Source organism: Choloepus didactylus, chromosome 1 (genome assembly GCF_015220235.1).
Source record: "Choloepus didactylus isolate mChoDid1 chromosome 1, mChoDid1.pri, whole genome shotgun sequence".
Classification (NCBI taxonomy): domain Eukaryota; kingdom Metazoa; phylum Chordata; class Mammalia; order Pilosa; family Megalonychidae; genus Choloepus; species Choloepus didactylus.
This window is the reverse complement of record NC_051307.1, coordinates 157,891,893-158,180,250: the sequence shown is the minus strand read 5'-3', so window position 1 is coordinate 158,180,250 and position 288,358 is coordinate 157,891,893. Positions and strand designations below refer to the sequence as shown.

Sequence of the window (288,358 nt, the reverse complement as noted above, 5' to 3'; positions counted from 1 at the left end):
TAAACACAATATTTCTGATTTTAACGATTCTTCAGTGTACAACTCACTGGTATTAATCACATTCACAATGTTGTGCTACCGTCACCACCATCCATCACCAAGTCTCTTTTGTCACCAAAAAGAAACTCTGTACCTGTTGAGCAGTATCCCCAGTTCTGTCCCCACCCCTGGTAACCTGTAATCTACTTTCTGTCTCTATGTATTTGCTTATTCTGAAAATTTCCTGTAAGTGGAATCATACAATATTTGTCCTTTTGTATCTGGTTTATTTCTCTCAGAATAATGATTTCAAGGTTCATCCATGTTGTACCAAATCTTCATTCCTTTTTATGGCTGAATAATATTCCACTGAGCACATATACCACATTTTGTATTCATCTATTCATCTGTTGATGGACACTTGAGCTGTTTTTGCCATTTGCTGTTGTGAATAATGCTGCTATGAGCATTGGTGTACAAGTATCTATTGAGTCCCTGTTTTCAAGTCTTTTGGGTGTATACCTAGAAGTGGAATTGCCAGGTCATATGGCAATTCCATGTTTAGCTTTTGAGAAAGTGCCAAACTGTTTGCCACAGTGGCTATACCATTTTTTATTCCCACCAACCATGTATGAGTGTTACAATTTCTCCACATCATCACCAGAACTTGTTATTTTTCATTTTTTAATTATAGCCATTCTAGTGAGTGTGAAGTAGTATCTCATTGTGGTTTTGATATGCATTACCCTAAAGGCTAAAGATGTTGAGCATCTTTTCATGTGCTTATTGGCCATTTGTATATCTTCTTTGAAGAAATATCTATTCAAGTCTTTCGTGCATTTGTTCACTTGGTTCGTTACCTTTTTGTTGTTGAGTTCTATGGGTACTTTATATTCTGGATATTAAATCCTTATCAGATATATGATTTGCAACTATTTTCTTCCATTCTGTAGTTTCTCTTTTCACTTTCTTGATATTGTCCTTTGATGCACATGAGTTTTAAATTTTGGTGAGGCCCAATTTATTGTTTCTTTTGTTGCTCATGCTTTTGATGTCATACCCAAGAAATCATTGCCAAATCCAAGGTCATGAAGATTTTCCCCTATTTTTTTTTTTTTTTGATTAGTTTTATGGTTTTAGTTCTTATATTTTGGTCCTTGGACCATTTTGAGTTAAATATTTTCATGGTGTGAGGTAGGGGTTCATTTCCTTTTTTTTTTTTTTTTTTTTTTTTTCTTCTTGTGAACAGGCAGTTAGTTTTCTCAGCACCATATATTGAACAGACTGACTATTTGTAATGGTTATGTTCATGTGTCAACTTGGCTAGGTTGTGTTATCCAGTTGTTTGGTCAAGCAAGCACTGGTCTGATTTTCTCTGTGAGAATATTTTGTGGATTTAAATATTCAGTAAGTTGATTGCATCCATGGCTGATTAATTGACAATCAACTAAGGAGACTGACTTCGACAGTGAGAGAAGTATCATCCAATAACTTGAAGGTCTTAAAAGAAGAAGTGATTTCAACAATCAGAATGAAGAATTTCCAACTCTACTTCAATCAGCCAGCTTCTCCTGAGTAATTCATTGAAAACTTTCATCAAAGTTCTTAGCTTGTGGCCTGCCCTACAGAATTTGGACTTTCCCATCCCCACAGTTGCATGAACCAATTCAAATATCATATATATATATATATATATATATATATATATATATATATATCCCATATCTCATATCTCCTGTTTGTTCTGTTTCCCTGGAGAATGCTGATTAATGCAGTGTTTTTCCCCTTTTGATGTACTTGGCACCCTTGTCAAAAATCAGGTCGTATATGTGTAGGTTTATTTCTGGACTCTCACTTCTATTCCATTGGTCTGTATGTCTATCTTTATGCCACTACCACACTCTTTTGATTACTGTAGCTAGCTTTGTAGTAAATTTTGAAATCAGAAAATATGAGATCTCCAGTTTTGTTTTTCTTTTTCAAGATTGTTTTGGCTATTCAGAGTCCCTTGTGATTCTGTATGAATTTCATGATTGGCTTTTCCGTTTGTGCAAAAAAAGCTGCTGAAATTTTGATTGGGATTGTTTTGAATCTGTAGATTACTTTGGGTATTATTGACATCTTAACAATATAAGCCTTCTAATTCATGAATACAGAATGTCTTGCCATTTATTTAGGCCTTCTTTGATTTCTTTCTGCAGTGTTTTCCAGTTTTCAGGGTACATGTCTTTCACTTCCTTGGTTAAACATTCCTGGATATTTTATTATTTTAGATGCTGTTGTAAATGAAATTGTTTCCTTAATTTTCATTTTGGACTGTTCCTTACTGATATATAGAAATAAAACTTATTTTGGTCTGTTAATATTGTACCCCGCAACTTTGCCGAATTTGTTGATTAGCTCTAATAGTTTTCTTCTGGATTCTTTGGGATTTTCTATATTGTCGGAAATAAAGCGGTACCTGTAAGGGAATAAACGCTCTCTCGGTTCTGGAGGAGAAAAGAATTTATTTACGATCTTGCAAGATGGGGCGTCCAGCCAAACACGCGGAAGGCTGGCGCCCCAGAGGAAGAGAATGGCGATCTTTAAATCTCCTACTCCTAATTCGCAAGTCCCTCCCCTGTTTCCCCATTGACTGGGTACTACAGAGGTTACAGCCTATCCAAGAACACTAACTAATTCATCGTTTGAGATTTTAATTTGTACAGCCAATCCCAGAGAGCCAACTAGCTCATTATTGAGATTTTGAACTGATTAGCCAATCCCCCCCCCAAATTTTTATTTTATTTTATTTTTTGCTGTGAGTTCCCACCTCTGATACTACCTCATGTCTCTTTACATCAGGCAGATTCTCTCTTCTCTTTGTCTGGGGCTTGTTTAAACTGGTTTTGCCTCCATTTCCCTTATTCCATGCTGTCTCTATGTGAAAACGAAACTTATTCCTTTCTTACAGATTCCCTCCTCTTTCTTTTTTAAACACTTTTAGTTTTCACATTTTAGATTCTCAAATTTGCTAAGGGCTTTTTCACATTCTTCATCATATGGATCTTTCTTATTTTTGATTCTAGTGGTTTTGATGGGTTTTTGAACTAGCCTTTGAGCACACGGGATTATGTAGCACCCAGCTGTTATAAACATTTTGGCTGGAATGATAAGGAAAATTAAAATAGATGTTGCAATTCCTTTCCATTTCTCGAACCAATTTTCCAACCGTTCTATGAGTGGGTTGTTAATGCTAGAATTCTTTTCTAGTTTCTGAAATAAGGCTGTTAAGCCTTGTAGGGCTTTGGTGATAGTTCCATTAGGCGCGGTATTATAGGGGATGAATGTGCGACAATTTCCCCCAACTATAGCACAGACGCCTTCTTTTTCAGCTAGCATCATGTCTAGGGCCATTCTGTTTTCCCATGCCATTCGGCTAGTGGCATCTAACTGTTCTGCTATTTCTTTAATGACATCCCTGGTATAGTTGATAAATTTTAGCTGATGATTGACATTTTTATTGATGGTGACCCACCAGAATAAGGACGATTTAAATTCTGCAGCTACTTGATTTTTAGCTTTAAACTCATTAGGAACTTTCTGGGGAACCCCTATACTATCTACAAACATTTTTTTATTGAAGGAACTAGGTACACTTTGTACATTTTTCTTTTCTCCTTTGCCTTGGGTTGGTACTTTTTTATTACTTTCAAATGCCAGGGTAAATGAGATAGCCAATTGAACCAGAGCACAGGTTCCTCCCCACCTTTCAGGTAGTGTTGGCCAGAGGATGCCCTTCCCACAGTACCACCAGAGGTCTGCTCAGGGCATAGTTGGGCTGGAGAAGTTGCCAGTACTATCCTTGCTCACATTCCACACCTGTGTACACAGAGCCATGGTACCAAGATCCTGGAGCCCTTCTTCCCATCTGGAGAGACAGGCAGAGTGGTTTCCGGGACTAAGGTGAGACGCTGGTATGGCTTTGACACTTCCCTTCTGGACTGGAGGGAAAAGGGAGGACAACGTACTACAACTTTCACCAGGAGTAGCATTTTGAAAGAGGAGTGTTATACATTTAAACTCCCTTTCATGCTTTTTCATCCCCAAGGGGAAGGGCATAATCTGAACAGTGGGTTGTTTGGTTGTACAAGCATAACAGTCACTTCTGTTTAGACTCTGGATGGTATGTTTGCCCCATTCTACCCAGGCATTTGTATTTCCATAACCTGTCTCTATTTCTGTGGTTTGCTTTAAGTCTTTGGCCTTAAGTGTTCTAATGACCTTGGGGTCAATTTGAACTGGAGAGTTAAATTCCAGCCAAGTTTCCCTTAATGGTTTTTCCTCCAACCTGGGTAAGACCCATCCCTCATACTGTGTGGTCCACCAAGCAGTGTTCCAAGAATAACAGGGGTTAGGTGTCTCATAAGTTATACTCTCAAATGTTCGCCCCCCAACAATCTTGCTTTCTATTTGAACAGTCTGCTTACATAAATGCTTATATTCCTCACTCAGTTGTTGCTGACGTTTTAGATTTTTACAGCTCATTACTTGACAAACATCAAATTGTACAGTTTGAGACTTTAAGCCTTTGACTACACTTATAACCAGCTTAGCAGAACCTGTTACTCCTTGAATATAGAAAATTATGATCAGTATAAGCAATTTCATCATTAAGCTATACACAGAGCACAATGCAAACATAGGGTTTAATCCAGCCCTTCCTCCCTCCTAGTATGTTCTTTCAACTGTTGCCTATTTAAAGTGATCCTTAGGGGATCTGAGGTAGGAGTCACTTCCAGGATTCAGGTTGAGTTGCTGGATACTTATCGTCTGGTTCAGGCACCGGTCCCTTCACTCGTGTGTAATGAATCCAGCCTCTTTCTGCCGTTCGGACTGCCATCTCAGTTGTCAGCAAGACCTGATAGGGTCCTTCCCAGATCGGTTGAAGTTTGGATTCTTTCCACGACCGGATCAGAACCCAGCTGCCAGGCTGATGTCGATGGGCAGCAAATTCAAGAGGCGGGGTCTGAGCCAGCAGTCCACGGTGCCTGAGAGATGATAAAGTAGAAGACAAGGCCAGTATATAATTCTTAAGAAAAAGATCTTTTGTGTCTAGGGAGGGGAGCTCTCCAGTCCACCTGGGGAAAGGCAAACCAAAAAGCATTTCATAAGGGGAAATTCCCAGTTCTTTTCTAGGGGCAGTCCTGATTCTTAGTAGAGCTATAGGTAAGCACTTGATCCAAGGTAACTTTGTTTCCAAAACTAATTTAGAAAGATGTTTCTTTATGGTTTGATTCATTCTTTCCACTCTCCCAGAGGATGGTGGATGCCAGGGAGTGTGGAAGTCCCAAGCGACATCCAGGCTTCTCATGACATTTTGCAACACACGGGAGGTAAAGTGACTGCCATTATCAGAGTCTATATTTTCCACTAACCCATAATGGGGAATGCTTTGTTCAAGGATAACTTTAGAAGTTCCCAATGCTGTAGCTGAGGATAGAGGGTAGGCTTCCACCCATCCAGTCAGGTGGTCGACAATTACCAAAATATATTTTAAACGACCGATTGGTGGCATTTCAGTATAATCAACTTGAATGCTCTGGAATGGTCTCAGGCCCGGCTCTCTTCCCCCTTGTACCTGTTTTCTTAAAACCTTTTTATTAATTTTTTGGCAAATTATGCACCGCTCACAGATTTGTTTAGCAACTGTATAAAGGCCTACACATCCAAATTGTCTAAGTACTACATCACACATGGCTTGTACCCCCCCAATGACTCCCCTGGTGTACGACTGCTAATATCTCCCTCATTATTTGTTTATTTAACATTTGTCTGCCATCTGGGAGAAACCATTTCCCCTGATCATTTAAGGTTGCTCCTAACTGTTTCAACTCTTTTACTTCTTTGGCAGAGAATGTAGGGACCCCAAATTCCTTAGGGATAGAGGGTATTAGGATCATTATTTTTAAAGGGGGGTAGAGAGAGGCCTCCTTAGCCTTTTCATCAGCCAACCTATTGCCTTTTGCCTCAAAAGTAGGTCCCTTCTGGTGTCCATTTATATGCACCACTGATATTTCTCTAGGTAAGAGTAGATTGGTTAATACTTGTTTCACCAATTCCCCATGAACCAGTTCTTTTCCTTTGCTATTGATTAATCCCCTTTCTTCCCAGATCTTTCCAAAGGTGTGGACTACCCCAAAGGCATACTTAGAGTCAGTGTATATTGTACCATCCTTTCCTTCTAATAATTTGAGGGCTTGATTTAGTGCATACAATTCACAAGTTTGAGCTGACCACTTATTGGGCAATCGGCTAGCTTCTTTTACTTCACAAGTTATCCCATCCACAACTGCATAACCATTGTGCCTTTCTCCTTCTAGGACTTTGGAGGATCCATCTATGAACAGTCTTTCCCCCGAGTGCAGGGGAAGATCCCTTAGGTCAGGTCAGACTCGAGTTTGGTATTCAATTAGGTCTAAACAGTCATGCTCAGGGGTCTCTACTTGCTCAGGCCCCTTCCAGAGGAAGGAGGCCGGGTTTAGGCTATGATCTGTTGTTAAGACCAAATCATCTTTTTCCATTAGGATTGCTTCATATTTTAAGATCCGAGAATCAGTTAACCATTTCCCTGCCCTTTGAGACAGAATAGTTCTCACTTGATGAGGAGTACTAACTACTAATGCCCCTCCAAAGGTTAATTTCCTGCTTTCTTCTACTAAAAGGGCAGTTGCTGCAATGGCTTGAACACACCCAGGCCACCCCCTAGAGACTGGATCTAAAACCTTCGAAAGGAAAGCCACCGGCCTTCTTTGGCCTCCCCAGATTTGGGTTAGGACCCCCAAAGCTGTTCCCTTATCTACTGTAACAAACAGGTGAAAGGGTTTTTTGAGGGAAGGAAGTGCTAGAACAGGAGCTTGCACCAGTGCCTGCTTGAGTTCATTTAATGCCTTTATTTCCACTTCCCCCCATTCTATCTTGTCAGGCTCTTCCTCTAGTAATTTTTGATATAGCTCTTTAGTTCGAGATGCAAAAGAATCTATCCACAATCTACAGTACCCTACCAATCCCAGGAATTTTCTTAGCTCTCTTTTTGTTTGAGGAAGAGGCAACTCTACTATGGCCTGGATTCTTTCTGGATGGATTTTTCTTTTTCCTTCACTTATGAGGTGGCCTAGGTACTTAACTTCCCTTGCTACAAATTGCAGTTTACTTTTAGATACCCTTAATCCTTGTTCCCCTAAAAAGTTCAGTAGATTTTTCGTAGCTTGAGCCACCACTTGCCTTTCTTTACCTGATATTAATAGATCATCTACATATTGCAGAAGGGTGATTTTAGGTGGGACTGGAAATTTTTCCAGTACCCTCTCTAACTCTTGCCCAAAGAGATTGGGGGACTCCGTGAAACCCTGAGGTAAGACCGTCCATCTGTATTGCTGCTTTCGCCCATTGAAGGGATCTTCCCACTCAAAGGCAAACAGGTCTCTACTTTCTGGATCAAGGGGACAGGCCCAGAAGGCATCCTTTAAATCTACTACACTAAACCACTTATGATGGAAGGGAATTTTACTCAGGAGAGTATAAGGATTAGGAACTACAGGGTGTCGAACCTGGACAATTTTATTAATGGCCCTTAGATCCTGCACCATTCTCCAGCTACCATCTGGTTTCTGAATGGGGAGAATGGGAGTATTAAAAGAGGACATACAGGAGGCGGGGCAAGATGGCAGACTGGTGAGCTGTATGTTTTAGTTACTCCTCCAGGAAAGTAGGTAAAAAGCCAGGAACTGCGTGGACTGGACACCACAGAGCAATCTGTCTTTGGGCATACTTCATACAACACTCATGAAAACGTGGAACTGCTGAGATCAGCGAAATCTGTAAGTTTTTGCGGCCAGGGGACCCGCGCCCCTCCCTGCCAGGCTCAGTCCCGGGGGAGGAGGGGCTGTCAGCTCCAGGAAGGAGAAGGGAGAATTGCAGTGGCTGCTCTTATGGGAAACTCATTCTACTGATTCAAACTCCAACCATAGATAGACTGAGACCAGACACCAGAGACTCTGAGAGCAGCCAGCCCAGCAGAGAGGAGACGGGCATAGAAGGAAAACAACACGAGAAGCTCCAAAGTAAAAGCAGAGGATTTTTGGAGTTCTGGTGAACACAGAAAGGGGAAGGGCGGAGATCAGGCCTTGAGGCGCATATGCAAATCCCGAACCAAGGCTGATCTCTCTGCCCAGGGCACCTTTCCTTAATGGCCCTGGTTGCTTTGTCTATTAGCATTTCAATAACCCATTAGATCTCTGAGGAGGGCCGTTTTTTTTTTTTTTTTTTTTTTTTTTTTTTTTTTTTTTTAATCCTTTTTGCTTTTTCTAAAACAATTACTCTAAGAAGCTCAATACAGAAAGCTTCAAAGAATTGAAATTTGGGCACGTCAAGTCAAGAGCAGAAATAAGAGAGCTCTGAGACAAAAGGCAATAATCCAGTGGCTGAGAAAATTCACTAAACAACACAACTTCCCAAGAAAAGGGGGGTGTCCGCTCACAGCCACCATCCTGATGGACAGGAAACACTCCTGCCCATCGCCAGCCCCATAGCCCAGAGCTGCCCCAGACAACCCAGTGTGACGGAAGTGCTTCAAATAACAGGCACACACCACAAAACTGGGCGTGGACATTAGCCTTCCCTGCAACCTCAGCTGAATGTCCCAGAGCTGGGAAGGGGGAGGTAGTGTGAATTAACAGAGCCCCATTCAGCCATCATTTGAGCAGACTGGGAGCCTCCCAACACAGCCCAGCAGCCCAGAACTGCCCTGGGGGGACGGCACTCACCTGTGACATAGCACAGTCATCCCTCAACAGAGGACCCGGGGTGCACAGCCTGGAAGAGGGGCCCACTTGCAAGTCTCAGGAGCCATACGCCAATACCAAAGACTTGTGGGTCAGTGGCAGAGACAAACTGTGGCAGGACTGAACTGAAGGATTAGGACTATTGCAGTAGCTTTAAAACTCTAGGATCATCAGGGAGATTTGATTGTTAAGGCCACCCCCCCTCCCCGACTGCCCAGAAACACACCCCACATACAGGGCAGGCAACACCAACTACACACGCAAGCTTGGGACACCAATTGGGCCCCACAAGACTCACTCCCCCACTCACCAAAAAGGCTAAGCAGGGGAGATCTGGCTTGTGGAGAACAGGTGGCTCGTGGACGCCACCTGCTGGTTAGTTAGAGAAAGTGTACTCCACGAAGCTGTAGATCTGATAAATTAGAGATAAGGACTTCAACTGGTCTACAAACCCTAAAAGAACCCTATCAAGGACAGCAAATGCCACGAGGCCAAAAACAACAGAAAATTATAAAGCATATGAAAAAACCAGACGATATGGATAACCCAAGCCCAAGCACCCAAATCAAAAGACCAGAAGAGACACACCTAGAGCAGCTACTCAAAGAACTAAAGATGACAATGAGACCCTAGTACGGGATATGAAGGAAATCAAGAAGACCCTAGAAGAGCATAAAGAAGACATTGCAAGACTAAATAAAAAAATGGATGATCTTATGGAAATTAAAGAAACTGTTGACCAAATTAAAAAGATTCTGGACACTCATAGTACAAGACTAGAGGAAGTTGAACAACGAATCAGTGACCTGGAAGATGACAGAATGGAAAATGAAAGCATAAAAGAAAGAATGGGGAAAAAAATTGAAAAACTCGAAATGGACCTCAGGGATATGATAGATAATATGAAGCGTCCGAATATAAGACTCATTGGTGTCCCAGAAGGGGAAGAAAAGGTAAAGGTCTAGGAAGAGTATTCAAAGAAATTGTTGGGGAAAACTTCCCAAATCTTCTAAACAACATAAATACACAAATCATAAATGCTCAGCGAACTCCAAATAGAATAAATCCAAAAAAACCCACTCCGAGACATATACTGATCACACTGTCAAACATAGAAGAGAAGGAGCAAGTTCTGAAAGCAGCAAGAGAAAAGCAATTCACCACATACAAAGGAAACAGCATAAGACTAAGTAGTGACTACTCAGCAGCCACCATGGAGGCGAGAAGGCAATGGCACGATATATTTAAAATTCTGAGAGAGGGGAATTTCCAGCCAAGAATACTTTATCCAGCAAAGCTCTCCTTCAAATTTGAGGGAGAGCTTAAATTTTTCACAGACAAAGAAATGCTGAGAGAATTTGCTAACAAGAGACCTGCCCTACTGGAGATACTAAAGGGAGCCCTACAGACAGAGAAACAAAGACAGGACAGAGAGACTTGGAGAAAGGTTCAGTACTAAAGAGATTCGGTATGGGTACAATAAAGGATATTAATAGAGAGAGGGGAAAATATGGCAAACATAATCCAAAGGATAAGATGGCCGATTCAAGAAATGCCTTCACGGTTTTAACGTTGAATGTAAATGGATTAAACTCCCCAATTAAAAGATATAGATTCGCAGAATGGATCAAAAAAAATGAACCATCAATATGTTGCATACAAGAGACTCATCTTAGACACAGGGACACAAAGAAATTGAAAGTGAAAGGATGGAAAAAAATATTTCATGCAAGCTACAGCCAAAAGAAAGCAGGTGTAGCAATATTAATCTCAGATAAAATAGACTTCAAATGCAGGGATGTTTTGAGAGACAAAGAAGGCCACTACATACTAATAAAAGGGGCAATTCAGCAAGAAGAAATAACAATCGTAAATGTCTATGCACCCAATCAAGGTGCCACAAAATACATGAGAGAAACATTGGCAAAACTAAAGGAAGCAATTGATGTTTCCACAATAATTGTGGGAGACTTCAACACATCACTCTCTCCTATAGATAGATCAACCAGACAGAAGACCAATAAGGAAATTGAAAACCTAAACAATCTGATAAATGAATTAGATTTAACAGACATCTACAGGACATTACATCCCAAATCACCAGGATACACATACTTTTCTAGTGCTCACGGAACTTTCTCCAGAATAGATCATATGCTGGGACATAAAACAAGCCTCAATAAATTTAAAAGATTGAAATTATTCAAAGCACATTCTCTGACCACAATGGAATACAATTAGAAGTCAATAACCATCAGAGACTTAGAAAATTCACAAACACCTGGAGGTTAAACAACACACTCCTAAACAATCAGTGGGTTAAAGAAGAAATAGCAAGAGAAATTGCTAAATATATAGAGACGAATGAAAATGAGAACACAACATACCAAAACCTATGGGATGCAGCAAAAGCAGTGCTAAGGGGGAAATTTATAGCACTAAACGCATATATTAAAAAGGAAGAAAGAGCCAAAATCAAAGAACTAATGGATCAACTGAAGAAGCTAGAAAATGAACAGCAAACCAATCCTAAACCAAGTAGAAGAAAAGAAATAACAAGGATTAAAGCAGAAATAAATGACATAGAGAACAAAAAAACAATAGAAAGGATAAATATCACCAAAAGTTGGTTCTTTGAGAAGATCAACAAGATTGACAAGCCCCTAGCTAGACTGACAAAATCAAAAAGAGAGAAGACCCATATAAACAAAATAATGAATGAAAAAGGTGACATAACTGCAGATCCTGAAGAAATTAAAAAAATTATAAGAGGATATTATGAACAACTGTATGGCAACAAACTGGATAATGTAGAAGAAATGGACAATTTCCTGGAAACATATGAACAACCTAGACTGACCAGAGAAGAAATAGAAGACCTCAACCAACCCATCACAAGCAAAGAGATCCAATCAGTCATCAAAAATCTTCCCACAAATAAATGCCCAGGGCCAGATGGCTTCACAGGGGAATTCTACCAAACTTTCCAGAAAGAACTGACACCAATCTTACTCAAACTCTTTCAAAACATTGAAAAAAATGGAACACTACCTAACTCATTTTATGAAGCTAACATCAATCTAATACCAAAACCAGGCAAAGATGCTACAAAAAAGGAAAACTACCGGCCAATCTCCCTAATGAATATAGATGCAAAAATCCTCAACAAAATACTTGCAAATCGAATCCAAAGACACATTAAAAAAATCATACACCATGACCAAGTGGGGTTCATTCCAGGCATGCAAGGATGGTTCAACATCAGAAAAAACAATCAATGTATTACAACACATTAAAAACTCGAAAGGGAAAAATCAATTGATCATCTCAATAGATGCTGAAAAAGCATTTGACAAAATCCAACATCCGTTTTTGATAAAAACACTTCAAAAGGTAGGAATTGAAGGAAACTTCCTCAACATGATAAAGAGCATATATGAAAAACCCACAGCCAGCATAGTACTCAATGGTGAGAGACTGAAAGCCTTCCCTCTAAGATCAGGAACAAGACAAGGATGCCCGCTGTCACCACTGTTATTCAACATTGTGCTGGAAGTGCTAGCCAGGGCAATCCGGCAAGACAAAGAAATAAAAGGCATCCAAATTGGAAAAGAAGAAGTAAAACTGTCATTGTTTGCAGATGATATGATCTTATATCTAGAAAACCCTGAGAAATCAACGATACACCTACTAGAGCTAATAAACAAATTTAGCAAAGTAGCGGGATACAAGATTAATGCACATAAGTCAGTAATGTTTCTATATGCTAGAAATGAACAAACTGAAGAGACACTCAAGAAAAAGATACCATTTTCAATAGCAACTAAAAAAATCAAGTACCTAGGAATCAACTTAACCAAAGATGTAAAAGACCTATACAAAGAAAACTACATAACTCTACTAAAAGAAATAGAAGGGGACCTTAAAAGATGGAAAAATATTCCATGTTCATGGATAGGAAGGCTAAATGTCATTAAGATGTCAATTCTACCCAAACTCATCTACAGATTCAATGCAATCCCAATCAAAATTCCAACAACCTACTTTGCAGACTTGGAAAAGCTAGTTATCAAATTATTTGGAAAGGGAAGATGCCTCGAATTGCTAAAGACACTCTAAAAAAGAAAAACGAAGTGGGAGGACTTACACTCCCTGACTTTGAAGCTTATTATAAAGCCACAGTTGCCAAGACAGCATGGTACTGGCACAAAGATAGACATATAGATCAATGGAATCGAATTGAGAATTCAGAGATAGACCCTCAGATCTATGGCCGACTGATCTTTGATAAGGCCCCCAAAGTCACCGAACTGAGCCATAATGGTCTTTTCAACAAATGGGGCTGGGAGAGTTGGATATCCATATCCAAAAGAATGAAAGAGGACCCCTACCTCACCCCCTACACAAAAATTAACTCAAAATGGACCAAAGATCTCAATATAAAAGAAAGTACCATAAAACTCCTAGAAGATAATGTAGGAAAACATCTTCAAGACCTTGTATTAGGAGGCCACTTCCTAGACTTTACACCCAAAGCACAAGCAACAAAAGAGAAAATAGATAAATGGGAACTCCTCAAGCTTAGAAGTTTCTGCACCTCAAAGGAATTTCTCAAAAAGGTAAAGAGGCAGCCAACTCAATGGGAAAAAATTTTTGGAAACCATGTATCTGACAAAAGACTGATATCTTGCATATACAAAGAAATCCTACAACTCAATGACAATAGTACAGACAGCCCAATTATAAAATGGGCAAAAGATATGAAAAGACAGTTCTCTGAAGAGGAAATACAAATGACCAAGAAACACATGAAAAAATGTTCAGCTTCACTAGCTATTAGAGAGATGCAAATTAAGACCACAATGAGATACCATCTAACACCGGTTAGAATGGCTGCCATTAAACAAACAGGAAACTACAAATGCTGGAGGGGATGTGGAGAAATTGGAACTCTTATTCATTGTTGGTGGGACTGTATAATGGTTCAGCCACTCTGGAAGTCAGTCTGGCAGTTCCTTAGAAAACTAGATATAGAGCTACCATTCGATCCAGCGATTGCACTCCTCGGTATATACCCGGAAGATCGGAAAGCAGTGACACGAACAGATATCTGCACGCCAATGTTCATAGCAGCATTATTCACAATTGCCAAGAGATGGAAACAACCCAAATGTCCTTCAACAGATGAGTGGATAAATAAAATGTGGTATATACACACGATGGAATACTACGCGGCAGTAAGAAGGAACGATCTGGTGAAACATATGACAACATGGATGAACCTTGAAGACATAATGCTGAGCGAAATAAGCCAGGCACAAAAAGAGAAATATTATATGCTACCACTAATGTGAACTTTGAAAAATGTAAAACAAATGGTTTATAATGTAGAATGTAGGGGAACTAGCAGTAGAGAGCAATTAAGGAAGGGGGAACAATAATCCAGGAAGAACAGATAAGCTATTTAACGTTCTGGGGATGCCCAGAAATGACTATGGTCTGTTAATTTCTGATGGTTGTAGTAGGAACAAGTTCACTGAAATGTTGCTATATTACGTAACTTTCTTGGGGTAAAGTAGGAACATGTTGGAAGTTAAGCAGTTATCTTAGGTTAGTTGTCTTTTTCTTACTCCCTTGCTATGGTCTCTTTGAAATGCTCTTTTATTGTATGTTTGTTTTCTTTTTAACTTTTTTTTTCATACAGGTGATTTGAAAAAAGAAGGGAAAGTTAAAAAAAAAAAAAAAAAATATAAAATAAAAACAAGGTAAAAAAAAAAAAAAAAAAAAAAAGAAAAACAAGGAAAAAAAAAAGATGTAGTGCCCCCTTGAGGAGCCTGTGGAGAATGCAGGGGTATTCGCCTACCCCACCTCCATGGTTGCTAACATGACCACAGACATAGGGGACTGGTGGTTTGATGGGTTGAGCCCTCTACCATAAGTTTTACCCTTGGGAAGACGGTTGCTGCAAAGGAGAGGCTAGGCCTCCCTGTATTTGTGCCTAAGAATCTCCTCCTGAATGCCTCTTTGTTGCTCAGATGTGGCCCTCTCTCTCTGGCTAAGCCAACTTGAAAGGTGAAATCACTGCCCTCCCCCCTACGTGGGATCAGACACCCAGGGAAGTGAATCTCCCTGGCAACGTGGAATATGACTCCCAGGGAGGAATGTAGACCTGGCACCGTGGGACGGAGAACATCTTCTTGACCAAAAGGGGGATGTGAAAGGAAATGAAATAAGCTTCAGTGGCAGAGAGATTCCAAAAGGAGCCGAGAGGTCACTCTGGTGGGCACTCTTATGCACACTTTAGACAACCCTTTTTAGGTTCTAAAGAATTGGGGTAGCTGGTGGTGGATACCTGAAACTATCAAACTACAACCCAGAACCCATGAATCTCGAAGACAGTTGTATAAAAATGTAGCTTATGAGGGGTGACAATGGGATTGGGAAAGCCATAAGGACCAAACACCACTTTGTCTAGTTTATGGATGGATGTGTAGAAAAGTAGGGGAAGGAAACAAACAGACAAAGGTACCCAGTGTTCTTTTTTACTTCAATTGCTCTTTTTCACTCTAATTATTATTCTTGTTATTTTTGTGTGTGTGCTAATGAAGGTGTCAGGGATTGATTTAGGTGATGAATGTACAACTATGTAATGGTACTGTAAACAATCGAAAGTACAATTTGTTTTGTATGACTGCGTGGTATGTGAATATATCTCAATAAAATGATGATAAAAAAAAAAAAAAAAAAAAAAGAGGACATACAGGTTTCCAAGAGTCAATCCCAAAGGAGACCCTCAATGATGGGTTGGAGTCCCTGTCTTCCTTTAAGAGGAATAGGATATTGTTTCTGGCACACGACCTCCCCTTCCTTTTTTTAACTTGATTTTAATTGGGGGAATTTGCAACCCTCCCCTGTTTCCTTCTTTTACCCATACCTCCTCCTTAATGTCTCTTTCATCTTCTTCAGTGAGCAGGGCCAAAACCTCAATCCGTCCATTCCTTACCTCTAAATCCAGTCCCATAGGTATTATTAGGTCTCTTCCTAATAAATTACTCCCAGCTTCTGGGATGTGCAACAAGGGAGCTATGATTTGATTATTTTCCCAACAAATGTTAGTAGGTTCAAGAATGGGAACTTTAAATCCCTCCCCTTTTACCCCTGTGACGGTGAGGGAACTGCCAGAGAGCCTGGCCCCCTTTGGAAGATGATTTACAGAGGAGCAAGCTGCTCCAGTGTCTACCAAGAATGTAATTTCCTCTTGATATGGGCCCACCTTTAAATTTACTAAAGGCTCCCGGTGGGCTTCTGAGATGAGGAGCCTCTGACTCTCCTAGTCTTCAAAATTCATTAGCGGTATAACTCGACCCTCCTTCTGTAAGTCTGGGCACTCCCTTTTGAAATGGCCAGGCTTTTCACAATGATAACACCCTGCAGAGTTCTGCATTTTCCTTGCTCCTTTTTTTAAATCAGCCCAGCCCCCTCCCCTATCTCGCCTCTGTCTGCATCCCCCATTTCCTGTTTCTAATCTTTTCTTGACCAAGTGGTCAACAGTGGCTATCATGACTTTAGCCTGCTGCTTTTGTTTTTCGTCCTCCCTTCTTACAAATACTTTCTGTGCTTCCCTTAATAACTCCTCCAATGGCTTATTCATCCATCCATCTATTTTCTGAATCTTTTTCTGAATATCAGGCCAAGATCCCTTCACATAGCTGACCTTTAACATTCCCTGGGCTACAGGGTCTTCAGGATCCATACCTGAATATTTCCTTACTTGTTCTCTCAATCTTTGTAGATAAGCAAAGGGAGACTCATTTTTCTCTTGATTTACCTCAAAGGCCTTATCCAAATTTTGAGATTTGGGTACCGCCAATTTTATTCCCTCTACAATGAGGTCTCTGAGATCCTTCATTTGTGCCCTATCCTCTTTATCATTATTATCCCAATCAGGGTCAGTATTTGGAAATTTTTGCTCTGCTGCCATCACCCCTTGCCCTGGCGGGTGTTGCCTTTCCCATTCTTTCATAGCAGCCCCTCTTATCATTCCTCTCTCCTCTTTTGTAAAGAGGATGTTTAATATGGACATAAGTTCAGACCACGTGTATAGGCTAGAGCCTAGGAACTGATCTATTTGCTCAGCCAGCCCCATTGGGTCCTCTATTAGCGATTTCATCTCCTTCTTAAAATTTCTTACTTCTGCACTCGTTAATGGGGCATTTACATACCCGACTTCCTTTGGCCCCATAGGCACCTCCCTCAAGGGGTAAAGGGATTTAACTGGGTGATGTTCCCTTACTCTCTTTCCTTCAAGAGTTTTTGGAAATGGAAAATTCTGTACATCCTTTTTGCACTGTGTTAATTCTTTCCTCAACCATTGATGGGTCATATCTGGTGGGGCAGTTGGCGCCGATGGGCCTCCTGATTCCCCTGGAACCTGTGCGGACCTTATTAGGTCCTCAGACTCTAACAATCTCTGCCCTGGAGGAGGAGGGGAATAGTAGGGAGGAGGAAGGCTTAATAAGGGGTCCCAGGGTTTAGATTCTACCAACTCATCTTCCAAGTTTGGGTTTTTATCTTTCACAGGGTAAAGGGGAGTTTTTTTGTTCTTTAGCCAGCACGTGGCATAATCAGACTCCTCCTTAGAAAAGGGTTTCTTCTCATTAACATAAATTACAAGGTTGGCACAGAGCCAGTCCTCCTCTGACCCATACTTTGGCCAGAATACGTCTGGCGGTGAAATGCTTTCTTCAGTCCAAATGTAACAACAGTATTTAATCATTTTCTTTTTGTCCTTTCCCTTGGTCCGATCGCTATCGGTCCAATATTTTAACATCCTACCTAGTGTGCTATCTGGAGGGATGTCCCCGAGGGACTCTATAGGTGCCCCTTTTCTTCTTCCCCGGCCAGCCAACTGCCTCTATTTCCCATCCTGAGTCTTGTCTGGGCTTCTTTCTCTCAGTTCCTTTCGCTTCGTCTGTCTCTGGCCCTTTCCCTCGCGGGAGAAGGGAACCGCAGATTGAGACTCCGCACTCGCTTCGTGCAGTATGTCGCACGTCTCAGTCACACACAAGCAGCTCCAGACTCATCAGGAATTCCCGACCACCAAGGCAATATATTACTTTCCTTACCTTGGTCCGTGCACGGAGTTGCCTGGTCAAACAGAGGCAAGCCCTTTCCCCCTTTTCTCATCCACAACCGGCAGATCCAAGCGTCTGGTCTCGGGCCCTTTAGCTGCCGGAGATGGGCCCCCAATGGCGGAGTCCGAGACCGCTCAATCAGCGGGGCGCGCCTTCTCTTTGTCCACCTCGGGGGTCCCCCTCCGAAGCTTTGGATCCTGGACGAGCCCCCAAGTTGTCGGAAATAAAGCGGTACCTGTAAGGGAATAAACGCTCTCTCGGTTCTGGAGGAGAAAAGAATTTATTTACGATCTTGCAAGATGGGGCGTCCAGCCAAACACGCGGAAGGCTGGCGCCCCAGAGGAAGAGAATGGCGATCTTTAAATCTCCTACTCCTAATTCGCAAGTCCCTCCCCTGTTTCCCCATTGACTGGGTACTACAGAGGTTACAGCCTATCCAAGAACACTAACTAATTCATCTTTTGAGATTTTAATTTGTACAGCCAATCCCAGAGAGCCAACTAGCTCATTATTGAGATTTTGAACTGATTAGCCAATCCCCCCCCAAATTTTTATTTTATTTTATTTTTTGCTGTGAGTTCCCACCTCTGATACTACCTCATGTCTCTTTACATCAGGCAGATTCTCTCTTCTCTTTGTCTGGGGCTTGTTTAAACTGGTTTTGCCTCCATTTCCCTTATTCCATGCTGTCTCTATGTGAAAATGAAACTTATTCCTTTCTTACATATATATAGGATCATGTCATCTATAAGAGATAGTTTTTCTTCTTCCCTCCTGATTTGGATGTCTTTTCAGTCCTGCCACAGTTTGTCTCTGCCACTGACCCACAAGTCCTTGGTATTGGCGTATGGCTCCAGAGACTTGCAAGTGGGCCCCTCTTCCAGGCCGTGCACCCCGGGTCCTCTGTTGAGGGATGACTGTGCTATGTCACAGGTGAGTGCCGTCCCCCCAGGGCAGTTCTGGGCTGCTGGGCTGTGTAGGGAGGCTCCCAGTCTGCTCAAATGATGGCTGAATGGGGCTTTGTTAATTCACACTGCTCCACCTTCCCAACTCTGGGACAATCAGCTGAGGTTGCAGGGAAGGCTAATGTCCACGCCCAGTTTTGTGGTGTGTGCCTGTTATTTGAAGCCCTTTCGTCACACTGGGTTGTCTGGGGCAGTTCTGGGCTATGGGGCTGGCGATGGGCAGGAGTGTTTCCTGTCCACCAGGATGATGGCTGTGAGCGGACACCCCCCTTTTCTTGGGAAGTTGTGGTGTTTAGTGAATTTTGTCAGCCACTGGATTATTGCGTTTTGTCTCAGAGCTCTCCTAGTTCTGCTCTTGACTTGACCTGCCCAAATAGTAAGTCTTTGAAGCTTTCTGTATTGGCTTCTTAGAGTAATTGTTTTAGAAAAAGAAAAAAGGATTAAAAAAAAAAAAAAAAAAAAAAAAAAAAACGGGCCCTCCTCAGAGATCTAATGGGTTATTGAAATGCTAAGAGACAAAGCAACCAGGGCCATTAAGGAAAGGTCCACAGGGCAGAGAGATCAGCTTTTCTTCAGGATTTGCATATGCGCCTCAGGGCCCTTCCCCTTTCTATGTTCACCAGAACTCCAAAAATCCTCCGCTTTTATTTTGGAGTTTTTCGTGTTGTTTTTTTTCTATGCCTGTCTCCTCTCTGTTGGGCTGGCTGCTCTCAGATTCTCTGGTGTCTGGTCTCAGTCTATCTATGGTTGGATTTTGGATCAGTAGAATGAGTTTCCGATAAGGGCTGCCACTGCAGTTCTCCCTTCTCCTTCCCGGAGCTGACAGCCCCTCCTCCCACGGGACTGAGCCTGGCAGGGAGGGGCGTGGGTCCCCTGGCCGCAAAAACTTACAGATTTCGCTGATCTCAGCAGTTCCACGTTTTCATGAGTGTTGTATGAAGTATGCCCAAAGTCAGATTGCTCTGTGGTGTCCAGTCCACGCAGTTCCTGGCTTTCTACCTACTTTCCTGGAGGAGCAACTAAAACCTACAGCTCACCAGTCTGCCATCTTGCCCCGCCTCCTTGGATGTCTTTTATTTCTTTTTCTTGCTTAATCGCTTTAGCTATAACTTCCAGTACAATGTTAAATAGCAGTATTGATAGCAAGCATCCTTGTCTTTTTTCTGATCTTAGGGGAGAGCTTTCACTCGTTCACTACTGAGTATAATGTAAGCTGTGGGTTTTTCATAAATGCCTTTTATCATGTTGAGGAAGTTCCCTTCTATTCCTATTTTTTTGGAGTATTTTTATCAGGAATGTATGTTGGACTTTTTCAAATGCTTTTTCTGCATCAACTGAGATAATCAAGTGTTTTTATCCTTTATTCTATTAATTTGGTATATTATAGTAATTGATTTTCTTCCGCTGAACCACTCTTGCATTCCTGGGATAAATTCCACTTGGTTATGGTGTATAATCCTTTTTAAATGCTCTTGGGTTTGATTTTCTAGTATTTTATTGAGGATTTTTGTATCTATAGTCATAAAGGAAATTGGTCTATAATTTTATTCTGATTTTTTTCTGGCTTTGAGCAAACACTTCCTTCCTAAAATAGCTGGTTCTTTCCCTGTCTGTTTCCTATTACTGTATCCAGATTTCCACTGCTTATAAGGATTCCAGTCACATTGGATGAAGACCCACCCTAATTCATTTTGGCCTCATCTGAATTAATAGAATCTTTGAAGTTTAGAACTTGAACCTATGTTTGTGGGGGACATGACTTAATCCATCAAACAGGATACAAAGAAAATATTGAAATTAGTCAGAGAGAAAAATCACACATTACATTCAGGGGAACAAAGATAAGGATGACTGCAGATTTCTTGTTTGAAACAGTGCAAAAGAGAAGACACAGGAGAGGTGGGGCAAGATGGCAGAGTGGTGAGGTGTAGGTTTTAGTTACTCCTCCAGGGCAGTAGGTAGAAAGCCAGGAACTGCGTGGACTGGACACCGCAGAGCAATTTGACTTTGGGCATACTTCATACAACACTCATGAATGCGTGAAACAGCTGAGATCAGCAAAATCTGTAAGTTCTCCTGGCCAGGGGACCCATGCACCCCCCTGCCAAGCTGAGTCCCATGGGAGGTGGGGCCATCAGTGTAGGGAATGAGGAGGCAGAACTGCAGTTGCAGTTCTGATTGAAAACTCAGACTGCTGATCGAAACTCCAAACATAGATAGACTGAGACCAGACATGGGAGAATCCAGGAGCAGTCAGCCTGGCAGAGAGGAGATAGGGCTAGTAAAAACAGCAAAAAAAAAAAAAAAAAGAAAGAAAATGCCAAAAATAAAAACAGAGACTTTTGGAGTTCTGGTGAACATAAAATGGAGAAGGGCAGGGCTCAAACAGAATCAGTCTCATATGCAAATCCAGAGGGTGAGTTCCCTTGTCTGAAAAGCCAATTTCTCTGCTTTCTTGATTGTTCCTTAATGGCCCTAATCTCCTTGTCTCTTAGCATTTCAATAGCCCATTAGATCTGTAAGGAGAGCTCTTCTCTTTTTTTATTTTATTTTTTTTAATCTTTTTCTCTTTTTCTAAAAAAATTACTCTAAGAAGCCCATTACAGAAAGCCTGAAAGACTTGTAATTTGAGCCCAGGCAAGAGTAGAGCTAAGAAAGCTCTGAGAGACAAAGCAATAAGTCTAGTGGCTGAGAAAATTCACTAAACACCACAACTTCCCAAGAAAAGGGGGGCGTCCCCTTACAGCCATCTTCCAGATGGCTGGGAACGCTCCTGCCCAGGGCCAGCACTAGAGCCCAAAGCTGCCCCAAACAACCCAGTATGGCCAGAAGTGTTTCCGACAACACATGCAAACACCATAATATTGGGCATGGACAATAGCCTTTCACCTATCCGCAGCTAATTGTCCTGGGGCTGGGAAGGTGGAGCTGTGTGAAAAGGGAAAATTAAGACGCCCCATTTGGCCATCCTTTCAGCAGACTGGGAATGCCACTACCCAGCCCTGCAGCCCAGAACTTCCCTTGGGGGACAGCCCTCACCTGTGATGTAGCACAGTCTTCCCTCAGCAGAGGCCCTGGGAGGGCACGGCTTGGAAGACGGACCCACTTGCAAGTCCCAGGAACCATATGCCAATATCAAGGATTTGTGGGTCAGTGGCAGAGGCAAACTATGGTGAGCCTGAACTGAAGGATTAGACCATTGCAACAGCTTTAAATCTCCAGGAACACCTGGGATATTTGATTATTAAACCTGCCCTCCCTCCCTAACTGCACAGACACATGCCCCAAATTCAGGGCGGGCAGCACCAACTACACATGCAAACTTGGTATACCAATTGGACCCCTCAGGACTCAGACCCCCACTCACCACAAAGACAAAGTGGAGAAGAACTGGGTTGAGGGGAACAGGTGGCTCACGGATGCCACCTGCCGGTTAGTTAGAGAAAGTGTTCTCCACGAAGCTGTAGATCTGACAAATTAGGGATAAGTGTTTGAATCAGCCTATATATCCTAAAAGAACTCTATCAAGTTAAGCAAATGCCAAGAGGCCAAAAACAACAGAAAATTTTCATGCATATGAAAAAACCAGATGATATGGATAACCCAAACACAAACACCCAAATCAAAAGATCAGAGAAGACACAGTACTTGGAGCAATTAATCAAAGAACTAAAGACAAACAATGAGAGCATGGCACAGGATATAAAAGACATGAAGAAGACCCTAGAAGAGCATAAAGAAGAAATTGCAAGAGTAAATAAAAAAATAGACAACCTTATGGAAATAAAAGAAACTGTTGACCAAATTGAAAAGATTCTGGGTACTCATAGTACAAGACTACAGGAAGCTGAACAAAGAATCAGCGACCTCAAGGACAACAGAATGGAAAATGAAAGAACAAAAGAAAGAATGGGGGAAAAAAAACAAACAAATTAAAATGGACCTCAGGGATATGATAGATAATATAAAATGCGAAAATATAAGACTCACTGGTGTTCCAGAAGGGAAACAGAAGGGTAAAGGTCTAGGAAGGGTATTCAAAGAAATTGTTGGGGAAAACTTCCCAAATTTTCTAAACACCATAAATACACAAATCATAAATGCCCAGCGAACTCTAAATAGAATAGATCCAAATAAACCCACTCCAAGACGTATTCTGATCAAATTCTCAAATACTGAAGAGAAGGAACAAGTTCTGAAAGCAGCAAGAGAAAAGCAATTCACCACTTACAAAGGAAACAGCATAAGGTTAAGTAGTGACTACTTAGCAGCCACCAGGGAGGTGAGAAGGCAGTGGCATGACATATTTAAAATTCTGAGAGAGAAAAATTGCCAACCAAGAATTCTTTATCCAGCAAAGCTCTCCTTCAAACTTGAGGGAGAGCTTAAATTTTTCACAGACAAATGCTGAGAGAATTTGCTAACAAGAGACCTGCCCTACTTGAAATACTAAAGGGAGCCCTACCAACAGAGAAACAAAGGAGAGAGAGATATGGAGAAAGGTTCAGTACTAAACAGATTCATTATGGGTACATTAAAGGACATTAAGAGAGAGAGGGCAGAAATATACCTGACAAACATAAACCAAAGGATAGGATGGCTGATTCAAGAAATGCCTTCACAGTAATAACATTGAATGTAAATGGATTAAACTCCCCAATTAAAAGATATAGATTGGCAGAATGGATCAAAAAAAAATGAACCATCCATATGTTGCATACAAGAGACTCATCTTAGACACAGGGACATAAAGAAATTGAAGGTGAAAGGATGGGGAAAAAATATTCCATGCAAGCTACAGCCAAAAGAAAGCAGGAGTAGCAATATTAATCTCAGATAAAATAGACTTTAAATGCAAGGTTGTTATGAGAGACAAAGAAGGCCACTACAGACTAATAAAAGGGGCAATTCAACAAGAAGAAATAACAGTCATAAATGTCTATGCACCCAATCAAGGTACCACAAAATACAAGAGACAAACACTGGCAAAACTAAAGGAAGCAATTGATGTTTCCACAATAATTGTGGGAGACTTCAACACATCACTCCCTCCTATAGATAGATCAACCAGACAGAAGACCAATAAGGAAACTGAAAACCTAAACAGTGTGATAAATGAATTGGATTTAACAGACATATACAGAACATTACATCCCAAATCACCAGGATACACATTCTTCTCTAGTGCTCACAGAACTTTCTCCAGAATAGATCATGTGCTGGGACATAAAACAAGCCTCAATAAATTTAAAAGATTGAAATTTTCAAAGCACATTCTCTGACAACAATGGAATACAATTAGAAGTCAATAACCATCAGAGACTTAGAAAATTCACAAATACCTGGAGGTTAAACAACACACTCCTAAAGAATCAGTGGTTTAAAGAAGAAATAGCAAGAGAAATTGCTAAATGTATAGAGATGAATGAAAATGAGAACACAACATATCAAAACATATGGGATGCAGCAAAAGCGGTACTGGGGGAGAAATTTATAGCACTAAACACATACATTAAAAAGGAAGAAGAGCTAAAATGAAAGAACTAATGGAGCAACTGAAGGAGCTAGAAAATGAGAAGCAAACCAATCCTAAACCAAGTAGAAGAAAAGAAACAACAAGAATTAAAGCAGAAATAAATGACATAGAGAACAACAAAAAAATAGAATAAATAACACCAAAAGGTGGTTCTTTGAGAAGATCAACAAGATTGACAAGCCCCTAGCTAGACTGACAAAATCAAAATAAACAAAATAATGAATGAGAAAGGTGCTATTACTGTGGACCCTGAAGAAATTTTAAAAATTATAAGAGGATACTACGAACAACTGTATGCCAACAAACTGGATAATGTAGAGGAAATGGACAATTTCCTGGAAACATATGAACAACTTAGAATGACCAGAGAAGAAATAGAAGACCTCAACCAACCAATCACAAGCAAAGAGATCCAATCAGTCATCAAAAAACTTCCCATAAATAAATGCCCAGGGCCAGATGGCTTCACAGGGGAATTCTACCAAACTTTCCAAAAAGAACCGACACCAATCTTACTTAAATTCTTTCAAAACGTTGAAGAAAATGGAACACTACCCAAGACATTTTATGAAGCTAACATCAATCTAATAACAAAACCAGGCAAAGATGCTACAAAAAAGGAAAACTACAAGCCTATCTCCCTAATGAATATAGATGCAAAAATTCTCAACAAAATACTTGCAAATTGAATCCAAAGACACATTAAAAAAATCATACACCATGACCAAGTGGGGTTCATTCCAGGCATGCAAGGATGGTTCAACAGAAGAAAATCAATCAATGTATTACAGCACATTAAGAAATCAAAAGAGAAAAATCAAATGATCATCTCAATGGATGCTGAAAAATCATTCAACAAAATCCAACATCTCTTTTTGATAAAAACCCTTCAAAAAGTAGGAATTGAAGGAAACTTCCTCAATATGATCAAGAGCATATATGAAAAACCCACAGCCAGCATAGTACTCAATGGTGAGAGAATGAAAGCCTTCCCTCTAAGATCAGGAACAAGACAAGGATGCCCGCTGTCACCACTGTTGTTCAACATTGTGCTAGAAGTGCTAGCCAGGATGATCTGGCAAGACAAAGAAATGAAAGGCATCCAAATTGGAAAGGAAGAAGTAAAATTGTCATTATTTGCAGATGACATGATCTTATATCTGGAAAACCCCAAGGAATCAATGATACAGCTACTAGAGCTAATAAACAAATCTAGCAAAGTAGCAGGATACAAGATTAATGCACGCAAGTCAGTAATGTTTCTATATGCTAGAAATGAATAAAATGAAGAGACACTCAAGAAGAAGATACCATTTTCAATAGCAACTAAAAAAATCAAGTGCCTAGGAATAAACTTAACCAAAGATGTAAAAGACCTATACAAAGAAATCTACGTAACTCTACTAAAAGAAATAGAAGGGGACCTTAAAAGATGGAAAAATATTCCATGTTTGTGGATAGGAAGGCTAAAGATCATTAAGATGTTAATTCTACCCAAACTCGTCTACAGATTCAATGCAATCCCAATCAAAATTCCAACAATCTACTTTGCAGACTTGGAAAAGCTAGTTATCAGATTTATTTGAAAAGGGAAGATGCCTCGAATTGCTAAAAACACTCTAAAAAAGAAAAACGAAGTGGGAGGACTTACACTCCCTGACTTTGAAGCTTATTATAAAGCCACAGTAGTGAAAACAGCATGGTACTGGCACAAAGATAGACATATTGATCAATGGAATCAAATTGAGAATTTGGAGATAAATCCCAGATCTACACCAACTGATCTTTGATAAGGCCACCAAAGCCACTGAACTGGGACTTAACAGTCTTTTCAACAAATGAGGCTGGGAGAGTTGGATATCCATATCCAAAAGAATGAAATAGGACCCTTACCTTATACCCTACATCAAAATTAACTCAAAGTGGATCAAAGATCTCAATATAAAAGATAGTACCATAAAACTCCTAGAAGATAATGTAGGGAAACATCTTCAAGACCTTGTATTAGGCAGTCACTTCCTAGACCTTACACCCAAAGCACAAGCAACAAAAGAAAAAGTAGATAAACAGGAACTCCTCAAGCTTAGAAGTTTCTGTACCTCAAAGGAATTTGTCAAAAAGGTGAAGAGGCAGCCAACTCAATGGGAAAAAAATTTTGGAAACCATGTATCTGACAAAAGACTGATATCTTGCATATATAAAGAAATCCTACAACTCAATGACAATAGTACCGACAGCCCAATTATAAAATTGGCAAAAGATATGAAAAGACATTTCTCTGGAGAGGAAACACAAGTGGCCAAGAAACACATGAAAAAATGTTCAGCTTCACTAGCTATTAGAGAAATGCAAATTAAGACCATGGTAAGATACCATCTCACGCCAATTAGAATGGCTGCTGTTAAACAAACAGGTAACTACAAATGCTGGAGAGAATGTGGAGAAATTGGAACTCTTATTCATTGTTGGTGGGACTGTATAATGGTTCAGCCATTCTGGAGGTCAGTCTGGCAGTTCCTTAGAAAACTAGATGTAGAGTTATCCTTCGATCTAGCAATTGCACTTCTCGATATATACCTGGAAGATCTGAAAGCAGTGACACGAACAGATATCTGCACGCCAATGTTCATAGCAGCATTATTCACAGTTGTCAAGAGATGGAAACAACCCAAATGTCCTTCTAAAGATAAGTGGATAAATAAAATGTGGTATATACACACAATGGAATACTACACGGCAGTAAGAAGGAACGATGTCGTGAAACATATGACAACATGGATGAACCTTGAAGACATTATGCTGAGCGAAATAAGCCAGGCACAAAAAGAGAAATATTATATGCTACCACTAATGTGAACATTGAAAAATGCAAAATAAATGGTTTATAACATAGAATGTAGGGGAACTAGTGATAGAGAGCAATTAATGAAGGGGGAACGATAACCCAATAAGAACAGATAAGCTCTTGTGGGTAAATTTAACATTCTGGGAATGCCCAGCAATGACTATGGCTTTTTTTAATTTCTGATGGGTATGGTAGGAACAAGTTCACAGAAATGTTGCTATATTAGGTTATTTTCTTGGGGTAGAGTAGGAACATGTTGGAAGTAAAGTAGTTATTTTAGGTTAGTTGTCTTTTTCTTACTCCCTTGTTATGGTTTGTTTGAAATTTTTTTATTGTATTTTTTAAATTTTGTTTTTATATCGTAAATTTAAAAAAAAAAAGTTAATTAAAAAAATGAAAAAAATATGCAGAGCCCCCTTGAGGAGCTGGTGGAGAATGCAGGGGTGTTGGGCTTCCCCACCTCAATGGTTGCTGATGTGCTCACAGACATAGGGGAGTGGTGCTTTGATAGGCTGAGCTCTCTACCAAGGGACGTTGGCAAGACTGTTGCTGCCAAGGAGAGGCTAGGCCTGCCTATAATTGTGCCTAAGAGCCTCCTCCCGTATGCCTCTTTGTTCCTCAGATGTGGCCCTTTCTTTCTATCTAAGCCAACTTGGCAGGTGAAATCACTGCCCTCCCCCCTACATGGGATCTGACACCCAGGGGAGTAAATCCCTGGCAATGTGGAATATGACTCCCAGGGAGGAATCTAGACCCAGCATTGTGGGATGGAAAACATCTTGACCAAAAGGGGGATGTGAAAGGAAATGAAATAAGCTTCAGTGGCAGAGAGATTACAAAAGGAGCTGAGAGGTCACTCTGGTGGGCACTCTTACGTACAATATAGACAACCCTTTTTAGGTTCTAATGAATTGGAATACTAGCAGTAAATACCTGAAACTATCAAACTACAACCTAGAACCCATGAATCTTGAAGATGATTGCATAAAAATGTAGCTTATGAGGGGTGACAATGTGATTGGGAAAGCCATATGGACCACACTCCCCTTTGTCCAGTGTATGGAAGGATGAGTTGAAAAATGGGGGCAAAAAAAAAAAGGCACCCAGTGTTCTTTTCTTAATTTAATTGTTCTTTTTCACTTTAATTTTTATCTTTATTATTTTTGTGTGTGTAGTAATGAAAATGTTCAAAAATTAATTTGGGGGATGAACAAACAACTATATAATGGTACTGTGAACAACTGAATGTACACTCTGTATGACTGCATGGTGTGCGAATATATCTTAATAAAAATGAATTTAAAAATAAATATATATATAAATAAGTAAATAAATAAAAGAGAAGACACAGCAGTGACATTTTTTAAGTCTCTGCAACAACAAATAACTGTCAACCTAGAATTCTATGCCCAGGAAAAATATCTTTCAAAATGGAAGGTTAAAAATAAAGATTTTTTTTTTTTAGACATACAAAAGCTAAAAGAATTCATCACCAGCAGACTTGTACTCCAAGAAATGTTAAAGAAAGTGCTTCAGGTAGAAGAAACATGGTGCCAGGAACATATGAATCTGCACAAAGGAATGAAAAACAGCAGAAATGATAACTACATGGGTAAACATACAATTTTTTCCCTTATTGATAAATCCCTTTAAATTATACTGCCCTGCTTAAATAAAAATATTAAAATGTAGCGTGGAGTTTACAACATACATAAAGTAAAATATATGACTAAATAGCATGAAGGCTGGGAGGGAAGAAATGGAAGTACACAATTATAAGGTTCTTACAAAATATGTGAAGTGGTGTGATACCACCTGAAGGTAGACCATCACAACTCAATTGTATATACTATAAGCCCTAAAGTATTTACTAAATAACACAACAAAGTTTACAGCTAATAAGTCAACATAGGAAATAAAATTGAAGCACAAGAATATTCAATTAATCTAAAAAAAAGCCAGAAAAGAAAGGAAAGGTGAACAAAAAAACAGATAGGGGAAATAGGAAAAGATAACAAAATGAGAGACTTAAAATTAACCACCTCAATAATCAAAAACCAAAGTGGGGAGAAAATGGAGCATGCATATGCAAAAAATTACCATACTAAGTAATTAGATTAGTATATGTGTGTATAATATGGGTTTAAAATAAAGGAGTGTTCATAGATTATTCCGGTTCTGTCATACTCTAGGTCTTCAAGAATCAGGATTTCCAGTGTGGAAGACTGGAAATATTAATGTAATATAGAAGAGGTTAAGTAAAACACCTTGCAGTCCTAAATTTCAATTGGAAGCATCTTTCTTTAAAATAGTAGTCTTTCTTTAAAATATCTGTGTGTGTGTATGTGTGCATGTGTGTATGCGTACATTTCCTAGCTCTATCCACTGGAGAGACCAAGAAGCAATGACCAATCCAGTAGCAATGAGTCATATTTGTATCCACATTGTAGCCTTGAAATAACGTGTCTCGCCAAAAGAAATGAGGGCTTTGGGGGTAATTTCAGTCCTGGAATGGGAAATGTACAATATGAATCTGAAGTTTATTTTCATACCAGCTGAAAGGAAACTACTAGAGTCATGTCAAAATTACTTAGGAACCAACTTGAAGGGGCTTCTACTGATCAGAAATAGGATCCTCTTAGTTTCAAAAGGCATAATATAATTTCAATTGGTTGAAATTCTTCAAACACATGTAAATCCATAGTTCATAAGGATATATTTTTTAAAAAACTAATCAGCCAGCTTCAGAGGATGATAAGGAGCCAATTCATTATCTTGAAAACTGGTAATAGAAAGAATCAAACATTTATCCTGTATTTCCTACATAGACTTGCACCACCGACTGTTGGTTATATAAATAGTATTGGTTACAAAAATATTTCAACTTATAGATGTATTTATGAAAGTATTCTAATAACTAAAAATAAATGACCAAATTAGATATCACCCTTTTGCAACTCCCAGTGGATTAAGGGATCTAGGCATTAGGAATCAAGAGCAGCTAACATCAGAAAAAGAGAGAAAACCAGACATTTTTTGCCTGCTGCAGAAAGAACACCTAGAGTCTGAGTCTGAAGACTCTCCAGCTGCAATGGCCAATTTGCAGGAAATAGAGAAGCCAGAGGAATATGTGGCAATACAGTAAGAGCAAACTTCAGACTCTGGGAAACCACACATCAAAAAGCCTAGGATCTTCATCTGAAAAATTGTAAAGAAAAGAAAGAATGGAGGAGAATCCTGAAGATTAAAAGACACTTAAAAGACATAGGTTTTTTTGCTGGACAAGACTAAATTATGGTGTCTAGGATTGCACACTCGAGTGAAAATCTGTAAAGTAATGCAAGGAAATTACCATAAAAGACAGGATAATGGATACCTTTAGAGGAAGGGAAATCAAGGCATCAGCAAGACAATGCTTTCTTCCCAAATACTGTGGTGTCCTGGGGCTGGCTGCTGATGATCCTTGGTCCTTGGCTTTTCTGTCACATGGCAATGCACATGACAGGGTCTTCTCTTTTCTCTTCCAGATTCTGTTGACTTCCAACTGTGTTTACCCAACACAGCTTCTTCCTTATCCAGTTTCCTTTTCTTATAAGGATTTTGGCCATATTGGATTAAGGCCAGCCCTCATTCAGTTTGGGCACACCTAAACCAATAACGTCTTTAAAGAACCTATTTACAAATGGGTTCACATCCACAGGACCAGGGGTTGGGACTTAAACAGGCCTTTGTCCTTTGTGGGGGGGGGCATGATTCAGTCACCAACAAAAGGCTAAAATTTTTCTCCATTGAAGTCCTGCTTCTTTTTAACACGTTAATTTACAGCAATGTTCTTGTGCCAGTTTGAATGTATTGTGTCCCCCAAATGCCATTATCTTTGATGTAGTCTTGTGGGGCAGACGTTTTGGTGCTGATTAGATTTGCTTGGAATGTGCCCCACACAGCTGTGGGTGATGACTCTGATGAGATATTCCCATGGAGGCATGGCCCCACCCATTCAGGGTGGGCCTTGATCAGTGGAGCCATATAAATGAGCTGACTCAAAGAGACGAAACTCAGTGCAGCTGTGAGTGACGTTTTGAAGAGGAGCAAGCTTGCTAGAGAGGAACGTCCTGGGAGGAAGCCATTTTGAAACCAGAACTTTGGAGCAGACGCCAGCCACATGCCTTCCCAGCTAACAGAGGTTTTCCGGACACCATTGGCCATCCTCCAGTGAAGGTACCCGAGTACTGATGTGTTACCTTGGACGCTTTATGGCCTTAAGACTGTAACTGTGTAGCCAAATAAACCTCCCTTTTATAAAAGCCAATCCATCTCCGGTGTTTTGCATTTGCAGCATTAGCAAACTAGAACAGTTCTCTTCTCTGTTGTTGCTGTATTGTTATTCTCTTTCATTTTTTTCTTGGTAGTTATTGCTGGTGTACAAAAATAGTATTAGTTTTTAAAATTCTCTTTGGACTGGCAAACATGTAGGCTCTGTACAATCTTTTTTTGTTTCCTTTCTATACTGATGATCTTCATGTAGATGGTCTGCAAATAATGTTTCTTTTCTAACCTTTATATCTTTTTCTTTCCTTTTCTTATTTTATAACCTTGATCAAGTAAGTATTAAGTTAAACAACAGCTGTGAATCAAAGGTCCCTTTAACTTGCTTTTATAGTACTATGTTCCTCTCATTTGCCACACTACTGCAGATGGGATTGTACAATTGTTGGTGTGATTATTTTATTAATATCAATTTTCCTCATTGTACAATAAACTTCATGAAGGCAGGAATTATATCAGGCTTTTCTCATCATTGTATCCCTGGTATAGTGCCTAGGACGTTTTTACCTCAACAATATTTCTTGAATGAATGAGCGGCCCAGGCAGATAAAGAAGCAAGAAGGAAATCATAATAGGTAGACAGCCTTTTGTTATCATACCTTTTGTTTTCCCTAATCCAGCTACAAGTCCATTAATACTCAGTTTGGTTGCAAGCACCAAAACTCATTCTGGCTAAATTAAACAATAGGAGAATTTACTAGGAGATGTAGGATAGGCCAGAAGATGGAAGGAAGGCTGAAAACCTAAGCTAAGAAAAGAGCACCTCTGAGGGTGTGGGACAATGTGGAAACTATTCAATGAGCCCCTACCATTTTCATCTTTTTATCTCTCTGATCAAGATTCATATTCCAAGGAAGGGACATCTAACAGGTATAACTTACATGACTGCTCTTGGACAGGTGAGGGCAGGACACCCTGAATATCTGCCCCAGCACTGTAGAGGTGATTCACGAAAAATAATATCCAATGCTGCTACTGGAAAACAGAATGGATGCTTGCAAGCCAAAAATCAATGACTTCCATAACTTACAAGTTTTGGGTTTCCACCACTTTGAAGGTTCAGCTGAGGTATCACCATTTCAAAGACTAAGATAAACTAGATGTTAATGAAAATAGTTGGAGAGGGGGGAACAGAGTGGAGGGATTAGGAATGGGAGCAAGACATCTGAGTATATCATATAGTTTTGACATTTGAAATACGTAAATGCTTTACAAATTCAAAAGAAAAAAGCAAGAAAGGAAGCAAGCTTTTCTTTCTTATGCAAAAACTAATGCTCTATATATACTGTTCTGTACCTTGCTGTTTTCTCTGACTATAACCTGAACACATGCCATATCAGTCCAGAGGGCTCTCCCATATATATATATTGCTAAGTAATATTCCATTTTAGGGATATACCACATTTGTTTATCCTTTCATCAGTTGATGTACATGTGGGTTGTTCCCACTTTGGGGCTATAGTGAATAATGCTATGTGCATAAGTTTCTGTGTCCTACCTTTTTTTTTTCCTTAGAGCAGATGTAGGTTTACAGAAAAATCATGCAGAAAGCAGTTTCCAATTCCCCCCCACACACACATACACACATGGTTTTCTCTTATTAACATTTTGCATTAGTATGCTATCTTTGTTATAATTGATGAAATATTATACTATAAACTATATAGTATATGGACTACTATAGTTTATTAGGGCTCATTCATCATGTTGTACATTTCTATGTTTTTGTTTTTTTTTTTAATTTATTCTGGTAGCATATATACAACCAAAAATGTCCCATTTTATCACTTTCAGATATACAGTTCAGTGGATTGTATACATTCACAATGTTGTGCCACTATAATCACCATCCATTACCAAAACTTTTCCATCACCCCAGAGATTCTGTACCAATTAAGAATGAACTCCCCATTTCCCACTGCCACCCAGCCCCTGGTAACCTGTATTCTAATTTTCGACTATGAATTTGCATATTTCTAATTATTTCATATAATCCCACAATCATTTTTTAAGGTTGAAAATCATTCCATGGGATGTTTGGTTAACCAATCCCCTGATGGACAATTATTAGATTGTTTCCAATTTCTGCTATTACAAATAACACTACAATGAATAATCTTGTGCTTTTGCTTTCTTTATTTGTGGCGATGGATCTTTAGTACTTGTCCTAGAGGTGTTATTATAGGGATCTATATAGAGTTCTTTCCATTTTGCCAGGATGAGCCTTGGCATCTCACCTTTTGCCTGAGTTGCAAAATATGTTATTTTCATTTTGTCATTCCTCTTTTGACATTATGTTATTTTCTTTGCCATGCAAAGTTATCTATTTTTACATATAGTCAAATGTATCAGTTTTCTTTTACTGTATCTGGATTTTGAGATACAGTTAAAAAGACTTTCCTCAGTTCCCAAGTTACAAAGAAATTTACCCCATTTTCAATCTGTATTTATGTGGTTTCATTCTTCACATTTAAATCTCTGATTTATTGGATTCAATTTGTATACCAAGCATGAATCCATTTTCTCTTTCCAAATGGCTATCCAGATGTCCAATCCTACTTATTTAAAAGGTCTTCTTTCCCCAGTGATTTTGAATGCCACTTAAACCATATACTAAATTGTTATTTATGTTGGGCCTATTCTGGTCTTTCTGTTCATTCTATTCATGGTCTCTGTTCACTCATGCACCAATACTACACTGTTTTAATTAAAGTTCCATGCCTTTTTAAAATCAAAGACTGACAGAATGGGAGTCAACTGCTACATAATTCTTCTAGGATTGTCTCCTGGATTGGACTGGCTGTGAGATAATGAAATCCCCCAAACAATTTTTGGATTCCATGGCTCCTAATCCAAAGTGCAGGGAAACAATCACCTTAGGTGGCGTAGGTACTTTAATCAGAGGCAATACAGAGGTGTAGCTTTTCCACATGGATCTTCAAAAATACTATAATACTAGCAACTCCTCATGCAGCATAAGGGGCAGCATTTGTGCAATTCAATCCCTGCCAGTAATTAATACAGTAATTAATAAGCTGAACTATTCCCAAATGGCCTGCACACAGTACTACGGTTATATTACAAATAAGGGGAAAGCTAAAATATATATTAATCTCAGCAGTGAGGGGTAAGATTTTATGTTTATTAATGTTTAGTATTTATAGTACTTTATTTCCAGGAATCTTATCAACCACCTTCAATTTCAATTTATATATGACAGATATTACGAGCTGACCCGGGAAAATACTTCTAATAGAAAAAAAGCATAGATAATTGTATATTCAAAAATGACAATTCTATAAAACAAAATATGCATATACCATATTTTATACACAAAGATATTTACAGTGGTAGTAATTCCTTGAAGACAAAATACTCTTACTTTTATACCCATCTTACAGAAGAATGCCAGGCACATAGTGGGTGTTCAGTAAGTGCTTGCTGAAAATACGAAAGTGAATAATGTATGTCTTCAAAGTAAAGTACTCAATCAAATAAATATATGAAATTTTAATATGCTTGTATATGAAATATACAAAGGCCTAAAGACAAAGTTAATACTTCACTAAATTTTTTGCATGGTAACTTCATTATGACAAAGTCTTGAGTCAAAAATCCAACTAAAAATACAGTCTCAAAAATTGAGTATCTGCATGTAATACTAAGGCAAGTAAATTGACTTATGCTATATCATCATCATCTACTGCAGCATAGATGGCTTGATTCCTCCTCTTAATCTTCTTTCTTTGTTCAGGTTCATGTTCGTCACTCAGCCTCTTCAATGGCACCTCAATTGAGTCCTTCTCATTCCCTGGCTCCACAGCCTCACCAGGTTTCCCCTCTCTACCAATTGGGGAACCCAGTGTATCATCAGAAGATACAATCATGGAACCTGGCAAGATCCTGACATCAGAAAAACTTGCAGAAGAGTCAGAAGCTTGATCAGAAGGAGGTTCTACAGATGGTGTATTCATATCACTATGTGCACTTACAATACTATCTTCATCTTCCTCTTCTTCATCTAACATTATTTCATCTGGATTAATAGAGGACAGGGCAGAGGTGTCTGTGTTATATTCACTAGGGTCTTCTCCAGAGTCATTACTCTCTGCAGCATCCTGCTCTTCATATTCACCACACAAGTTTTGTTCTTCCTTGGCCTTCTGAAGCCTGACGTTAATGTCTGTGATGCCAAGCTGGGCACAAAATTCAGTAGTCTGAGGACTGATCCTATGAACCAGCTGCATTTGGTTCTGTGGCTTGCTAGGGTCATAACAAGCAGCTGTTACAGTGAAGTTACATGGAACTTTAAGGTCATAATTCAACTTTTCCAGTACTTCTTTCGATAGCTTCTTCTGTTGCCACTATAATCCCACCCTGTAAAAGTCCAAAACAATAGCTTTTTACATTTTACCAGTCTCAGACAAAAAACAATGAAATCTAATAATGCACTTCAAGTGCAATGATAAAAAGCAAACCATTTATGAACTTTTCATTTAGTAAAATTAGTTAATTTAGCAAAGGATCATTTTGAAACAAAAAAAACTTTAAAAAAAAAAAAGTTCCCTTAACTCATACCCCAAAACAAGTATAAATTATTTTAATGAATGAACCAAATCTCCACCTTATTACAGTTTTATACACACTTATTCACTTTTACACTTATTTGGTTGGTGCTCAGCAGTCCTTTTTCTTGTCTCCCTTAGAAGGAAAATTTGTAGTTTTCTAGACTATGCCAGTCAGTACACCTTGACTTGTTCAGATACTCATTCAACAATAATTCCCTTGGTTGAAAAAAGGGAGGAGGGGAGAGTTCTCCAGAGAAAATATCCAAATGGCAGATCACCACCAGTGCTTCAAGAGGTTTTAGAGGCCCTGGGGCCTAGAATGGACACTGCAGAAGCTTCTGCAGAGGCTTTGGCAGTGGCATACAAGTCTGGGGTAGCTGTCGACATTGAGGCCAGGACCAGGGTCAAGGCTGAGTTGCTCGCAGAGGCAAGGCCAAGGACAAGCCTGGTCAAGGACATGAAGATCAAGTCCCTGGAGGAGATCTGTCCCTTCTTCCTGCCTATCAAGGAGTCTGAGATCACTGACTTTTTCCTAGGGATGTCCCTCAAGGATGAGGTTTAGAAAATTAAACCTGTTCATAAAGCAGATCCATGCCAGCCAGCGGACTAGGTTCAAGCATGTCACAACTGGGGAAACACAATGGCCGCCATGTCAGTCTGGGTGTTAAGTTCTTCAAGGCAGTAGCCACCATCATCCATGGGTCATCATCATGACCAAGATCTCCATCGCCTCCCTGTGACAGGACTATAATAAGCCCCACACCATAAGGTGACAGGACACCATGGCTCTATGCTGGTGTACCTCATCCCTGCCCCCAGAGGCACTTGCATAGCCTTGGACCCTGTGCCCAAGAAGCTGTTGCTGGTTGCCAGTATTGACAACTGCTAACACCTCAGGTAGGGGCCACACAGGCACTTGGACAATTTTGCCAAGGCCACCTTTGATGCCATCCCCAAGACCTACAGCTATCTCACTCCTGATCTCTAGAAAGAGACAGTGTTCACCAAGTCTCCCTATGAGGAATTCACTGACCATCTTATAAAGATCTCGTCTCGTCACCTAGGAGTGTTTTTACACAAGAAAAATAAAGTGAATGAATTAGGCCTGAAAAAAAAGGGGGGATGAAGTGGGGTAGGTGGGCGTATTGTGCATGCAATGGAGAGAGCAAGTTCTAAATAAGGTCAGACTTACCTTGTATGCAGGCCATTATTTTCAGGCATATTCCACAGGTGCCCAGTCCACATTAATAAGATCATAGTAGCCTTGAGAATGGTGAGCCATTCAATATCATACTCTAGTAATCAGGAGCGCTGGGAATCATGTTCTATTTCTATCACCTACCGGAAGAAATGGTAATTTTAAGAAATAGATATCTATTTTTAATATCCTAAAAATTTTAATGACTTAAAAAATTAAAAAGGAATTTATTAGCCTAAAAACACTAATGCAATTTAAATATCCCTGAAGAAATGTCAGAATATATAAATAACAAAGAGCAGAAATGAATTCTGATAGAAAGATTAATAATATTTTTCAATCACTGGAAGAGTAAAACTACACTGTGATGTTAATTTCATTTTCTTTTTACCTGAAGAAAGTCTCTATGTGGCAAGCACTTGTCCAAGGCTAAAAATCTGGTTGCTTTGGCTGGCTGTCCATTATCATTGGCCTAGACAATACAAAACATGATTTAAGAAAGAATGTTAAAAATATTGACACCCCTTTCCAACATAAAGTAGTTAGAATGGTCATTGCCCTGAAGATTGAGAATGATCAAATGAGAGGGAGAAGTTGTAACAGAGTAGTTAGGATTCAACAAACAATTATGACTATTCAATCATTATATAGATGTTTCTTTGTAGTTTCTAGTGTATTAGAACAGTCAGAAGGAAATTCCTGAAATTGTGGAACTGTAACCCATACTATGAAATTTATCACTTTTCTGCATATATGTTATATTTCACAATAAAAAATGTTTTTTTTTTTCAAAAGAGAAAGAATGTTAAAACATCACAGAAAACTCATACATCAAATAAATGGAAATGATCAACAGTGCCTAGTCCATCAATGTTCAATAAGTGTGTGTTAAATGAATGCATAAGCATTTTGTTTCCTACCTGATGCTGCATCAAGGCTGCAAATTTCACATGAAGGTGAGCAGAAAACCAGTAAGTAGGTTTCAGGTGCTCTAAAAGTTCTGAGGCAGCAGGACTTCCTAATGTGTTATTTTCCACTTCTTGTCGGAAAAAAGACTTAGTCTTAAGAAGTTGTTTCTTATTTCCATAATGATATATACTTCTTGGCCAATCATGAGATAAGAATATATCGACAGGCTGCAGCAACTTAAATAAAAGGAAATGAAAGAAAACTCAGATTGACCGAAACAAAATTCCCTCTTCTCTCTACCATCATTCCATGACCTCCCACCTGTCCACAAAACCATTTACCCACCTAGATTTTTACATTTCCATGTAGATCATTCTAAAGACATCTCATTTAAGGCTACTCATTCATATAAAGAGAAACAGCTTTCTTTCTACCCATAATACATCCTTATTTTCTGTGGCAAGACAGGACAACAAAGACACACACTTTGATTAGACTGCCAGTCATCTATGGTCTTTAGCACTGGGCTTCTCTAAAATATGTAATCACCACAATTCTTTACCTTCTGGTAAAGAAACTACTGTTTTAAAGATACAGAGACACCTAATTTCATGAGCACTCTAACATAAAGAATACAGTAAATGCAAAGATTTATCAGGAAAAAAAATGAGCTTTTAAATGAGCTCACATACTATACACTAAAAACCTCCCCATTTGCAACACAAATTATATTAGAGATATTTAAAGCTGATGTCTTCACAGGGAAGACATAAAATATAATCTATACTTTACTCATCCCTGGTACCTTCAGGTAATCTGAGACAAATACTTGGAAAACTAAATTTAAAAACTTAAATAACTGTTTAAGACAATACAAAATATAAAATAGATATGACTAATCACTGAATAACTGATGTGGGCAAAAGGTACAATGAAAATTCAGAGAAAAGTAATGACTTTAAACTAGAACACTGGTTGGGATATGGTATCTAAACTGGGTTTTAAAGGATTGGTAGGGATTTAGATAGTTAGAAAGGGAAAAAAGCATTCAAGGTAAGGAAAGATATGAATAAGGGGCATAAAAGAATGTCCTGTGAACATCCTTATGCTCCTTTAGAGGCTGTATTGGTAGTGTTTTGCTGGAAAGGGCATGAGTTCTGAAGTTCAGGTGTGCTTTATGACTTCATTATCTGGGAAGTCCTGGACAGGTCACTTACCTAAGTCTCAATTTCTCACTCTTAAAGTGATGAAGTTAGAAAACCTACCTGACAGGATTTGGGCAGAGACTATATGAAATACTATGTGTAAAAAACTGCCTAGACCAGCCAGTGTCAGGCGTTTAGTGAATTCTCAAACAAAAAACTAGTTCCACCTACTCTACAATTAAGCCAGTGCTTTGATAACACCTTCAGAACTTCCCATATTCTCCATCACCTTTACTATTTGTGCCAGTTTGAAACTGTTATTTACCAGAGAAAAGCCATGCTCTTTTAATCCAATCCTGTAGGTGCAGGACTTATTGTGGGTGCACACTTATTGTCAGTGGGATCTTTTGATTAGGGTGTTTTCTGTGGAGATGTGACCCACCCACTCGTGGGTGGGACCTTTTAATTAAGTATATTTCCACGGAGATGTGACTCTGCCCATTCAAGGTGGGTCTTAATTAGTTTACTGGAGTCCTTAAGAACTCAGGGAGAGAGAGAGCTCAGAGCCAACAAGACCCAGACACTTGGAGACAAGACAGAAAGATGTTTGGAGAAAATCCTAAGAGATGAAATCCAGAGGTTTGTCCTGGAGAAGCTAAGAGAAGACACCAAGATGCTTAGCGAGAAATGCCCTGGGAGAAACAAGCAAGAACACATAGGAGCTGAGAGAGAGAAGCTAAGCAGAAGCCCAGAGATATTCTGGAGAAAGCAATGGAAACCAGAAGCTAACCCTGGGAGAGGCCCAGCAGACTCCGGCCATGTGCCTTCCCATGTGACAAAGGAACCCCAGATGCCATCGCCCTTTCTTCAGAGAAGGTGTCATCCTATTGATGCCTTAATTTGGACATTTTCATGGCCTTAGAACTGCAAATTTGTGAACTAATAAACCTCCATTTTAAAAGCCAATCCATTTCTGGTATTTTGCATTCTGGCAGCTTTAGCAAACCAAAACACTATTATTTCTTTTCTATTTAATACTGTTATTTAAACTATTTAAAATAAAATATTTATTTAATATTTTCTTTAAAATATCACTCTATTTAACCTTGCCCTGAGAAATAATATCTGAAATTCTGGATTAAATGTTTTGTTTTGTTATTAGTTACTAAAATAAACCATAACCACTAAAATACAACATGTTCACCTATAGAACCTCCTGAAAGCATCCCAAGATCTAAATTTTAGAAACAGAGAATTAAGCTCTTCTTAGAAATAGCATTCCAAAATGCTCAAAATACATTTTGGTATAGATTACTTTAAAATCCTTTCAAGTCTGCTGTAATGTAATTTTGACATACCTGTTTTAATTTAAAGACTTCAATATTTCTCACATGATATATACTCCTTATTGTAGCTGCATTATAAGGGGGGCACTCAAAATGACCTGAAATTTAAAAGGAAAAAAAGCTATAATCAATTCCCTTACTGCAAATACAAATACACATCTCCAAAATTGACATTTGTCATCAATACTGTTGGTTCTTAAAATTTTATTAAAAACAATGCTCTTAATATGCTGGTATTTCTATTAATAAATGATCACAGACCATAAATCTAAATAACTGGGGGGACCTGTGATTTTTAATATTGAGTTATATTTAATTTTGAATGCATTACATATTCACATAGTTAAAAATAAAAGACACTATAAGAAAGGTATAGAGTAAAAAAGTTTCCCTTCTAGAGAGTGGAGTGGTGGTTGCCTAGGACTGGAGTGGGAGCAGGGATTAACTGTAAATAGGCACAAGGAAACTTTTTGGAATGATGGAAACATTCTAAATCTGTTATGGTGGCAATGATCACACAACTCTACAAATTTACAAAAATCACTGTATTGTATAATTACAATGGTATGTAAATTTTACCTCAAAACAGCTGCTTTTAAAAAAGCTCCCTCCTCTTCCTGTCCCCCAACGGTCAGTAGCCCTACCTAGGGGCAACCAATGTTAATCAGGTTCTGCATTTTATTCCAGGGATATAATCTGTGAGTTTAGTAAATACGCAATTTCTTTATCTTCCCTTTATTGTACAAAGGGAGGTATACTTTATACATATCACAAGCCTTGTTTTCTCACTTAGCTTATCCTGGAGATCCTTCCGCATAAATTACACAGAAAGCTTCTCTGTTGTTGTTTTATGGCCTCATAGCATTATACTGAAAAGTATACCATGAAATATTTAATTAGTTCCTATTTTTTGCTATTACAGTGATGAAATAAATAACTTTATATATATCTTTTTGCACTTGTGGAATATATCTGTAGATAAACTCCTGGAAGTGGAACTCCTGGTTCAGTGTACATTCAAAACTTCTGCAGATATTAGCAATTGTTCTCCAAAGAGTGGCTCTAATTTGCACCATATCTGCCATGCAGGAGACAGCTTATTCTGTAGGCCCATGCCTACAGTTTAGGATCTTAGGGAGTAGGCAACAGGAAATAGACCTGTGACTCAACAGTTACACTGAGGATATAGGTTTTAGCTGCCAGTATATTTAATTCATAGAATTCGTGAAATGAATATGAATATAAGCTATTCCTTTAATTTTAAAAACAAGTCAATTCATTCAGATGCAGTGGAATGAGTAAGTATATTGTGGCATACATATACAATGGAATACTACTCCCAAATCAAAATGAATGGATTAGAGTTACATGTATCAACATGGATTTCAAAAACATATTAGAACAAAGAAGCAAGTTGCAGAAGATGTGTGTAATGATACATTTATATGACGTTTGAAAACATGCCATATAATACACATTGTTTCAATTTCTTACATATACAGTAATGATATCAGAATAATCAAGGGGAAAAAAAGAAAAAAGTAATAATCAAGAGAATGATAAACACCAAATTCAGAATAGTAACTGCCTGCATTCTGGCAAGGAGATGGAAGGAAGAAAGGAGAATGGGATTAAGGACAAGTAAACAATGAACTTCAATTGTATCTGTACTGTTTTATTTCTTAAAAATCAAAATTAAATATGGCAAAATACCTGATAAAACTGGATGCTGGATACATGGATATGTTACAGTGTTTTCTATATTTGTATATGTATAAAATATTTTACAAAAAAACAGCTAAGAATAGTAAGTTCCAAGAAGAAACCCAATGTAAATAGTGTGTGTGTGTGTGTATATATATATATATATATATATGTTACTATATATTATGCTTAAGTTACTCCGAGGCATGCAAATTAGAAAGTTGAAAAACATTACCTTTTCGATAGTCATGAGATTTAAAGATACCCGAGATTCCACCAATCCTTAAACCTCGGTATTTTACGACACCAGCCAAACCTGAAAAATTATAGTTATATAAAAATTGTTATAAGCAAAAGCAATCTCTTTTCTAAATGAATTTACCCATTTAGAAGATTGAACTTCATGAAGTCCTAAAATCACCTGAAAATTTCATATCATGATATGCCAACCACTTATGAGGTACATGAGGGAAGGAGGAGGGGAGGCCTAAAAGCATATCAACCAAAAGACTAAACAGAATAGAAAGGGACAAATGCAAGATGATGTTAAGTGGGAAACAGACACAATTTGGTACCTAACTAAAGATGTGGGAGGAAACAGGGAAAAATGTCGTATGATATACTTAGATGTTATAGATCTAAAATTCATCAGGCAGAAGGTATAAAGAACCTGCATAATCTATATTTCACTTCTGATTCATCAGCTTCTGACAATTTCACCTTTTGACAATAATGCAACTGTCAAAAGATGATCAATCAGTAACAGGAGAAACTGACTTTCCGAGGTTATGATTTTATCATTGAAAACCTTTAACTGTTTAGGAAAAAAAAATATTTAAATAAAGAGAAACAAGGACTGTATAGTTTAAAAGGACTAAAATTTAAACTGACTCTAATCAGTTCTCTAAATCTAAATGCCAGTTTACAGGAAATGCAGAAGATAAAAGGAACATTTTAAACAACACAAGGAATACAATCAGCTAAATCCAGAATGCAAGCAATTCTACAGAACAAATTTCCTATTTCCTTCAACAAATAAACAGCAAGGGGAAAAGGGGGTGGGAGGCAACCAAATGAAATGTGTGGACCTTATTTGGATCCTATTTAAACAAATCAATTATAAAACAAACATCTTTCAGATATTCAGAGAAATCTGAATATGAAGGAGGCAACAGGTACTAAGGAATTAATGTTACTTTAGTCGGGAATAATAATGGCATTGTAATTGTGGTATTTTTAAAAAGCTTAGAAATATGTATTGACATGTAAATATGATGGTGAAATAAAATGGTGAAATAATAAAATGACAGATGGGATTTGTTTTAAAATACTCGGGCCACCTCCCACTCCCCTCTCCAAACACAAAAGCCTAAGGGATAGGGTGGGACATTGAAAACAAGGATGGCAGAATAGTTATTGAAACTAGGCAATGGATACAGAGAGACATTATACTATTCTCTACTTTTGCGTATGTTTAACAATTCCCATTATAAAAAGTTAATTTTTTTTAATTAAATAAAAAATAAGAAAAAATAAAGGGACTTCAAATAGTGTGTGAGGTCTCTGAAGTTATATTAACTATTGCTAAAAAAATCATCACTAACAAAGCAAGGATATAGTTTCGAGATTATTTAAATTAACTAGTTTAATTAAATTTTCATGTTTATGTAATTAAATTACATTCTCCAAAACACCACACATCTGAAGATGCTGCCCAACTGACAAATCTTGACAGGCTCTTCCATCTCATCAAACCAGAAACTTTCCCAAGAACACATACCTAAATAATAAATGTTTGGGGCCACCCAGCCACCATAGGGTAGCTCTTGCAAATGATTTGAAGCTTCATGGTTTCCCCCAATGAAGATCGTGAGCACTGGGGCCTTTTTCTCTCCAGAATAATACCTGGAACAAAAGGGTAAAGTTGTCAGTTACTCAATTAGGCATAGCAGGCAAGCAAAATAAAGTCAAATAAAAAGCCCTTTTTAGACGAATTGCCCAGTGTCCATTCTTGTCCTTAAGAATGAAGAGCTGCTACTTGAGTTTCAAGCCAGTGTAAATTCAATGAAGTCAAGAATTTTGTCGAGTACACTGTGATAACCTCAGCTTCTAGAACGAGAACTAGCACATAGCAGGCGTTCAATAAAAAACTCCTAGATTATTAAAAACTAGTCCCAGAGCCCTATCAAGTACAAAGTAGATATTTAAACCAGTCAGCTTCTTCCTTCCGCCAGTGCTAATTCACTCCCGTCAGTCAGCGATCCTTTATGAAACAGATGAGGCAGGTGAATGGAAAAAAGAAAAGTGAAGTTTACTGAGCGCCAGACCCTGAGGAGACTGCGTGAACAAATACAGGAACTCAGGAGAGGCAGCTCGTAAGTGGCTGAAGGGAATTCAAACCCAACCCAAGTTCTTTCCCCACTGCTGGCTAGTCAGAGTTGTATCCGATGCCCGGGCAGCGCCCCTCACCTGTAGAACGTCTGCATGTGGCGATACTTGGGAGGCACAGCCATGCAGCGTAGGTCGGCCTCGTTACGCACCGCCTGGAAGTCGCCGCAGCACAGCAGCAGATCCACCGGCCCCGGGCCGCGGCGCTCCGCCAGCGCCAGAGTCTCATAGATCTTGTCCAGCTCGCCGTGGCAGCAGCCGGCCACAGCCACCCGCATCCTGCACGAAACCGGGAGCACCACACGCAACCCCCTAGACCACAGTCAGCCCAGGACTGACAGCGAGGAGAGTCAGAGGGTGGCTTAGCTCCCGCCAACATTAACAGAGCCGCCACTTCGTTCAGACTCCAGCAATTAAGTCACTTCCGGCTCAAGATATCGCGAGAGCGCGTTTGGGACGGGCTTGGCTAATCTAGGAATCCCTGAAAACCTTCAAATTGACTTTTTATCTTTGCGGGTTACCCCGGTTCCTGCGCCTTGACAGTGTGACACATGGTAAAATTCAAAACCAGAATATGTAAATAAAATCCGCAGAAATAGAAGCTTAGTTTGATAAGATTAAAACAAGCTAAAAAGTGAGCAGACTTGATTGGGCTGTGTAACACTGAATCTTATGGTGGACGATGACTGTGATTGACAGTACAAATATTAAAAAGTTATTTCATTAACTAGAACAAATGTGCATCACTATTACACGAGTTGATAGTAGAATGGTATGTGGGAGAAAATGCACCTATTGCAGGCTATGGACTATAGTTAACAGTAATTTTTAAGTATTCTTTTATCAACAGTAATAAATGTACCACATCAATGCTAGGGGTCAATACTGGGGGCGGGGGAAGGGGGATATGGGGTGTTTGGGTCTTTTAATTTTTATTTTTCGATAATGAAAATGTTCTAAAATTGATTGTGGTGATGAATAAACATTATGTGATGATACTGTGAGCCAATGCTTGTATACTTTGAACGGATTGCATGGTGTGTGAATGTATCTCAATAAAATTGCATTTAAAAAAAAGTGAACAGGCACTATTGACTAATTCCCAGGAATTAGAAATTTAAAAAATTTTAAGATCCCCAAAAATGAAAATATTTTTTAAACAAAACAAAAACACACTGAGGATTTTAAAACCATGCTCTACCCTCACCCCCACCTGCCATCAAGTGTTTTAAAAAATTATCCCTTATTTTATAAAGGGGACCGGGAACTCTTCATTTTTCTACAAAGTAGTGGTTTGCCTAACTAGACTGTAAGCTCAATGAAAAAAGATGAATCCTGAAAACTTCCAGGAGGAAAAAGGACAAACTGATCCTTGAAGAATGAGTGGCTAAGACAGAAAAAAGCACATTCACCTCTGACAAATTAATTAAAGAGAATCTAATCACGATGGTAAATCCAATCTCTGAATTTTTAAATACATAGATGTTCTAGTTTTCTAATGCTGCAGAATGCAAAACACCAGAGATGGATTGGCTTTTATAAAAAGGGAGTTCATTTGACTACACAGTTACAGTCTTAAGGCCATAAAGTGTCCAAGGTAACACATCAGTAATTGGGTACCTTCACTGGAGGATGGCCAATGGCATCCAGAAAACTTCTGTTAGCTGGGAAGGCACATGGCTGGTGTCTGCTCCAAAGTTCTGGTTTCAAAATGGCTTTCTCCCAGAATGTTCCTCTCTAGCAAGCTTGCTCCTCTTCAAAACGTCACTCACAGCTGCACTGAGTTTCTTCTTTTTGAGTCAGCTCATTTATATGGCTCCACTGATCAAGGCCCACCCTGATGGGTGGGGCCATGCCTCCATGGAAATATCCCATCAGTTATCATCTACAGTTGGGTGGGGCGCATCTCCATGCAAACAACCTAATCCAAACGTTCCAACTTAATCCCCACTATTATGTCTGCCCCACAAGATTGCATCAAAGAATATGGCTTTTTCTGGGGGACATAATACATTCAAACTGGCACAATAGATAAAATAAATAATATTCTAGAACAAAAACACCAAAAAGCAAAGTAGGGCATGTGAGCAGGCAAATGAAAATAGATGAAGCTGGAAGAGTTGTGAAACATATAAATCTCCTGAAAGACATTGAACTCTTGAGTGATTTTTGGGAAATTTCAGTCAAATTTGTTCTAAGTTTCACAGGTCCACAGCTAGAGGGGAATTATGCGTTAGGACAGACCAGGCCTGAAACTGATTCTGATGGGATCTTGTACTTACCTATTGTTACTGAAATGATTTAAGTTTTTGTGATATTGTGATATGATGAATGTCTTTTGTATATGGAAAGATCATGTCATTTTGGGGTCCAGGGGGTGGAATGTGCCAGCTTGAATGTATTATGTCCCCCAAAATGCCATTATCTTTGATGCAATCTTCTGTGGGCAGATGTATTAGCATCGATTAGATTGTAATTCTTTGAGTGTTTCCATGGAGATGCGACCCACCCAACTGTGAGTGATGACTCTAACTGGATAGTTTCCATGGAGGTGTGGCCCCACCTGATTAGTTTACTAGAGCACTATATAAGCTCAAACAGAAGGAGCGAGCTTGCTACAGCCAAGAGGGACACTGAAGAATGCACAGGAGCTGAGAGAGGAGCTGCAACTTAGACCTTTTGGAGAAGGCCATTGAAAGCAGACTTTTCCTCTGGAGACACTAAGAGAGGACAAAATGCCCCAAGAGCAACACTTTGAAGAATGTAAAGGAGCTGAGAGAGAAGCTAGAACGCAGTCCAGGATCAGAAGATGCCAGCCACATGCCTTCCCAGCTAACAGAGGTTTTCAGAAGCCATCGGCCATCCTTCAGTGAAGGTACCCTTTGTTGACGCGTTACCTTGGACACTTTATGGCCTTAAAACTGTAACTGTGTAACCAAATAAGCCCCCTTTATAAAAGCCAATCCATTTCTGGTATTTTGCATAACAAGCAGCATTAGTAAACTGGAACAGATTTCCAGTACGTCTGCCCAGACAAGATTGCATCAAAGATAATGGCGTTTGGGGGGACATAATACATTCAAACTGGCAAAGAAGATGTAATTTCCATTATATCTCACTTGAAAGAAAAGTAGAAAAAGATGGCACTTAATATTCTCAATTACTTAATATTTTATTTTCCTTCTGTATTAAATTTTGAAAATTATAAGAACAATAGATGCTTGTTACAACATTGCTCAATTTAACTTTTTCCATTTCACTTTTAATTCATTGGAATTGTTTTCTTCTGTGTCCTTTTTTCCCTCCATGTAAACAAAATTTCAATTGAGTTATAATTTCCTTGAAGTAACATGAACAAATCAAATCTTAAGTGCACAGTCTGACAAAGTTTTATATCAAGATATAAAATATTCCCAGCATTCTAAAGGCTCCTCCCAAACCCCTTCCCCAAATAAAATCACTATTCTGATCTCTGTCACCATAGATTAGCTTTGCCTATTTCTAAACTCCAAATAACGTTAGCATATATTAGGTACTCTTTTGTATCTGGCTTCTATCATTCATCTTAATGTCTATGAAATTCATCCATGTGTTGCAAGTAGCCTTAGTATGCTGTATTTTGTTGCTGTGTAGTATTCCCCTATGTGGATATGCCACAATTTATTTATCTATTTTCTGTTTGAAGTACATTTAGGTTGATTCTAATGTGGGGCTATTATGGATAAAGATGCAACGCACATTCTTGTAAAATATTTTGATGGGCACAAGCAATCATTTCCTCCGGAATATGCTCAGGAATGGAATATCTGGCTATTAGAGTAGGTACATGTTTAGCCTTAATAGACAGACAGTTTCCAAAGTAGTTGTGCCAGTTTATACTTTCCTGAGCAATATAGGCAAATTCCAGTTGTTCCATATCCTTACCAGCATGTGGTATTGCCTGTCAGTTAAACTTTAGCCATTTTAAAATATCATTCCTAATGAGGAAAGATTGAAGGCTTTCCCTCCAAGATCAGGAACAAGACAAAGATGCCCACTTTCACCATTGCTACTCAATATTGAACTAAAAGTTACAGCCATAGAAATTAGGCAAGAAAAAGATATAAAAGCCATCCAGATTAGAAAAGAAGAAGCAAAACTATCTCTGTGTGGAAAGAACATGATCTTATAATATAGAAAATCTAAAGAAATTCAGAAGAAAACTACTAAAGCTAATACATTCAGCAATGTGGCAGGGTACAAGATCAACTTGCAAAAATCAGTTGTGTTTCTATAAACTAGCAATGAAAAATTCAAAGAGGAAATTACAGAAAAAATTCCATTTAAAATAACATCAAAAAGTAAAAAAGTACCTAGGAATAAATTTAACTAAGGTTTTGAAAGACATGTATGGAAAACCCAAAACACTACTGAAAGAAATTAAAGACCTAAATAAATGGCAAGACATTCTACATTTATAGACTAAAAGACTTAATATTGCTAAGATGTCAATAATACCTATAGTTATCTACAGATTCAACATAATCCCTATCAAAATTCCAGCAGCCGTTTTTAAATACAATTTTATTGAGATATATTTGCATACCAAAAGATCATCTAAAGTGTACAGTTGTCACAGTATCATCATATAAGTGCTGCATTCATCAGCACAATCAATTTTTGAACATTTTCATTAATCCAAAAATTAAATGTAAAAATAATAAAAATAAAAGTAAAAAAACAACACCCAAAACATCCCATACCCTTCCTCCCCCACTATTATTCATTTATTTTTTTGTCCTCATTTCTCTACTCATCTGTCCATACACTGGATAAAGGGAGTGTGAGTCATAGGTTTTCACAATCACATGGTCACACCATATAAGTTATATAGTTATACACTCGTCTTGAAGAATCAAGGAAACTGGGTTGCAGTTCAACAGTTTCAGGTATTTCCTGCTAGCTATTCTAATAAAATAAAAATTAAAAAGGAATATCTATATAATGCATAAGTGTAACCACCAGAATGACCTCTCAGTTCCATTTGAAATCGCTCAGCCAGTGAAACTTTATTTATTTTTTTATTTCTCTTCCCCCTTTTGGGCCAGAAGTCTTTCTCAATCCTATGACGCCAGGTCCCAGTTCATCCCCAGGGGTCACTTCCCACGTTGCCAGGGAGACCTACAACCCTGGGAATGATGTCCCTTGTAGGGGGGAGGGCAGTGAGTTCCCTTGCCAAATGGGCTTAGAAAGAGAGGTCACATCTAAGCAACAAGAGTTTCTCTGGGGGTGACTCTCAGGCACAGTTATAAGTAGGCTTAGACTCTCCTTTGCAGTAACAAGTGACATAAGGGTAAGCCCCAAGACTGAGCACTTGGCCTACTAAACTGGTAGCACCCAATGCTTGCGAGAATATCAGTAATTCCCCAAGGGGGGAAGTACAAAATTTTCACATTTTCCCCCAGTCCCTCAAGGGTCTTTATTAATACTTTGTATTCTCTGCCCAAATTACTCTGGGATGTATCAGGGCTTCACACTAACCTATACAAACCAACCCAATTTCACTCCCTATTCAAGTTTCCATGTAATTATGGTATTTGAGTAAACTAACCAAACAAGTTAAATTATATAATGTGCTACAGACAATACAGATTTTGCCCAAATAAACATCACTTCCTTTGGTCCCACACAAAGCTGAAGTTTTAAAACACAGTCAAAATCACTCTCTACCCTTTAGTCTGATCTACCCAGTCTCAACCAAGTCTGTTTTATTTGTATGTCCAACTGAAGTCTGATCTCCTTTTCAGCTTCTTTAACAGTTGTTTTGTGAGACAATGCCGACACTCACAGCTGCCGAACTCTGGCTCCAAGTCCTGTGCCAGACAGACACCCGAAGTTCCAGGAACTGACTAGGTCACACACAAACAGCTCAGCATCTCAGAATTTAGAAATAACCATTACAACTCATGAATAGACGTGACTGCTGTAAGAGTTTACAATCTAGGAATCTTTACAAATAAGCCTTCCCCTGATAACCCATGGTCCAAAATTCAATTCTCAAACATTGCTATATTAGGTTATTTTCTTGGGTAGAGTAGGAACATGTTGGAAGTAAAGTAGTTATGTTAGGTTAGTTGTCTTTTTCTTACTCCCTTGTTATGGTTTGTTTGAAATTTTTTTTTTATTGTATGGTTTTTAAAAAATTTTTTTGATATAGTTAATAATTTTTTTAAAAAAAGAGTTAATTAAAAAAACCAAAAAACAATGAAAAAAATATGCAGAGCCCCCCTGAGGAGCTGGTGGAGAATGCAGGGGTGTTGGGCTTCCCCGCCTCGATGGTTGCTGATGTGCTCACAGACATAGGGGACTGGTGCTTTGATGGGTTGAGCCCTCTACCATGGGACTTGCCCTTGGCAAGACTGTTGCTGCAAAGGAGAGGCTAGGCCTGCCTATAATTGTGCCTAAGAGCCTCCTCCCGTATGCCTCTTTGTTGCTCATATGTGGCCCTCTCTTTCTATCTAAGCCAACTTGGCAGGTGAAATCACTGTCCTCCCCACTACGGGGTATCTGACACCCAGGGGAGTGAATCTCCCTGGCAATGTGGAATGTGACTCTGGGGAAGGAATCTCGATGTGGCATCATGGGACGGAGAACATCTTCTTGACCAAAAGAGAGATGTGAAATGAAATGAAATAAGCTTCAGTGGCAGAGAGATTCCAAAAAGAGCCAAGAGGTCACTCTGGTGGGCACTCTCATGCACAATACAGACAATACTTTTTAGGTTCTAATGAATTGGAATAGCTAGCAGTAAATACCTGAAACTACCAAACTACCCAGAACCCGTGAATCATGAAGACGATCGTATAAAAATGTAGCTTTAAGGGGTGACAATGGGATTGGAAAGCCATATGGACCACACTCCCCTTTGTCCAGTGTATGGATGGATGAGTAGAAAAATGGGGGCCAAAAAAAAAAAAAAATAAACAGGCACCCAGTGTTCATTTTTACTTTAATTGTTCTTTTACACTTTAGTTTTTATTCTTATTATTTTTGTGTGTGTGGTAATGAAAATGTACAAAAATTAATTTTGATGATGAACGCACAACTATATAATGGTACTGTGAACAACTGAATGTATGCTTTGTATGACTGCATGGTATGTGAATTTATCTCAATAAAATTTAATTTTAAAAAAATTCAATTCTCAGAGATTGAACATTATTGTTAGTCCATATTAGTGAGGTTTTATGATGTTTGTCATTTCATTTATGGCTTATTTCACTCAACATACTGTCTGTCCTCAAGGTGAATTCACCTAATTGCATACCTCACAACTTCAATCCTTCTTGCCACTGCTCAATATTCCCTTGTATGTATACACCACAGTTTACCATTCCATTTATCAGTTAATGTACCCTTAGGCCACCTCTATCCATTTCAAATCATGAATACTGCCACAAAAAACACCAGTGTGCAAATGTCCACTCATGTCCCCACTCTCAGTTCCTCTAAGTATACACCCAATATACAATACGACAACCCCATGCTTAGCTTCCTGTGGAACCAACACAATGCACTCCAGATGGGCTGCCCTGTTCTACTTCCCTACCAATAGTGAATAGGTACATCCCTCTCTCCACATTTTCTCCAGCACTTGTATCCCTCTGTTTATTTTTTAAAGTTTTATTCACACAACATACAATCCATCCTAATTAAACAATCAATGATTCCCAGTATAATCACACAGTTATGCATTTTCTACCACAATCTATATGAGGATATTTCCATTTCTATTACTAAGAAAGAGGAAGAGGAGAAAAAAATGAGGAATAAAAAAATAAAAGAAGAAAAAATTAAAGTAAAATAAAATACATTTAAAAGGTCATACAATAACAACAATACTGAGAATCCCATACCACTCACTTATATCCTCCTCTTATAGATATTTAGCTTTCATACATTGCCTTTGTTACAATTAATGGACACATATGACAATGTTACTGTTAACTAAAGACTCTATTTGCATTGATCCTGTTTTTTAACCCTGAACCATCCAATTTTCAACACCTTGCAATGTTAACATTCATTTGTTCTACCTCATGTAAAAACATTCTTATATTAGTACTTTTAATCACTGTCATTGACCACTCTGGGTTTCACTAAGTTATACAGTCCCTGCTTTATCTTCTACCTTTATCTCTCTCCTGTCTTTTCCTATATGCCTTTAGTGCTCCCTTTAGGGTTTTTGTAGAACAGGTATCTTATTCACAAACACTCTGTGTTTGTTTGTGTAAAAATATTCTAAACTCTCCCTCAATTTTGAAGGAGAGTTTTGCTGGAATATAGACTTCTTGGTTGGCAGTTTTTCTCTTTCAGTATCTTAAATATGCCATACCACTGCCTTCTTGCTGCCATGGTTTCTACTGAGAAGTCTGCATATAGTCTTATCAAGCTTCCCTTGAACATGATGGATCACTTTTCTCTTGCTGCTTTCAGAATTATCTAAAGAGACATTTGGTAATCTGATTAAGTGTTTGTTCTGGTTTGCTAATGCTGCAGGAATGTAAAACACCAGAAATTGATTGGCTTTTATAAAAGGGGGTTTATTTGGCTACACAGTTACAGTCTTAAGGCCATAAAGTGTCCAAGGTAATGCATCAACAATTGGGTCCCTTCACTGGAGGATGGCCAGTGGTGTCTGGAAAACCTCTGTTAGCTGGGAAGGCACGTGGTTGGTGTCTGCTCCAGAGTTCTGGTTTCAAAATGGCTTTCTCCCAGGACATTCCTCTCTAGACTGCAGCAACATCTGGGCCTCTGTGGCTCTTTTTAAAGTACTCCAGTGATCCAATAATGATCCACGCTGAATGGGTGGAGCCACAACTCCATGGAAACATTCAATCAAGAGGTCACACCCTAATCAAAGGTGCCACTCACAGTTGGGTGTGTCACATCTCCATGGAAACACTCAGTCACAAGGTTCCAACCTAATCAACACTAATACATCTGCCCCCACAAGATTGCATCAAAGAGTGTGGCATTTTGGGGGACGTAATACATGCAAACTGGCACAGTGATAGAGAACTCTTGATTCCAGACCTTAATCTCCATGGCTCTGTCTTTGAAGAAATTTTTCCTTCAATTTGTTCCTCTGTCCCCTCCAGCCCAGGCTGGCCATAGCTCCAGCTACACAGTTCTCTCAAAAAATCTCATTGGCTTGGCATGAAGCACACAGGAATCAAAACCATCAGACAATAAGACTTTCCACAGATCATTTCTGGATAACTCTATCTCCTATCTTGGCTTGTACTGAAATGGCAGTCAGGTTCCATGTTTGGTTAAATCCTCATGTGGGGCTTAGCTTCTGGGGTCTCACTTTTTGGAAGCCTGGAATTTTCCAAATGATCAGTTTCTGATTTCTTTGTACCCAAGAGTTCATTTCTCAGCTTATCTTTGTCCTGTTCCATTTTACTATAAGCTGCAAGGAGAAGCCAGGCCACACTTTCAATATTTAGTGTCAAAATCTCTTCAGCTAGGTATCCCAGCTCATCGTTTTCAAATTCTGCCTCCCATCGAACACCAGGACTCAATTTTGCCAAATTCTCTGCCACTTTAAAACAAGGATCACCTTTCTTCTAGTTGGCAATGACACATTCATCAGTTCTGCTCAAGACCTCATCAGAAGTATCTTTAGAGTCCATATTTCCTCAAATAGTCTCTTCAAAGCAGTCTAGGCCTTTTCTCTCAAGCGCCTCACAATTCTTCCACAATCTTCCCCTTATTCATTTAAAAAGCCATTCCAACATGTTTAGTATTTGCAAATTCAGCAGCACCCCACTTCTCTGGTACCAAAATCTGTTCCGGTTTGTTAATGCTGCCATTTTTCAAAACACCAGAGATGGATTGGCTTTTATAAAGGGGGGTTATTTGGTTACACAATTACAGTCTTAAGGCCATAAAGTGTTCAAGGTAAGGCATCAGCAATAGGGTACCTTGACTGAAGGATGGCTATTGGCATCTGGAAAACTTCTGTTAGCTCAGAAAGCATGTGGCTGGCATCTGCTTGCTCCCCAGTTGCATTTCAAAATGGCATTCTCCAAAGTATTGCTCTTGGTGCATTTTGTCCTCTCTTAGCTCCAGCTCTTCTTCAAAATGTCACTCTCAGTTGCTCTGAGGTCCCTCTGTTTGTGAACTCCTTTATACAACTCCAGTGAATTAATCAAGACCCACGCTGAATGAGCAGGTCCATATTTCCATGGAAACATTCAATCAAGTGCTCACACCCTAATCAAAGGTGCCACTCACTGTTGGGTGGGTCATATCTCCATGGAAACACTCAATTAGAAGGTTCCAACCTAATCAACACTAATACATCTGCCCCCACAAGATTGTATCAAAGAACATGGCATTTTGGGGGACATAATACATCCAAACCAGCATGAGTGTCTTGGTGTAGGCCTATTCAGATCTATTCTGTTTGGAGTATGCTGCACTTCTCGGATCTTTAATTTTTTGTCTTTCATAAGAGATGGTGTTCTAGTTTGCTAATGCTGTGGAATGCAAAACACCAGAGATGGATTGGCTTTTATAAAAAGGGGGTTTATTGGGCTACACAGTTACAGTCTTAAGGCCGTAAAGTGTCCAAGTAACACATCAGTAATCGGGTACCTTCACTGGAGGATGGCCAATGGTGTCTGGAAAACCTCTGTTAGCTGGGAAGGCACGTGGCTGGCGTCTGCTCCAAAGTTCTGGTTTCAAAATGGCTTCCTTGCAGGACATTCCTCTCTAGCAAGCTTGCTCCTCTTCAAAATGTCACTCACAGCTGCACTCTGAGTTCCTTCTGTTATGTCAGCTCATTTATATGGCTCTACTGATCAACTTAAACCCACCCCGGATGGGTGGAGCAGCACCTCCATGGAAATTATCCAATCAGAGTCACCACCCACAGCTGGGTGGGGCACATTCCATAAAAGCACTCAAAGAATTACAATCTGATCAACCCTGATAACGTCTCCCCACACAAGATTACATCAAAGATAATGGCGTTTGGGGGACACAATACATTCAAACTGGCACATTCCACCCCCTGGACCCCAAAATGACATTATCTTTCCATATACAAAATACATTTCATCCCACAACAATATCACAGAAACTTATATCATTTCAGTAACAAAAGTTAAGTACAAGATCCCATCAAAATCAATTACAGATGTGGTAGGTCCTAAGGCATAATTCTCCTTTAGCTTTGGATCTGTGAACTTAGAACAAGTTATATGCTCCCAATATACAAAGGAGGGACATTCATAGGATAAACATTTCCATTGCCATAAGGAGAAAGAGTAAGGAAAACAGGGTTAACAGGACCAAAACAGTTCCTAAAACCTGCAGGACAAACTCCATTAGATTTCAAAGTCTGAGAGTCATTAACAGAACGAGGTTGCATCCTTGGGGCTTGAGAGAGCGGGAGTCTAACCCTTCCTGAGGGCCTTAGTGGCAGCCTTTTCCTCTCCAAACACTTGGGTGAGTGCTCCAACATATCCACATATTGGGGAGACCACCTTCTCGGCCCCACCCTTCTCAAATATCGGAGCAGCTCCCGGATTCCCTTCCATCTCTGGGGCACATGCTCAACCCCTTCAGAACAGTGTGGTGGCAGCCAGGCTCTCCCCAATTCCCTGGGAATGTGCTCCACCCTCTTTGGGGCTTGGGGTGGCAGGACATTTCCTGAGCATCAAGGTGGAAGGTCCACCTTGAACCTCCAGGGCAAACTCACCCTTTCCATGCGTGTGGGCCGCTCCGCTCTCCCAGCCCGAGACCTCTTGACTCCAGACCTCAAACTCCATGGCTCTGTCTTTGAAGAAATTTTTCCTTTAATTTTTTCCTTATCTGTCTCCTCCAGTCTAGACCGGCAACGGCTCTGTCTATAAAGATCTCGCAAAAATTCTGTTGGCTTCACATGAAGCATGCAGGGGTCAAAGCCATCAGACAATAGGACTTTCCACAAATCCTTTCTGGATAATTCCATCTCCAATCTTGGCTTGTACTGAAATGGTGGCTGGCTTCCATGTTTGGTTACATCCTCACGTTGGGCTGTAGCTTCTGGGATTCCACCCCCTGGAACCTCGTAATTTTCCAAGCCATCAGCTTCTGGTTTCTTTGAACCCAAGAGTTCAGTTCTAAGTTTATCTTTCTCCGCTCACATTTTACTATAAGCTGCAAGAAGAAGCCAGGGTACCTCCTCCACATGTAGTCTGGAGATCTCCTCAGCTAAGTATTCCAGGTTGTCGCTTTCAAATTCTTCCTTCCATCTGACACCAGGACTCAATTTTGCCAAATTCTCTGCCACTGTAAAACAAGGATCGCCTTTCTTCCAGTTTGCAACGACACATTCATCATTTCTGTTCAAGGCCTCGTCAGAAGTATCTTTAGAGTCCATATTTCCATAAACAGTCTCTTTAAAGCAGTTTTGGCCTTTTCTATCAAGCTCCTCACAATTCTTCCAGAATCTTCCCCTTATCCATTTGAAAAGCTGTTCCAACATGTTTGGTATTTGCAGACTCAGCAGCAAAAGCACCCCACTTCTCTGAATTCTCTGGTACCAAAATCCGTTCTAGTTTGCTAATGCTGCGGAATGCAAAACACCAGAGATGGATTGGCTTTTATAAAAAGGGGGTTTATTGGGCTACACAGTTACAGTCTTAAGGCCGTAAAGTGTCCAAGTAACACATCAGTAATCGGGTACCTTCACTGGAGGATGGCCAATGGCATCCGGAAAACCTCTGTTAGCTGGGAGGCACGTGGCTGGCGTCTGCTCCAAAGTTCTGGTTTCAAAATGGCTTCCTCGCAGGACATTCCTCTCTAGCAAGCTTGCTCCTCTTCAAAATGTCACTCACAGCTGCACTCTGAGTTCCTTCTGTTATGTCAGCTCATTTACATGGCTCCACTGATCAACTTAAACCCACCCTGGATGGGTGGAACAACACCTCCATGGAAATTATCCAATCAGAGTAATCACCCACAGCTGGGTGGGGCGCATTCCATGGAAGCACTCAAAGAATTACAATCTGATCAACCCTGATAACGTCTGCCCACACAAGATTACATCAAAGATAATGGCGTTTGGGGGACATAATACATTCAAACTGGCACAGATGGGAAATTTTCGGTGATTTTTTCCTCCATTATTGTTTCTGCCCTTTTTCCCTTCTCTTCTCCTTCTGGGACACCCATGACAAGTATATTCATGTGCTTCATGTTGTCATTCAATTCCCTGAGATGCTGCTCATATTTTTCCATTCTTTCCCTATCTGTTCTTTTGTGTTCTTTCCCTATCTTTCAGACATTCTGTCCTCTAGTTCATGAGTCCTTTCTTCTGCCTCTTCAAATCTGATTTTATATGTCTCCATTGTATTTTTCATCTTTTCTATTGTGCCTTTCATTCCCATAAGCTCTGCCATTTGTTTTTTCAAGCTTATTAATTCTTCTTTATGGTCATTCAGTGTCTTCTTTGTATCCTTCATCTCTTTTGCCACATTTTCCTTCAGCTCACTGATTTGATTTAGCATATTTGTTTGAAGATCTTTAATTAGTTTTTTCAACTCCTATATTTCATTTGAAGTGTAAGTTTGTTCCTTTGACTGGGCCATAGCTTTGTTTTTCTTAATGTGACTTGTAATTTTTTGTTTTCTAGACATCCGGTTTCCTTGATTACCCTAACCAGATTTTCCCAGACCAGATGGGCCCAGGTCTGAGGAGGAGGGTGTAATCAGTATCAAGTTTATCTGAGGATGAGCCCTAGCAGATTGTCAGACTTTCCTATGTGATTTTCCTCTGCTGCCCAGCAGGTGGCACTTGTCAGCCCACAGCTCTCCACTGGTATAAAGGTGTGCAGTGCCTCTGATTCTCAGCAGATCTTGTCCCTGCTTGGGAAGAGGATGGTCAGAAGCCAAGCTTAATCTGTTTCTGTCTCCTACTCACCACCCCCCCCAAGGTCCTGGGGTCTGAATTCTCTAAGGGAGGGCAGCTAGTTGTGCTCAGCCCCACCCAACCCGCCTTTTCTTAGGGAAGATATGCCCTTTGGGGAATTATCTCCTTCACTTGATTTCTTCTTTTGTCTCTGATTATCTTAACTCCACCCTTTAGTGGGTCAGTGCTGACAAATGAAAATGCCTGAAGCTTTCTCTAATGAGCTACTTACAATGAGAGGGGAAAAAAATGAAAAAAGAAAGAAATCCCCTTTTCAGAGACAGTCCCCAGCACTTCAGTTTCTCTAGTAAAGAGCCGGAGTTGGTACCTGGTTCTATGGGCCCCTTTTGTGGGGCCCAGCCATTTTCCAGTATTCTGAGCTCAGCTGTCTCCAAAAGCCTCTATTTTTATTTATTTATTTTTCCATCAGCCCTGCCTCCCCTTTGCAGGGAGAGCCCTCAGAGTTCCTTGCCTTCTTGCTCCAGATTTATCTGTGCTTATAGCTTGTATTCAGTAGTCCAAATTTCTTAACTAAAAGCACAATTGGAACTTGGTTGAGTTATCTTCCCTTGGCTCCAGCAGAGACTGCTTCTTTTTCCCACAGGGAAGTGTTCTAACTCATCTTGTTGTGCCCATGGTGGAGGGGCACCACCTCTGCAGTTTTAGGGGCTTTACATACAGGTCTACCCTGTGGTCTCAGTCCTTTCACCCATTCCAGATTGGTGTAGGATGTGTGTACAGTCATGGATGTCCTCCAAACAGTTGTTCCAGACTATTTACTTGTTGTTCCTGGATAGCTACTCATTGCTTTAGAGGACTGTACCAGTTTGAATGTATTATGTCCCCTGTTCTAGTTTGCTAATGCTGTCAGAATGCAAAACACCACAGAGATGGATTGGCTTTTATAAAAGGGGGTTTATTTGGTTACACAGTTATAGTCTTAAGGCCATAAAGTGTCCAAGGTAACACACCAGCAATTGGGTACCTGCACTGGAAGATGGCCAGTGGCATCCAGAAAACCTCTGTTAGCTGGGAAGTCACATGGCTGGCGTCTGCTCCAAAGTTCTGGTTTCAAAATGGCTTTCTCCCAGGACATTCCTCTCTAGGCTGCAGTTCCTCAAAAATGTCACTCCTAGTTACACTTAGGATATTTGTCCTCTCTCAGCTTCTCCGGAGCAAGAGTCTGCTCTCAACAGCTGTCTTCAAAATGTCTCTCATCTGCAGCTCCTGTGCTTTCTTCAAAGTGTCCCTCTTGGCTGTAGCTCCTCTTCAAAAGGTCACTCACAGCTGCACTGAGTTCCCTCTGCCCATGGGCCCATTTATATAGCTCCACTGATCAAGGCCCACCCTGAATGGGTGGGGCCACACCTCCATGGAAATATCCAATCAGAGTTATCACCTACAGCTGGGTGGGGAACATTCCACAGAAACACTCAAAGAATTCCAATCTAATCAGCACTAAAATGTCTGCCCCACAAGACTGCATCAAAGATAATTTTGTTTGGGGGACATAATATATTCAAACTGGCACATCCCCCAAACACCATTATCTTTGATGTAATCTTGTGTGCACAGACCTATCATTGTTAATTAGATTGCAATTCTTTGAGTGTTTCTTGGAGATGTGCCCCATCCAACTGTAGGTGATGACTCTGATTGGATAATTTCCATGGAGGTGTTGGCCCACCCATTCAGGGTGGGTCTGAATTAAATTACTGGAGCACTATATAAGATCAGACAGAAGGAGCAAGCTGCTACAGCCAAGAAGGACACTTTGAAGAACGCACAGGAGCTGCAGATGAGAGAGAGTTTGAAGATGGCCATTGAAAGCAGACTCTTGCTCTGGAGAAGCTGAGAGAGGACAAACATCCCAAGTGCAACCAAGAGTGACATTTTTGAGGAACTGCAGCCTAGATAGGAACGTCCTGGGAGAAAGCCATTTTGAAACCAGAACTTTGGAGCAGACGCCAGCCATGTACTTTCCCAGCTAACAGAGGTTTTTCAGACATCATTGGCCATCCTCCAGTGAAGGTACCCGATTGCTGATGTGTTACCTTGGACACTTTATGGCCTTAAGACTGTAACTGTGTAACCAAATAAACACCCTTTTTTATCCATCTCTGGTGTTTTGCATTCTGGCAGCATTAGCAAACTAGAACAAGGGCTAACTAAATTCCACACCTCCCTATGCTGCCATCTTGCCCTACCTCCTCCACCCACACTTCTTGCTTGCGGATAAAATGAAAATATCAGATTGCTTTCTGGACCTTTTTTACTTCAGTGTCCCTCAGTCATTTCAAATTGAACATGTCCCAAACTGAACTCATTCCCTCCTGCTTCCCAGACAACTTCCTAGGCTGGTGAACTCTACTTCCATGTGGATCCCAGCAGCACTTTTTGCAGAAGTGGAAAAGCTGATTCTCAAATTCATGTTTGCAAGGGACCTGATAGCCAAATAAACTTGAAAAAGAAGAACAAATTGGAGGACTCATGCTTTCTGATTTCAAAATTTACTACAAAACAATAGTAATCAAAACAGTGTGATATTGGCATTAGGATAGACAAATAGACCAATGAAACAGAATTGAAATTCCAGAAATAGACCCACACATCTGTAGCCAATTGATTTTTGACAGAGGTGCTAAATCCATTCAATGAGGAAAAAATAGTCTCTTTAACAAATACTGGATATCCACATATAAAAGAATGAAGTTGCACAGCTACCTCACACCATGAATTCTTAGATATGACACCAAAAGAAACTTTCGCGCATCAAAGGATATTATCACAAAAGTGAAAAGACAATTGACAGAATGGGAGAAAAATAGTTGCAAACTGTATATTGTAAAAGGGCTTAGTATCTAGAATATATAAACAGCTTTATAATGCAGCAACAAAAAGACAAACAACCCAATTTAAAAATGGACAAAAGACTTGAACAGGCATTTTCCCAAAGAGGATAAACAAATGACCAATAAGTACATGAAAAGATGCTCAAAGTCACTAGCCATATAGAGGAATGCAAATCGAAACTACAGAGATGATATTTCACACCCACTAGAATAACTATTATTAAAAACACAAAAAATAACAAGCATTGAAGAGGATGTAGTGTGCGGCCAATATGGAAAACAGTTTGGTGATTCCTCAAAAACTTAAAAATAGAATTACCATGTGATCCAGCAATTCCACTCCTAAGTATATACCTAAAATATCAAACAGATCCTATACACCAATATTCATAGCAGCATTATTCACAGTAGCAAAAAGGTGGAAGCAACCCGTGCCCATCAAAGATGATTGGAAAAACAAAATGTATATACATACTACTTTAAGAAGGAAGTGAAGTTGTGAGATATGCTGCAACATGGAAGAGCCTTGAAAACATTATGCCGAGTGAAATAAGCAAGGTACACAAGGATGAATATTATATGATATCACTTATGTGAGATATCTAGAAATTGCAAATTTGCAGAGATAGAAAGTACATTAGGAACTCTGAAGAGAACTCGGCCTTGGGCAAGTCGGCCAGCGGGCCAGCTGCAGCCAAGTGCAGGCAGGGCTGGTCCTGCTTGGGTACCAGCACCAAGGGAGCCAGGAAGAGGCTGAAGCAGATTAAGGAGGGCTTTCAGCTGGTCCAGCAGCTGCACCAGGACCAGGTGAAGCTGGTGGGGGCACTGAGCAGCACTTACAGCACAGTGTAACTGTCAGATTCTCAGAAGAAAAGGGCTGATCCAAGAAGGAAATGTATTTGTAATGTGATAAATGTTGAAAATTGCTCCATGACAGAAGTAATTAAAAAACAGGAGGGATTATTGAGGCAAATTGCAATGTGGTTCCATTTTTGGTATGCCAGATTCTAAATAATGTCCAGATTGATAATGCTTTTAGTGTAAATTTAATGAAGCCAGCCTCATTACACTAAAAGATAAAATTCCAAATATGGGCAATCTTGGCTCTTTCAAGATTTAAGATTTAATGATAATGACTGTTTCAGAGTTAAGATTTTGTCCTTGGCTCAGAGAATTCCACTTCTTCAAAAAAGACTAATCATTATCAGGCACCAAGAGTAACTCAGTTTTTAATTCAGAGTTTTGAAATACCATTTTCTTCCTAAAGAAATCAGGGCTACTTGTTGAAATTGCTGATTCTGGGGCAGAAAAGTACAAAATGAGCCTGGATCATCTTGTTATACCAGAAAGTAAGGAAGTACTCCAAGAAAATGGGGTCATGGAGCCAGTCTGAAAGCACTTTCACTTGCCAAACCTGGGAAAATTTTAGCATCAAAATACATGATAATAGTAACAGACTATATTGCCCATTGAACAAATTAGGAATCTACAATTCCATACTGATATAAATAAATAAACAATAGGGAAAAGGAAAAGCTCCTACTTATACATTTTATGAGCTTCATAATCTTCATCATAATTGTTTCAGGCAAGAATCTTCAATGAACGATAAAACTGGTGGATAAAACTTTACAGAGTAATAGGATACATAGAATCCTACTGAAGATACACAATCTTGGTGTATCTATTATTTAAGACCATTTACAAAGTCTCAAAATATCTTCCCCAAAGATACTTATTAATGACAAAGAGAAAAATAGAAACTTCCACTGGAGAAATGTGGCAGACACCATCTTAATAGAGTGATTAACATTAACCTCACTAGGAACAGAAATATTGACGGTGTGTGAGTCCTGATATGATACAACATTACTTCTGTGGTATCCCTGCCAAAAATGCATAACCTGAACATAATCTTGAAAAAACAGCAAACTGAAATGGAAGAACATTTTACAAAATAACTGGCCTGCCTTTTTTTAAAAAAATAACAGATATGAAATACAAGGAAGACAGACTAAGAAATATTAAAATTTAAAGGAAACTAAAGATTCATGGCAAGTGAATGAGTTGCAGTGGTATAAAGGACATTATTGGGGAATGACAAAATCTGAGTAAGGTCTGTAAATTAATATTTTATCACTGAGAATTTCTTGATTTTTATCATTTTACTGTCATTATGTAAGACAATGTCCTTGTTTTCAGGAAACACATTAAATATATACGGGTAAAGGGGCATATTATTTCTGCAACTTACTCTCAAGTTATATGTAATCTTTAGTTTTATGCCAATCCCTGTATTGCAGAGGCTAGAAGCTAAGAAACTACATTTCTTGGATTCTCTTGCCAACTGAGTTCTGGATTAGGTTTTGTAAATTAGAGATATTTGCATGAGATTAGAAGGTAGAAGAAAGGTAAAAGCTGTTTCTTTTCCTTTCTTGCTTTGGCAGTGGCTATAGCAGTAGGCAAGCATGATCTCTGCAGTAGCAGCCCAGCACCTAAGCTCTGCTGTGGGGATGAACTTCTTGCTGTTCCTGATCTAGTTAAAATACCTCCTTCCTGTTTTGCAACTTCAGCCCTTCCAACAATTTTGTAATCTTTTTGCTTGAAATACCTAGAGTGGGTTCTGTTTTCCTGTGTGATGTACCAGAGAAGATGTCATTCAAATAAAAGGCAACAAGCAGATGTTTTCAAACATGATAGAACTCCAAGGAGACTATACCCATGAGCCCTTCTTGAAAAACGACTTGACAGTGAAATCAGTGAAATATGAGTTGAATCAAAATAAAGAACCCAAGAAGGAAGAACTGTGGTATAAAAACAGATTTTGAAAAATGGAGCAACGTAAGGGGATAGGAAATGCTTGGGTGGGGTGGGGTACTTATTTAGTTTGGAGTAGTCTGTGGTAGAATGCTTGCTGATAGAATGACATATTAAGCAGAAACGGTGCCATGAAGTTAGACAGTAAGCTACAGAGATATCTAGTCAATGAGTTTGCAAGTCAGTTTATAAATAAAGTGTTAGAAATATCAGGGTGGGGGGGATAAATCTATCCTTGCTATGTATAGCTTATAAATGAGCTAAATGATGATGGCATCTACCACCACCTGATGGCAGCATACTCTAACTACAGAAAAACTAAGTCGCGAACCTGTCTGGGGTGTTAGAACTGTAAACTGAAGTTGTAAAGAGAGAGATGATCGATCATTTTAGAGGGATGAATCATAAACTTGTCAGACATTTTGTTGGACTTCCTTATTTCAGCTAGTGGAAAAAAAGCTATACCTCTTAGTTAAAGAGACTCCATTCCTGAATTGTAAATGGTAAATAGATGGGATTTACTTCACCTAACTTACCTCCACTTATCCATTTTGAAACATATCGGCCTTATGTGCTTACCATTGCTTGGAGAAGGGGGTGTCTTTCTATTAACTTGGCAACTCAGAAGACCATATAGCCTTCTGAAGACCTGCTGATTTTACAGTCTCTTCTCCCTGTAAATACTGTAATTGGAGCTGTTATCCTAGCACTGATTTAGGAGGATCTGCAAGTGTTTCTACATCTAAATCCAGAGAAGTGGTGTCTTAATTCAATTAGACAAATGTTTACAGATGAGCCAGGCTCTATGGGGAGTGGTAGGCTTTACCTGGCCCATTCCTGTCTATACTTCAGGTCAGAACTTAAGTGTCACTTGTACCAGAAGGACTTCCTATGACTTGAGTCCTGGTGAGGCTTCCTGCCTATGAATTCCTTTAGCCCAATGCCCTCTCTTTTATTACCCTATATTCCAATGACTTGTTCTTTTTTCTTTCTTCACCTCTTGCCTGAAACAACAGGAAACACATTTGTTGTGTTCATAACTGTCTTCACCACTGCCGGGCACAGTGTCTGGCACATAGTAGGTGCTCAGGATATATATATTTTGTTGAATGAATGACTTTCCAGGATCCCTATCTAGGTCCTCTTTTTTTTTTTTTTTAATTCTCCACTTGATTTCCTTTTTAATGATCAAAGGAAAAATATGCTTATCTACAGTAATTCAATTTTTGCACTTAAAACTTTACTGTGTATTTCCAAAGAACAAAGGCATTTTCTTCATAACAACAGTATAATTATCAAAATCAGATCAGAACAGTATAATTATCAAAATCAGATCATGACACTATTATTACCTCATCTATACACTTTAGTCAAGTTTTGCCAATTATCCCATTGATGTTCTTTGTAGCAACAGAAAGAAAAATAAAATTTTTTCCCTTGTCTAGGATCACAAGTTGAATTTGGTTGTCATGTCCCTTTAATCTCCTTTAATCTGGAATAATTTCTCAGTTTTTCTTTGTCTTCCATGACCTTGACATTTTGAATAGTATACGTGTGTTATTTTATGTAATGTCCTTCAACTAGGTTTTGTTTGAAAATCTGCATATTTTCACCCTCCAGCACCCTGATGGATTACTGATGTATTGTTTCCCATTTTGAAGCCTTTATAAACTTCCCTTAATTGGCTGGTTGCTTAGGTGAGTGCTCAGTAGTCCCAGCTCGGAGAGCCCTATGGGTCTAAGACCGCAAGTCTCTAGAGAGGACTTTAAAACCAGGGAAGGCTGTGCCCAAACTGATTCAGTCACTTGCACCCTTTACAACCTTAAGCATATAATTGAATCTTTCAGAGTCTCACTTTTATTCCTGTCTGTTTGAAAACAGGAACCACGTCTTTATTCTACTTTGAATCCCCAGTACAGTGAGTGCACCAAGTAAACCTGCAGATAGTGTCTGTTGAACTGTCGTGTTTCTTTCTCCTATACTAGTCCATTTTCTCCTTTTGATTTACTTAAAGAATCTCCTCTGTTTTCAAATCTTTTAAAATATTCTTCTAAATTCCTTTTGGGGCCTAACTTTCTACACTTCTAATTTTCTTTTTACTTAGGTATGTTTCTACCTAAAACAAAACAAATATATATATATATGTATGGCTTTGTTTCTGTGAAATTCTCTTTAACTTCTCCAGATAACTTTATGAGTTGTTTTCACCTTCAATCACCTGGTATTTTTGAAGCTCAGCACACATTTATTCTGGACAGTGCTGCTTATATATTTATAGATTTCTTTTTAGTTTTCCCTCTGGCTACTCACTTCCTGTCATGCATTTCTATTTTTTTTCATTAAACTCACATTTTGCTGTCATTACTTTTCTTCAGAAATTGATACTGCTTTGAGATAAGAGCCACAGGAAAACAGGGAGACGTTTAATTTCTGTTTGCAGAGGAGTCAGTGTGATATTTTGTTCTCCCACCACAGTGCCAAATTAACTGTTTCATTGTTGCTGTTACATGGAATGGAGGTAGAATCCAAATTTCTTATCTCCAATTTCTATTCATTACTTAGGTTTGAAGAATATGCCTAAGGTCGTTTAGCCCTAAAGTTGACGTAAAAGCCAGATTCCTGAACCCCAAGCTTATGGAGTTTTCTAATCAATGCTTCCTTCCTGTAAAATGGTCATTTAAATCTTCTGGAGATAAAACTGAAAGCCTGGGCAGCAGAGGTGTTGGATGCCCTGAGTTGCATTACTTGGGTCCCTTTCTGTTTCAGTCACAGCTGGAGTGACAGTTCTGTGAAAGGCTAAGACTTATGCAGCCTGCATCCCACCCCAAGCCTACAGACTGCTTTTCTACATTAAGTAAAGGAAACCCTCTCTGTTCTGTGAACAAATAAAATCCAGAAGGGCAAGGAGTTAACAGCCTTGGGGAAACCCTCAACCAATGCAGTATGGGAATAATAATTCAGGGAGGCATTTTGTATGTTTCTTAGAGACTCTGGAGGAATAAGCAGGGACTGAAATAGAGGACCCTTATATTAACTTTTATCTTCTTTCTTTTCTCACTCTCCTTGAACCATCAGTACTGCTCCCTGGAAGCACTTCCCAAATAAACCACCTATACCCAAATCATTGTCCCAGGCTGGGCCTCCAGGGGTGCCCAAACTAAGCCAAACATTTATTAAGTGACTATGCTACACCCTGAGACCTAGAAGAAAAAATTCCTAGCGCCTGTTCTGAAGTGTAAAATGGAGCGATAAACAACTAAACAATTAAAAAAAAAAAGGCAATTAAAAATATTGTTGGAAATGCATCAAGAAAAGAGTGATGCATGAAGACATGGGGTGGGGGGGTCATCTAACCTGTACTCTGAGCAGAGGCTTCCTGGAGGATGTATTGCTTGAGTTGATGGATGGAGCGTGGGTCAAATTAGCATACAAATGTCAGCTGAAAATTCAATTGATACCTCCGTATGCTATATGCAAGGGATATGCTTTGCTTTGTAGTGGTATGCAATGATTTTAGGTGGTACAAGGATGGACATTTACACTTTCTTGTGGTTATGTATCCATGTTCATGTGTACTAGAATAAAATAATAAGGGACACAACAAACTTGATTTTACAGAGTATTATGGTTCAGGATTAGGCTAAAATTTTTAAATGAAATTGGCTTTAAAGAGAAATACTGAGTAAATATTAATACCCAGGTGCAGATTGGCAAAGATTGTGAAGGTGATATACAGATTACTGAAGTTTGAGAAACAGTGTTATAGAAGAAGGAAAATCTGAGATGAAATTCCTCCCTTTCAGGAACTCACGGTTTATTGAGGAACACAGACCCATAAGTAAGGGTGATAAATGCTACAATAAATTTAGAACCCAAGTACAAGGGAAAGGTAGGAAAGCAGTGAAGAACAGACTGAAAAAGCAGCTAGAGGCTACAAGGCCAGTTGCACCGCTGTTGCTCTAGATCACGGAAGAAGTAAAAACAACGCGAAATAGGAGTGGCCATAGAAATGGAAGGAAGACAACTAATGTAATAGGCTCATTGCAACCATTCCAAAAAAACCTTACTGGTTGTGAGTAGGTCGAAGGTGAAACCTGTTCAGCGGAGTCAAGGGCAGTTTTGTTCACACCGATAAAATGGAGTCGGAGAGGTGCATTAATCACCAGAAAACATAAATAGGAGCATATTTTTATTTGGCTTCATTTACCAGAGCTTTTCAGTGTGAGTTATTCAGATATTTGCCTCCATTTGTCCCGCTTGACTGGAGAAATGCTAACACATATATAGAAGTTTATATGTTTCAGGAAAGTTCTAAGCGATTCACATTTATTGACTCCTCTCTCCTAGTAACCCTTATCTTAACAGATGAGGAAACAAGGGTAAAGTGGTTAACTCGCCCGAAGTAACGCTGCTGCTAAGTGAAACTGCAGGGATTAAACCCAGGCATAATTAACACTACACCAGACTAAGTGGACGGGGCAGATCACACTTCGTCATAAGGTGGTGAAACACTGACTCTTATTGGTGGCAGAAGACCTGATTCTGAGATCTGGTTCTGTTGGATAACCTCAGGCAAATAGCCGCTTAAGAAAGGTTTTGCTGAGCCACTGTTTCTCCACCTGTAAATGGTGCAAAGAGAGAGTGATATAATTAATGTACAAGTGCACTTCAAACTATGTACGTGACTCCATGTACTAGTATTCCGGAATATGAATGCCCGAGCTTATTATACATTGCAACGCCTCAGTCTGGGAGTTTATAGCTCCAGAGTCAGACTCCGCTCCTGAAGCTCCGCCTACCGCGAGCTGCAGGTGGGGCCAGACGATCTTCTTTGCGCATGCGGAACCCGGTGCCCGCGCCCACCTCTAACCCAGGCTGAGAGTAGCTGCTGTTTCTGAGAGGACGATTCGTAAGGAAGTCCCTTGCGCGATTCTTCTTTGCGTTCCCTTCTGCGGGCTCTTCTGGTACGCCACCGGCGTCCAGAGCATGGCCAGTTCTCGTCTACCTGCCTGACTTTCTACAGAGGTGACTGCCATTGGCTCAAGGGTGCGCTGTCGAAAGTGCTAGCCCCCGCGCCGGCGCCGGCAGCAGCCGGGTGGGAAGGCTCAAGATGGCGTGCCTGTTGGAGACCCCAATCCGCATGAGCGTCCTTTCGGTGAGTGACCCGCCGTGGCCTCCCGCCAGTGCAGAAGCTGGGCCCGTCCCGCATCATTCCCCAAGCGCGGCGCACCTCCCGGGCACCACCCCCTTGGGTGGCCTCTGGCTTAGCCTTGGGCCGGGGAGTGAGGGAGGGCGAGCGAATGGGAGAGACGGGACCCTGGCCAAGCCAGAGACATCTCTGACTTCCGGGGCTTCCGCTTGTGCAGATTCCCAGGGCGGCGTTCCGCGGGCGGGGTGGTTGGGCGAACCGAGTGACTAACCTGGCGGCGCAGCTAGGGCTTTGCCAAGCGCCTCTCTGAGCCTTCTTAGCGATGCCGCTTCACTCTGGCCGAGCGCTACCCTGTGAAGCGAAGCGCTAGCCACTGGCCTGGGAACCAGCGCCCACTCAGCCCCCTGAGGCTTTGGCAAGAAGTGGTGCAGGCTCCTTGCCCCCGCCCAGCCTCAGAGCTGCCAGCCCGTGTCTGTGTAGCTTCCGTCGCGTCCCAGCAGCCGGCCACGGGCTGGAGCCGGAGCTGCTTGCTTTTTGGCAAAGAGGATTTCACATCAGCTGCAACATCTTTTAGAGTATGTGGTTGTTTAAGCCCCTTATTGCCGGTTTGCTCAGGAGGTTGCGGTTCTTAGTTTAAGAGCGATACATGCTCCTTATTCCAGGCTTTCATTTTTTTCTTTAAGGGGAGTCGGATATTGAGAAAAGAAAGATCCTATTTTCCTATTTTGGAAGAAGAGAACTCTTGCCAGGAAGTCATACCTAGTTTTAAAAAAAATTTTTTTTTCTGAAACAGACTTGCACTGTGTTGCACTTGAGAGATCCAGGACCAGGGGTGAAAGTTACGGAGAGGTGATTTAGAAGGATTTTGCAACAAATTCGAGCTGTCCAACTCTGAGAATGGTCATTTCACCAGTTATCCATTTGCCGTTGTTGGAAACAAGCAGGGAAAGACTGGTTGACCATATTTTAGACTTGTGATGGAAGCCACTCTGATATTGAGAGGGTAGTTGGAAAGTTGGAATATAAATAGATGACTTTTGTCTGATTCCCAGAGTCTTTGACTCCAGCTAGTTTCTTTTCCCTTCCCTGACTTCTCCTGCAAACACATTTGTCTGAAAGCACTTAGGACATTTGTTTATGATTTAAAATTATACCACATACCACAACCTCAAAAAGGCAAAATAATACAGTAATAATTTAATTTGGTGTCCTGTCAACAGTTTTGTCCCCTGATCCATTTTAGCAGTACTTTTTTTTAAAACTGCAGCTGGGGAAATACTGTTCACTTAAATATTGAACTAGATTAGTACATTACTCCACCTCTGACTGTATACCTAGGAATGTCTTATGGGAGAGCAGACCGATGACTTCTCCCTTATTTTGTTCTAAAAAAGGGGCTATGTGTCTGGACTGTTCTCAGGTCCCCTTTAAGAATTTTGTTTAGGTTTCAATTATCCTTCAATTTACTGAAGCTTCTTTACTTTTTGTACATTGTTAACTAGTATAGTGCATATGATTGAAGAATTTCTTTTGTTTCACTTCTCCAATAAATAATATTTTCTTTTTGTTTTTATTCAAAAACTTCTTGAAGAGTATTCTCTACTTCTAGTTGGGATTTGCTGTAGCCCTAGTCTCATTGGGGGCTTATTTTTAAAGATTATCATAGTCTCAAAGTCTGGTCTATTGGCTCTTCAGTCCTAGAACCTTGGGAAACCAGAGCTTTGGATAAATGACTTACAACTGTTTAAACTCATGTGGCTGATTTGTATCAGGACTGATTTTACTTACTCAAAGTGAAGAGGGTACCTTTCAAAGTGCTACCCAGGGCACCACTTTTTAGAATACAAAGTGCAGATGGAGCTGGAAATAGTAATCATAAATTATGCTGAATAGTTCTTTCCTTTAATAAGCTAGTTATTGTGTGCCAGTAATATACAAAGCCCTGTATTGTGTACTAATTTAGAGGAATGCAAGGTTGGGATCAAACATGCCCTCAAGGAGCTCACAGTCTGGAAGACTGTGTAACTTAGTAAGAAGGAAATCACATTGTTTTGAAGGATTTTTAGCTAAGGCCCTTTATAACTTCTCCCTGAGAGATCTCATTCTTTATCCTGGCCTAAACTGTGACTGACACACGCATCAACATTACCAGCCTTGACTTGTCGTACTTCTAGTCTCACATCTTCAATTGTGTGGATGTCACCCAGCATTTTCAACAAAACACATTCCTTCTTCTTAGAGAATGACTTAGTCATGACTTCCCAGTTTCTGTTAATGGTACTGTCTTTCACTGATCACTCACTGTTAAGCCTTCTAAAGGAATCATCTTTGACTCTTCCCTCTCTTGTGCCCCTGTATCTCATCAGTCATTAAAGTCTGTTGGTTCTTCATTCTTGGTGTTTCTCATAATCTTTTTGTAGCCGTGACCACCGTCTCATTTAAGACCTTATCATCTTGTGCCAGCACGTCCACAGTGTCTTTGCAGTTATTTTACCCTCTCAGTTCAATTCTATCATCCATGTTAATTTTCCTAAAGAATACTTTGTACATACCATCTCCCTGTTGTCAGTTCTTGAGTAGGTTCCTTTTGCCAAAAGGCTGAAGTTCCTATTCAGCTTTGGATTTGGGATTTGCATAAACCTCCTATCTCATATAAACTGGCTGTCTCAGGTTGAAGTGATCTTGACTTCTTCCAAACCCCAGTAATTCTTACTGTCTGCCCACAGATTTGTATATATAGATCATAACTTTGTAGGGATATATTCATTTTGAGCTTCTGTCATTTGCTAGGTTTGGCAGCAGGCTCTGGGAATACATTGGTGAGCTATATAGCCCTGTCTCTGCCCTTTTGGAGTTTATAGCCTAATGGGAAAATAGGTTTCAAATAATCACATAGTTTTTTGTGAATGGTGGTTAGTGTATGAATAAAAAAAAATAGAGTGCTGTGAGAACATGTAATAAAGGAACTTGATCTAATAAGGAGGAAAATGGGGAGAGTAAGGAAGGGTTTCCCTGAAGAAGTGACACTGAGCCGAGAGTTGAAGGATGAGTAGGAGCTAACTAGAAGTGATAGAAGAGTGTTTCAGGCAAAGGGAACTGCTATTGCAGAGGCTCCGAGGCTTTTAATAATAATTGTTTTATCTTACCTTCTAAGAGAGTAAAATAGTTTAAAGGTAAGTGCTTGACCTTTTCTTTTTAATCCCACTACTACTTTAGCACTATGTCTTGCATATGCTAGGTACTCAATAAATGTTTGATTGAACTATCTGTTTGGGGGAGTTCGACAAACTCTCCGGCTCTCTCTACACCATGAACACCCCTACTCCTCGTTGGTTTGCACTTAGCATGGCAACATTACCATTTTAAACAAATTTCTAAATTCTTCCATGTTTCCAAAATTTATGGATTATTTTACATTGATTGCATTTTTAAAAACTTTATTTAGAAATAATCATAGAGTCACAGGAAGCTGTAAAGACAGTGCACTGTGTACTCTTCACTCAATTTTTCCCATTGGTCACATCTTACATTACTTTAGTATAGTATCAAAACCAAGATATTGATATTGGTATAAAGTGTGTGTATAGTTCTGTATCACTTTATCAAAATATGTATATTCATGTAGTCACCACCACAGTTGAGATACAGAACTATTCATCACCACGAAGATCTCGTTAATGCCCTTTATTGTCATATCCACCCCCAACCACTGTTCCTAACCCCTGGAAATCACTAATCTTTTCTCCATCTCTGTGATTTTGTCATTTTCAATAATGTTTCATAAATGGAATCATGTATATATGACCTTTTGAAACTGGCTTTTGTCACTCAGAGTAATGCGTTTGAGATCCATCCAGGTTTTTGCATGTTTCAATGATTTGTTCCTTTTTATTGCTAAGTAGGATTTCATGGTATGAATGTGCCACAGTTTGTTAAACCATTTACCTATTGTAGGACATTTAGGTTGTTTGCCTTTTTTGACTATTATAAATGACTACAGTAGTCATGTACAACCTTTTATGTGGACATGAGTATCCATATTTCTGAGATAAATACCCAGGAGTGCAATTGCTGGGTCATATGATAATGTATGTTTGGTTTTTGAAGAAACTGCCAAATTATTTTCCAGATTGGCTGTACCCATCAGCAGTGTATGAGAGATTCATTTTCTCCACATACTTGCCAGCATTTGGTATTGTCATAATTTTTTATTTTAGCTATTCTGATAGGTGTGTTGTGATATCTCATTATGGTCTTTGCTTTTGCCTAATGGCTATTAATGTTGAAAAATTTTTATTGCTTATATGTCATCCGTATATCCTATTTGGTGCACTGTCTCTTTATGTCCTTTTGCCCTTTTCTAATTGGATTGTTTGCTTTTTTACAGTTGAGTTTTGGGAGCTCTTTATATATTCTAGATGAGTTCTTTATCAGATAGGTACTTGGCAGATATTTTCTTCCAGCCTGTAGCTTGTCTTTTCTTTCTTAACCATAGGCAAAAAATTAATCTTGACCTAAACCTCAGACTCTGTACAAAAATTAACTCAAAATGGAGCATAGATTTAATTGTAAAACGAAGTGAAACTTTAAAATAACACAGGAGAAAATCTGCAGAGTATAGGACTTGGTGAAGAGTTCTTAGACGTAACACTAAAAAGAACAACCTGTAAAAGAAACTATTGATAAATTGAACTTCATAAAAAACAAAACAAAAAGCCACTTGTGTGAGAGACCCTTAATAGAGGATGAGTGCATTTTACTTTAGTCATTTTCTAATGGTATCAGAGAGACAGCATAGTAAAATGCCTTTAAATCATATCATAGACTGATACAGACAGCTGAAGCACTTGTTATTTTAATTGCCTTCTCTATAATCTTTTCACAAGATTATTATTATTATTATTATTATTTGGACAAGCAGTTATTAGAATTCTATAGGATATTCCCAGTGTGAATACTCCTTGATTTTTTGTTTTTTTTCCTCCTGTTCTTGATGATGATAAACCTCTTGTTGGCCTTGCCTATAGCTGCATTTTGATTCATTCTCTTTCTTGGATAACTGACAATAACCAGAAAAAAAATTTTTTGTCCTCTTGTTCTTATTCAATTTTAAAATACCTAGTGTCAGGGGCCAGGGATTCCAGTGATTCTGACGATATCTTTTTTATTTCTGGTTTGGCAATTGTTCTGCACTGCCACCTACCATCTTGATTTCTGGGTAAAGATGTGGTATTATTTGATAAAAGAAAATTCCTGCTACTTTTTGGAAATTGGAAAACAGCTGCCTTCACTGAGCAGTTGTGCTTTGATCCCTGGGACTGTTTAGATAGGAATTAAAGGTACTCCAAGTAAGAGTTGTTTTATATAAACAGTCCACACTTGTCACTTTAATAAAGGAAAACCATTTTGACCTCGTTCCATAAAATCAGAAAAATAAAGAATGAAGAATAAAGCTCTTTATTCTTACATATTCATATAATGGAGTTATTGGGGGAATGAGGAGATAGCATTATGCTTTGTATTAAAAATGAAAAATTGTGGTCCAATGGGAAGTTTCCAGCCTTTAGAATCTGTTAATAATTGGAGATCCTTATCAAGTGGAAAATGTCTTTTGCCTCAAGGACATTTTAAAGAATTTATTGAGCTGTCAAAAAGCTGTAAGTGGTGGCTATTAGAACCAACATAGGACAAACAAAGTAAGGCATTTGTGGGTCTGGGCACAGCCAAAGTGGGATAGATAGAGATTAGAAGTGGCCCATGAAATTGGCATGTTTGTCACAGGCCACAGTGTAGACGACCAGCCAGACAGATCCCGAGTAGTACCATGAGTCAGATAGTTCCCAAGTAGTGCCATGATAGGAAAACTAATGCACCAACTGCTGAAAGAGGCAGACTGTGGTCTGAGTCTGAGTCAAGCACCATGGATAGCTCCAAGGCAAGGGTGTTACTGTCTCTAAGAAAATAAGCCCTCTGAAACAAACAAGGCCCTTTGTATCAGGAGGCAGCTCTGGCCTGTCAAGACAAAACCACTTCTGGATTTACCATGAAAGAAGAAGAATGGTACCCAGCATCTCTAAATCATTACTTGATTGCAACTTTGAATAATAATTTAAACTTTTCTTAAGGTCCAGGGCAGTATCGTACCCATGTCTGAATAGCCTGAGTCTCATTATGTCAGGATTGAGAAGTAGGCATTTAAATGCATCTGGTAGATTTCCTGGCCATCTTATCATCTTGGGGGGCAGAGGGGGTGAGCTAAATGAGCCTGAACCAACCTGGGGGATATCTCAGTCTTTGTAAAAATTCTCACATCCTTTGTCGCTCCTTTCATGCTCCTCAGAGATAGTTCTTGCTCTTTTGGACTTTTAGATAATGCTATTTTGCACCATAGATCCTTAGTTCATTTACTCTATCTGGAGAGATCTCTTCTTGACCCTCAGTGTTCAGGCATTCTCATCTCAACTGAAGAAATAAGGAAATGAAGGCTCAGTAAATGAATAGAATATAGTAGTGAGATGAAACCTTGAACATCTAAATCCAGATAACTCTTTGTGATTTGTATCATCACTGGAATGCCTAGTTAGAAGCATAAATGCTAAATTGCTTCCAATTCTTGTGACTACCAAAGCATGTTTATAGTAATTGTTAAAATTATACAAGAACTGTAAGAATATATTAGCACATTAAGAACTCAAAACACTACAGAAAAAGTTAAAGCTACTTTCACATCCCTTTCAATACCACTGTGTTCTGGTGTTTCTATTATGAAAAAAAAAAAAAAAAAAAAACTTCCCCCTTTGTGAGAGTGCAAAATAATGAAACCTGTGTCTCGAAGAATCCTGCATATAGTCTTTAGTTCATGCTTGCCATTTTTTATTGTGGGAAATTCAAGAACCAGAGAGGCTGGTGTCTCCAAACACCCACTTAAGTTTTTTTTTTTTCATACACACAGCCTTAGATCTTAGAAATTTATTTTCAAACTTTATGAGCGTTGATTAATTTACTATTTGTTTTTAGTAAGTTCTCTTAACATGTAAAGTGTGATTATCAGTCTTAATGTAGTTATTTATTGAGAGGCTGGGGTTGCCTCTTATCCAAGTAGATAAAATTAAAAATTATATTCCATATGTATATGTTAGCATTTTCATGATTATGCTTGTGAAATTAAAGCAGATTGTATTTTAGGAATTTCATTTGCTTTCAGTATGTTATATTCTACACTGATGGAACCCAGCAGAACTATGAAATGACAGTTTAGAAACTTTTCCAAAGTTGAGTATCAGAGGCTATGAAAAGCAGGGGTTTGATTTAGTCTGGGATTGATGAGTACTGTGAACCTCTAGAAATACCAAAGAATGAATCACATGAGAAGAAATTTAAGGATAAAAATAGTTGCAATTAAAAAAATGTTCTTGTTCATGGGAATTGTATATGTGAATTATAGTGTTTGTTTAAGGATGTGTGCAGCTTGCTCTCATATGTTCAGAAGACAGAGCAGTAGATGATGGATGATAGATAGGGAGAGAGGGAGGGAAAGAAAGAATTGGCAGTGTGACAGCATGTTAAAGTTGGTGGATCAGCGTATCAGGAGAGGGAGGTCAGGGTATGCTGTGTATGGGGTTTGCATTGTTTTTGCAACTGTTCCTGTAACTTTGAATTTATTTCAAAATAAAATTAAAAAAAAAAATAGTTGCAAAAATTCTATGTGAGAGGTCTGAAAGAATTGAATGTTTTAAATCAGATTGACTCCTAATGGTGCCAGAAGTTTACCAGGATACAAAAAGAAAAAAAAATAGAAACCAAAATCTTGGGTTTAAAATAGTACTTAGGTGGGGGTTTTTGTTTGTTTTGTTTTGTTTTTGTTTTTTGTTTTTCCTAATTTTCTCTCCTTTTAGAGGCAAGTGGAAATTTTGGAATACATAGGAAGGGCTTGATAGCTGTCTGCAAGTAAAAGGTCAGTCTTTGCTGAAGGTATTCCTTTTCTTGTGTTGTTCCAGAGGTCGGCAGCTTTTGTTGTCCTCCCTAAGGAAATGTTCCCAATTTCCAAAGTATTATGAACGAGTTGCCTCATAATTTTTTTAATGGTGAAATGAACCCTCTGGCAGAGAAATACTGTGTATCACCAGAACTCTTTAAGCAACAGTAAGATGGCATTTAAGATTTTGTGACTTTCCCTGTCTCACGGGTAGAACAGAGGGAGAGAAATGATTTGAAATTAAGGCACCATTTAGTAAAATGCTGCTTTTAGAGTATTGGTTTCTAATATTCTGGATTGAGGCAGCCCTAATCTCTCTACAGACAAGTACAACAAGCCCCAGGTGTCCCTGGGCTTTAAAATGAATAATTGTGTATTTGAGACCGATCTAAGCAGTGCACTTATTTGACTTTTCAGAAAATGTCAAAATGATGAAGTATTTTTTGGACCTGAGGGTTTTGGAGGCATCAGAAAACCAAATTTTGGTTTCAAACTGTCTGGGGGATGGGGAGGAGGTTCTGGAGCTCCCAGTTGAATGGAGCATTAAGAGTTGTTTCAGTCAGTGGTTCCTAGCCCTATCAGACTCAACACCCCCTTTTTATGACAAATATTTGATAGTTCCTCCTTGGCTATCTTGAAATGAAATGCATAGATAATTTAACTATCCTCATGTGTAACTTTTTTTAAGTTGGCTTAGTGCCCAGCTGTATTAAGGGAGGAGGAGCCGTAGTTTAAAATACCATTTAAATGTGTAAATGCTTAGATACTACTATACTGGAAAGAAATAATAAAGCAGTATTATGTTTGGAAATGTGCATAGTTTGGCTGTGAATGTGACAGGTATGCTGTAATGGTTACTTAAATACAATAACTGATATTTTTTTATGTGACTTTCTGAAATGGTGAAGTTCCCAACAAGACCAAAAACACACTTTTGCATGTGTTGTTCTCTCCACCTCGAGTCCTTGTGTTTTTTTTTTTTTTTTCTTTCCGTTTTTCAGCTGGCAGATTAACACTAGTCTGTCAGATTAATCATCCTCGCTACTTTGACATTACACTCCATCCCACCTCTGACTTGATTCTATCTTCATGTGGGCTGTCTTTTTACATGTGTCTACCTTTATGATTGCATCTATTACTCTGTATTGTAACTTACTTGCTAACCTTTCTCTTTTGTATGATATGGACCCCTTGAGAGTAAGGAACTCTTATCTTATCTCTCTTTACCCATCACCTAGCATAATACCTGGTAAATTGAAGGTACTTAAATGTTAAATTTCAGTTTGGAATAGGTTTTAAGCTGAATCTTTATAAAGTTCAGACATCCTATTTTTTGTTTCTTCTGTTTCTTCCCAAACAAGAATTTCCACTCACATGATGAATGATGAACATTTATGAACAATTTTATCTCTTTTTTTCCCCTACAAACACTCCCCTTTCCTCCTTATCCCTTCTTCCTCCCAACTCCCCCCCCATAACCTCTAATTTGCTTTCTATCTGCAAATTTGCTATAAAAAGTCATCTCTTATAAGTAATATCATAAAATATTTGCCCTTGATGTGTTTTGACTTTTTCACTGAGCATAATGTTTTTGAGGTTGTTCTGTGTTGAGCATGTCTCATGACTTCATTTTTTCTCTTACGGCCAAGTATCCCGTTGTGTGTATAAACCACATTTTGTTTATGCATTCATTTGTTGATGAGCACTTCTGTTGTTTCCAGCTTTGGGCTATTGTGAATAATGCTGCTATAAACATTGGAGTACAAGGATCTGTTTGTAGCCCTGTTTTCACTCTCTTTGGGTATATATCTAGGAGTGGGATTGCCAGGTCAAATGGAATTCTATATTTAATTTTTTGAGGAACTGCCATATTGCTTTCCCATGGCTGCTGCATTTTACATTCCTCCTAACAATGCACTAGAGTTCTAAGTTTTCTGCATCTTCTCCAACACTTGTTATTTTTTGTATTTTAATAGCCATCCTTGTGGGTGTGAAATGGTATCTCATTGTGGTTTTAATTTGCATTTCCCTAATAGCTAATGATGTTGAACATCTTTTCATGTGTTTATTGGCCATTTGTATATCTTCATTAGAGCAATGTCTGTTGAAGTCTTTTGTTCATTTTTTAATTGGGCTGTTTGTCTTGTAAAAGTTCTTTAAATATTCTAAACGTTAAACTCTTGACCAATATATGGTTTGAAACAATTTTCTCCTATCCTGTAGGTTGTCTTTTTACTTTCTTGATGATTTCCTTCTATGCACAAAAGTTTTTAATTTTGATGAAATCAAATTTATCTATTTTTCTTTTGTTGCTCATGCTTTTAGTATCATATCCAAGAATTCATTGCCTAATTCCAGGTCATGAAGATTTGCCCCTATGTTATCTTCTGAGTTTTATAGTTTTAGCTCTTATATTTAGGCCATTGGTCCATTTTGAGTTGATTTTTGTATGTGATGGGAGGTAAGGGTCTTTCTTCATTCATCTTCATATAGGTATCCAGTTTTCCCAGCACCATTTGTTGGAGAGACTGTTCTTTCTCCACTGCATGTACCTAGTACCTTTGTCAAAAATCGTTTGGCCATAGATGTATGAGTCTATTTCTGGACTTTCAGTTCTGTTTCATGAGCCATTTTATCTTGAAGTTCCTAGTAGTTTATAGAATAATTGACGTTAAATTTAGATTAGTAGTTACTGGTTTAGACACTCATTTTTAGTGGGGTCAGAATTCCTTATTGGGAATTATAACATTTTAATTTGTAAAAAGCATGTGAATTCAGTGAAAAAATAGATGGTTTGTAAACTGTAATGTACTAAACAAGTGTCAGATATTATGAAAATATCTGTCTCCTTCTTCTTTCTGGGATGGTTGCATGAGAGAGAGAACACTAAAAATTGACTGCTCTTTGATGTGTACATTGATATTCTTAACTGTGATTTTATATTCTCTCTGGGTCTGTGGTAACACCTACAGTTATAATGAAAGTCACTGGTAAAACTATACAAATTGTTACTTTATATTTTTTTCTTAAGTTTTTTTTTTTTTAATCTCCAGTAATGAAAGTTTAGATATTCAAGTTCAGCATAAATTTGAATGCAAATTTATTTCTTGATGAGTATTTAGCTTGCTTGGAGAGTAAGATGCTATCAGGTGAGAAGAGGTATCTATCTGAATAACTAGACTTTAATCATGAATACAAATAACTGAGGGGCATTGGTAGACTTGTCCAAGCAATTATCTTTTTTGCACAAAAATAGAATTCTCCTGATGTAAGTATTTGTATGGCACTTTTACATTTTACAAGGAATTTTCCTGTATGTGATCTTATTTGTTCTGCACTCTGAGCTGTATAGTACCATCACCATTTTATAATTGAGAAAACAGTCTCAAGAATTTATTTTTGCCCCAAGTCACATAGCTAGTAAGTAAGTAATAGAACTAGGACATTCAAGTCTTCAAATGTCATATCATTTACTCTTTATACTACACAATGCCTGAGTATGTTAGAAGTAAAGAATATTGTATTTTAATGAGATATCCATAAAGCAAGGCTTTAATTAAATAAACATAATACAGTTAGATATTTACTTATTAACCTTTTTTCCTGTTGATCTATTTAGCAGTTCTTTTTTTATGCAATTTTTTTGAGATATATTCACTTAACATACAATCATCCAAAGTGTACAGTCAGTTGTTCATTATATAGTTGTGCATTCATCACCACATTCTTTAAACATTTTCATTACTCCAAAAAAATAAAATTAAAATTAAAATAAGAAAGAACATCCAAAACATCCCATTCCCCTCCTCCCCCTCTTTGTTCATTTACTTTTTTTAATACAGTTTTATTGAGATATATTCACACACCCTAAAGACATCCACAGTGTACAGTCATTCACAGCACCATCATACAGTTGTGCATTCATCACCAGAATCAATTTTTGAACCTTTTCCTTTCTCCAAAATAAAAATAAAAGCAAAAAAAAGCAGCCAAAACTTTCCATCCCCTCCATCCCACCCTATTCTTCATCTAATTTTTGTCCGCATTTTTCCACTTATTTTTCCATACACTGGATAAAGGGAGTGCAAGCCACAAGGTTTTCACAAGCACATATTCACACTGTACAAGCTACATAGTTAGGCAATCATCGTCAAGAATCAAAGTCACTGAGTTGAAGTTCAACAGCTTCAGGTATTTGCCTCTAGCCATTCCAACATACTAAAAACTTAAAGTGATATCTATATGGCGTGTAAGAATTCCCTGCAAAGTGACCTCTCGACTCCATTTGAAATCTCTCAGCCACTAAAACCTTATTTTGTTTCATCTCTCTTCCCTTTTTGGTCAAGATTTTCTCAATCCCTCAGTGCTGGGTCCAGGCTCATCCCCAGGAGTCATTTCCTGCATTGCCAGGGAGATTCACATCCCTGGGAGTCATGTCCTACGTTGCGGTGGGGGAGGGCAGTGAGTTCACCTGCCAAGTGGATTTGGGGGGGGGGGGCATGTTTGAGCAACGAAAAGGTACTCTGGGGGAGGCTCTTAGGCACAATTATAATTAGGCTTAGCCTCTCCTTTGCAGCAATAAGCCTCACAAAGGAAAGCTCCCAGATAGAGTGCTCAGCCCACCAAATTGGCTGTCCTCAATGTTTGTGAGAAAATGAACAATAACCCAGGTGGGGAAGTCCAACATTTCCACATTTTTCCCTTTAAACTGTCATCTTCTTTATTTTAGACTCATCATTTCACCTCAAAACTTGACTTGAACACTAATTTCTCCTAACTTTTGAGTTAAATGCCATTCATGGCAAGTCTGGGACTTTGCATTCAAAACCCTTTCTGGATAATTTCTTTTCAAATGGTGGTGGTTGTAACTCAGCTTAGTCATGGGTAGTCTGTTTATTCAGAGGAGTAATTAGAGACTGTTTTAGTTTGCCTTTCTAGCATGTCTGACCAGTTTTCTAGCTATCTATAAGTTTTTCCTCTTTTTTTTTTTTTTTGTAGTACAAAAGAAGAGTAAATGGTAGGGTGATCATCAGCTCAGTTTGTCTCTGACACTCTTGGTTTATATGTATTATTCTTTGGCATGAATATTAATAGTGCCCTCTTTCACTCTTAAAATTATTCTGGTTTGGATGATAAATTAAATGGTATATTAGTTATCTATTGCTGCATTACGTATTACCCCAAAACTTAGCAGCTTAAAGCAACATTTATTATCTCACAGTTTCTGTATGCCAGGCCAGGCATGGCTTAGCTGGTGCCTCTGGCTCCAAGTCTCTCATGAGGTTGCAGTCAGGGTGTCAGCCAGAGTTGCAGTTCATCTGAAGGCTCAGTTGGAAGAAAATCGATTTCCAAATACACTCATGGGGGTTGTTGGCAGAATTCAGTTCCTTGTTGGCTTTTGAACTGAGTGCCTCAGTTCCTTGTTGGCTGTTGACCTGTCCATACGGCATCTCATAGCATGGCAGCTGACTTCTGTCAGAGCGAGCTAGAGAGAATGAGAGCATGCACATTAGCGAGTGCTCAGTCTTTTGTAACCTAATTTCTGAAGTGACATCCATCACCTCTGCTGCATTCTATTTTCTGGAATCAAGTCAGTAGGTCCAGCTCTCATCCAAGGGAAGGGAATTGCACAAAGGCATAAATACCGGGAAGTGGGGACCATCTTACAGGCTGGTTGCCCTAATAAAAGGGAAATTGCTTCCGCCTAATACTTCTCCACAATGGAATGCAAGTCATCATTTGTTTCTGGTTTTGTTTTTCTGGAAGAAGAAATTTCTTCAAGCTTCTATCCTCTTTTATATGATCAGTACCTTTTTGGTACACACAGTAGAATCAACTCTAGAATCAAATTTTTAGAATTAACTCTTAGTCACAAATTTGGTGTCTACAGCTTTCTGCTTAAGGGATTCCATGTACATTTTCACATAATATAGCTTATATTGGAGGAGGGTGCTATTTACACATAAAACTAACAGGTTTTTAATGAGTACATGGTCATTGGCTTTACTACAGTTTTAAATGTGTAAAATGAGTTCAGAGCCAGGTTTTGAGGGCTTGCTGGCTCTTTTGGTTAAAGCCCTGTGCCAAGAAGCTGAAGTCATAGGTCTAACCCTGGCCAGCTTTGCTCTCCTTCATGGGCCCAGACTGTATGTATCCTGAGCTCACCTGGCTGCTTGGCAAATTCACTGTGTTGATTGGGAGGATGGCAGAATCACCATGTGTACAAATCCCATCCAGCTATTTGAAGGTACAGAAAGTCATTTTAAAGGCATTGGTTTTTTTTGAAGGGACAGTGAAGCCATGTCTTGAAAGGACAGACCATCAGAGACCCTCCTAACTTTCTCTTCTCCATGGACAGGGGAGAAGTTACCCTAGTGCTTCTCTTTTTTCTGGAGTAAAGAAGTTGCCCCAAAGGTTATGGATTCCCAGATCAAACCGGCCTTTCCCCAGCATCCATACTATTGTTAGCAAGAAGGAAGAGGGGCCCCCAAATTCTCTCCACATGGTAATGCTCACAGCTTCACCCCCACTCTTTGCTTTGAGTCCATCAGGATTAAGCTCTTTATCTCTATTTACATTAACTACCACTAGAAGGCCAGCCAGTATTCTAGGATCACTCCTCATTTCTATACAGCTCTGTCTGTCTACTTCTCTATCCAGATTCCCTCCTTCTTCATGCTCCTTTCACTGGACTTCCCTTATCCTCAGCCTCTTCTCTGAACATTTCCTTCAGCTTTTTGTTTAAACTTGAAACCGGGCTTTTCCTGCAATGACACATTCCTCTGCTTTTTCCTGCAGCCTTCTCAGCTCCCCCCTCACCTGCCAGTCCCTCATACTACTGGGCTTCAAGGTGGGAGTAGAGGCTTATCTTTGCTTTTTTCAGACCTCTCTTTCCCTCTTGCCTAAACTTTGCATCTCATCAGACTCACCCTACAGACCCCCTGGATCATTTCCCCTCATTTCTTTAAGATTTTTAGTCCTAGGTCATGGACACTCTTCCTGGCACTACTTCTGTAATAATTTGTAGAAATTACGTTATTCACATAGATAATTTTTCTAAAACTCTTGTCTTCCTCTGTAGTCATATCCTCCTTCCTACCTTGAGGTATTTGCTCCCATGGTCATTTCCTAGACCTTGTCCTTACCAATAACAGAAACCCCTCCATAATCTCAATTTTGAGCATCCTGGTCCAAGCTGCCATCATCTCTGAAATAGCAGCATTTCTGATTATTGATGGCCATCTACCTAGTCTCCCTGCTTTTGTCCTCTAGTTCTTCCCCTACTCTTTCCTCCACACATGCACACAATGTCTGTTCCTAAAATGGCAAGTGGAGTGATCCTTTTAAATATAAGTCAGATTTTGTCTCTATTTTTTCAGAATACTTTAATGGCTTCCGAATTCATACCACAAAAATCATAGTCCTTATGATGACCAGCAAAGTTCTATACCAGAGCTGTCCAGTGGAAAAATAATGAAAGTCACAGATACAATTTTAACTTTTCTAATAACTACATCATCAAATGTAAAAATAAACAGATTAAATTAACATTAATATATTTTATTTAAACTGTTATATCAAAATAATATTTCAATATGTATCAGCATGAGGAATTAATATTTTCGTATCAAGCCTTCCAAATCTGGAATGTATTTTTATATAATTTGAACACAAAATTTTCATTAGAAATCTTTGATTTGTATTTAAATTTCATAAAATTTATGGTTGATCAGAGTATAGGAGGCCATTATATATGAAATGTGGCTAGTATGATAAGGAACTGAATTTTTTAAGTATGGACATACTTAAAAGTTTTCAAATAACTGACTCCCTTATCAATTTTTAAATTTAAATTCTAATCAACTAAAATTAAATAAAATAAAAAATTCAGTTCCTTATCATACTAGCCACATTTCAAATGCTCAGAAGCCATATGAGTCTAGTGGCTATCATTGAACTTCCAGCTCTGTACCATCTGGCCATGTTCTCTGACCTGATCTCCTACTGCTTTTTCTTTTGCTCATTCTGCTTCGGATATAATGGCCTCCTGTACTCTGATCAACTATGAATTTTATGAAATTTAAACACAAATCAAGAATTTCTAATGAAATTAGAAACTGTTAGTTCCCATTTCAGAATTTGCTTTTCTCTTTTCTTGAAAAGGTTTGCTGCCAGATGGCTGTATGATTTGCTCCTTCACTTTCTTCAGGTCTTTGCTCAAATGTCATATTCTAAGAGGAGCACCAACCTATTTAGAATTGTATCCTGTCCCCCAGACACACACACTCCCTGGCACCATGCCATGATTTGTTTCCATAGCACTTAATACCGGAGAATATCATACTTGTGTGTTTACTTCTGTCTCTTCATTCACTATAGTGTCAGCTCTGTGATGGCAAGGATTTTTTCTCTTTCTTTCATTCCTAAATACCCAGCATCTGGCACAGTGCCTAGTGTTTGTTGACAAATGAATGAATGAGAGAAGGAACTTGTAGTTGCAAAATCCTGAAGAAATGCTGCTGTTCTACTTTTTTTTACCGGAGATATTTTTGCCAGCCGAGGTCTAAATTTTCATTTTTTTGTTTACTTTATTTTGCAAACTGCATATCCTTTAATCACTCTGTATTCCTTTAAGCTCTGTGAGATATTTTGAACTAAGCAAGAATGTCTTGTCATATTGTCATAATATTGAAGGCTAGAAAATATCTGTACCAATTGCCTTCTCTTCCTCCCTAGTTCTCTTATTTCCAGGCTACTATCTGAAAGAAGGGAGAAGAGGACTGTGAGAGGAGGGATGGCCTGCTCTACAAAGGAAAGCAATGAACTATGAGAATTATCCCATACAGCCATCAAATGAACATTAGGGGATGTCAGAGCAAGAGTAAAATAAGGTTTAATAAGTGACTGCTTCCCCTCAATTTACTACCTAAGCTCAGAGGATCATTTTTTGTGTATATGCCGACCCCTTTAGGTTGTAAGTTCCTTAAAGACAAGGCTCTGCCTTAGTGTCCTTTTGTACCTTCCTTGGTACCTAGCATGGAACTTTGATCAAAAGGCTGTCTGAACTATGTCATTGTGGGCCACCTGTTAGCCTTTTGTATTTTACATTTTTTGGTTGCCTTTCTTCCCTCCCTTTTTTTTTTCAGTGTCAGCAACTGGTATACTGGTATACTTGCTGGTGGTGTCTATTCTTAAACATATGTTGACTTTGCATGGCCTATAGCTATGATTGTGACTGATTCTTTCCTTCCTTGTCTCTCCTGATTAACTCATTCATTTTCTAAAACTAACTCCTCTAAGAAGCCTTCCCTGATTCTTGCAGTTTATTAACCACCTCCTTTGTGCTGCTTTATGTTGTACATTCTTCTCTTTTTGAATTCTAATGGGAAACACAACCATGCAAACACAGCTACAATAGAATATAATTTCTTGAGGGCAGAACTTGTGCCTTACTAATTTTTTTTTTTTTTAATCTTTAATGCCTTCCTCAGTGCCTTGCATATAGTAGGTTCTTAGTTAGTGCTTGTTGAATTCAGTGAAGCAGGCTCAGAGCAGCAAAGAGTTGCTATTAATGGGTGAAATTTATGTTGTCTAAAATATAACTCTTAAGTCCAAGTACATTTTTTTTTTTAACCACTTTAAGAAGTAAGAGATATAGAACTATGGGGAGGAATTGTGGAAGGGAACAGTAAAATTAAAGACCAATCCCTGGATGGGAGAGAAGGTAAGGGTCTGAGGAGATCAGAAGAACTTACTGTATTAGAAAGCCAGGAAAACACATGTACTCGAATGGAATGACAAAAATCACCTATTTGTATTACAGGAATACTATTTTCAGTTTTCTTCTGGCTTTTGTTTTCTTAATATAATTGTATAGTTGTGTGCATCCCTACTTAACATTTGACTGTCTGCCATCTGGGTAAGGATCTTGGGAAACCTCATTTGTAAACCAAGGGATAATCATTAAGTCCTTTAATTCTGTGATTGTGTTATTTTTAGGATAAATGCAGGCTTTTAAGCTCAATAAAAACAGATCCTGTCAGCAAGTCTTTTCATGGCACCCTCGTGGGCACAAGAATTTTTATCAGTCTTGTTTGTTTGCTTCTGTGGTTTGCTCTTTATATGAAGAACATATTAAAAGTGGGTATTTGACCTATGAGGATATTTTGGTGAATGAAAGTATGCTTTGATTTTGGATTACTATATATTACCAGGAAACCAGAGTTTGTACAATTCTCCAGAGTTAGTTTTGGTGACTCAGAAGTTTAAGCTGACACTGTGTCTTGGCAATTACCTACCATCTCTTTTACTGATTTGGGTTTTGGAAAATTGGAAAAGTTATTTCTTCCTCCTTGTAGTAATTTATTGCTAATAGGTGACAGTACATAAGCATATTCCGGCAGGCATCAGAAAGAAAGAACAAGGAGCAAAAATCCTTTTTCTCTGGTTCTTAGACAATATTCTTCATTTTAAATAATGTTAAGTAATGAAAACTAATATTGCAAAAAAGGTATTACAGAAAATAGCATACAGAACAAACACCACATTATAAATGAAAGGGGATAAGTGTTCCCCCTTGCTCTTTCTGCTCTAACTCTTCACTTCTACCCAGTGTTATCCAGTTCAGACTAGCTAACTCTGCTGGACCCGATAACTCATCCACATCCCTAATTGTTTTTCCTTCATAGAAAGCCCAACAACTCCTTTATTGTAGTTTTTATTCTTCTTTCTACTTCCCAGCAGAAGAGCTTCTCTGCTTCAGTCTGAGGGTCTTTCTCTTACACCTAGGCTACTCCTTGTAGATGGACTGTTCCATGAATTGCACTTCTTTTCCATGGGTGAAGGCTAGATTTTCTCTCCTTTGGTGGATACCATATAGAAGCAACATTTTTATGTTTTATTCATACATATATGACATCCAGCAGTTAATTAAGAAACTTAGCTTGCTTCTTGACATACATGCCCAATCCAGCTGTTGGCAAAGCTGGTAGAGCACACCACAAAGATCCTACTGTCCAGCTATGTCTTTAGTGAGAACCAAGTGTTTTCCTCTTCCCCGTCTTACTATTTGTTGACAAAACCTTTTCTTAGAATGATCACATAAAGTGTATACGTGTTCTTTATCTTTTTCCCTATGGTTCTAACTTTTACATTAGTAAAGTTACCATGTGTATCTTAATTATACTGATTTCCCAAACTCTTCTGCCAGTCTCAGGGCACTGTAGATCTTATAGTATTCTACGGACTTTCTTGTTTTTGAAATTGGATGCTTTTAGAAAATACTGATCTTTCGCATCTTCAAAAGAACATTGCAGTTTCCAACTATTTTTATAACTGAGAGGGAGAAATCGCCTAAGTATTAACATATCATAAGAAAGTTTGTGATAATAAGTATTTTATAGAAATTTTAATACATCTACCTTTAATTAGATTATATAGCTGTTTGATGTTGTGGGTGATGCTCTGAATTTGTGATTTGCATGGCTTCAGATGTCATAATTTTTCCCCCCACTTTCTAGGAAGTAACAGCTAGCAGTCGCCACTATGTTGACAGGCTATTTGACCCAGATCCCCAGAAAGTTCTACAAGGTGTCATGTAAGTAGTATGTATTTAAGAGTCTATCAAAAATTCTTGTTTGTTTTCGTTTTTAAATCTGCCAAATATTATTCTGAAAATGCAGGCTTTTAACTTTTTTCTTCCATTTGGCTTCTTTTTGGAAAGACTCCTTGACATTCATGATAATTTTAATATTTGTTGAGATAGTTTTTTAACTGACATGAGTAGCCTCATTTTGTTTTGTTTTCTTACATTAAAATTTTTTTTTACATTAAAAAAATTGTTTCCTTTGGAGAACATTTTTGCTACTTAAATATCCTATAAAAGCAAGAAAGTAAAATTGATAATCTTTCATCATTGGAAAGGGGGAGAGAATAGGTCAGTAGCTTTTTTTTTTTTTTTTTTTCCTGCCCCCTAACTCAATTGTCTCTAAGGTTTGCATCTCCTAGTGATGTTTTAAATATCAGAATTTACATAGCAGGTGTTAGAAAATTTAAATAAATTTTTGATAGCTTAAATGTCCTTTTCTCCAAAATTCCCTCATGTTTAATGAAAGAAAATGTTTTTAAGCAACATGCCCAAGATGATTGTGCTTTAAAGTAATTAGGTAAAGCTGGTGGGATAAGATTTTCTAGTTATTGAAAGATGAATTCCCTCTTCTTTTGAGTTTCAGATTATCATGCTCTTAACATTTTAATTCTAAAGACTGCCTAGCTGTTGTTGCAGCCCCATCTAGCCTAAGGGTCCTGCAGGTTTGGGGAATGCTAAGGACCTGAACTGAACTGAGGAACTGAGTTTACTAGGGGAAGAACTCAGGATGAGATGCATTTGGGATAGCAAAGATGAGTCACTCTCTTCTTCCCTTGCCCTAACAATGTTACCAGCCAAATAGTATGTTAAGTTTAATTCTTACTCAATCATGGCAAGGCCTTGGGTGCTTTGTTTACAGAAGTTCTTGTTGTCTGTGATTCTGTCAAAGCCAAAAAAAAAAGGCATTGTAGAAAGGTTATCTTAAAGAAGGGAGTTTGTAAAGGGGAGGCAAGATAAAAGTGTGTGAGGCTGCATGGCTATCCTGGATGCTTAACACCTTATCTTCACATCTTCTCAGTTTATAGAAACAAGAAATACTATTTCTTGTTTTCTTCATATGTTAACTTTGCCTTTGTCCCCTTTACCTAGGGGACATTATAGTGATTTAATCAGCTCCTTTTTAGACTAGTTTGATTATTACCAGGAAAAGAGGTAATAAATCCACCTGCTAAGTAAATCAGTTTGGGTTGTACATACACACACTAATTATTCAAAGGGTTGGGCTTAATTTAACACTCCTCCTTAGACAGGCATACACTTCCCACACACAGCAAGATAGCTCTGTTATATAGATCATCTCAAATATGACTTGTTTCTTCAATAAATAGTTTAGTTGAAAATGTCAGACTCATTAAGTGTGTTCAGTAAGTGATAATAGTAGATGATAATGTTGTTATTATTATTGCCACAATGGTTACTTAGGAAAAAGCTAATCAGTCAAGGATTCTTCATGATGGAGTTATATTTTTGAGTTGTATCTGATGTCAGTAGCTAATTCAAGTGTTACTCGTCATTTTGAGAAATAATTTACCAGGGAACACTGTAGCTTCTCAAAAGTTGACAAAATATCAAATAAAGAATAAAAGAACATTGGGAAGAGTGTATCATTTTTTAAAGCAATTTTATTGTGATGTATTCACATACCATGCAGTCATCCAAAGTGTACAGTCAGTTGTTCACAGTATCATCATATAGTTTTGCATTCTTCACCACAATCAAGTTTTGAACATTTTCATTACTCCAAAAAAATAAAAATACAAATAAGAATAAAAATAAAAGTAAAAAAACAACACCCAAATCATCTCATACCTACCCCTCCTTCCCCCCATTACTAATTTACTTTTTGTCCCCATACAGTGAATAAAGGGAGTGTGAGCCACAAGGTTTTCACAATCACATGGCCACACTGTGTAAGCTAATAGTTGTACGATCGTCTTCAAGAATCAAAGGTATTGGGTTGCAGTTCAGCAGTTTCAGGCATTTCCTTTTAGCTATTCTAATATACTAAAAACTGAAAAGGGATGTCTACATAATGCATAAGAATAACCTCCAGAATGACCTCTTGACTTCATTTAAATCTCTCAGCCACTAAAACTTTATTTTGTTTGATTTCTCGTCCCTCTTTTAGTCCAGAAGGCTTTCTCAATCCTACAATACTGGATCCAGGTTCATCCCTGGGAGTCATTTCCCATGGAGGGAAGAGAGCATTGAGTTTTACCTACAGAGTTGGCTTAGATACAGAGGCCACATCTGAGCAACAAAAGGATTCTCAGGGGATGACTCTTTGGCACAATTATAAATAAGCTTAGCATCTCCTTTGCAGTAACAAGAAGAGTGTATTATTACAAAGCAGTTAAGGTGTAGGTTGATAGCCTTAGTGCCTCTTAAAAAATTAAACATCCGAGAAACTTAGCTATCAGCCAGATAGATAAGAAAGGTTGTTTTTGTGAAGGGATGGTAAAATGGGAAAAACATGGACTTCAGAGTTGGACAAAAATAGATTTAGTTCCTAGTTCTGACATTTCCTAGTGGGGTCTTCCTAGCTGTGTGCTTGGCCCAACTTACTTAATTCCCCTGAGGCTCAACATCGTGCTCTGTAAGGGGAGAATAATACTGCCCATATTTCCAGGTTCTCATGAGAATTAAATCTGAAATATAAAATTCAGTGCCTTGTATACTGTGGATACCCACCAGTTGGCACCTAAGTTATTATTGGCCCTAATTTTTTTAGTTCAGTTTTATTGAGATATATTCACATACCGTATAATTATCCATGGTGTACAATCAACTGTTCACCATCTTATAGTTGTGCATTCATCACCACAATCTAATTTGAACATTTTCCTTAACACCAGGAAGAATCAGAATAAGAATAAAAGATAAAAGTAAAAAAGAACACCCAAATTACCCCCCATCCCACCCATTTTTTCATTTGGATTTGTCCCCATTTTTCTATTCATCCATCATACACTGGATAAAGGGAGTGCGATCCACAGGGTTTTCACAATCACGCTGTCATCCCTTGTAAGCTACATTGTTATTCAATTGTCTTCATGAGTCAAGGCTACTGGGTTGGAGTTTGGTAGTTTCAGGTGTTTCCTTCTAGCTATTCCAATATATTAAAACCTAAAAAGTGTTATCTATGTAGTGCGTAAGAATGTCCACCAGAGTGACCTCTTGACTCCATTTGAAATCTCTCAGCCACTGAAGCTTTATTTTGTTTCATTTTACATCCCCCTTTTGGTCAAGAAGATGTTCTCAATCCCATGATGCTGGATCCAGATTCATCCCTGGGAGTCATATCCTGCGTTGCCAGGGAGATTTACACCCCTGGGAGTCAGATCCCACATAGGGAGGAGGGCGGCGAGATCACCCGCCAAGGTGGCTTAGTTAGAGAGAGAGGGCCACATCTGAGCAACAAAGAGGCACTCGGGGAGACTCTTAAACACAATTATAAGCAGATTTAGCCTCTCCTTGCAGCAATAAGCTTCATAGGGGCCAGCCCCAAGACGGAGGGCTCAGCACATGAAGCCGTCAGTCCCCAATGTGGTGAGAACATCAGCAGCAATCCAGGTGAGGAAGTCCAACACTTCTGCATCCTCCCCCAGCTCTACAGGGGGACCCCGAATATATTTTTATTCTCCACCCAAATTACTTTAGGATGTGTTGCTATTTCATTCTAATCTATACAGACCTCCCATAGCTCACTTCCTATTCAAAGTTCCATGTAATTATAGTGTTTGAACAAACTGACTGTAGAAGTTATATTGTTTAGAAAATATAGATCCTACACCACATAAACATCTCTTCACTTGGTCCCACATGGAAGTTGAAGTTTGAACACAGTCAGTTTACCCTTTGTATTGGCCCTAATTTAAAGCAACTTCAAGAAAAGATTCTTTTCAGAGAGAGGAAAATGAATAGAAGATATCAAACGGATAAAACAATTTAAACTCAAGGAGAAGAGCTAGAGGGGCTAGAATTCTTCACTCAGACAAGAAGGAAAATGCAGGTGATAACTTATTTTCCAGTAAATGTGATTGCTACTTATAATACCAAAATTAAGATCTTTTTATAGTTTGAAAGGGACAGATCACCCAAAATCTTTTCACTTGATTTCAGAGCAGAGCTGGCCTTATGGATGTATGCATAGTGTGATTTGGTAGTTTCTTTTCTCACAGACAGAAATATTTATTCTTTCTGACCTAATTCTTTTCTGAAGTTTGTCACTGAAAGTTTGGAGATTTATTTAATTAATAAGACTCTCTCTCTCTTTTTTTTTTTTGTTTTGAAATAAATTCAAAGTTATAGGAACAGTTGCAAAAACAATACTAACCCCACACACAGAATTCCATCGTACCTGACCCCCCCCTCGATAGCCCAATCCACCAACTTTAACATGCTGTCACATCGCTATTTCCTTCCCTCCCTCCCTATCTATCATCCATCATCTATTGCTCTGTCTTCCAAACATATGAGAGCTAGCTGCTCACACCCTTGAACAAACACTGTAATTCACATATACACTTCCCATGAATAAGAACATTCTTTTATGCAGTCCCATTAAGCGCAGCTAAGAAGTACAAGATATTCAACAATGATACAAAGCTTACATTCTGTATTTCCTTTTCCTTATGAATAAGTCTCTCTTTTAAAATGCAGATACATTTAGGATTTTTAGTAATAGTTGTCAAAATGCTTCAGATTTAGTAGATCTGAGGAAGGTCTGGGGATCTGCGTTTTTTCATAAGCACATCAGATAATTCTGTACATGTGTCACAAACTACACTTCTAACCTGGTTTATTCCTTCCTGAAAGAATTGGTTTGGGTGCATGAGTCACTTACTGAGCTGCAGGACAAAAAGGTGCGAGGGAGGATTTGGGGCAGTTTGATGACATTCTGTATTTTTGGTGCAGTGGGGAAAGAATACCAATAAATAGAAGATGAGGAAAGGGAGGGGCAAAAGAAAGGGACTGTTTTGCAGTTTTGATTTGAGTATCTCTGGGGTAGTTTATACTTTGTCTACTGATAGCTGTTTTACTTTGTCTCTAATTTTAGAAATAAATGGGAGCTGCTCTTATCCGTTAGGATAGGCCACTATCTTTGTGGTTTTCCTTGCCAGCCAACTTCTATAGGGTTTGGAACCCTGAGGCATGTCTTGCCCTTTTGTTCTTGAGGGGCAAAGGAGAGTAGTTCTTTGGAAATACTAGGTTTGGTATTCATTTAGCCAAATGGTCATCAGTTTCTAGCAATCTTTTTTTTTTTTTTTTTTTCACATTGCAAACATTGGTAGCAATGATTTTTTTTTTTAATCTTCATTTTATTGGAGATATATTCACATACCACGCAGTCATACAAAACAAATCGTACTTTCGATTGTTTACAGTACCGTTACATAGTTGTACATTCATCACCTAAATCAATCCCTGACACCTTCATTAGCACACACACAAAAATAACAAGAATAATAATTAGAGTGAAAAAGAGCAATTGAAGTAAAAAAGAACACTGGGTACCTTTGTCTGTTTGTTTCCTTCCCCTATTTTTCTACTCATCCATCCATAACCTAGACATAGTGGAGTGTGGTCCTTATGGCTTTCCCAATCCCATTGTCACCCCTCATAAGCTATATTTTTATACAACTGTCTTCGAGATTCATGGGTTCTGGGTTGTAGTTTGATAGTTTCAGGTATCCACCACCAGCTACCCCAGTTCTTTGGAACCTAAAAAGGGTTGTCTAAAGTGTGCGTAAGAGTGCCCACCAGAGTGACCTCTCGGCTCCTTTTGGAATCTCTCTGCCACTGAAGCTTATTTCATTTCCTTTCACATCCCCCTTTTGGTCAAGAAGATGTTCTCCGTCCCACGATGCCGGGTCTACATTCCTCCCCGGGAGTCATATTCCACGTTGCCAGGGAGATTCACTCCCCTGGGTGTTCTGATCCCACGTAGAGGGGAGGGCAGTGATTTCACCTTTCAAGTTGGCTTAGCCAGAGAGAGTGGGCCACATCTGAGCAACAAAGAGGCATTCGGGAGGAGGCTCTTAGGCACAACCATAGGGAGGCCTAGCCTCTCCTTTGTAGCAATCTTAATTATACACGATGAAGAGAAAGAAAAGTGAACTGTATTTTTAATATATTGTTTACTTATAAATAATTTTGTCTAATATTAGAACAATACAATATTGATTGAGGAAAAAGGGAATCAAAATGATGTTTGGGAAAAGATAGTTGACCAATTCTTTCCTTTTTATACACATTACATAGTCACCATTGAGTCACATAGAGACTATTACTATACTAAAAATAGGTGGATGGAAGAGAAGTGGCCACAGAGTATAAATAAACAAAGGTAATCTACTAATCTTTGGAAAGGAAAAGACAGAAGCTGAAGTTATCAGCTTTGAATCCCAAATATCCAAATTGGAGAAACAAAAGAATTGACAACTAGTTTAGCTATAAGCTAACCAGAGTTTTATCATCTTTCTGGCTATATTACATTTGATTTTTCTCAATAAAGATTGTGAATATAAAACACACTGTATTAGCAGGAAAGACAAAGTTGAAGAAATTAAAAGTAAGTTTTCATCATGGTCTGTTACTAATCTGCGCATCCCCTACCTGTAAAATTTAGGGGAACTTCTTTGTCACCTTAAAGGACCATTTTACCTAGGCAGTGAGAATTCCTTTGTTGAAAAATCTTATTAAGCATCAGAGCTCTTTATTTTCAGTTTTTGAAGGGTGGGGAGTTATCCAGAAGTAACTTTTTTTGTTAGTAGAACGATATTGAGCATAACTTGAATGGTTCTGTTGTGTCAGTGGTTTGGACAGAGAATCAGAGTCCTAAACTTCCTTTAAGAGAGCAATTTCAAATCCATTAGTGGATATAAAATCATTAGATATGAATAAGGTATGAGCAGAGAGAGGAGGGAAGTCACTAGGAGGTCATAAACTTGACCTTTGCAACCACAATAGAGGGTAGATATATCAAATTAGCTATCCTGCATTTGCATATTCTGAGCTTTCTCTTGTGTGGAGGTTTATGTGTGACTTTAAAAAAATCATTGCAGAATTTTTCTGGTGAAACTACTATGGTGTTGGTTCAACCATGTTAAATCTCATTGAAAAAGAACAACTGTTTTTATAGATTGTGAGCCAAAGCTACTTAAACACTGGTTTTTGAGTGTGTCAGAATTAGAGCACCTGATCTGGGTTTTACATTAGTGTTTCTGAGTGAAAAGATCAGCAGATATCCCTGTATGGCTCGGTTTTGTTGAAAGACGGATGATGTAAGTGAACACGACTGGCTTTGCAGTTTCAAAGCTGAGTAGAATCAGAAAGCTGGTCTAGACATCTTCTGGTGAACTCAGGTAATTGTGGGTGTTGTAGAACTGTTGTATGGTTCTCACCAAGTATCCATGTCTAAAAAGTGTCTTCTGAAGTAGTTTAATGTACTGACAATAGGAGTTTATTTTGTTAATGTGTACTTGGTTTTCTGGTTCCAGAATATTATGTGCTTCTTATTTTAGCAGAATATAGATAGGTTCCATTTTCTTGCATGAGCTAAAAATATTATCTCCCATAAAAAGGAAGTCTTTGGTTTTTGAGAACTTTTAAATTAAAGTGTCAAATTTTAGGATACTTCCAAAAAAATATCCTAAAACAGAAATATAATTTTTTTCTTGATATTCTCCCCTAATACTTTTAATCAGTTACTTTACAAAGTGTTATGGATAAACGTATATACTAAGATGACCTTAAAATGAAGTGAAGTGACTTTGGTTCTTGAAAATCATGTATTCTGAGACAGAATTCAGTCAGAGAATATGGTTTAAAAAGTGAAAGATTCTCCAGGAATTATTAAATCAAACTGACACAGTCTTTAGAGAGACAGATAAACTGCTTGTGGGGGGTGGAGGTAGGGTGGGGCAGTGAGCGCCATGTATGTAAGGTGGGTATTAACTTTGAACATCAAGAATAGCTGCTTATGTGCATATATGTGTAAATGCATATGTGTATAAATCTCTTCATATTGTAAATATCTCTGAACTGTATACTGCCATATTGTTACATAATGTTCTCACATTTTAAAATATTCTTTGTAATGATTAAATATATAGAAAATATTTATTAATGTGCTGTAAAAGTATTGCACACATCTTCATTTTTGGAAAATGTAAAGTGATTAGTAATCATATGTTGGGGAAATACAACTATGCTAATTTCTGAGCCAGTATTTAATTTTCAAGATTGTGTATTCATTTATCGTCATTAAGGAGCCAAAGATGCTATTGAATGAAGGTTAAGTATAATTTACAATAAATTTGTCATGATTTTATATATATATCAGAATTGTATCTAAAACTACATATATTTCAGAAATGTACACTATAGGGTAATTTGTTTATAAGAATGAAGTAAATTGCTGCCACACGTAGTTCTTTCAGTTTTTACATTGTCATGATGCACAGTAAATTCCTAAGTAGACTTGAGCTGAAGTGTGTTATAAATTTCTTATGTGCCTCCTGAATCAAAGCCTTATGTTAAAATTAGCTTTGTTTGAATAATAGATCATCATTATCTAATTCTTTTAAAATTGACTTTTCACATATGGCAATGGTAACTTTAATTGAACTATGAATCTCTAACCATGCTGGATAATAGAAAGTTTATTTTACTTGGATATTTGGATGTTGCATTCTCCAAAAAGGACAGCATAATAATTATAATTACAGGAATGGAGCAGTGAATATGTTATACTTTTCAAAGTCCAAATAATTTTGTAACCGTGTTTATAAACCAGGGTAAACCAATTTGTTTACCATGTTGCCTTATTCTAGCTACCCAGAAATATGCATTTTCTTCCTAATTTACCAATGAATATCTTATGAGCAGTAATTTTACGTAAGTAGGTCAAATTTTATACTCAGATTGTAGTTTCCACTATCAAGTATACTTTTTGACTACTTCACACCATTTAGACTGAAAATGAATGTACGGTATTCCATATAAGAGCTTCTTCAGGTAATACTGACTCCAAATGAAAATGATACAATTTATCTTTGGCTTGGAACTCCAACCTTCAATACTTTAAAGATTTTAAAGATAATTTTCTGCTTTTAGGTGATTTAGAGTTTCAGTTAAAATTTATGCTGTTTTGACTGTTTAGGAATCAATAAGCTCATATTGATTGAGTGAAACTTTGTTTCTCCTGCAGCTCTAGATCCCAGTTCTTTTTTTTTTTTTTTACACTTTTTTCTACTATTTTACTAGCAAAGTGTAATGCATGAGTGTTGATTACCACAGTAAAACAGTGTTTACTTTGTCTCTTAGTTTTGCTCACCATCTCATATTACCAGATACCTGGATGGATTGCTCAGTTCCTTTAACAAACTTTTGTTGAGTACCTGCCAAGTGCCAAGTGTGAGGGTATATAAGGGTGAATGATTTAGTAGTAAGTGCTCTGAAGGATCCAATAGTCTAATGGAAGAGTCAGATAACTTAGAAAGACAGTCCTCTATAATTAATGAATGGTATGAAAGTTATAAGCACGAGTTTTGAGAGCACAATTAGGGCCGTTAGTCATTTAGCTGCCCCTCTTGACTGGAGTATTATCTACATTCCAATCTATTCCACAGTCAGCCTTAGTTCTGCTTCCTTCGTGTCCTTTCTATGCTCAAAAACATGTTCCTTAATCCATCCCTCTTCAGTTTGTCTTTTCTTCCTATCATCACATTTCTAATTTTGTATTACATGCCTCCTAAAGTGAACCTTCTTTTTAATCCAGACTCCTCTTACTGGCCCCAAAAACAGCCATATTCATTTTCAATACTATCATCTATGAATGTTTTTTTTTCTTTTGCCATCCCCATCCAACTTATCCAAATTCTGACCACTTTTTAAGGTTCAAATTAGTTCCTGCTATTGCTTCAAAACCTGTTAAGCTTCTTTAGTATCTACTTTTCTCAACACTATAAGCTCTCATTTTTTTATTTTAGAGCATTGTCTTAGGTTGTTTATATATTTTTTTGCCTCCCCAAGTGAATTGTGAACTCTTCAAATCAGGCATTCCATTGTGTAATATGTTAGTTTCATTCATAGAGCCTAGCACATTACTGAGTTCAGAAACTAAGTGTTGAATTGGTAGACATGATATTACATCCCTTTGACTTGCTGGGAAAAGATGTCTTTGACTAAAAATTAGAAAAGCTTTTACTTTCTATAAAAAGGTAAAATTGAAACACAGGAGGAAAAAGGAAATATATTTACCAAATTATTTTGTCTTTTCAGTCAATTTGTTGTAAATGTCTCATATGCTGGAGGCAATAGAACCCTTGGCATAAAAGATGTGGTTTGAGACTAGCTGTGTCATTCAAAGTCAGTCAGGCTCTGAAAGAAGTCCCTAACCTGAGTCTTGGCTTCCTCATCTGTGAAATGAGGTTAATACTACTCAAGGTTGTGATAAAGATTAAATAAAATAGTGAATAAGAAATGCTTTATAAACTTTAAGATAATATATAAATTATAGACTGTAAGGTAATATATAATTCTTGCAAACTTTTGTTGTTGCTCTCATTTAGATGACAGTTATAAGTTTGCATATTACAAAAATATGGATTTCCAAGTGGTTGAGTTTTTTTGGAATCAGTTTTCTTAATGATCCATTGATAGTAACTTCTCTGAATTTTCCAGATCAGACTGGCTTTCCTGCCTTCTCATGGGGAGACTTCTATTCTAACAAAGTGATGAGTGTGCTATGATGGATGGCACCTAAGGGGTGCCACAGAATTCTGTGACCTGGGAGTGTCACAGAATTCTTGGAGGAAGTGACATTGACATCTAAACTCAGAACTGAAGGATAGATAAAGTTAGCCAGGGAAAGGTATGAGGAAGGAGGTAAGGAGCGGACAAAGAGAGAAGAACTACTCTAGGAACTGAAAGAAACTTCATCTGCTAGGGGAATGTTGAGTCCTTGCTAACTCTGAAATTGATTCCCTTTATCCAGCCATTAATGTGCTTAGGTCTGGTAAAAATGGATATATGTGATAATTATCTCTTGATTTAACTGTTTCATAGAAATGATCTGCCAGCATCCCTTTACAGTAACTGAATAGAATTTATTTATTGGGTGTTAACATCTTTTTTCCTTATCTAGTGTAGGGATATTTTACTTTTTAGTGCCAGAACAATAATTTTTTTTCTTTAGACTCTGGTCCATTTTGTTAGTTGTGTTCTCTTTAATTAGTATTTACTATATAGCCATTGATTGCCTTTCATGTCCTTTTTGTAAACTAGTAAGAGAACTGGAAAATTGGTTTTGGAAGTTTTTTTGTTTGTTTTGTCTATTTACTTTGGCATGGTTTTAGGTATCTGGAATGGGTTCAGAAAGTAATGTTGAGGACATCTCATTTCAACCTAGTTTAGAAGGGAGAGAAATCTGGGACAATATAGGGGATGGGAGCTCCAGGATAGAGAGAGCACTCAGAATCACACCTGGCACAGAATAATAGGCTCTCAGTAGATAGCTGCTGGACAAATGAATGGGCTACATTAGTATAGGCAGAACGGCATCGTTGCATATTAAGAGTAGGGAAGTGATGAAAGTAAATGACAAGCTGCTAGGTTAGGGACTATAAACTGTAGATTAGGAAATAAGCCTTTTAAGAAGAAAACAGTAGGCATCCATAAGAGGCAGGAGCCTAGATGCGCAATCTCTCACCAACTAACTGAGGCTTTGATATCATACAATGTCATACGATTTTATAATCATGTATCAGAATTTGGAAAAAACTGCAGTAAGCGTCATTTAAGTTGATACCAATAAAGAAAAGAAGATTGCTATTTATCCTTTATAAACATATGGAAGATCTGAGGGGTCATTCAGAAGGAAAGATCAATCAAGCTCCTGGGTGGAGGTGGGGGTAAGGGGAACCTCCACCAGGCACTGAGATAATGAAAGAAATGACCACCCGGCAGTTACAGTATTTGCTAATCAAAAACTTGTGGAGAGAATCTGCTTTCAGTAGATCACTATATCATGGTAGAGTTTTTCCTGCAATTATTGAAGAAAGTGATTGAAGTGAAGATTTAATTATTACCAGGGTTTTTAATTAATTAATTAATTTTTATTTTTGATTTTAATTTTTTGTTTTTTAATTTTTATTTATTTATTTTAATTTTTTAATGCAGCAGCAGCCGGGTTTTTAATGCCAATGAATCTGGTTGGTATTGGAAATATATGCCAACTATAGTACTTATTTGCTGGTTTTTTAAAAGAACTTTTCTTTTTGTTTTTCCCCAACTTCCTGATTTCTACAAGATCATGTTCTGGCTGACTGTAGAACTTTTTCAGGATTGTAACTTTCAGGGTTGGCAAAAAACTCCCTATGTGTTACAGAGCTCTGCCCCCTAAAGAGGAGATATTGGATGTATATCTTGGGGATCTTATTTTGGGATATGGCAGGAATGGGTGAGCTAAGAACTTGGAGGCTATGGTCTTAACACCATCAGTCCTAACATCCCCTTATAAATATTTGTAAAATCCCTTGTACTATCCTGAAGTTAAGTTCATAATAATATATCCTATTTATAAACATAATGTAATACTTTCCCTGCCTGTAAGATAAAGTAAAAATAAACAGAACATAATTTATAATATTTCAAGTGAATGCTTGGGCATAACTATACTAGAAAACTTAAGTAGTGTGACTGTAAGAGCTGCAAATGCAGACTGACATAGGTGTGTGGTGTTGATGTCACATATCATGAATACCACTGTGTTGTGATGTGACTTTCCAAAATGAATAACTTTTGATAAAAATCATATTGTCTCTTTGATTTTCAAGACACAATACTAAAAATTTCAGTTTTCTATAAAACTGTACAAAAAATGCTTTCTGCTCATTTGTAAAACCATAGTCAGAAATTTCCTGACTCCCAATAAACTTCTGAAATGCCCCTGTAAGTAGTAGTGCCCCCTTCCCTTTGAGACCCACTACTATATAGAACTTCATGGTGTTCTGGTGTTATTAAGACAGCACTACTGGCCAATGAGGGTGTTTTTAAAACATTTTAATAGTAGTTCTGGGTTTTGATTTTTTTTTTCCCCTTTTTTGAGCTCTTTATTTTTCTCCACTTGTTCTTTGGGATCAGCCACACATTTGGGAGCTGATGAATCATTGATAGGGATAATCTTAGTGTGGGATAGGGTTTTACTCCTGGTAAGGTAAATATTTCTGTGTGTATCCAGAATAAAAATACTGGTGAATATGTGAGAAATATAAAGAAGATTTTTTTTTCTTTACAATCTCCTGTAAAGATTTACTGCATTACGTTGTTTCAACTCATTTAAAAATAAACTATATGATAGCAGTACAAAGATCAGATGGGAAACCGGAAGTATACTCTTTCAAGTCTCTTACAATACATGTGAAATGGAATATCACTTGAAGATTGACTATCAGTTAGAAGACGCATACTGAAAACTCTGAAGCAACCACTAAAAACAAACAAAAAACCCAAAGAGGTACAGGTAATTAGATAATAAAGAAGATAAAATGAAATCATAAAAAATACTCTAAGGAAGTCAGAAAAAAAGTGAATGAGCAAAGCTATGGTCCTTGAAGCAAGATCAAATATATACTATGGGTTGGTTGCTTATACTCCCCACTCCCAGAGCTGGTATTGAGCAGGTATCCTGTATTTTTTTATATTCAGAAGACTGGTGGCCTTTTTAGAAAAAAACTCAAATCTCTGTATTGGAAGCCTGTTGCCAGTATTCAGGATATCTCTCACCTTCCCGCACTCTACCACCCATCCCCCTGTTATATAGCCCCTATGTCTACTTAGCACCTATCCCTGTTCCTTCTCTTTGGCATTCCAGGTGAAAAAGGTCAATGTTTTGACTTTATCACTAACTTCTGTACTTGCCATCCAAGATGTTGTATAATAAAGATAAAGTAGAATTGATCTTTGATTTTTCTGTGATGTCTCAACATACTTTACCCTTTTCTCTTCCCCTAAATTCAGAGACATGAAAAATGCTGTAATTGGCAACAACAAGCAAAAAGCCAACCTCATTGTTTTAGGAGCTGTTCCAAGGTATGTTTGCTGTTACCCCCTTTTCTGCCATTCATACTGTGTTTCTAATGTCTTTCTTACTCTCAACCATAAGACTAGTTTTTTGTTTGTCTTCTGTTTTTAAAAAACCTCTTAATTTATAAAGTAATGCTTCGAAGCCTATGATGTATCTCAAAAAAAAAAAAAAAAATTAAAGTACCAGAGAATAGACTATGAAGTGCATGTATTCATACATTTAAAAAATACAAGAATTTCATTTACCCTGAAATAAAAGGATGTGTTGGGTAGACAAGCAGTGAACACTAGCCTGATACATTCTTCTCCACATCCTCAGAGCCCTGGCAGATTTTTTTCCTTCTTATCCATCAAATTATGTTCCTCCGATCTTTTGAAACCTTGCTCCACATTCTCCTTTTTATCAATTAAGATATTTTCAGTTGCAAGTAACAGAAAACCTATTCAAATGGAATTAAATAGTAATTGATTTTTGTAAGTGACGAGCCCAGAAATAGAGCGGGCTTAGGGTACGGATTGACCAAAAGATTCATGGTTTCACTGGGGCTTCAGTTCCATTTTGTTGCATTTCTTTAGGCTCTGCTCTCCTCTGTGTTTGGGCTTTTATCAAATTTTAACAGTTCCCAGATTCACATGTATATACCACACTGTCCAGGGCAAGAGAGCATGCCTTGGTCCTAGCATTCCCAGCAACAGCAGTCCTGATATTTATTCTCTTTAGTCTGGCACAGGGCACATGTCCATCCTGAACTGGTCACTGTGGCAGTGGACATAGAATACCCTGATGGCATAGCAAGGCCGTGCTCTCTACTTCAGGAGCCTGGGATGGAGTCCATTATTTCTGACCCCCTGGATCCCAAAAGATAATTTAGGGGCTCATGGAAAGTAGGAAATGAATACAAGAGGGGAGCAACATTAGATGTCCTTCGGAAACTTTTCCTTGTATCTGAAATTATTCATTCTGTACTTGAACTTGCTGTATGCCAGGCACTCTGCTGGCAGTTTTTGTGTGATTGGATAGTAATAATTTCTTAGGATTCCTCAACACTTTTTTTGGGTTAAAACAAAGCAAAACAAAACAAGACACCTGCTTGGCTTTTAATCATTAGGCCCTGCTTTTTTTTTTCCTTTTAATTTCTAATTTTTAGAATTTGCTGTTTTTTAACATAGAGAGTTGGTTTCTTTGATGATCTCATAAACTTCCTTTTGGCAGGCAGTGACAGTTATGTAATTCTTTTCCTTTGCTACTCAGAACTAAGTTTTGTGTGCAATTGCTATAGTTTTTCATAGAGAATTTTTCAAATTTTTGGTTTTTTTTTCTTTTCTCTATTTTCTATATTTTGATATAGGTTTTAATGTTTTTAACATAACCAGCCTCAAATATATACCTTAATAACCATAAAGCCCTCAGCAGCCTTTCCTGGGGATTTGGTGTTTAGTATATATAAATAGTGCTTTGAGGGGCATAAGGGTTCTACCCTTGAGGAGATGGTTTTAAGTGGCAGAGAGTTAGGGTTTGTGGCATACTTGCTTGGTGAGCTGGGCTGGAATGGAAATGGGAAGATCTCCTCATTGGAGAACACCCATGGGAGAACTGGGGAAAAAGGAGAGCTTCCCTTTCTTCAGGAACTGTAAAAGGGCTCTGAATATTCCCTCTAGGCTAGAGCTCTGCAATCTCTGAACTACTGCTCTGGCAGTACTTGGTGTTGGGAGTCTTCATATTCTGAAGAGACCCACGAGGAAGTTGCAGATAACATAGACTGCTGCTATTTCTACAGAGACCACTTGTGGACAACTGTCAGATTTACAGCTTTGATGAACTCTGAGATTATATGATAGTTCTTTTGTTTAAAATGAAAACAGTCTCTTCTAAGATTTTTTCCCCTTATGTTCCTTTATTGAATTAGCAGCTAATATAAGCAGATGACCATTTCCTAGAGGGATTTGAATAAGCTGAGTCAGCCATACTTTAGTATTTGAGATATATTGGTAGGCTTTTTATGTCATATTATTTTTAGCTAATTTACTTTTGTCTATGTTTTTCAGTCTCTTTATTAAATTCCTTCTTTTTAGATTGTTGTACTTGCTTCAGCAAGAAACCTCAAGCACAGAGCTGAAAACTGAATGTGCAGTGGTATTGGGAAGTCTTGCTATGGGTACTGAAAACAATGTCAAGTCTCTACTGGACTGCCATATTATCCCTGCCTTACTGCAAGGTATGTTGGGAAGCCATTTTGCACAAGTAAAGATTAGAATCAGCTTGCGGTGTTTTAAAGCATGGTTGAAAGGATGAGTTATAAGTCTATTTTCTATTAATAGGACTACTGTCCCCAGACCTGAAGTTCATTGAGGCTTGCCTCCGATGCCTGCGCACCATCTTCACCAGTCCTGTCACTCCAGAGGAGCTATTGTATACAGTGAGTTTTAGATGTTTTTGAATCATCAATTACATTTCAATAACAGCATACTGAAGGATCTCAAAAGTTACAATAACTGTTATTTTATAGAAAGATCTCATGAAGTATTTGAATTCTTGTTTATTTACAAATATCAAATATTCTAGGCTATGTAAAGAAGTGAAAGATAAAGTCTGAAATCTTGAGGGATTTACAAACTGCTGAAAAAAAAAAGACACATTTTTATCTATGCATATGTAAAAATTTAGCTAGTATATTTAATGCTAAATAAGTGATGGGGAGTTAACTCACTTTAGGTTAAAGTTCAGCAGAGTAGGCTTTATAGAGAAGCTAGAATTTGACCTGGTTCTTGAATAATGGTAAGATTTAGAGAAGTGGAGAAGGAGGCCATTCCAGGAAGTATCTGTGTGAGAAATAACATGTAGAAGTAGGCAGAATACTTAGTCTAATTTTCCAGAGGTCCAGTAGTCATGTTTATAAAGAGATTTAAACCAATTCACCTGCCTTCTTTTCTGTATCGTAGGAGCTTTTCTTACCCCCAGGCTCCCAAGCCTTTAATATGGTAAGAATTTCATCCCAGCCGCCTGCTATAACTCCTTCTTCCTCATCTCTAAATGGATTTCATACTCACTAATGTATCACAGTGCACAATTAGGAAAACTCTGGTCTAGGCCTACTTAACTTTTTTGTACAAGAGAAAAATTAAGATCCAGGGAAGTTAGGTGAATTCTACAGTGGAAGTGTCTAAATGACAAAATATCTTGATTTATGCCTCAGAGACCATGGAGAATCCGTGAAAGGTTTTGGGTGAGAGATAACTATCAGAGAGCAGTGTTTCAGTATAATTAACTATCCTCTGTGAGTTGGATTGTGTAGAGACCAACTTTATAGCAACTCTTGCACTAAACTAGAGACGGGTAAGTCCAGTCAGAAGAGGGAAAGATTTCTAGTTTTAAATCCTGTTTATCAGACGAGTGACTTTGGGCAAATTATGTAACTGTTCTTTGCCTTGTTTAATCAGTGGTAAACTGCAGGCATCTAGCAAAATTGGCAGAAAGAGGGCAGGTATGAAGAAATGGGATGGGGACTGTTGTAACTGAGGAAAAATAAGGGATGGGAGAGCATGAAGGAAAGGAAGGAGGTGGAAGTAGCTTTAGGAACTTAATAGAGGTTTTTTTTTTTTTTATCTACCTCTTGATTTGACTGTTCTGTCATAGCCTCTTTCTGCTTCCCTGTCTTCTGCCAATGGAAACATAATTTCCTCTCCCTGCTCCCACCCGCTGCAAAATAGACATGTGCTTGACAGTCTCACTTTTCTCTTTTTTTTTTCCTGTGAAATAAGTCCCTGAATTTCTTTGAGATTCTCTAAGTTTTTTATTTTGTTTTTAAACTGCTTGTGATAACAGAGAGTCGTACTAACAAGCAAGGGAATCAACAGCCTTTTCTTTTCCTACTTAGCTTTTATATACCTGGGATATTCTCTTCTTTCTATTATGTTTTGTGAGGTTCCTCAAAGTGCAGTGTATAGATCAGCAAGATCAGCCTCAGGTGGGAGCTAGTTAGAATACAGAATCTTAGGTCTTACCTCAACCCCCAAAATCAGAATCTGTATATTAAGATCCCCTGGGATATTTGCGTGCATGTTCATATTTGAGGAGCACAACTCTAGAACTTGTGAGAGCATGGTCATCATCTTGACTATGCGGCTTAAGTATCCTATTCCACTTGTGGTTCAGGCCAAATTCCCCTATCAACTTTTACTTCCTTTTGTTTTCTGAATAAAAAATTCCTGGAGAACCCTGCAGCAGGACCCTGTGCCACATGTATATTGCTAAGTGTCATCAGTAGGCAGAATGGACTATGAGAAGTTGCTAATCATCTAAATTGTCTCGTTCGGATTGAAAATAACTACAGTCATCAGGAGCGATTGTTAGTGCTTAGTGATACGTACCATAACATCTCAGATCAAAATTGTCAGGTTTTATTTTTATATAATAATTCTTCCCTAGAAGCTATTTATTCTTATAAATCTTATTATTTATCTCACATTTCAGTTTCAGAACAGATTACTGTAAAGAGTCTTATTGAAATGATTTTGTTTTATTATAGGAGAGAAATTGAGAATTTCCTATTCTCGTTTTTGTTGTCAAGGTTGAATACTGAAGCCCTTTCCTTGTCCTTTGCCTGGACAGTTTTGATACCCATGTTGCTTTTGTAGTCCTTATAAAGACTTGATTTACTGTCATTAAGATTCAAGATATACTGAATATGTACCTGCTCATTAATATTTTGTCAAGTGCACTAGCAGTACCTGAGTTCCTTGTTGCTGTGCTCTCTTTTTCTTCAACTCCAGGATGCCACAGTGATACCGCACCTTATGGCACTGCTTAGCAGGTCCCGCTATACCCAAGAGTACATCTGTCAGATCTTCTCACACTGCTGTAAAGTAAGAACCAGAATAAATGTTCTCTATTATGTAAAATCTTATATGCCTTCAGGAGATGTACCATCATTGTGTATCCTCACAGAGATAGTCTGTGCACATATAAGCAAACCTGTGGGGTGGCATACTTCACATACTTTTCTGCACCTTACATTTCTCACTTAACATATCTTGAAGGCTATTCCATATTAATACATAAGCTCCTTCATTTTTTTTAAACAGCTGCCTGATATTCTGCTCTGTAAATGTATAATTTATTTAACCAGTATTCTGTTGATATTTATTTTGTTTCTAGTTTTATGCTCTTACAAAACAAAGCTGCTATACATACTTTGTACAAAGGACATTTTATAAGTGGAATTGCTGGATCAAAGATGACATGCATTTTATCACATAATGTCTTTTATAGAGATTGTACTATTTTATACTTACCAGCAGGGTGTGATAATAATTGTTTTCCCACCTCCTCAGTTTCCACATTGTTGGAAATTGTTTTAAGTGATCTCATACATGGAGAAATGAGAGGTATTCTTTTCTCATTGTTGAGAAAAGTTTCTCTGTCAGTAAAAGGACCAAAACTTAAATTGAAGAGTTCTGTGAAGTGCTACTTACTTTGCTTCATAGAGTATATTGAGAGTAGTCTTTTGATAATCATGGGTGATTATTTATTTGTGATCTCTTTTATGTGTTAGGGAGGCTTCTGAGTACCAGAAATATCTAGAGATCTGTAAGAAAATGTAAGAGAGATGGTGAGAGTCACCGTTTTGAGAGGAGTACTGAAATGAAATTTTTTTGTTAAATGTAAAGAAGAATAATTGGAGTTTAGGAATATAAAGCTTTCATTATCTACCAAGGTGATTCAGTAAAGCCATTTGATGTCTAACATTTAAGTCCAACTCCATTCACCAGTGTTATAAATACTGCTATCTCAATGGATTGGTTATATTCAATATATAATTGAATGTTTGTGATTACTGAGGAACATCATATACACAATACAAGGTCCACTGCTTATATTACAATTTAATAAAATACCTTTGCCATTAAAATTATATTGACTAATTTTTTTTCCATTTAGTTGAAGGATATTACAATGCCTTATGATCCTGCTTATAAATATTGATTACTTGTATAAATTGCGTCCACAGTATAGAAGTAGACTAAATCCATACAGACTCCATTATATGTCATAGAAATTGTGTCTCTGTGTGTTTAATAAAATATCTGAAATTGGTTTGTATACTAAATAAAACACAATTCCATTTAGTCTTTATATATTTTAGATTACAAGTCAGTAGTATTGTTATATATCAGTGTTACTTCTAGAGAAAACAAATAATAAATTCCTTGATCAAAATCCTTTTTTTTTCGGGGGTGTGTCCTGTGGGAAATAGATAAAAATGAAGATGGTTCTCACCCTTCATTCGGTTCGTATTTGAGTACCTGTTATGTGCCATCATTGTTTTAGGCATTAGGTATTAGATAAAACAGACAAATCTCTAGTCTTGTAGAGCTTATGTTCTAGTAGGGAAAGACAGCTAAATAATTTATATAGTATGTATGGTAAATGCTAGGTAGAGAAAACAAAGCAGCAGAGAAGGGGCCTACAGAGTTCAGGGAGTGGTGATGTTGATGGTGGTGATGTTCCACCAAGACGAGGATACCTGAGCAAGGACTAAAAGAAGATGAGGGAGTGAGCCATGCAGCTCTATGGGAGAAAGAGCATTCCAGCAGAAGCAATAGCAAGTGCAAAGGCCCTGAGACTGCCTGGGTTATTCAGTAAATACCATGTATGCTGGAAGAAAGTGAGCAGGGGAGTGAGAAAGAGATGATATCGGAGAGATGTCAAAGATGACCCAAACATTTTTGGCTTATGCAACTGGCAAGACAAAATTGCCCTTATTAGAGAAGGTTTCTAAGATGAAATGAGACATCCAAATAAAGATTGTAAATAGGCGATTAGACATATGAGTCTGGAGTTCAGGGAATATATCTGGGCTAAAGATAAATATTTGGGAGTGTCCAGTTTATAAATAGTACTTCACAAGACACTAAATTTATGGATTATCCACTTTGCCTTTTTAACTCTGGGTCAGTTTCCCTGCTTCCCTGTTTATGCTTTGATGTTGTTCTGCCCTAGTCTTCTGGTTTTGGTTGAGAAATTAATTCTGAGAAGAGCACAGTTAAGAAGCAGAAACTTCTGTAGGCAGGCCACTCATAAAAAGTCAGTTGCCTTTAGACATTTTCTTGTTTGGATGGACTACACCTTTTTTATTTGGAGTAATAACCAAGAGAACACTGTAAAGTGGTTCAGTAAAGCCATTCTCCAAAAAAGCATGAAGCTAACTTGGCATGAATTTCATTCTCGGGTGTTTATTATTTAGGGTTACTCTGTCCAAATCACTCCTTTGGACCAGCGTCGTAATTTGCAGGGCCCAGTACAAAATGAAACCGTAGGGCCCCTTATTTAAAAATTAAGAATTTTAAGATGGCAACGGCAGAGCATTAAACCAAGAGTGGAGCCCTTTTAAGTATGGAATCCTGTGTGACTCCGCAGGTTGCCAGCCCTGCACTTCCCAAAATGAAACAAAAGATGAAAAGTAATGTCACTTATCTTTGGGGTGGATTATATTTTCACTGAGTGTTTTCTCAGTGGAGAAATAGTTAAGTCCTTTAAAAAAGTTCTTCACTCAAAATTGCTTTAGAGTTAAGGAAGTAAGCCACTTAAAACCACCAATTGGATTCATAGAAATTCAGTTGTGTAAATTGTGAAAATGCAATTTTTAAAACTAGACTGAGCAACAGTCACAGATATGACAGTGTGTTGTATTCTTCAATAGAGTGGCCATCTTCATCTTACATGTTCCTTAGTTGCTGAATGGTATAGCAGAAAGTACACGGAGATAGCATATTGAAGTTTTGATATGGCTCTACTGCTAGGCAACTAGTTGAGTGAGTCTGGGCTTGCCTTCTTACCTTTCTAAACCTTTTGCCTTATGAGAAAAATAACAAACTTGAACTGGCTAATCTCTATAATGTGTTTTAATTTTAAATATTCATGACTCTGTGTTTTGAGTCATTTGGAGTCATGCATTTCACCAAATAATCAATCTTTAGAACATGCTGTGCTAGTAGTAATATTGATCATTAGCTGTAGTAGTTATTTCTTTGGAAATATAGCCAATTGCTGTATCTTTTTTTTTTTTTCCTTAACTAAAACAGATCACACTATATGTAATATTTTATACTTTTTTCCATTCAGTGTAGCTCAAACATACTTTTGCAATAAATATATTTTTACAGTCTTATTTTTAATTACTATGTTGTATTCCACGGTTTACTCAAACCCCCATTGTGCATTTTAGGTATTTTCTAATTTCTATTATAAACTTTCTTTTGTTGAACGTTATTGAAATTGCATCTTAGCACAGATCTTTAGGTTATTTATGAAGATCAGTTACCAGAGTGCAATTGTTTGATATATTTATTGTTACATACCCTTCCAGAAGGATGTAACCCTGCTTCTGCAGTACCTGAAAATATTGACATTCTCAGGGCCTGAGTTTTATGTGTGCCTCCTGTTCTCGCATGTCATCCATGCACCTGCAGGTATAATTATAAATACCACATATTGGCTGCTTGTCATGTGCTGAGCACTGCTCCAAATGCTTTCCTTGCATTGTCTCATTTGACATAGCAGAGGCCATAGCTTATTCATTGTAAACATAGTAATGGAGACTCTGATGAGGAGCAAAAGAGAAGAGTCTCCTAAGAATCTGACTTTTTGTTTGTTTTTTTTACCTTCTAACAAATAGGTAACTGAGAGTAAATTGTGAAGATAAGCCTAAATCAGACTTAGCTTACTTGTCAGCATACTAAGGTTTTTTGCCTTATAAATTTTGACATTCCAGTTTAAATTTTGGCAGAACTTAAAAGAATGGCTAAGTAAGCAAGGTTGCCTCATTATTCTTCCATCCCTGTCCTCAGCCAATCCATTCCCCTGCCTGGAGGTGACCTGATATTAATAGATTTTTTTAATTTTCTTTAAGAGATGTTATACATATACAAGCACATACAATAGGTATATCCTTTTCCTCCATTTTAACACAAAGGGTGGAATACTATATACATTGTTCTAAACCTTTTCTTTTTCTTTACAGTATATCTCAGAGATCATTTGTATCAGTACATAGTTTTCTCATTTCCTTTTTTACCTTATTCCGTTGTATGAATGTTCCATACTTTATTCAGCTGGTTTCCTATTGATGAACATTTAGATTGTTTTCAGTCTTTTGCTAGTCAACAATCACTTAAATGGATATCCATGTGCATGTGTCTTTTTTTCCTAAGGTCTCCCTCTTTTTTATGAATATCCTTACTGATGAAGTTGTATTTACAAATGGTGATAAAAAGGCCAAACAAATAATTTTTCCCTGCTGCTTATAAGACCTCTAACTTTTTATCCCTCAAATTTTTTGCCCCAAAGATTGCAACAACTTTTTTTATTACGAAAAAGCTCTTACTCCCCTCCAGGGTCCTACATAGGATTTTGTAAAAACAATTGCAAGGAAGTAATTAGTAGCTGAACTAACTGGAGAGGAGGAGCTATCATTTGACTCCTACCAGATCTCTCTTTAGTCCTTCTCCAGCTCAACCCACAGAACTGGGGGGTTGCCCTTAGGGTGGGAAGCCCTTAGCCCTCATGGTCTTAAACTCCAAATTGATAGTTCTCAGAAATCTGTGTATCTGCTTAAGAAGTGGCAACAATTTAGAAGTTAGAATTCCAATTAATATTACTACTAGCCTTTTATTTTTTTTTTGCTCTTTAATAACTCAGGGAGAGAATTCCAGAGTTATAATTATGATTAGCTCATAACACAAATGCTTTAATACCTTTCAGCTCTATCCCCTTCCCTAAGTATATATACATTTATTTAATATTGACATCAGTATATGCAAATTAGTAATTTAAAGTGCTGTCCCATTTAAGTTTTGCAAAATGGACCCCTGTGAATGAGTCTTAAAATTCTCTAATGAATCTTACTCATTTTGGTTCTATATGTAAAAAAGAACAACATAAAAATAAAAGGTTTTTTATAATGAATGATAATACAGAGATCACCAGATCACTGTTTTCAAAGAAACGTGTCAGTGTGTCAGTAGAAAAGCTAATATTGTATTTTAGATTATTGCTGTTGTCATTGGGTTTATGCATGTTATAATGATTCATTGAGGTGTAATGTCTCAGAGCACTTAAATCTGGTCATTTAATTACAGTGGCAAATGCTAATTATCAGATTAAGACTTGAGTCAAAGTGATTTTCTCTCACGATGTTCTTCAGTATTGTCAGTGGCATGAGTGTGGCTGTAAATCTGTAAATTCTGAGTGTTAGTTCTCTCATTTTAAAAGAACTAGTGATTTAATGATTTTCTTTTATTTGCGATTTCAACTAAAACAGCATTGAAAAGTTTCAGATGAGCAATCCTAAAATTGTTGAGACGTTTTTGATGAGTAATGCTAAAAGCTATTTGGGTGACTTTGAGGGAATGGATTATTCAAACCTCTCATAATTTAACATAATAATTTGACACATAATTATATCTCTAGGGTCCAATTTTCAGTGCCCTTTGGGGATTGCTGTGGTTTTGACTAGTAGATGCTGTCCTCTCTTGAACACTCCAGAATAGATCCTGAAAGATTTTTAATGAGGCACGGAGTTCTGGAGTCTCTCCTATACCTGTTTGCCAGGGCTGGCTATGAGACAATGTTTCAATGTTGGGAAATGCTTGACCCTGTTGATTTGAGCTCATTCTTAAATGAATTGCAACAAAATTGTCATTTTCTCAAAGCCTTTCCCTGCCCACCTCAAAAAATTAAGGGTTTGTTTGACATCTTTAATCCTGTGAGTTGACCTGTGCACTGTCAAAGCAACAGGAGAAGAGAAACCTCAAAGACTGTTGTCAAAAATTTTAGATTCCAAATGTCTTAAATAGAATTGAAACTGCTGTGATAATCAGTGAGGCTTTGGGAGGTGGTTTAGGTGATTTAAATGTTTAAATTATAATCTAGATACTTTTTCAGGAATAAAGCTATTTAATTTTCATTTTTGGGAAACTCCTCTAAAATAGCATAGATCTTTGATCTTCCTAGTTTGGTATGTAAGTTTTCAGTTCTCTTTCCCTCCTTTCCTGTAGTTCCCTAAACTCCTCACTTTGTATTTGTGTTGAAAATGATAGGAAGGTGGGTGATGCTGTCCTGAAGCCCTTATAGAATCATCAGAAGATAGCTGGTTATTGTTTTCTATCAGAAGTTAGAAAATATGTAGAAATTTATGAGAGAAATTGCTAAATTATTGTGTGTATTTATTTATTTTTTAATCTCCTCACTTTATTTTTTTTTTATTTTGAAATAAAAAAATATGGAACGCTTCACGAATTTGCATGTCATCCTTGTGCAGGGGCCATGCTAATCTTCTCTGTATCGTTCCAATTTTAGTATATGTGCTGCTGAAGCGAACACTGTATTTATTTTTAAAGGACCTTTTTAATAGTATATAAAACACTTAGGAGATTGTTACCTGTAAAATAGATTATGGCTGTTATGGTATTCAGAAACGTGAAAGATGGATGTTGTGGTCCAGGAAAGAATGAGCATCTGCAAGATAGTTGGGCTAACTTGGGGATTGGAGAGATCCGTTTGAGAGCTCTTTTTTCTCGCCAGTCACTGGTTTCTTCTGGTGATCCCAGACAGCTAGCCTACCTTTCAGTGCTATGTTTCTCTTCTGAAGAATGATAAGCAATAAATAACACCCTTGTCCTGGCTTGAATTGACTTTTCATTGACTGAATGGATGAGGTGGGGCATAAATTAAGAATTGTGGCAAATTAAAAACCTCACATTAGCCTTTACCTTGTCCAACTTGAAGGTCTTCAGTAAATTGATTAGTAGAAAGTGGAGTTAATGAAAAACAAAATACTTTGATTTTCCTTTCACTTCCCTCAAGTGATCATTTTGAAAAGACAAATAGTTATGATATAGAGCATTGTGTTTCCTACTATAACATTGCTCATACTTTCCTGATGTGTTAAGTAGATTAGGCTCTGATCCATTTCCTCTTGCAATTAGTTTTAGAGTTACCCCTGACTCTTTCCTTATTTGGGGGAGGGAAAGAGGCAGCAGCACTTCTAGAGCTGGGCTGAGGTAAGATATGGCAGCCTCTTGCAGGACTGAAAGCAGTGTCTATCTTACTTTTGGGGGATGGATTTATACAAGAAAAGAGTAATTGAGAATTCTACATTGTGGTGACTTTAAATAAATGTGGTTTTATTGGAATAGATCATTATGTTTCTTAATGTAATGTATTCTCTTTTCTTACAGGGACCAGATCATCAAACAATTTTATTTAACCATGGTGCAGTTCAGAATATTGCTCACCTACTAACCTCAGTGTCCTACAAAGTAAGAAGTTAAATTATGATCAGATTTTTATACTTTGTATTTGGTTTCTGGAGTCGTGGTTTCTAGAAAAAGGCACACACATATTATTGCTTCTTTAGTAGGCATCATGATCAAGAGTAACATTGTATCAGTAAAGTGTTAATGGGATATTGTTTTTACCTAAAGAATGCTCTTTTAAAAAAAGCTGCCCCTGCATTTCCACTTTTTTCAGAATATGGTTGTGACATGAATTGCTGTTGATTTTCATTCGTAATCATTAATGGTATTTCACATCTTTCTAGTTAGATGCCAGTGCCACTTGAGTTGGTGCCTTAACATGTATAGAGACAGTGTCAGTCTCTAGAAAGATTTTGGATTTCATACTTGAGACATTTGTTTAGTCACAGTGATTCAGACTTTTAGCATATACCACATATATATCAGCATTTGAAAGTGATCTATTTTGTGTTTTGAGTTAAAAAGTCGAGTGCATTCTTGATTAAATTTTCCTTACTGTCTTTTATATATGGTTAAGTATCATCATAATATATTATCAGGCAACGAGTTAATACTTTGGCCATTTATGGTTGTCCAGTTTGCATGTGGTAGCTAATTTGTAAATTGGGACATTGTCCTTATTTTGTCACATTAGAGCTGGGTGTGCTATGAGTTTCCTGCAAACTCCTATCTACTTTTATCTCCTATCTACTTGTAGTGATTCTAGATGCTCTTTTGCTCCTTGGCTTTACTATAGGTATGACCTGCTAATGTGTATGTTTTCCCTACCTCAGACACCCAAAGTTTAGTCTTGACGATGAGCTCATGAGAATAGGCATGGGGGATAGAGCCAACTTGAAACTAGCTAGAAATAGGAGAAGGAAATACATACTCAGAGCTGCTCCCTCTACTCTGTTCCACACACAGGCTGAAACCAGTCAGCACTTGCACATCAAGAAGCAGTTATTGGGGTGGCTTTTTATTGCCCCATCTTCTTCTCCATCCTATAGCTTCATTAATTCCCCGTGCTCTTCCTGCATGTCTTTCTCTTCCTTGCTGGACTTCCTTATCTATCATAACAAATTTAAAAATTTACAGGTTGTGTAAGGAAAAAGTATCTGGTAACATTGTGGTTTGTGAAGGCTCCATTGTGAGGGGTCATTAACATGCTCCAGGTTCCACCTGTGGGCACATGCTTACGTGGCAAGCATTGCCCAGGTGAGGCTCAGGCCTTCTTCACACTCCAGCTACCTTTCCTGTGAATGCCTGCCAACCTCAGGTTCCACGTAAGAACATCATATATACACTCAGACTTGGAAGTGAGGACTAAATCATCTGGTAAAAACTAAAAAGAAAGAATGAAAAATAACAGCTTTCATGGTAGCTCTTGCAAACTGTAAGATATATTGTATGTGGTCCAAGACATTGGGCCCTCGGTTTCAATCCAGACCAGTAACCTAGTTTTGAGGAGTAGAAGCACAATTCTTAGGTGCTTTAAAAGTTCAATTAGTCCTTTTCAAATGCTTATCCTATCATGATATTTCTCCTCCTTCCCCTACCCCATATACAACTACAAGAATACTTTTTTTTTATCCTTCCCTTCAGTTCTCTGGTTTGTAGTTTGGGAAGAAGAAATGTCCACTTGAAAGGCACTTTGTAATTAATTGTTATTAAGTTCCCTTTGTTATATCAGCATTGTATTTTGTGCAGTGTTCTTTTAACTTCGAATAGGAATTTATCCAGTTTCATTTTAATTGCCACTTCTCCCTCACTCTTTCTTTTCTATTACTTCAAAATTAATTTAAACTTTTTATAATTAATTTTAACTCCTATATTCTTCAAGTTATAAAGTTGTTATTTTTTTGCCCTGAGGCCTTCTTTTAGTATTTTAAACAGATTTAGTTTAGTTAATATATTCAGAAAAGGAGTTTAGATTCTGAGAGGTTAAAGTTCTTATTTGCAAAATTAAAATAAATGCTTTTTTTTGTTTTGCTTGTTTGTTCATTTATTTTTACAGGTTCGAATGCAAGCACTGAAATGCTTCTCAGTTTTAGCTTTTGAAAACCCCCAGGTATCGATGACCCTGGTAAATGGTAGGCTGGAACTTTCAGTGACACCTACGTGATTTAATTTATGAAATTTGTAGATTTTAAGAAGTTCCTTAATCCTTGTTGTTTGTTTTATTTCTAGTTTTGGTTGATGGAGAATTATTACCACAGATTTTTGTGAAGATGTTGCAGAGGGATAAGCCAATTGAGATGCAGCTCACGTCAGCAAAATGGTAAAAGTTAAGATAATGTGGGAAGAAAAACAATGCTTTATCAATAACTCAGAGGATTTTGGAGCAACCTGATCAGCTGGCTTCCAATCCCCATCTTGTTTTGGGATTTTGAAATCTGAAAGTCATGGAGTTGTCTCTTTTTTTTTAAATGAATGTGACCTTTTTACTCAGCTTATTACTAGTGTTATACAGAACAGTAATTCTTATAACATCTGAGACTATCTATAGAACATTACTTCAGTACATTCTTAGCTTATTCTCCTTGTATGTCAGTTGACAGAATTATATCAGATTTAACCAGTGCATACTGTGCTAAGCATTAAGCCAGAAAAATATAAAGGTGTGGAAACATGGAGTGAGAATTAATTGAAGTTAATAACCAAGGCATGATTTTAGAGAATGTGGCTTCTTCTTCTTTATAGAAACAACAAAAAATCCTCATAGATATGTGACAGTTATAAGGTAGTTATGTAAAGTTATTTGCTTAATTCTGACTCATACAAGCATGACACCTGATAATTCTGTATTTCTTATCTTCAACAGATGTATTAAACACCTATTCTGTGGGGTTCTATGCTAAGTATCAATTTAGGATCAATCTTTAAGAATCTGTGACTCTAATATTTCGGAGAGAATGAGAAATTTTCAATAAATTACTCATGCATCTGGAATTTTTTTTCTTGTTTGTTTATTTGTATGTTTTTGTTTTTTTTTTGTCTTAACTTCAAAACTGAGCATTTGCCTTTTTGTTAATAAAGTAATGTTCTCAGTAAATAGTTTCCAAAAACAATATGCTAACAAACAAGCCTCAAGATATTGATAACAGCTACAAAGAATTCAGTCCTCTATAAGTAAAAGAAATATGCTGATTTGTTTATAGCTATTTGTAGAAGCCAAAATACTGTGTTTTAGTTTTGTTTCTTTTTCCCCCGGATTACTGAAGGAATCTAATTCAAAAAGGAAATTCATTAATTTAAATTTCTGAAGTGCTTAATGTTCAGGGCCTGCCTAGGGAATACAAATTAATTTTGTTTTTATTCAAAGCAAGATATAATTGTGAAGGTAAATTATTTTTCAGTAGAACCGACTCTTTGACTCATCTCTAAAGCCACTGCTGGTAACTTCTGAATGGTTAGCTAATTTCTGATGGATAGTTATAAGTGTTAGAAGTTAAATGCCTCTTCTGTGATGGCTTCTACTACTGCTATTGTAGTTAGAATATTGCAGCCTGACTTCATTTAAACTTAGTCTGTTAACCTTATATTTTATTTTTCAGTGTTCTTTTATTCCCTTTTAATTACAGTAAATTTCAAACATAAAATTAAAGTGAAAAATCTAAAGAACCCCCATGTACCGAGTACTTAGCCTCAAAATTTATCAACCTATTTAGCCATTTATTTTTTAAAACAATTTCGTAGATTAAAAAATAAATGTCTGCTTTTTTTCTACACATATGTATATCAGTTAGTTTTCTTTGTTAAATTGACTGAACCTCAGATAAGGGGGTATCAGAACCTTCTCAAAGCCTCAAGATAAATGATAGTTCTTGTCAATTTTTTGTGTGTATGTGTATATAATATGTTAAAGACAAATAGTTTTTCTTTTAAAGTTTTAAAATCTGAGCAAAAACTTTTATTTTCTGCCATCTTATTTCAGTTTAACTTACATGTGTAGAGCTGGAGCAATTCGGACAGATGACAATTGTATTGTATTAAAGGTAAGCTGATTCTTTCTGGAAACAGGTTGTAAGAATTATCCAGTCATATAAGTATTGTGTATAAATATTGTTATTCTTATTTCTTTTTTACACATTCATCATTATGGCATGTGTGGGTGGCATAAAACAATATTAAAAACATCATACTTTCTTTTCAGTGGGATGGCATGTGGTTTAAAAACATTGGTTTTAGAAGTGTTTTAAAAGTCAAGGTGAAATAATCCTTTCCTTGCCACAACTTTTTCACTTTTATGGTAATTAGGAAGATACTGAATTTGTGAAAGTACGTAAGTCGGGTGAAATAGAAAATACTGTATTTAATCCTTGATTTTCATTCAGTTTGCAACAAATTTTGTAGGCAAGAGGTTTGCCAGTTCTGCAGGTAAAGACTATATCACAATCGTAGCAGATTGTCAAAAAGACATAATGAAAGGTAATAAGTAAATGACACATGAAAACAATCATCATCATTGTGGTATGTCAAATGAAACTAGAATTCAGAAAAAACCTGGAGAAGAGAGGCTCTAAAGTCATAAGATCTGGATTCTGGTTTTAGCTGAACTGAGTTTCTTGATAACCTTGGGCATATCCCTTAATCTTTGTGGTGCTTCAGTCTCATGGAGGCAATAATTCCTGCCCATAGAGTTATTGTGGGGATAGCAATATATTAAATATATTAAAGTGACTTATTAGTTACAAAGAACAAAATAAATTGATCATGTGTCATTTTTGTGTCATCAGTCATTATTGTTGTTCAAAAGGTAAACGCATGGATAAAAGAGCATTAAGAAGACTGTTTGCTTTAGTCTTTGGTGAAGGGCATCATTTAATTTAATAAGATTTTAGGACCCCTGTCCCCCACTAAGTAAACAACCCTGCATGGAGTGCTTAAGGCTTCCATACAGGTGACCTTGTTTTATTTACTTAACTTCTCTAACTTTCCTTTTCTTCCTCTTTGGTAAACTAGGTTATTACTATTTTCTTCATGGAGTTGTAAGCATGAAATTCAGTAATTGATGCAGAATACAGCATCAATAAATGTTAGTGACTATTCAAAGGAAAATAAGAATAAGCCTTCTCCGCAGGATCCTAGGGTTGATTTGTGGAGCCTAAACTAATATGTAGGAAATCATATGTAGTGAACAATAAAGTGCTAAACTGTGGCAAAGATAAAAAAGGAACTTAGAAAAGAGCAGAGGACAGTAGACTGCAGTAGTTGAGGAAGGCTTCCAATAATTATAACACATAAAATATATACACAGGATATATTTATTAAGAGCTTAATGTAGATAAATTACCAAGACCAGTAGCCAAAATTTTTGAAGAACCCAAGAGGTAATATTGGACTGGTGGATGCCACAGTCAGTCCACTGGAGCTCTTGGGAAAATCTAGGAACTGTGATTGATGCATAACATCACTTGCATTACAGGAGAACTGATCGAATCTGAGTAATGGTGAGATCACTGAATTTTTAAAGCTCTATTGTGTTTTTGCAGCTGTAGTATTAATCCCCAAACCAAAAATACACAGGCATGATAGCCATGTTACTTACTGAGGAAAAGATAGCATAGTTTTTCTAAGCAAAATCATTCTTGATTGGACTACCAGAACTCTTCTAGGTAAATAAATGCATAGATGGGCAGAACTATCAGACATCATTTGCTGGAGATTCTTAAATGTCTCTTACAAGGTTGTATCAAAAAGCTTCAATCTAGTCAATCACAAAAGCCTGATTAGAGTTTGTATTAATGTAGTTTGTATGATTAAGTTTAGTATGCCAATACACAAGTAATTAATATGCACTGGATTTTGTTTTTGCATTCCAAAAGCCTTTTATCATTCTCTGAAAGTCATTAAGGGAACCATGTAATCATAAATGTGACACCTAATAAAAACAATTGATTGATTCAGTCACTGTATGCTCTCCATCAAGCTTTTACCTTGACCCAAAAAACAAATAATTAATCTCACTGCCTTTCAGACATTACCTTGTTTGGTTCGAATGTGCAGTAAGGAGAGATTATTGGAGGAGAGAGTTGAAGGAGCAGAAACACTTGCCTATTTGATTGAACCAGATGTTGAGCTACAGAGAATCGCTAGCATAACTGATCACCTCATCGCCATGCTTGCTGATTATTTCAAATATCCCAGTTCAGTGAGTGCCATCACTGATATTAAAAGGGTATGTTCTTTTTTTCTTTTTCAGCTGCTCAAGGGAGGTATATTTTTAAGGTTGTTTTTTTTAAACAGCTCCTAACTTTGAAACAGCTAATAATTACAGTTCATAGTCCTTGTAAACAAAGGACTCTACTTTCTTTCATAAAGCAGTATAATCTATTTTATCAGTATTTTTAATCCAGTTTATTTAATGTTTATTGTCAGGATTTTTTTTCCTAAACAGATAAACAGGAAAGAAGATTGCATCTCTAATTCCCAATGAAACCCCAAAATAGTGGGTCTCTAAGCTGGGCATTGATAAATTATATCAGCATCATGTAATCCTTTTCAGGGTCACAGAATCAACTCTGTTGGTACATTTGCATTCTTTAGGCCAAGGGTAATCTTTTGTTGCTTGTTACTGAGAGACCTTTTACTCTCCTTCCACCAGACACAGTTTTTCTTGTTTTGTTACCCTTTCTTCTAACTTCTGCCATCTTCTTTACTTTCTTCCCTTTTCTTTACTTTCACATTGGGTTCTGCTAGTGACAGCTGCAGTACCACTTAACACTCATAAACAAAATTTTGCTAACTTTTCCTCAAAATATAAGTACCTTAGAACAGGTAAATATTCTTTTTTACTTTTTACTTCTCAACCTGTTCATCAAATCTATTTCTCTAAGCATAATAGAACCACATTCTATAAGAGAAAGTTTATTTAAGGACATCATGGTAGAGAGAGCATTGCTTCTTAATTAGTAGCCAGTACTGTTGCTTGAATGTGACTGTATATTTTATGCCAGTGGCCCCAATGGCAATTTTGTTTTAATAATTTTCTCAACCTCCCCCATGCTCCTGAGTTCCAAAGCTCTCAGCTGCTTCATCTAGCAGGCAATTGTTCATTTGGCATTGAACGTTGAAAATGAACCTGTTAAGGTTCTCTTTTCTTTCTCTTAAGAAGGGCCTAAAATAACCTTCATTGATATTTGCGTTAATAATGTGCACTGCCCTCTTTGTATTAAAGTTATGTGTTTGTTCTACCTTTAGTACTATTCAAGTAGAAGTGATGGGTTATGTTGAACCATCTGCACTCCTTTGCCTGGTCTCTTTCTGGCCACTTACTAACAGTAACACATGATCTCACTGGTACAATGAGCAAGCCCTAACTGTGGCTTCTTGAACACCCTAAGTTGACTACCCCAGCAAGGCAAATAGAACACTTTGGTGACATGAGAATGAGGAAACAGTTTTAAGAACTTCTAGCCAGTGCATGTGCGAATCACTTAACTGGTGTGCAGAACATTATCCCTTCTGATAGGCTTTTTTTTTTTCCTTTTCATTTCCATCACAGTAAAACTGTCTTAATAATATATTTTTAAATGACCTCCCAATACCAACCTTGAGTATTAGTTTGTTTTATCATCTTTAATTTTGAGGATGGATTATCTAGTGCTTTCTGACCATGAAAGTTCCTGGACCCATAGAGAGAAATTCTCACATGTTGGTATAGTGTACAATTTTACAGGGTATATTATATTAGTCCAAGTCAGTATTCTAGTATATAAGTTGTGACTAGAAAGTGGTTAAGACTTTAGGAATAGTTATTTTAGAATTTACATATCAAAGCGACTATTGTATATTGGAAAGTTCCTCACTTAATCCATCAGTGCCAGCTTTGATGAAAACATTTTTGAAACTGCTCTTAAGAATTGCCTTCAGAACTACCTCAAATCAGTTTCAGTTTTTTACTCTTTTTTTCTTTATCTTAAATGTTATTATCCAGCTGGATTTCCCCATCTTCACATACCCCAATAATAACAATTAAATTGAAACTCTCTTAGTTGATAAATATATGCCACTGTCTAAGATTTCTAACAGATAGGCAAGTTAGCTCTTTAGGAAGTTTCAAAAGAGAGTCTTAGAATGCTGTGAACAGCATCTGTATCACTGGATAAGAGTGAACCTTTCTAAGGTAACTACCCCTTTGGAGAAAGTGGTACTCATTTAGATGAATTAAGTTATGACTCTTATTTACAAAATTATTTACATTATCAATATTCCTTGTATGTTTACTGGTTCATAGTCCATCATTGAAAGTGTCCCGAGAACATGCTTCTATTTTGTCTTTATTTATCTTTATAAAGTCAGTTAGGCATGTTGAAAGACAGCATTAATTGTTTCATACTAGTGAGTAATTTTAATAATTTTCTCAAGCACAAAACAAAGCAACCTTAGTCTCTGATAACTGAAATATCTAGTAATGATTACCATGGCATATTGTTTGTTAAAGTTTTTCACAAAAGGTTCCCTGTTTCTAAAAGCTTTAAATGCTGAAATTAGGCCATCTAAAGAGATATTTGCAACAACACTCAATTTATCAACTGTGCTCTGGGACTAGAAAGGCTTTGGAGAGTCTTCTTTTTGAGAGAACATTCCAAAGAGTTGCTGTAAGCAAGTATTAATGCCACTAAGGCTACCATCTAGGAACAATGAATTTTTAGGGATCAGAGGTCGATAAAGTTTTGTCAGATATAAGTGTCAAATGGTATAGTGTTAATTTTTAGACAGAAGCAGACCATATGCATTTCAGGTTATGTTGACACAGACATGGCCAAGACTCGGTATAAGACTCTATGTAAATAGAACCCAAAAATAACTGGGAAATTCAGTTATGGCACTAAATATGTTAGCAGTTGTTAACATTTTTTTCTTCAATTCTTGATTCGTTTTTTTTGAAAGTTTAATTTGTGGACTGAATTGGAACATATCATTTTTCCCTCTCATAGCTTGATCATGACTTAAAGCATGCTCATGAACTCCGCCAGGCTGCATTCAAGCTCTATGCCTCTCTTGGAGCAAATGATGAAGACATCCGGAAGAAGGTGAGTCTGGGAGAGGGGCGTCCCCCAGTCCTGACAGCCAGCAGGCAGGGAGTGACGTCAACCTGAAAGTCGTGGTGAAGAGCACTAACAGTGACTGTTTGAATATAATAAAGCAGAGTGACTAAAGGCATAATTGAAGAATGAATGGGACCTGGATTTGGGGAGTTGTTTGTTTGTTTTTAGAAACATAGAGTGGCATGGCCGTGCTGGAATAACAAATAATTGGTGTGTTTTCTGTGTCATTAATATGGATTATTATGTTGCACATTTTTGCATGTGTTTTGATAAAAATCAATTTTAGCACTGTGAAGCTTCAGACACCTTGAAAGACGTTAACATTAGAATTGTAAATGTTATTTATGGAAATACCTTCCAATGCCATTGAGAAATTCAAATTTCTATTGTATATTGTTCTTTGATATGTGGCTTAGTTATGTTTTGATTTTTTTTTTTTTTTTTTGCTACTGTGCAAGTTTGATGTGAATAAAATCTTTGTGGAATGATAATTTTATGTTTAGTGAGTGGTCATGTGAATTTTCCAGCTCCTAAAAAATGTTCACTGGTATAGCACCTTTATGTTACTACAACCTAAGTTCAGCACTGAACTCATGTTCTTTATGAGAGTAACTCTTAGACAAGGAGTGAAGTATAGTAGTAAGCTCTGACCTAGCTTCCTCCACAAACCAAAAGGCCAGAGTTTACTACTCAAAAAAATATATTAAATTCTACCTGAAGCTTTTGGGATCATCAGTGTGCAAAACCACCTGTTCTGTCTTGATGAGCCGTAGCAGAAATAGCAAGTTAGGGATTGTTTCCTGAACATGATAATTTATTATATCTCCCTATCTATATTGGTATTTTAAGGAGCACTGTGAGACATCTGAAAGTGGTGAGAGTTTACCATGATTAAAAAGAAGTACTTCTGACCTGTAGAAAGAGAAGTATGAAACAACCTTAGATTTATTGAAATAACAAATTGAAAAGGAACCATCCTTGAAAATTGGGTAATAGCAGTAAGATTAGATGTATGATTAGCTTTGATTTAAAGTCAGTGTAAAAAGCACAACTAACAAATGTCTCCATGTACTTCAATTTAGTTCCATTAACAAGATGTTCTTGACTTGGTGTTTTTAGTAAATGTCTATGAAAATCATTTCTGACATCTCTGAGCTTTCATTTGTAAACTGTTTCTTCAAGGCAGACATACTAGTGATAGGAAATTTCCTGTATCTAAACATGATTTATGAGTGTTGATGCTGACATGTTCCATTCAGTTTAGGTACTTGGTGTATTGCAAAGGAAGAGACTTTTATGGCAAGTCATATAGATAATAAAAAATTTTTAAACATTGACATGGACTGTATAACTTAAATACATGATGATATTGGGGTGGTTATTAAGGCCCTTTGGAATACAGGGAAAGTATTTTACCCTTCTTGTATCTCCTTAAGGCCATGCCCTGGACTAAAAGGGAGATAGATAGATGGACCATACCGATGGTGGTGGGAGGCAGGGGGTAGATAGGATGTCCATTTGTACTTCTTTGTAATATTTTGTTAATAAACTTTTTTTGGAATTAATGACTTAATTTGTGATATCATGTTCTAGTCATACTTGCAACATAACAGTCTGATCAGTAGTTTATTAAAACTCTTGTATTCATAATGTGTATAATTTTCTGGTAAGGCTAACTCCTGATCATTTCTGTAGAAAGATGACAAATAAAGAATAACTTATAATTATTATAGTTTTTTGTGTGGTGAAGAAAAGATACTGTGACATTCTTTTGTAATGGGGATTATATAGAATTTTTAGGAAGATACTTAATTTCTGGGAAATTACACGTTTGAATAATTTACAATTCATAGTAACTACTGAAGAGAGAAATTGTAAAATGGGAAATATACAGTAATTTTATGATAAAAATCTGCTTGGAGACCATTCTTAGGAGTGAACAATCCTTATTTTCAGTGTATAAAAAATGATAACTCTTTTTCTTTGAATGCATTTATTTCTATTCCATTTTTTGTTGAAATAATTATTTGGGTAGATTTTAATTTACTTTCTCCATGAAATATTTATTTATCTTTTACACTTGCGCCTTATGAACTTTGATTGTATTCCTTTTTTGTGTGTAGATTCTTGAAGTACAATGTTTATTATTTTATTTTTTTGATGCAATATTTATACTTGCCAAAATGGAATTTCGGTTAACTGAGTCAATGGGTAGAGAATCTCTGAAAGAAATTTCAAAGACTATAGAACTACTACTTCCCCCGCTCTCCCTCTCCCTCCCAAAAAAAGAAGAACCAAAGAAGGTTTTTGGTTTGTCTGTTTCAGGAGAGAAATAAAATGTTCAGTTGGTCTGCCTTTTAAGTTGAAAATGGGAACATAATTCAGTAAATACAGTAAATAATATATATTCCAGTGCTTTGTTATAGCCAGTTAAGGAAAGGAGGCAGAATGAGGAAGTGAAAACAAGTGCAAAGAACTAGAGACACTGAGAGATATACACAGGAAAAAAGAAGGGCCCAGGCCTTTTCTCTTTATAGAATTATGTCTCCATTGTAATGCTCCCAAAGGCTTCTAAAGGCTTGCTGTGTTTTTATTTCGTGATACCTGCTCTTTGGACCAGACAAAAAAAATTAAGCTGAAGACTGGATATGACCGGTAGATCAGAGATTTACCCATCCCTCCTTTGGAGCAGTGTTGGTATATTCCCATTAAAAGAAACCAACTCTGTAACAGTTTCTGAAACATAATAGGCACTCAATAAATATTTATTGAAAAATATAGAAATATAGATGAGAAATTATATAGAGAATAACTGATTTTTAAAAATGTCTGGATCTTTCTGTATCCTCTGCAGAGTAAAGTTGATATTCTAATTCCTAGCTTTGCATCCTTTATTCTCTGACGTATTTTTAAATTTCTTAATTTCCTGTGGTACCTGTCAGCTAGAATAAGGGAGGGTGTGGCTGGTGGAAAGAGCTCTGTGAATTGAGAATGAAAAACCATTACCATTGGGTGTGACATGAAGAGGGAGAAGTCCAGGAAAAGATGGACACTGAGCTTGGTAATGGTTGTGGCCTGGCTATGTTAAATCTAGAAGAGTTTAGCTGCAATCATTGACCCTGACTTTGAATGGATTTTGGTGAGGGAGACTAAAGGCAGGGGGAGGAACTGAGGGTTCAGTGAAAGAAGAGTCCAGAGCACATTAGCAATAACTGCATTGACAGCAGTGCTAAGCAAAAGTTAGTTGCAATCTCTGATGAGAGGGAAGTCTAGTTTCTAATTATAGCCTTTACCATATATTAATGCTGATTAGGAAGCTTAAGTTTAGTTATAGGACAGTGAAAAAGAAAGAAGTTAAGATGCTAAGAAAATAGGTCAACAAACTATTTCCGATACTGGAATCCTCAGTCAAAATTTCAGTTATTGGTTAAGTCATGTAGAGGCAGCAGTGGCAAACAATCCTGTAATTGTGAAGCATATTCTTTTATAATAAAGACTTATTACAGAGACCGTCATTTGGTACTACCTATTGATCATCTTTTAGGGTGGAAATTGAAAAAGGATTCTCTCTCTTCAAGGAACTAGAGGAATATGTCAGAAATACAAAGTATAAATTGAGAAATTAGAAGTAGTAAAGTATAATTAAAATTCAAAGAAGTTAATAAACTAACCAGGATGCTGTTTCTCATATTTGATAAAAATAAAACACATTGCAAATGATAAATGAAGTACTTATTGTAGTCTTTGTTCCTCTGGGGTGGCTGACTAACAGAGCCTTTCAGAAAACTTTCCTTTTGTATTTTGAATACTTTTATTTTATGTGGGGATCCCTTTTAGGAGGAACTAGAATGTAAGCTCCAAGAGGGCAGGAATTTTTAAGTGTTTTGTTTATTACCATATTTCCAGCATGTACAGCAGTGCATGATGCATAGTTGGCACTTAATAAATATTTGCATGAGTGAATGAATGAATGAATAAACAAACAAATGGATGAATGAGTCATATTACAAAAGACCTTATTAAGTACCCACTATTGTATTATGAATGGGCCTCTGCATTATGAACTTCCCTAACCTCACTAGCAATTCTGTGGGTAGGTGAAGAGAGGGGATTGATTTTAAATGGGGGAAATGTACATTGTGCTCTTGTAAGCAAGGGGTTTCACTGTATTTACTCATAATAGAGAAAATGCAGAAAATTTCCACTTCTCAAGAGGCAGGCCAGTCCCCAGGGCGTGTCTTCTCACTTGGATATAGATCGAAGAGAACATGTTTTATGGTATGGTACTTGTTTGTTTCATTTTAAAATAATTTTGACCATTATTTTTAATTAGGAAATTACAGTTTTCTTTCCTTTCCAAATGTGTGATTTAAAAAAAATTTATAACATTCTAAAGTGTGAATCTGGGATTTTTTTTCCTAGAGTTAAAACTGTTATTTGGTTTATAGAAATTAGCCTGACTCAGGAATTAACCTATTCGGTAAAGTGATATACACTTGCATAAAATATTATCTTCCCAGTTAATGAATTTCTGATTTGAAGGTCAGTAATTTAATTCAGTTCTTCATAAATTAACTGCATTACCTACATTGTGTAAGCATTGTCCTCTGGGTGGGGGTATGGAGGGGCAGAAAGGGGAGACAAAAAGCAATAAGACATAGCTTTAAAACTCAGTTTTTATAATATAAAAACTCAGTAAGTCAGAGAAAAGTAAGGAATGGCCAGTAAGAATTTGCTGGGGACCCAAAGAATTCTTTGAAATCAGTTAAAACGGGCATGTTGACGTCTATGGAGCTGTCCTTGAATTCAATTTGGAAATTTATAATTTAATATTTTTTCATTTTTAATGCTTTTCTAAATGCTTTTCATTCTATATTTCCAAGAATTAAAAACATGAAATCTTAAGTTTTTGTTCCTTGTGTGTGGGGGGGGGGATCATCTAATCACAATGATTTACATTATATATGAGAAGAAGGTAGCCAGGGGTTTTTTTTCCTTTTAAACCGAAGTTCGTTTTTTGTTGAAGTTTTTTTTGTTTTTTATTTGCTTTTATTGTTTTTGAGAAGTATAGGCAGAGGAAAGAAAAAGAAAGAAAAGGAGAACAAAGAAGAGCATGAATTTTTATACTCTTTCTCCTAGCAAAGGAAGTGATAACTGTGAGGATGAGATACAATGTATTTAAAATATTTAGCATGGTGCCTGCCACGTAGTAGTTACTCAATAAATTGAAGTGTTTCTTAGAGTATAGTAAAGGACTTCATTTGGAGGATTAAGTATATGTTTATAAATGTATTTGGGAAAAAGGCAAACAGCATAGGGGTATAAGTAATTAAGAAAGATTTGCAAAGAAGGAAGTGATTTCTTGCTGTAAATTTCCAAAAATGTTATTTCTGTCCAGTACAAAAATATTTATATTACAGAAACACGGTTTCTGTCTTATTTTTACAATTAAACAATTATATTTTAAAGTATATTTAAAATACTGATTTTAGAAACTTTTCTGTTGTTACAACATGTCCTCCCAAGCACCAAATATAATTTTGTTTTTTGGAGGAGTTAAATAGAATATACAATTCAAATGGATAATTGGTAAAGTTGTAGGTAATAGATATCTTGAGAAAAATAAGGAGGCCAAATTCTGCCTAACTGGTTATCTAAGTATTCCTATCCATAGATGCCTGTCATTCTCCAAAGGGTCATCTTTCATTTGAAATCATATCCCAAATATATATGTTCAGATTTTGAAAAAAGTAATTTTCTTCTTTTTTAAAGCTATAAATTTTAAAATATATTGTAAATTTAGGTCAGTTTTTCTTAATATCTTTCTGCTCACTCCAAAACTTGCCAAGCATTTCACTTTCAAGGTTTTTATCTTTTGTTACAGCTTGACTTTATTGCTAGTTGGTTTTCTGGATAACAGTATAAGTGTACCATGAACTTATGTTTTTTCATGTTTTTCAAAGTTCAGTAATTCTGAACGGCCATTTAAAAGGCGCAGCTTTAAACTTTTGTGTTTGTCTCTGTCATAAAATCAGGCAGATACAAGGAATATTTCTAATCCTTGGTCTGCATGTTGAAACGTGGAGGTTTTTCATGACACCACAGAAGTAGCACCCCTCAGGACTTGGCTCTGCTACTGAATAGCAATAAATTCATAATTCCTTGACTTAATCTGTGGTTAAATTGTTAGTTATCTTCTTAAAGCTAACCTGTCAAAGAATTTTAAATGAACCCTGCAGCAGTCGTTCGTGACGGTAAGTATTTTTAAAGCATTAACCATGACAGGACCAGGTTTTGCCACTTGCCCACAGTGTTGAGACCCTTGGCCTTCAGCATACTGAAAGAAGCAAACCTGGAAGTGATAATGCTATATACGTAATAGAGGTATTTATAAAATAATGAATTTTTATTTCACAGTTGAATTAAATGGTATCATAATATTGAGTGTTATATTATTATTTGTGCTGCTGTAATTGGATAAACCATTGAATTCACTTCTGGTTCTTTTTTTAAAATGTGAAGTACAGGTTGGTTATTTTGTTAGTTTGTTTATAACCTAGCTAACTATAACCAAGCCTGATGTTTTATAACCAAGAAAATGGCTAACATGATCCTTATTATATCCGTAAAGCTAAAATATGTGACATAGTTGGATTTTGAAGAATGCTTTATCTGGAAATGAATGAAATATTTGGAATGATTGAGTATTTGTGAAATAGTGAACCTTGAGAAAACTGAGTTTGTGAGGACAAATCATACTCTTTCCTATGATTAAAATGCTGTCACAGGGGTCAGCAAACTGTAGCCTGTGGGCCTGTCTTACTGATGTAATAATTTTAGCCCATGAGCTAAGAATGGTTTTAACATTTTTAAATGATTGAGGGAAAAAAAAATCAAAAGAAGAAGATTTCCTGACACATGAAAAGTATATGAATTTCAAATTTGTGTCCATAAGGCTTTATTGGATCACAGCCATGTTCATTCCTATATGTCTTGTCTGTGGCTGTTTTGCACTATAAAGGCAGAGTCAAGTAGTTGCTACAGAATCACTTTGTCCACAAAGCTAAAATATTTACTATCTGACCCTTTACAGAAAAAGTTTGCCCACCCTGTGCTAATAGTACATAGTTAACTAGAAATTGCTATAAACCAGCTTGGAGAAAAACTACACTTTCCACTTGCCTCTATATGCTGGACTGTGGAAAGAAATAGGGCCTTACCAAAGGCACAAAAGGAAGAGGTCAGTTGTCTGGCTTTCTGAAAGAGCGGTATTATCAGGTGTTGATGATATGACATTGTCAGTGGATACTTCCCTACATGCCAGTTGCCTTGTCTGAATGATTTGGCTTGTGACAAATCCCAGAAAAATTGGGAAAATAGTTGTGGCTTTTTGTTATGGTAGGAAATGTTATTGGATTCTTTGTATTGTTTGCAGAGTTACTTGGATAAGATTTTTCACCATGCCAAAGAGAATGATAAAGATCCAGTTCTTTTATTAAATAAATATCTATTAAGCTTTTGCTAAATACAAAGCATTATGTTAGGTGGTATGCAAACACATATAATTCAGATACTTAAAAGATAATATGTTTGGGAAACCAAATTTAATATAACTACTGTCATTTATTGAGCACTTTATGTACTAGGCACTGTGCCGAGCATTAGCACATTATCTCTCTTAAACCTCATCCAACCCTGTAAAATAAGTGTTGCAGATCAGATGGTGTAGTAATCTGACAAAGGTCACCCAGCTAGTAAGTGGTGTAGACCCTAGATCTTCTACCAGTCTCTCTGACTCCAATGTGCTGTTAACCATTTCATTGCTTTACTCATGTAAAAAATAGCGTTACCAGTCCAATTATGATATAAGGTGACAAGAAATTTCACATAAAAATGTTTGATTAGTTTGAAGTAGGTGAAAAAGAAAATATGAATTGAGAGACCTTAATATATAACTTAATGTTTTATATTAACTGATTGCGAGGCATCAGATTCAGAAAGTGTGCTTTTTCTCTTACATGGCTTTTCGTACTAAGTGAATAATGAAATGCTCTAATTGTGTTTATATATCCATTGATTCTTCTGGCTTTTATGATGTACCCACCTTTGTGCCCAGGAATGAAGCAGAAGATTGTTGCATACTTTGTGGATGCTTAAAATTTAAAGTAGGTAGGGAAGTGAGACATTAAATACCATGTAATAATTCCAGGGTTGCATGTGTGTACAAAAGGTCTTGTTTACATTGAAAGCCAGTTTTGCCATGATTGATATACCCAGATATGATTTACATATGACTGTATTTGAAATAGCCTATTATGAATGAGTCTGGAAAAGTCATTTCTTGTAAAGAAACTTATTTGAAAGCTTTCTCCCCTTACAAAATATTAAAGTCAGTTGTTTCAGAAGTTTAGACCTACAGAATGTGGGATCTCTGTGTTCCTTCTGCATATAATCCATCAATTGAAAATGTTTTTATAACAGCACTGTCTACCTGTGATTACACTGTAAGTTACTGTTCTAGAGAGGAAGTATCCAGAGTTAAGGATGTGACGGAGGTACAATTTCAGCATTTAATTTTGTGGACGGCTTCTTTATGGAGTAGATTTAAACTTGAGGCAATATTTTAAAATCCTTGGATCTTCTCTTTAAATAGTTACTCCCTTGTCAAACTATAATGTTGGTCACTAGACTCTAAGTTCCATAAAAGTAGTACGTGGCACATAGTAGATTCCCACTTTATTTATTGAGTGAATTTTATATGTCAGGACCTTAAAATTCAGCCAGCTATCCTGTAGGGTAATGAAGACTGTTGAGCACATGGCTTTGTATATAGAGGACTAACAGCTGAGTGGGACCTTTGTATTGCACAATTGGTGCATCATTTACATCCCTGATGGAAAAGAGTAGATGGAGAAGTTTCTAGTTCTCTTGTTTGAATATTAATTTATAATGGTTTTATTTATGTGGTAAATAAACTAGTATAATTCACTGGCTGTTTAGGTTCTATTCTGCCATTAAGCTAATTACTGAACTTTGAAAATTATACTCTTACACATAGAGAAATGTTTTTTAATAGAAGTATTGATCTCTTTTAGACATTATATGTATTTCTGATACAGTGTGTATATACGTTTGGATTTAGAGGAAGAAGTCAAGCCAAGAGAGAGCTTCTACTTTGTGTTTTCCAAAGAGTAAAAAAGTTAAAAAATTTCTTCAAGTGTTTCTTCTAAATATATAACAATAAGTGAAAGTTTCCCAGATATTAAGGAAATTAGAAGGTGGTGAGGTAGAAATGACAAAGTACTACTTAAGGTGTTAACAGTCTCTGGGGGATTAGAAGCAAGAATGAAATATGGAAGTTTAACAATGGGCCCACCATAAGAACCCCTCCGGGTTGTCCTCCCCCCCATAAGTTCTGCTTACAGCATAGTCAGGCCCACCAGAGAAGCTAGATGTTGATTTAGTTTAGTGCCTTCGAGAGATGACGTCCAAAAAGAGACCCTGCCTATCAAGCAACTCTTCAGATGTTTTTTCTTTCGGTTCTGTGGCTGAGAGGAGGAGACACTTATTTCTTCCTACCTTCTGTACCCCAAGCATTGTTCTCTTTACGCAAGGTCATGGAATTAGAGAAATTTGGTATGAATGTGGGAGCAATGAAAGAAATACTTTGTAAAATGCTTACTGAGACTCTAGAATATAGTACATTGATCAGTAATCTATTCTAAGAGAAGTTGTATATCTTTTAGAATAAAAGAGCCTTTGGTAGAAATTGCCCTTTATTTTGAAAATATTTACCAGAAGAAAATGTCTTACATCAGGAACAAGGGCAAAGATATTATAAAGAAAAGGCTATGGTTTGGAAAGCCTGCAGTTTTCAACAGAATATATAGGGCTTGTGACTTGAAGATAGGTGAAATGTTAGTTCCATTTAGTTATTATCTGCTGAAGTGAGATTCTGATTCTAGAATGGAGATCAGATCCTAAGGGAATTGAATTGAAAAGTCAGTGGAACCCACTTTTGTGGTTTTAGCCCCATTTTCTATTTGTTTTCGTTTTTTGTTTTGTTTTGTTTTGTTTTTGGCTTATGTCTTCCTCATTGGCTTACATCCCCTTTGACTTTTGGTATTTGTAACAACCACAACCAAAGCTGAATCCATTGATTTGTCATTTTCTCTCTTTGAGGCCTTGTGAATTGTATTTTTTTTTTCCTGTCAGTTTAGTTTATTAATGATGACATTTCTTGCCTAGTGTGCTAATCTTTTTTGGCTTAGGATGTAGGTATATAGTCTGGGTTCCCATAGCAGTAATGACTTTAAACATATTCTTTCCAAGTTTTCAAAGTCAGATCTCAATTGTTATTAAGGCTAAGCAAAAATTTTGTCCTTACAATACAGTGAGAAGAAAAGGATCCTACACTGAAAGTACAAAAATCCAAGGGAAGCCCAGCTCTACCCCAGTTTGCCTAGAGAACCTGGGCCAGTTAACTTCAAGAGTCCTCATTGAAGACTGAGGAAGTTAAATGAGACAATTTCTAAGACCCCTTCTGATTTTAATATTACTCAACTCAAAAATTAATGGCCATAAAAATGTTTCATTCTTTCATATAGTTATGTCTGCTGCCCTTAATTCCACACAAAAACAATGCAGAGAGAAGATTGATTTCCCAACTAAACCTGTTTGGGGAGCAAGTACTGTTGCTGCCCTTGCTTGATTCATGGAAGACCATGCACTGCTTTTTGTTATTTTTTTTTTCTGTTGATTTTGCTGTTTTTTTTAATAAAGGGGACATAGTATAAGGATGCACTCAGAAATTATAAATATTACATACTCAAGCATTTCCACAATGTGCATGGCATCATGTCCTCTAGTTAGGTATTCTATGGCAAAATTATTATGAACACTAACTAAAACCTAGGAGAAGTTTGGTTTTTTCCATCTTTGGGATTGGATCTGTTCCCAGGTTCCTGCTGGTTCTATTCAGTTTGTGATTGTACATGTTTATCTCACTCTAGTGTCTACCTTATTACTTCATAACCCCACTCTTCTCCCCAGCCCCTTAAGACCAGTCTCTTGATTGCATTGACATTGGACCTTGTGTTCAGAGTACTCATCTCTTAAAATAAAGACAAGTAAGATTAAAGTTTGGACCTCAAGTAAGTGTCGTCTAGTAGGAAATGTTTGTGTTTGTACCCTGGGGCTCATCTGTATCAACTGTTACTGAGACTAAAGTGTTGCCCTCTACACACAACAGGTTCTGTCTCTGTTGTAGGTTCTTTTTTTTCTTTTTCTTGCCAGACCTACTCTTCTGGACCTCCTTGTGGTGTACTGTGCTTGGTTGCTTTAATTAGCTTTTCTGGATCTAATGCCTTTTCTGCTTAGATCCAGTAGATCTGCATCCACCCCTGCAAAAACTGTTATGTCAGAGACAAAAAGCTTAGAAACAGCATGTAGTCATGCACTGGTAGGGAGGTGCACTACACCTAGTCCATTATCCTCAAACTTGGTCAGTATAGGAAGCAGCATTTTTTTTTTTTTTTTTTTTTTTAGGTGGTTTAACTCTGGCTAAATTTGCAGAAAAGGCCACTAGAACAGAGAGAGAAAGATGGTTTCTACTCCAGGGGTTCCATCTATTACTGATACGCCTCCTGGCTGAGCGTAATGTCTGTGTAAACAGATGGTACTTGCCTTTTCTGACAGATCCAGCCAGCTAGGCCTCAGACCATATTTGCCGGGCTGGGGCTAAGGAATCTCCAACAAGAACCATGAGGGAGAACCTCTTCCAGTTCCACTGGACATTGCTCTTACATACTGGAAGGTCTTTAAAGATGCCCTTAGGATTTGGCACTCTCCATCATTGTCAAGGTTTTGCAGCATGGTACTGGAGTCCTGGAAAGGCACCATGGTGAACATGTTTTATTGCTCTTGGCTTTCTGACCCCATGTCTGGAAAGCTATCTGGGGCCTTGTTTGAGATTTTACTAATCAAAGCCTGTGGCAGCAGTGACTGCCATCTCCTTCCCTATTGACCTGAGAAATCTCTCTGGATTTGATTCCATACCTTTCTGTCTTGTAATCACCTTTTTATCCCCATTTTTGGTCGGTGTTCTCACTGTACCACCCCCTTTATCTCTGCAGATTATCTCAATCTCCTTAAAGCTGTAAAACCTCAGATCACGTCGCTGATTCACATGGCCTCTCAGGTTGCCCTTTTGGATTGGAATCTTCAGTTCACATTCTAATTTTACGTTGTTTTCACTCTCTCATCCCCAGATTAATATCCTGATGGAAAGGTAGGCAGACAGTCAAGTAGTGTGCTTTCTGGAACTCTAGTGGGGTTACTGAAGTCTCTTCATAACAAGTTTATTTATAAATATAGGCTTTCTGCTGCAGCAGTTCTGACAGACCATTAGGCCAAAGAAGGATCAATCTATGCGGGAAGGGAAAATATCTCCAAATAACCTTAGTTTTTTATATCCTGACTCCATCCCCAAAGTATCAAGCACCACACACCCCAAAGGAAACTTAGAAGAAAGCATGAAGCTATGTTCTAGTGTTATAGTGATGGGCACTAACATAGTTCTACTACTACTTCCTGGCTTGAGCCCTTAATATTCTCTGGGAAGGTAATTGATGGCCAATTTCCAACAGATAGTAAAATGCCCATTCTTGAGAATGGATGTTTTCCCTTCATATATATTTATTTCATTCTGTCTGTCTTGAGCCCCTGGCCCCTGTCATTCCTCAGGTGTTCTTGCTGTGTGCTGCCTTAGAATCAAGTGCTAGAGCCCTCGTTATATATGTCATTGCACTTGCTTATTCAGCAATGTAAGTTTGGTGGGAGCAAGAGCTCTTTCTTACTCATCATTGTATCTTTAAGTTTTAAAAGCATGCCTGGCCCTCAGTTGGCACTCAAGTATTTGCTGAATTTCCCTGATTTGGATACCCTAACTAGACTCACACTATTTCCAGTCTCTTCTGACCTACCTGGTTTCCCATGTTGCTTCTGAATAACATGATAGTTTTGCCCAGACACACTAACATGATTTTTGTTCACCTGCTGATTGCAAAGAATTGGAGGTAAAAATTGTCATTGATACATCCCCTCATTTTACCGAGGACCCAGGGAGAGAAAGTGAGTTGCTCAAAATTATGCAGCAACTCCATAACATTCCATTCCACTGCTTTACCCACTAGGTTGACTAATCACCACCCTATACCCTCTCCCTGGGTTGTCTAATTGCTAGCCTTATTAGGTTTGGGAAGAAGCCATAATCTGGACTTCAGCCCATATTAAACTTGTGGAGTTTTCTGAACCATCTCTAGTATAAAATTAGGATTTTTCATGGTACTAAGCAATTTCAGGGATTTTGTGACCTATGACTATACCAAGACATACTTTATCAGATTCCTTTATGATTATTGTATCTATCATGTCCTTTGGTAGCTTTACATATTTGGTTGATTGTGGCAAGTAGACATTGTCCAGAAGCCTCGATCAAGTCTTGTCCATGTCCAGGTTTCCCAAGAATTATTGGTATTTCTCCATTCTTTTCAAAGAATAATCATATGTCTCCCTACCACCACCACCTTATTCTCTGATAATGTAACTGCCCAATACAGACAACTGTTACTTCCAGGTTATCAGTGCTCCATCCTAATATAAAAATAATTTCCAAGGAAATTATCAGGAGCTTTCAGGCATCAGCATCTAGCCTTCTAATGCCTGAGACTTTTGCCCCAGGTTTTAGTTTCTTTCCTATTCTGAATGTCCTAATTTGGCCTTGTCTGTTTCAAGAAGTGACTCTGAAGTCTTTTTCAAGGGCTGGTCTTTGGCAATTGCTATAGCATAAAAAAATTAGAGAACTTGGAAGAGATACTACTATGACACCCCCCCACCCCCACCCAAGGAAATAATAATGAAGTCCTAACAAGTTAACAATATGAGCATGGTGGTAGAATGCATAGAAGGTATAACGCAAAGGCACTTTACTAGATGTTGAGGGAGGTAGAGTCAGTCAGAATTAATACCAGTTTAGTGCCTGGGTGGCTGGGAGATTGGTAACCTCATTAGCAGAGACAGACAAGACAGATACAGAGGAAGAGCAGGTTTTGGGGTGGGGTGGGATGGGGGAAGATAAACCCAGTGTGAAACGTAATGAGTTAGAAGTTCCACCAAACGTTCAGGTTGTGTTTACCAGAGATTTGAAATTTTGGAGCTAGGGGTCAGGAAAGAGCTCTGGGACAGAATTATAGGTTAGAGAATTATCCACATCAAGCTGATTTTGAAGTCACAACACTGTCAGTCATAGAGGGAGAGATGGACACGTGTCCATTTAAGGAAAGGAAGGGGAGAGAAGACTGTGTCTTGAAGAGAATAAGGCTTGGGCACTTAAGTCTTATTTTTTTTATTTGAAATTTTTATTAAAGTGGTTCGTAAATAAAAATTTTGATACAAATAACTATTAGTGTGTGTTATGGATTGAATCATGCCCCTTACAAAGACGTGTTCCACGCCCTTACCCCTAGTCCTGTGGGTGTGGAACTCATTTGTAAATTGTCTTCTAAATAGAAGTGAGAGTCTGGAGGTGGAGCAGGCTGAGGGGAACGTCCTGTGGGGTTCGGCAGAATGAAGATGCAACAAAGAAATATGGAGAGGTAGATTTTGGACCAAGGTGGAAGGGCTTGAGCTCAAAGTATGTAATTTCATCGAAACAGGAGTGAAGAAAAAGAGGAAAAGTGAAAGTATGGAGACATTTTAATGAGAAGAGGGAAGTTGAGCCAACTTGTACCCCAGGAATGAAGCAATGTCCCTGCAAAGATGAGGTGGGCACAAGGAGATGATGGTGTAAAGGAAGTAGGAAGAATTTGAAGTAGGCAGCAGGGGGAATATGGGAATCTCCTGGAGCTGATGGAGTAGTAGTGGGGGTCCCACTGAGGTGGGATAACAGTCAGCCAGATTGGGTGATTTTTATACTGTGACATCAGTACTTTGGGATCTGGAGCAGGAACTGTGGTGAGTGGTGGGAGGGTAATGAGGAAAGGGAATCTATTGATTAAGTGGAGTGTCTGAGCAAGGCATCTAGGTAGGAAAAGGGTATATGAGGGTCAAAAAGAAGGTGTAGATAGAAGAGGAAGGAGTTGGGGGGGGGGGCCCAGTGATCACAAGGACAGGAGTGGGTACACAAAAGGGTGAGATAGTGTTTGCTTTGAGCTGGGGAGTAGATCAGTGTCTTCTTTGGCTACTTTGTAAACTGCAAAACACCACACAAAAATTACCATTCCTGACATACAGCGAAAGTGTGGTTTGCCATTCTTAATGGTTGATAGTCTTCTCCCCAGTCACTGTTAATTTCAACTATTACTAAAGAATTTTTCCTGTGTGCCTTGAACATCTGAGATTTCCCACCGCTTCCTATTCTGAGGTCAGGTTTCTGAATCCTCCAACTTTAGTTTAGGTCAGTGATCCTCCATGTTGTGTGCACAGCGGACATATGTGGGGAGCTTTGAAAAAGACAGGTGCCTGGGACCCACCCCAGAGAATCTGTTTTAATCCGTCTGTGGTATGGCCTGGACATGAGTTTTTAAAGCTCCCCCAGGTAATTCTTCTGTGCATCCAGGATTAATATTCATTGATCCAGGTGTTCTCCCAGGTGAAGTAATGTGTCCTGTTAATGAGTTGGCCACGAAGTAAACTACCACAAAAGCACAGGACAGCTTCTCTAAGCAGGGCTGTGTTATAAGGGTTACTAAGCATATGGACTCTCAAATCAGATGCCTGGGTTCTAGTCTCAGCTCTTTGATCCCAGACAAGCTCTGTATTGTCTAGAAACTTTAATTTCCAATGATTATGGGAATAATCATAATCCTTAAAGAGGTGAGGGTTAAATGAGATATGTAACATGCTTAGCACAATGCCTGGCACGTAGAAGTGCTCAACAATTATACCTTTTTTTTGCTAACATTGGTGTTTTGGTTGCATTATCATTTTATACTAATACAAAAAGGCTGCTTTTCCTTAGAACCACACAAGTTAAACTTGATCTTTTCCATACACTATTTATTTGTATCTATAGATTCCTTAATGCAGGAAAATTGCAGGATACTTTGTTTTTAGGTTTTAAAAAAGCTGCTTTATTATAGTGATTACATGTAGCAAGGCTTGGTGCTACAGTGAAAGAAGGCAAGGGTTACTTTTTAAATGTTTAGTTTCCATTTGCTTGGTAAGAAAGTAGCCATAGCATGGCTCTGTCAGAAACCCACAAATTTCATTTCATGAGAACTGAGTGTGTACTGTGGTTTTTCTAGTCTCTGACAGGGAGACTAACTTACTTTTTCTCAAGTCTGTTTATGCAAAATATGTGCAATATATATGCCATTTAATTATTGTTTTAAATGTCTTTAAAAAACACACCCACAACAAAACATAACCTGCCCCTTACACCTATCATTCAGTTTGACAAATCCTTAGTGGGGTAGATCTACCTTTCTGATAGGTACATGTCTGGTCTCCTTTTATTAAATGAAGCTTTAGTTACTCTTTTCTGAACAATGACCTCAAGATCATTGTTCCAGAGGTAAAGAGCTTGTCAAAACAACATTAAACTTTTAATGGATATTAACATACTTGCTTTTACAAGCAGTAAAGTCTGTCATCTTCATGTTGTTATTTATGCAGCATTAACCTTTTTCTCCAGATCATTGAGACTGAAAATATGATGGACCGAATTGTGACTGGCTTGTCTGAGTCTAGTGTCAAGGTGCGCTTAGCTGCCGTCAGGTATGAGCTTTAAATGGTCTGAATAAAAAATCTTTGCGTGTGTTTAACCCATATCCTTTCCAGACCTTCACCGAGTAAGCTCAGAATCCAAATGTTACTTGAAAGTGTGCTCACATGAATTCATACAGTGTGTAACATGATTTGACAGAGAACCTAAACCTAGCCTCAAAAGCCCATGAAGGGTTTTGAAGTAGTGAAATAAATGATGTCTAGATATAGCTGATGTGTATATTAGTCATTATGATGTGCCAAGCAGTTAGTATTTGAAAAGATAAAGTTTCAGCTTCTTGTGAAGCTAATTTTGATTATTCTTTGTAGATGTTTGCACAGTTTATCCAGATCTGTGCAGCAGCTTCGAACCAGTTTCCAGGATCATGCAGTTTGGAAACCTTTAATGAAGGTAAGATAGGGCCAGCAGGTGACACCCATAGCCAGAGAGCCTTTAGTGAGCTGAGATAGTTGAGAGTGCTCCCTGGCTCTAGGAATATGTTTGATTTTTGTATAAATCATTTTGAATATTTTTCCTCCTAATGTCTGATGTTCTAGACATCTGCAAATCTGCAAATTGGCAGAATGCGTTTCTGAGGTCAGCATCACATGTGTGAGGGGGAAGTACATGTCTGGTCTCTTTTTATTAAATGAAGCTTTAGTTACTCTTTATGTGGCTAGTATCACACTTCAGACTTATGTCCAGAGTCTGTTGTCTTCATGTTGTTATTTATGCAGCATTAACCTTTGTAACCTTTAGTTATAAAAAGGAATAAATCAGCCATTTACAGGTATAACCTGTTTGTTTGTTTTTACTTGTTTGGAGATTACTGGACAGTTTTTGAGACAACTATCTTTAACTTTGGTTACTTCTTGCTTCTCTACTCCAAAATAATTTTTTGGAGTCTGAGATCTTCTCTTCTTCTTTGGTCTTCTCTTGAGCTGCCCCCCCCCCCCCAATGAATCTGAACTGAAATTTAGAGCATATATCAGGTTGCTGGTAATAATCTTATCACCTAATGTATCACACAGCACCACAAGTTAGCTTGATTTTTTTTTTAAGGTGGTCTCACACCTTTCATTTAGCCAGCATGATATTTTGTTTACTTAGGTTTTATGTGTTTTTTGTAGTTTTGTTTTTGAGTACCTGCTAAGTGTTAAGCAAAACCTCCAGGCTCAGTGAGGCTACAAAGAAATTGTACTACAGTACAGCTCTTGCCCTCAACTTAAAGCTTCAGGTTAGAGTAGGAGTGTTCATTTTGGCAGAAGTAGTTTAGTCAAGGGGAAGTTTCAGGCAGGAAGAATATGAAGTGGGCTTTGAAGGAAAGCAAGAAGGTGTTCCAGAGAGGGTAACAGTGGAAACATTTGTATGGTATCTGTAGGAAATGGTGAGCGTAAGTAGAAGGGTGGGACACTGTTGGCCAGGTAAGGACCAGGTGGGAAAGTTGGACCAATGCCATAGGCTTTGGGGGAACTGACAAACTGGGATTGATTCATCTCATGTGAAGGTTCGTCTCATAGCAGATACATGATTGGGGTGTTTAAATCCTGGATTAAGGTGGTAGCAGTGGGTTAGGAAAGAGATTTCCACCCCTGGAGAGATACTTCAGTGGAAGGAATGACAAGATTAGGTATATGATTGGCTATTAGTTGCTGTCAGAAGGGCATCAAGACTTCTGGCCTAAAAGAACATCAAGACATGGCCATGTGAGACTTAACAGAACAGTACAAGTGCCTTTAATTTCTTTCTCTTCACAGTGGAATTGACCAAGCAGTCTTTGGCCTCCAACTTGACCCATCTCCATGTATTGACAGACCACCTGAAGTTTCACTCTATTTCACCCTTTAGGCATATGTCAGCTCTTTTGAATCTTCCTCATTCCTCACTATCCTTTTGTTTCCTGAACTCCATTAAGAACCCCAAATTCAGAAAAGTGATTTATCCACCTCCCCATTCTCCAGGTACAATATCAGTACCTTTCCATACTGGTAAAACACTTGCTCAGGGAGTGTGCCAGTTCCCACCATCAAAGGCCATTTCAAGTCCACAATCTCTTATTCAAAACCCTTGAGTCCAGATTTGGCATTCCTGAATTTTTCAAGATTCTCTTTAGTTAAGTGATATTTTCTTTTCCTGTTGCTGTTCTTCCTTGTGCTTAGCACATACCATAGCAGCTTGATCTTGATTTATCGATTCTATACATTCAAAAATTTTTTAAGTGCTTCCTGTTTCCTGAAATAATTCCAGTTTCATCAGGAGTCATTTTCTCTGCTCAGGTCAGCACTCCTCTATCTACAAATCAGGAATGAAGCAACACATGGTTTCTAACTAGTTCTATCTTGGGGAAAGTTCTGGTGAGCAATTTAGAAGGGTGCACTTTGGTACATGCGGGTATGCTTACTATCAAACAACTATTTTGTTGTGTGTTTCAAGTGTAGGATTAAAAGCTTGGAAGTAACCCTCACTTAGGATACTTCTTGGTTCCTCATAGCTCAGAGGCCATTTGCATACCTATTGATTTTTTGCTTTTCCATATTTTTAACTGTTGGTTAGCAAACAACAGGAAACTAGGCATTTGATTTTAAATTCAGAATGTTATTTGTGATTATTCTTTGTTCCGATTTTGGTGAAAGTTGAATTGTTTGGAGTCAGATGTTGATTTCTGAATTTCACATGTTGTATGTTACACTGGTGAGTGAATGCTTTTTTAAAGTCCATAGAATCTCATCTGTTTTTAGTTTATTTAATTGTTATCTAATTTGAGAATAAAACTTGATAAAAACAAATTAATCTTTATAAAACAATAAATAGATTATGCCCTCAAAGAGCTTCAGTCTGTTAATAGAAGGGGTGCGAGTCATGGCTGAATAATGAATTTGTATAGTGTGGACAGCAATAAGGGTCAAGAGAGATCACAATGATCCAGAGAAGGGTAGAATGACTTCTGACAGGAAGGCACCACACAATTGATAGACTTAAAACAAAAAATCTTGGAAGCGCTGCTTCCACTTTGTATATAATTCTTGCTTGTTCTTAATTTGGGAATTTCAGAGTTGATTTGTCTGAGGAAAACATAATATATTTAACTGTGGAATTTTTTGTGTGTAATTATCTATTTCCAATTTGCATAACTAGAGCTCCTAGGACTCCTTTTGGGATCATAAGCCTGAGCTTCATCTGATCCCAAATGCAGATCATTTAATTGAGTGGTTATTGCAGATAAGTAGTGGTGTTTATGAAGCCTTTTCTTAGAATCTGGAAAAAGCACGTTCTGATAATAGCTAATAACTAACACATCATGCTGTGCTGCTTTCTGAGTTTATTGCAAGTCCATTCTCAGTTAGTTTACTGTGTGCTATGATGTGCCTGATACTGTGCCTGGTAACAACAATTATGACAATAATTATAATACTGTGTGCCAGCTGCTGTTCTAAATTTTCATGTATAAACTTATTTAATTCTCACAAGAAGCCGATGAAGTAGGTACTATTATTATCCCCATTTTACAGCCTCAGAATTCATATAACTATTTAGTGGGTAAGCTGAAATTTGAATCCAAGCAATCTGTTTTGCTAACCTTCATGTTATGCTGCTTCCCTTATTATTTATCATATCACTTTTAATCCCTAAATAGTCCAATCAGGGAGGTGTTATCTGTTGTCTCAGTTTATAGAATAAAAAAAAAAAAAAAAAAAAAACAGACTCAGAGAATTTTTAAAATGTGCCCAAGTTTACACATTTTCTAAGTGGGAGAGCCAGGGTTGCAGCCAGAGCTATATGATTCAAACCTTAAGTACCAGCCCCCCACATTCCCCTGCCTGTTCAGACAAGCCCTTCTAGAGACATATCAAAAAGTCTTAGGCTCTTAGGGTGATTCTTTGGTTTTATAAGTTGTCTGATTTGATGGAGGAGAAAGATCTAACTTGCCCCAAAGCAGTCCTGTGGTCTTCAAACTTTTCATGTAGAGCACCCACTCCCTGAATTGAGTCTGTTCCCTTCTCCCTGTGGTGAACTCCCCATGTTGTAAGTGGGACTGCAGCTTCTCTAGCAAAATAGATGTGAGGGGCCTGATCAATCATAATTAAAGCACTAGGTAAAGCTTGGCACTGTATAATGTAAACCTTTCCTAATCATCTTTCCAATATGAGAAATCAGGTAGAAAGATAAATTGTTTTTGTTCTCATTTATTCTTAACGGTCTTACCTCCGTGGGTACAAACCATTGATAATATCCCTTTTTAAATTCCATAGGTTTTACAGAATGCACCAGATGAAATCCTGGTAGTTGCATCTTCTATGCTTTGTAATTTGCTTCTTGAATTTTCTCCAAGTAAAGAGGTTAGTATTGATTTTTCTCTTCCTAGACCTTGCTTGGTCCAACTGGAGCTTTCTCAACTAATTTTTGTAGCAGTTATCATTGAAATTTGTGGTTTGGGTTTAAAAACAACTTCTAAATTCTTTAAACTTTTTTTGAGCAAAATAAATAATTCATATTTTAAATATAGTTATCATTTCCTGTTATTCCTTTTATTCTTGTTAGCATATTCAGCATATTTAAAATATACTCATTTATATTCAGTCTGAACTTCCCAAAACTGCAAATGTAAGAACTAATCACAAAAGTAACTGACTATTTTCAAACTATATTTACTAAAGAGTAAATTAAGACTCAATTTTGTAAACCGGAATTATAAGTCATTTGAAGGAATATCACTGCTGACAATGGAAAATAATCTTTGTGAAGTTAATGGTAGTTGTTTGGGAAGAGATTGGATGTGGAGATATGTTTTTTCTTCTTTTTTTTTTGTATTTTATAAATTATGTATTATTTTTAGAATAAGGTAAACTAAAATAAACTTTATTTAAAGGAGGGGGAAAAACCTTCAAGAGTTTTATTTTGTTATAATATCTCCAGTCCGCGCAACTGTGAACTGTGATTTAGACACTATCCTTAATTGTACACTTAGTAGTCCTATTTTTGTTGAATTTATTTTCTTCATTATAAGACCTGCAGGCTTCTGGCTGGTAATTAGGAAAGCAGTAATAACAAGATGGAGGTTCAAAGACCAGTTATTCAACAAGCGGAAGTCTTGAAACAAATAGGAAGAGACTGGTAGTTACCCTGAAGGAAGGGAAAGGCAAGAAAGAATACCATAGCCTCCGTCTGTTCTCCTCTGCCCTGGCAGTGGGATGTTGGTGTGAGAGCGATCTGGTTGCAGTCAGGACAACAACATTAATCATCCTGAACAGCTCTTATGGATAACTCACATGTTGCTTCAGAGCTATCTTCAGAATGTTTAGGGTTTGGTTAGAAAATAGAGTGAAAGCTCAAGCATAGGAATTCACATGAGAGGCAACTGAACAGTAATATGAGTGGCTTTTATGTTAAAAATAAACTGGATCCTGAACAGGAAGAGGAGGAAATGCTTTAAGAACATTGTTGGGCCAGTTGACAAAATTGGAATATGGATGGTTGAATGGATAAAAGTATATTGTTTTAATATTAACTTTTCTGAATTTGTTAACCATATTATGGTTATATAAAAGAATATCTTCTTAGAAAATACACATTGAAGTATTTACAGTAAAGGGGCTTGGTTCAGAAAAGATAAATGATCTGGGTATGGGTATTTACAGTAAGAAACATTATCGTTAAGCAAATATGGCAAAATGTTAAAAATTGGTGAATCTGTGGAAAGGACTTATGGGAGTTCTTTGTGTTGTTCTTGCAACTTTTCTGTATGTTTAAAATTACCTCACACTAAAAAGTGTTTTTAAAAAAAGTCACAATTTGTACAAGTAGAGAAATCTGTAATCCTCTTCAAAAATGTCACCTTGAAAGGCACTGTCCTTTTACTAGGTATATACATCTGAATTGCTTAAGACATTTCTAGAATCTAATTGAGGGATGGCCTTTAAGGATTCCTCAGTGATGATAAATCGTGGTCCTCTGTGGTTTGCCTTTTTGGAAATGCCAAAACCCATTTTAGCCAGGTATAATACATAAAATAATTGGTCAGGCTAAAGCATGCTATTTCAGGTAAGAAATGTGGCTTGACTGGAGAAGTACAAGATTTTTAGCTTGTATGGTTGGTAAAGTAGTCCTTAAAGAAGTTCTAAAAGATGAATTCTGCAGCATGTTTGGAATAAGATAACAAGGTGACAACTTTGGAGGATGGTTTGGATATCTAGGTTCCATTATATATCTTTCCTAAACCAACCACATTGCTTCATAATCACAGCTTGGAAACAATACATGGGATACATTCATACACAAAGCAGGGAGTAACGGAGTCTTAGAGGATAGTGAGGATAAGAGTGGGGAGCTAGCGAATGGAATCATGAGGGTATGTGTGAAATACCTCCTAGACATGTTATGCCCTGAGTGCTCCAGGACTAGAAAGAAAAAATAAATGACAGATATTATTAGTTTTGTTTTTTTGATTTGTGGGAGAATAATTGTCTGCCTTTTTCAAAGTCATTTTTATGGCCACCTTACTCCCTGCTTTGTGAAAGGAACTTGAAAAGGATTAAGAGTGGGGGAGAAATCATAGGAGGTATAACAGGGTCTGTACACATTTAGTTCACAAACCTGACTTTAAAGCTGTGTTTTTTTTTCCCCTTTCAATCACAGCCAATTTTAGAATCAGGAGCTGTAGAACTACTGTGTGGATTAACCCAGAGTGAAAATCCTGCTTTACGAGTGAATGGAATTTGGGCTTTAATGGTACATTTCACTTTTCTGTATATGTTATTATTTACAAAGAGAATAAAGCTATTATCAAAGTTAGAACTAAAGAATGTGTTATTTGAGATGTCTGGAATTTTCTTCTTTAAAAATCTTGCTATTTTGACCCAGTTTTCTATTGACCTTAGACCTCGAAGACTCAGTGCTCAGCTTTTGGGTTCTACTGTAAGCATATTGTTTGGCCCCTGTGTGCCTCAGTTCTCCTATATAGTCTTAATAAAAGATATACATGTCCTGAAAGTTGACTTATTTAATTTTGGGAAAACAAATTTTCCTCATCATGAACATATTGTCATTTTTATAGGATTGTCTACAAAGCACTTTTGTGTCTCGAATTTTATAACAACATTATGAAATAAGCTAGAGAAAATTCTTATTAAATTTTACAGATGAATAAACTAAGGCACAGAGCCATTAAATAGCTTGCCCAAGGTAACAGAATTAGTTCATAAATGCTTAATAATTTATTAATAGTTTCTAGTAAATAATTTATAATATCTAGATTTTAAAGCTATATAACTATGAGTTAGGAGAACCATTTTTCTTTAAGATTTATTAAAATAAATTTACTGAAGTTGACCCTACATTTTTTTTTTTTAATGTGATTATGGTGGCCACAATTTAATGAATATTTACTATGTGCCAGATACTAAGCTAGGTGTTTTGTATTTGTTATTTCTAATTCTTATTTTAGGTTATGTTGGTATGTATCCACCTTACAAATATGAAAATGGACACAGGGAGGTTAAAATAATTTTTCAAGGTTTCCCAGTTAATACATGATAGAAACAGATTCTGGACCTGTCGCAAAGCCCATGCTACTTTCGGATGGAAATAATCATCTTCTAAGAAAGTGCCAAATCTAATAGTTTCACAGTTATTTTCCTGCTTAACTTTGTGCCAGCTTTTAGAATTTTTCTTTCTGGAAATTCTTTCCCAGGACTCGACATTTTTACCTCACTTTCTACCTGGTCTCCTTTCAACCTCCTGAGACACTCCCCCAAGTTTCAGTTCTCAGTTTCCAATTCCCTTTACGCTACCATTTGCAGGAACTTCATCTACTTTCATGGTTTCCGCATCCCCTAGTAGAAGAGGTTATTTTAAAATACACATACCCAGATATAACTGTCTACTGTTCCCTAGGTCTATCACTTAAATGGTCTATGGGACTTCACTTGAGGACACCCTGACATGAACAACTTTAAAGTTAAAAATGAAACTTAACTCCTGAAATCCGTAGTAACTATCTTATTCTCATCAGCATCCATAATCACCAGCTGTTATGTTCTCTGTCCACAAAATTAAAACCTTTGAGTTATCTTTGGCCTGGGTCTCTTGGCACCGCCCAGTACTCTTTTTGATCTGCTATGCTGCTTTAATCATTAGGTAATTTGATCTCTCTTATGTCTTAGTTCTTTAAGTAAAATATAAGTTCCTGGAGGGCAAGAACCACATATTATAATAAGTCTCTATTTCATAAAATATTGTTTTAACCAAAATTTGATATATGAGTTGTCATTTGGAATATGAAAATGCTTTTTCTTCAGAAATGTTATAGTTTGAGATTAAGTTAGGCTTAATCTGTAAATTGTCCAGAAAAGAAAAAAGAAGAACAAAATAGCTATTGGCCATCTGAGGTTGCTGGTAGCTTGGATACCCTTCTACTTTCCTTCTACTTTATGGAGAGGTTCTATCTTGCCACATCAACACCTAGCATAGTATTTTGATCATAACATGTGTTTTAATGTGGTAATATAAACAAAATCCACTGCTTATTTTTATCCTAGTAAGAGTACTTTTAAGTCATTCTCAAAATGCATGGCACGGTATAGTTGTTAATAGTCATTTTGTTATTAAAACACACAGAAGGTAACTTGATAACCACAAAAATATTTTTGAAAGTTATAAATGGATTTTGTTTTTATTTGAGAAATCCTAACGCATGAATGCCCATGTCAGAATATATTGTCACATTCCTCAAATGGGAGTATATCAAGGAAGAGTTATCTTCCTCTTTACAGACAGAATTATAGGTGATTTATTAACAAGAATCTTTAAAACATTGTGACTTAAGAATTTTCTGTAGATTCTGTTTCTACTTTGAAAATTATCAGAATTACTAAAATATAATGTAATTAAGCAAATGTATATGTGATTCTTGCAACTTCTTTAATCCTTTTAGAACATGGCATTTCAGGCTGAACAAAAAATAAAAGCAGATATTTTACGAAGCTTGAGTACTGAACAGCTATTCCGATTATTATCAGATTCAGATTTGAATGTGCTGATGAAGACATTGGGACTTCTTAGAAATCTCCTCTCTACTCGTCCTGTAAGTAAATCACCCAGGTTAACAGATTAGCTAGCTGTGCATATGCATAGCAAAACATTGCCATGGTTCTCTGCTCCTATCCATGTATGCCCGCAAGTATGAGTACATTCATATGCTGCCCTTCCCAGAGAAGTGAGATGTTAATGTCTAGATCAGCCACCTTTATATGGGATCTGGGGGCTGTTTCACCATATGGCCACCTGACCATCTACTCCTGCACTGTATTCTTTCTCCTTCCTTGGTGCTGGACATGCTCCTGCCTTGGTTTGTTACTTTACTATTACTTGATTTGCTAACCAGGATGGCTTTTCTTGTCAGTAATTTCTGGGGCCTCTGCTTCTTGCCCTTTAGAGGAGCCTTACTGGTGGGGTCCCTCTTAACCTTGTTCTCTAATGCTCGCTGGGCAACAGTGCCAGTGACTTCAGGTACCTGGTGGTCCCTTCTTTGTTGCCTTAGTTTTTTGGTTTTGTTTTGTTTTGGTTTGTTTTCAGTCTTCTTTATGCATTTGTGCCCCAGAATAGTATTAGAAAATCTACACCGTATTTGCCATGTCTCTGACTTTTTTCTCCCCATTCATTGTTTGTATTCCCTTTTTCTTTAATATCTTTGGACCCTGAGGATCCCTAGTGGTTGCAGTTTTATATTCGGTAAAGCCAACACTGTGTTCTCTTTATCTTCAGTTCATCAGAAGTATATAATTGAAGGCAAAAGTCAGCTTCAAAACATAGTAAACATTGTCCTTTAGCATCTAGTTCTACTTGCTATGTATGGTGTTCTGCACAAAGCAATTCTGTATAGTATTGTTTAACTTTTAGAAGGCCTCTCTTCTTTCCCATGGTCTTTTTCATTGTGCCCTAGATGGTAATTATGGGTTTCCTATTGTTTTACAGCATATAGATAAAATAATGAGTACTCACGGAAAGCAAATTATGCAAGCCGTCACCCTTATTCTGGAAGGGGAGCATAACATAGAGGTCAAAGAACAGGTATGTGTTCCTTTTTGATGGGGAATATCTCTGAATGTGAGTACAAAGAAAGGTCCTAGTTAGGAGTCTCTTGAAAGATTGAAATCTGCAAAGAAGGGAAGGAAACTAGTTCCTCCATACCCCTTAAACTCTGCTGAAGAATTATTCTTCCTTCCATTCCTCTAGGAATAGAGGAAAACTTGACCAGAGTCTATAGTTACATCCTCTGTGTCACACACAGTGCATACTGCTCTTGTCTCTATAGGGGCAGCCAGCTTTGATCATCCTGGAGTGAATCCTTTTTACAGCATTCGCTTTTTCTAGCCCTCTCTACCACCATGCTTTGAACTCCAATTTGCACTGCTCCCTGATAAGATAATCCCTTATCCTGAACACATTTTTTGTTTCTTTACTCTTACACATCTGTACTTATTCCCCACACCACACCCCTACTTTCCATTGGGTTTTAATAGGGCAAGTTTGGGGTACATGTAAAAGTAGAGGCTATGTATTTATCAGGGAATAGTTTGGGAAGTACTTTTCTATGTCTTTTGGGGTCTATCACAGGATTTTTAAGTGTTAACATTTATTTTTGCCATAAAAAGGAAGGTCACCTGCAAACTTAAAATTTTAACACAGGGTCTACAGTGCTGGTAATATTCAATTGCCTAACCTAAACATTGGCAACATAGGTGTGTTAACTTTGAAATTCATTGAGCTATAATTTAAGGTTTGTGTGCTTTTCTGTATATATGGAAGAAACTGCCCAAGGCCATCAGTGGAGAGTTGGGCGTAGAGAATCTTAACTGCAGGGCCCATGCTTCTTACCCTCTGTGTTCCTTAATTAGAATAATTCAGTGGGCTTCAGAGGAGAAATCAAGGAAGTAAGAGTGGTGGGGTGTAAGAGATGTGATTACATTTGGAAGCAATAAAGATGGTAGATTTGACAAAGTAGATATTTCGAGTGAATTCTCTTAAAAAATATGTAATAAACAGCTGTTTTGATGAACAAAAGTTGAACACAGATAATCTCATGGACTTCACTGAAATTAGGTTGAATGAGATCCATGACTGGAACGGAACAAACAGGGAAGAAGGTAAAGTTTTCAAAACACGTATTCTGCTAGAGAGGATAGGAATTAATTTTGTCTGTAAAGGAAAATTCACCTAGATAGAATTTGACTGACCTGAAAGAGGAAGCAAAGCAGAGAGGTTTGGATTTGGATGAGGGCAAAAGAAAAGACCAACAACAGTAATGTGTTTTGGCAGGATATAAATGATACTCTCTCATATAGATTTCAGAGATCGTCCAGAGGTAGGCAGCTATGGGGACCCTTAAACGGGTTGTTAGCTGGAAATTTAGTTCTTCTCAAAAGTAAATTCTTTTATTTTTGATTGAGATATAATTGGCATACAATAATCTGTATATATTTAAACCATACAATTTGCTAAGTGCTGACATACTATATACCATGAAACCATCACCACAGTCAACACTGATTGGGAGCAAGACAAGGATGTCCATTTCTCCTATTCAATATCATATTAGAATTCCTATCAAATATAATAAGGCAAGAAAAAGAAATGAGGCGTATGGATTGGAAAGGAAGAAATAAAACTGTTCCCAGTTGGCATGAATGTCTCTGTAGAAAACGCTGTGGAATCATCAAAACTCCTACAACTAATAAATGAGTTCAGATGGTCACAGGATAGAAAAATCAATTGTATACCAGCACTGCACAATTGGAAGTTGAAATTTTAAATACAGTATCATTTACAGTAGCTCAGAAAGAATGAAATACTTAAGTATAAGTCTCACAAAATATGTGTGGTATCTATAAGCTGAAAACTATAAAACACTAATAATGAAATAAATCCAAGACCTAAATAAATAGAGAATGACATCATGTTAAGATGTCACTTCTCCACAAATTGGTTTTTAGAGTCAACACAATCCCAGTCAAAATCCCGGAATGATTTTTTTTTGTAAATACCAAATATAGATGTAAATTTCTAAAATGTTTATCTTTAGATATAGATTCTAAAGTATACATGGGAAGGCAAAGGAACTAGAGTAGACAAAACAATTTTGAAAAAAAAAAAAAAAGAACGAAGTTGGAAGACTCCCGCTACTTTATTTTAAAACTTATAAAACTGCAATAATCAAGACTGTGCTATTAGCAAAAGGATAGACATATATAGATCAATGGAGCAAAATAGAGGGTGCAGAAATAGATCCACGTTATTGATTATTGACAGAGATGCAAAGGCAGTTCAGTGGAGGAAGGGTGGTCTTTTCAACAAGTGGTGCTGTAACAGTTGGTAAAAGAATTAGCTTTGAACTACCTCACACCTTAGAAAAATATTAACTAAATGGATCACAGACCTAATGTTAAAAGTAAAACTATAAAACTTTTAGGAAAAAATGCAGGAGAAAATCTTTAGATCTTAAGTTAGGCAAAGAGTTCTTAGATATGACATTAAAAATATGTTCCAAAAAAGAAAAAAAATGCTAAATTGAACTTCTTAAAACTTAAGAGCTTCTACCCTGAAAGACACCATTAAGAGCATGAAATAACAAGCCATTCACTGGAAGAAAATATTTGCAAATCCGATGTCTGACAGAAGGTTTGTGTTAAAAATATATAAAGAACTCTCAAAACTCAACAATAAGAAAACAAATAAAAAACTGAGCAAAAGATATAAACAGACATTTCATTAAAGAAAATATTTGGATGGTAAATAAGCATATAAAAATTGCACAACATCATTAATCAATAGGGAAATATAATTAAAATCACAATAAAATACCACTCCACATCTCTTAACATGTCTAAAATTAAAAAAAAAAATTCTGATACTATAAGTGCTGGCAAGAATGCAGTACAACTATTGGGAATGTAAAATGATTCAGCAACTTTGGAATGCAGTTTGACATTTTCTTATAAAGTTACACATACAGTCACCATACAGCTCAGCAGTGTTACCCCTAAATATTTACTCACATAAAATGGAAACCTGTGTTCATGCAAAAACCTGTATGTGAATGTTTATAACAGCTTTATTTGTAATCAGTAAACACTGGAAACAAACCAAATGTCTCTCAAATGGGGACTGAATAAACAAACTATAGTACATCCAGATAATGGAATACCAATCAGCAATAAAAAGGGTCAAAACTATTGGTGCAGCCCATTAATGTGTGTGAATCTCTAATTCAGTATGCTACATGAAAGAAGCTAGACTCGAAAGGCAGCATACTCTATGATTCTGTTTATATGACACTCGGGAAAAGACAAAATGATAAAGACACAATAGATCAGAGGTATCTAGGGCTTGAGGGTGGGGGAAGGATTTGACTATAAAGGGATAGCACCAGAAAATTTTGGGTGGTGTATGCCGCTTTGAGACTGTTGTGTACCCAAGGAAAGGCTGTTCTTTTTGACCCACTCTGGTGGGTGCAGACCTATTATGGCTGGGATCTTTTGATTAGGTTGTTTCCATGGAGATGTGACCCACCAAATTGTGGATGAGACCTTTTGATTAGATTATTTCCATGGAGGTGCTACCTCGCCCATTCAGGGTGGGTCTTGATGAGTTTCCTGGAGTCCTTAAGAGAGCTTAGGGTCTGACGCAGACCCAAACGCTTGGAGATGCAGACAGAAAGACATTTGGAGATTATAAGCTAAGAGATGAAGCCCAGAGTTTGCCCCAGAGAAGCTAAGAGAGGATCCCCAGAAGCTTAGAGAGAAACGCCCTGGGAGAACAAGCAAGGATATACAGGAGCTGAGAAAGGGAAGTGAAGAGAGACAGAAGCCCAGAAACATTTTGGAGAAAGCCATTTTGAAACCAGAACCCGGGAGCAAAGGACCAGCAGATGCCAGACATGTGCCTTCCCAGCTGACAGATGTTTTGGATTTCATTGGCCTTTCTTGAGAGAAGCCAATCCATTTCTGGTATTTTGCATAACAGCAACTTTAGCAAACAGGAACAGGGTGTGTGTGTGTGTGTGTGTGTGTGCTGGAACTCCTCTGCTGATTGTGATGGTGGTTGTAGAACTCTGTATATTTGTCAAATAGAACTGTACAAAAGAGTGAATTTTGTTTTTTATTTTACTCTTTATTTTATGTAATTATGTTGCCAATTTCTAAAAACAAAAAAAGTCTACTGGGATTTGGGGGGATTGCATTGACTTTATAGATCAATTTGGGAAGAAGTGATATCTTAACAATATTGAGTCTTCCAACCCATAATACAATATATTTTTCCAATTAAGTCTTCTTTAAGGAATGTTTTGTAGTTTTCAGTGTACAATACTTGCCCTTCTTTTGTCAAATTTACCCGAGTATTCCATATGTTTTGATGCTATTATAGATGGTATTTTAAAAATTTTAATTTCCAGTTAATTGCTAGTATACAGAAATACAATTAATTTTTGTATATTGACCTTGTGCCCTGCAATCTTGCTAAATTCACTTTTAAGGTTCTTTTGTGGATTACTTAGAATTTTTTTTACTGATGATCATGTTGTTTGTGAATGCAGTTTTACTTCTTACTTTCCAATCTGTATGCCATTGTATTATTTTTCTTATCTTACTGCGCTGTCTAGAACTTGCTGTACAATAAATAGAAGTGGTAAGGGTGGAATATTTGCTTTGTTCCTGATATTGGGGGGAAAGCATTTGGTCTTTCACCATTAAGTATGCTGTAAGCTATGGATGCCCTTTGTTAGTTTAAACAAATTCTCTTCTATTCCTTGTTTGTTGAGAGTTTTTCTCATGAATGGATGTTGGATTTTTTTTTCAATCATTTGCTTTTTCTGCATTTATTGAAATGACCTTTTTTGTGTTTCTGCTAATATGGTGAATTACACTGATTTTCAGATGTTAGTCTAATATTTATGTACTTGAAATAAACCCCACTTGGTCATCATGTATTATCCTTTACTTATGTTGTTGGTTTCAGTTTATTAAAATTTGGTAAAGAGTGTTCACATCTGTGTTCATGAGGGATATTTTGCCTGGCTTTGGTATTGGGGTAATTCTGGCCTTAGGAAGTAAAGTGGAGGTGATCCCTCTTAAGTTTTCTGCAAGAATTTGTGAAGAGTTGATTTTGTTTATGCTGGAATATACCAGTGAAGTAATCTGGTCCTGGAGTTTCTTTTGTGGAAAGGTGTGTTAACTACAAATTCAATCTTTTTCATAGAAATAGGACTATTGACATTTATTTCTTCTTGAGTGAGCTTTGGTATTATGTCTTTAAAAAAAATTTGTTCATTTCATCTAAATTTCAAGTTTATTGACATAAAATTGTTCATAATATTCTCTTGTCTTTTTTTAAGATTTTAAAAAATAACATTTTCAAACTTTTAATTGTGCAGTATAGAAAACTGAAATCTTACTGTTTTAAAGTCTGTAGTATTCTTCTTGATATCCTTTCTCTTGTTCTTTATATTAATAATTTCTCTTTTTTTCCCCTTGATGTGTCTAGCTAGAAGTTTATCAGTTTTTCTGATTTTCTTAAAAGAAGCAGGTTTTGGCTTCATTTATTTTTCTGTATTATTTTTCTATTCTCTGTTTCAGGGGTTGGCAAACTTCTTGTATCTAGGGTGAGATACAAGTTTTGTGGGCTATACATTTCCATTCTAACTATTCATATCTGCTGTTTCAACCTGAAAACAGTTATAGGTAATATGTAAACAAATGGGCATGGCTATCCTCCAGTAAAACTTTATTTACAAAAACAGCAGGAGGTTGGATTTGACCCATAACCATAGTATCCCAATTTCTGCTCTATTTCATTGATTTCTACTCTTATTTTTGCTTTGTCTTCACTTTGGGTATGCTTTTTTTTTTTCCCCCGCAGTTTCTCAAGGTGTTAGCTGAGGTCATTGATCTGAGACTTGTCTTCTTTTCTAATAAAAACTGTTCAGTGCTATAAATATCTCTATGCAGTGCTTTAGCTGTATGCCTCAGATCTTTTGTTGTTTTGTTTTTTTTGGGGGGGGGGAGTAATAAAATTCAGTTTTATTGAGATATATTCACATACCATACAGTCATCCATGATGTGTAATCAACTGTTCATTGTACCATCATATAGTTACTTATTCATCACCTCATTCTGTTTTTTAACATTTTCCTTACACTGGAAAGAATAAGAATAAGAAAAAAAAAAAAAGTGAAAAAGAGCACCCAAATCATCCCCCCATCCCACCCTATTTTTCATTTAGTTTTTGTCCCCATTTTTCTACTCATCCATCCATACATTGGATAAAGGGAGTGTGATCCACAAGGCTTTCACAATCACACTGTCACCCATTGTAAGCTACATTGTTATACAATCGTCTTCAAGAGTCAAGGCTGCTGGGTTGAAGTTTGATAGTTTCAGGTAGTTACTTCCAGCTATTCCATTATATTAAATCCTAAAAAGGGTTGTTTATGTAGTGCATAAGAATGTCCACCAGAGTGACCGTTCAACTCCATTTGAACTCTCTCAGCCAGTGAAACTTTATTTCATTTCATTTTGCATTCCCCTTTTGGTCAAGAAGATGTTCTCAATCCCATGGTGCCAGGTCCAGATTCATCCCCAGGAGTCATATCCTGCGTTGCCAGGGAGTTATACACCCCTGGGAGTCAGGTCCCATGTAGCGGGGGAGGGCAGTGAGTTCACCTGCCAAGTTGGGTTAGCTAGAGAAGGAAGGCCACATCTGAGCAACAGAGAGGTACTCATGGGGAGACTCTTAGGCACAATTATAAGCAGGTTTAGCCTCTCTTTTGCAGTAAAAAGCTTCATAAGGGTAAACCCCAAGATAGAGGGCTCAGGATACTAAACTGTCAGTCGTCAATGTTTGTGAGAACATCAGCAACAATCCAGGTGAGAAAGTCCAACACTTCCCCCAGCTCCTTAGAGGGGGCCCTGGGGCCTTGTATGCCTCAGATTTTGAGATGTATTTTCATATGAGAATTTTCCAGAGAGCTTTCTGTAATTGATTTCTAATTTAATCTCATTGTGGTCAGAGAATATACTTTGTATGATTTGAATCCTTTGAAAGTTATTAGTACTTGTTATATGACCCAGAAAATGGTCTGCCATGGTAAATGTTCCATGTCCACTTTAAAAGAATGTGTATTCTTCGCTGTTGAAGGGAGAGTTCCATTAATACCAATTAGGTCAACTTGGCTGATGTGTTCAAGTCTTCTATATCCTTACTGATTTTCTGTCTACTAGTCTTTTTACTTTACTGAGAAATGGGTGCTGAATTTTCCAACTATAATTGTCCATTTCTCTTTTCTGTTCTGCAAGGTTTTCCTCATATATTTTGCAGCTGTTAAGTATATAAATGTATTATGTGCTCCAGGAAAGATTAGGTTCTTTAATGCAGTCTTATAGGGGCAGGCTTATGGGTGAGGTCTTTTGATTAGATTATTTCCATGGAGTTGTGACCATGCCCATTCAGAGTGAGTCTTAGTTAGATCACTGGAGTTCTTCAGAGAGCTGAGAGCCCACACAGACCTAGATGCTTAAGAGACGCTGGCAGATGCCGACAGAAGGTTGGTGATGCTAAGCTAAAAGATGAAGCCCAGAGTTTGCCTCGGAGAAGCTAAGATGTCAGGACCCCCAGGTACTTAGAAAGAAACACCCTGGAGAACAACAAGCAAGGATATACAGAGGCTGAGAGAGAGAAGCTAAGAGAGACAAAAGCCCAGAGACATTTTGGAGAAAGCCGTTTTGAAACCAGAACCCGAGAGCAAAGGATCAGCAGATCCCAGCACTTCTGTAATTCTGTAAGTGCCTTCCCAGCTGACAGAGGTGTTCCAGATGCCATCAGCCCTTCTTCAGTGAAGGTATCCTCCTATTGATGCCTTAGTTTGGACACTTTTATGATCTTAGAACTGTAAATTTGTAACCTAATAAATTTCCTTTATAAAAGCCAATCCATTTCTGGTATTTTGCATAATGCAGCTTTAGCAAACCAGAACAATGTCCAAATCAAGGCAATCTTTCCTCCGCAAAGTATGGCATTCTGGGACTGGCTGCCAGTGATACTTGGTCCTTAGCTCCTCTGTGACATGGCAGTGTATATGGTAGCTTTTCCTGACCTCTCTGTTCTCTTCCAGGTTCCACTGAATTTCATTCCACTTATAAAGGATTCCAATAATAGGATAAGGCCCATCTTGATTGAGGTGGGCCACACCTTAACTGAAGTAACCTCATCAAAAAGTCCTACTTACAATGGTTTCACACCTATTAAATTTAAGAACATGTTTTCCTAAGGTACATACAGCTTCAAACCACCACACCCATTAATAATCTTCACTTTGAAATCTATTTTGTCAGTTACTAACACAGCCACTGAAACATTCTTTAGATCGTTGTTAGCATGGTATATCTTTTTCCATCCTTTTGCTTTTAATTTATTTGTGTCTTTATATGTAAAGTAAGTTTCTTATAGGCACCATATAATTGGGTATGGCTTTCTAAATGCAATCTGATAATCTTTTCCTTTTAAGAGGTGTTGAAACCATTTATATTTAATGTGATTGTTAGTTGGACTTAAATGTTCCATCTTACTATTTTTTTCCATATATTCTGACCATTCTATGTTCTTTTTTCCCCTTTCCTGTCTTCTCTTGAATTGTGTAAGAGGTTTTTTTTTTTAAAGGAATGAGTTTCATGTATATATATCTACATATGTACCATTTCTAATGCTTTGTATTCATTTTGTAGAGTCACATTTCTATCTGGTATCATTTTCTTTCTGTCTGTAGGACTTCCTTTAATATTTCTTGCAGTGCAGATCTGCTAGTCATGAATTCTTTCATCTTTGAGATGTCTGAAAAAGTCTTTATTTCACCTTTGTTTTTAAAAGATATTTTCGCTTGGTATAGAACTCTAGGTTGATATATATTTTTTGCTCAGTACTTTAAAGATGTTGCACCATTTTCTTCTGGCTTGAGTTCTTTCCAACAAGGTGTCTGCTGTCATTCGTATCTTTGTTCTTCACTATGTAATGTCTTGTGTTCCCTCTGGCTTTTTTTTTATTAAAGATTTTTTTCTTCATCACTGGTTTTAATCAATTTAATTATGATGTGTCTTGGCATCGTTTTCTTTGTATTTCTTGTCCTTGGGTTTGTTGACTTTTCTGATCTGTGAATTTATAATATTCATCAAATTTGGATGTATTTCAGCTTTGATTCATCTCCTCAGTACTTCTCATATCTAATTCTTTGACATGGCTTGGGTCTACCTTGGTTTTAATAGAGCACAGAAAACAGATCATACAACTTTACACTGGAAGAGGCCTTAACGAAACCAAGCAATGTAGGATTTGCCTAAGGTCCAAAGCATTTGTGAAGAAAGCCAGAATTAGAGCACGTTATGCCTCAATCTGAGTCCAGGGCTCCCTCTTCTTAACGAAATACACTTCTTCTAATTTCATTCTAATTTCAAAGTTTTAGAGATCTTTGTCAGAGCACAAGTAATTAAAAAAGAGAAATTAATCCATATCTTTAAATCTCAGTTTATAACCACTATAATTCCAGGAGTTAGCAGTTCTCTTTGAATGTTTGTGCCACACCATTTTCCTTGTCTTTCTCCCCTTGATTTGTCTACTTATTTACATGTAGATACCTTGAACGATAGGAGAGCTGGTTCTTTTATCATCATTACTTGAATCTTAAAGTCCACGTAATCTTCCTGTCTTCTCAGTTGGTCACAGTACATGCCGCTACTTCATGGCAGGTATGAGGAGAAATACCTTGATCTGAGATTTTCGAAATAAACTCAATAAAGAACACCTGTGAACAATTGCTCTCTTAAATGGGGAGTAAGAGCAAGGAAAAGGAGGGAATGGGTGTACAAAATTGAGCCAAATATTTGATACAAAGAGGTATGTTACTTTTCTTCCTTGTCAGACCCACCAATAGTGCCAAGATGCCCCCATCTGCGAGTAATGCCTTTCTTCACATTCTGGAGAACTAATGATCTATATTACCTAGTTACTCCTTCTGGTTAAGGCCTCTGCCCCTTCTGTTTCTGAAGGCAGTGAAGGTGAATTATTGACCTGTCTTGCTGACCTAGTCTGTTCTGAGGAATGTTTGCTAAAAATCCCCCATGCTCTGTGTTAGTAAATGAGAGTAGTTCTTCCCTAGGTGCTTCTGAAGGTGTTTGCCACTTCCTTCCTTTTCCCAAGAATACCTAGGTTATGAAGCCTTTTAAATTCTCATCCACAGTTGGGGTCACTTTCATTATTCCCTGTCAGTCTGCTCTAGCCAACACGCAGGATCCAAGTCTTCCTGGTGAGTAATGGGGGAGAAATTTAGAAAAAGAGAGAAAGTACCTGTGATTCTTCCATGTGCTGCTTTCTTCTTCCTCCCAATCAGACAGTACTTCTATTCCCATTGCTCGGCTTCACCCTCTGCTTTTTATTTTTATTTTTTACATTTTTTTATTGTGAAATATAAGATATATAGAGAAAAGTGATAGCTTTCAAAGTACAATTAACAAGTAGTGAAGGGAGAGAGAAGATGGCAGCATAGAGAGGAGTGGAAGTTAGTTAGTCCCCCCAGAGCAAGTATAAACAACCAGGAACAACTAGTAAAAGATCTGGAATAACTACTGGGAGACAACCATGACTGTCCACACATCGTGCAACAGTCTTGGTTGGGAGAAATACCCAAGTTCACAGCATAAAATCTGTAAGTAAAAACTACAGACCCAAGCCAAGAGCCCCTCCCTTGTTGTAGCCTGAACTGCAAAGCCTCACTGTGATAGAGAGTAGCCTCTCTGAACAAGCAAATATACCTCAGCCCACTTCCAACTGGGGTTTTAATGTTAACTGCTCAATACAAACTACAAATCCCCAACAAGCAGACAGAGGCTTTTGGTGACGACTGACCTTGGAGAGAAAGGGGATGTATCTGTCTTGGGACAGGGAGCCCAAAGGATCAGGTGCTATCTCTGGCCGATGGGTCAATCTGGGGGCCATAGACTAACCCTGAAAGGGGGATTTCTGTCCCTTTCTCTCTCTCTCTCAATCTGGGTGGCTCAGTGGAGAAAGCCTCAACCATTTTCAGCTTGCCGTGCTCTACAGTAGAGAAAGCCTCAGCCATTTTAAACTCACAGCACTCTGACTCAGAAAAGGGTAGAGATAGCAAAGTCAGAGAAACAAAGAATCTATTTATATGCAAATGACCTCTCTAGGAGGCATACTTTCCCTAAGAGGAAGAAGGCAGTGCCAAGCTCTACTACCTGTGTTCCTTTCAGAACCAGACCCCAGAGCCTGGGGGAAAACAGCCATGGGCCACACCTCCTTACACCATTCTGGAGTGACAGGCTGGCTGGCGCCACCTGCTGGGCAGAAAAGCACAGGGTGTCTCAATCCTCTTAAGACACATCATCAGGGAAACTAGATATTGAATGTTTCTTCCTTCTGAGACCTGAGCCTGTTCTGGTCTGGGAAAACCTGATTGGAGTAACCAAGGAAACCAGATGCCTAGACATCAGAAAACTACAAACTGTGCTAAGAAAAACGAAGTTATGGCCCAAGGAAACAAACTTACACTTCAACTGAGATACAGGAATTTAAACAACTAATGCTAAATCAATTCAAAAAGTTTAGGGAAGATACGGCAAAAGAGATAAAGGCTATAAAGAAAACACTGGGCATACATGAGGCAGAAATTGAAAGTTGGAAAAAACAACTGGCAGAATCTGTGGAAATGAAAGGCACAACACAAGAGACGAAAGACACAATGGAAACATACAACAGCAGATCTCAAGAGGCAGAAGAAAACACACAGGTACTGGAGAACAAGACACCTGAAAGCCTACACACAAAAGAACAGATAGAGAAAAGAATGGAAAAATATGAGCATCGTCTCCGGGAACTTAAGGACAAAATGAAATGTAAGAATGTATGTGTCACGGGTGTCCCAGAAGGAGAAGAGAAGGGAAAGGGGGCAGAAGCAATAATAGAGGAAATAATCAATGAGAATTTCCCATCTCTTACGAAAGACATAAAATTACAGATCCAAGAAGCACAGCATACCTCAAACAGAATAGATCTGAATAGGCCAACTCAAAGACACTTAATAATCAGATTATCAAATGTCAAAGACAGAGAGAATCCTGAAAGCAGCAAGAGAAAAACGATCCATCACATACAAAGGAAGCTTAATACAACTACATGCAGATTTCTCGGCAGAAACCATGGAGGCAAAAAGGAAGTGGTGTGATATATTTAAGATACTGAAAGAGAAAAACTGCCAACCAAGAATCCTATATCTGGCAAAACTGTTCTTCAGATATGAGGGAGAGTTTAAAATATTCTCTGACAGACAGTGACAGAGTTTGTGAACAAGATAAGTGCTCTACAGGAAATACTAAAGGGAGCACTAAGACAGATAGGAAAAGACAAGAGTGAGAGGTTTGGAACACAATTTTGGGTGATGGTAGCACAGCAATGTAAGTACACTGAACAAAGATAACCGTGAATATGGTTGAAAGAGGAAGGTTAGGAGCATGTGAGACACTAGATGAAAAGAGGAAAGATAAAGATTGGGACTGTATAACTCAGTGAAAACTAGATTGTTCAACAACTGTGATAAAATTTACAAATACGTTTTTTCATGAGGGAAAACAAATGAATGTCAGCCTTGCAAGCTGTTAAAAATAGGGAGGTATTGGAGGAATAATACAATCAATGTAAACTAGAGAATATAATTAACAGAAACACTGTATTATGCTTCCTTTAATGTAACAAGGGCAATATACCAAGGTAAATGCATATAAGAGAGGGGCATAAGGAGGGGTATGGGACTCTTGGCATTAGTAAGGTTGTCTGACTCTTTACTCTACTTCAGTTGAAGGTTATCTTTCTGTTTGCTGCTTCCTAGCTATCAAGTTTTTTTTTTCTCTCTCTCTTTTTTCTTTTTCTTTTGCCTCTCTACCTTCTCTGACTCTTCCTCCTGCTTTGTGGAAGAAATGGAGATAGGACATCCTTATACAGATAGTGGTGAGGGTGGTGAACACATAAATGACTATACAGGGAACCATCGATTGTCTACTTAGGATGGAATATATGGGGTGTGAACAAAACCATCTTAAAAAAAAAATGGGTTGATGAAGAAACCTTGAGGGCAATATACTGAGAAATAAGGCAGACACATAAGGACAAATATTGCTGGGTCTCACTGATAGGAACTAATTATAATATGTAAACTCATAGACATGAAACATAAGATACCAGCACATTAAAAGGGGCTAAAGAATGGGGAGCAATTGCTTATTATGAGCAGAATGTTCAACTAGGTTGAGCTTAAATGTTTGGAAATGAGCAGAGGTGACGGTAGCACTTTGTGAGAATAACTAACAGTGCTGAACGTGGTGGTAAGGGGAAGTTCAGAGTCATGTATGTCATCAGAAGGAAAGTTGGAGGTTAAAAGATGGAAATGTATAGAACAATGAACCTTGTGGTGCCAATGTCTGTGATTAACCGTACAAACATTAGAAATCTCTTTCATGGACCAGAACAAATGTATGACACTATAACTAGAAGATAATAATAGAGGGGCATATAGGAAAAATATGTATACCTATTACAATCTACATACTGCAATTAGTAGTATTTCAGTGTTCTTTCATAAACAGTAACAAATGTACTATACCAATAGTATGAGTCAACAATGGAGGGGGGGTGGTTAGGGGTATGGGAAGACTGGAGTCTCCTTTTTTTTTTTTTTTTTTTTCCTTTATTTCTTTTCTGGAGTAATGAAAATGTTCTAAAAATTGGAAAAAAAAATTTTAATGTGATGATGGATGCACAGCTGTATGATGATACCAGGGGCAATTGATTGTGCACTTTGGATTTTGGATAATTATATGGTATGTGACCAATCACAGTTTTTAAAAATGAGATAAGAAATAAAATTTTAAAAAAAAAGTAGAGAGCAAATTTCAAAGAATGTTATGGGTTACAGTTCCACCATGTGAATTATTTCCTTCTAGCTATTCTAGTACCCTAGAAACTAAAAATAAAAAATAAAAAAAATTAGATATAAATTCAGTATTCTTAATCCTTTAGGTGCTATCTTGTCTGTTGCTACCTCTCTATCTTGTTTGTTCACTTTCTCAATCTTCAGGGTTATATGGGCAGTGACCACCCTAACTTGTTCATGTTGAAAAGGGGTGTCAGCATTGTGGGGAAGGGGGATACATCTGGTTGATGTTCTTGAAGCGGCTTTGCCTCTGGGTTTTGGGACTTATCTGGCATAGGAACACTCTGGGGTATTTAAATTTTTGAAAAATAGACTTAGTGAGTGAAACTTTCGTAGTCTCAGATAGGGATCTAGGTATTCTTTAGTATTTTGGGGACTACTGTTGATTAGGGCTTGGCATACTGTGGCCATTTGGAATACTAGCTGGAGCCTGCATAAGAGTAACCTCGAGGATAGCTTCTTGACTGTATTTGTAATCTCTTAGTCACTGAAACTTTATTTTGTTACCTTTCTTTCCCCCCTTTTGGTCAAGAAGTCATTCTTAATCCCTTGATGCCTGGGCCAGGCTCATTCCTGGGAGTCGTTTCCCATGTAGCCAGGGAAACCCACTCCTCTGGGAGTCATGTCCCACGTAGGGGGGAGGGTAATGAATTTATTTGCAGAGTTGGGCTTAAAGAGAGAAAGGCCACATCTGAGCAACTAAAGAGGTTCTCTGGAGGTGACTCTTAGCCGTAATTATAGATAGGCTTAGCATCCCGTTTACAGCCATAGTTTCACAAGAGCAATTTTCAAGATCAAGAGCCTGACTTTTTAAGTAGGGGATTCCTCATTTCACAGAGCATATATTCTGTCCAAGATAAACAATCAGTGTCTCACATTATCTATACTTAGTTGTGCAATCATCATCACTCTGAATTTTAAACACTTCTCAAACCCAAAACATCCCAAAGCTCTTATCACCCCCTAATTATTTATCCCTAGTATTAGTGTGGAATTGACAAGGTATTCCTATTAAATATAGTCTATAATGTTCAATAGGTAGTTTTTCCATATTCTACTCTGTTGTTAACTCTTTATACCAGTGTCTTACCTTAGAAGTAAATCATGCAGGCACTTATTTAATTTGTAGTGCTAATCTATGAGATACATCTCTTTAAATAACCTCTTTCAATCATGTTCACCTTCAATGCAGCATTGATACTTGTAATCCCATTAACAAATTATCATCACCCCTGTCTATTCCCATACCTTTAAGTTCAGCCTCATTAACATGTCTGAATATATTGGGTAATCATTCCCCCTTCTCTAGCTTCCATCTATCTCTAGGTCCCCTCCATTTTACATTTTAAGACCCTGATAATTACATTCTTCAGGGAGTTAATATTAGTGATAACATACAATATCTCTCCTTTTGTGTCTGACTTAATGTCAGTCAGCATTATGTCTTCAAGATTCATCCATGTTGTCATATGTTTCTGGACCTCATTCATTCTTACAGCAACATAGTATTCCATCATATGTATATATCACATTTTATTTGTCGACTTGTCTGTTGAAGGTCACTTGGATTGTTTCCATCTCTTGGTAATTGTGAACAATGCTGCTGTGAATATCAGTATGCAAGTCTGTTTGTGTCGCTGCTTTCAGATCTTCTGTGTATATACCGAGAAGTAGAATTGCTGGATTGTAGGGTAACTCAGTATCTAGTTTTCTGAGGAACTGTGAAACTGTCTTCCACAGCAGCTGTACCATTATACCTTCACACCAGCAGTAAATAAGAGTTCCAGTTTTTCCACATCCTCTCTAGCATTTGTAGTTTCCTGTTGAACGGGAGCCATTCTTATTGATGTGAGATGTTATCTCATTGTGGTTTTGATTTGCATTTCCCTAATGACTAGGGAAGATGAATATTTTTTCATGTGTTGTTTAGCCATTTGTATTTCCTCTTCAAAAAAAAATGTCTTTTCATATCTTTTACCCATTTTATAATTGGGCTGTTTGTACTATTGTCGTTGAGTTGTTGGATTTCTTTAAATATGCTGGATATCAGTCTCTTATCAGAGAAATGGTTTTCAAATATTTTCTCCCATTGAGTTAGCTGCCTCTTCACCTTTTTGACAAAGTCCTTTGAGGCATGGAAGCTTTTGATTTTGAGGAGTTCCTATTTATCTATTCATTCTTCCTTGTACTTTGGGTATAAGGTCTAAGAAGCTACCTCCTAATACTAGGTCTTAAAGATGTTTCCCTGTGTTATCTTCTAGGAGTTTTATGGTCCTGTCTCTTATATTGAGGTCTTTGATCTACTTTCGTTCATTTTTGTATAGGCTGTGAGGTAGAACAGAGGTCCTCTTTCATTCTTTTGGATATGGATATCCAGTTCTTCCAGCCCCATTTGTTGAAGAGACTATTCTGTTCTGATTTAGTGGATTTGGGGGCCTTGTCAAGAATCAGTCAGCCATAGATCTGGGGAGTTTATTTCTGAAATCTTGATTTGATTCCATTGATCAATGTGTCTATCTTTGTGCCAGTACCATGCTGCTTTGACTACTGTGGCTTTATAGTAGTCTTCAAAGTCAGGAAGTATAAGTCCTCCCACTTCGTTCTTCTTTTTTAGGATGCTTTTGGGAATTCAAGGCCCCTTTCCCTTCCAAACAGATTTGATAACTAGCTTTTCCAAGTCTGCAAAGTAGGTTGTTGGAATCTTGACTGGAATTGCATTGACTCTGTAGATCAGTTTGGGTAGAATTGAATAACAACGTTTAGCCTTCCTTTCAATGAACACGGAATAGCTTTCCACGTATTAGGGTCCTCTTTGATTTCTTTTAGTAGAGTTTTGTAATTTTCTGTGTAGAAGTCTTTTGCAACTTTGGTTAAGTTTATTCCTAGATACTTGATTTTTTTAGTTGCTATTCTGAATGGAATTTTTTTCTTGATTGCTCCTTCAGTTAGGTCATTACTAGTGTATAGGAACATTACTGATTTTGCGCAATAGTGTTGTATTCCGCTACTTTGCTGAAATTTTGTTTATTAGCTCAAGTAGCCTTGTCAGCGGTTTCTCAAGATGTTCCAAATATAGGATCATATCATCTGCAAATAATGACAGTTTTACTTCTTCCTTTCCCATTTGGATGCCTTTTATTTCTTTGTCTTGCTGGATTGCTCTGGCTAGAACTTCTAGCACCGTGTTGAATAATAGTGATGACAGTGGGCATCCTTGTCTCATTCCCGATCTTAGGGGGAAGGCTCTCAGTCTCTTACCGTTGAGTACTATGCTGGCTGTGGGTTTTTCATGTATGCCCTTTATCATATTGAGGAAGTTTCCTCCAATTCCTAACTTTTGAAGTGATTTAATCAAAAAAGGATGCTGAATTTTGTCGAATGCTTTTTCAGCATCTGTTGAGATGATTATTTGACTTTTTTCCCTGTCGATATGTTAATGTGTGGTATTAAATTGATTTTCTTATGCTGAAGCACCCTTGAATGCCTGGAATGAACCCCATTTGGTTGTGGTGTATGATTCTTTTAACGTGTTTTTGGATTCGATTTGCAAATATATTGTTGAAAATTTTTACATCTATATTCAGTAGGGAGATTAGCCTCTAGTTTTCCTTTCTTGTAGTAACTTTATCAGGTTTTGGTATTGGAGTAATGTTAGCTTCATAAACTGAGTTAAGTAGTGTTCTGGTTTATTAGAGCTGCCGTTATGCAAAATAACAGAAATGGATGGACTTTTATAAAGGGGATTTTTTAGGTTACAAATTTACAGTTCTAAGGCCATGAAAATGTCCAAATTAAGGCATCAAGAAGAAGATACTTCACTGAAGAATGGCCAGTGGCATCCGGGACACCTCTGTCAGCTGGGAAGGCAAGTGGCTGGCATCTGCTCTTCCTTTGCTCCCAGGTTGTGTTTCAAAATGGCATTCTCCAAAATGTCTCTGGGTCTCTCTTAGCTTCTCTGGGGCAAACTGAGCTTCATCTCTTAGTTTAGCATCTCCAGCCATCGCTGAGTGTTATCAAGCATCTGGTTCTGTGTCAGCTCTTAGCTTCTTTCCAATATGTCCCTCTTAGTTGCTCTGAGCATCTTCTGTCTGCGAGCTTTCTTATAGGACTCCAGTAAACAACGAAGACCCACCCTGAATGGGTGGAGCCAAATCTCCATGGAAACATTCAATCAAAATGTTCCACCCTAATCAAAGACTAATAAATCTGCCCCCACAAGATTGCATTAAAGAACATGGCTTTTGGGAGGACCTAATATATCCACACTGCATACATAGTGTTCCTTTTTCTTCATTTTTTTGAAAGAGTTTGAGCAGGAATGGTGTCGTTCTTTTTGGAAAGTCTGGTAAAATTCCCGTGTGAAGCCATTTGGCCCTGGGCTTTTATTTGTAGGAAGCTTTTTGATGACTGATTTGATCTCTTAACATGTGATTGGTTTGTTGAGGTCTTCTGTTTTTTCTTGGCTCAGTCTAGGCTGTTCATGTGTTTCCAGGAAATTATCCATTTCCTCTTAATTGACTAGTTTGTTGGCATACAGTTGTTCATGGTATCCCCTTTTGATTTTTTTTTTTAATTTGTTTTGAATCCATAGTAATGTCCCCCCTCTCATTTCTGATTTTGTTTGTTGGGTCTTTTCTTTTTTGGACTTTTGTCAGTCTAGCTAAGGGTTTGTCAATCTTGTTGATGTTTTCAAAGAACCAGCTTTTGGTTTTATTTATTCTCTCTATTGTTATTTTGTTTGTTTGTTTGTTTTTGTTCCCCGTACCATTTATTGCTGCTTTAATCCTTGTTATTTCTTTTCTTCTACTTGCTTAAGGTTAGTTTGCTGACCATTCTCTAGATTCTTCAGTTGTTTAGTTAGATTTTTTATTTTAGCTCTTACTCCTTTTTTAATGTATGCATTTAGAGCTATAAATTTCTCCCTCAGCACCTCCTTTGCTGCATCCCATTGGTTTTGATATGTTTTCTTGTTTTCATTTGTCTCTAGATGTTTAACTATTTCTCTTGCAATTTCTTCTTTGACCCACTGATTGTTTAGGAGTGTGTTGTTTAACCACCATATATTTGTGAATGTTCTGGTTCTTTGGTGATTATTGATTTCTAGCTATATTCCATTATGGTCAGAGAATGTGCTTTGAATAATTTCAATCTTTTAAAATTTATTGACGCTTGTTTTGTGCCCCAACATATGATTTATCCTGGAGAGCATTCCATGAGTGCTAGAGAGGAATGCATATCCTGGTAATTTGGGATATGATGTTTTATATATGTCTGTTAAGTCTAATTCATTTATCACATTGTTTATGTTCTCAATTTCCTTATTGGTCCTCTGTCTGGTTCTATCTATAGAAAAGAGTGCTGTATTGAAGTCTCCCGCGATTATTGTAGAAATGTTAGTTGCTCCCTTCAGGTTTGCCAATGTTTGTCTAATGTACTTTGGAGCTCCTTGTTTGGTTGCATAAACATTTGTGGTTATTATTTCTTCTTGGTGAGTTGTCCCTTTTATTCATATATAGTGTCCTTTGTCTCTTTTGACATCCTTGCATTTAAAGTCTATTTTTTCTGATGTTAGTATTGCTAACCCTGCTTTCTTTTGGCAGCAGCTTGTGTGGAATATTTTTTTCCTTCCTTTCACTTTCAGTCTCTTTGTGTCACTGGATCTAAGATGAGTGTCTTATAAACAGCATATTGATGGATCATACTTTTTAATCCATTCTGCCAATCTGTATCTTTTAGTTAGAGAGTTTAATCCTTTCACATTCAAAGTTATTACTGTGAAGGCAGTTCTTGAACCAACCATCTTATCCTTTGGTTTTCATTTGTCAGATATATTTTTTCTCCCTCTCTTTTTTACCCTTTAAGTTACCCTTACTAATGCTTTTTAATTCTGTGCCCTGCTCCAGACTGTTCTCTCTGTTCTTTTTTTCTCAGCTGGTAGAACTCCCTTTAGTATTTTTTGAAGGTCTGGTCTCTTCTTAACAAATTCTCTGAGCATTCATTTGTCTGTGAAAATTTAAAACCCTCCCTCAATTTTGAAGGAGAGCTTTGCTGGATAAAGAATATTGACTGGCAATTTTTGTCTTTCAGAATCTTAAATATTTATCTCAGATGACTGCATTCTCGCCTCCATGATGCCCACTGAGTAGTCAACACTTAGTCTTATGTGGTTTCTCTTGTATATAGTGAAACATTTCTCTCTTGGCTGCTTTCAGGATTTTCTCCTTCTCTTCAGCATGTAACAAACTGATTAGTATGTGTCTCAGAGTGGGTCTGTTTTGGATTTATTCTCTTTGGAGTTCACTGGGCTTTGATTTGCATATTTATGTCATTTAGTAGGGTTGGGAAGTTTTTCCCAACTGTGTCTTCAAATACTCTTCCTAGCCCTTTATTCTTCTTCTTCTGGGACACCAATGATTCTTATATTTGTATATTATATTAAATGATTCTTATCCTTTGTTTCCCTGGGATCCATTTCAAATTTCTTTTATTTTTTCCACCATTTGTTCTTTTATGTGTTCATATTCAGTTGTCCTCTAGTTCACTTATTCTTTCCTTTGCTTCTTCAAATCTGCTGTTGTGTGTCTCTACTATATTTTTAATTTAACAATATCTTTTATTTCCTAACATCTGCTATTTTTTAGTTTACTCTTTCAAATTCTTCATGGTCTTCCAGAGTCTTCTTGATGTCCTTTATGTCTTTAGCCAACTCGTTGATGTTGTTTTGGAGGTTTATGTGTACTTTGATTAATTGCTCCAAGTTCTGTGTCTCCCCTGCTTTTTAATTTGATCATTTGGCTTGTCCATATCTTCTTGGGTTTTAATGTACTTTGTGATTTTCTGGTGACTTCTGGGCATTTGCTTATCTTGCTAAGGTTATTTTTGGAAATGCCAGATTATTTGAACATTTATGTATTTTTTTGGAAGAGCCACAGCTTGCTGGAGTGCACTTTCCTTTGTCTTCCCAGCAGATGGTGCTGTTTTTGTTTGTTTGTTGTTGTTTTGTTTTTGTTTTTGTTTTTAGCCATCTTTGCCCTGAAGCTGGCTTTCCACCTACTTCACCTTTGTGCTGGGACAAACCAGGTGTGATCCAGTCAGCACACCAGTTCTCCATGTACACTGGGGACTGCCAGTCCTGGGAGTGCAGGTTGACCCCTGTGCAGTTTGGTAGGGAGTCTGCTTAAGGGCACCATGGGTGTATGATTCCTAGGCCTTTGAGTGGCTCACTCTTGGGTTGTGGGGTGTGTGTCTCACCCTCCAGCTCAAACCCACCATGTGCCCATTAGCATTCCGGGTGTGGAAGGGGCTCCTTGTGCTTCTGTGTGATGCCCTCACCTAACCCTGCCTCTCACCTGTGCACACCGCGGGCTTCCGTGGAGTGAGCTTAAGTGTGGTCAACACAGATCCACTGTTTCACAGGTTCCCTCATGGGAATTCCCAGCTGTGGGGCTGAAGGGGATTATCTCTCCAGTTAATTGCTGAGATGGGTGTGTGGGAGTGGAGAGCTGCTCCCTCACCTGCTCAGCAGCTATCTCACCACTGCCAGCACCTGGTGGTTGTCCCAACTGAATAAACTCACCCCATCGTTTGAGACACAGTTTCTCTGCTTTTTCATCCAAGTTCCTACCACATGTTGTAGAGATCCCTCTCTGGCCACTCAAACCCTGAAATTGCTGTCCTGGGCTTTTTCTGCCTTTTCTCTAGTTTCTTTCACAGAAGAGAAGTTTGCTCTCCCTCACCTATTCCGCCATCTTCCTGGAAGTCTCTCACCCTCTGCTTTTTTATTTTGTCTTAATAAAGCCTAATAGATAGGCTAGTTGTTGAGAATGGAATCACCACTACTGATGTTTATTATCTTGCTATCTTGCTTTTAGAACATAGTGTTATTTTAAAAGCTAGAAAACAATTTCCCCAATTAGCTATAGCTTGCAACATGAATTCTTGCAAAGAAAAAGGTTAGAGTTGGGGAAAATTCTTTGAATCTAGTATCCATCTCCACCTCTCATCCCTTTCTTTGAGTGATGACAGGTTCAAAGTCATGGAGTGTGCCTTATTCCTCTCTAACCCTGATGCCCTGAAGAGCGCCTATACTTGTAGGTGCTCAGTAAATGTTTGTTGAATGGCTAAGGCTGGCACTGGCTCAGTTTTCCTGCTACAGTCCTTTCACCTTTACCTTAATCCTGCCTCCTACTGGTCCAGCTATAAGAATGTAACAGTTTACAAGAACAGCCTATTCCTGAGAAGAAACTCCAGTCACCAAGTAGTGATTGCCCTCTAAGATGGACTGTCCTGCCAGCTGACACATTCAACTCTCTCTAAACTCCACATTAGGCTCCTTTGTACATTTTGGTTCCCTTTCTGTTCCTTTAAGACTAGAGAGGTCCTAATTGCTCATGCCTGATGTAGCTAGTAGACAAGGGACAGGCCTTCCTCTAGAGGGTTATGAGCTTGGAAGCCAGAAACAGTTGAAGGCCTTGGGGGAGAGAGGGGAGTTACAGCACCTATGAAGTTGACTCCAAAGGGAACACATCTTTGGAAAAGTTTTGTGGGTTAGTAATCAGAGCTTCTCTTTGAAATGAAATTTTTAAGGAAAAAATAAATTATGGTTTCCCTTTTGTTTATGTGATACTATGACTTAAAAGGTATGACTGCCTTTGCCCAGTTTATTTTTATGCCCAGAAAGAAACCACCAAAATGTTTGAGTTCTCTTTTGCCTAAGGTAGACTTTCCTTGGGTGTGGTTACTGGTGATGGCAATGACATCGGAAGGGAGAAATTAGGATGTTGAGAGTGGAAATTGTAGGAATCTTTGCACCTTCAGGTGAGAAATTGCCCAAGCTCCTGAGAGAACTTGAGCACATTGAGTCTGGGGACTTCAGAGCCCTCCTGACCACTGGCCCTTTGTTCTTTTCCAGACACTGTGCATCCTGACCAACATAGCAGATGGGACAACAGCAAAAGAGCTTATTATGACCAATGATGACATATTGCAGAAAATCAAGTATTATATGGTAGGCCCTTGTTCCCTTTCATTGCTCTACACTGACTGCAGAATTAAAAGACAGAGACTGTAGCACTGTTAATGCAAAACAAATTGTGCAGAGATTTGAGAGAAAAAAAAAAAGGAATAGACTATTCTATGACAGATATTCTTACATCCTGAAGGGGAAAAAAGCAAAAACACCTAATCCTTGAAGTTTAAGCCATTTGGCAATATTATCACCCACTATACCACCCCCTACCCACGTCATCTGCTGATTGCTTCCCTCTTATTCAGTGAAAATTTGGGCTCTTGGCATTTTTTCAGTGTCACCCAATCCCCATATTCCTCCTCAAGGCTTAAATTCCATGTGGGTGAACCCTCTAGCCCTCTGGCACATCAGTTCCTTGACATGTTCACTTCCAAACACAATCTGCCATCTACTTCCAAACATTCCAGCCACCTACTGCCAAGGCCATTACTTGGACCTTGTCATTCCCAGAAACTACCTGATTGCTAAAATCATGATTTCAAACCTTCCTTCTTTTTTTCATCCTGTTGATGTCTCCTAGCAAAACCCTAACCACAAGTGAACCCAAACCTCCTCCAGCCCCCAACACAATCTCTCTTCTCTTAGCCTACCACTTCAGAACTAAGGCCAAGAGAAAGGCATGGAATCAGGCTGACTGGTTTCATGCCATGTTTACATTTATATTACTCAAATGGGCACTCAGCACTAGTATTCTGTGATTCTCTAATAAGCTGGTGCCCCTATTCTTCACAAGTATAGGTTCTTATATTCTCCTAGTGAGACCTTCACACCTCACTTCTTCCCTCCCCTATTGCTCTTAGTGTTGGCCTCACCTTGTGCTTTATTAAGAGAAATGAAGCTAAAATCCTTCAGTGGCTTCTTGTTTCACCTTGAATAAAGCCTGTACCCCTTATGATGACCTGTAAAGTCCTGTTTGACCTGATCCATCTATATCCCCAATTTATCTCATTCCTCTCTTCCCTTTGTCCACTGTACTGGCCTCTTCCATTTCTTTGCAAAGACCACACTCTTTCCTGCCTCAGTACCTTCACATATGCTGGCTACTCTGCTTAGAACACTTTTTTCCCAATTCTTGCATGGTGTGCTTTCTCACCCTTCAGTCTCATTTGAACTAACACTTCCTCACTGGGTTCATCACTATCCACCTTCTGTATAGGTTATTCTTTGTTACCGCATTGTGTTCCCTTCAGAGCATTTAGCTCAATTGTAGTGATATATATTTGTTTTTGTGCCTTTTGAATGTCTCCTCTAGCAGTGTGTAAGGTTCATGAGGGCAAAGACTGTGTCAGTTTTTTGCACAATTGTATATCCAACTCCTGTACAGTGCCTGGTCCTTGTACATGTTTGGTAAATATTTGTTGAGTGAAAACCTTAACTGCTTAAATCAGGTATTCCCTCATTGTCCCAATAGCAGAGCCACATGATATATCTAATCTTCTAAAAGTTTCTCCTAACTTCCCATACCCATCAAGATACAACTAATTTCTCTGTTGCAGTTCAAAGCCAAAATTCTTAAAAGAATCTTCTGCACATCCTGTCTCCTTCCTCACTGCTAAATTCACTGTTTAACTGTCATCTGCCTTCCATCCCCATCAGTCAACTTGAAGCATTCAGGTTAAGGTCACCAATGAACTCTATCCAAAGGGTAGTTTTATCTCCTCATCTTCCTCCTCTCATAGCCATCTTCAACACAATTGACTACATCTTTATCCTTGAAACATTCTTTTCTCTTGGTGTCCATGATACCATACCTCCCTGGTTAACCCAGACCCTCTTCTGTTTTCTCCTACATGCTCTCCTGAGATTGGTATTCACAACCATGGTTGCACATTGGAATCTCCTGTTGTCTTGTCCCCCTCCCTTCCAAGATTCTGATTTAATTTTTCTGGGGTGTGTCCTGGACATAAGGCTTTTTAAAAGTTACCCAGGTAGCTCTTATAGAGCGCCAGGGTGGAGAACCACTGGTTTAGAGAAGTATCATCCATACCCATGGCTTTTAATGTCATCTCTATGCTGTGATGACTTCCAAACATACAACTCCAGCCTCAGCCTTCTGAACTCCATAATCACATATCCTCTTGTCCATTTGACATGTCCATGTGGCTGTCTAACAGCATCTCAAAGTTAATGTTCAAAAATGAATTCTTAAATATCTCCCCAAAGTTTCTCCTCTTCTGGTCTTTCCCACCTTGTTATAATGATGCTATCATCTACCCTGTTGCTCATATTTGGAAGTCAATCTTGATTTCTCCAGTTCTTTCACTTCATTCATCCAGTTTATGAGCAAGTCCTGTCAGCCCTGTACTTCTCTTCATTTCCACTACCCTCATCTTGGTTCATACCACAGCCTCTGTTACCTGATCTACTGTAATAGCTGCCTAGACGACCATTGCACTTTCACTACAACCCCTTCAGCCCAAGTGGTCTTTTAAAAATGTAAGTCAGATCTTGTCTTCACCTACTTAAATCATTCAGGGGCCTCCTGTCTACTCAGAGTGAAATCCAAAGTCCTTGCTGTGACCTACAAGGGCCTACAATTTGGCCATGCCTACTTCTCTGAACTAATGTTACTCCACTTTTCCTTCTGAATATGATGGGTCACACAACTCTTTCTTGCTTGGGGCGTTTTAGGAACTTTTCCTTCTTCTCTTTACACAATTGGCACCTTCTTATATTCTTTAAGTCTCTGCTAAAGTGTTATCTCCTTCAGAGAAATCTTTTCTGGGCACTCCACCTAAATTAAGTTCCCACCCCTCTACCTTTCAGTTTTCTCTCTCACAGCAGTTTCTTTCCTCAAAAAAATATTTATTGAATAAATGAATGATGAATGCATATAGTAGATACTTATTTGTTTTACTCTATATGGATTCACTCATTCAACAAATACTCATTGACTGCTGAGGCTGGGAGAAGATAAGTTTTGTTTTGTTTGTCTTTATGGATCCCAAAGTGAACATCTCTTAAAGTCTGGCAGGTAGAAGAAGAATCACTAACCATAGATCCTAATGAAGAAAGCTGAGTCTATTTCTTTGTCTCTGTTAACTTTGTTAGCTGTACCTGAGAAAATGTCTGTTTTAGCCTCAAGAAACTTTTGAGCACATTCACACCCACTGCCATTCCCTCATATGTGCATAAACTATCATTTAAATATACTGGGAAGTTCTCTTTTCAATTAACCAACAGAAAAATAATCTGTAAAGAGCATCTGACTATTGAGTCCATTTTCATTTAAGAGAAAACTCTTGTAAATAATCCAACTTAAATGGGAATGGTTGAACTCTCAGTACATAAGAAAAATAAACAAGAGTTGTTTCAGAAGAGTAGGAGGTTCCTTAACCATAGTAGAGACAATTGATAAATCAAGTTGAAACTCAGTCAGTGAAGATAGTTGTGTTATTCCTATGGAAATAAGAGTAGTTTAACTATTCTAGAATTTTAATGTATTGTATAATCATTCTTGTTTTCACAACATGTATGGGTGGAGTAAACCATTTCTAAACTGTTTGGTATGAAAGTCCAGTTGTTAGAGAACTCCCTGACCATGTATCTTCACTTTCCTCCCCAAAGGAAACATTGGGCCATTTGAATAAAATACTCATAGCTGAAAATATAAATACCAAATGCATGTTTACCCAACTTCCATGGCAATTATTGGCCACTGGTGACCTGAAAGTTTCTTAATGTAAATAAAGCATGGCCTAAGTCACAAGTATAGAATTTTCATATCCCAGTGTTACCATGTGCATGAGTTGAATCATAAATTGCCATCTGCACTGTTGGCCCAACAGGTGTTTTGTTTGGCCAACACAGAGAGTCTTAAATTATGAATTTGAATGTTTTTTGCAAGGCATATACTCCTCAGTTTGTCAGAGATCCCTGCTATGCCCTCTTATCTTTAGCCCAACCATTTTTACTCACTATTGTTAGCTGCTTGGCCCCTAAAGACATTGGAGTTTGAGGCCCCTGGTTCAAACTTAGGCTGTTAGGTTGCCTATATGTTACTAAAACATGAGCTAATATAAGATTACCTCCATTTTGATTTTTTTTCCTCTTCTGCATCAAATAGGGTCATTCACATGTCAAACTGCAGCTCGCTGCTGTATTTTGTATATCAAACCTCATATGGAATGAAGAGGAAGGTAAGAAATCAGTGAGATTTGTTCTGAAGAAAATTCTGGAAAGAGGGTCTCACGTTGGGAAGGCAGCAGTACCCCTGGGATCCTGGGCAGAGGCACTGCTCAACTGGGCTGCTTGGCCCCAGGTGCCCAACAGTCTCCCTCATATGAGGATCAGTGGGGCAAGCCTGAGAAAACTGAGCCCCCACCTTGGAGTCAACACTGTACTAGATGACTGAGGATAGAAGCAGGAGTGGAAGAGACCCCTAACTAAATGACAGTCCCTGCCCTTGAGAAAGCTGAGGAGGAGGATGTTAATCATGCATTGAAGAAGATGAGAGGTGAGAGTAGGTGAGAGGATGGCTCTTTCACGATGAGAAAGCAGATATGCTTGTTGGAGAGAGAGGGCACATTGGTGAGTAATGGGAAATATGCAGTATAACTGATGAAGCAGAAGCTGCCCATCTGTAAGGAGGCCTCTGTAGATCAGAGGTTCTCACCTTGTCTGCACACTAGAATTGCCTGGGAATTTTTACACCAAACCAATCAGATCAAAATCTCTGGGGGTGGGCTTCAGGCCTAAGTAGTTTTTAAAGCTTCCCAGGTGATTCCAACATACAGACAGGAAGTGAACAGATACAAGAGAGCAGTGAGTCTCAGTGCTGAATTGCCTGCATAAGAATTACCTGATGAGCCTTTTAAAGGTGTAGATTTTTGGCCCCCACACCCTGGTTTATAGGATCTGGAAAGGGAGCCATTGCATGGGTCACTGTGGACTCTTCTGGAGAGGAAAGACTTCAGAAGGATTGCTTTACTCAGCAAGTGTATTCCAGAAGGAAGTGGAAGGAAAAGAGACCAGGTTCAACCCAGAGATCTAGATACCAAGTACCATCTGACTACCAGGGGCACTGCTGCCTTCCTGGTGCAAGAGCCCTTTCCTAGAATCCCTCAAAGAGTCCTAGTCTGGTTGGAAGATAGAACAGAGCAGCATGACTAACCGAGAGTCAGCAGGAAGTTCTGGGAGGTCAGGGGAGGTGGAAAATAATAGAAAGGGGAAAGTCAAACCTGTTTAGAGTAGAAAGAGGCTGGTTTGGTCAGGGTCATGGGTATGTCCAGAAAGAAGTGATGAAGCTGGATCCCGATGGCAGTTACACATACCCCCCCCCCCCCCCCCCCCCCAGAACAAGGCTTACTGAGCAAAGTAGGCCGGAAGCAGAGAGGGCTCAGACCTTTACCACTGAATCATTCGGTCAGTAGAAAGCCATGGCTAAGAGCCTGCCTCTGACCTCTGAGGTTAGAGAGAATCAAATGGTTTCCATGAGACCAAGTTGGACTAGCTACGGGTTTATCCCAATTTATACAAGGATTTTACGCAAAAGATTGAGTGGAAGAATTGGTATTACTGTACCAAAGCACATCTGGCTTCATCTGGATCCTAAACTTTAGGGCCTCACCTTTGCCAAAGCCTGCTTAAACAAGTTTTCTCAATCCTACAGCTTTACACTCATTCCAGTACATAAACACTTGAGTACCCACAATCCCATAGCCAATCCTCTTCCCATGTGCAGTGATTCAGGGTTAACAGAGCCTTCCTTCTATAGTTCTAACCAAGTGTTGACTAACTGCTTAGCACTAATTAGAAATAGAGATAAAAACCCTTAGGCAACTCTGAATAAGAAACTGAGTTCTTAATGAGCAAGCCTCCATGTCCTTCAGGGAAATGTTCCAGCTCTGTCTGCTATAAACACCCAAGGTTTCCCACAACCTTAAGCAGCATTTATTCAGTGATTTGGCTTGTGGGCCTGTGATTAGCACTGTGTGCTAAACAAGAGGAAGGCCACATTGAGAACCTCAAGCTTTTGGTTTGTTGCTCTATTTTTTGATAATAGTGGGCAGCACAGTTAGCAATGGGCTGGATGGTAAAGAAGTGACCAGCACACTGTCCCACAGAAGAGCCTGACCCTCCTAGGATCATATTATAATCACTGAGCCCGTTAGAACTGTAGGTCATAAAGTATAGACAGACCTAAAAAGAGCAGATGTGCCAGCCTAAAGAATCTGACCTTCACCCTGTGTGTCTGTGGAGAAATTAAGCCATCAGTAGAACCAACGATGGACAGCTAGAAGGAAAGTCAAGCGGAGAGAGACCAGTTAGAAGGCCACCAGAGAGAGTCCGGGTGTGAGGGTATCAGCTTCACTGGAGGAGAGTGGGGACAAGGGGGACAGAAAGGGTGTGGAATGAAGTACACTGGTAAGGTTCTAGACTGTTGATTATACATTGAGGAGAGCAATTGCTGCTTTGTGTTCCCAGTAACCTGCTAGCTTTAATCTTTTAGGTTCACAAGAACGCCAAGATAAATTACGAGACATGGGTATCGTAGACATTCTACACAAACTGAGTCAGTCACCAGATGCAAATCTTTGTGAGAAGTGAGTATCAGTGTAAAAAACCCTTGCTTTGGGGTATATTGGATTCTTTTATGAAAGAGTTTGAATTGCCTGGTGAGTCACATGGCCAAACTTTTTAAATCTTTTGCACTTTAACATTGCCTTTTTAATATTATGTGAACCAACTGTGTGACATTTGAGTGAGCTATAAGCTAATAATTAGCAAATTGTTGAAGATTCTTATCCTTACTCTGAATTAACATGGGCTGTCCATCTGAGTGGATAACTGGATAACATCCAGAGGTAACTGCCTTAGATTGCCAAATCATTAGAGTAGAAAGCATGTGTCCTTGGGGAAAACAGAAAGGCCAATAATGAGAACATTCATTAGCTCAAAAGCTTAACTGAGTATCTGCCATGTCCCAGCCTGGCCTGGCTGCTGGGGACACAGCAGCAACCACCAAGGAGCCCCTGCCCTCAAAGAGCTCACCTGTCCTGCGAGAGGCAGGAGTTATCATCAGAGACCCCTCTAGCGTCAAAATACCTAAAAATGATCTTCCTAGTGTACTCCCTTATAATACAACTCACTTCTGTGCATAGCTATTAACAACAGCAGGGAACATCAACTCTTCCATTCTCTAGACTCTTGAGCATGGCACAGAAGCCATGAGTGGTTCTGCCTTTCTCATCTCCCCATCTTCATGTGTTTGTACATTCTGTTCCATCGGGTTTGCCATCCCCGTTCCCTCTCCTTCATGTCCCCATTCATTAATTCAATCATTCATTCAACAGATTTTTTAAAAATACCTACTCTGTCCTGGGCCCTGTTTTAGGCATTGGAGATACAATGACAAGTAAAACTGATGAGGTTCCTTACCCATGTGGAACCTGGGTTCTGATAACAGAAGATAAACTTTTAAGCGAATGAATATGTAATATGATACCAGGTAATGAGAAGTACTAAGAAGAAAAATAAAGCAGGTTGAGGACTAGAGAATAAAGAAGGGTTCTTTTCAGATAGGTTAGTGAAGGCCTCTCTGAGGATGTGACATTTGATCAGAAACTTGAATGAAATGATGGAGTCAGCCAGGCAGATACTTAGAGGAAGAGTGTTCCAGGCAGAGGAGACAGTTTGTTTAAGGGTCCTGCAGTGCAGATGAACTTGGCATGTTCAAGAAACATAGGAAGACCAGTGATGCTGGAAAAAAAAATCAGTGAGTGGGAGAGTAATTGGGGAAGTGCCAAAAGGCCAGATCATGAAGAGCGATAGACCATATTAAGGATTTCGGATTTTATTCTGAATGTAATGGAAAGTCATTGGAGGGTTTTGAGCAGAAAAGATGTTATCCAGTTTGAATTTTTCCCCTTTTTATTTATTGTTTTAAAACTCTATTTTGAAATAATTTCAATGATTCAAAATTTTTAAAAACCCACTCTGGTAGCTATGAGCCAGAATGGAAGCATAGAGACCAGTTAAAAGTCTCTCTTGCAGTATTGTAGGTTAGAGATGATGGTGGCTTGAATGAGGTGAGTCATAGAAGTATTGAGTAGAGGTTGGATTTGCTTTTAATCTGAAAGTAGAGCTATCAAGATTTGCTCATAGATTAGATGCAGGATGTTATACAAAGAGAGGAAAGGAAAATGCCTAGGGTTTTAGCCCACATGTCTGGGTAGAGGGTGTTGCCATTTACTGAGATGGTGAAGAATGTAGGGGGAATCACTTATTTGGCCATACCAAGTTTAAGATGCCTGTTAGACATCCAAGGGCCTCAGGAGAGAATGGGGCTAGGAATATGAATTTGGATGGTATTTAAAGCCATAGGGCTGTATTAAGTCACCTAGGGAAAATATAAAGAAAGAGGGAAGAGAGGAGGGCTAAAGACCAAGCTCTGAGATCTACCAATATTTAGAGGAAGATGAGGAAGATTCAGCAAAATTACAAAGGAACAACCAATGAGGTAGGCAAAAAACCAGGAGCATAACATGGCCTGAAAGCAAGGAAAGAGAACGTCTGGACAATGGACTTTCATCCTTCAAATCTTAGGGCAAGTTGTTACCTTCTCCAAAAAGCCTTGCTTGGCCCACTTTCCGCCTTACCCAACAGGCTTTGCCAGGGACCCCTTCTGTGCTGCCACAGCACCTTACACTTTTGTCTACCATAGAACATATCACACTGAGTTACGGCTGTCGGTGTATTTGTCTGTCTTATCCACTGAAAGGAAAAGGCACTTAAAAACTGAGTGAATTAAGTGAATGGCTGTTCCAGTCTCTGTGGAGTGACAGAATAGGTTGGACCACTGCCTCCCTGAAACTTACCATCCAGTGGGTTAAAGAAGACAAATGCCTAAATAACTGCAGCCCAAGGCTGCTAATGAGATGAATGTCACACAAGAGTCAAGTCAAGGCCAGCCTCATGAGCCGTACTTTGAGGACTGGAGCTTCTGCCTCTGCCTCCATAGCAATAGTAACAGCTCCTGGCTTAAATGATGGGCACTGTTGACCCATCTCTGAAAGCCAAGTCAAGCACTAGTTTTCCTCCCATATTTGTTTAGAAATGAAAACAGTCCTGTTTAAAATCGTCTCCATCAGGACTGCTCTCCTCAGCTTCTTGATGGATTTGAGGGGTGAGGTGGATAGTCATTAAGGGGTAGCCTGTGGCATCATTCATAAACTTTTCTGAAGGAAAATGGCCTCTTGTAGAATTCAGCTTGCCCGTAGGTTGGGGACAGTCTGTCTAGAGCTTTCTTCTCTGATGGATTGGACTGTTGGCAACTATCATCTATATAGACTCTTATATAATTGCAAGAATATCCCTTAATATATCACTTTAAATCATATCCCTTAATATATCACTTTAAATCATATCCATTACTACACTGCACTCAAGTCTAGCTTTTGTAATGTCCAATCCATCTGACATTACTTTTATCAGCTAATAGTAACTAAAAATTTTAGCTTTTTCTTTCTGTAGCTTAGAAGGGGAGACCATTGCTTAAACCTGATTCTCCGACTCCCACAATTGTAGCCTCTTTGGAAACTTTACCAAGCTCATGACGGGAGTAGTAAAGGAGACCTCCTCAAGCCCAGCTCAAAGGAGTTCCACTTACACAAGGACCAGGATATGTTAAGTCACTGTCCACATTACAACTTTCCCTCTACACCTGGCCGCCTCCTTCTGCAATCACCATAATAACCCATATCCCATTATGGTGGTCTTGTTAAGCATGGTGGGAAGAACAAGAGAAATTGTGACCTCCTTTCCAAAGTTTGAGGCCTCATCACATGCACCATCTAAGCAGCACCTGAATCTGCCTGAGTCAGTTTTCCTCTTAGCTTCCCAGAACCCTTTCCAGTGTTCTGCATAACTAGATAAAACCTACATGGCAATAGAAGAAAGTCCCAGATCCATCACAAGTATATGTCAGTGACAAAGGAAAACTATAAAGTGTCAGAGCATACAACAGAATGTGGAATATCATTGAGCCACAGCATGTTTAAGAGCAAGAAGAGCCCCCTTTAAGAGAACCCTGGGAAGAAGGGTGTAGCCAAAGCAGGTTTGAAATGTCTGCTAACTGCAGATCTCTGCCCCTTTCGTTGCCAAGCAGGGCTCATCTGAGTTCCCATTGGGGATCTACCTTTTTAGACTTCTCCACCTACCGTCATTGAGCCACAGGGGCTTTTTTTGTTTGTTTTTGCTTTGGTTAAAATTCTGAGATGATGACTAATGGGACCTTTGTGGTTTCAGGGCAAAGACGGCACTGCAGCAGTACCTGGCATGATGGGAGGAGCCCCTGGGCACCTGCGAGTACCCCGCATCCTTATTTAAGGAAGTACAGGAACTAGCCTCATTTGATTCCTTCTATTTGCACAAGTCACCTTGGACTGCAGGGAGCTGTTTTGCAAAAGCAATTTAGTAGGCTTAGATCTCAAATTCATCTTGAGAACATTTTTTTTGAGATAGTAATTTCCTCAGAGGACAGTTGTGGTTTTCGTTTTTTTGTTTTTCTGAGCTACCTGGACTCTTTATTAGAACAATCAATCATCATTTTTCTTTGGATCTACAATTTTTTGCCTATGCTGCAGCCACTTTGTGAGTGAGAATGAATGTGTCTGTGTGCACACACCAGCAAGGGTGTCCGTGTGTGTACATGCACGTGGGTCAGAATGAATGTAAGTGTGTGAGGGATACCTCAGAATTTTCTTTTCTTATTTTGTGTGAAAATCTCTTTTCTACAGATTTTCCAGGGTTTAAGCATTGCTTGCTGTATAAAAAAAAACTTTACTGAATTATATACAGTTTGAATGAAATGTTATTTTAAAAACTAAACAGTTGTTAAGTGTTCCATAAAGGTTATGTTGAATTTTGGTCAGATAAATATTTGTAAGTAAAAAATATATGCATTTCTGAACCTCAACTTACATAGATTTTCTTTATAAAAAAAACAAACAAAAAAAGAAAAAGAAAAAGTTGGCTATAGCTGGCCTGAATAACAGGCACTATACATGGTGCTGTGCAAAATAGTAAGTTAGGATTTTACTGCCATCAAATATTAGCAGATACAGAGCCTTTTTTAAACTTCATTCAATAAGTTCTCAGGCTTCCAAGTCAGATGGACAGGGTGGAGTGGAGTGAAACAACAGAGTCACCATAGGTGTTTTGAAACATCAAAGGGAAATATAACTACTGATAGTGGCTGTGGTGGGCCACCCTTGACAGGAACTGGGGACCTAGAGCACTCCCACTGCCCCAAATCCTGTTACTGGTGTGACAGTATCCGGCAGGATTAACAGCCAGTCTTGGAACCTTATGCTCATACTAAAGTAGGTCATCCATCACTTCCTGGAAATAAAGTCAGATCACCTTGTGCTTCCTGAAAAAGCATTTATCACTGTGAAACTAAAGAATGTTCTCTAGACCTATCTTTAGAAAGAAGCAAGGAACAGGATAGTTCAGAAAGCTGTCTTTCTCTTAGCTATGCCCAGCAAATTCCATGCCAGTTACTCAGGACTGCTACTCAGTATACGTTTGTAAAAAGAGATAAAAATTTTAGTAAGAAATGCAGCTAAGATCTTTTCCTCAATGAAGCTGGAAGCACTCAAATTGAGAGAAGGAAAGGGAATCTCTCCAGAATGACCAAAGGTGACTTCTTTTTACAGCGAGTACTGCTTAGCCCTTCTGCAACCCTTAGCGTGGCACCTGCTTCAACTTCTGGGTCAGCCTCAAGGCAGAGCTCAGCAGAGGTTGTTCTTGACCATGAAAGGTAGAACTAGCTTTCCTTTTCCCTTTGCTAGAGGAAGATCAAAGGCACCTTGGCCAGGAAGCAAGGTCTGTGGCCCAGAAGTTGTGGGAGTATGTGCCTCTGACAGGCCCCAGCCCACCAGCCACTCCTGATGGGGCTTCTCACACCTCAGTTGCCCAGTCAACCTGCACCTGCCTTGAAAGAGTTTAAATATGTATATTTGCAAAGGAATGTTTTTAAAATGTATTTAATGCAATTTTTCTTGTTCTCAACATGACCACCCCAAGATTCAAACACGGAGATTTCCAAGTTGTTATTTTGTCAGAACATCACCGATTTAAAAATCTGTCAAAACAGGGATATAGGTTTTGTGTAGATACCAGAGTGCTAATGTGGAAAGCCAGTTAAAAGAAAACCTAGTTTGTTGGAGATAAAGCCTTAATCCCACTTGTAGTTTCTTATACTGAGAAAATACCCTTGTTGGCATTTGTGATATAAGACACTGTAGAACTAGTATTAAAAGTACCAGGTAAATATAAAGAAACCAATAATGAATTGCTGAGACAATCTTGAGCCCATATAGCCTCAGAAAGCTGAAGGCCCATGAAATAACACTTTCACACTTAAACTCTGTGGATAAATCTTGCCTGTGGGGATAAACAGATGGTCAAAAAAAAGTGCTTTATTATAATTAACTTTTATGATTTAAATGAAGGAAAATGTATTTATTAAAACAAAGCTGTTTGCTGCTTTATGCGGGTGCAGTGTTCATTCAACGAGGAAGTGGGAAGAATGGGACATGGTCTTGTGTCTACACCCACATTCTTAACTAAGCTTTTTCTCTCTTTAACACTGCATTCTGTTTCTCCTTTTGTGCCCTGATTGTAACGCAAATTTATGAACTAGAAAAGAATGTCCAATTTAATAAGTTGCATTTTTTTTTTCTTAAGCACTTTATTCAGAACAATACATGTTCTTCTGGTAGTGTTTGGATAATATGATTTTAACACATGCTAATAAAAGCCAAGAAAAATTATGGCAACTTCTAAAAAGGAGTCTGTTTTCCAAAAGTCTAGAACATTGAGAAACATGAGAAGATAGTGAGTGTTGGCCTTTGGAGCCTGTGATTCTGGGAGAATGAGGGGCTGGGAAGTGGCTTTGCATTTCAGAGTGGGGGCTGGTGCCCAGGATGACTGACGCTCCAGGGGCATCTGCAGCCATCTGGGGTCCCCCTCTACCTGGCCACCTCCTAACAGTCAGCAAAACCTTTATGGTGGCCATTCCCAGGCACTGAGTAGATTCTCCTGATGTTGTGCTCACCCCTCCATGCTCTCCTCTTCCCCATCAGGTAGGCCCACACCTCCAATCCTGCCACCCTCCAGACTTGGGCCTAGAGTCTGGCATATGATCCGCTGCACTGTGCACAAGCTGCTACTTTCCCTCTGCAAGGATGTGCAGGTGCTCTTCACTGTTTACTGTGCATTGCCTCCTTTACCCGAACTCCCTGCCTTGCTGGAAATAGAGAACGCCAAGGACACGTGTCCCAGAGTGTGGGGAAGGGAACTGAGGTGGATGGCAGGGGAGGGAATGCAAGTGGAGGGAAGCTCTGAGGGGAACTGAGATGAAGCCAAGTAAATAGCAGGAAGGCCACAAAGGCTCCCTTTTCCATGACTGTCACAGGGGAAACTTGGACATGAGGCCTGAGAAAGAAGGCAAGGAAAAGGGGATTCCCATCCCAGGTCCTGATGGATAGTCCATGGAGAGAGGTCCCAACACCTTGTCACCTGGGGTAGGAGCTGGTGCTGCCCCAGTCTTAACCCCTTTGCACTGACCTTCCCTGATTGCTGGGCAAAGAAGCCCATGTCAGTTTCTATCATGGGGGAGGTTTTGGTACAGGACTTGGCTTCAGGGAAGGCTGAGGGATCTTCCCCCTTCCCCTCAACCTCTCCCCTGCCAAGCGCCATGAAGTAGGCTACAGATCCACTTTCCTCTCCTTCCATCTTTGCAGCCCCCAGCTCCCAGCTTTGGCTCTGGCTGGCAGTCATCCCTCTCCCTGAGTGAGAGCCAGAGCCAGTCCTGAGGAAGAAGCCACCACCCTTGACTTCGTGGGACTGGGCCTGCTCTCTGCCTTGTCAAGCACTCATGCCCAGGAGCTCAGAGACCCTCACAACAAAATGGTGCCCATCCTAGGCCTCTGGTTTGCTTGTGTTTGGGGATGCCAGGCCCAGGGTCTCTCTGCCAAGGAGTTTCATCCTCTTAGGGTTTGCCTGCCATTTTAGCACTCTCAGGAGCCCCATATTCCTTATGGCTTGAACCTCCTGTACTCTTGAGAAAAGAGATGCCCTGCAAGGCTGAACCCACAGCGTCTCCGAGTCACCAGTAATGTGGAAGGAGGGGTGTGTCACCAGCCCTCCCACTCTGGCCCTAACAACTACTACTACTCCCACCTTCCCCTCCCCAGCCCTGTCATTTCTAGCTACATCCTGGGCAGGCTTGAGGATTCATCATAAACCCACAAATATATCTCCTCCAACAGGCTTAGTTCCCCCACCTACTCTTCCCTCTCCCGTTTTCTGAAGCCCTGGTCACACCTCTCATCCTACTGTAATGAAAGGTCCTTGGCTTTCTGGCTTCAGGGAAATCAGATAGCTGGCAACCAGGGGCACCCCTCCCCCAGCAAGCACATGGTCATGCATTTTTCCATCCAGAAGGAACACAAGGTCATGAGAATCAGTAGCCTTAAAAAGTAGGAACCATGGCTGACACCTACAGTGTGACTGTTCTTGGTTTCCAGCTTCATGCAGCCTGACTCATCCTTCCATATTCCATTTCAGCACAGGACCTGGCACAGAGTGCCTTATGCTATAGGCTGACAGAAAGTTTAACATAACCATGAAAAGCAGTCTTCTGGGAGCTACTACCCATTTAAAGAACAAGTCGTAAGCGCAAACTCCTCTGGAGGAAACCTGCAAATGAGGAGGATATTACTGGCAGATTTGCAGCTGTCATGGTGCAGATGAACATAGCCTTTTCCTCAGTCTCTCCCTCAGCTGGAGAGAGGAGAGTATGCCTGGACTTGGTGAATTCACAAATAAACCTAAGAGCAAACTGGTAAGAGCAAGTGGTTGTGCATGCTAATATTCATAGGGGATAATCATAAGGGATAATAATAATTAATTTTTACTGAAAACTACCTGTGTGGCCTATGGAGGGACAGCTAAACCAGGCAACTTAGTGAAAGCTGAAGACAACCTGGCCCCACCAGGAGACTTCATGTTTTAAAATTCGGTTTAACCAGAATCAGAAACCAAAGAAATGGGGGGGAGGGGGTAGTCAAGAAAAGTAGATGAACCCTGGTTCCAAATTGCTTTATGAACATGACCTAAGTCATGGAGAACCACAGATGGGCGAATTGACAGCATTAAATGACTGTCCCTGTGACTTGGTTAAGAAGCATGAGGCACCTAAGGCCAATTTATACCTGCCTCCATGTTGATGGGCCTGGGAATGTCATATCCAGTCTTATTTCACTGTTTTCAAGTTCACAGTTACCAAGTTAAGTTCTAAAATATTTTAATCTATAAAGTAGATTTATTATGGGAGAAATACTGTCCTCTGTACCTCAGCATCCCCTGAGATGACACCATATCACAGCAGAGTGCAATAACTCATGCTTCATTTATTTTGTAAAATCCCAAAGACAGCAAAAAATGATGGTATATGTTCAATGTCCTGTTTAATAAGGCAGGGAAGTGTACTATATTTTTGATGCTCATGAAAGATTATTAAACCAAAAAAGTTTGGTGTACTCAAAAGAGTAAGTTCCAATTCTAGAGGTTCTTATGTGCAGCAGATGTGAGTGCACTGACACTGCTCTTGTGGCCTCAGCCCTGGTCACATGCTCAGGAAGAGCAGCACAGCCACCTCAGTCCACAGCCTCAGGAACTCGAAGCTACTCAGTGGGGCCTGCTGCTCCTTCGTCCTTGCCGCCTGTGGGACAACAGACATTCTGTAGGGCTTCTGAATCATAGCCCTGCCCAAGTCCTGCAAGAAACAAAGAGGAAAAGAGGACCTAACTACATCACTTACAGTGAAGTTAGGGTGGGGGTGAAAGAGGCATGAAAGGGGGGTCCTAATATGTGTGTTAGGGACTAGGACTTAGGAAAGAATTAGAAGAATAAGTAACATTTGTTGACTGCTTCCTGTGTGTCAGGCTACAGGCTAAGAGCTTTATATCCTCTGTCTCCTTTCATCTTCACAATAACCCCTCAGGCTGTTATTATTTTGGCGTTATAATGGAGCTGTTGTTATCTCCATTTCATAGATGAGATCCTGAAAAGGTAGTTTTTCCAAGGCTATTCAGCTGGCGAATAATGGAGGCAGGATTCAAACCTGAGTGTCCAGAGTCTATGGTGCCTTTTTCTTAGCAGGAAAAGTGCAGGGTAAGTTGAATATATCATGCTGCTCCCCAAAACTGAGAAGGCATGGTACTGATATCAGAACATCAGCATCCCAGCCAGCCTGCTGCTTCAAAATAGTGCCCAAGATGTGGGCTCAGACCTTTTGGAATTGTCCCCTTTGTGCATTACCCTCTTATAATGAGTCCAGCCAAAACTGTCTGTCTTGTGATCTTCCAGCACTTCTCCCATTAGCTCCAATGAGTATTTCCCAGCTGGTTCACCCTCCTCCTTCCCCAGACTTAGCCCTGAGTCACAAGCTGTTGCTTCTGATGCCCCCACCCCACCAAAGAATGGAAGATGCCACTACCCTGGACACATAAGGAAATGCATCATGGACTCTCTAAGAACAGGTCCCCAAGAAAGCTGGCCCTAGCAGTGCCTCTCTCACAGAGTGAGAGCTCCTCCCAGCCAAGGGATGACTTTGAAAAGCCACCCGCATTTGGATGTGTAAATGTGGGTCTCTTTGAACTACTTGAGAGCCACACTTCCCACGATTTCCTGATTCCCTAAATTCCATTGCACTACCAGCATGTTCTCAGCTCCACAGGGTAGCAGCAAAGATTAAATGAGGGGCCAGTGCGGATCAGCTCTTGTCCCACCTTACATTGCCCTCTGACCCCCATTCTCTCCTGGCTAAATTTCAGGTCTTGAGGAGACCATGAGCATATCAGACATTTTAAGCAAATAGATTAGTGAAAACCTAAACATTTAAGACATACGTAGGTTATCAGCATTTTAAATCTGCCTGCAGCCTTCTCCCAAGAGTCAGACCTCCACATCCTTTGGTTTTTCCAAGATATTCATCCCCCTCCCACCCCCCACCCTGGCCCTTTTTACCTCACCTCAGGCTCACACTAGGACCTATAACTGCGGCAGGAGCAGTGTGGGCAGGGCCTAGTTCTTCCACGTGCATGTTGTGGAATGGACAAGCCACAGGCTCTGGACTTTGGATTTCTTGCCCAAATTTGGAAGCCATGATGACCTGGCACACGTCTCCCCAAGGCTGGCTGTGAATGTTCTACATGAAGGGGGAGGTTCTGAACTGAGGGATATGAGGGTAACAGCAGACTCCAGGCAGAGGGCCCTCTGCCCTCTGCTTCTCAGTGACCCTGCTAAGGGCTTAGCATGGTGCACTTCCTCACACCAAAGTGAGGAACAACATCTGATCTCGACTGGCTTTGAAGTAGACTTCCATAAAGTCAATTAGATTTTTCCAGTAGTTTCCACAGGAAAATGGGAAGTATCTTTGCAAAAAAAATAAGATTCATGCTTAAGAATGCAGCAAAACTTAATGAGGTATTAAAAAGCAACACTGTTACTCTATAAAAACACAAAGTTCAAGACTGATACTAACTTTATATAATGGCCCCTATTTTCGAAATGAGAAATTATGAGATTGAAGATAGCAAATAGTTAATATCAGTCGCTGCACACACTTCACGTAGTCATAAATTCCTTGGCACCTCAGGTTTAATAATGATTAAATCTGCCTTGATGACTTACCCTCAGGGGCTTTTGTACTTTCTTCTGAAAACTTAAAACTGGGGAAGAACAAGGCCAGTTCTCTTCTGGCATCTTCCCTGTCCTGGCTTCCATGGACGGCATTAAAGGGCATTTCTGTGCCATACTGAGCTCGGAGACTGGGAACAATGGCAAAATGTAAAACAATTTCATTTGAGAAGAAATATTTTGTTCTCTGGCAACATAATCAACAGTTACCCATCAGCACTCTGCATTCCTGATAAATTGCTTTCCCTCAGTTGGAAATACCTAGAAAAATAGCAGTGTTGATGATAGCAGCTGACGTGTTCTGGGTGCGTGCTGGGTGCTCTACACCCTGGATCTCATTTCATTTGCACCATAGCCCTGTGAGGGAGACTCTGGCATTATCCTCATTTTATAGATGCATGAGGGACAGTATAACTGCAAAAGCTGGCATTTTTCTTGATATCATTACCACCAGGGGCTAGCACCACCCCAAGTGTTTAATATAGGTTTGCATAGTTAATCCTTGCAACAATCCAATGAGATAATCTTGATATTGCTAGGACTTCCTGTGTGTCAAATACTGTTCTAAGTGCTTCATATATATTAATTCATTTAATCTTCACAGCAACACTAAGGAAATTGCACAGAGAGATTAAAGTGTGACCTGAGGTCACACAGTAAGAGGAAGAAGAGAGATTCTGGAGTCTGTCCTCTTAGCCACAGCACTGTACTTTCATGATAGGTGCTCATGTCCCCACTTTACAGATGAGAGAACTAGGTCTCAGAGAGGGGCTTGCCTAAGCACATGGTCACCTAAGATCTGAATACTGGGTTGTCTTTCACTAGCCCAAGCTGCCTCAAATACAAATGATCCCAGCCCCAACAACTACAAAGTACAACTGTATTTACTTGGCCTCTTGCTAATTTCAGGTTCTCTCCTATTAGCTGGGTCCCTCTCAGCTTCAGAGTGAGGCCAAGGTGCAGTGGATTTGGCATTGGGGACACCCAGCTAAATAGGGCCAAGCCAGCCTCAGGCAGTGTATAGGACAGGGTGCTCAGATTCGAGAGGCTTCGGGACTCCCTGGGTGGGGTGGAGAGGTGGAGGGTATTGAGTCTGCAATGCAGATTACCAGGTCCCACTTGGTACCAGGTCTCTGACTACACAGGCCTGAGTGGGGTCTTGAAATCTGTATTTTCCTGGGTGAATGTTGCAGATGGTCCTGGAACCACCCTATTGGATCCTCTTGCTGAAAAGGGAGAAAAATAGTGGCTGAGAACCAAATCCAGCTTAGCATTTGAGAGGGGACAAAAGAGAGAGGAGGAAGCTCACAGGAGGCACTCAGCAAAGGGCTGGTGAAGGGATCACAGGGGGAGGATGTCAGGGTCTTTCCAAATACAAAACAAAGAGGGGAGTTTCCCAGTCATCAGAGAGCCTTGTGTGATACCCACAATCTTGGGGCTGAACATCAAGTGGGGCACTCAGCTTCCTTGGATGCAAGGTTGAGGGATGAAAGAACCACAGCTAGTGACATCACCTGTCAGGCTGCTCTCTTCTGGCCACAATGGGGTCACAGGGTCCCATGAAAGTTTGCCAAGCAGTGATCACATCCTCGGAGTCCTCAGTCTTGGTGAGGATCAAGAGGTGACTCGGTCCACTGCACATGTGAGTTACCAGCTTCTCAGATGCCTCCTAGGCACAGAGAGGGAAAATAGTTACCCAGGGCAGGGGCTGCTGGGGCCTGCAGAGGGTCAGCTAGGCCCACCCCACCTACGAGATGGGAGGGAGTCAGTGAGCAGCCAGCAGGCCCATGGACCGTCAACCACAGCACTTCCCTTCCTGGATACCTCTCCCTGCCATAGAGGATCCCAGAGGGGAATTGATGACCAAGATATAAGTTGAAGAGAACAAAGATCTAAGTTAAAGACAGAAAGATGAGACTTTTTGTTGACTCATATTTGGTTAAACATGAGATAATTATTATGTTAGGCAGGGGCATTTAAAAGACCATAGACATGGAAATCATGTTGTATGGATGCTGGATAACCAAGTAGTAGAATGTAGTTGAGAACGTGTGTGTGTGTGTGTGTGTGTGTGTGTGTGTGTGTGTGTGTGTGTGAGTGTGAGTGAGAGAGAGAGATGCCTTGCAACGCTTTCTCCTTTTCAAAGTAACAGTACCGTTTTTCCTTTGGTGAACAGCCCTTCCCCATTCCACCTGGTCCCAGCTTGACTGATAACTATGATGCTTCCCCTCTCTCCCATAAATACTCATAACCTGGGTGGGACTAAGACCCGAGCTAGGTCAATCAGACTCTTCCTCTCCAGTAGGTGAGTCATAAGCAGAAGCAAATGGAAAGTGGGTGGATCTGAGTTATCCAATGGCAGCATCTAAAGTGACTATCCATGAGATTTTGCCTCTGAGTTCCCTCTTCCCAAGACCTTGTTAAACTCTTCCTTCAATTCTCTTTCTTCAATTCTGTGAGTTATGGAATACCCTTCCAGTAAATTTATTATTTCATTCCTTAAGTTAGAATCGAAATCTTTTCCTTACAACCAAAGAACTTTACCTTATACAGCCTATAATCATTATTCTGAGAGTAGATTCACTTGTCCATTTCTTATTCTTCTTAATAGTCTATTTGCCCCCAGACTAATATCAATATCAAAGTATCGTGTTAGAAAGAGAAAGAAATGAGAGCATGTTTCACATATGGAAACAGATGAGCTGACCTCTCCAGCTCTGTGTTGGTAGAAAAGTCGCATTTCTGCCTCGGTCATGGTTCTCTCTTCATTTGTTAAAATGTCAAACCCAGCTTCCTGGATCTGTAGAATGAAAATGAAAAAAAAAATACACACACAAACACACACACACACACACACACACACACAAACACATATTCTAAAAGGGCAAATTCAATCAAGCCCAAATTCAAATTCCTCAGAAGCCTTCTTTTCTCACTAGTACACTGCTGCATGAGCCTAGCCCCTCCCTCTGCCCATGTTTCCATCAGAGAAAACATGAAGACAGTCATGGAGTCTCTCTTACCTTCATAATAATCTCATCAGTTTTTCCATGTACCACTGCATCCGGTTTAATGATTGCCAAGGTGCAGGTCTTTTCTGATGAAACTGAAATATGCCAAAGGTTGGTGCTGTCAGACACTGGGCTCACAGAACTGATCTCTGAGGATCTCAGGAGGCCATCACAAAGTTCTGTGACACTGAGTGCCAGCTACAGGCTTGGGCTCCCTGGGTTCCTTCAGCTGGCCTTTCAGCTCTGCCCTGCAAACCTTGATTCTAATGTATGCATGCATCTGGCTCCAGACCTCAATCTCAACCTGGCTGCAAGGGACAGAGACTAGCTCATTGAACCTTAGGGGAAAGAGAGACAGGGAAGGGATGGTTAAAAGCCTACTCAGGAACAGAAACCCAGAAACAAGGGAATGGATAGGCCTGGGTGGGGGTTGGATGGGGGAGCTGGAGCTGAGAGCACAAGCTGGTCTACTCTCATCACTTCCTGTCATGCTCTCATGATGTCTTGGTCTCTAACTGCTGTCTGCTGTGTTCTCTCATTCAACTGGCTCCTTTGCCTCTGCTTTTTAACTTTCCTGGCATGTGGCCAATAATGGCTGAGTCTACATGATCTCTCATGACTTTTCAACTCCAGCCCATACTGCCAAACTGTATCTGAGTCCTATCTCAGTTCAGTTTTCATAAGAGAAGATCAGATTGGCCCAGCTCATTAAGACACCAGGCATAGCTCACTGATCAGTCCACTGATTGGCTGTCCTTGGGTCAGCGTCCACCGTGTCCAATCAGCTGGCCATAATGGAGGTGTCATGTGACCATAGTCACATGCTGTGGCTGAGGGCCACAAAAGCTGTAGGGAGGCCTGTGTCCAGGCCATGAGTTCATTTCTATTTTACTGCAGTTTGTACAAATTTGGTCTTGATGAGCTCACCTAGGCTCTGGGTCTGCATTCCTCATAGCCTATCTTTCTGCTGAAACTGCATTGCAAATTCAGTGTTTGAGTGGCAAACTTAATTGTGTTGCAATGCAATTAAGGAGGGCTCCCTCTTCTGAAAATCTCAAAAGCATGTGTACTGCAAAGGTATAAATAATTTTAAACAACAAATCTATTAATTTTTCTGTGATTAATATTTCTAATGTGCTATGAACACTTAGACTTTAAGAAATTAACAAAAATTCCGTTATAAATTGACTGATTAATGAGATCACCTAGAGGTGTAGAATGGAAAAAGAAAATGACAAAGCAGGGGCCTGAGAACTCCAGCTTGAAAGGAGAACAAAAGAAAAGAAGCCAATGAAGAAGAAATGAGGAGAGACCAGAGACACAAGAGGAAAACAAGAAAGGTAATGAATGACATCTCAGAAACCAAAAGAGCATGAGAAGGAAGACATTGCTCATATGACCCAACTCTATGGAAAGATCCCATAGGATATGGACTGAAACTGCCCATTGGATTTGGCACCAAGGTCACTGGGGTCACTGGTGAGCAGTATTTCAGAATGGAGGGGCCACAGAAGCCAGACTGCAGCAGGTCAGGGCATGAGTGGAACATTTATGCATGTGGACAAGGCTCAGGAAGCTTGGCTGTGAAGGCAAGGAAGGAGCTAGAAGAAGACTAAAGGCCAGGGTGGGATTTTGTTTTGTTTTCTAGATGGGAAGAAGAACTAGACTTGAGGGGAAATAGCTGGAGAAGGGAGAAAACAGAAGATATTCCAGAAAGGAGACAACAAATGTTTCATGCAGAAGTCAAATCGCTGATTTTCTTTTACACTTAAGTTTCTTGCTCTCCTAAATTGTACCTCTTCCCTTGCTTAGGATCCAACTCAAAACAGTCCTTTTTAGCTGCACACACAAAAAAACAGCCTGTTTCTTGCAATAATACAAAGTAATATTCCTTCTTTTACCAACTCAGTTCCTGAACTTAATCCTGGCTTCCTTTGATGTCCTAGGAACCATCAAGAACCACCTTTCCAGCAAGTCTTTCTAATTTCTGGCTTTTCTTTACACTGATATTGGAATCCTGAAGTGTGGATTTCCCCTTATCAGGTCAAATTGTTCTCATGTTAAAGGTTCAGGTTGCTGTGCTGTCCAAGAGCGTGAGTGTGAAGGGGGTAGAGATGTGGGGAGGGGGAGGGGGGAGAAACTGGACTTGAATTCTTTGGCTCAAATAAGCACTAACAAAATACCATCATCATTATTTTAAATTATTGGTGTTACTACCCTCCATTTTATTAGATGGAGCTTTTCCAGAGCCTGGGAATTGCCTTTAAAAATCATACTTGTTATATTTGAACATGATCAGAAAGCTGTGAAATGTATGCAGGATGTGGTTAAAGGAAAGAAGGGAGATTTGGCACAGTCTATGTGAAGTTAGGTGATTGGAGACAAGATTTTACATCTAATCCTCCCAGAGTTCAGACTGCTCAGAGCTGGTTATGTGTATATTTTAAAACACACGGCAATCTGAGACTGCTTTGCTGTTTTGCCTTGCTCATCGGTTCTGCACTCACCCACATCCTCATCTTCACCATCCTCCTTTATGTGGGAGAAACATTTATCTTCATCAGAAAGGGCTTCATCTTGAATCTAGTACATTGGTCATGAACAGAAAGTAGTTAGCTAGTTAAAATTAACTGAAAGAGCTTCAGAAACCTACAGAAACCAAAAAAGCAAAAGTCCAAAACACAAAGAGAAAACAGGTCAAGATTATTAGTCTTGGAAAGATCCTCTTTAGTTGGGTGATGGTGGGGGATAGGGAATTAGAAGACAGGTAAGTTCATGTTTCTCTTAGGTTATAGATTCTGCCTGTTTTCACAAGTGTCACGTAGAAACTAAGAAGAAATAGAGAATTGGCAAGAAGACAGGAAGAATTGAAATGCAAATTAAGATTAAGTAACTGGCTACAAAGTGCACAGAAGTGGTAAACAAATAGGTAATTTTTCCCCAGAAGAGGCACATGAAAATATAAGCATTTGCAATTTTCTTTCTTGTAACAAAATTGCCAGTTTTCTTGGCAAAAATTAAGATTTGATTCTAACTCATTCAATAAAAATAGAGCTTTGCTATTTGCAACTGAATATGAAAACTTGAACCAATGTTAAGGCTCTTTTGGCAGATACACAAAGGGCCAGGAAATACCTCCCTTTAACTAAGGTGACTTGCTTTTCAAAGGCAGCCAATTACTTGCGAAAAACTTGCAGTCTATGTTATGATGAAAATAATTTATCAAAGTCACAAGTTAGTGGATCCTATTTCTCATGCTAATCACAGAGCTTAATTTCTAAATTAAAGAAATCCTCTGGGATCATGAGTCAAACCTTCAAGAATGTGAGGTGAGGGTGGATCACTAAGAGATTTCACCCTGAGGCTGAGGAGAAACTTGTCCTGAATTCTATACACCACTTGAATCTACAACGTTATTTTCACTTCTGAATCTATTGTCAGGGTTCCAGAAACCCCTATTAATAATTGAAGTGGAGGATGAAAGCCAAATGGATAGAAGTTAAAGGGGTCTGATGAAGGGAAAGACTTTTTAAAAGAAGGCTTCAAAATGTATACATATCAAAGTGGCATTGCATTCTACCCTCAGCCCAAAGCAAAGAATGAACCCCAGTGTGGGAATTTTATGATCCTTTCCACTGACAACTCTGGGAAAAGTAGTGGGGTGTGGGAGGGTGGGGGGGAGGGGTGGACAGAGGAGAACATTGTGAGTTTGCTGCTTTTACAAATGACCTCCAGTTACCACTTTTCGGTCTCTGCCTTCAGTTAACACCTTCTTTTCGGCCTCCAGCTGATCTAGGATGGTTTTTTGCAGCAGAGGTGCATTTGCTCCTCTACCACAGCCACCAGTTCTCCTCCACTAGAACATGTTACAAAAATATTGGTCAAACTTTGTGAATTCTTTTTGCATATATTAATCTTTTCAAACTACAGCAAGAGTGTCCAAGAGTTTTGTTTAGGAGTGTGCCCAGGTCAGGTTCCATTGTTCCCAGGCAAATATAAAGGGGTGTATCTGTGGTCCATAGCCTCCACCATCCACTTCCAGTGGAGGGCTCTTGTCTCTGCTCCCACCTCCTAGAGCCATCCATCCCGTGGCAAGATGTCCTCAGGCCTGCCACTTCTTCTCAAATGATTTCTCTATCTTGCTTTACACCTTCTTCCCCATACCCTCCTTTCAAAACTTCCTTCAGAGCAACTGGGAGTTAGTTAAGGGAGGAACAATACACAGTGAGTTGCACTGTGAGTACTAAGTGTGGCTTATATGTGGCCTATTCACGCAACTAGTTTTTACTGAGGACTTACTATGTGCCAGGCACCAAGACAGTGGCAGAGGATATAAACATGAAAAGGCGTAGCTGCTGCCTTCAATGAATGGGAGTCAAATGGGAAGAGAGTGGTCATATCAAGAAAACAATTACAATAAGATAATTGCTTTAATAAGGGAATGTGCAGGATGCTAGGAACTCAAAGCAAGAATCAGTTTCCATCTCCATCTGGGTTGGTGAGGGAAGACTTGAGGTGTACCTAGGTTTCCTGCTTTAACTTTTCCAGAAGTCTATATATGTATTATTCACAAAAGAATGAATCTAGAGAAGAAGTTCGGGTAGAGTGAGATCCTCCTTCTGTCCATCCCTCAGTGGGGTTGTAATGGTATCTGTGGGCTTGACACATGTTCCCAAAAGCCGATTATGACTTACGCTCATAATTGATTTGTAATCGTTACTTATATACTCATCACAGGAACCAGGGAATCAAACCATTGTAGTAATTAGCCCATTTCTGCAACTGAGCTCTGATGTCAATTTGGCTGGGGGTATGTTCATCTCTTTGCGCTCCTACCTGCCCCTCCACCTTCCTATCCTGTCCCTTCCCTATTACCCACTCCTGTTTCATCATGCAATTTGTCTCCCTACTAAAGCTCAAATAATGTGCTTTACATAAACTTCCAACTCATAATACTTGCAGTGCTGAGGGCAGAAAGCCAAAGTTTTACAAAGAAAATAACCCTGGCCAGGTTATCAGGAGACCTGGGTGGGCAGACTCCAGTTTCCCTGCTTGTACAACGAGGGGGCTATACCAGGTAAGGAGTAGCATAACAATTGCTTTTAGGGTCTGGCAGGTGACCCAAACCTAGGAAGCATAGGTATGAGGCAGTGGATCCTAAAGGACATGGAGCCAGAGTGTGCATGTCACACCCAAAGACAATCAAATTATTTTTCAAAACACTGAATCACTTAGCTTTCCCCAGTAGTCCCTCTCATTTCTGACTTTTCATTTCTGACAAACCTCCACACTTTATGATTAAATTAAGGTGAATAAAGAGCTTTCTACCTCATAAAGGAGTACTCATGTTTGCTCTAAGGAGCAGAGGATAGAAATCTTGAAACTCTTTTCTCTGAAAGTGAAACCTCAGTCAAGAGTGTTTGTGGAGCCAAGAAGGATCATTTGCCTTTGAGTAACTTGTATTCCTTCTGGTAGAAGCCACTGTCAGTAAAACTACCTGAGCCAAGAGTGACGCTCAGGGAGCTGTGCTGGGAGCAGTGTCCTTGTGCCCTCCTGCCATCATCCCGGTCAGGGGCCTACATTACTATACCTTAGGGAGGAGAATCTGTATATAGCCGAAATAATAAATAGGGTCAGGAGGAAACATCAGAAAACAGCATCGCTTGTTTGGATCAGCAAGTCCTCTTGATGACTCCCAGTGAGACACATCTATCTGAGCTCTAATGATTTGCGACCATCATATATTCCTGCTTCTGAAAATGTACTTACTGCATAAAACAGAAAGGTCGGCTCGCACTTCCCTCGGTATTTTTCAAGGACATCAAGACAATCAGCCTCTGCCTTAAAAAACAAGCAGTCAGCAGGTAGCCTGGGGTTCAGTGGATCCAGGGCACCATCAGTGGGAGAGCTGGCCCAGGTAAAGACACACTCCCTGTGACTGCCCTCCCCAGATGAAGGTGTAACTGAGAAGTTAGGATTTAGGGGATAATAATGTTTACTGAATCATTATATAGATATTCCTTTTTACTTTCTGGTATATTACAGCAGACAGAGGAAAATACCTGAAATCTCCGAACTGTAATCCTTCTGCCTTAATCTCTGATAATGATTGTAAAGCTTTCATCTAAAGACCTTGTGATTGTAAAAACCTGGTGATTGACCCTCACTTTGTACTTCCTTTATCCATTTTTTTTTTTACTAGAAAAACTTGTAATCACAAGGGCAGCCCCCTGTGCTGGTTTGAATCTATTATGTAAACCAGAAAAGCCTAAATTATTTAATCTAATCTTGTGGGGGCAGACCTGTCGTGGGTGGGACCTTTTGATTAGGTTGTTTCCATGGAGATGTGACCCTTCCCATTAAAGGTGGGTCTTAATTCCCTTGCTGGAGTCCTCTATAAGAGGATAAAAGACAGAGGCATTTTGAAGAGAGCTTAGAGATGCTTAAAAGAAAATGCCCTAGGAGAAGCAAGAAGGACCCACAGAAAAGCTAAGAGAGAAGCCCAGAGACATTTTGGAGAAGCCACTGAACCAGAAGCTAAACCCCAAGGAAGAAGGAACAGCAGAGCCAGCTGGGTGCCTTCCCATGTGACAGAGGGATCTCTGATGCCATCAGCCTTTTCCTCAGAGAAGTTATCATCCTGTTGATGCCTTAATTGGGGACATTTTCATGGCCTTAGAAAGAACTGTAAATTTGTGAACTAATTAACCCCCATGTAAAAAGCAATCCATTTCTGGTATATTGCATTCTGGTAGCTTTAACAACCCGGAACAACCCCCTAATTCTAATGGAGGAACTTCAATCAATTCAGAACTAACCATTGACCTGGTTCTAGCACAGTTCTACTCCTTTACATTTGGAAATTATTCTGCCTATAGTTATTATTGAGATGTATTGACTCTATCTCCCCTTGTTTGAATCCATAAAAACCTTGAGCTCCTTAGACTCAGGAAAACAGATTTTTTAGGCCGATAGTCCATCTGACCCCCTGTTTTGAGCCTAGCAATAAACTAGTCCTCTCTTTGAAACCCCAGTGTCATGGATTGGCTATTATGCACTTTGGGCAGAGAACCCACTGGTTTTGTCCTGTATCAAAGACCCAACTTGCACCCCTGTTGGTCCTCTTAATGTCTTTTCATTAGAATTCTAACAACTGTCCTGTCACCATATGGCTAAAAGTTGTTCACAGGGTACTACTTTGGAGAATAAAATGATGAGGAAACAGCAGTTTCCTTGGCTCCCACCCAGCTACTCCTTCCATACAAGGGGGCTACATGGTCCAACATCCTACAGCTGTCGGGTTTGGCAACAATAGAGGTGAAAGTTTCTCATATTTTGCCTACATGGGCTGATAGACCCACAGTACATAGACATAACAGATTCCCCATCTAAGCGTTTCCTCAACGCACTCTATAAAAGCATCAAAACTGACTCCCAAGGGAGGAACTACAAAGTCCTTGAAGTCAAACTTCTTCAGAGATTAGTGTTAGTCATATTCTCTCCTGCCTCTAAATGATTTATGAACCTCAAACCCATGCAGCATACCAATAGTATCTCTTGTACACATCTCTGGAATTTATTCCCACTTCCACTTATTAATCCAAGTAAATATTTACTAAAAGTTACCCTTTAAGGAGCAGAGGATAGAAATCTTGAGACCCTGTGTTCTGAAAATGAAACTTCAGTCAAGTGTTTGTGGAGCCAAGAAAGAGCAAATGTGTTTGAGTGGACTTGTATTCCTTCCCCATGTCCAGTCAGAGTCAGGGAGACAACTGAGCCAAGAGTGATCCTCAGGGAGGTGCGGTTGGGGGAGTGACAGTGGGACTCTAGAGTAGTTATAAAGGTTCATGACAGATACGAACCAAAAAATCCATAATCTGAAAAGGGCACTTAATACTTTTTGCTGAGAAAGGATCTTACTAATGCAAAATGCAGAAGGTCCAGGCCAACCTCGATCCTCATCTTCTGGAAGAGGTTCACCACAGGCTTGCAGGGACCACACCAGCCTTGGTAGACGTCAACAACTGTATGGAACCAACAAGTAGGAATGTTCAGCGGGCACCACCATACAAGGAAAAATTTATACCTGCACATTCTACACCCCTCAGATGGATTATCTGTTTACAGAGGTATTTAATGGCTAAAGGGATTATTAATCCCTCATATTAGAGCTATCCCTCATTCTTATGAACTCAGTATCCTTAAGTATGGCAGAAAATCATCTTCTTTAGGATATTTTCAGGATCACTGTAGGTGACCTGTCAGCATACAACAGCCTTTCATAACAAACAGCTTTCACATTTTCCCTTGATGAATTAAAAGCCTCTTGCTTTGAGTAAAGTAGTTTTACCTACTTTATAAAATCAACATTTTTTTTCCTAGAAAGTGAACCTGATAGATAGCTAGATGGAAACTTGGATAACTTTTCCTTCCTTGGTCCCAATCTATTGAGTGTGTTAGGGATGGATATGGGAGAACCCTCTCTTTTGATTGTATCTAAACCATGAGACCTGTAAGCAAGCTAAGAAAGCTGAGCCAACACGTGCTACTGATCCCTCCAGGATCAGCCCTGTGCCAGTTTGGATATATTATGTCTCCCAAAAGCCTTGTTCTTGAATGCAATCTCTGTGAGGGCAGACAACTAATCTTTGATTGAGCATTTCCGTGGAGATGTGACTTAATCACCTGCGGGCGAAACCTTTGATTAAATTATTTCCATGGAGATATGGGACTTGCCCATTCAGGGTGGGTCTTAATTAAATCACTGGAGTTATTAAGACCATAAAACCGTCCAAGCTGAGGCATCAACAATAGGATACCTTCACAGAAGAATGACTAATGGCGTCTGGAGCACCTGTTGTCTGGGAAGGCACATGGCTGGCATCTTCTTCCTTTGCTCCCAGGTTGTTTCAAAATGACTTTCTCACAGGACATTTCTCTCTAGGTGTCTGGGGATATTCTCTTGGTTTCTTCCAGGCAAACTCTGGGTTAGCATTTCCAAAGTGTCAGCAAAAGTCTGCTTTCAATGGCCGTCTTCAAAATGTCTCTTTTGGCTGCAGCTGCTCTGAGTTCCTTCTGTTTGTCATCTCTTTTATATGGCTCCAGTGATTTAATTAAGACCCACCCTGAATGGGTGGGGTAACACCTCCGTGGAAATTATCCAATCAAAGGTCTTGCCCACAGCTGATTGAGTCACATTTCCATGGAAACACTCAATCAATAGGTTCCAACCTAATCAACACTAATATGTCTGCCCCCACAAGATTGCATCAAAGAACATGGCATTTTGGGGGACATAATACATCAAACCAGCACACAGGATAACTGGTATATGGCACATTCTCAAGAAATTATGGGGAGGGTGGTTTTACTACTGTTGTTAAAGAGAGAGAAGAAATGATTCATTTTGCTCTGGAGCTGTGTTCTATTTGCACAGGCAAGACACATGGGCAAAATAGTTAAGAGCTGGCACCATCACTAAAGCGTTGTAATTCCTCAAATAGAGTGTGGCAACCCCCGCACCCCTCAACACACACACAACTAGATCACTGCAACTAGCAGTTATTTAGCGCACACTAGGCCCCAGGCCTGGGCAAGTCATCTACAGATGGCAGATGAAAAAAACAATGCCCCTTTATTTAGTCTAGGGGGATAAAGCCATGATTGTACTCACCCAGACAGAGGCCACACCAAGCTGGGTGGGTACTGGGGGTTTGAAACAGCATCCCACCCAAAATGTCCTAGAGACTCCCAGGGAGAAGTGACCACATAGAGTTTCAGGAAATATTTCAATGTAGGGAGGCTACTGTTGAGCTGGGCCTGGGAATGAGAAAGATTTCTAAGGTTGTGATGGGTCATAATAGTCGAGGTATTGGGAACAATATGGACAAAAGTGAAGAGGTGGAAAAACTTGTGCCATGTTCAGGAGAGGGGTGTGGTAGGCAGCCTCTAAGATGGCCTCCAGTGATTCCTGTCTCCTGGTAGTCTTGCCTTTGTGTAATCCCATCCCTTTGAGTGTGAACCAGACTTCTAATGAACAGAATGTAGCAAAAGTGATGGGATATTGCTTGAAATTAGGTTACAAAAAGGCTGACTTCCCCAACCTTTCTCTTCCCATCTCTCCCTCCACCCCCCCCCCCACCTCCTTTTCCCTCAGAGCCCAGCTTCTATTGAGAGTTGCCTTATGGACACTGATGGCAAGAAATTGATGTCTCTGGCCAGTAGCCAGCAAGAACTTGAAGCCTGTCAACAGCCCCATAAATGAGCTAGGAAACAAATCCCCCCCTAGAGTTAAGCCCTCAGATTCCCCATTTGAAAGCTAATTGCATTCTGGTGAGAGACCCTATGCCAGAGGCCCCTAGCTAAGCTGCACCTGGATTATTGACCCACAGAAACTGTGAGACAGTGTTTGTTGTTTGAAACAAATAAGTTTTGGGGGCCGTTGCTATACAACAATAGGTAACTAATACAAAGAGGAAGGGTAAGGAGGGACATGGACAGTGGCTGCACTGTTTCCTAATGACTGTGCATCCCTGGTTCCAGGCCTTTGTGATGCCTGGCTCTCCTTCCAGCTCTTGAGTTCCAAGAGATCCTGTTTTCCTTCCAAATACATTCCCCTTGTGTGCCTAAGGTAATTAGAGGAGGTTTCTGCTACTAAAGACAAACATTCCCTGAATACGACAATCCACTCTAAAACAAGGGAACCCTATTGTCCCATCAGTACAGTACTGACTAGTTTACTGAACTGAACATACTGACAGATGTTCAGGGGTGTGTGTGTGTGTCTGTGTGTGTACACACAGGCACAGTCAAAGAAATATTACCTGATTATTTATGAGGCTCAAGGTAATAGGAAAACGGTGCTCACTGCAGTCCTCTTCACAGTTCAATACTATCATTTAAAATTTTTGAAAAGAATAGATCTGAAAAATTATTTTAAATTACCAGTTAGCCCTTTGAAACTGAGCATTTCCTCCCAAAGCTCCTGGGTGCTGATGTTCACCTAAACCAAAAGAGATCAAATACTGTATTACTGAGGACACTGATGGGGAAACAGTTTGATGTATTTGCTTCATCTCTCCTTTCTCTCTCTCTCTCTCTTAAACCAATATAGCTCAAGCTGTCCCCTCTCCCCAATCTTCTTTTCTCCTTCCCTCCCTTCTTTCCTCCGTCCCAGTGAATGACAACTCTCTTGAGAATTATGTGTCCTATTCTCCTATTCTCAAGCATCATTATTAAAAATAATTTTAAATGTTATTTGTCCAGAAACAATATATATAATTGTTTTGTGTCCTTAAAATGTACATAAACAGTATATTGTAGTTATCCTTTTGCAATATGTGTTTTCATTCAACATTAAATTTTCACATTTATATTTATGTACATAAAGATATTCACTTGTATTTTCTTTTCTGCCTTTTTATAAGTTTTATTGAGACATAATTTATGTACAGTGAAATACACAGAACTATAGTGTTGCAGTTTTGATAAACATAACCAATGTAACCACACCTCTATCATGAGATAAAATTTCCATCACCCTAGAAAGTTCCCCTTTGCCTCCTCCCAGTCAGTCCCCACCCTTACCCTTTAACCCAGGTAAAAACTGATCAGCTTTCTATCACAATAGACTGGTACTGCCAGTTCTAAAACTTCATATAAATAAAATAATACAGTATTATTATTTTGTGCTGGCTTCTTTTACTCAGCAGAGTATTTTTGGGATCCATCCATGTAGGTGTGTGTCTCAGTTTAGTACATTTTTATTGCTGAGTATATTCCATTTATTGTATGACTATGCTACAATTTGCTTGACCATTCTTCTTATGAAAGATATTTGGGTTATTTCTAGTTTGGGGCTATTAGACATAAAGGCTTATGAATATTCTTGGTAAGTCTTTTGGTGTTCATGTTTTTACTGCTCTTCAGCAAGTAAATACGTAGGTGTGGAATTGCTAGGGCATATGGTAAGAGCTTTTCCCAAAGCAGTTGTACTATTTTAAACTTCCATTACCAAAAAAATACAAGAATTCTGGTTGCTCATCACCAACATTTGATGATTTCATTCTTTATATTTTTAGCCACATTTATGGTTATATAGTGGTATCTCATTGTGGCTTTAATTTCATTTCCCTGATGACTAATGGTGTTGAATACTTTTAAATGTGCTTAGCCATTCGTATATCTTCTTTGAGAAGTGTCCGCTGGTCTTTTGTCCATTTTCTTTACTTGGTTGTTAGTCTTTTCATTAGGTTATGAAGTTCTTTATATATTCTCTGAACAAGGTCTTCGTAGGATATATGTATTGCAACTATTTACTCTAAGTCTGTGTTTTGCTATTCATTTCCTTAACCAAGTCTTTTGGTGAGCAGAAGTTTTTATTTTCAACATAGTCAAATTTATCAAAATTTACTTTTATGTGTCCCTTCTAAGAAATCTTTCCATACCTCAAGGTCACAAAGATATTTTCCTGTTTACTTCTAGAAACTTTATAATGTAACCTTTTATGTTTAAGTCTATGATCCCTCTCAAATTAATTTTTGTGTATATTGTAAGGTAAGGTTGAGGTTAATTTTTTTACATGTAAAATACAGTTGTTTCTGCAAAATTTATTGAAAAGATTTATTTTCCCATTGAATTGCTTTGGCACCTCTGTTCAAAACTGACTACATAAGTATGGGTTGTTTTGGATTCTGTACTGTTGGATTGAGCTATTTGTCTATCATTATGCCATTAAGACATTGTTTTGATTACTGTAGCTGTATAAGTCTTGCAATCAGGCAGTGTGAGAGCTCCACATCTGTTATTTTTCAAGATGGTTTTGGCTATTCAAGATTCTTCACATTTCCATGTACATTTTAGAATCAGTTTGTCAATTTCTTAAAAAAACCTCCTGCAGTTTTATTGAGATAAATTCACATACCATACAATCCATCTAAAGTGTACAATCAATGTCTTCTAGTGTATTCACAGAATTGTGCATTCATCACCATAATCAAGTCTAGAATATTTCTTCCACTCCAAAAAGAAAAACCCATACCTCTCAGCTGTCACCTGTCAATACCTCTATCCTTCTGTAGCCCTTTATAACCATTTCTGTCAGGGCAAACCATTTTTTTCCCATCTCTATAAATTTATTTATGTTTACATTTTATGTAAATATAGTCAAATAGTATGTAATACCTTGTGACTGGTTTCTTTAACTTAGCATAATGTCCTTTTTTTTCTGCAATTGACAGAAGAGTATTTCTATATTACTATTCAGTACAATCCATAGTTCGCTTTAGGTATATTTTTACCCTATACCATCCTAAAATTAACACCATGTAATAGTATCATACATCTGTCCTAATTCATGGAAGAATATTCTTAAATTTGTACTATTGGCCACACTTATCCACAAGATTCATTATGTTATGCGGTACCATGTTTCATCCTCTGGCTTTCATTCTAGTGACGTACATGACCCTAAACTTTCCCTTTCAACCACAATTGCACCACATATCATCACAATTAATTACACTCACTATAATGTGCTACCATAACCTCTATCCATTACCACACATTTACAATCAACCTTATTATAACATCTGCACAAATTAAGCATCAGCTCCCCATTCTCAGTCCTCATTCTATCTTCTGGCAATCTGTATTCTAGATATTAACACCATGAGTTTCCTAGTTATATTTAGTACATGTTAGTGCAGTCATACAATATTTGTCCTTTTGTGTCTGTCTTATTTCACTTAACATAATAATGTTCTCAAGATTCATCCATGTGTCCCATGCATCAAGACTTCATATCTTCTTACAACTGAAGAATATTCCATCATATGTATATAGCACATTTTATTTACCCATCCATGAGTTGATGGATGGATTGTTTCCATCTTTCGGCAATTGTGAATAATGTCACCATGAACATCGGTGTACAAATGTCTGTACACATCCCTGTCTTCAGTTCTTCTGAGTAGATATGTAATTACAGAATTGCCGGATTATATGGCAGTTCTATATTTAGCTTCCTGAGGAATGGCCAAACTGTCTTCCAGAGCAATGGTACCATTCTACATTCCCACCAACAGTGAATAAGTGTTCCTATTTCTCCACATCCTCTCCAACACTTGCAGTTTTCTGTTTTTTTAACAGTCACCATTGTAATAGGTATGTAATGATATCTCATTATAGTTTTGATCTGCATTTCCTTAATAGCTAGTGATGCTGAATATCTTTTCATGTGCTTTTTGGCCATTTGCTTATCCTCTTCGGAAGAATGTCTATTCAAGTCTTTTGTCCATTTTTAAATTGGGTTGTTTGTCCTTTTATTGCTGAGTTGTAGGATCTCTTTATATATCCTGGATTTTAAACTCTTATGCGATATGTGGTTTCCAAATATTTTCTACCATTGAGTAGGCTGCCTTTTCACCCTCTTGACAAAGACCTTTGAAGCACAAAAATATTCAGTTTTGAGGAGGTCCCATTTATCTATTTTTTTTTTCTGTTGCTCATGCTTTCAGTGTAAAGTCTAAGAAACCACCTCCTACTGCAAGATCTTGAAGATGTTTCCCTACATTTTCTTCTAGAGTTTTACAGTTCTGGCTTTTATATTTAAGTATTTAATCCATTTTGAGTTAATTTTTGTATAAGGTGTGAGATAGGAGTCCTATTTCGTTCTTTTGTATATGAATATCCAGTTCTCCCAGCACCATTTGTTGAAAAGACTGCTCTGTCCAGTTGAGTGAACATGTCAGCCTTGTCAAAAATCAATTGACCATTGATCTGAGGGTCTATTCCTGACCTCTCAATTCAATTCCATTGATCTAATATGTCTATCTTTATGCCAGTACCATGCTGTTTTGACCACTGTGGCTTTATAAGAAGCTTTGAAGTCAGGAAGCATGAGTCCTCCCACTTCATTCTTCTTTTTCAAGATGTTTTTGGCTATTCAAGGTCTGTTTCCCTTCCAAATAAATTTGATAACTATTTTTCCAATTCTGCAAAGTAGGTTGTTGGAATTTTGATAGATACTGCATTGAATCTGTAAACCAATTTGAGTAGAATTGACATCATTAAGATTTAGCCTTCCTATCCATGAACATGGAATGTCCTTCAATTTATTTAGATCCTCTTTGATTGCTTTTTGCAATGTTTTGTAGTTTTCTGTGTATAGGTGCTTTTCATCTTTGGTTATGTTTATTTTTAGATACTTGATCCTTTTAGTTGCTATTGTAAATGGAATTTTTTCCTTAGATAGCTCATTACTAGTGTATAGAAACACTAATGATTTTTGCATGTTGATCTTACAACCTGCCACTTTTCTGAATTTGTTTATTAGCTCAAGTAACTTTGTTGTAGTTTTTTCAGGGTTTTCTAACTATAGGATCATGTCATTTGCAAATAATGACAGTTTTACTTCCTTTCCAATTTGGATGCTGTTTATTTATAAAATGGGCTCAAGGTTCATTTATGTTGTCACGTTTCAGGACCTCATTCTTTCTTACTGCTGCATAGTGTTCCGTCATATGTATATACCACATTTTGTTGATCCACTCTTCTGTTGAAGGACACTTGGATTGTGTCCATCCTTTGGCAATTGTGAATAATGTCACTAACATTGTGTGCAAATATCTGTTCGTGTCACTGCTTTCAGATCTTCTGGGTATATGCCAAGTAGTGGAATTGCTGGATTGTAGGGTAACTCACTATTTAGTTTTCTGAGAAACTGGCAAACTATCTTCCACAGCAGCTGTACCATTACACATTCACTCCAGCAGTGGATAAGAGTTCCATTTTCTCTACATCCTCTCTAGCATTTATTGTTTCCTGTTTGTTTAATGGCAGCCATTCTTATTGGTGTGAGATGATATATCATTGTGGTTTTGATATGCATTTCCCTAATAGCTAGTGAAGATGAACATTTTTTTCATGTGTTTTTTAGCCATTTGTATTTTCCTCTTCAGAAAAAAATGTCTTTTCATATCTTTTACCCATTTTATAATTGGGCTGTTTGTATTATTGTTGTTGAGTTGTAAGATTTCTTTATATATGTGGCATATCAGTCTCTTAGCAAATATATGGTTTCCAAATATTTTCTCCCTTTGAGTTGGCTACCTCTTTGCTTTTTTGACAAAGCCCTTTGTGGCACAGAAGCTTTTGATTTTGAGGGGTTCCCATTTATCTATTTGTTCTTTTGTTGCTTATGCTTTGGGTATAAGGTCTAAGAAGCTACCTCTTATTACTGGGTCCTGAAGATGTTTCCCTATATTATCTTCTAGGAGTTTGATAGTACTGGCTCTTATATTTAGGTCTTTGATCCACTTTGAGTTAATTTTTGTATAGGGTGTAAGATAGGTCCTCTTTCATTCTTTTGGATATGGATATCCAGTTCTTCCAGCCCCATTTGTTGAAGAGACTATTCTGTCCTGGTTCAGTGGATTTGGGGGACTTATCAAAAATCAGTTGACATAGATCTGGGGGTCCATTTAAAAACTCTCAATTTGATTCCATTGATCAATATGTCTATCTCTGTGGTAGTACCATGCTGTTTTGACTACTGTGGATTTACAGTAGGCTTTAAACTCTGGAAGTGTAAGTCCTCCTGCTTTGTTCTTTTTTAGAATGTTTTCGGCAATTTGAGGCCCCTTTCCCTTCCAAATAAATTTGATAACTAGCTTTTCCAAGTCTGCAAAGTAGGTTGTTGGAATTTTGATTGGAATTGCATTCAATCTGTAGATCCATTTGGGTAGAATTCACATCTTAATAATGTTTTAGCCTTCCTATCCATGAACATGATCTTTCCACCTATTTAGGTCCTCTTTGATTTCCTTTAGTAGAGTTTTGTAATTGTCTGTGTAGAGGTATTTTGCATTCTTTGTTAAATCTATCCCTAGATACTTGATTCTTTTAGTTGCTATTGTCAATGGAATTTTTTTCTTGATTGTTTCTTCAGTTTGGTCATTACTAGTGTATAGAAACATTACTGACTTTTGCACATTAATCTTGTATCCCGCCACTTTGCTGAATTTGTTTATTAGCCCAAGTAACTTTGTCATTGATTTCTCAGGATTTTCCAAATATAGGATAATATCATCTGCAAATAATGACAGTTTTACTTCCTCCTTTCCAATTTAGATGCCCTTTATTTCTTTTCCTTTCCTTATTGCTCTGGCTAGAACTTCTTGCACAATGTTGAATAACAGTGGTGACAGTGGACATCCTTGTCTCATTCCTGATATTAGTGGCATAATATCCTGTTATGATCTTTTTGCTTTCTTCAGGGTCCATGGTAATAACCCCCTCTCATTTCTGATTTTATCATTTGCATCTTTCTTCTTTGTTACTTTGTCAATTTAGCTAAGTGTTGCTGATTTTATTGATCCCAAAGAACCAACTTTTGTTTTATTGATTCTATTTTTGTTGTTGTTTTGTTTTGTTCTCCATTTATTTCTACTCTAATCTTTTTTATTTCTTTCCATCTGCTTGCTTTGGGATAAGTTTGCTGTTCTTTCTCTAGTTTCTCCAGTTGTTCCACTAGGTCTTTGGTTTTAGCTCTTTCTTCCTTTTTAATGTTGGTGTTTAGGGCTATAAATTTTCCTCTCAGTACCTCCTTCTCTGCATCCCATAAGTTTTGATTTGTTGTGTTCTCATTTTCATTTGTCTCAAGATAGTATTTACTGATTTCTTTTGCATCTTCTTTGACCACCTGGTTTAAGAGCATGTTGTTTAACCTCCATATATTTGTGAAATTTCTGGTTCTCTGGTTATTGTTGATTTCCAGCTTCAATCTAATGTGATCAGAGAAAATGCTTTGTATAGTTTCAATCTTTTTAAATGTATTAAGACCTACTTTGTGCTCTAGCATATGGTCTATCATAGAGAATGTTCCATGAACACTTGAGAAATATGTATACCCTGCTGTTTTGGGGGTGCAATGATCTATATATGTCTGTTAGGTCTATTTCATTTATCATATTATTTGTGTTCTCTATTTCCTAATTGATCCTCTGTCTATATATTCTATCCATTGAAGAGAGTTGTGTGTTTAAGTCTCCCACTACTATTTTAGAGACATTTTCAGTTTTGCTAGTGTTTGTCTCATGTATTTTGGGGCACACTGGTAAGGTGCATAAATATTTGTGTTTCTCATAATATCTTTGCATTTAAAGTCTATTTTGTCCAATAGTGTAGTTACCCCAGCTTTTTTTTCTGGGGGGGGGGAGGGTGTTGTGGTTTTTTTTAACGCAAGTTTATTGAGATATATTCACATACCATAAAGTCATCCAAAATGTACAATCAGTTGTTCACAGTATCATCATATTGTTGTGTATTCAACATAACAATCAATTTTTTGAATATTTTCATTACTCCAAGAAATGAAAAAGAGAATAAAAAGAAAAAGAAAAGGAAAAAAGAACACCCAAAACATCTCATACTCCTACCCGCCCCCCCATTATTCATTTACTTTTTTGTCCCCCTTTTTTCTACCCATCTGTCCATATACTGGAGAAAGGAAGTGTGGACTGCAGGGTTTTCACAATCACACAGACATCCCATATAAGCTATATAGTTACATGATTGTTTCACAAATCAAGGATACTGCATTACAGTTCAACAGGTATTTCCTTCTAGCTATTCTAATACACTAAAAACTAAAAAGGGATATGTATATAATGCATAAGAATAACCTCCAGAATGACCTCTCAACTCCACCTGAAATATCTCGCTGAAAATTTCTTTCATTTTTCTTCCCCTTTTGGTCAAGAAGACTTTTTCAATCCCACAATGCCAGGTCCAGGCTCATTCACAGGAGTCATCTCCCATGTTGCCAGGGAGATTTACACCCCTGGGAGTCATGTCCCACGTAGGGGGGATGGCAGTGAGTTTACATGAAGTGTTGGCTTAGAGGGAGAGGCCACATTTGAGCAACAAAAGAGGTTCTCTGGGGGTGACTCTAAGTCACAATTTTAAGTAGGCTTAGCCTTTCCTTTGCAGCAACAAGCTTCATAAGGGCAAGCCCCAAGATCAAGGGACTGGCCTGTTACAATGGTAGTCCCCAATGCTTGAGAGAATATCAGGAATTCCCAAGGTGGGGAAGTCTAATATTCCCAATTTTTCCCCAGTTCCTCAAGGGGCCTTTGAAAATACTTTTTATTCTCTGTCCAAATTACTCTGGGTTGTATCAGGGTTTCATGCTAACATGAACAAATCAGATGCTACCCACTATTCAAGGGTCCATGTAATTACAGTGTTTGAGTAAACTGACCATACAGGTTAAATTATACAGCATGTTACAGAAAATGTAGATTTTTCCACCAAATAAACATCTCTTCATTTGGTCTCACACAGAAGTTGAAGTTTTAAAACACAGCCAATTTCTCTTTAGTCTGGTTTATCTTAGTCCTAATCAAGTCCGTTTTGTTCATATCTCTAATTAAAATCTGATCTCTTTTTCAGCTTCCATAACATTTGCTGTATGTGGTAATGCTGACATTCACAGCTACTGAACTCTGGCTCTGAGACTCAAGTGTCACACAGATACACAAAGTTCCAGGGACTGACCAGGTTATATGCAAACAGCTCAGCATCTCAGGATTTAGAAATAACTGTTACAACTCATGAACGATGTGACTGCTGTAAGATCTTACATCTAGGAACCTTTACCATAAGCCTTTCCCTGATAACCTGTGCGCTCAGATTGAATTCTCAGTTTGCACATTATAGTTATTCCATATTAGTGAGGCATATAATGTTTGTCTTTTCAATTCTGGCTTATTTCATTCAACATGCTTTCTTCAAGGTCCATTCACCTAGTTGCATACTTCACAACTTCATTTCTTCTTGTCACCACTCAATATTCCATTGTATGTATACACCACAGTTCATCATTCTATTTATCTGTCAATGTACCCTTGGGCCACCTCCATCCATTGCTAATCATGAATATTGCCACCATAGACACAAGTGTACAATGTCCATTCATGACCCTGCTCTCAGTTTTTCCAAGTATATACCCAATAACAGGGCTGCGGGACCATATGGCAACCCCATAGTTCACTTCCTGTGGAACCACCACACTGACCTCCAGATGGGCTGCCCCATTCTACTTCCCTACCAACAGGGAATAGGTACATCCCTCTCTCCACGTTTTCTCCAGCACTTGTATCCCTTTGTTTATTTTTTAAGCAATTTTATTCATGCACAATACAACCCATTTTAAGTAAACAATCAATGATTCCTGGTATAATCACGTAATTATGCTTTTCCCGCCACAATTTATATGAAGACATTTCCATTTATTCTGCAAAGAAAGAAGAAAAGGAGAAAAAAATGGAGAATAAAAATATAAAACACAGAAAAAAATAAAATAAAATGAAAAGGTCAGACAACACCACCACCACCAAGAATCCCATATCACTCCCTTATATCCCTCTCTGATAGACATTTAGCTTTGGTATATTGCCTTTGTTACAATTAATGGAAGCATCTTATGATGTTACCCTTAACTATAGACTCTAGTTTGCATCGACTGTATTTTTCCCCTGTACCATCCAATTTTCAACACCTTGCAATGTTGACATTCATTTGTTCTCCCTCTTTTAAAAACATTCTTATATTTGTACACTTAATCACCATCACTGACCATTCTAGGTTTGGCTAAGTTATACAATCCCAGTCTTATCTTCTATCTTTCCTTCTGGTGTCATACATGCCCCTAGCCTTCCACTTTCAAACCATACTCACACTCATCTTTGTTCAGAGAACTTACAATATTGTGCTACCATCACATTTCTATCCATTTCTGGATCTATACAATCAATCCTCTTGAACCTTATATATTCCTTCAGCAAGAAATACCCAATTTCTAACTTCTTTCTATCTCCTGACAACCCATATTCTCAACTTTACCTCTCAAATTTTGCTCATCAATGTTAGCTTATATTAGTGAGTTCATAGAGTAGCCATCCTTTTGTTTCTGGCTAATTTCACTCAATGTAATGTCTACTGTCTACCATTTTCTCTTTTGGATCTTATATGTCATATATTATTTTTTTCTCTCTCTCTCTCTTTTTACTCTGATAGTCTTCATTTCTACTCTCTTCTCCAAACCTCTCTCTCCTATCTTTTCCTATCTGCCTCTAGTGCTCCCTTTAGTATTTCTTGTAGACAAGGTCTCTTGTTCACATACTCTCTCAGTGTTGGTTTGTCTGAAAATATTTTAAACTCTTCCTCATTTTTGAAGGACAGTTTTGCCAGAGATAGAATTCTTGGTTGGCAGTTTTTCTCTTTCAGTATCTTAAATATATCATGCCACTGTCTTCTTGCCTCCATGGTTTCTACTGAGAAATCTGCACATAGTCTTATCGAGCTTCTTTTGTATGTGATGGATTGCTTTTCTCTTACTGCTTTCAGAATTCTCTCTTTGACTTTGACATTTGATGATCTGATTATTATGTATCTTGGAGTAAGTCTATTCAGATCTATTCTGTTTGGAGTATGCTGCGCTTCTTGGATCTCCAATTTTATGTCTTTCATAAGAGATGGGAAATTTTCACTGGTTATTTCCTCTATTATTGTTTCTGCCCCTTTTCCCTTCTCTTCTCCTTCTGGGACACCCATGACATGTATATTCATGCACTTAGTGTTGTCATTCAATTCCCTGAGACCCTGCTCCTATTTTTCCATTATTTTCCTTATCTGTTCTTTTCTGTGTAGGATGTCAGATGTCCTGTCCTATAGTTCCTGAATCCTTTCTTCTGCCTCTTCAAGTCTGCTGTTGTATGTCTCCATTGTGTTTTTCATCTCTTCTATTGTGCCTTTCATTCCCATAAATTCTGCCAATTGTTTTTTCAAACTTTTGAGTTCTTTCTTATATTCGCCCAATGTCTTCTTTGTATCCTTCATCTCTTTTGCCATATCTTCCCTTAACACTTTGATTTGATTTTTGAATTGATTTAACATATTTGTTTGAAGAACTTTAATTAGTTGTTTCAACTCCTATTTCTCATTTGAAGTGTAAGTTTGTTCCTTTGACTGGGCTGTATCTTCATTTTTTTCTAGTGTGATTCATAATTTTTTGTTGTCTAGGCATCTGGTTTCCTTGATTACCCCAATTCAGATCAGACAGGCCCAAGTCTCAGAAAGAGGGTGTTATCAGTATTAGGTTTCCCTGAGGATGAGACCCAGTGGGTTGTCAAACTTTCCTGTGAGGCCTGTAGACACTGTGCTTTTCCTATCCTACTCAGTAGGTGATACTTCTCAGTCTGCAGCTCCCCACTGGTGTAAAGAGGTGCATTGCCTTGTTGCTTTTAATTCTCAGTAGACCCCATCCTTGCCAGGGGGTGAGAATGTCAGAAGCCAAGCTTAAGCTGTTTCTGTCTGCCTCCACCCCCCACCCAGGCCCTAGGATCTGAGTTTTCTGAGGGAGGGCAGCTACTTGAACTGGGCCCCATCTCCCCATTTTCTTAGAGAAGATAAGCTCTTTAGGAATTTATATCCTACACTGATTTCTTCCTTTGACTCTCTTACTATCTTTACTCCACCCTTGCTTGGGTCAGCACTGACAATTGAAAATGCCTGAGACTTACTCTAATTAATTAGTTAGATTGAGAGAAAAAAAGGAAAAAAGAAATAAATCCCCTTTTCAGAGCCAGTCTGTAGCCCCCCAGTTATCAGTCAAGAACCGGAGTTGGTGCCCAGTTCTATGTGCCCCTTTTCTTGGGACACAGCCTTTTTCCAGTATTCTGAGCTCAGCCAATTCCAAAAGCCTCTGTTTTTATTTATTTAATGTATTTTTTTCCATCAGCCCTACCTCTCCTCTGCTGGGAGGAACCTCTGGGTTTCTTTCCTGTTTCTTCCGGATTTATCTGTGCTCTTAGCTTGTATTCTGTAGTCCAAATTTGTTAATTAAAACCTCAATTGGAGCTTGGTTGAGTCACCTTATCTTCCTCCTAGTAAACTGCTTCTTTTCCCACAGGGAACTCTTCCAACTCAGTCTGCTGTGCCAGTGGGGGAGGGGTGCCAGCTTCATAGTTTGTGGAGCTTTACTTAGAGTTCTTATGCTCTGATCTCAGGTATTCCACCCATTCTAGACTGGCATATGTATGATGTTTGGTCACAGATGTCCCCCAACAGTTGTTCCAGACTATTTACTAGTTGTTCCTTGCTATATGATATGGAGAGAACTAACTGAATTCCATACCTCCCTATGCCACCATCTTGCCCCACCTCCTATCCCAGCTTTTATTGGATTACTGTTTGTGTGGAATATCTTTTTCCAGCCTTTCACTTTTAACCTCTTTGTTTCCTTGAGTCTAAGGTGAGTCACTTGTAGACAGCATACAGATGGCTCATTTTTTTTAATCCATACTGCCAGTCTATGTCTTTTGATTGGGGAATTTAATCCACTAAAATTCAATGTTATTGCTGTAATGGCAGCATTTACTTCAACCATTTTATCTTTTGGCTTTTATATGTTGTGTCTTTTTTTTTGTCTCTCTGTATACCCTTTTCTGATACTCTTCATTGCTGATACTCTTCATTTCTACACTCTCTTCCAAGCCTCTCTCTTGTCTTTTCCCTTCAGCCTGCAGAACTCCCTTTAGTGTTTCTTGTAGGGCAAGTCTCTTGTTAATGAACTCTCTCAGCTTCTGCTTATCTGTGAACATCTTTAACTCCCCCTCATTTTTTTATTATTCATTTTATTGAGATATATTCACATACCACGCAGTCATACAAAACAAATCGTACATTTGATTGTTCACAGTACCATTAGGTAGTTGTACATTCATTACCAAAATCAATCCCCAATACCCTCATTACCACACACACAAAAATAACCAGAATAATAATTAAAGCGAAAAGGAGCAACTAAAGTAAAAAAGAACACTGGCCGCCCTTGTCTGTTTGTTTGTTTGTTTCCTTCCCCCACCTTTCCACTCATCCATCCACAAACTAGACTAATGGGAATGTGATCCCTATGGCGCCCCCCCCAATCCCACTGTCCCCCCTCATAAGCCACATTTTTATACAATTGTCTTCAAGATTCATGGGTTCTGGGTTACAGGTAACCCAGTTTCAGGTATCCACCACCAGCTACCCCAATTCATTAGAACCTAAAAAGGGTTGTCTATATTGTGCATAAGCGTGCCCACCAGAGTGACCTCTCGGCTCCTTTTGGAATCTCTCTGCCACTGAAGCTTATTTCATTTCCTTTCACATCCCTCTTTTGGTCAAGAAGATGTTCTCCATCCCACGATGCCGGGTGTACATTCCTCCCCGGGAGTCATATTCCACGTTGCCAGGGAGATTCACTCCCCTGGGTGTCTGATCCCACGTAGGGGGGAGGGCAGTGATTTCACCTTTCAAGTTGGCTTAGCTAGAGAGAGAGGGCCACATCTGAGCAACAAAGAGGCATTCAGGAGGAGGCTCTTAGGCACAATTATAGGGAGGCCTAGCCTCTCCTTTGCAGCAACAGTCTTCCCAAGGGCAAATTCCATGGTAGAGGGCTCAATCCATCAAACCACCAATCCCCTATGTCTGTGGGCATGTTAGCAACCATCGAGGTAGGGCAGGCCAATAACCCTTCATTCTCCACCAGCTCCTCAAGGGGGCTCTGCATATTTTTTTCCTTGTTTTGTTTATTTTTTTAACTTTTTTTTTTTTCTGAATCAAAGATGTCGCTGATCTCAGCAGTTCCACGTTTTCATGAGTGTTGTATGAAGTATGCCCAAAGTCAGATTGCTCTGCGATGTCCAGTCCACGCAGTTCCTGGCTTTCTACCTACTTCCCTGGAGGAGTAACTAAAACATACACCTCACCAATCCACCATCTTGCCCCACCTCCCCCCCTCATTTTTGAAGAACAATTTGCCGGATAGAGAATTCTTGGCTGGCAGTTTTTCTCTTTCAGTGTCTTGTATGTAATGAATTGCTTTTCTCTTTCTGCTTTCAGAATTCTCTTTATCTTTGACATTTTACAGTCTTATTAGTAAGTGTCTTGGAGTAGGTCTATTAGGCTTTATTCAGTTTGGAGTATGTTGGGCTTCCTGGACATGAATATGTCTTACATGTGAGTTGGGAAATTTTCTGCCATTATTTCCTCAAATATTCCTTCTTCCCCCTTTCCTTTCTGTTCTCCTTCTGGGACATCTATGCTGTAAATGTTTGAGTGTTTCATATTGTCAATCAATTCCCTGATACCTTGCTCAATTTTTCCCATTTTTTCTCTATCTGTTCTTTTTTTGTTCAAATTTGTATGCTCAGTCTTCTTGCTTGCTGATCCTTTCTTCTACCTCTTCAAATCTGCTATTGTGTGCCTCTAGTGTATTTTTCCCATAAGCTCCACTATTTTTCTTTGCATGCTTTCAAATTCTTCTTTATGCTCAGTCAGGGTCTTCTTAATATCCTTGCCTTTGGCCATCTCTTTGACTTGATTTAGGGGATTGGTTTGAACATCTTTGATTAGTTTTTTCCAAATTCTGATCTCCTCTGACTTTTTAATTTGATCCCTTGACTGGGCCATATCTTCCCCTTTCTTAGTGTGGCTTGTAATTGTTTGCTGCTGTGTGGGCATTGGATTATCTTGATGAGTTTACTCTGAAAGTTGGATTATCTCTCTTGTTTATGATTTTCTGGTTGATTGACTTTGTGTTAATGCTCTTCTTTGCCTCTTGGTTCATCAGTATTACCCAACCAGGGCAGGGCTAGGGACCCACGACAGGGGTGCACACCAGTTCACAGGGATCCTGGGGAGAGGGTCAAATAAAGAAGCCAAAAAGACTTTAATGTGCTCCCTAAGGGTGCACTTTCCTGGCCTGTCCATCATATGGCCCTCTTTGCCCTAAAGCCTTTTAGATGTCTTCCCAGAGGATATAATGTGCTTTCCTCACCTGCCAGCAGATGGTGCTCTTCAGCAACCTATTCCCCTCAGCCCTCAAAAGGCAGGCTCTTCTTAGCTTTCAGCCAATTTCAGCACTCAGCTGGACAGGTTGATACTGCAGGTCCCAGCAGTCCAAATTTGCTGGTCAAAAGCTGGAACAGTGATAGACCATGTCCCACCCCATTCTTGGGAAAGTGGACCTTCACAGCCCACTAGTCTGTGGTCGCCCATCTCCCAGGGTCGAAACGCCTGGAAGCTTTCTGCCTCTAGGTTGGAGAATGGGCACCAGGAGCAGGGGCTGAGGGAGCTTACTCACGATCTCTCACTGCAACTTCTCCATCTCTTTGTCCTGCACCTTCCTGGGTGTTTTAGAGTATTCCCCCAATCTCAGGAGTCCCAGATCCATTGTTGCAGTTTCTTCTTGCCCTCTAGTTATTCTTCTGGGAAAAAGGTGAGCTCAGCCTCTCCCTAATCACCCATCTTGGATCCTCCCCCTCCTGCATGGGTTTTGATTGGGACTGCTTTGACTATACAAATCAATTTGGGAAAAAAATTGAAATCTTAACATCATTGAATCTTCCTGTTCTTAAACATAATGTTTCTCTCCATTTGCTTAGATATTCTTTAAATTTCTCAGTGATGTTTTGTAGTGTGTAGTGTTTTACACATCTTTTGTTAAATGTAGCACATCAACATCAGATATGATTAAAAGTTGAATTTACTGCCATGCCTTCACATTTTTTTTCTTCTACACAGTGTTCTGGATTACAATAGAAATGAAATGCAAGGAAAATATGCATATTCTCTATTAGTAGTATAAATTTTTGTATATGGTTTTTATCCTGAAACAATTTCAAACTTATATAAAACTTACAAGTACAGTAGAAAGAACATTTTTTCTTGAATTATTTGAAAGTAAATTTGTCAAACTGATACCCCATCAGAATACATTCTCCTACATAACAATAAAACTCTCAAAATCAGGAAATCAACACTGATACATTACTACTGTATAACTTTCAGACCCCAATCACATTTCATTAATTGTTCCATAGCAAATTGCAGTTCACTAATTGTCCAGAAGAGCAAAAGGATCTAATCAGAATGATGTGCTAAATTTATTTGCCAAGTCTTTTTAGTCTCCTTCAGTTATGCAGAATATCCCTTAGTGTGGATGTGTTTGATGTTTCATCCTGAGAAGATTCAGGTTATGCATCTTTTGCCCAAGTGTCAGAATCATCACTGGTTCCTCTCACTGCATCCTATTAGGTCCCACACAGTTTCCATTATCTGTCCCATACTTATCATGTTCACTATGATCACTTGAATATGGTGGTGTCTGTCAGGTATCTCAACTGTAATACTATTCTCTTTTCCTTTATAGTTAATAAGTATCTTGTGGGGAAGTACTGTGAAACTATATGAATTAAAAGACCATGACAATTACCACTCATTCTTAAGATATGCATGCTAAGGTCTCTATTCCTTTAAAAAAGATAGGCTGCCTATCTGCAATTAAGGGTGGGAAACATGTAACATCTGCAAATCCTCTATTAAAAGTCCTCTTTTTAAAGAAATCATACTCGTTTGCCTTTATGTTTCTAGTTTAAAAAAATAAAAACAGAAAAATCTTTTTGGTGCCACAAATGAGGTAAGAAGATTGAAATGATGTCATCCTGGAGCTATAACCATAGTCCTGAGGAAAGCGATATAAAGGTTTTATTTAATTTTTCAACGTAATTTTATTGAGATATATTCACACACCATACAATCCAACCAAAATGTACAATCATCACATATTTGTGTATTCATCACCATGATCCTTTTTACAACATTTGCATTACTCCAGAAAAAAATAAAAAGAAAAAAGAAGACCCCAAACGTCCCATACCCTTTACCCCACCCTCTTATTGATCGCTAGTATTGCACTCCACTCAATTTTAAGACTTACAACTGTTAGGCTAAGACACTGTAGTATTTTTTTTTTTTTTAATCTTCATTTTACTGAGATGTATTCACATACCACACAGTCATACAAAACAAATCATACATTCGATTGTTCACAGTACCATTACATAGTTGTACATTCATCACCTAAACAATCCCTGACACCTTCATTAGCACACACACAAAAATAACAAGAGTAATAATTAAAATGAAAAAGAACAATTAAAGTAAAAAAGAACACTGGGTACCTTTGTCTGTTTGTTTGTTTCCTTCCCCTATTTTTCTACTCATTCATCCATAAACTAGACAAAGTGGAGTGTGGTCCTTATGGCTTTCCCAATCCCATTGTCACCCCTCATAGGCTACATTTTTATACAACTGTCTTCGAGATTCATGGGTTCTGGGTTGTAGTTTGATAGTTTCAGGTATCCACCACCAGCTACCCCAATTCTTCAGAACCTAAAAAGGGCTGTCTAAATTGTGCGTAAGAGTGCCCACCAGAGTGACCTCTCGGCTCCTTTTGGAATCTCTCTGCCACTGAAGTTTATTTCATTTCCTTTCACATCCCCCGTTTGGTCAAGAAGATGTTCTCTGTCCCACGATGCCAGGTCTACATTCCTCCCCGGGAGTCATATTCCACGTTGCCAGGGAGATTCACTCCCCTGGGTGTCTGATCCCACGTAGGGGGGAGGGCAGTGATTTCACCTTTCAAGTTGGCTTAGCTAGAGAGAGAGGGCCACATCTAAGCAACAAAGAGGCATTCGGGAGGAGGCTCTTAGGCACAAATATAGGGAGGCCTAGCCTCTCCTTTACAGCAGACATCTTCCCAAGGGTAAAACCTATGGTAGAGGGCTCAACCCATCAAACCACCAGTCCCCTATGTCTGTGGTCATGTTAGCAACCATCGAGGTGGGGTAGGTCAATACCCCTGCATTCTCCACAGGCTCCTCAAGGGGGCACTACATATTTTTTTCCCTTTTTCTTTTTTTTTTTTACTTTTTTTTTCTTTTTTAAATCAACTGTATGAAAAAAAAAATACAATAAAAGAACATTTCAAAGAAACCATAACAAGGGAGTAAGAAAAAGACAACTAACCTAAGATAACTGCTTTACTTCCAACCTGTTCCTACTTTACCCCAAGAAAGTTACCTAATATAACAACATTTCTGTGAACTTATTCCTACTATATCCATCAGAAATTAACAGACCATAGTCATTCCTGGGCATCCCCAGAACGTTAAATAGCTTATCTGTTCTTGGATTATTGTTCCCCCTTCCTTAATTGCTCTCTAACGCTAGTTCCCCTACATTCTACATTATAAACCATTTGTTTTACATTTTTCAAAGTTCACATTAGTGGAAGCATATAATATTTCTCTTTTAGTGCCTGGCTTATTTCGCTCAGCATTATGTCTTCAAGGTTCATCCATGTTGTCATATCTTTCACGAGATCGTTCCTTCTTACTGCCGTGTAGTATTCCATCGTGTGTATATACCACATTTTATTTATCCACTCATCTGTTGAAGGACATTTGGGTTGTTTACATCTCTTGGCAATTGTGAATAATGCTGCTATGAACACTGGCGTGCAGATATCTGTTCATGTCACTGCTTTCCAATCTTCCGGGTATATACCGAGAAGGGCAATCGCTGGATCGAATGGTAACTCTATGTCTAGTTTTCTAAGGAACTGCCAGACTGACTTCCAGAGTGGCTGAACCATTATACAGTCCCACCAACAATGAATAAGAGTTCCAATTTCTCCGCATCCTCTCCAGCATTTGTAGTTTCCTGTTTGTTTAATGGCAGCCACTCTAATCGGTGTTAGATGGTATCTCATTGTGGTCTTAATTTGCATCTCTCTAATAGCTAGTGAAGCTGAACATTTTTTCATGTTTCTTGGCCATTTGTATTTCCTCTTCAGAGAACTGTCTTTTCTTATCTTTTCCCCATTTTATAATTGGGCTGTCTGTGTAGTACTTTTTAAATACAATTTTATTGAGATGTAGTCACATACCATGCAGTCATACAAAGCATACAATCAGTTGTTCACAGTACCATCATACAGTTTTGTGTCCATCAAGAAAATCAATTTTTGAACCTTTTCATTACTATACACACAAAAGTAATAAGAATAAAAATTAAAGTGAAAAAGAACAATTAAAGTAAAAAAGAACACTGGGTGTCTTTTTTTCCCCCCTCATTTTTCTACTCATCCATCCATACACTGGACAAAGAGGAGTGTGATCCACATGGCTTTTGCAATCACATTGTCACCCCTCATAAGCTAAACAGTTATACAATCATCTTCAAGATTCAAGGGCTCTGGGTTGTAGCTTGATAGTTTCAGGTATTTACTGCTAGCTATTCCAATTCATCAGAACCTAGAAAGGGTTATCTCTGTTGTGCATAAGACTGCCCACCAGAGTGACCTCTCGGCTCCTTTTGGAATCTCTCAGCCACTGAATCTTATTTCCTTTCATTTCACATCCCCCTTTTGGTCAAGATGTTCTCCATCCCATGATGCTGGCTCTGGATTCCTCCCCAGGAGTCACATTCCACGATGCAAGGGAGATTTACACCCCGGGGTGTCAGATTCCATGTAGGGAGGAGGGCAGTGATTTCATCTGTCAAGTTGGTTTAGCTAGGGAGAGAGGGCCACATCTGAGCAATAAAGAGGCATTCAGGAGGAGACACTTAGGCACAATTATAAGCAGGCCTAGCCTCTTCTTTGCAGTAGCAGTCTTCCTAAGGGCAAGTCCCGTGACAGAGGGCTCAGCCCATTAAACCTCCAGTCCCCAATGTCTGTGAGCACATCAGCAACCATCGAGGTGGGGAAGCCCAACACCCCTGCATTCTCCCCCAGCTCCTCAGGGGCACTCTGCATATTTTTTTTCATTTTTTTAAATATATTAACTATATCAAAAAATTTATTTAAAAACATACAATAAAAAAAACATTTCAAACACACCAAAACAAGGGAATAAGAAAAAGACAACTAACCTAAAATAACTACTTTACTTCCAACATGTTCCTACTCTACCCCAAGAAAATATCCTAATATAGGAACATTTCTGTGAACTTGTTCCTACTACAACCACCAGAAATTAACAGACCATAGTTATTCCTGGGCATTCCCAGAACGTTAAATTTACCCATGATAGCTTATGTGTTCTTATTGCGTTATTGTTCCCCCTTCACTAATTGCTCTCTATCACTAGGACCCTACATTCTACATTATAAACCATTTATTTTATAATTTTTAATGTTCACATTAGTGGTAGCATATAATATTTCTCTTTTTATCCCTTGCTTATTTTGCTCAGCACTATGTCTTCAATGTTCATCCATGTTGTCAAATGTTTCACGACATCGTTCCTTCTTACTGCCGCGTAGTATTCCATTGTGTGTATACACCACATTTTATTTATCCACTCATCTGTAGAAGGACATTTGGATTATTTCCATCTCTTGGCAATTGTGAATAATGCTGCTATGAACATTGGCATGCACATATCTGTTCATGTCACTGCTTTCCGATCTTCCGGGTATATATCGAGAAGTGCAATTGCTGGATTGAAGGGTAACTCTACATCTAGTTTTTTAAGGAGCTGCCAGACTGTCTTTCAGAGTGGCTGAACCATTATACAGTCCCACCAACAATGAATAAGAGTTCCAACTTCTCCACATCCTCTCCAGCATTTGTAGTTTCCTGTTTGTTTAATGGCAGCCATTCTAATTGGTGTGAGATGGTATCTCGTTGTGGTCTTAATTTGCATCTCTCTAATATCGAGTGAAGCAAACATTTTTTCATGTGTTTCTTGGCCATTTGTATTCCCTCTTCAGAGAACTGTCTTTTCATATCTTTTACCCATTTTATAATTGGGCTATCTATACTACTGTCATTGAGTAGCAGGATTTCTTTATACATGCAAGATATCACTCTTTTGTCAGATACATGGTTTCCAAAATTTTTTTCCCATTGAATTGGCTGCCTCTTCACCCTTTTGACAAATTCCTTTGAGGTACAGAAACTTCTAAGCTTGAGGAGTTCCCATTTATTTTTTTCTTTTGTTGCTTGTGCTTTGGGTGTAAGGTCTAGGAAGTGACCGCCTAATACAAGGTCTTGAAGATGTTTCCCTACATTATCTTCAAGGAGTTTTATGGTACTGTCTTTTATATTGAGATCTTTGATCCACTTTGAGTTAATTTTTGGGTAGGGTGTGGGGTAGGGGTCCTCTTTCATTCTTTTGGATATGGATATCCAACTCTCCCAGCCACATTTGTTGAAAAGACCATTATGACTCAGTTCAGTGACTTTGGGGGCCTTATCAAAGATCAGTTGGTCATACATTTGGGGGTCTATCTCTGAATTCTCAACTCCATTTCATTGATCAATATGTCTACCTTTGTGCCAGTACCATGCTGTTTTGACTACTGTGGCTTTATTATAAGCTTCAAAGTCAGGGAATGTAAGTCCTCCCACTTTGTTTTTCTTTTTTAGAGTGTTTTTTGGCAATTCGAGGCATGTTCTCTTTCCAAGTAAATTTGATAACTGGCTATTCCAAGTCTGCAAAATAGGTTGTTGGAATTTTGATTGGAATTGCGTTGAATCTGTAGATGAGTTTGGGTAGAATTGACATGTTAATGATATTTAGCCTTCCTATCCATGAACATGGAATATTTTTACATCTTTTAAGGTCCCTTGCTATTTCTTTTAGTAGAGTTATGTAGTTTTCTTTGTATAGGTCTTTTACATCTTTGGTTAAGTTTATTCCTAGGTACTTGATTTTTTTAGTTGCTATTGAAAATAGTATCTTTTTCTTGAGTGTCTGTTCACCTTGTTCATTTCTAGCATATAGAAACATTAATGACTTATGTGAATTAATCTTGTATCCTGCTACTTTGCTAAATTTATTAGGTCTAGTAGCTGTATCGTCAATTTCTCAGGGTTTTCCAGATATAAGATCATATCATCTGCAAACAATGACAGTTTTACTTCTTCTTTTCCAATTTGGATGCCTTTTATTTCTTTGTCTTGCCAGATTGCCCGGGCTAGCACTTCCAGACAATGTTGAATAACAGTGGTGACAGCGGGCATCCTTGTCTTGTTACTGATCTTAGAGGAAGGCTTTCAGTCTCTCAACATTGAGTACTATGCGGGCTCTGGGTTTTTCATATATGCTCTTGTTCATATTGAGGAAGATTACTTCAATTCCTACCTTTTGAAGTGTTTTTATCAAAAAGGGATATTGGATTTTGTCGAATGCTTCTTCAGCATCTATTGAGATGATCATTTGATTTTTCTCTTTTGATTTGTTTCTGTGTTGTAATACATTCATCAATATTCTTATGTTGAGCCATTCTTGCATGCCTGCAATGAACCCCACTTGGTCATGGTGTATGATTTTTTTAATGTGTCTTTGGATTTGATTTGCAAGTATTTTATTGAGGATTTCTGCATCTATATTCATTAGGGAGATGGGCCTGTAGTTTTCCTTTTTTGTAGCATCTTTGCCTGGTTTTGGTATTAGATTGATGTTAGCTTTATAAAATGTGTTAGGTAGTGTTCCATTTTCTTCAATGTTTTGAAAGAGTTTAAGTAAGATTGGTGTCAGTTCTTTTTGGAAAGATTGGTAGAATTCCCCTGCGAAGCCATCTGGCCCTGGGCATTTATTTGTGGGAAGCTTTTTGATGACTGATTGGATCTCTTTGCTTGTGTTTGGTTGGTTGAGGTCTTCTATTTCTTCTCTGGTCAGTCTAGGTTGTTCATATGTTTCCAGGAAATTGTCCATTTCCTCTACATTATGTAGTTTGTTGGCATACAGTTGTTCATAGTATCCTCTTATAAATTTTTTAATTTCCTCAGGATCTGCAGTAAAGTCACCTTTCTTACTCATTATTTTGTTTATATGGGTCTTCTCTCTTTTTTATTTTGTCAGTCTAGCTAGGGGCTTGTCAATCTTGTTGATCTTCTCAAAGAACCAACTTTTGGTGTTATTTATTCTATTTTTTTGTTCTCTATGTCATTTATTTCTGCTTTAATCCTTGTTATTTCTTCTCTCCTACTTGGTTTAGGATTAGTTTGCTGTTCATTTTCTAGATTCTTCAGTTGCTCCGTTAGTTCTTTGATTTTAGCTCTTTCTTCCTTTGTGATGTATGTGTTTAGTGCTATAAATTTCCCCCTCAGTATTGCTTTTGCTGTGTCCCATAGGTTTTGATATGTTGTGTTCTCATTTTGATTCATCTCTATATATTTAGAGGCTTCTCTTATTTCTTCTTTAACCCACTGATTGTTCAGGAGTATGTTGTTTAATAGGTATTTGTGAATTTTCCAAGTCTCTGATGGTTATTGACTTCTAATTGTATTCCATTGTGGTCAGAGAATGTGCTTTGAATAATTTCAAATTTTTTTTTAATTTATTGAGGCTTGTTTTATGTCCCAGCATATGGTATATTCTGGAGAACATTCTGTGAGCACTAGAGAAGAATGTGTATCTTGGTGATTTGGGATGTAATGTTCTATATATGTCTGTTAAATCAAATTCATTTACCAGTTTAGCTTTCCAATTTCCTTATTGGTTTTCTGTCTAGTTGATCTATCCATAGGAGAGAGTGATGTGTTGAAGTCTCCCACAATTATTGTGGACACATTAATTGTTTCCTTTAGTTTTGCCAATGTTTGTCTCATGTATTTTTTGGTACCTTGATTGGGTGCATAAATATTTATGATTATTTCTTCTTTTTGAATTTCCCCTTTTATTAGTATATAGTGGCCTTCTTTGTCTCTCATAACACCCTTGCATTTAAAGTCTATTTTTATCTGAGTTTAATATTGCTCTCCTGATTTCTTTTGGCTGTAGCCTGTCTGAAATATTTTTTTCCATCCTTCCACTTTCAATTTCTTTGTGTCCCTGTGTCTAAGATGAATCTCTTGTATGCAACATATTGATGGTTTATTTTTTTTTATCCATTCTGCCAATCTATATCCTTTAATTGGGGAGTTTAATCCATTTACATTCAACGTTATTACTGTGAAGGCATTTCTTGAATCAACCATCCTATCCTTTGGTTTATGTTTGTCAGATATATTTTTTCCCTCTTTCTCTTAATGTCCTTTGACATACCCATACAGAATCCCTTTAGTACTGAATCTTTCTCCATATCTCTCTCTCATTTGTTTCTCCATCAGTAGGGCTCCCTTTAGTATCTCAAGTAGGGCAAGTCTCTTGTTAGCAAATTCTCTCTGCATTTGTTTGTCTGAAAAATTTAAGCTCTTCCTCAAATTTGAAGGAGAGCTTTGCTGGATAAAGAATTCTTGGTTGGAAATTTTTCTCTTTCAGAATTTTAAATATGTCATACCACTGCCTTCTCACCTCCATGATGGCCACTGAGTAGTCACTGATTAGTCTCATGCTGTTTCCTGTCTAAGTGGTGAATTGCTTTTCTCTTGCTGCTTTCAGAACTTGCTCCTTCTCTTCAGTATTTGACAATCTAATCAGAATATGTCTCGGAGTGGGTTTATTTGGATTTATTCTATTTGGAGTTCACTGGGCATTTATGATTTGTGTATTTATGTTGTTTAGAAAGTTTGGGAAGTTTTCCCCAAGAATTTCTTTGAATACTCTTCCTAGACCTTTACCCTTCTCTTCCTCTTCTGGAACACCACTGAGTCTTACATTTATATGTTTTATATTATCTATCATATCCCTGAGGTCCATTTCAATTTTTATTTTCCCCCCATTCTTTCTTTTGTTCTTTCATTTTCTGTTCTGTCATCCTCGAGGTCTCTGATTTGCTGCTCAGCTTCCCCTAGTCTTGTACTATGAGCATCCAGAATCTTTTTAATTTGGTCAACAGTTTCTTTTATTTCCATAAGATTGTCTATTTTTTTTATTTACTCTTGCAATTTCTTCTTTATGCCCTTCGAGGGTCTTCTTCACGTCCTTTATATCCTGTGCCATGGTCTTGTTGTTTGTCTTTAGTTCTTTAATTGCTCCAAGTACTGTGTCTCCTCTGATCTTTTGATTTGGGTGTTTGGGTTTGGGTTATCTATATCATCTGGTTTCTTTAAATGCTTTTAAAATTTTCCGTTGTTTTTGGCCTCTTGGCATTAGCTTAACTTGATAGTGTTCTTTTAGGATATGTAGGCTTATTCAAACACTCATCTCTAATTTGTCAGATCTACAGCTTGGTGGCATGCAGTTTCTCTAACTGACGAGCATGTGGCGTCCAAGAGCCACATACTCCCCTCAAGCCAGTTCTCCCCAACTTTGTCTTTGTTCTGAGCGGGGGTCTGAGTCTTGTGGGGGTCCAACTGGTGCCCCAAGTTTGCGTGTGTAGTTCATGCTGCCCGCCTGAATGTGGGGCATGTATCTGTGTGGTTAGGGAGGGAGGGCACATTTAATAATCAAATCTCCCAGGTATTCCTGGAGATTTAAAGCTGTTGCCAGAGTCTAAACCCCCAGTTCAGTCTCACCACAGTTTGTCTGCCGCTGACCTACAAGTACTTGGTATTGGTGTATGGTCCCTGGGACTTGCGAGTGGGTCCCTCTTTCAAGCTGTGACCTCCTAGGGCCTCTGCTGAGGGAAGGCTGCTACATCACAAGTGAGCACTGTCCTCCAAGGGAAGTTCTGGGCCACCAGGCCGGGTAGGGGGCATTCCCAGCCTGCTGAAAGGATGGCTGTATGAGGTGTGTTAATTTCCCCCTTTTTGCCCAGCTCTGCTTTCCCAACTCTGGGACAATTAGCTGCAGGCCTGTGAAAGGCTATTGTCCACGCCACATATTGTGACGTGTGCACATGTTGCTGGAAACACTTCCCATCGCACTGGGTTGTATGGCCCAGCTCTGGGTGGCAGTGCCGGTGCCAGGCAGGAGCATTCCCAGCCCGCTGGGAAGATGGCTATAAGTGGCATGGTTATTTTCTCCTTTTGGCTAACCTCTGCCTTCCTCACTCTGAGACAATTAGCAGCTGGTGCGCAAAAGGCTGTTGTCCACACCAGACATTGAGATATAAACACAGGTTGTGGGGACGCAGTTCCCGCTATGCTTCACTGTGTGGTTCTTGCTGCCACATCTGCAGCTGCTTTTGGTCTTTTAAAACTAGCCCAATGCCAAACGCCAACCCATGGTTTTCCCAGACTGCAGTGTGGCTGCCGGTTATTCAGGAGGCTTACTCACGTATTTCAGAACACAGAATCCTGGTTTCACCAAGTGCACGGTCCCTGTGGATTTAGCAGACCTTGTCCAGCTGGTGCATCACTGGAACTGATGTTCTCGGTCATTTCTGTCTTTTTTCTAGTATTTTTCATGGAGATTTTTTTTTGCCCTGTCTCTCCTAACCACCATCTTCCAGAAGCCTATATATATATATATATATATATATATATATATGGGTTCAGAACAGCCCCCACCCCTACCCAACCTCTCTTAGTCACTTTCAGTGGTTCAGTTGTAAGTCACCAGCAATGCTCTGTGGCACATCTCTATCATCAAGTGAGCCACACCAGCTCTGAGGCCAGGACCCTTTGTGCAGCTGAAGAATCTCACTCCTAGCAGTAGGACAGGAGCTTAGCAGTATGGAAATATCTGGATTTCACTAAGCCCTCCATTTGGTAAAGAATGAATGGGAAATGTGTAGCACCTTTTGACCAGTCTCTGTCTCTTGATGTCCTGAAATTTATGTCTCAGTCACAGAAGGAACCACATATAATCTTCTTTTTTCTTCCCCAGTCCCTACCACATGTATTCTTGACCTGAAAGGTGACAGAGTTCCTGAGTTGGCAGACCCTAGGCACTGCTCTCAAGGAGTTTTACCTTGAAAGAAAGGCTGCGCTTACACAGATGCCTCGGTGCACACCCACTCTTCCTTCTCTCTCAGCAAATGGGAGCACCTACTTGAATACTGCCCCATATGAAGAAATAATAATACTGCTCACAAATGTTCCTATCTGTAACAGAGAGACAGGGCATAAACACATGAAAAGATAAACAAATATATGGGGTAATAATCTCAGAGATACCATAGGTAGCATTTGGACCAGCCTGGAAGAGTCTGAAGGAATCTCATCATAACAACTCTACAGGTTATATATTTAGCCCTCCTAGTTATTTAAAGGATATGGAAGCTCAGAGGGGTTGAAGATATAGTCCACACAGCTAATAAGTGATAGGACCAGGTGCTTGAAATTTATTTACAGACAGAATAACACATTTGAAAAGTTTTATAACTAGAGTCCTACAATATCAAGGTTCAAAGGCCCTTATGAAAAATTTACCCAACATCCTTGTTCTACAGATGGGAAAGCTCTATCCCAGAGGAGTACTGTGATTCATCTAAAACAACTACATCCTGTCTTCTCACTTCCAGTCCAAAGCTCTTTCTATCCCACTCCCACATGTTCTATCAGACTGATGCTGCTTTCCCTTTCCTTTCTTTTTCAAATCACTTGGTTTCTTAAATTCAGATGAAACTGCAGGCCCCACAATAAAAGAGAAGTCAGATGTCTAAAGACCCCGATATTCTGGTACTGGTAGCCTGAGGATGTATCCTAATGAGCCAGGAGTTGATTCTGGGCCTTTAAAAAAAAATGTATTGTGGTAACTATGGGACATTTTAAAGCTTGTTTTAAAATATACCCATATTCTGGATTACCTGGACGATCTCCTTATAACAAAGCACACCCTCCCAATTCTAGAACCCATGCTTGCATATGTTTTTTTCTTCTTTTTTAAACTTTTTATTGTAACTATATATTGTAGTAACACGTATAGAACTCAAAATTTCCCATTTTAACCACTTTCAAGTGTACAATTCAGTGGTACTGATTACATTCAAAATAATGTGCTACCATCACCAACATCCATTACCCAAACTTTTTCATTACCTCAAACAAACTCTGTACCCGTTAATGAGCTATTCATTTTTTTTTTAATTCAGTTTTATTGAGATATATTCACATACCATATAATCATCCATGGTGTTCACAGTACCATCATATAGTTGTGCATTCATCAATCAATTTTTGAACATTTTCCTTACACCAGAAAAAATTAAAATAAGAATAAAAAATAAAAGTAAAAAAGAGCAACCAAATCACCCCCCCCCCCCATCCCACCCTAATTTTCATTTAGCTTTTGTCCCCATTTTTCTACACATCCATCTATACACTGGATAAAGGGAGTGTGAGCCACAAGGTTTTCACAATCACACTGTTACCCCATGTAAGCTACATAGTTATACAATCGTTTTCAAGAGTCAAGGCTACTGGGTTGCAGTTTGATAGTTTCAGGTAGTTACTTCTAGCTATTCCAATACACTAAAACCTAAAAAGGGATATTTTTATAACGCATAAGAATGCCCTCAAGAGTCATCTCTCAACTCCATTTGAAATCTCTCAGCTACTGGAACTTTATTTCATTTCATTTCGCTTCCCCCTTTTAGTCAAGAAGATTTTCTCAATCCCACAATGCCAGGTCCAGGCTCATCCCCAGGAGTGATATCCTGCATTGCCAGGAAGATTTACCCCCCTGGCAGTCAGGTCCCACGAAGGGGGGAGGGCAGTGAATTCACTTGCCCAGTTGGCTTTGCTAGAGAGAGAGGGCCATATCTGAGCAACAAAGAGACACTCTGGGGGAAACTCTTAGGCACAAACACAAGTAGGGTTAGCCTCTCCTTTGCAGCAACAGGCTCATAAGGGCAAGCACCAAGATCGACGGCTTAGCACACCAAATTGTCAGTCCTCAATTGCATATGGTTTTACTATCATTTTAGCATCACCCACTATCTATTTTCCAGGACCAAAAAGTTAAGTGCAAAGGCTGGCTTGCAGAATCCCTTATCTGGGTGCAAATGAAGGCACAATGAACACCCAGCACACAGTACATCTCAAAACAAATTTGTTGGATAAGTGAATGTGTGAAGAGAGCAGTGGTCGGAGAACCGGGTCTCCTCAGAGCATACAGTTACAGAAGCATGCACAAACTCAAAAGAACCTGTATCATATTCTCACAGCAAGCGAATATACTTCAACAAAAATTGTAACAATCGCATAGAATTATGTTGATTCAAATTTACTTGGTAGTCTTTAGTTTTCCTTTATTTTATTTTAATGCATGTTTGGGTTTGATGGTAGTATAAAGGTTGTTAAGTATGAAGAACTTCAACCCAATTTTATGTTCGCATATACCAAAATGCATAAAAAATTCGTCATCACTAGGGTCTAAGTTTTTTTTTTTTTTTTTTTCCTTTAAGAAGAAAGGGTATAATCCTCAAGTTTGGGAACACTCTCATATACCCTGGCATCCAGAATATCACTTTAGAGTACACTCCCCGCTCCACAACACTTCCCTCGCCTCCCCACCACCAACCAAGTGCTGGAAGCCGGCGCCCTCTGAGGCTTACCTGCAAGGCAATTTCCTTCTTCTTGCTGCCCATAGTTCTGCAAAGACAGAAGCCCTGTTACTTTGGGCTCGACGCCGGCCCGGGGCCGCAGCCTCAGGTTAAACCGCCGCGCGGATCAGTTAAGTCAAGAGCCTCCTACAGACAGAGCCCCCCGCCCGCTTTTAAGGTGCTTATAAGTGGCAACAAATAAACGCACTGATACAAAGTGAATACCCCACGGGTAAGCGGAACCGCAGCCCGCTTGTAGCTAGCGGGGCAGTTTTCTGTGGATTTGCGAAGCTCCTTCCCTGCCCAGAGCCCACCCAGGAACAAAGAGCACCGAGGTTTCGAGAGGAATAAAAGCCACAGTCTCGTCATCCCTACTGTTCCTAAGCATTACTGGGAAACTGAGCAACCGCAAATATCTCCTGTCTGGAACACTGTCCTCAGCGAGCCGGAAGAGTTTCCAACAGAGTTTGAAATAGCCCAGCACGATCGTCACGGCAACCGAGGACTGCGGCAGCCCACCCCGTCGGCCTGCGTAACGTAAGCCACGCCCTTCAGGGTCACACTCCAATCCCAAGGAGACTCCGAACCCTGCAGAAAGGCAGCCGGAAGTCCCGCCCCTTGAGGGCAGGTTTGGACTCCGGGAATGCTCTCATTGGCGGGGGAGTTTGTCAGTGTCAGGAGGCTTCCGACCACCAAATGACTCTCCGACGCGTCTGTGCACCGCACGTCTGCATCTGTCTGTTCCTGCATTCCTCCTGTCCTGCCATGTCTAATTTGCATCTCTTCTACGGTTACGCACCCGCATAAGGTGCACCAGGCGGGACTGGCTCCAGGTTTTGAGGGGTCTAACGGGGTTCTCTTTAAGACAAAATTAGGTTAAAAATTCAAAATTAGGCTAAAAATTAGTATTTCTTTAGATGAGAAAATAAGTCAACAGCCAATTACAGATTTTTAAAAGTTGGGTAACACTATTACAAAGTTCAAAAAAAAAAAAAAAAAAATCCAAAAGTCCGAAGTCAGTAAAACAGCATCACAAAGTTCAAAAAAGTCTCTTCGGGTTTTGGATGGCATCAAAGTTGTGTTTTCCCAACCACATACTTTAAGATCCTTGAAGTGCCCGATGACTACAGAGGGCATTTTTTAGTAAGTTAAAGTTTACCTATACCAAAGTTTTGTTATTCTTGCTCTCGTTGTTTCCTAGTGTTTATTGAAATGCGGTTGAGACAAGAAGTTGGGGAAGACCTTATCCTTGCCTTTTAGAAATTAGTCTTTCACCTTTGTGTCACCTGGGAGATTATATTTCAAGTCATACCCTTGATTTGGCATGGTGTTCTAGGCAGAGAGCATTTCATAATCATAAACATGACAATAAAAGCTTTTCCACCATCTTCTTTGAGAAGTCTGCAAAAATTTGGAGAAACAGATTGTGGGTGAATTGACATTTCTAGTATGATAATCCACAGATTAAAAGATACAACATTGAGTATTAGGCGTGCACCTAAAGAAAAGGAGGGGGTTCTGGTAGGGTTAAAATATAGGACACATAGTGGTTACCTGGGGTTGGAGTGGGGAGCAGGGACTGATTGCAGACTGGCAAAAAGGATCTTTTTGGAGTGATGGAAATGTTCTAAAACTGGATTGTGGTGATGGTTGCACAACTCCTAATTTACTAAATATGATCGGGGTGAATTTTGTGATATGTAAATTATACCTCAACAAAGCAGTTAGAAAAATAGCACACAAAATCCACTCAAAGTCATCTTGAATATAACAGTCTCCTAACTAATTTCCATGCTTTAACCTCATTCCCTTATAGTCTATTCTCAAAAAAAGCAATTGGAGTTATCCTTTTAAAATATTTAAAACACATCCCTCCTTTCCTCAAAACCCTCTACCTGCTCTCTATTGCCCTCAGAATAAAAGTTAAAATCTCTGCAGTGTATTTTGATCTCCTCTATTCCTCTCCATTGTCCCTCTGACCTCATGTATTCTTTCTCAGCTCACTTCTTACCAAACCTTCTGGCTTCCTTGCTGTACATCAAATATTCCAAACATACTCCCACTTTGCTCTGCATGTTCGCTAGATATATTAATGGCTACTCCTTCACACCCTTAAGTATTTGTCCAGATTTCACCTCCTTAACCACCCTCTTTAAAATCATAACCCATCCTCATTCTGATCTCTTTCTTTTCCCCCACTTCTTTTGTTTTTCATAGCACTTGTGACTTTATAACATACTATATAATTTACTTATTTATTATGTTTATTGTTTGTCTTCTCCCACCCTTCCCACCAAGCCCCGTCACTGCTACTATCCCAAGCATCTATATTGCTGGTCCATTATGGGTGATACTTTTTAATGATATCAGCTGTGGCTTAAATGGAATATTAACTTATCCCCTGAAAGAAAACTTGGTAGTAAAACAACAGCAACAACAACAACAACAAAACTAGGTTTGATTTGGCAATAAAAGGGCTCAGAACAACTAAATAAAGGGTGACATTAAATTGTTATATAAGGTTGCTTTATTCTCATGAAGAATAAAGATAAAGCAAAGAAGTAACTGGTTTCTACATTCAGTCTTTTTCCCCAACAGTGAGAGTAACACTGCCCCCTCGTGGCAGAGGCGCTTCATGAAATGATTAATGCAGTGAATTGAGATTTGGATTAAAACATAACCAACCCAAGAGAAATTAATGCATATGTTCATATCAGCCCCAAATTGAAAACTACCAAATGTCCGTCAGTAGAAGGATGGGTAAATAAATTGTAGGAACATTACACATCAAGGAAAAAGAATAATCTGTTGGTACTGCAACATGGATGAATCTGATAAATACTATGTTAAGCAAATGAAGCCAGGCCCAAAACAACACACATGGTATATACTGTATCATTCCAATTATATGAACTTCAAAAACAGGTAAAACTAAATTTATATATGATATTAGAAATAGTGGTGAGGATGGGATACTGATTGGGAAAGGACATGAGGGAAACTTCTGGGATGATAGATGTCAAGACCTGTGAAAGGTCTGAGATTTTACTCTACTTAGCTAACAGATTAGCCTTCCCAGTTCCATGGATGCCGGCAGAAGACAAGAGACCTCTGTGTCAGAGCTGAAGGACCGTTTATTACTCCCAGTAATGGCGGTAGCCAGAGTATCAGCACTTGCATTGATTCCACCTGCTCATGCAGTAAGTTGGATTACAGGAGAGAGACTCTTAGCTGCGGTCGCAGTTGATTCGTCTGGGGGAGGGTGGCGGCCGGTTGCTAAATCCTAGGCTCCCAGGATTGCTCCGAGGGTACCGGCGGCGGGGGCTCTTTCCCGGAGGCGAGGGCGAGGCGGGGGACTTGGCCAGGTCCCCGGCGGGAGGCGTGCAAGTATGGAGGGCGGCGAGAAAGGAACAGGCGGGACACGTTTCTTTTTGGGTGATGAAAACCAAGAGAGAGAGAGCTTTATTAGGGGAGAGTACAAGTTTATATCGGGCGGTTTAGAGGGCGGGGTAGCTGTAAGGGTTAAAGGCTTGGATTGGTTCTGAGAGGACGCAGAAGCTGTTTGTCACGGGCAGGAGTTGCTCTGGCAACGGTGCATGCGCACTGGCGGTGGGGGAGTTGCTCTGGCAATGGGGAGTGTCCGGGCAAGATAAGGGGGTGGGGAAAAGGCGGTTCCCTCCGGCAAGCCTCCCCTAACACTGGTATTTTGGGTGAGGAAATGGGGCCTGCCTCCGGCCTCACTTTCCCAGGCCCAGGGGGCTGTGGAGGGCGCACTCACCCGTACCCACTACCCTCCCCAGGGGTGGATCCGGTCCCCCAGCCCAGGCCCGCCAAGTTAAAGCACGTAATCAGTGTCCCGCATTTCCCCCTTCTTTTCTAATTAAAGGAAGAAGCTTACCGGAGAGGTCCGCTAAGGGATGAGGGAAGGGGGGAGGTCGGGGAGGGGAAAAGGGGTTGACGGTGGCTCAGCGAGGCTGGAGCTCGGCGTTGGTGTGGCGCCCGGGCGCTCGATAGAGGCCTTGCTGCTTGCGGGATGGACGAGGGTGGGGGGTTTAAAGTTGGAGGTTCAGAGAAGCTGGAGCTCGAGGTTGGTGCGATGTTCAGGCGATCGAGAAGGGCCTCGCGGTCGGCGGGTTGACCGGTGGCGGTGAGGTCGCGGAGGGTTGGTTGTCATCTCGGAGTAGGGAGCGTCAGAGGTGGCGAGTCGCTGGTACTGGACTTGCACGAACGAGGGAAAAATAGCATCCGTTTGTTTCCTTACAAGCTGGACAATTCTGCGGATAATGTAGGGTCCTAAGGTGAGAGCTAGAATAATCATTAGTAGGGGGCCGAGGAGAGGGAGGAGGTATGGGAGGAGGGGGGTAAAGATGTGGGACCAATAGCTGGTGGCTTCACGGTCTTTTTTGCGTTGTTCCAGTCCCTCTCGGACCTTTTTTAGGCTGTCCTCGGCGAGACCTGTGGAATTGGCATATACACAGCACTCTTCTCCTAGGGCGGCGCAGAGGCCTCCTTCTTTGAGGAGGAGAAGGTCGAGACCTCGGCGGTTTTGGAGCACGACCTCAGAGAGGGAATTGACAGAATTTTTAAGATGGGAAATAGCGTTTTGTAGGTGACGAATGTCCTCGTCAACAGCCGCCCGGAGGTGAGTTAGGGCGGAGCCTTGACTGGCTAATGCAGCGATTCCGGTGCCAGCGCCTGCAAGACCTAGGAGGGAGGCAATCGTGAGGACGGTGATGGGTTCTCGCTTTTGCAGAGGAGCAGGGGCTGCAGTTCTTTCCAGGCGGAGGAAGAAGTCTTCCTCGCTGTGGTATAGGACCCTAGGGATAAGGACAATTAGGAGGCAAGTTTCATTAGTTGTATTGAGGGTTTGCACGTTAAGGCAGGGGGTAAGTCCTGTAGAGGAGCAGAGCCATTGAGAGGAGTTATGAGGAATGAGAAATTTGGCAGAGCTGCTGGGAGATGAGTAGCTGGCACAGGCAGTGAGGCTGGGAGAGTTACTGGAGCGAGGGCGGATGCACTTTCCTGTAAAGGAGACTGAATGAAAGGTTAGGGGGACGGCAGAGGTATTCCAAATACATTTCGAGGGGCTGTCCTCTGTGTTTTCTGAAAAGGAGAGGTTGGAGGCGACTGGCTCATACAGGGAGGAGGAGGTGGAGAGGCAAAGCCAACAGGAGGAGGTAAGATTGGGGTTGGAGGAATTCACTGAGGTGAAGGCCGCTTGGATAAGGCCGAGGAGGGGAGAAGAGTAACGAGAGGGGGGCAGAAAAGGTTTGGGTGGTGGTGTAGGCGATGCGTTGTTTGCAGCTGAGGTGCGGCTGGAGAGCTGTGGAAAAAGGGGGTTAATGACTTGGTTGGGACCTATGCCAGAGGGTGTTTTTAATGCAGTATTTTGGCATGGTTGGCTTACAGCCTTCTTTTTTATGAGAATAAGTGATCCTCGGTCGGCTCCTTTCTCATAGATTCTGAAGCCCCAAGTTTGACCGAGTAACCAGGAGGGATCAGTGGGGAGCTGCACTGTAAGATTAAGATGTGTGCAGGATCCCTCACTTTCTTGGCCGAGCCAGTTAACTGTAGGGAGTTTGCACCCTGTAGGGGCCCACTTTAAGGTAAGGTAATGATTAGGAACAGGAGGCTTCCAATTAGTGGCTAATGTTTCACACCCCCAGTATGTACAGTAGTGCTCATAGGGGGAATTGCAGTATGATTGATGGTATCAGTCATTTTTTAAAATCTACAGATCATCTAATTATTTTGTTAATTTTGGTAATTATGAAAATATTTTTCTGAGATTTGAGAGTAGGCACATTAATAGAAGATTAATGAGAGAGATAAGTAGACAGTCTTTCTAATGTTTGTTTTTTTTTTTTTTTTTTTTTGCTTTGCTTTGGAATTTAGAACAGGTTACTTGGATATATGCATGTTATCATTATTTGAATAGTTTTTATGCTACTGCAGAGATCTATTGCTGGCCAATGTTGGCCAATGTGTGAGTGAAGAAGGAAAATTATAAAACCTGTCCATTAAAATTCTGTTTATACATGTCAGAAATAAGCATTTCTTTGTGTAATTAAAGATTGCCAGCTTTTGGTTAAGGCAATACCTATTAGTAAGTGAATATATGTTGATTTCACACATCTTTACAATTAATTCATAGTAGGGACTCCAGCTCAAATAACCTTTCCTGTGTTTATATTTATAATAAAGACAGCAGGGAGCCTTTTTATGCTAAAGAATGATTTTTTTTTTTTTTTCACAGTAGAGTTAGAAACAAAACCCTGACTTGTAAATTTGCTATTTATTCTTTCCTGATGTGGACATAACTATTATTGGATCTTAACAGATATACTGAGGTTTGAGTTTTATTTTCCGTTAAGTCCGAATATTGATAGAATGATATTAGCTGTGAGAAACAAAAGATAGCTTTACATTTGAATTCCATTCACTTATTTATAATGACTTCTTTTTTGTAAACAGCTGTTTCCTTTGATTATGTCAACATGTTTCTGATGTAGCAGTTTTTGTTTTTAATCCAAATCAGTTAGGAAAAGCTAGTTAGTCAAGTACCAAGGGTACTTTTTCCATAACTATAAATGGGTTACTAATTTAATTTGAAGGGATAAAATTAGTGTAAGAAAAAATTAATATACCATTGATAAACTGTATTTCTTCTTAGCCATTAAACTAAGACATTGAACTGTATCATTTTCATATTCACTTCCCCACCAATGAAACATATCTTATTTCACAATATTTTAGCTGGTTTTTAATCCAAAACTAATTCATAAGATAGTATGTATAGTAATAGTAGCTTGAATGAATAAGCAAAAGTTTAATTTTTATATATGTTACACTATATATTTTAAATAGTTAAAAAAAGAAAGACAAAAGAAGGGGATTTGATTATTGAGTAAAGAAAATGAGGTAAACCGTGGCCGCGAGGCCGAAGGAGACGGCGAGAATAGAAGGCAGGAGCCTCTAGTAGCAAGAGCAGTTTGGGGGGGGGGCGGTCGCAAAGAGGCACACCGCGCGAAACAAAGAAACAAAGACACAAAGGACCACAGCAAAGTAATGGAGGGGAAGAGGGAAAGCTACTGGAGGAAGAGTGTTAGGAGGAATGGGGGGACATAGGAAGAGAAGACGAAAGGTAGTCGGGGGTAAGAGTTAGGTTAATGCGGGAAAGGAAGAGCGGCCCGGGCGCGGAGCGGCGTGGGAGAGGCGGCCCCAGACGTGGAGCGGCGAGGGAGGGGCGGCTCCGCGGGGCGGCGAGGGAGAGGCGGCCCTTACTTTGCAGGCGAGGAGAAGGGGAGCTGGAGAGGCGTCCGGGCGAGCGGGTGGTTTTACTGGACCGCTGCGTGGAGAGGACCTTTAATTCCAGGGGCCCCACGTTGGGCGCCAGTTGCGGTCGCAGTTGATTCGTCTGGGGGAGGGTGGCAGCCGGTTGCTAAATCCTAGGCTCCCAGGATTGCTCCGAGGGTACCGGCGGCGGGGGCTCTTTCCCGGAGGCGAGGGCGAGGCGGGGGACTTGGCCAGGTCCCCGGCGGGAGGCGTGCAAGTATGGAGGGCGGCGAGAAAAGAAAAGGCGGGACACGTTTCTTTTTGGGTGATGAAAACCAAGAGAGAGAGAGCTTTATTAGGGGAGAGTACAAGTTTATATCGGGCGGTTTAGAGGGCGGGGTAGCTGTAAGGGTTAAAGGCTTGGATTGGTTCTGAGAGGACGCGGAAGCTGTTTGTCACGGGCAGGAGTTGCTCTGGCAACGGTGCATGCGCACTGGCGGTGGGGGAGTTGCTCTGGCAATGGGGAGTGTCCGGGCAAGATAAGGGGGTGGGGAAAAGGCGGTTCCCTCCGGCAAGCCTCTCCTAACATTTGGTATATTTTGGGTGAGGAAATGGGGCCTGCCTCCGGCCTCACTTTCCCAGGCCCGGGGGGCTGTGGAGGGCGCACTCACCCGTACCCACTACCCTCCCCAGGGGTGGATCCGGTCCCCCAGCCCAGGCCCGCCAAGTTAAAGCGCGTAATCAGTGTCCCGCACTTAGCTAAAGGAACCTGAATGTTTTATAATAGACTATAAGCTTGCCTGCCCTTTGCTCCAAAGGGAGACACTATCTTTAACTTCCGCAAGCTGTTTGTTATACAAACATCCTTAAAAAGATGGTCCAGAACAAAAGTAGTCAGTGTGTATGCTCATAAGTCATGCAGATATATATATATGAGAGACTCATGGAAAATTGTCTCCCAGTAAAAGAAAAGTTCTATAGCTGGAGTCTGGTAGATATACAGGTGTATATGTATGTAAGATGTAGGTTTAAGATTTCTGCAGTGTACTGTACATAAATGAAACCTCTATATAAATTATACTTCTGTCCCATTGATTCATTTGTCTAACTTTGAGAAAATATCATACTCTCTTAATTACTGTAGCTTTATAAATCTTGATATCTGGTAGTGGAAGTCCTCTTGCTTTGTTATTCTTCAAGATTATCTTGGCTATGCTAGGTCCTGCATTTCCAAACATATTTTAGAATCAGCTTATCAATTTCCATTTTAAAAAATTTCTAGTATTTTGATTGGGGTGTTATTGAATCTATAAATCAATTTGGGGAAGTATGTGACATATTAATAATTGTGACTTTTCTGATCAATGAACACAGAATATCTTTCCACTTAACTACATCTTCTTTTGATTTCCCTTAGAAATGTTTGCAACTTTCAGTATAATGGTCTTGTTTATCTTTTGTTAGATTTATTCCTAGGTACTTGATGCCTTTGGTGCTATTGTAATTGGAAATTTAAAATTTTGTTATATTCTAATTATTGTTGTTATATAGGTACGACTGATTTTTATTCAACTTTGAATCCAGTGACCTTGCTAAATTCACTTTAAATAGCTATAAATTTGGATTCTCTACACTCACAATTATGTCATCCACAACTAATGACAGTTTTACTTTTCCATTCCCAATCTCTTACCTTTAAATTCTTTTCTTGAGTAGAAACTTTAGTACATTAAGAATAATGTTAGGAGACTTTCAGAGAGAACCCCGGGCAGGACCAACTAGATACCCACCAGCACCGAGGCAATGTCCAGCAACAGCTTCGCTTACAATGAGCAGTCTGGAGGAGGGGAGGCGACGGAGCTGGGTCAGGAGGCGACCTCAGCCATTTCCCCCTCGGGCACCTTTGGCCTCTTTAGCAGCGACCTGAAGAAAAATGAGGATCTAAAGCAAATGTTGGAGTGCAACAAAGATTCTGCTAAATTGGATGCTATGAAGTGGATTGTTGGGAAGATTGCAAAAGGGAAAAATGCATCTGAACTGTTTCCTGCAGTTGTGAAGAATGTGGCCAGTAAAAATATTGAGATCAAGAAGTTAGTATATGTTTATCTGGTCCGGTATGCTGAAGAACAGCAGGATCTGGCACTCTTGCCCATAAGCACTTTTCAGCGAGCTTTGAAGGACCCAAACCAACTAATCCATGCAAGTGCTTTGAGAGTTCTGTCTAGCATCCGAGTGCCAATTCTTGCACCTGTCATGATGCTTGCTATTAAGGAGGCTTCTGCCGATTTATCACCATATGTTAGGAAGAATGCAGCCCATGCAATACAAAAATTGTACAGCCTTGATCCAGACCAGAAGGAAATGTTAATTGAAGTAATTGAAAAACTTCTGAAAGATAAAAGCACACTCGTAGCTGGCAGTGTTGTGAAGGCTTTTTGAAGAAGTATGCCTGGATAGAATAGATCTGATTCACAAGAATTACCGCAAGCTTTGTAATTTACTAGTTGATGTAGAAGAGTGGGGACAGGTTGTCATAATCCACATGCTAACTCGATATGCTTGTACAGTTTATCAGTCCTTGGAAAGAGGATGATTGTCTAGAAGACAATGAAAAGAATTTCTATGACTCCGAGGAAGAACAGAAGGAAAAGACTGACAAAAGAAAGAAGCCATATGCTATGGATCCATACCATAGACTCTTAATTTGGAATACAAAGCCTTTGCTTCAGAGCAGGAATGCAGCGGTGGTTATGGCAGTTGCTCAGCTCTATTGGCATATATCACTCAAATCTGAAACTGGCATTATTTCTAAATCACTTGTGCGCTTACTTCATAGCAATAGGGAAGTACAATATATTGTCCTACAGAATATAGCAACTATGTCAATTCAACAAAAGGTATGTTTGAACCGTATCTGAAGAGTTTCTATGTTCGGTCAACTGATCCAACTATGATCAAGACATTGAAGCTTGAAATTCTGACAAACTTGGCAAATGAAGCCAACATATCAACTCTTCTTCGAGAATTTCAGACCTATGTGAAAAGCCAGGATAAACAGTTTGCAGCAGCCACTATTCAGACTATAGGCAGATGTGCAACCAACATCTCAGAAGTTACTGACACATGCCTCAATGGCCTGGTGTGTCTCCTGTTCAACAGGGATGAAATAATTGCTGCTGAAAGCGTGGTTGTTATTAAGAAATTACTGCAAATGCAACCTGTACAGCATGGTGAAATTATTAAGCATATGGCCAAACTCTTGGACGGTATCACTGTTCCTGTGGCTAGAGCAAGTATTCTTTGGCTAATTGGAGAAAACTGTGAAAGAGTTCCTAAAATTGCCCCTGATGTTTGGAGGAAGATGGCTAAAAGCTTCACTAGTGAAGATGATCTGGTAAAACTGCAGATTTTAAATCTAGGAGCAAAATTGTATTTAACCAACTCCAAACAGACAAAATTGCTTACCCAGTACATATTAAATCTCAGCAAGTATGATCAAAACTACGACATCAGAGACCGTACAAGATTTATTAGGCAGCTTATTGTTCCGAATGAGAAGAGTGGAGCTTTAAGTAAATATGCCAAAAAGATATTCCTAGCACAAAAACCTGCACCACTGCTTGAGTCACCTTTTAAAGATAGGGATCATTTCCAGCTTGGCACCTTATCTCATAGGCTCAACATTAAAGCTACTGGGTACCTGGAATTATCTAATTGGCCAGAGGTGGTGCCCGACCCATCAGTTCGAAATGTAGAAGTAATAAGAGTTGGCAAAAGAATGGACCCCAGTAGGGAAAGCAAAGAAAGAGAATCCTGCTAAGAAATTTTATTCTGAATCTGAGGAGGAAGAAGACTCTTTTGACAGCAGCAGTGACAGTGAGAGTGAATCTGGAAGCGAAAGTGAAGAACAAGGGGAGAAAGGAGACAGTAGTGATGACAGCAGCGAAGACTCTTCCAGCGAGCATGAGAGTGACAGTGGAAGTGAATCAGAAATAGAAAACAACAGAACAGCCAAGAAGAACTCTAAAACTAAAGGGAAAAATGATTCTGAAGATGAAGAAAAGGAAAATGAAAAGTCTACAACCTCGGATTCTTCCAATGCTGAATCTAGTTCAGTAGAAGAAAGTTCTTCAGATTCTGAATCAGAATTGGAATCTGAAAGTGAATCTGAATCCAGAAAAGTCACTAAGGAGAAAGAAAAAAAACCAAGGCAAAATAGAAGACCTCTTACCAAAGATGTTTCACTTCTAGATCTAGATGATTTTAACCCAGTATCCACTCCAGTTGTGCTTCCTACACCAGCTCTTCCCCCAAGTTTGATAGCTGATCTTGAAGGCTTGAACTTGTCAACTTCTTCATCAGTTATCAGTGTCAGTACTCCTGTCTTTGTACCAATGAAAACTCATGTGCTGCTTCATCGAATGAGTGGAAAAGGACTAGCTGCCCATTATTTCTTTCCAAGACATCCTTGCATTTTTGGTGACAAGATGGTCTCTGTACAAATAACACTGAACAGTAGTACTGATCGAAAGATAGAAAATATCCACATGGGGGAAAAAAACTGCCAGCAGGCATGCAAATGCATGTTTTTAATCCAATAGAATTTCTTGAGCCTGAGGGATCCATTACTGTTTGAATGGGTATTGACTTTTGTGACTCTACTCAGACTGCCAATTTCCAGCTGTGTACCAAGGATGATAGCTTCAATATTAATATTCAACCACCTGTTGGAGAACTGGTTTTACCTGTAGCCGTGTCAGAGAAAAATTTTAAGAAAGAGCAAGGAATGCTAACAGGAATGAATGAAACTTCTACCATAATCATTGCTGCACCACAGAATTTCACTCCCCCTGTGATTCTTCAGAAGGTTGCTAATGTTGCCAACGTAGGTGTAGTCCCTTCTGGACAAGATAATATATACAGGTTTGCAGCGAAAACTGTGCACAGTGGGTCTCTGATGCTAGTCACAGTGGAACTGAAGGAAGGCTGTACAGCAGAGCTTATCATAAACACTGAGAAAACTGTGATTGGTTCTGTTCTGCTGCAGGAGCTGAAGCCTGTCCTGTCCCAGGGGTAACCTGCTTACATCTGGACTTCAGAATCTGGCACACAACAAAAGTGTCTGGCATCCACTACTGCTGCCTTTCATTTATAGTAATAGCCCTTCCATCTGGCAGTGGGGGAAGAATACACACTTGTCTCCTGCTTTAGAATGCTAGTGTGTATCTATCATGTATGCAGTTCTTTCCCCCCTTTCACTTTGCTAACCAAGGAACATATATTTTACTGTCAGTTACCTCAACTCTTGAATCCATGTGGCGTTTTCTGTGTCCTGCTACTTGTTTTGGCCTTCTCGTCTTCTTTTTCAACATTGATTGACCTGGATTGGATATTTAAAGTGCATTGGAAATCATCTTCCTTTTAGTAGTAATGAAAAATAGCAAAGAAAGTCTGAATGGCCTCTTACCTTTGTTTGTGAAAATGGGATAGTATACTTTTTAGGATTAAGCACAAAAACAAGGACTCTGCAAAATTTTGTTCTTTGAATCTCCTGGTACTGTAATTTGGTTATTGACAACTGTCATCATGAAATTATCTCTGAATCATAAGATAAATAAACTAGCATATGAATCAAAAAAAAAAAAGAATAATGTTAGCTGTAGATTTTCAGTGGATACACTATCAGGTTAAGGAAGGACCCTTCTCTTTCTAATTTGTTGAGACAGTTTTCATGAATAGGTGGCAAATTTTATCAAATGTTTTTCCTTAATATACATAGTATACTTTTCTCCTTTATTTTGTTAATGTGGTGAGTTACAACAATTGATGTTTGGATGTTAAACCAACCTTTCATTTCCAAGATAAAATCTCCATCTAGTCAGGTTATATGATCCTTTTTCTGTATTGTTGGATCTGATTTGCTAGTATGCTGTTTTGGATTTTGTTTTTAAATTAATCTGAGATATTGGTTTATAATTTTCCTTTCTGGAATGTCCTTGTCAGGTTTTGGTATCAAGGTCAGGCTGCCCTCATACAACAAATTAGCAAGTGTTTCTTTTTTCTCTATTCTCTGGAAGCGTTTGAGTTTAGTATTATTTCTTCCTTAAATGTCTCAAAGAATACACCGGTAAAGCCAGACTGGGGCTGGAATTTTCTCTGTGGAAGGGATTTATGTTGTGGATTCAGTTGTTTTAATAACTTTCTGATTATCTTATCTATTTCTCGTGTCCATTTTGGGAAGGTATATTTTTTAAGGAATTTGTCCATTTCCTCCATATTGTCAAATATATTGGCATAATGTTGTTCACAGCATCCTGTTATTATCTTTTTAATTTCTGTAGGATTTATAATAATATCCTTTTTTTCATTCCTGATAGTGGTAATAATGTGTTTTCTCCATTTTTACCCCTTGATCAGTCCTCCTAAGGTTTATCAATTTTATTAATCTTTTCAAAAAACCATCTTTTAGCTTTGTAGATTTTCTCTATTCCACATTTAAGTTTTATTTCATTAATTCCTACTCTTTTATTTTTCTTTTCTTCTACTTTCTTAAAGCTTAATTTGCTCTTCTTTTTCTAGCCTCTTGAGATGGAAGTTTAGATCATTGGTTTTTCAACCTTTCTTCTTTTCCAATATATATATTTAGAATGAATGTGCCTCTGAGCACTTGCTTAGATGTATCCCACAAATTGATATATCATATTTTCATTATCATTCAGTTCCAAATATTTTATAATCCCTATTTTGATTTCTTCTTTGACACATGAGTTATGTAAAAGTATGTTGTTTAATTTCCAAACATCTGAGGACTTTTAAAATTATCTTTCTGTTTTTGATTTCTAGTTTTATTCTGTTGTAGTCAGTGAACTTACTGTGTTAAGTTCAAGCCTTTGAATTTGTTGAGACTTGCTTTATGGCCATGGTTTATTTTAATAAATGTGTCATGTGTACTTGAAAAAATTTACATTCTGCAGTCATTGAGTATATGTTCTATATTAGTTAGATCAGGTTGGTTAATTTTGTCATTCACATCTCCTGTATCCTTATTCTGTGCATGTGCATGTGGGTGTGTGTTGTTCACTTGTTCTGTCAGTTACTGAGAGAGGTATATTGTAATCTCCAACTATGATTGTAGATTTTTCTATTTCTCATTTTAGTTCTGTCAGCTTTTAGTACTCTTTATGATCTGTAGTCTTCCCTTTATGATTCCCCCACTTATCTTGTGGTTCATTTGTTGAGGAACCCAGTTGTTAGCTTTGTAAGTTTCTCACAGTCTGGATTTTGTTATTTGAATTCTCATTCTTTAGTTAACTGTTTTATTCTGTCTTCTATACTTCCTATAAATTGCAGTTAGATGCAGAGGCTTGATTAGAGTTTCAGTTCGATCTTTTTTAAAAAAAAATTTTTTTCAACACATGTAAATTTGTTATATTCTTTCGTTGGGGGCAGAATAATGTCCTCTATTTTTGTTGTTAGCAGCTGTTAGTGCACTTAGATTCCTTGATTCATTAGAGGCTGCAAAATTGTGATATTATATTTATATCATTTTTTCTTCATTTCTTAGCTGGAATAGTTCTACAGAGACAATTCCCTTCATCTGCTATTTGGTTTCTCAGTGATGCAGTTCAAATAGGAAAGACAGGATACAAGCTTTATTCTTTGCCTGTATCTACCAGTTTTCAGAATAATGAATTAGTGTCCTAGAATCTTTCAGTGGTTGCCAATATGATTGTTAAGGTGTCATTATGAACTCAAGTATTTAAACACAGTTAATGTATTTCACTGCTCTTATCTTTCTTATTGACATGTGACTGCCATCTTTAGCCAGTGGGAGTCAGTTGTTTCCTGACCAGTTCATTTTGACATGGCCTAGCAGTCTTTTGATAGCTTCCAAGCTCTCTACACTTTCTTTTCCACACTTCCCATTTTTCTCTTCACACCTGACATTTCCCATTTCCCTCTACTCATTTTACACTTTACAAATGCCATCACTTACTGTCCAGCAGTAATTCCACGTACCTACCCCCTCCTCCTCTGTGTTATTGTCCTAATTTGACTTCTGCATGCATTATAAACTCCACCTGACAGTGTTATAATTTTTTTTCTTTAAATATCCAATTGTGCTTTTGGAAAATTATGTGAAGAAAAAACATACAACTTTTTACATGTTGCTGCTTATTTACTATTCATGGCGCTTTACATTTCTCTCTGTAGATCTGAGTTTCCATCTGGTTTTATTTCTCTTCGACCTGAAGAGTGTACATTAGCATGTCTCATCCTCTTGGTTTGTTGATGATAACTTCTCTCTGATTTTGTTCATCTTGAAAGGTCTTTATTTTGCCTTCATTTTGAAGGCTTTTCCCACTAAATATACAATTTTAGGTTTAGTATTTTTTTTTCTTTCAGCCCTTTGTTAAAGATGTTCCTTCCAATGTCTGATCTCAATTGCTTCTGCTTCTGCTGAGACTTCAACTGTAATCCAGTCTTTGTTTCCATGTATATAATAGGCTCTGTTTTCTCTGACTGCCTTCAAGATTTTTCCCTTCATCTTTGTCTTTCAGAAGTTTGACTGTGATGTGTCTTGGTGTGACTTTCCTTAACTTTATCCTGCCTGTCATTTGCTGAGATACTTGGATGACTACGCCAGTGTTTTCCATCAAATTTGGGGAAGTTCAACCATTTTTTAAAAAGATATTTTTCTTTCTCATTCATATTTCCTCTCCTTTTTGGATTCCAATACACATGTTAGATCATTTGATATTGTCTCACAGGTTCTTTAGACTCTTCATTTTTCTTTAATCTTTTTCTCTTTTTTTTCTTCAGATTGGATAAGTTTTATTTATTTGTTCATTCATTCGCTCTTCTGCCATCTGAATCTGCTTTTAAGACTACCCAGGTTTTTTTTTAATTACAGAAGTTGATGTTTACATAAATATGCATAAATACACAGTTTCCATATACTACCCTATTATTAACACCTTGCATTGCTATAGTTACATTTGTCACAATTGATGAAAGAACATTTTAATAATTGTACTATTAGCTGTGGTCCATGGTTTACATTAGGGTTCACTGTTTGTGTTGTATAGTCCTATGGTTTTTAAAAAATTGTTATTCTAATAGCATGTATCAACCTGAAATTTCCACCTTTTAACCACTTTCAAATATATAATTAGGTGCTGTTGATTATGTTCACATGTTGTGCTACTATCAGCACCATCCATTACCAAAACATTTCCATCAACTCAAATAGAAACTGTACAATTTAAGCATTAACTTTTGTGCCAGTTTGAATGTATTGTGTCCCCCAAATGCCATTATCTTTGATGTAGTCTTGTGGGGCAGACGTTTTGGTGCTGATTAGATTTGCTTGGAATGTGCCCCACCCAGCTGTGGGTGATGACTCTAATGAGATATTCCCATGGAGGCATGGCCCCACCCATCATGAGCCTTGATCAGTGGAGCCATATAAATGAGCTGACTCAGAGAAGGAACTCAGTGCAGCTGTGAGTGACGTTTTGAAGAAGAGCAAGCTTGCTAGAGAGGAACGTCCTGGGAGAAAGCCATTTTGAAACCAGAACTTTGGAGCAGACGCCAGCCACGTGCCTTCCCAGCTAACAGAGGTTTTCTGGATGCCATTGGCCATCCTCCAATGAAAGTACCAGATTGCTGATGTTTTACTTTGGACATTTTATGGCCTTTGGACTATAATTTTGTAACCAAATAAACCCCCTTTTATAAAAGCCAATCCATCTCTGGTGTTTTGCATTCCGCAGCATTAGCAAACTAGAACAACTTTCCATTCCCTACCCCCACCCTGGCCCCTGGTAATCTATATTCTGGTTTCTGACTCAGTGAATTATTTCATATCAGTGGGATCATACAATATTTGTTCTTTTGTGTCTGGCTTACATCTCTAAACATGATGTCATCAAGGTTCATCCAAGTTGTATCATATATCAGAATTTCAATCCTTTTTATGGTGGAAAAATATTCCATTTTAAGTACATACCATGTTTGTTTATTCATTCATTGGTTGAAGGACACTTGGGTTGCTTCCAACTTTTGGCAACTATGAATAATGCTGCTGTGAACATCGGTATGCAAATATCTGTTCAAGTCCCTGCTTTTGATTCTTTTTGATATATACCTAAAAGTAGGATTGCCAGGTCATATAGTAATTCTATACTTAACATTCTGAGGAACTACCAAATTGTCTTCTACAGTGGCCATACCATTTTACATTCCTACCAACAAAGAACAAATGTTACTTTTTCTCCACGCCCTCTCCAACACTTATTTCCATTTTTTTTAACAGTAGCCATTCTGGGAGGTGTAAAATGATGTCTCATTGTGGTTCGGTTTGCATTTCCATAGTGGCTATTGATGTTGAACATCTTTTCATGTGCTTTTTGGCCATTTCTGTATCTTTGGAGAAATTGTATTCCAGTCTTTTGCCCATTTTTTAATTGGGTTGATTGTCTTTTTATTGTTGAGTTTAAGGATTTCTTTCTATATTTTGGTTATTAAATCCTTATTGGATATGTGCTTTCTACATGTTTTCTCCCACTCTGTAGGCTTTTTTTTTTTTTTTTTTAAGAAATTTTATTTTGAAATAAATTCAAACTTACAGGAACAGTTGCAAAAACTGCACAAACTCCATACGTAGAACCCCAGCATACCCCAACCCCACTCCCCTGATACCCCAATCCACCACCTGTAATATCCTGTCACACCACCATTTCTTTCATTCCTTCCCGCTCTCCCTCCCTCCCTATCTATCATCCATCATCTGTTGCTCTGTCCTCTGAACATCTGAGAGCAAGCTGCACACATCTTTGAACAAACACTGTAATTCACATATACCTTTCCCATGGACAAGAACATTCTTTTATGCAATCCCATTAAGCGCAGCTAAGAAGTTCAAGAAATTCAACATTGATACAAAGCTTACATTCTATATTTCCTTTTTTTTTTTCCTTATGTCCCATCTGTGTCCCTTTCAGCCTCCTCTCCTCCATCCTCAGATCCCATCCAGGATCATCCTTGGCATTTAATTGTCATCTATTTAAACTGTCTTTTTTTTTTTTTTCAATTGTGGAAACATATATACAGCCTAAATCTTCCCATTCCACCCCCTCCCTTGCATTCCATTAGTGGGATTAATCACATTTAGAATGTTGCAATGCTATCACATTCCCACCATCCATTTCTAGAAGTTTCCCTTCACCCCAAACAGAAACCCTACACTCAATTCTTAACTCCCTATTGCCCCTTCCCCCACTTTTCAGAACCCCTACTCTACTTTTCATCTCTGTGGTCATATTCTCTGATACTTTCTTTGTGTTTACCGTGGGGCTTAAATTTAACATCTTAAATCTATAACAATCTTGTTTTTCTTTGATACCAACTTAACTTCAATATGACACATAAACTATGTTCCTTTACTCCCTCAGTCCCCTACCTTTATGCAGTTCTTGTCAAAAATTACATTTTTTACATTGAGTCCAAAACCACTGATTAATCATTACAGTTTATGTATTTTAGATCCTGTAGGAAGTAAATAGTGGAGTTACAAATCAAAAAATACAGTAGTATTGGTATTTATTTTTACCCTGTAATCTTTACATCTTTATTTCTTCATGTAGCTTCAGTCAATTGTTTAGTGTCCCTTCCTTTCAGCCTGCGCAACTCCCTTTAGCTTTTCTTACAGGACTGATCTACGGGTGGTGAAGTCCCTCAGCTTTTGATTATCTGGGAATGTTTTCATCTCCCTCTCATTTTTATCCTCCAGGTGTTTGTGATTTCTCCAAGTCTCTGATGGTTATTGACTTCTATTTGTATTCCATTGTGGTAAGAGAATGTGCTTTGAATAAATTCATTTTTTTTTAATTTATTGAGGCTTGTTTTTATGTCCCAGCATATGGTCCATTCTGGAGAAAGATCCGTGATCACTAGAAAAGAATATGTGTCCCAGTGATCTGGGATGTAATGTTCTGTATATGTCTGTTAAAATTCTCTATACCTCTCTATCCTTTCTTTGTTTCTCTGTCGGTAGGGCTCTCTTTAGTATCTGAAGTAGGGCAGGTCTTTTATTAGCAAAATCTCTCAGCATTTGTTTGTCTGTGAAAAATTTAAGCTCTTCCTCAAATTTGAAGGAGAGTTTTGCTGGATAAAGTATTCTTGGTTGGAAATTGTTCTCTCTCAGAATTTTAAATATGTCATGCCACTGCCTTCTCATCTCCATGGTGGCCGCTGAGTAGTCACTACTTAGTCTTATGTTGTTTCCTTTGTATGTGGTGAATTGCTTTTCTCTTGCTGCTTTCAGAACTTGCTCCTTCTCTTCAGTATTTGACAGTCTGATCAGAATATGTCTTGGAGTGGGTTTATTTGGATTTATTCTATTTGGAGTTTTCTGGGCATTTATGCTTTGTGTATTTATATTGTATAGAAGGTTGGGGAAGTTTTCCCCAACAATTTCTTTGAATACTCTTTCTAGACCTTTACCCTTCTCTTCCCCTTCTGGGACACCAATGATTCTTAAATTTGGACGTTTTATTTTATCTATCATATCCCTGAGATCCATTTTGATTTTTTTTTATTTTTTTCTCCTTTCTTTCTTTTGTTCTTTCATTTTCTGTTCTGTGATCCTCGAGGAGGCTGAGTTGTTGTTCAGCTTCCTCTAATCTTGTATTATGAGTATCCAGAGTCTTTTTAATTTGGCCTACAGTTTCTTTTATTTCCATAAGATCTCCTATTTTTTTATTTACTCTGGCAGTTTCTTCTTTGTGCTCTTCTAGGGTCTTCTTTATGTCCTTTATATCCTGTGCCATGCTCTTCTTCATGTCCTTTATATCCTGTGCCATGCTCTTGTTGCCTGTCTGTAGTTCTTAGATTACTTGTACCAAATACTGTGTGTCTTCTGATCTTTTGATTTGGGTGTTTGGGTTGGGGTTCTCCATATCATCTGGTTTTATCATATGCTTTAAGATTTTCCGTTGTTTTTGGCCTCCTGGCATTTGCTTCACTTGATCCCTTATTTATCAGAACTGCAGCTTGGTGGTGTACACTTTCTCTAACTAACCAGCAGATGGCGTCCGTGAGTCACCTATTCCTCTCAAGTCAGTTCTCCCCAACTCTGTCTTTGTGGTTTGTGGGGGTCTGATTTTTGTGGGGTCCAATTGGTGCACCAAGTTTGGGTGTGCTGCCTGTGCCGTCCGCCCTGAATGTGGGGCGTGTGGCTGAGTGGTTAGGGAGACAGGGCAGCTTTAATAATCAAACCTCCCAGGTGTTCCCGGAGATTTAAGGCTATTGTAGGAGCCTAAGCCTTCATTTCAGTCTTTCCACAGATTGTCTCTGCCCTGACCCGCAAGTCCTTGGTATTCGCGTAGGGTCCCTGCGATTTCCAAGTGGGTCCCCCTTCCCAGCTGTACTCTTCCAGGACCTCTGCTGAGGAAACTCCGTGCCACGTCACTAGTGCATGCCAGCCTCCAGGGAAGCCCTGGGTCGCCGGGCCGTGCAGGGGCATTCCCAGCCCGCTTCAGAGATGGTTGAATGGGATCTGTTAACTTCCCCCTTTTCGTACAACTCTGCTCTCCCAGCTCCAGGACAATCAGCTGTGGGTGCACTAAAGGCCACTGTACATGGCCAATATTGTGGCATGTGTGCAGTGCTGCGAGAAAGACTCCTCGTCGCACTGGGTTTCTTGGCACGGCTTTGGGCTGTGGTTCCGGCCCTGGGCAAGAGCGTCCCTTGCCCGCTGGGAGGATGGCTGCAAGGAATGCGGTTTTTTTTCTCCTTTTGGCTCCCCTCTGCTCCCCTGGTCTCGAGATAATCAGTAGCGGGTGTGGGAAGGGGTATCCTCCATGCCAGACACCAAGGCGTTAGCCCAGCCTGCTCCTGCCGTGCTTCAATGTGTGGCTCTCCCTGTCGTATCTGCAGCCGCTCCTGGGCTTTTTTTTTTTTTAAAAGAACTGTCTGTCGCCAAACGCCAGCCCACCATTTCCCCACACTGCAGCGCGGCCGCCGGACTTTCAGCTGGCTTACTCACTCATTTCAGAATGCAGGCTCCTGGTTTCACCAAATGCGTGTTCCCTATGGATTTAACAGACCTTGTCTGGCTGGTGCTATGCTGGAAGTGGTGTTCTGGGTCACTTTTTGGTTTTTATCTAGTATTTTTCACAGAGGTGTTTTTTTTTGCCGTGTCTCACCTAGTAGCCATCTTAGGTTCCTCCTTGTAGGCTATCTTTTTACTTTCATCATAAAGTCCTGTAATGCACAAAAGTTTTAATTTTGATGAAGTCTCATTTATCTAGTTTTTTCTTCTGCTTGTGCTTTGAGTGTGAAGTCTAACATTGCCTAATACAACAAGGTCATGAAGATGCTTCCTTATGTTTTCCTCTAGTTTTATAGTTCTTGTTACTATATTTAGTTCTTTTATCCATTTTTAGTTGATTTTGGTATATCATGTGAGGTAGGGGTCACCTTCATTCTTTTGCATATGGACACCCAGTTTTCCCAGCACCATTTGTTGAAGAGATTATTCTTTCTCAATTGAGTGGACTTGACACTCTTGTCAAAAATCAGTTGGCTCTGAATGTGAAGGTTGATTTCTGAAATCTCTATCTGATTACATTGGTCTGTATTTCTGTTCTTGTGGTGTACCATGTTATTTTGGTAAGTGTGGCTTTGTAATAAGTTTTTAGATCAGGAAGTGTGAATCCTCCAACTTTGTTCTTCTTTTTCAAGGTGGCTTTGACTATTCAGAGCCACTTACTGTTTCACATAAATTTGATGATTGGCTTTTCCATTTCTGCAAAGAAGGCTGTTGGCATTTGGGTCTGGGATTGCATTGGATCTGTAAATTGCTTTGGGTAAAATTGACATCTGTTCTAGTTTGCTAATGCTGCAGAATGCAAAACACCAGAGATGGATTGGCTTTTATAAAAAGGGGGTTTATTTGGCTACACAGTCTTAAGGCCATAAAGTGTCCAAAGTAACACTCAGTAATCAGGTACCTTCACTGGAGGATAGCCAGTGGCATCCGGAAAACCTCTGTTAGCTGGAAAGGCATGTGGCTGGTGTCTGCTCCGAAGTGCTGGTTTCAAAATGGCTTTCTCCCAGGATGTTCCTCTCTCGCAAGCTTTCTCGTCTTCAAAACGTCACTCACAGCTGCACTGAGTTCCTTCTCTTTGAGTCAGTTCATTTATATGGCTCCACTGATCAAGGCCCACCCTGAATGGATGGGGCCACGCCTCCATGGAAATATCCCATCAGTTATCATCTACAGTTGGGTGGGGCGCATCTCTATGCAAACAACCTAATCCAAACGTTCCAACTTAATCCCCACTATTATGTCTGCCCCACAAGATTGCATCAAAGAATATGACTTTTTCTGGGGGGCATAATACATTCAAACCGGCACAACATCTTAACAATATTTAGTCCTTCAGCCCTATGCAGAGAATTTTATTTTCAGATATTGTACTTTTCAGTTTTAGAATTTCCATTTGGTTCTTTTCTATGGTTTCCATTTCTCCACTGAGATCCCCTATCTGTTTGCATATCAAGTCTATATTTTCTATGTATAATAGCTGCTTTAAAGTCTTTGTCTGCTAAATCTAACACTTGGGCAATCTCAGGGTCAGTTTCTGTTAACTACTATTTTCCTTGAATATAAGTCACAAAGGCATGTCCTGAAATTCTTTATTATATACTAGACATTATGGATGATGTATAGTAGGGACTCTAAATTATGTTATCTTCTTCTGAAAAGTGTCGATATTTGTTCTAGAAGGCAGTTCAGTTACTGGCTATTTACCTTGAGCTAGTGTAGGATTGGTTTTATACTTTCTTGGGGCATATCTTTGGAAACAACAAGGTGTTCTCAAGTCCCTCTTACTTGGAGGGCTTCAATCTCCAAATACTGCTTTCCCTGGAAATTATTCCCTCAATCCATCTGACTTGAGAGAGGACTGAAGGATGCAGCTCTTCAAAGCCCAAAGGTGGTCAAGAATTGGAGCTTATAAGTGTGGGACCAACACAAGACTTTTGTGGGCCTGAATGAGGAGGAACTTTTGCTGTACCTGTGACATTTTTTGTACATATTAAATTTGTACAAATTTAAACATGTATTTGATCTGTTTATAAACTCTCAATTTTGTTCTATTGATTTGTGAGTTTACTCATGTGCCAGTACCAAATTTTTCCATATAAGCTTTAAGACCTTGGTTAGTTACTAAGAAATATGGAATTTTATAGTAATTCTTTAATTGTATAGATTATTTTTAGGATAATTCATATCTTTATAGCATTTATTTTGCCTTTCCAAGAATAATCATCTTCCTATTTATTCCAGTCTTGTATCTCTTAGTAGAGTTTTTAAGTTTTCTTCACATAGATCCAACACATTTCTTACATTTATTTTAAACTATTTTATCTTTTCATTACATCTTCTTGCCAGTTATTCACAATGTAAAAAAAAACAGATATTAAAAACATAGTGCAGACTTTCAGTTTCAGCTCTGACATGTAAAGAGCTTGGAAATCATCATTCCCATCCTTACAACAAGAAAAAAGCCCAACAAACTGAAAATCAACAAATTTTCTTGAACCTGTCAGAGAATGGAAGTCAAAGGGTGAACTATCATCTCCAAATCTGAAGAAACCAGTGAATACAGAGACTCTCAGCCAAGATCAACTTATTTGGAGCAGAAGATGCTGGAGTTGTAATCTGGTAGGAACACTAAAATGGTAAATCTGACAAATTGCTGGAAACTGTGTGGACTAGCCTGAGAATGAGAAACTCCTGGGGCCCAGTCCAAGGGGAACCTCATACATTCATATGTTTTAACTCCAGGAACCCTAGCAGGTAAGGAGCTAAGAAAATCTCCTTGGGTTTCTGGCTGGGAAAGGAAAAAAATAATCATTTTGAATTATAACTATTGTCCATTACAAAGACCTACTCCCCAAGGGAAAAGACTTTACCAGAGCCTTTCTACCCCATGGGAAGTGCAATTACACAACTCCAGACCTGAGAATTCCAATGTAATTCTTATCCTTGTTCCCTTGTTCCTCTCTAGGTAAGGTGTTTTGTTTTGTTTTTTTTTCCCCTCTGTCTCCAGAGAAATCAGGATAAGAATTACATTGGGCTTCTCATCAGAAACCACATAAGCAAGAAGAGAGTGGAGTGAAATATTTAAAGTGCTGGAAAAAAAAAAAATACCACCACCAACCTAGAATTTTATATACTGTAAAATTATCCTTTAAAAGTGGAGAAATAAAAACATTCTCAGACTAACGTAACCTGAGAGAATTCATCAAAAGTAGACTTGCCCTGCAAGAAATGTTAAAATAAGTTTTTCAGGGAGAAGAAAAATGATATAGGACAGAAACTGGGATCTACATAAGGGGAGGAAGAGTATCAGAGAAAGAATAAATGAAAGTAAAGTTAAATCTTTTATTTTTTGTACTATTAATTGATCTAATAGATAAGTGTTGGTTCAAAGTAATAAGCTTGTGCCCTGCAAAAAAATATGTCTAAGAGAATGTAAAGATAAAGCAGCACAGAATGGGAGAAAATATTCAAAAAGCACATATCTGATAAAGGGCTTGTATCCAAAATATACAAAGAACTCTTAAAACTCAACAATAAGAAAACAACGCAGTTGCAAAATAAGCAAGAGATATGAAGAGATATCTCACCAAATAAGATACATAGATGGCAAATATACATATGACAAGGTGTTCAACATCATTTTTCACTACAGAATTGCAAATTAAAATGAGATATTACTACATTCCTATTAGAATGGGAGGGTAAAATAAACAAACAAACAAACAAACAAAAAACCTGGCAATACCAAATGCTGACAAGGATGTGAAGCAACAGGAATGCTCATTCATTGGGAATGTAGTATAGCCACTTTGGTAGACAGTTTCTTATAAAACTAAACATATGATCTGGCAGTCATGCTCCTGGGTATTTACCCAATTGATTTGTAGATATATGTCCACACAAAAACCTGCACATGGTATTTATAGCAGCTTTATTCATAATTGCCAAAAACTAGAAGTAACTCCTCAACAGGTCAATGGATAAGCAAACTTGGTACATCCATACAGTGGAATATTATTTAGTAATAAAAAGAAATGACCTATAAAGCCATGAAAAGACATGGAGGAAACTTAAATGCGTATTTCTAAGTGAAAGATGTCAGTCTGATAAGGCTACATACTGTAAGATTCCAATTATATGACATTCTAGAAAAGGCAAAACTAGAGACAATAAAAAGATCAGTGGTTGCCAGGGGTTCAGGGGAGTAAGGGGAAGGATTAATTGCTGAAGCACAGGGGACTTTTAGGGTATCGAAACTATTCTGTAGGATGCCTTAATAATGGTGGATACACAGCATTATGCATTTGTCAAAATCCATAGAACTTTATAGCACGAGTGAGCCTTAATGTATGCAAGTTTAAAAAAAATCATTTAGGAAATCAGGCATCTCAGGAGGGAATGCACACTGTGACAAGAAAATCTAACTGTATTATAAATGTATGAAACAATTTCACTAAAGGAGGTGGGAGGAAAAGATGCTGACCTGAGTAACTTTGGAAATGATTGGAGCCTTTAAATTAAAAGCAAAAATGAATTTCATATAAGCACTGTACTCTAGTTGATAAGTTTTTTTCCCATGGAGGTATAGGTTAATTCTAACAATACTATATATGTATCCTGGAATTTAATAATTAATTAAATGGATATAAAATGGTGGAAGCCAGGTTTCTCATTGTTTGAATGAGAATTTACTGAGAAGCAAGAGGAAAAGGGTAGAATGATATATATGGTAAAGATTAGAGTTGGAGACACTAGTAAGAATTCAGATTTAGCTTGATATTTATACAAATGGTTATGTATAGAAATATGTATAGATATTTGTAAATATATATACACACCTATATTGCCTTGCTTTTTCAGATAGGAGGGGCTAAAAGAAATGACTCAGATAGGAGGGGCTAAAAGAGGAAAGAGGTGAAAGAAAAGGAAAGGTTAAAAGTAAACTCTGTAACACCAAGGCAGCTGCTTTATTTAAAATTGTCCTAAATAGTCCTCCTTCTTATTATGTAGTTCAGCCCCATGCATTTTCCTGACATCTTCCTTATATGTGCACATGGCTTCCTATATGCTTAGCTCTTAGCACTAATGTTAGTGCATCGTGCATGAGATTGAACTGCTTGCTTCTGAGACGTCCTCTGCTTGAATGTGGTTTACAAGGATCAAGCTGACAATGTGTGACATTAACTCACCCTGTGTTTCTTTCCTGCTGTGTGATATTAAATCAATGAAATATAGGGTTGTTTTTTTTGTTGTTTTTTTTTTTTTTTTAGTGTTTTGGTCTGCTGGAAATGATCTCTGACCCATGTAACTTTCCAGTTATTTCACCCCAGAGCAACTTTGAAGAAAACTGTATGTGCACTTTTAAATGTTAGGAAGCTTGGTGGGGAGTCTCAGTGTTGCCTTAGAGAGAGCATGTGCACGTTTGGAGCCATCACGTCAGCACAGAGATATGTGAAACCTGAAACTTCTGGAAGAACATTTCAAATCAGCCCGATTTTCACTGTGAACCATTTAAACATACACAGAAATTTACTTCTTATTCATTTAATCACATATGCCCCAAATAGAGTCCATACTGATTTTGCTCGAGAGTCAAATGAAGCATTGAATTTTTTAATATTATAGGAAAGGTTTCTGGGAAGTAGTAAAAAAAAAAAAATGTAAAATTTTCATGCAGCATTGTTTTAATAACAAAATTATCATATCTAATTGTCTAATAATTGGGGAATGGTTTGCTTAAATAAATATAGCCACTTCATTTTAAAAATGACTTCCCAGTAGCAGTGAGCACACCTAATATCCAGATCTTGGTTTCTAATACTATTCTCTAATAAAAGGAACCAAGGATCTGTGAGAAATGTCTAATTATAAAACTGGGACAGGAAATATACAAGATGAGCCTGGAGAATCTGATAGTGCTAGAAAGTAAGGAAGTAGTTAAAAACAAACAACAAAAAACCTACATTTTGGTGGTGTGTCAAAGGGACACAGGAGTAAGATGAAAGAGTATCCAATGGCCAAAGTGAACAATCTGAGCTAGAAAATAAAGTATTGGATTATAACCAATGAATAAAATTAAATACCACTTTGGTAGACAGTTCCTTACAAAACTAAACATATGATCCAGCAGTCATGCTCTTGGTATTTACCCAATTGATTTGTAGACTTATGTCCACACAAAAATGCATGATGTTTATAGCAACTTTATTCATAATTGCCCAAAACTGGAAGTAACTAAATGTCCCTCAACAGGTGAATGGATAAACAAACTCGGTACAGTGGAATGTTATTTAGTAATAAAAATAAATAAATAAATGACTGAATAAATTAATAAACGGGAGAAGAGGCAATCTGTGCAGAAGAATTCCAAATAGTTTAAGTAGATACTCCACCCTAAAGGGTGGAAGAGCATAAAATCCCAGTCCTTAAGCGTGGGCTGTGCATAGTGAATTCCTTCCAAACAGTACAGTATAGAAAGGAGTGGGTGGGGAGGGTAACCTTAGAGTGGAGAGACCTGACAGACAATACCTCAGCCATGTGATCAAGGTCAACAACCCTGCTAAGTCATGTTGATAATATGTATACTTGGTATGATGTGATGAAAATGGCACTTTACCTCTGTGAGCTTCTCCCCCAAACCCATAACCCCAGTCTAATCATGAGAAAAACATAAGACAGATTCCAATAGAGGGGCATTCTGCAGTATACCTCACCAGTACCCCTCAAAACTCTCAAATTCATGAAAAACAAAGTCTGAGAAACTGTCACAAGAGGAGCCTAAGGACACATAACAACTAATGTAATGTACACTAAATGTAATGTGGTGTCTTGAATAAGATCCTGGAACAGAAAAAGGACATTAGGTAAAAACTAAGAAAATCTGAATGAACTATGGATTTTAGTTAATAGTAATGTATCAATATTGGTCCATTAACTGTAACAAACAACATACTAATTGAAGATCTTAATAATAGGGAAAACTGTGTAGTGGGGGAGGGTATTTGGAAATTCTGTGTACTACCTTCTCAATTTTTCTGTAAATTTAAATTTATTTTAAAAATAAAATCAGGATTTGGTTTTAGGGATTGTTAGGGAGGGTCTAGGGTAGGCTTTATTGAAAGGCATGGTCCTTAATCCTAGTCTCAGCCTTTCTGCTCTTTCAGCTCATTGCTCCTGGTGTTAATGAGGTTTTAATAAGGTCTCTCCACTCTGACTCGTCCAGGCATCCATCTCCACTGCTAGAACTCTAGAGTCTGTTTCTTTCTTTGCCCAATGGCAGCCTCTGTCTGATAAGCGTCAGCTAGTCTCTCACATGGACTTCTGAGCCCCCCTCTACCCTGGAATTGTCCTTTATTTGCTCCTTGTAACACCCTAACCCATACTAAATGACATTCCAATATGTGGATGAAAGCACTATAGCCTGAAATGCCTCCAAGCCTTTCTCCCAATATTGAGATTTCTTGTCTTTGGCCAAGGTCTTTGAGTTTATCCTCTTTACTCACCATCACCCTATGAGTCGTAACAATGCAGCAAGCCAAAGGCTGGTCTCTTTGGGAAATGGAAATGTTCAAGACAAAGCCTTGTGTTTGGGAAGGGCACAGGCTGGCAAACGGGACAGACGTGTGTACGGACCATTACAATACAGTGAAGTGCTGTAGTCAAGAGCAGACTTTGCGGAATGCTGAATCTTAAGAGGCAGGGAAGAACAGCTTGCTTAGACTACCAGAAAGGCTGAGTCCGAGAAAAAGTGGAAAACAAGGTAGAGCAGAGACAGATGATGTGAGGGCCCCAAAGAGAGGGTGTTTGACAGTGGTACACGTTGTGGAAAGGTTAAGTAGAATGAAGGTTGAAAAGCATCCATTGGGCTTGTTGATTGGGAGGCCATTTGTGATCGTGGTGAGAGCAGTTCAGAGACATAATGGGGTAAAGAAGCCAGAAAGCTGTGTTTTGGAGAGTGAGGAATTGGAAATGATGAACAGAGCTTGGTGCTGAAACATTTACCAAATGATCTCCATCCAGGGAATGCTGTTGGTCTCTTGGGCAGTAGTCTCCTAACTTTTTGGATTGCTCAATCTATCAGAAAAATGCTTTTTGAGAATGCACCCCAATATGTATACATATATTTATTTGTAAATTATAAATATATATATTATTACAAAATATGCCAAATTAGTAGAAAATTTACAAGGTTGAGATAAAGATGAACTAAACACTATTTAAACATGTTCTGTTTACTTTCATTTATCAAAAGTATTAAGTTTTTTTCTCTCATTAAAAATGTTGAATTAATTAAATATGCTTCATCATTTTTGAAAATCATAATTTAATCCTTTGTGACATAGTGGTTCAAATGTCTGGTTCTAGGTTGAATTATGCCAATATTTGGTTTTAATCGCCATCACAGAAAAAAATATATGTATATCCCAAAAGGTGCTCTCTTAGTTTTCCAGTCTGTTATGACAAATACCACACGATGGGTTGGCTTAAATAGCAGGAATTTTTTGGATCATGGTTTAGAGGCTAGAAAGTTTGCTTCTTTCTGGGGTCAGTAGACCTCTGGCTGGCTGTCAGTCTTTGGGTTCCTTGGCTTTCCTGTCAGATGGTGATGTCTTCTCCTTTCTCTTCTAGGTTCCATTGACTTCTAGCGTCAGGCTCCTTCCTTTGGCTTTTTCTGACTATATCTGAATTTATTCTGCTTACAAACGACTCCAGTAATCTGGATTAAGACCCAATCTCATGTAGTTGGTCCACACCTTAACTGAAGTAACATCTTTAAGAGATCCTATTTACAATGGGTTCACACCCACAGGAATGCAGATTAAGTTTAAGAACATGTCTAAATTGGGGTACATAATTCAATCTACCACAGGTATATAGATTTAAATGGAAGAAGTAGATCATTGGCTCTACTTCCTAAATAATAATATTCATTTTTATTCTGTATTTCAATTATGCTAAGGTTTTATTGAGAATTGGCTAATAGATTTCCTTCCTCCTTGATGTTAGAACACTTGTCCTTACAAATTCATCATATAATGTTGAATTTTTTTTTTAAGTAAAAATTTTATTGTGACATATATATGACATAAAATTTTCCATTTTTCACCGCTGTCATATATAGAATTCAGTAATATTGATTACCTTCACGGTGATAATACCACTCTAATTTATCCCTGCTATTTTTCTGGCTAAGAAACTTCACTTTCTTAGATATCTTCATTTTTTTCTTTTCATTTCTACCACCAACACCAGAGATTGGCCTTATGCTCTATTTTTCCTTCAAGTCATAAAATTATCACAATGCTTCTGCAACTAAAATCAACAATGCTACCTTGAGCTGCAATTCCTAAGTAGTTTAAGACAGATACTAAGAGCTAAATTACTCCCACAACCCAGCTTTGCAGTGCACTCAATTTTAATTTATGCCTCAGACATTACTGACAGAGATGAAACTTCCCTTTCAATCCTTAAATGATTACTGCTTAAAATTTATTAATTCATTGCTCCCCAGGAATGGTAACATTTAATCTTTTGTTTATATTTTATTCTTATCTTGATTGTATTTTATGTTAACAGAAAATAGAAAGAAGAGATCTTACAAGCTATAGGAGGTAGTTGGGGAATGAGAATCCTATTTTTAAAAAAGGTTGGGAGAAGAGGTATCAAAAGGAAGCCTTAAAACTTGATATTTTTCTTGTTTTGTCTAGAACAGGCAAAACTAGCTTCAGGTGTAATCAAATCAGTGTTTTCCTTGTGCAACTGCAAGAAACTATAGTAGAAACAAATCAACAAATAGAAAAGGATGTAGTTGACCACAGAAGCCAAAGATTTAGCAAAATAGCAGGAAGAAAAAATGCATTCAGAGAAGTAAAAACAAAAAGACTGTAAAATACTTTTAACATATAATTCTATCAGTCAAGCATAAGCCTGTTGAACATTTTGATCTAATTTTCTTTTTAAACCTGTACTTACTCCAAGATATTTGTATTTTTAAAAAATAATGAAAGAAAATGAACAAACTGAAAACTACCCATAACTGCACCATTTAAAAAAGGGTATATAAAGTAACAATGTGCCCACTCTCCTCAACCCAGAAAAGCATCTGCTAACTGTAGTGACAGTCCTTCCAAGTGCTTTCCTATATTCATGTTATATGCATGGACACCATGAACATATTTCCAAGTCAGAATATAATGTTTAGATCATTCTATTTCTTTTTAATGACAGCCTAATAGGTCACTAGATGAAAGTACCATGATTTAGTATGTACCAATATTTAACATCTTGAGGTTGGTTGGTCCTAATTTTTCTTTTTATACAGTGTTTCAGTGAGCAGTTTTTAAACTTCTACCTTTACATTACTAATACTATTTAAAAAATAGACTAGAATTGAGATTTTGGCGTTACAAGGGATGTACATTTTAAATGATAGATGTTATCAAATTACCTCAAGCCCTATAGTGCCAATTTGCACTTTAACCAGCTGAGTATTCAGTGTAAAAGCAAAAAAAAAAAGTCTCATTGTTGGTCTAATTTACAGTTCTTTTTAGTGTTTTTGAGTACCTTTTTATATGGTTATTGGCACTTTCTACTACTGCTGGTGTCCTATTTATATCCCTTACATATTCTTCTTTAGAGGTCTTTTTCTTTTTTATTTCTAGCAGCTCTTTGTATTTTAGAGATAGTAACTCCCTATTTTCTCAGTCTGTCTCTTACAATTACCTTTGTTTTTGTTTTTACTGTGAAAAAAGGTTTTTTCTTTCTTTCTTTCTTTCTTTTCTTTCTTTTCTTTCCTTTCCTTTTCCTTTTTTTTTTTCTTCTTTTTAAAGTTAGACAAATCTTCCAAGTATGAGAAAAATACAGTAGATAAGAACATGAATTCTAGAGCCAGACTGCCTGGGACAAACCCTGACTCAGTCATCTAGCTCTGTGCCCTTGGGCAAGCTACTTAGGCTCTCTCTGCCTCAGCTTCACATCTACAAAACAAGAATTTTAATAGACTCTACCCCATAGAGTTGCTGTGGAGATTAAATGAGATAATAGATGAAAGGCACTTACAGCTGTAATTGGTAAACATTAGTATTCAATATGTGTAAGTTTTTTGTTTTCTTAGATATGAGTCTGGATTTGGGGTCTGATTAAGAAGCCCTTTCCCTCCTGAATAAGATAAAAATATTTCTATATTTTGTGGTATATAATAAAGTTTTTCCTTTTTATTTTTATGACATTTCAATCTTCAATGCAAGTAAAATGCATTTAGATATTCTGTATAAAGTGAGGATCTAGTTTTATTTCTTACAAGTGGAAAGTTTGTTACCCTGACATCACTTAGTGAATGCCCACCAGTACTTCACTGGGTTTAACTGCCTGCCATCTTCCTGTAGTTCTGCAGATACTCCTTGAAAGACTTCCTATTAAAACAGAATAGACAAAACATCCTGTAGGAGAGATAGGAGGTGCTGTGGAAAATAATAATAATAATATAAATAAAATAAATAAAAGCACTCTTCTCTTCTCCACTCAGCAATGAAACCACAGCCTCTACAAATTGAGAACCCAGCTCTGAGTTCTGGGAGTCTTGCTCATGAATTCCTATATCCTCCTATGAAAATGGTGAGTCTAAATTTCTTTGTTCTTTTGCCCCTTCTCCCCAGGAAATGTCATGACTTTGAAGTTTCTAAGTGGTGCTTCAGTGACAGCAGGTTTCCAAATCAAATATGTTGCCATCGATCAGAGATGTAGCTGATTTAAGGGAAGCTCCAAGGGATGGTGAATTGCTGGGTTCTCACCACAGCAGGAGACCCGTCTGAAGAGGCAAAAGCAAGGGCAGTAATCTGAACCCAGGGAAGCTGTGGGAAGGGGATTGAGGATAAACATCCCAATTACTCCCTCCTGCCAGCCTCCTTTGTCCTGCAGGTGCCTACCATTGACTGAATGCAAGTCTGATTACAAGAAAACTGGTTGATACTTTCCTCAGAGGTCACCTCCGGGGCCCAGAGCAGGAAAGAGAAGGCAGAGGATAGATTGGCAGCAGACCTGAAAGACAAAGCCCAAGGGGTTGCTCAGTAAGTGCTCCTTTTTGTCCCTCACACTCCTGGAATGCTGTCAAGTGAGAGTCTTTAAAATGACCTTGGTGGCACTTCAGAATTATCAAAGGATAATGAGAAACACTCAACATCTGAAATAAAAGGCAGCTGAATTTATTGCTGACTATAGTACCAGGGAGGTATGCTGGTTCTAATGTTGAATTTTAATATTTTTTAACAAACAGATTCAAAACCCACTAAACTTCTCCCACCCGCCCACACCCTCCCCAAACAATTCAAATAAAACAGTAACTTAAAACCACACAGATAAGCATACTTAGAAGATTGGACAACCCTGAGAAGCAAATGCCAATAGCAGAAACCTTGAGCTTTGAGAATTATTCTGAATGGAGGAATGGAAGACAAGACATTGGGCCTGGGTGAGGAAGGGTGGAAGCTGCACCTCAATGAAGGAGTGGGCCAGACAAAAAAAAAAAAAATTCCCACCTTCCAGCAAAGAAGAACAAATGAAAATTCTGTAGCCAAGAGAGGTCTATGAAAAGAAGTAATATTAACCACTCTCCCCCTGAGAACATATACCCATACACACAGTCATGGTTTTGAATTATTACTATTGACAAGTTTGGAGAAGCCCCAGGTTGATAAATTAAATTAAAGTGATCCACTTTATCATTATGTAATGTCCCTCTTTATTCCTGATGATTTTCCCTGTTCTGAAGACTACTTTGTCTGATGTCTTTTGTTGCTTCTTTGTGTGTCTTGTACCTTTTGATTGAGAGACAGCCATGTTAGTAGAGACGAAGGCAAACAGCATTTATGATTGGAAAAAGGTAAGTTTTTTCTTTTTGTTAGGGTGGGGGTTTGAGTCATTGTAGTCAGGAATTGGGCTAAGTTCATGCAATTTGCCTTTGCTCTCTGGTTCTGCTTGTGCTTGATTCTATCTTATAATGGATTGCTGCTGGACTTGCCTGGCTTTGTTGGATCTGATAGTATCTAACACATCCTGGGAAGTTCTGGTCACATGTTCACTTCATGTTCCATGCTCAGTTTCTAGCAGGGCCTAGTAACATGACACAAGCTGCTTTTTTTGAATGGTTATAGTTCTCTGATGCAGATGGTACACTCTTGCCCCAGAACCTTAAAAGACTGCCCTAGGACATTTATATTGGACTGTGCTAAAGACTCCATCCAGAATATTTTCCAACTGTTGATATCTTTGGAGCTAGGATATCTGCTGGATCTTAAGAATGAAGTTGCAAGGCTGCTTTTACTAGTGTTGTAGATCACACTGGGTCCACCAAAAAGATATGTTGAAGTACTAATTTCCGGTACCTCAGGATGTGAGGAAATAGGGTTGTTACAGATGGAATTAGTCAAATTAAATGAGGCCATACTGGTCATACTGGAGTATGACTTCATACTGACCCTTAATCCAGTATGACTGATGTCCTTTATAAGAAGAGGGAATTCGGACAGAGACAGAGAGAAACAGAAGGGAGAATACTATGAATTACCTGCCAACCACCAGAAGCTAGAAGAGGCATGGAACAGATTCTTCTTCACAGGTTTAAAAGGAAGCATGGCCTTGTTGACACCTTGATTTTGCACTGCTACCCACCAAAACTGTTGTTTTAAGACACCCAGTTTGTGGCACTTTGTTACAGCCACCCTAGGAAAGTTAGACTAGTCTGAACCTGCTGCAGAGCTCATTCTCATTCTAGGCCTCACTCAGAGTTGTCAGCCTTCCACGTCATTCATAAGTGGGCTAGAGCAGAATTCCCAAGTTTATTTGTACAATGGAATGCTGTACATCAGTGAAAAGGATTTAACTTTCAACCTGCGTGAACCTCAAACATAATTTTGAGTAAAAATGTAAGTCACAGAAGAATACATATAGTATGCCATTTATATAAAATTCAAAAGTGTGCAAAACTTAATATGTAGTTTAGTGGCTACGTACTAACAAAAAGCAAGGGAATGATAAGTAAACCATTAAAAGCCGTGGCTGTTCCAGGTGAGAAAGAAGTGAGAAATGATTGGAGAAGAACACATAGGCAATGTTTTATTTCTGAAACTGGATGGTGAGTACAGGAGTATTTATATTTATCATGCTTTGTATCCTACATGCACATTACATAATGTTTCCAATTTTTTCAAGTGTGCTGCTATAAGAATTTTTAGAATGTTTCTGGCAACAAAATCATACCATGATACCATTGATTTCAAATATCCATTTTAAAAATACTCTCTCCAAACATATTAGTGGTTGTCAGGTGTTAGGAATGGGGTGGGAGCAGGGAGAGTGCTGTGACTATAAAGAGGTGACGTGAGGAAGATCTCTGTGGTTATGGCATAGTTCTGTATCTTGATTGTGGTGCTGATTATAAGAATATACACATATGATAAATTGACATAGAACTATATATACACATTGTAACAACGTCAATTTTCTGGTTTTGATATTATGCTATAGTTATGTAACATACAACCATTGGGGGAAAGTCAATGAAGGATATATGGGACTTTTCTATACTATCTTTGAGCTTCCTATCAATCTATAATCATTTTAACATAAAACTTTTTTTTAATGTTTTCTTCATAGCACAAGATTCTTTTGAAAAGCAGTTCTTTTCTCACTCATTGTTAAAACATCACATTTATTTTGAATGAAAAATTACTGCTTACTCAAAAACTCCTAACGGCCGCTTTTCATCTCAGAAAAGACCAACCAATTTTTGTAAGAGAAAAAGCGTAATTCATCTTTATGTTTAACATCTTTTTTGGGTCCTTGGCCATGAGGTACCCAGCCATCCTCTGAAGTACGGAGTGATGGGAATACTGAAGACCGAGTGTTACTCCTAGCCCTCACCCTGCCCAGCACCCTCTTCCGCTGCAGCTCTGAAGCTTACCAGCTCTTTTCTTGCAGAATGAATCCATCCAGTCCCATGACAATGTTTCCCAGAGTTACAGTCATTCTTTAAGACAGAGCATTGCAAACCGGGGCTGCTCAATGCAAGTCATATTCGTTGCCACAAGTGGTGGTTACTCATGCTCTTGAATGGTTTGGAATCACTCTTAGAACTAACTCCCCAAATAAAATTCACTCTTACTTATCCAAATCAGATGCTAACCTCCTCCTGCCAGCAAATTGAAAGACCTTTTTTATTCTCCTGAAAGGGTTAAATTTCTTACCACGTATTCTCCACTACAAAATGTGTTCACATTTTTGCCAGGCTGAATCACAGGAAGAAATTTAGGGGACTCCATATCCCCAGTTTGCCTGGGACACCCCCATTTTACACCTGTTGTCCATTGTAAGTATTAATAGCAACTTCTTTTACTCTCAAAAATTCCCAGTAAGGATAATATGAAGCCTCATCAGTTTTTCTCCAAATGGATCACCTTGGGTCACCCTTGCTTTTTTCATCTTAATCAAGTTTCTATCTTTTGTGTATTTAATTAGTTGGGTCATCTATTCGAACATCTGTTCAAAGACATCTGCTTTACTTAGACCTGCCTTAAGGGGGATACTTTTTATTTATTTTGTTTTGTTTTAATGCAGAAACTTCTAGCTTTAAAGATTACTTTGATGTTTCAGTCTGAAAGATTAAAACAAAGCAAAACAAAACATTTCTTTCTCCTGCAAGGCATGTTCACATGATGATGGTTTGCTCAAGGAAAACTCTTCTGAGGTACAAATTGGACACCGGGAACATGTTTTTATTAAAACATTTCAAAATTGATGTGATTATGTAAAGTAAGAATGAACATATTTTAAGAGCAAATCTCAAACCAAAGCAGTCTATATCTTTCCCCACTAACTTCCAGTTTTTCACTCTGGATGATAACAATTGATACATACACATCTTTTTCTAACCTGACACTTCTCTGCTTCCTGAGATAACATGTTCTTTTTCTACTAGTAACAGCATGTCCCTACTGTGACTTTCTCTGAGGAAGGCTGCTGGAAGTGGTAGAACATACAACAGACTTGGGTGAGAGCCTCAATCTACCAGCTCCTACCTGCGTGAGTGTGGGTGAGTTCCCTCAACTTCCTGAGTCTCAGTTTCCACATCTTTAAAATGGGAATATAATGTCTACCTCTCAGGAATGTTGTAGAGAGAGACAATATCTTTCTAAGTTTCCTGGCATGTGGGCCTCAAAACATTAAAGCCAGTATTATTCTTGAGGTGGCTACTGCTGCTCCTAGCATTACTACGTTGTTATTAAGGTATAGTGCTCCCTTTTTATAGTGTAGGATCATTGCTGGGAAGCCTCGTCATTCATCCAAATGGCATCTCAGTTGAGGTGGAAGGGATGAGTGTTACTTCTGTGCCCAAATGGTTAAGCATCTGATGAGGGAACCTCCTCCCACTGCCCGTTTCAACCAGCTTGATGTCATCATGATGACTTTAATGACCAGAAGTTTTTAAATTTTGATGGAGTTTAATTTATCAATTTTGTTATTTTGTGTTTATTGCTTTCTTTGTCCTAAGAAATCTTTGCTTCTTCCAGGTCATGAAGATATTCCCCTTATTTTCTTCTAGAAGTTATAAAACAGTTACAGGCCAAAACATAAAGTTATCTTTACATTTAGACCTATGTTCCATCTCAAATTCATTTTCCAATTGAAATTTTTATTGAGATAATTATAGATTCATATGCAGTTGCAAGAATACATAGAAATCCTTTGTACACTTAGCTCAGTTTCTCCAATGGAAACATTTTGTGAAACTATAGTATAATATTACAACCAGGATATTGACATTAATACAATCCACCTGTCTTAGATTTCCCCAGTTTGAATTGTACTCATTTGTGTGTTTGCATGTGAGTGTGTTCTGTGTAGTTTTATCATGTGGAGGTTTGTGTATCCACTGCCACAGTTAAGATACTGAACAAAAAGATTCCTCATGTTGCATTTTTGTAACTACACCACTAACTCCCTGCATAATCACCAACTCCTTGGAAACACTATTCCAACTTGTTTTTATGGTTGAATAGTGTTCCATGGTATGGATGAACTGCAGTTTGTTTCAAATTAATTTTTTTATTGAGATTGTTCACATACCATACAACTATCTGAAGATCCAAAGTGTATAATCAATTGCCCACAGTACCATCATACAGCTGTGCTTCTATCACCACAATTAAAATTTTTTTCAATTTTTAGAACATTTTCATGACTCTAGAAAAGAAACAAAGACACACAAAAAAAGGAAACTCAAATCCTCCCATACCACTAACCACCATCCCCCTCCATTATTGATTCATAGTATTGGTATAGTACATTTGTTACATTTGATGAAAGAATTTTAAAATACTACTAATTATAGTATATAGTTTGCAATAGGTATATTTTTTCCCATATGCCCCCCGTTATTAACTTCTAGTTATAGTGTCATACATTTGTTCTAGTTCAAGAGAGACACTTCTAATATTTGTGCAGTTAGTCACGGACATTGTGCACCACAAGATTCACTGTTTTATACATTCCCATCTTTTAACCTCCAGCTTTCCTTCCGGTGACATGTGTGACTCCGAGCTTACCCTTTCTACCACCTTCACGCACCATTCAGCGCTGTTAGTTATACTTAGAACATGCTACCACCACCTATGTCCATTTCCAGATGTTGAAGTTCACCCTAGTTGAACATTCTGCTCATAATAAGCAACCACTCCCCATTCTTTAGCCTTGTTCTATATCCTGATAACTTATATTTCATGTCTATGAGTTTACATATTATAATTAGTTCATATCAGTGAGACTGCAGTATTTGTACTTATGTGTCTGTCTTATTTCACTCAATATAGTGCCCTCAAGTTTTCTTCATCAACCCATTTTTTTTTAAGACGGTTTTGTTCACACACCACACATTCCATCCTAGTAAACAATCGTTGGTTCCCTGTATAGTCATGTATTTATGTATTCACTACCATTGCCACTGTCTATATAAGGACATCTCCATTTCTTCAACAAAGGAGGAGGAAGAGTCAAAGAAGGTAGAGAGACAAGAGAAAAAGAGAAAAAGAAAGAAACAAAAGAAAACATGACAGCCAGGAAGCAGCAAAAGGAAAGACAGCATTAAACTAAAGTAGAATAAAGAGTCAGACAACATCACTAATGTCAAGAGTCCCACACCCTTCCCCTATACCCCAACCGTAAGCATTTAGCTTTGGTATATTGCCTTTGTTATATTAAAGGAAGCATAATACAATGTTCCTGTTAACTATAGTCTCTAGTTTGCATTGATTGTATTTTCCCCCCAATCCCGCCCCATTTTTAACACCTTGCAATGTTGATATTCATTTGGTCTCCCTCATGTAAAATCATATTTGTGCCTTTTACCACAATCATTGAGCACCCTAGGTTTCACTGAGTTATACAGTCCCAGTCTTTATCTTTCGTCTTTTGTTCTGATGTCCCACATGGTCCTAACCTTCTTCTTTCAGCCATACTCACAGTCATCTTTCTTCAGTATACTTACATTGTTGTGCTACTGTCTCCCAAAATTGTGTTCCAAACCTCTCACTCCTGTCTTTTCCTTTCTGTCTGTCATGCTCCCTTTAGTGTTTCCTATAGAGCAGGTATCTTGTTCACAAACTCTGTCATTGTGTGTCAGGGAATATTTTAAGCTCTCCCTCATATTTGAAGGACAGTTTTGCCGGATATAGGATTCTTGGTTGGTGATTTTTCTCTTTCAGTACCTTAAATATATCACCCCACTTTCTTCTTGCCTCCGTGGTTTCTATTGAGAAATCTGCACATAGTTTTATCAAGCTTCCTTTGTGTGTGATGGATCGCTTTTCTCTTGCTGCTTTCAGGATTCTCTTTTTATCTTTGACATTTGATAATCTGATTATTAAGTGTCTTGGCCTAGGCCTTTTCAGATCTATTCTGTTTGGGGTATGCTGTGCTTCTTGGATCTGTAATTTTATGTCTTTCATAAGAGATAGAAAGTTTTCATTGATTATTTCCTGTATTATTGCTTCTGCCCCTTTTCCCTTCTCTTCCTCTTCTGGGACACCCATGACACATACATTCCTGCATTTCATTTTGTCTTTAAGTTCCTGGAGACATTGCTCATATGTTTCCATTCTTTTCTCTGTTCTTTTGTGTGTAGGCTTTCAAGTGTCTTGTTCCCCAGTTCCTGAGTGTTTTCTTCTGCCTCTTGTCTCCATTGTGTCTGTCATCTCTTGTGTTGTGTCTTTCATTTCCATAGATTCTGCCAGTTATTTTTTCAACTTTCGATTTCTGCCTTATATATGCGCAGTGTTTTCATTATACGCTTCATCTCTTTTGCCGTATTTTTGCTAAAGTTTTTGAATTGATTTAGCATTAGTTGTTTCAATTCCTGTATCTCAGTTGAAGTATAAGTTTATTCATTTGGCTGGCCATAACTTCGTTTTTCTTAGTGTAGGTTGTAGTTTTCTGTTCTCTAAGCACGGTTTCTTTGGTTACCCCAATCAGGTTTTCCCAGACCAGAACAGGCTAAGGTCCCAGAAGGAAGAACTATTCAGTATCCAGTTTCCCTGAGGGTGTGTCTTAGAGGATTGACATACCCTGTGAGGCCTCAAGCCACTGTGCTTTTCTGCCCAGCAGGTGGTGCCTGTCAGCCTGTAGCTCCAGAGGGCTGTAAGGGGGTGTGGCACGTGGCTGTTTTCCCCAGGCTCTGTGGTCTGGTTCTGAATGGAAGGCGGGTAGTAGAGCTTGGCACTGCTTCTTTTCTCTTAGAGAAGATACACCCCCTGGGGAGAGGTCATTAGCATTTGAATAGACTCTGACTCTGCTATCTCCGCCCTTGTCTGGGTCTGAGCACTGGGAATTGAAAATGGGTGATGCTTTCTCCACTGAGCCGAAAATGTGACAGAATGCTCCCCTTCAGGGTCAGCCTGTGGCACCCCTCAGTTTCACCTGTTGGCCAGAGATATCACCTGGTCCTCTGGGCTTCCCCTCCCTCCCAGAGAGGCCCTCCGGCTTTCCAAGGTCAGTCATCAGCCAAAGCCTCTGTCTGCTTGTTGGGGATTCATAGCTTGTAGTGAGCAGTCCATGGGTTAATTAAAACCCCACTTGGAGCTCAGCTGAGCTGTATTCACTTGTTCGGAGAGTGCTGCTCTCTAGCACGGCAAGGCTTTGCAGTTTGCCATTGGGGAGGGGGCTCTCAGGCTTTGCAGCTTGGGCTGTGGGCGGAGGGGGACCCCAGCCTGGATCTGCAGTTTTTACTTACAGATTTTATGCTGTGATCTTGGGCATTCCTCCCAATTCCGATTGGTGAGTATGGTGAGTGTATGGTCACGTTTGTCCCCCCCCCCAGTTATACCAGATTATTTACTAGTTGTTCCTGATTGTTTATTAGTTGTTCCAGGGGGACTGACTAGCTTCCACTCCTCATTATGCTGCCATCTTCTTCCCTCAAATTAATTTTTGTATGAGATGTAAGGTAGGGGTCAAGGTTCATTGTTTTTTCATATGGATTTCTGGTTGTGCCAGCTCTATTTGCTGAAAAGACTTTCCTTCATCCCATTGGATCACTTTGGTGCCTTTGTAAAAATTAATTGGTCATATAAATGTGAGTCTTTTTTGGGACTCTCTAGTCTATTCTACTGATTTATTTCTTTATCTTATGCCAGTACCTCCCTCTCCTGATTACTGTGGTTTTATACTACATCTTAAAATCAGGTAGTCTAAGGCCCTCCAATTTTTTCTTCTTTTTCAAAATTGTTTTGGTTATTCTGGGCCTTTTGATTTTTCCATATAAATTTTAGCCACCCTGTTAATTTTTTCAAAAAATCCTGTGGAATTTTTATTATTATTACATTGAATCTAAACATTATATTAGGAAGAATTGGCATGTTAAAAATATTGAGTCTGACAATCCAAACATGGTATGTCTTTCTTGCAAGCCACTTATATATAGTGTTTATTGGTGCTGTTATTAATGAAATTGTTTTATTTTTACTTCATTTTCCATTTATGTCTTGCTAGCACCTAGAAATACAATGAATATTTGACTTTGCTGAACTCACTTATCAGTTCCAGTAGTTTTTGTTGATGTGTCAGTATGAATTTGAAATCACAGGAAGCAAGCCACAAAAATGAAACCATCTCCTGTCCTGTCTCACACTGTGATGTATTTTGTTTATGTAGTAGATCTCAATGGGGGTTATCATCAAACTCCTGGTTTGTGTATTGAGCCCCTGAAGGGCAGTTTGTCCCAGCCACTTCCTTGTGAATCTTTTTTCATGGAGCCTCAGGTTCCCATCATGACTAGGACTTATGAGCCCTTTGCCTCCACCATTCCAGCTTATTGAGAGGGTAGAGGAGATAGTGAGGACACATTCTGCATGTCTGATCATGGTTCTTCCTGTAGGCAGAAAATTCTCCATGGCTCCCTCATGTTTCTGCATATCTTACAGCAGAGGTACTGACTGACTTTTTTCCAGGCTATCTTTTCATGGATGTTTATACAGTGAGCAGCCTTGAAATATACAGACAGTATCTCCCAAAGGAAAGGCAGGTTTCTTATAGCTTTGGAAGACAGAGATAGTGTCTCCCTCCATAGAAGGCACACTTACTCTCCAATATAAAAGCTTTGGTTTCTCTAAGCTTGCAGTATATGCAGGTGTCACCTGGTCATCTTCGCATTGCCCTATGGGAATTGAGTCTCAGGAGAACTGTACAAAAATGCCAATACACTGGCTACTGCTATTGCTGTATGTAATAAACCGTGCTTCATTGCTGACCCAGGAGTTTCATGTATTTTTCCAGCATCCATAAAGCTGTGGCAGGCTGTCTTGTTGGCTTGCAAGGAGGGTAAGCTCCCAGATACTTCATGGGTCTTGACACCTTGCTCCCTCCCTTGTTTAGACTCTTCCAGGAGAGTGGACAGGAGGACCAATTTCCCTTCTAACCTTCTATTAGAATAGAACTCCTTGACCATATGTTTAGACTGACAAAAGAAGCTTTTGGGCAGAGCTGGATCTCAGTCAAGCCACAAAGACCTCAACACCTAGGAGCATGCGCCTCTGGTGCTTCCCCTGAAGCTTCCTGAATAGCTTCCTTAGAGATTTGAGGGATTAATGCTAAATGGCCTTCTGGGATCTGTAAACGTCACTAATATTTATCTCAAGCATTTATGTGCATTTTGGAATACTATATCCTGTGTACTTCTCTTAATGTAAAAATAATGTTTTAAATTTCTAACTATAAGGGATTTTAAAAGTTGTTTTGTGACTGTCTTGTTTTTCAACAGAAGTGATGCTATTGGATTTCAGAAACTTGGGCTAAATGAAATGAGCAAACTCTGCATTTTCAGGTTCAGCATCCAGGCAATTTTTCCTTCCTTGACTTGGTATTACAATATTTCAAGTACCCAAGATTCATGAAAACATATGGCTACAAATATCTGTCATTTTTCAACCATTTTACAAGCTGGGGTGGGTAATTACTGAAACAATGCTCAAGATGCTGGCTTCAGGCTGTAGGATGAAGAATGTTGCTGAGCATGTCTGCTGTTGAGAAGGCAGGATACATTATTCCTGTGGCACAGAATGACTCTCACCCAAGTTCAGCTGCTTATCAGCTCCAGGAAATATTCAGCCAAGGATTTTTTTCAATGAAGAAAGTTGTCTGATGCTTTAAAAAGTTTCATCAAACTTAAGTTACTCATGCATCTGAAAAGGCTCATATTCTTCTTCACCTAACTCCTCAAAGGTTGGGAAGCAATAAGTCTAGACATTATTTTAGTTCAGAAGACACTAAATATGCTGTCCAGAGATATAGCCCCCTACCCTCCATAGGCACCAGCACTAGTTGTCTGGGCCAGTGACATAGCAATAGTCTGTTCTCCGGCAGTCATGTCTCCCACACATTTTCACTTGATCATATCTACAGAACCAATATCAGCAAGTTCTTAGGGAATTCCAAAGTACCTAATTTTCACATCACTCATTGAATGTCAGCTCTCCAGGATTTCATGTAAAAACATGAGAGAAAAGCAGGAAGCTCTTGATTTTGCTTGCATCTGCATGTAATGAAACTATTGACAAGAATGAAATTTCAGAAGTTTCTTCTCCCAACTCTTTGAGTAAAATCAACACTCTAGGGAAATGAGCCATGTGCTGTGGTCCCCAAAAGCTCACACATACACAATGGGATTGAGAAACACAAACCTGGGGGTCTGCCCGGGTCTAGATATGCAGCTTCCATAACAGTTCTTAAGACCCTAGAGGAGGCCTGTAGGCCCTTCCCACACCCCCATTAGGTTACATAGTTGTCAGGAAAAATGACTAGTTTATTAACACTCTCAACCTAGTGGCCATAATTAAAATATGTGTCCACGTTGATGGCTGGGCCTGGGTCCTTTTCCCCTCTGCAGCTCCATTGCCTAGCATGAAGGGGGAAGCTGTATAATCCCAGATAAGGCTTACTCCTGAGGAGAGTTAGAGGGAGAAAATCTAAAAGACCCAGTCATGGCTAGGATTTGGGCAAGGAAGTGAGTCACTGGGACATCTTAGCCAACCTTCAGGCTCGGTCTGTGGCTTTAAGGGAACAAGCATACTGGACTGAGTCTGCCCCTGATCACTCTGTGACCTTGGGCAGAAAGAATCTTGTGTGAAATCTGTGCAGAGGCATTGTATCAGACCTGGTTTATTGGGCCCAACTACTCTGCAGGTCTCCAGCCACTTGGCAATTGAGAGCTCAGTTACCACAAACACTTCATCTCCTACTACTACCAGCTTTCGCTAGCATGCGAGTCCATGAACCTCTGCCTCTCCTCTTCCTCCTTCTAAGACCAATGAAGCAGCGCACCACAGGATCTGGCTCCCTCAGCAGCTGCCTGGAGAAGCTGAATAATAAAGCCTGGAAGTGTAGTGAGTACATTCTAGGGTGAAATTTGACCCATGAGAGACAGAAGACAGGAAGGAGTAAATTCCTCTTCCCTCCTTCCCCTAATGGAATATTCCAAAATGTCCTACGGGACAGACCAAAGGACATAATTCTTATGAAGCTGTGGCCAGCCTGGTAATGCACCACCTTTTATTTGCTTTCCCACAATATTTCAAACTTTTTCATTGTTATCCATATCTGTTACGGTGATCTATGATCAGTGATTTTTGAAGTTCTGTTGTAATTGTTTTAGAATACCACAAACTGTGCCCACATTAGACAGCAAACTTAATCAATAAACATTGCCTGTGTTCTGACTGCTCCACTGACCAGCTGTTCCCCTGTCTCTCTCCCTCTCCTCAGGCCTCCCTATTCCCTGAGACACAACAATATTGAAATTAAACCAATTAATAACCTTACGATGGCCTCTTAAGTGTTCAAGTGAAAGGAAGAGCCACCTGTCTCTCACTTGAAATTAAAAGCTAGCAATGATTAAGTTTAGTGAGGAAGGCATGTCAAAGGCCAAGACAGGTTGAAAGGTAGGCTTCTTTTGCCAAACAGTTAGCCAAGTTGTGAATGCAAAGGAAAAGTTCTTGAAGGAAATTAAAACTGCTGCTTCAATGAACATATGAATGATAAGAAAGCAAAACAGCCTTATTGCTAATAAGGAGAAAGTTTTAGAGGTCTGGATAGAAGATCAAACTAGCCACAACATTCCCTTAAAACAAAGCCTAATCCAGAGCAAGGCCCAAACTCTCTTTAATTCTAGGAAGGCTGAGAGAGATGAGGAAGCTGCAGAAGGAAAGTTGGAAGCTAGCAGAGGTTAGTTCATGAGGTTTAAGGAAAGAAGCAGTCTCCATAATATGAAAGTTCAAGGCAAAGCAGCAAATGCTGATGTAGAAGCTGCAGCAAGTTATCTAGAACATCTAGCTAAGATCATTGTTGAACAACGGATTTTTAATGTAGGCATAAAAGCCTTCTATTGGAAGAAGATGTCATCTAGGGCCTTCATAGCTAGAGAGAAGTCAAGGCCTGGCTTCAAAGCTTCAAAGCACAGGCTGACTCTCTTGTTAGGGGCTAATGCAGCTGGTGGCTTTAAGTTGAAGCCATTGCTCATTTGCCATTCCAAAAATCCTAGGGCCCTTAAAAATGATGCTAAATCTACTCGGCCCATGCTCTGTAAATGGAACAACAAAGCCTAGATGACAGCACATCTGTTTATAGCATGGTTTACTGAAGATTTTAAACTCACTGTTGAGATCTACTGCTCAGAAAAAAAAAGGCTCTTTTTAAAATATTATTGCTCATTGACAATGCACTTTGTTTTGGTTTGCTAAAGCTGCCAGAATGCAATATATCAGAAATGGGTTGGCTTTTAACAATGGAAATTTATTAAGTTACAAGTTACAATTTTAAGGCCATGAAATTGTCCAAATTTAGGTATCAACAAGTGGATAACTTCTTTGTGGAAAGACAGCTGGCATCTGGGGTTCCTCTGTCACATGGGAAGGCACATGGTGCCATCTGCTCATTCTTCTCTCCTGGGTTCCTCTGTCACATGGCAGGTACATGGCTGGAGTCTGCTGGTCCTTCTCTCCTGGGTTTAGCTTCTGGTTTCAGTGGCTTTCTCTCTCAGCTCCTGTAAGTCCTTTCTTCGCATCTCCAGAGCAAATTCTGTATTTCATTTCTTAACTTCTCTGAGCTCTGTTAGTTTCTTCTGTCTTTTGTCCTCTCATAAAGGACTCCAGCAAGGGGATTAACACCCACCTTGAATTGTGTGGATCACATCTCCATGGCAACAACTGAATCAAAAGGTCCCACCCAAAAGACGTCTGCCTCCACAAGAATGGATTAAAAGAACATGATGTTTTCTGGGGTATATAATAGATTCAAACCAGCACACCCTTGGTCACCCAAGAGCTCTGATCAAGATATACAATAAACTAAATGTTGTCTTCATGCCTGCTAACACAACATCCATTCCACAACCCATGGGGGATCAAATAGTAATGTTTACTTCCAAGTCTTATTATTTAAGAAATACGTTTCATAAGGCTGCCATAGATAGTGATTCCTCTGGTGGATCTGGAAAAAGTAAATTGAAAACCTTATGGAAAGGATTCACAATTCTAGATGCCATTTAGAACATTCATGATTCATGGGAGGAGGTCAAAATATCAAAATTAACAGGAGTTTGGAAGCAGTTGTTTCTCACCCCCATGGATGACTTTGAGGGGTTCAAGACTTCAGTGGAGGCAATAATTGCAGATGTGATGGAAATAGTAAGAGAACTAGAATTAGAAGTGGAGCCTGAAGATGTGACTGAATTGCTGCCATCTCATAATAAAACTTTAGCGGATGAGGAATTCTTACAGATGAGCAAAGAAAATGGTTTTTTGAGATGGAAACTACTCCTGTTGAAAATGCTGTGAACATTGTTGAAATGACAAGAAAGGATTTAGAATATTCTATAAACTTAGTTCATAAAGCAGTGGCAGGGTTTGAGAGGATTGACTCCAATTTTGAAGGAGGTTCTACTGTAAATAAAATGCTATCAAACAGCATCACATGCTATAGAGAAATTTTTCATGAAAGGAATAGTCAATTGATGCAGCAAACTTCATTGTTTTCTTATTTTAAGAAATTGCCACAGCCACCCCAGCCTTCAGCAACCACCCCCGATCAGTCAGCAGTCATCATGATTGAGGCAAGAACCTCCACCAGCAAAAAGATTACAACTCGCTGAAGGTTCAGATGATGGTGTTTGGTTTGCTTATGCAGCCATTATGCAAAATACCAGAACTGGATTGGCTTTTATAAAGGAGGTTTATTTGTTTACAAAGTTATAGTCCTAAGGCCATAAAAGTGTCCAAACAAAGGCATCAACAATAGGGTCCCTTCACTAAGAACACCAATGGCGTCTGGAAAACCTCTGTCAGCTGGGAAGCACAGGCACGTGGCTGGCATCTGCTTCGGAGTTCTGGTTTCAAAATGACTTTTTCCCAGAATGTTTCTCTCTAGGCGTCTGGGGGTTTTCTCTTAGTTTTTCCCAGGCAAACTCTGGACTAGCAAAAGTCTACATTCAGTGGCCATCTCCAAAATGTCTCTCTTGTCTCAGCTGCAGCACCAAGCTCCTTCTGTCTGAGCTCTTATAGGGCTCCAGTAAACTAATCAAGACCCATGCTGAATGGGCGGGGCCATACCACCATGGAAATAATCTAATCAGTGGTATTACCCACAGTTGGGTAGGTCACATTTCCATGGAAACAACCTAATGCAAAGATTCCAACCTAATCAATACTAATACATCTGTCCCCACAAGATTGCCTTAAAGAACATAGCATTTTGGGGGACAAAATACATCCAAACTGGCACAGATGGTTAGTATCTTTAGCAATAAAGTGTTTTTAAATTAAGGTATGTACATTGTTCTTTTAGACATAGTGTTATTGCACACTTAATAGTCTGTGGTATAGTGTAAACATAACTTTTGTATGCACTTGGAAGCCAAAAAAGTCATGTGACTCATTGTATTGCAGATATTCGCTTTATTGCAGTGGTCTGGAAGTGAATCCACCATATCTCTAAGATTTGCCTGGACATGTCTTGGTAGATGTATTTACTCTTTTTTTTTCTTAGGTGTATACCTAGGAATAGAAAGATGAGTAGAAGGTAGGTGTATTTTCACTTTAGTAGATAGTGCTAAACAGTTTTTCAAAGCTGTTTGTACCAGTTATTGATTTATGGCCTCTCAGCTCCAAATCCACTCTTAATTGCCTGCTCTGCAATAATGGAGATTGACCATGCAAACATTTCTCCTTTGCCAGTCGGCACAATGTTAAGCTTTGTCAGTAGAGAACACTGGTGAGCCACTACAGGAGTGCTGGTTCTTAAGTGCACCCTTCGCATGTTCCTGCAGCACATGGCTCCTGCAGCATTTGGTGACCAGAAACACACAGCACATTCCCATGGGTGGCTTCCTCAGCACCCAAGAGGGCAACTTGCCAATGCACCACCCCTGTGGGCAGTTTTCCAGCTATTTCCACAGTGCATCTTTTCATGGATGGCTTCCTTCGGCACCAAAGAGGAAGGTTTTCCAGTGACTTCTGTCTGCAAACAGAACTTTAGTGAATATCTTCATCATCCAGTGGGTCACAACCACACCCTCTCCAACAAGGTATGGATCTCAGCCTGGTGGCAGAAGGTGAAGGTTGGAACCTCATCCAAATTTTTTCTTTCCTTGGGTGCTCTAACTCAGTTCTTGAGGTAGTGTCTGCTGTCTGTATCTACTATAAACTGTATTCTTTAGAGATCTCTTTTCTCCTTGGTACACTCTCCTCTTATACTTAATAATTCTTTATATTAAAATTTCCCTGTCCAAATTACTGTGTGGTTTCTGTCTCTTCTGTTCACTGAGTTAATGCTGACTGATACATGGATGGACCATTTTACCCTTCCACCAGAAATGTGAGAGTTCCAATTCCTATACAAGCAGTTATTTTAAAGGCATTGTCCAACAAGGATATCCAACATCTGAATGATCTGTGTATCTGCTTCTATTGTCTGTTTTTTCTCTTGCTTATTGATTCTATGTTCATATCTTTTCATGGGTCTAGTTTTTTTTTTTATATGAAGACATAATACATAAAAGGCATGGAGACTCCAGATGGTGTAATTTGCCAGAGAGGGTTCCCTCTCTCCTCAGTTAAGCAAATGTGAATGAGGAATTGATTACCTCATTCCAATGGAGAATTGAGCTGGGTTGGAACTGGGTTTTGTTTTTGTGAGAGTCGATTTATTTCTGGCCTACCCCTATTCCTAGCACATGGGCCACCTGGGCTTTTGATTGAGAGACTCTCAGGTCCCTGTCTCCTCATCCATGAAAGACTGTGGAGATTCAGCTCTGCCCTTCAGAGGTTCCCAGTCCAACTCTCCAGACTGTTCCATGCAGCTTCAAAATCTGGCTAATGTCATGAGGAGGAAATAACTTTGTGTTTGAGGCAGGCCCTTCCTTTTTTGTGGGCCTTTGTTCTTCAAGCACTGCAAAACTTGTGGAAGATTTCACTCTGCTTTTTAGATGCATTACCAGGCCCAGAACTCAGTAAATGTCCTGTGGAGAAAACTGATTACATGTTTAAGGCCCTCTGTGTTCCAATTTGTCATTCTAGCACTGTTTGTCCACTAAAAGCTTTTTCTGGTTTCTCTTTTCTCCATTAGAGACCCTCTTTTTGGGCAAAGCATGATTATTAGCCAGTGACCCTAATTGGCAGATGTCCCCAAGGGTGGGGTGGGAAGGCAGGGAACAGCTGGAAAGCCTCTCACTTTGCTGTAGTAGCAGCATTGGCCTACCATGACCTACTATATCCTACCTAGAAGCAGACATCGTTTAGGCTTTTGAAACTCAAAATTTTTTCTTTTCAAACTATTGTCTCTAGCATGTGTTTCAAAATCTTAGAGTTACTTTTCATTCTTGACAAATTTCTGCTGTAATGTCACTACCCTGAGGCTCTGGGTATCAAACCGTGGTTTAGTGTTTTTCAAACTGTAGGTTACAACCCATTAGTGGGCCATGAAATCAGTTTAGTAGATCTTGCTAACATTTATAAATGGAAGAATAAAATAAAATATATCAGAGTGCAATACACATAGTAAAAGTATTGTTTCATGAAACGTTTATTTCACTTGTATGTGCTGTGTGTGTGTGTGTGTGTGTGTGTGTGTGTGTGTGTTCTGGTTTGCAATGTTAAACTTTGGGTTACTGCTCAAAGTGCTTAAAAGCCACTGGGCTTTAGTTTATTGGAAGCAGGGCCAAAGAGGAGAAAAGTGAATTATCAGAAACAAATGTATTGGTTGAATATAGACAACTTTTGGGGACGTTTGACCGTGCACAGGAAGGAGCTTTGTTGGAAGCTGCTCTTCCAGCCCCAGACAACAAGAGGAAGCCCATGTGGAGGATGAACCATAAGCATCAGAAAAGCAAACCTTGCAAGGCCAAGCATCTTAACAAGGCAGAAGAGGGTGCAGTTAAGGGTACAGAAAGGGCAGCAAAAAGATCTAATGATGAGAAGCAACTGAATCTGGATAGGTAAAGCCCATGAAAATCTGAGAGCAGACTATGCAGTTCTTGGCACAATATCATGGGCAGCCCATGGGGAGAAATAACTTGTACTTGGCACAGAAGAAAGGTCATCTGAGGGGGTGAACAGGCCTGGTGGTGGGGTAAAGCTCTTCTGCAGGCCCATGGTTGGTGCTTCAGAGTCAACAAAAATATCTCATTCCAGCCACAGGCCTGAAGAACTGTGCAGAAAGTGCTGGTCTCCTCATCTTCTCTTCACCTTCCCCTCTCCCCACTGCCCAGCACACACAACTGAGCTGCCCATCGAGGCCACTTGGCATACGGAAGAGAGTACAGGCTTTGTAGTCAGAAGACCTGACTCTCAGTCTGCCAGCTAAGTGGGCTTGGGCTTGCAGTCTCCTCATGTCTAAAACAAGGCTGGTCAGACCTTCTCCACAGAGCTGTTGGGAGGTTTTCAGGCCCATCACTTATTTCCAGTGTCTGGCACACTGTGAGTATTCTGTAACTCGGAACTGCTTTTACTCCAGGGATCACACTAGGACAGGGAGTTCTGAGGAAGGTTGTGCCGCAATGACCTGGCTGACACCTGACCCTGAAGTCCCCAGGCACCAACTCAGGTCTGCTCTGAGGAATGAGACTCAGCAAGCCTCTGGGCAGAGAGGCAAGTATGGGACACATTGCAGCGGGTGTAGCATGTTTGCTTCTGTTACTGAATGGGGAGGCCCTGCTCTCAGTCAGCCCAGCTGCTCTGACCTTTGCCCTGTTCCAGAAGCTGGCCTCTGGCCACGTGGCTGGCCTAGGACCTCAGGGCCTGAAACTTGGGCCCACGTCCTGCTTGGGTTCTTGGCCAGGGCTTTTACTTTCTATCATGCCGTAAACACACCTGATCAGCCATGCAGATCAGCTCAATCATGCCTCAGCATATAAAGTTTTCTCCTTTCTTTCTAGGCTTGGCCGATCGCTGTTTATCCTTTAAAACCCAGCTCAATCATCGCCTCTTCCGGAAAGCCTGCCTTGAGCCGTCCTCCCTCTGAGTTCCCACAACCTCCTACTTCTCTTTTCCACAGCATTTAGCCCTCAGTCAGCACTGAGTGTGTGCTCATAGGTAGTCTGCCGCAGCGCCTGGCACACAGTAGGTGCTCTGGCAGTGTTTACTGAATGAATGAACTATCAAACCCAGGCCTCACCTTTCTTTTCAGTGACCCTGTTCTCTAAATCCCCCAGTTGTCAGTAACTGAGCCACAACTTTATTTTATTTTTGTTTTATTTCAGGATCCAGAGAGCAGAGGAAGCAGCCCAAATGGGACAAGTGCCTGAGATGAGATCCTGATCACAATCTGCTGGTTTTAATTTTACCATGCCAGGTACCATGTGTGATGACCAGCTGTTTCAGCTCCATTTCTGAGAAGACATACATTATTAAAGACTTGTATATGAAAGCACATATAAAGACATCACTGACTCTTGTTGTAGATGTTTCAACTCAAGCTAAGGG

General features: G+C 38.7%; 4 protein-coding genes, 1 non-coding gene and 1 pseudogene across 7 annotated transcripts; 3 read left to right on the top strand and 3 right to left on the bottom strand.

Moving 5' to 3' along the window:
- Positions 1-33,306: 33,306 nt before the first annotated feature.
- DBR1 (debranching RNA lariats 1) lies at positions 33,307-45,264 on the bottom strand. Its single transcript, XM_037825137.1, is given in 9 exon segments — positions 33,307-35,971; positions 36,748-36,802; positions 37,368-37,513; positions 37,765-37,845; positions 38,294-38,518; positions 40,786-40,871; positions 42,713-42,793; positions 44,258-44,382; positions 44,947-45,264. Coding segments are annotated over 9 exon segments (1,680 nt in total). The 5' UTR covers positions 45,144-45,264; the 3' UTR covers positions 33,307-35,287.
- Positions 36,627-37,327, top strand: LOC119540173 (annotated as a pseudogene).
- Positions 45,265-69,342: 24,078 nt separating the features above from the next.
- ARMC8 (armadillo repeat containing 8) lies at positions 69,343-187,307 on the top strand. 3 transcript variants are annotated; one of them, XM_037844217.1, is made up of 22 exons: positions 69,343-69,633; positions 89,122-89,198; positions 103,275-103,346; positions 105,414-105,556; positions 105,660-105,757; positions 108,111-108,203; positions 115,578-115,658; positions 117,652-117,727; positions 117,825-117,915; positions 119,572-119,632; positions 121,615-121,815; positions 124,577-124,672; positions 141,381-141,463; positions 141,782-141,863; positions 145,703-145,789; positions 148,086-148,178; positions 150,382-150,531; positions 151,422-151,517; positions 174,405-174,500; positions 178,588-178,660; positions 180,973-181,066; positions 184,770-187,307. In XM_037844217.1, the coding sequence occupies exons 1-22, from the start codon at positions 69,589-69,591 to the stop codon at positions 184,801-184,803; spliced, it is 2,022 nt and encodes a 673-aa protein (XP_037700145.1). In that variant the 5' UTR covers positions 69,343-69,588; the 3' UTR covers positions 184,804-187,307. The 3 variants fall into 3 exon arrangements, with proteins under 3 accessions (XP_037700145.1, XP_037700152.1, XP_037700162.1); XM_037844224.1 differs by lacking the exon at positions 89,122-89,198; XM_037844234.1 differs by lacking the exons at positions 141,381-141,463; positions 141,782-141,863.
- On the bottom strand, positions 114,614-114,720 carry LOC119510829. Its single transcript, XR_005212037.1, has one exon. It is a non-coding gene; the product is annotated as a U6 spliceosomal RNA (small nuclear RNA).
- A 2,882-nt stretch (positions 187,308-190,189) lies between the features above and the next one.
- On the bottom strand, positions 190,190-235,974 carry NME9 (NME/NM23 family member 9). Its single transcript, XM_037825124.1, is given in 12 exon segments — positions 190,190-190,254; positions 192,228-192,364; positions 193,748-193,902; positions 194,941-195,033; positions 195,257-195,339; positions 197,752-197,827; positions 198,984-199,100; positions 201,014-201,085; positions 203,165-203,268; positions 206,189-206,246; positions 235,472-235,508; positions 235,851-235,974. Coding segments are annotated over 11 exon segments (993 nt in total). The 5' UTR covers positions 235,505-235,508; positions 235,851-235,974.
- Positions 235,975-244,486: 8,512 nt separating this feature from the next.
- LOC119527668 (AP-3 complex subunit beta-1-like) lies at positions 244,487-247,811 on the top strand. The gene is given in 6 exon segments (XM_037827953.1): positions 244,487-245,167; positions 245,169-245,293; positions 245,295-245,623; positions 245,626-246,497; positions 246,499-247,285; positions 247,288-247,811. Coding segments are annotated over 6 exon segments (3,267 nt in total). The 5' UTR covers positions 244,487-244,537.
- Positions 247,812-288,358: the final 40,547 nt, after the last annotated feature.

Excerpts from the sequence above, each read along its gene's own strand:
- ARMC8 (XM_037844217.1), top strand. The coding sequence starts at position 69,589 with ATGGCGTGCCTGTTGGAGACCCCAATCCGCATGAGCGTCCTTTCG. Across the intron at positions 117,916-119,571 it reads CAGCTCACGTCAGCAAAATG|TTTAACTTACATGTGTAGAG; the intron begins GTAAAAGTTAAG and ends ATCTTATTTCAG. Across the intron at positions 124,673-141,380 it reads ATGAAGACATCCGGAAGAAG|ATCATTGAGACTGAAAATAT; the intron begins GTGAGTCTGGGA and ends CTTTTTCTCCAG.